Source organism: Mesoplodon densirostris, chromosome 8 (assembly GCF_025265405.1).
Source record: "Mesoplodon densirostris isolate mMesDen1 chromosome 8, mMesDen1 primary haplotype, whole genome shotgun sequence".
NCBI classification, from domain to species: domain Eukaryota; kingdom Metazoa; phylum Chordata; class Mammalia; order Artiodactyla; family Ziphiidae; genus Mesoplodon; species Mesoplodon densirostris.
Window position 1 is genome coordinate 26,943,636 of NC_082668.1, and position 288,358 is coordinate 27,231,993.

The 288,358-nt window shown below is 37.1% G+C and overlaps 1 protein-coding gene and 1 pseudogene across 1 annotated transcript; both read right to left on the minus strand.

Moving 5' to 3' along the window:
• Positions 1 to 58,950: 58,950 nt before the first annotated feature.
• Positions 58,951 to 83,479, minus strand: LOC132494710 (synaptotagmin-like protein 3; annotated as a pseudogene).
• A 9,056-nt stretch (positions 83,480 to 92,535) lies between these two features.
• Positions 92,536 to 226,823, minus strand: CPS1 (carbamoyl-phosphate synthase 1). The gene is made up of 38 exons (XM_060106069.1): positions 226,689 to 226,823; positions 207,542 to 207,651; positions 204,442 to 204,586; positions 203,244 to 203,333; positions 202,265 to 202,321; positions 199,647 to 199,739; positions 196,764 to 196,853; positions 195,249 to 195,377; positions 194,588 to 194,694; positions 193,584 to 193,722; positions 192,869 to 192,946; positions 190,555 to 190,653; positions 188,783 to 188,878; positions 185,651 to 185,840; positions 184,493 to 184,650; positions 182,731 to 182,859; positions 171,613 to 171,757; positions 169,923 to 170,133; positions 168,129 to 168,327; positions 165,901 to 166,077; positions 162,452 to 162,570; positions 142,467 to 142,608; positions 141,062 to 141,127; positions 140,550 to 140,613; positions 138,664 to 138,845; positions 132,336 to 132,530; positions 131,856 to 131,923; positions 130,110 to 130,185; positions 124,153 to 124,230; positions 121,660 to 121,767; positions 112,190 to 112,279; positions 110,614 to 110,784; positions 107,883 to 107,957; positions 104,954 to 105,052; positions 97,770 to 97,829; positions 96,919 to 97,031; positions 93,359 to 93,488; positions 92,536 to 92,634 (listed from the first exon to the last, which is right to left on the minus strand). The coding sequence occupies exons 1-38, from the start codon at positions 226,812 to 226,814 to the stop codon at positions 92,536 to 92,538; spliced, it is 4,503 nt and encodes a 1,500-aa protein (XP_059962052.1). The 5' UTR covers positions 226,815 to 226,823.
• Positions 226,824 to 288,358: the final 61,535 nt, after the last annotated feature.

Genomic DNA, 288,358 nt, shown 5'->3' on the forward strand with positions numbered 1-288,358 from the left:
AGCCCTCAAGAAATAAAATAATCGTTTAAAAAATAAAAATTTAACAAATCCAAATTTGTAATTTAATCAGAAAATCCCATTACATCCTTTTCATTCATTTATTCATCCACTGATTATTCACTCAACAAATCCTTACTGAGCACCTACTTTGGATCATCTTATAGGTTCTGGGGACAGATTTTAAAAAAAAAAAAACAGTTAAACAATCAAACCTGTGCCTTCTTGAAATTTATATCTTGGCTGAAAAAGATGGAATATACTGACCAAATATATAGTACGTCAGATTGTAATCAGTGCCAGGGCAAAAGAAATGAATCAGAAAAGTGGGTTATGGAAAGTAGAATCAAGGAGGGGCAGGGGTTAGAAAGGATACGGAAGGTAACAAGGGAAGGACCCACTGAAAGGGAGTATGTGAACAAATGTTGAAAAGAAATGAAGGAACAAGCCATGTGAATATCCAGGAAACATTCCAGGCAGAGACAACAGACATGTCTGGAGCCAAATGAGCCAGAGCAAAAGGATTAGGAGATGAAGATGAGGAAAGAACAATAAGATCGATGTTTGTTGGGGATGGAGGAGCTTGATCATGCACAGCACTAGGGTCTGACAAGCCCTGGGGGGTGCTCTGGGTTTACTCTCAGTGAGGCCGATGACATTAAAGGGTTTTGAACAAAGGAATGACATGATCTGGCCTATGACTATTGCAATGAGAAAAGACAATGACAGAGCAAAGAAGCCTTCTTACTATCCTAGACTGTCAAGCAGAACTTTTCATGCATCCTTCTCTAATGAAAATTCTCAGCATCTGTTTCCTCATGTGGCAAAAAGAAAAGTGTACCCATCATGTCTTCCAATGAGAAACTCCTCAACAACCAACAAGACAACTTCTTGTATGTTAAGAGTCATTCTATCAACACAACCAAGAACACCCTCTGGGCTTAAATGCTTTGAGAGAGCTTCTTAATTGCACCTAATTAAAGAGCATGTAAACAATCTTAATTTGAGATGTCTATGTGAAGAAGGATTTTAATTATTTAATATTAAATTGAAAACCTCTCCTCTATAAGTGGAATTTTTCTCATTGATGTAGCTGCATTCCCTGGACTAGACATATGGTAAGGTAGTCTCATAGCCAAGTAAATATAAGCAATTTAAATCTGACATGTGCTTCGAATTCTATAATATTGATATTAAATAAGTTGTAAACCTTAAAATTCAGAATTATAGGAGGAGAAATTTTGAAACATCTTTGTGTTTCAGAAGGAGTTCTTTAATCCAGAAAATAAATCATTATAGGATTCCATTAAACAGAAAGCTCCCATAGTATATTATTAATATTTTGCTGTCAATGTATTTACAGAAATGTAGTTATTCTTTAAAAACTGAGACTTCTAACCGGGGCTACTGAGGTTCATTACTAGGTTTCCTGGAGTCTGTAAAAGCTCTGAAATTATGTGCAAAGCTGTGTGTGTGTATAATATGAATTTTTCTGGAGTGGTCATAGATTTCACCAGAGTTTCAAAGAGAATCTTTACTCAGTAAACTTAAGAACTATGGTATAGTCAGTATGAGGAAATGATTGTAGTCACAGGAAAAGTAAGAGTTTAACATATATTTTAGTATTTATCCTAAAAGTTTATTTTTAGGTCTTCTAAGTGCAGAGTACCATAGATCTCACAGAGAGCCTAAGGCAAGATCTAACACTCCTAAAATTTAAGCTCTTCTTTAAAAGATAAATAAAATCTACAGAAACGAATTCAGAGGAAAGGCAAGGATGTAACCTGAGCAAAGACAGAAACCCAATCACACTGAATTGAGTAAAACAGAATTTATTATAAGGAATCAGGAGAATTGCCCAGACCCCAAGTGCCAGAATTATGCCCAGCTGTCCTAGGAACCGAGACATTCTTTCTTGCTCTCCCTCCCTCTCTCTTCTCCTCTGCAATATATCTGATCCACTCTTCTGTCTGTCAACGATCTCTAACAGGTTCCTAATTTTTGCTCCTCCAAACATTGGGTTATGATTGGCTTTGTAAAGCCATGATGCTCATGCTGATTCCCCATTTACCAAGATACCTAGAATCTTGAATGAAATCTGATTCAGTCTGTTTCTCTTAAAAACATATTAATTCTTTAGAGAAAGGGAATCTGATATTCTCAGCTTGGATCTGAATCCATCTCAGGACCAATAAGGCATAAAATCATCTGACAGAAGCCTGGCCACATGGCCCCTCCTTCAGTAAGGGCAAGGAAGCACATCCGAAAATGGTGACATAGTACAGTCTGGTAGCCAAACCCACCTATCTCAGTGGTTTATGACTAATTGCCCAAACCAGTGAGTGACAAGTTTTATCTTGAACTTACAAAGCACCGAGGACATCACTTGGACTCACTAAACACTAGTGCTTTCACCAAACACTCCATCAGTCTCACACACACTCAACAAATACAACTACTTACAAGGTCTCTCTTTGTACTGAACCCCCAAAAGGATAAGGATAAACATAAGTTTCCTTTCTGTCTTCAGGGACCTTAAAATCTAGTGCAATATAAAATAGTAGGTGATAAATACCAAGTGGGTAATTCATACAATAGTACTATATCTAGAATATTTGACACTTGAGGCAGATCACTTTTCAACACACCTTTCCCTCTATATAACAAAATTAATTTCAGTAATAAGTTTCAAATTAGCTGTTGTATAGTAATAAACAACTTTAATAAACACCATATTTTACATAGATGTCAATTTGAAAAACTCCTGGTATATTTGTAATGGGTCATTAGTGTACAAGTTTGCACTGGGCACAGTTCTTGTTTTCAACTCACATGGTACCACATATATCTCCATCTAAGCAGTGCATTTTAAATAGACCATGAAAGCACAGTGATGGTAATGTTAAAAAAAAAAAAAAAAGAAGAACTTGATTTACTTCAAATCTCTCATTCTGTTATTCTGGAGTTTTTGTGGGATTTTAACCATGATCTAGAAACAAATTCTAGATTCGTAATCACTTAACTCTAGCTCCAAACGGAATGCCTGATTTAAGAGGTGCTCAATAAATATTTGTTGGAAAAAAATGTCCAGGAAGAATCCAAAATACTGTCTGAAACATATATTAAACATTTTTTAGCATCATAATAATTATAAAATAATATTACTGATAATAGTCTAATAAATAGAAACTAATAAAATCATAGTCTTTAAAGTTGCCAACAAACCTGATTTGATAAACAGTTGGAGGGCAGAAGGAGAAAGAGGAAAATTGCATGATAACCAAAGAAGAATTTTAAGTTTAATGTTCCATGTGGCTGTGCAATGTGAAAGATAAGGCTTGGTTTACCTTACCTTTTGCTAAACATGATAAAGGAAAATAGAAAAAACAAATAACAATTTTTTTAAAAAAGATCACTTTCTTGTAATATAGTTTTTCTCCCAACCTGCTGTTCTCACTTTTGATCTGTACATTAAATTTTGAAGAATATAAAAGTTTCTTGTTTGAAAGTTTAAGAACATAAATCTTCTTTCCTTACTCCACTTACAAATATTTTGGGAAAAACCCACCATGGACTCTTGACTCTGTCTTTATCTCTGTAAAACTAAGATGTAGGCAGTACACTTTCTTGACCAGAATTCCATCAAGATATTATATCATTAAATTCTGTTATAACAACTATGACAATGAAAAATAATCGGGCCACATTAAGTTACTGGTGAGATCTTTATCTCTAGCAAGTGAAGATTAAATAGATATGTAATCAATATTTGCCTGACTACAAAAGCAATTATACATTGGCAAACACATAATTGCCAGTATGTAAGATACAGCAGTATACCACAAGTTACCATAATACAGAGATGACGTATATTTAAATTCAAGATAAAAAGAAATGAGTGTGATTGCTTTCCACCCATTCTGAAACTTCATTTCTTTAGTGTTTACTAAATATATATACTACTAAATATTTATGTAATAAAATGAAGAATCTTTCTCATACAGTAATTTTCAGAAAAGTGAATAGAGTTACATGCATGCTTTTTGCGTTCTCATTTCTTCATTGTTTTCTAGTATTTTCCAGATATGAACACATATGGCCACTCCTAGTGTCTTGCTAAACCATCCAAATGATTTCTTAAAATTGTACCTGTCCTGGATGGAACATATTTTATGTTATCACTATTACTTATAAATTTGTTGGAAAATGTTCTATATTTGAAAATGTGTTGTATATATGTTCTATAAAATAAAGAAAAGAGAGTTTTACATTTGGCAGTTTGGGCAGTATTTGATGTGTGGGTTTATAAATGCTTTAATTTAAGCCAAAATGCCTACAATGAACAGGCAGTGAAGTAGGCAAGTATGAAGAAACACAGAAGGCAGAGACTTAAATTGGAAATGTAGTCCATGTGAAGGGGAATGAAGGCTCTGAATTCTAGTTGAGATTTGCCATGTGAGAAGTTAACCCCAGCACTGCCAACACCTTGAGTTTTCAAGAAAGCCAGAAATCCAAATTTCATATTATGTCAGTAAGGAACTTTTTAACATTCAAAACTGCCATGTGGGATGGCAAAATAGGTAAGTGACGGGAACCTGGAAATGCCCCATGGTCAGACCTCTGGCCACTAGCTTGTAATTTCTGATTCAAATGAGACTTAAAATGTTTAAGATAAATTTCATATCATACAGTGTTCCTTAACTAATGGGAACAGAGTCCTCTATTTCTCAGATGCTCAGATATAAAATTGTGAGCCATGTTTCACAAAACTAATTCAAAATATAAATCTGATTCCTGTTATAAAATTATGCAAACTAATTGAGCAATATTACCTTACACATGCAATAGGATTGGGGTGGGCTTATTTTCAATTAGGTAAACACACAGTGCTCTGACAGGCAGAACGTATTCTAAGAAGGAAAATATCAGGAAAAATCCCGTAAAAGGAATTTTGTTATGATCACAAACTGTTTCAAATCAACATCATCAATCTGTTTTAAATAAGCAATAAACAACTAATTAAATCCAGAATCATAACAGATTCAACAGTTAAAATTCTTGCTGCCAAACCAGCTATTTTTTATCTAGAAATAAATCTTGGGTTGACATACACATATATTATAGCTTCTAGGCTTCTATTACATACCTGCCTTCCTTTTAAAAAGGCAAAGATAACATCAGTTAATTATTTCACAAGTATTACAATTATAGGATGCAACCCAGTCTGAAGTCCTGTCAGCTCCCTAGCTCAAAAACACTGAGAAGCTTGGCTAGTGAAGTCAGCTTTACTGTCCAGTGCTGGTATCCTGCCTGTAGCGGTCTCTGATATTTATTGTTTCACTCTGGACATGAAAAGTCTACTCTCATAGGGAGGCTGGCATGACTGTTATCTGTTTTTAAATCAAAGTGTCAATATGCAAAGGAATTAGCATTTCCCAAGGCTTCTGAAAATGTCTCCCTGCTTGTAAAACTCCAGATGACACCCCAACACCTAACCTTCTTACATAGCTCTTTGCCTATATCTTTTTGCCCACACTTCAAATACAGCATTGTTATAGCCCTTATCACAAGTCTTGCCTTATTTTTAACTTGTGTATGTGTTTTTCTCCACTGATTTGTACCAGGTACCTGGAAAGTGGTGATTTGGTCTTCTTTATTGTTCATTGTTTATCCATAGAAGAACAACCCATCATAGAGCCTTACATTGAGCAGATACTCAACACGTGTGTACAAATTAATTAAAATATGAAAACCTGGAGGTTTAGAGATATAAATGCAACCATCATTTCCATGGTACTTTTTGTTTTTTGATTAGTATCCAAAACTGACCACAGCTGCCACCCAATAATTGTATAAGATATGTATCATCTTACTGTTGAATTATACAGGAGAGCTCTTGAGTTTCCCATTTGCCACAGAAGACATAAGTTAAGAATATGAGGGTGAGACATACACATACATTCACCCTTTAAATAGAGTGTAGAAAGTGATAAGACCAATTACCACATTATATGAAAATTACTGTTTATCTCTTCACTGAAATACAAACCCTTTAGAATATGGATCATGCCATAGTCTCTTCATACTTTTAGCATTAACACAACACAAAATTTGACACTTAAGATATACTTAATAAATATTGACTATGTGTTAATAATATAATAACAAGCAATGATAAGTCAGTCTGAATAAAAATGATGCCACGACCTTCATAATCATTCCCAATAAAATATATAGTAAAAGGACTTCTGGGTAGCCAAGATAATGGTGGCTCCCTAAATCCTTAACTCTTCATGCATCCTCCAAAAATTATACAGATCAATAACAAATAAAACTACACAAATTCCATGTTATCAGCAAAACTAGAAGAGAACACAGCAAACTTCAGAATACCTAAAAGTGGAAAAATAAATACCGATTTCCATCAGAACTGTTTCTTGGGTTCCTGCCACAACATTTTTATGGAGTTACCGACATTTGGAAAGAGAGTCCAAAAGAGAGAAGATGGGATTGAGATAAAATATGCTCCCACAAAAGAAGAAAAAAATCAAAACAAAACCAGAGTCCTACTACATCAGAACAATGACTTAAAACAGTAAAAATGGCAAAGTAGGTAGATCCAAAGGCCCATCCATCCACAAACATTTTTTTAAATTAAGCATAATTGTGAGAATCAACTTTGTAAGAATTCTGGAAAAAAATCAAGATTTTCAGGAACCAAGTGAACACTTACTCAAGATACATACAACTTAAAAATGATAGGAAAACTTTGAAGCATTTTTACTTGCTCTTGCCCCACTTACCTTCACTGCTCGTTGTGGTCTTGAGACTCAGCCCATGTTCTCACTGGAGGATCTTGTTTCTGGATTCTGGAAAAAAACAGAGCAGATCTTATTCTCAGAGAATTGTGTTTGTCTAACCTAGCCTACCGAGGAGCTAGCCCAAGGCATTTATTTTTGTTTGCTTAACTCAGAATGCACTCAGGGAAGAAAAGCAGCTGTGCAGAAGTCATTCCTAGAAACATTGTAAGGCAAATGAATAACTGAGGCAAAAGATAGATGAGTGGAAGGCCTGGGAGGAAAAGCTGGGGAGACAGTTCTAAGGGGAGAGTTCCTTTCAGAAATGAGAGCATTCAAAAGCACACATGTGAATGGAGCCCGTGTTTCCACAGAGCTGGAACTTCCAGCTGGGGGTCTCTTCCCTCCGTGGTCACGGAATTGCCCCAGAGCCCAAGGGGTGGGCGGCCTCACTGAGGCTGCCGGCTCTGGAGGGGTCCCGGCAGCTGAAGCCGTGAGAGTCATGGGGACGATGGGCCGGAATCATCGTACCTGGGGGGGACGAGGGGAAGTTGGTGGAAGAGTAAGATGCTGAGATCACCTTCCTCCCCACAGATACACCAGAAATACATCTACACGTGGAACAACTCCTACAGAACACCTACTGAATGCTGGCAGAAGACCTCAGACCCCCCAAAAGGCAAGAAACTCCCCACATACCTGGGTAGGGCAAAAGAAAAAAGAATAAACAGAGACAAAAGGATAGGGATGGGACCTGCACCAGTGGGAGGAAGCTGTGAAGGAGGAAAGGTTTCCACACACTAGAAGCTCCTTCGTGGGCGGAGACTGCAGGTGGCGGAGAGGGAAAGCTTCCAAGTCGCGGAGGAGAGCGCAGCAACAGGGGTGTGGAGGGCAAAGCGGAAAGGTTCCCACACAGAGGATTGGTGCCGACCAGCACTCATCAGCCTGAGAGGCCTGTCTGCTCACCCGCTGGGGCGGGCGGGGCTGGGAGCTGAGGCTCGGGCTTCAGTCGGAGCGCAGGGAAAGGACTGGGGTTGGCGGCGTGAACACAGCCTGAAGGGGTTAGTGCACCACGGCTGGCCGGGAGGGAGTCCGGGAAAGTTTGGAGCTGCTGAAGAGGCAAGAGATTTTTTCTTCCCTCTTTGTTTCTTGGTGCGCGAGGAGAGGGGATTAAGAGTGCTGCTTAAAGGAGCTCCAGAGACAGGCGTGAGCCGCGGCTGAAAGCGCGGACTCCAGAGACGGGCATAAGATGCTAAGGCTGCTGCTGCCGCCACCAAGAAGCCTGTGTGCAACACAGGTCACTATCCACACCCCCTTCCGGGAAGCCTGTGCAGCCTGCCACTGCCAGGGTCCCGGGATCCAGGGACAACTTCCCTGGGAGAACGCACAGTGCGCCTCAGGCTGGTGCAACGTCACGCCGGCCTCTGCCACTGCAAGCTCACCCCGGACTACGTACCCCTCCCTCCCCCCTGTCCTGAGTGAGCCAGAGTCCCCAAAGCAGCTGCTCCTTTAACGCAGTCCTGTCTGAGGGAAGAACAGATGCCCTCCAGTGACCTACACGAAGAGGCGGGGCCGAATCCAAAGCTGAGCCCCAGGAAATGTGAGAACAAAGACGAGAAAGGGAAACCTCTCCCAGCAGCCTCAAAAGCAGCAGATTAAAGCTCCACAATCGGGCTTCCCTGGTGGCGCAGTGGTTTAGAATCTGCCTGCCAATGCAGGGGACACGGGTTCGAGCCCTGGTCTGGGAAGATCCCACATGCCGCGGAGCAACTAAGCCCGTGCGCCACAGCTACTGAGCCTGCGCGTCCGGAACCTGTGCTCCGCAACAAGAGAGGCCGCGATAGTGAGAGGCCTGCGCACCGCGATGAAGAGTGGCCCCCGCTCGCCACAACTAGAGAAAGCCCTCGCACAGAAACGAAGGCCCAACGCAGCCAAAAATAAATAAATAAATTTAAAAAAAAAGCTCCACAATCAACTTGATGTACCCTGCATTTGTGGAATACGTGAATAGACAACGAATCATCCCAAATTGAGGAGGTGGACTTTGAGAGCAAGATTTATCATTTTTTCCCCTTTTCCTCTTTTTGTGAGTGTGTATGTGTACATTTCTGTGTGAGATATTGTCTGTATAGCATTCCTTCCACCATTTGTCCTAGGGTTCTATCCATCCGGGTTTTTTGTTTGTTTGTTTGTTTCTTTTGTTTTTAAAATTTTTTTCTTAATAATTATTTTTTCTTCTAATAACTTTATTTTACTTTATCTTTTTTCTTTCTTTCTTATTTCCTTCCTTCCTCCCTCCCTCCTTTCTTTCTTTCTTTCTTTCTTCATCTACTAATTCTTTCTTTCTACTTTTTCTCCCTTTTATTCTGAGCCATGTGGATGAAAGGCTCTTGGTGCTGCAGCCACAAGTCAGTGCTGTGTCTCTGAGGTGGGAGAGCCAACTTCAGGACACGGGTCCACAAGAGACCTCCCAGCTCCACATGATATCAAATGGTGAAAATCTCCCAGAGATCTCCATCTCAACATGAGCACCCAGCTTCACTCAATGACCAGCAAGCTACAGTGCTGGACACTCTATGGCAACCAACTAGCAAGACAGGAACACAACACCTCCCATTAGCAGAGAGGCTGCCTAAAATCATAATAAGTCCACAGACACCCCAAAACAAACTACTAGATGTTGACCTGCCCACCAGAAAGACAAGATCCAGCCTCATCCACCAGAACACAGGCACTAGTCCCCTCCACCAGGAAACCTACACAACCCAATGAACCAACCTTTGACACGGGGGACAGACACCAAAAACAATGGGATCTATGAACCTGCAGCCTGCAAAAAGGACACCCCAAACACAGTAAGATAAGCAAAATGAGAAGACAGAAAAACACACGGCAGTTGAAGGAGCAAGATAAAAACCCACCAGACCTAACAAATGAAGAGGAAATAGGCAGTCTATGTGAAAAAGAATTCGAAATAATGATAGTAAAGATGATCCAAAATCTTGGAAATAGAATAAACAAAATGCAAGAAACATTTAACAAGGACCTACAAGAACTAAAGATGAAACAAGCAATGATGAATACCACAATAAATGAAATTAAAAATACTCTAGATGGGATCAATGGCAGAATAACTGAGGCAGAAGAATGGATAACTGACCTGGAAGACAAAATAGTGGACATAACTACTGCAGAGCAGAATAAAGAAAAAACAATGAAAAGAACTGAGGACAGGGTCAGAGACATCTGGGACAACATTAAATGCACCAACATTTGAATTATAGGGGTTCAAAGAAGAAGAAGAGAAAAAGAAAGGGACTGAGAAAGTATTTGAAGAGATTATAGTTGAAAACTTCCCTAATATGGGAAAGGAAATAGTTAATCAAGTCCAGGAAGCACACAGAGTCCCATACATGATAAATCCAAGGAGAAATATGCCAAGACACATATTAATCAAACTATCAAAAATTAAATATACAGAAAACATATTAAAAGCAGCAAGGGAAAAATGACAAATAATGCACAAGGGAATCCCCATAAGGTTAACAGCTGACCTTTCAGCAGAAACTCTGCAAGCCAGAAGGGAATGGCAGGACATATTTAAAGAGATGAAGGAGAAAACCCTGCAACCAAGATTACTCTACCCAGCAAGGATCTCATTCAGATTAATGGAGAAATTAAAACCTTTACAGACAAGCAAAAGCTGAAAGAGTTCAGCACCACCAAACCAGCTTTAAAACAAATGCTAAAGGAACTTCTCTGGCAAGAAACAAAAGAGGAGGAAAAGACCTACAATAATGAACTCAAAACAATTAAGAAAATTGGAATAGGAACATACATATCGATAATTACCTTAAATGTAAATGGACTAAATGCTCCCACCAAAAGATACAGACTGGCTGAATGGATACAAAAACAAGACCCATATATATGCTGTCTACAAGAGACCCACTTCAGACCTAGAGACACATACAGATTGAAAGGAAGGGAATGGAAAAAGATATTCCATGCAAATGGAAACCAAAAGAAAGCTGGAGTAGCAATTCTCATATCAGACAAAATAGACTTTAAAATAAAGACGATTAGAAGAGACAAAGAAGGACACTACATAATGATCAAGGGATCGATCCAAGAAGAATATATAACAATTGTAAATATTTATGCACCCAACATAGGAACACCTCAATACATAAGGCAAATAATAAGAGCCATAAAAGGGGAAATCGACAGTAACACATTCATAGTAGGGGATTTTAACACCCCACTTTCACCAATGGACAGATCATCCAAAATAAAAATAAATAAACATAAGCTTTAAATGATACATTAAACAAGATGGACTTAATTGATATTTATAGGACACTTTACCCCAAAACAACAGAATACACATTTTGCTCAAGTGCTCATGGAACATTCTCCAGGATAGATCATATCTTGGGTCACAAATCAAGCCTTGGTAAATTTAAGAAAATTGAAATTGTATCAAGTATCTTTTCCAACCACAATGCTATGAGACCAGATATCACTTACAGGAAAATATCTGTAAAAAATACAAACACATGGAGGCTAAATAATACACGACTTAATAACGAAGTGATCACTGAAGAAATCAAAGAGGAAATCAAAAAATACCTAGAAACAAATGACAATGGAGATACGACGACCCAAAACCTATGGGATGCACAAAAGAAGTTCTAAGAGGGAAGTTTATAGCAATACAATCCCACCTTAAGAAACAGGAAACATCTCGAATAAACAACCTAACCTTGCACCTAAAGCAATTAGACAAAGAAGAACAAAAACACCCCAAAGTTAGCAGAAGGAAAGAAATCATAAAAATCAGATAGGAAATAAATGAAAAAGAAATGAAGGAAATGATAGCAAAGATCAATAAAACTAAAAGCTGGTTCTTTGAGAAGATAAACAAAATTGATAAACCATTAGCCAGACTCATCAAGAAAAAAAGGGAGAAGACTCAAATCAATAGAATTAGAAATGAAAAAGAAGTAACAACTGACACTGCAGAAATACAAAAGACCATGAGAGATTACTACAAGCAACTCTATGCCAATAAAATGGACAACCTGGAAGAAATGGACAAATTCTTAGAAATGCACACCCTGCCAAGACTGAATCAGGAAGAAATAGAAAATATGAACAGACGAATCACAAACACTGAAATTGAAACCGTGATTAAAAATCTTCCAACAGACAAAGGCCCAGGACCAGATGGCTTCGCAGGCGAACTCTATCAAACATTTAGAGAAGAGCCAACACCTATCCTCCTCAAACTCTTCCAAAATATAGCAGAGGGAGGAATACTTCCAAACTCATTCTACAAGGCTACCATTACCTTGATACCAAAACCAGACAAGGATGTCACAAAGAAAGAAATCTACAGGCCAATATCACTGATGTACAGAGATGTAAAAATCCTCAACAAAATACTGTCAAACAGAATCCAACAGCACATTAAAAGGATCATACACCATGATCAAGTGGGCTTTATTCCAGGAATGCAAGGATTCTTCAATATACGCAAATCAATCAATGTGATATACCATATTAACAAAGTGAAGGAGAAAAACCATGTGATCATCTCAATAGATCCAGAGAAAGTGTTCGACAACATTCAACACCCATTTATGATAAAAACCCTGCAGAAAGTAGGCATAGAGGGAACTTTCCTCAACATAATAATGACCAAATATGACAAACCCACAGCCAACATCGTCCTCAAAGGTGAAAAACTGAAACCATTTCCACTACGATCAGGAAAAGGACAAGGATGCGCACTCTCACCACTCTTATTCAACATAGTATTGGAAGTTTTAGCCACAGCAATCAGAGAAGAAAAGGAAATAAAAGGAATCCAAATTGGAAAAGCAGAAGCGTCACTGTTTACAGATGACATGATACTATGCATAGAGAATCCTAAAGATGCTACCAGAAAACTACTAGAGCTAATCAATGAATTTGGTAAAGTAGCAAGATACAAAATTAATGCATAGAAATCTCTGGCATTCCTATACACTAATGATGAAAAATTTGAAAGTGAAATCAAGAAACCACTCCCATTTACCATTGCAACAAAAAGAATAAAATACCTAGGAATAAACCTACCTAAGGAGAAAAAAGAACTGTATGCAGAAAATTATAAGACACTGATGACAGAGATTACAGATGAATCAAATAGATGGAGACATATACCATGTTCTTGGATTGGAAGAATCAACATTGTGAAAATACCTATACTACCCAAAGCAATCTACAGATTCAATGCAATCCCTATCAAACTACCACTGGCATTTTTCACAGAACTAGAACAAAAAATTTCACAATTTGTACGGAAACACAAAAGACCCTGAATAGCCAAAGCAATCTTGAGAACGAAAAACGGAGCTGGAGGAATCAGGCTCCCTGACTTCAGACTATACTACAAAGCTACAGTAATCAAGAAAGTATTGTACTGGCACAAAAACAGAAATATAGATCAATGGAACAGAATACAAAGCCCAGAGATAAACCCACGTACATATGGTCACCTTATCTTTGATAAAGGAGGCATGAATGTACAGTGGAGAAAGGACAGCCTCTTCAATAAGTGGTGCTGGGAAAACTGGACAGGGAAATGTAGAAGTATGAGATTAGATCATTCCCTAACACCATACACAAGAATAAGCTCAAAATGGATGAAAGACCTAAATGTAAGGCCAGAAACTATCAAACTCTTAGAGGAAGACATAGGCAGAACATTCTATGACATAAATCACAGCAAGATCCTTCTTGACCCACCTCCTAGAGAAATGGAAATAAAAACAAAAATAAACAAATGGGACATAATGAAACATCAAAGCTTTTGCACAACAAAGGAAACCATAAACAAGACCAAAAGACAACCCTCAGAATGGGAGAAAATATTTGAAAATGAAACAACTGACAAAGGATTAATCTCCAAAATTTATAATCAGCTCATGCAGTTCAATAACAAAAAAACCAAACAACCCAACCCAAAAATGGGCAGAAGACCTAAACAGACATTTCTCCAAAGAAGATATACAGACCACCAACAAACACATGAAAGAATGTTCAATGTCATTAATCATTAGAGAAATGCAAATCAAAACTACAATGACATATCATCTCACACCAGTCAGAATGGCCATCATCAAGAAATCTAGAAACAATAAATGCTGGAGAGGGTGTGGAGAAAAGGGAACACTCTTGCACTGCTGGTGGGAATGTGAATTGGTACAGCCACTATGGAGAACACTATGGAGGTTCCTTACAAAACTACAAATAGAACTACCATATGACCCAGCAATCCCACTACTGGGCATATACCCTGAGAAAACCATAATTCAAAAAGAGTCATGTACCACAATGTTCATTGCAGCTCTATTTACAATATCCCAGAGATGGAAACAACCTAAGTGTGTATCATCAGATGAATGGATAAAGAAGATGTGGCACATATATACAATGGAATATTACTCAGCCATAAAAAGAAATGAAATTGAGCTATTTGTAATGAGGTGGATAGACCTAGAGTCTGTCACACAGAGTGAAGTAAGTCAGAAAGAGAAAGACAAATACTGTATGCTAACACATATATATGGAATGCAAGGAAAAAATGTCATGAAGAACCTAAGGGTAAGATAGGAATAAAGACACAGACCTACTAGAGAATGGACTTGAGGATATGGGGATGGGGATGGGTAAGCTGTGACAAAGCGAGAGAAAGACATGGACATATATACACTACCAAACGTAAGGTAGATGGCTAGTGGGAAGCAGCCGCATAGCACAGGGATATCATCTCGGTGCTTTGTGACCGCCTGGAGGGGTGGGATAGGTAGCGTGGGAGGGAGGGAGACACAAGAAGGAAGAGATATGGGAACATATGTATATGTATAACTGATTCCTTTTGTTATAAAGCAGAAACTAACACAGCATTTTAAAGCAATTATACTCCAATAAAGGTGAAAAAAAAAGCACACATGTGTATACTGAGAAATTTAGAAAGCCATGTACACATGCAGGGGAAGATACATGCTCAGAAAAGACTTTAAGAGACCCTAAGCTTCCACTTCTAGCTATCCTCGACCCTCGGGGTGAACAGGAAGTTAAGGTTAAGTCTCCTTCGCCAAGCACTGAAGCCAATTTGCAAAAACTGGAAAAGTTTTATTTTCCTTTCTTTTTTTTCTTTTCTTTTTTTTTTCTCCTGGGCTTCAAGGAAATCCGTCTCAAAACATTAGCTGAACACATACTAAAATAACAGAAAAACAGACTTTAGTGCTCACATATGACAAAGAATACAGACTTTACAAAACTAGTTTAGAAAATCTCTAAACAAATAAACATGTACAGTCCACAGCAAGCAACATAAACAAACCCCGTGAAAAGGGAGAATAATCTGATTTCCAGAGTTATCACATGATTATATCCAAAATATCCAGTTTTTAATAAAAAATTAGTAAACATGCAAAGAAACAAGAAAGTATGTCCCATTCATAGAAGAAACTAAAAGAAACAGTCTTTAAGGAAGCAGTTTTTGAAGGAAGAAATAAAACTCTCTTTGTTCTCAGATGATATGATGATAGTCTATGGAGAAATTCCGAAAGAATTGACAAAAACACTCCTGAAGTTATCAAGCAATTATTGCAAGGTTGTAGGATACAAGGTTAGTATACAAAAGTCAATCACTTTCCAGCAATGAATAAGTGGAATTTGAAATTAAAAATACAATATCATTTCTATTAATACCAAAAAAATGAAATGCTTAGGCATAAATAGAACAAAATATGTACAAGATCTATATGAAGAAAATTAGAAAACCTTAATGAATGAAATCAAAGAGCCAAATAAATGGAGAGCTATTCCACTGTTGGTTTGCAACCTCAGGAGTTCCGCAGGTGAAATCTGAAACTGCCCCCATATACAGGGCAAGAAGAGAACAATGTAAGAGGCAGACCACTCCAGATTGGTAGGTGGCAGGTTAAATAAGCAAGGGAACTTATAGACAGGGCTTGCCTTGGGCAGCTGCAGTTTAAGTAGATCTTCACACATACCTGCCAGAATCTTGTTTATATAAAGGCCTTAATGGGGCTCAACCCCATATACAGTCCAGATGGTAACACATTATTCTTTCATGGTCGTATTCTTGAAATGGCTCTGTCTATGGGAATCATGGGCAAAACATCCATTCCAAGGACAGGGGAGAGGATAAGGAGCCTCCAATTGCCTAGGTCCAGCTCACGCATTAACCAGGGGTCACGGCCTTTCAATGATCTCCTTCAACATCCATGTTCATGGGAACAAAGATTCAATATTTACAAGATGTTAGTTTTCCCCAACTTGATCTGTAGATTCAACATAATCCCAATAAAAAAGTTGTTTTGTGGATATTAACAAGCTGAGTTTTAAAGTTTATATGGAATGGCAAAGTCCCAGAATAGCCAACATAATATTGAAGAAAAAGAACAAAGTCAGAGGACTTTAAGACTCCAAGACTTTTTATAAAGATACAGTAACTGACTGTGGTATTGGTGAAAGAATAAATAGATTAATGGAACATAATAGTACAGAAATGGACCCACACAAAAAAAGTAAACAGATCTTTGACAAAGGACCAAGACAATACAATGGAACAAAGATAGTCTTTTCAACAAATGGCATTGTAACAAACATCCACACATGAAAAAAAATGAATTTAGACACAGATATTAACATGCTTCACAAAAATTAACTCAAAATGGATCAGAGGTCTAAATATAAAATGCAAAACCTTAAAACCCCTAGAAGAAAACATAGGAGAAAACCTAGATGACTTTAGGTATGGCAATGACTTATTAGATATAACACCAAAGGCACAATTCATGAAGGAAACAATTGATAAGTTAGACTTCATTAAAATTAAAAACTTCTGCTTTGTGAAAGGTAATGTCAAGAGAATGAGAAGTACAGGCTGGGAGAAAATATTTCTAAGACACATTATCTGATAAAGAACTATTATCAAACTCTACAAACAACTCTAAAAATTCAAGAATGAGAAAAAGAATAACCCTATTAAAATATGACCAGAAGACCTGAACAGACACTTTACCAAAGAAGATATACAGATGACGAATAATATACACAGATGAAAAAATGCTCTACATCATATGTTGTTGTAGAATTGCAAATTAAAATAATGAAATACCATTATATACCTATTAGAGTGGTCAAAATTCAAAACACTTACACCACCAAATGTTAGCAAGCATGTGGATCAAGAGGACCCCTCATGCATCACTAGTGAGAATGCAAAGTGATACAGCCATTTTGGAAGACAGTTTGGTAGTTTCTTATAAAACTAAACATACACTTACCACATGATACAGCAATCATTTGTGTTTACCAGTATGAATCGAAAACTTAGGTCCACACAAAATCTTCATATAGAGGTTTATAGCAACTTTACTTGTAATTATCAAAAGTTGAAAGCAAACAAGATACCCTTCAGTAGGTGAATGGATAAATAAACTGTGGTACATCCAGACAATGGAATACCATTCAGCACTAAGAAGAAATGAGTAATCAAGCCATAAAAAGACATGGAGGAAACTTCAATGCATATTAAGAAGTGAAAGAAGGCAATCTGAAAAGATTTCATACTGTGTGATTTCAACTACATGACATTCTAAAAAAGGCAAAACTATAGAGACGATTAAAGGATCCAGAGTTGCCAGAGGTCAGTGGGGAGAGAGGGATGAATAGTAGGTGCACAGAGGATTTTTAGGGCAGTGAAACAACTCTGTATGATACCATAATGATGGATATATACCATTATACATTTGTCAAAATCCATAGAATGTACAACCCCAAGAGTGAACTCTAATGTAAACTATGGACTTTGAGTGCTGATGATGCATCAACATAGGTTCATCGACTGCAACAAAGGCACCACCCTCATGTGCTATGCTGATGGGAGGGGAGGCTATGCATATGTGAGGTCAAAGGTAAATGTGACATCTCTGTACTCACCACTCAATTTTGCTGTGAACTTAAAACTGTCCTAAAAATAAAGTCTATTATTTGTTTTTAAATGTGGGGATGAGAACAGAGGATAATATAAATGTTTTATATTCAGAAGAGTAGAAATAATGCAACTAAATGTCAGTCGAGCAAGCACATATAAAATGGAAAATATAATACACCAATGATTGGTATACAGGCAATAAATAGATGCCAAAACATATTTTTAAAAACTGACCAAAAAAGATATTAAAAGGTTAAATTATTGTGAAAAGCAGAGAAATAGGGCATAAAGATGTATAATTATAAAGGTAACCACTAGGAAAAAACATATAACCTTCTTAAATGCAAAAATATCATTCTTTTCAAAGAGAGGTTAAAATCTTCATGTCAAAGTACAACTCAAAACAAAAAGTAAATATAATTAAAAAGAACAATTTATAATCTAGAGTCACACTTCACAATAAAGTTGAAACAGTTATGACTATACATCAAATAACATAGTAACAACTGTTAAAAAGTAGAATCTATAGAAGACACAAGGGGACATACACTAATAATAGAAGATTTGAACATACTGTTTTCAATACAAGAATGAAGTGCACAGAAAAATAAGCATGGATTTAGAAAACTTAAAACATAATCAATAATGTAGACTGTGAGTGTGCATATACATATTTAAACTTTATACCTTAAGGTTATACAACAGACAAAAATTATTTTCAAGAATACAGGAAATATTCACAAAATTTTATTGCATATTTTGTAATAAGAAAGCACCAATGTTTTCTATAAACTAGAAATATTACAAAACAAAATAAAACTAGAAATTAATAAAATTTTAAGAGCCTTTCTATACAGAAATTTAGGAGAACATATTGAACAACTCACGTGAAAGAAAAATATAAGCCAAAATGATAAAATTTATGATTACTTTTGAGAACTTCTTTGCATAATAACCTCTGGATATGACAGTAATCAGATGAAAATTTACAAACGAAAACTCGTATCAATTAAAGTAGAAAAATGAACTAGATGAATCAAATTCCCCAATTAAAACAATAAAGGAAACCACAAGGAAGAAAATAATAAAAAAGCAAAAACGAATGAGTAAAAGTAGTACTGATCCCTAGAACTTTCAAGTGTCTATGCATATAAAATGTAATTTAAAAATAAATAAGAGCAAAGTACTGATACATATGCAACAATATGAATGAATGTCAAAAACATCAGGCTGCTTGAAAGAAGCCAGAAACAAAATAAAAGGGAACTCTAATCTATAGATATAGATAGCAGATCAGTGTTTGTACAGAAGATATGAATAGTATGCTAACCTCTGGGCTGAAAAATGTCTGGGGGTGGGGGATACACATATTTGTTTATATATGTTAAAAATGATGCAATACACGTATATAAAAAACTCAGTGGGAACCACACATATAGTAAATAGTCAAAAGAAAGATATTTTTTAAAATATAGTTTACTCTTAGAAAGTTTTTTTCCTAAACAAGTAACCCAGCATAATATGAAATCAATATATGATATATATATATATATAAAAAAGAGGGCTTCCCTGGTGGTGCAGTGGTTGAGTCTGCCTGCTGATGCAGGGGACACAGGTTCGTGCCCCGGTACAGGAAGATCCCACATGCCGTGGAGCAGCTGGGCCCGTGAGCCATGGCCGCTGAGCCTGCACGTCCGGAGCCTGTGTTCCACAACGGGAGAGGCCACAACAGTGAGAGGCCCACGTACAGAAAAAAAAAAAAAAAAAGAACTGAAAACTGATTATAAAACATTTCCCCAAATGATTTACAATGATGGTAGCACAGGTCCGTAGTCCTGAACTAAAACTCTAAGGCCAAATCTCAGAATTCAGAATTATTCAGACCTTAGAAAGATAATACACAATGAAACCTGCATGAATGATACCTCCAGTGAGGTCTGAGGCAGCACCCCATATTCAAACACATTAATATTCTGTGGCAAAATGTATGAATATTCAAATTGAGCATAGTTTTTAAAAGATTATAAGTCATCTCAGCTCAGTTGAGGTCAGATTTTGCAGCCAAATGACTTAAAAGAAAGCTTTTAGTTTTCTGAGATTTGGGATTTCAGAACTGTAGATAAGGAAGCCGGGATCTTTATTTGCATAGCAACTAACAGAACTGGGCATACAGAGAATTTTTTATGGACATGTTAACTGGGTGATTGCCCAATAGGAGAAAAAGTTCATCAGAACATTCTTATCTCTTTCCAAGAGTCAAATGTGCATATCACCCACATTAAATTCAGCAATTCAGCTAGGACACATGTAATTTTCAAGACAAGAAAGATCTGGTAAGACTAAGAAATGGGGCTACTATTTCAGCAGATTGCCTCATTAGAAGATATATAATAATTTCAAAGTCTGGATTGGATTCTTGTTAGGATATTCAGTAGTTTTGCTTCAGCTCTTCTCAGATTCTCAAAATACAAAGAAACAGAAATAAAAAGGATTTCATTAAAAAGAAGAGAAAAGGTGGAGAAAAGGGAGAAGAAAAAGGTTTTCATCTACCCAGTTTCATTGAAATTTTGCAATTCAGAGTTCACTCCTATAATAATGAACATTTTATAAAAGCTTTGTCTTATCTTCTATACTTCTTTTTAATACTATTAATATAATCCAAAGACTGTATAAACTTTATCATTTCCACACAAGTCCAAATAATTTTCTAGATGTTATCAATCTGAAGTCTTCAGAAAATGATTTTTTTAACAAAAGGACAATAAACTATACTTTTGTTTGTTGATTTGTTTCTCTGTAAACCTCTGAATTTACACTAATTATTTAATTTTCCATGTATTTAATAAATAGGAGAAATGAGTAGAATGCTTGGATTGTCTGAGTGAAAGGTTTTATAATTATGCTGACAATTATTATTAATAATTACAACAGTAATTCAGAATAAATTAATTTTGCATGTACTGAAATCAATAAGGAAAACCACATACTGAGCCTGCAAAACATTATTTATAATCAATTATAATTTCTTTCTCAGCAAATTTATTTTTCATATTTGGTATACATATGTCAAAAGCTATGGATATTTGAAACCCAGAAACCCAGAAGTGAAGTGAAATAAACCAACTGGCACTTTTAAAGTTAGAAGCTTTTCTACTTATAATTTGAAATCTCACCACTATCTCAAATTCCACATTCTATTTGACCAAAGTCACTTTTAGAAAGATAATAAAGGGAGATAAATATTAAAAAGACTTATTTTCCAAATATTAAAGAATTTCCCAGTTTCAAATGCCACATAGTACTCCTGTTGATTCATCTTTATGGGAATTTTACTATCACCTTCCAGGGTACAGAAATTAGCACTTAACATCAAGGCCAAGGAAGACTAGTAAATTTTAAATTTGACTATTCTTTGTCTCACTGATGTCTTAAAGATCCAGGAAAGGACTTTAACTGCTTAAAAAATAAAAAATAAAAAAAAGCAGCAGTTGTTTTCAAAGTATCTTTCTTTACCCACCACGTCTGATAAGAGAGATTACTAGGAACTGAGTTCCATTCCTTTAAATAGGTCCTTCCAGAGTAAAGTTTCAAACTCAGTGAGAGAACCACTACTCTCACGGACCAGGTTGGGAAGTGTTTCTTTATCGTGTGCAAAGCAGAGAAACAAAGCTTATCTTTTCCCAAACCAAAATAAATCACTCAATGTCCAGTTTGACACTAATACAAAAGAAGTCAAGGACCTCTTTGGGTTTGCTGAAGGAAAAGAATTGACATCTAGTTCTTGTGAGTGCCAGTTGCAAATGATTAATGAATCAACAGAAACTAACAGGAAGGCAAGTAAATCAACACAGGGTCAAGTGGTCCAGATGTCAAAAGGCAGGGCAAATAGGCAATTTGTTGTGATGTTTATGGAGGATTTTCCCAGCAAAGATCACAAAGTACTGTGACTGCAAATATGAGGTATGGAAACTCTTCCACAGACCTACAGGAAGGAAATGTCCGCAAACCCACTGGATACACATAAAAGCATTTCTTCTCACATGCTTACTGATCTTGTTAGAGGAGGTGAGGCAGTATCTTGAGAATGTCTTCTCTCTACTCTAGTGTATAGGAGCAGATGAACAGATCTTAGAGTGCACAAAGTGAATGTTCAGGGAAAGACGAGGGGAGCAGTAGGAGGAATCCCAGAAGCAGAAACAGAAAGAACAGAATATAAACCATCATATAGTAAAGGGGAGAAGATAAGAAAATCTGCATCTCTGTTTATCAAAGATTCAAAGTTTTGCAGAAATGTTGTTAATAAAAAAGTCATAGAAACATACTCTCTATTGAACATAAAGAGGAATTGCTTAGGCCCCAGCAGGCAAGAATCTCTGTTTTATACACATAGGTGAAACCCTTCTGAGGAAAAGAAAGATGACTATATTCACACCCATCATTATTAACCACTGTTATTGGTAGTGATAACCATGACTAACAGTAAAGACTTTTGTTCTGCACACACAGAGCAAAGAGTGTGTTAACACTTACCCAGCACACAACCTCTGTGTTCCTTTATCTCAGGAGAGTGAAAAATACCTCCAAAAGCAACTTGGATTGGCCTTTAATCCAAACATACTTCATCTGGTTTCCACAAACACTATTCAGGAAGTCCAAAAATTGAATTCCCCACCCCTGTCCCCCTCCAACACATAGTACACCAGTGAATCTGTGTGCATTGCTATGAGGATCTGACAGCTTCCAGCAAGTTCTCAAATGGTTCTTAAAGGGTTGATAACTACCAATTTAATACCTTACCCATAAGGCCAGTAGGAGGTAGAACAGTACTAAAAGGAAGAGAAAGCAGTGACTATCCATTTAGTTAGCTAACCCAAGAAGAGGGTTCATTTCATGGAACCTGTGTGTGTGTGTGTGTGTGTGTGTGTGTGTGTATTGGAGAAAAGAAAAATTGAGTTAGAGTCCAACATCCTGGTACTTATTGTTAGTATGAATAATCCACAATTCTTATCAATTTTACATTAGAGTAAAGAATTTATCAAGTGACAGGAAAAATGCCAAAGAGAACTGGGGAAACGTGTTAGGTAGGATATCTGCTGACTAATCTAAATGTCTTTAAATTGAAATTTGAAGGAAAGAGAAAAATATTTTACAAGTCTATAAGCAGATACCAGACATGACATCAGAAGGGAAATTAAAAGACAGAACTGTGGTGACACAGAGTTGAGCAAATTCCCCTCAAATTTCACCAGTTTATATTTAAAAATAACATAATAAATAATTTAGTAAGGAAGGAGTACATATTTTGCATATTCTGCTCCTTTTTCATTTCAGTGGTGTACCATAAACTAAGTTACTCAAAAATCAAAGGTTTCCTTGTGAAATATTCATGTAAGATTCTTCTCTATGATAAGTGGATAATAACCCTTGCATTAAAAAACTTCCTGCATTTTAAAACTGCTTATAAAAATAGTATAGTATTCATATGAGAAAGTAAAATTAATATAATTTTATTGTGCTTTTATCTTTTAAAAATAAAAAAATGATTTTCAAAATGGAAAAAGTAGGAACATTATTAGGTGATAGCTGAAATTAAACATAATATGGATAAGATAATTAGCTTCCTTTTAGGAAAACAAAATTCAGGAGACAGAAAAAGCTTGCAGATGAGCTTAATCATTTTTTTTTCTAAAATGGATTTTAAAAACCTATACAGCTTTGATAAAAAATCATTTTTTAAATTGTCAAATTATGGAAACTTTTAAAAGAGGTATTATAACACTAAACTATCAAATATCATGATTTTCAGAAAGAAGAGATTATTAAATTCTGTACATTCCAATGGTTTACATTGGCACTGTTCCCTGGTCAGAGTTTAGTGTTAGTCATTAAACAAATGGATGATGAGTACATAGAAAAAGTGAAGTTACTAATGGCCATGATGTGTTCACTGGGAAAAGTTATGCCAAGTGAACACTTTTCCTTATAACATCTTCTAGTGCCAACTGGGAGGCTGAGGTCTAAATCTTCAAGAAGACTCTTGAAGGTGTTTTCCCCTGTGCTGTTCCATATTTCTTATCAGTGAATTTTAGTGAAGGTGTAAAAATTTAAGAAAAATGTCTGAATACATTGGAAGTAATAAGAGCAGTTACAGTAGTTGAAAGATTCAAAAGCACAAAGAGTTAAAACTGGGAGAACTTGGAAGCACCATAAACAAGATGAAACTGTTGCAAGCTCAAAATGATCCCCATAAGATGGGTGTCTGTCAGTTGCTTCTGGACATTAAAAAGGACAGTATGCCTCTGAGCAGCATCTTGGCAGGGATACCTTAATCGACATGAGACTGAAAAGTTGTGGCTGGCTGGCCTGGCTGAGTATTTAAAGGTTCATGAAGCAAGGATAAGATGCCTGGGAAAAACCCCAAGACAAATAACTCTGAAATGAAGACAAAGTTTTGATTTGTTGATTTGCTCTTATGACTTCTCTTGTCTTTTATGCCAAGGACCTTATTGCTTATCATGGAATGGGTGCTATTAGGATGATCAGAAGGAAATAAACCATGAAAAGGTCATTATAAATGATCATCCATAATATAGAGAGAGATATAGTCTAAATAAACTTGTCAAAGTTTATTCCTTTGAGTTATGTTTTTAAATGTTATCCCATATTTTCTTGATGTCACCATGCATCCTGTTTCATTTTTTGTTTTCTTTTTTGGCTGCACCATGTAGCTTGTGGGGTCTTAGTTCCCCAACCAGGGATCAAACCCAGGCCCTCAGCAGTGAAAGCATGGAGTCCTAACCACTGGACCACCAGGGAATTCCCTACCATGCATCCTGAATTCTATGGATCCTTCTAAAATTTCCACGGAGAGCATGTCTACTGTCTAAGGTATGAAGAAAGGGTAAAATGAATAAACTTTCAAGTCAACAGCTTCAGTCAGGGGTAAAACTAAACAAAAAAACAAACAACAAAACAACAGAGAAGGTTAGGTCAGAAGGGAGGAAGGTGGGAAGCCAAGCCAAAATGTCTGGCTGAACTTGACTAAACCAACTTTTGTTTCAAGTAAGGTGAGAGCATGGTCAATATCCAGCAACATTTAATCTTTACTCTCTTTAATGAGACTGTAAGTTTCCATGAGGATAAAGATCACAATTTTATACACTTTCTTCCAAACTTCCTGCAGTGCTAAGCTTCTACAGTCCTCACACAAAAATTACTTTTTTTTGTTCATTGAAGTATAGTTGATTTACAATGTTGTATTAGTTTCAGGTGTACAGCAAGTGATTCAGTTATATATATGTATTTTAGCTCAGAAAATCCAAGATCGAATATTTCTTATGTCATAATGACCACCCAATAACATATTTTACCCTTTTTTTTCTACTTTTCAGCAATTTGTGTAGTAGAGATGTATCCAATATAAAGTCAGTGCTTGTAATTGTAACATCTACATGAATGAGAAAAATTAGAAACAAAAGCACTAATTAAATTTAATTAGGTTAGGTGGAGTAGACTGATCATCTCACTTCATGTACTGAATTATTTAAGCCTGAGGAAATGGTAACTCATTAAACATTTCTCATCACACTTCTGTCATGCTAGCAGATACTATTCTCTCCATATCATGATTAAAACAAAAAGAAAAAAAATGTGAGATAGAACTGATAGTGAAACTCCAAAAAAAATTTATAGCATTAACAAAAGAGACCAAATGGCACTTACAGATAATCATAATGAACTTGGAGTGACATACTCTTCCCCTCTTTAGCATCTAGAGAATTTTATAGTCAGCAGTAGAAGAGACTAAGATATGGGTTTTTTTCCCCCTCAGGCTAGATTTATAAATTCAGCACAGAGGTTCTTCTCTGGAGTTCGGTAAAGAGGTCAAACATAACTGTATAATCCAGTAGTTTCCATCACTGTGTATATACCATTGTTTGGGTACAAGCAACAAAAAATCTACACTGGCTACATTAAGAAACCTCTGGAGACAGTTCAAAGTATATCAGAAGCCTTCAAAAACCAAATAAACAGTTAGGAAAAGAACAGGCTTAGAAATTGGCAGGACCAGACATATTCAGTGTTCTAGGAAGCAAGCAGTTCTTCACAGTCTCTTCTCAAAAGAATGAGCCCGAAATATTTTCTGTCTTTATGTCACTCAACTCAGATTCCAGGGAGGAAAGTCCCATGAACCTAGCTTAGTCCCATGGTGACAGGGGCCAAGACACCTTGAGTCAATTATGCTAAACTGTATACAATAAGAGAACAAGTAATTCCTCTCCCCCAAACTTGGGATTCTATGACTAAAAGAATGAACATCAAGTGATTCTAAAATGACAAACATCCACTACAACCACTAAAGCCTAACCCAGGTTTTATCCAATAAGAACAATGTTAATTTTACCATTCACCATGCTTAAGAAATATCAAATTTTGTTTTCTATCCTTGTTGAACAAAAAAGTACCTGTTAATCATTCATCAAAACAAAGAAAGATCCATGTACCTTTATATGTAAAGAAGTTAATGATTGCACTATAACCTAACATTAGGGTCCAAAATAGTTAGGTCTGCTTCAGAAAAGTCATTACTGGGGGAGACCTTCAAGATGGTGGAAGAGTAAGACATGGTGATCACCTTCCTCCCCACAAATATGTCAGAAATACATCTATATGTGGAACAACTCCAACAGAACACCTACTGAATGCTGACAGAAGACCTCAGACTTCCCAAAAGTCAAGAAACTCCACATACACCTGGGTAGAGCAAAAAAAAAAAAAAAAAAAACAGAGACAAAAGAAGGACAGGACCTGCACCTCTGGGAGGGAGCTGTGAAGGAGGAAAAGTTTTCCACACACTAGGAAACCCCTTCACTGGGGGAGATGGGGGGTGGCCAGAGGGGAAGCTTCAGAGCCATGGAGGAGAGTGCAGCAACAGGGCAAAGCAGAGAGACTCCCGCACACAGGATTGCTGCTGACCAGCACTCACCAGCCTGAGAGGCCTGTCTTCTCACCTGCTGGGGCAGATGGAGGATGAGAGCTGAGGTTCAGGCTTCAGAGGTCAGATCCCAGGGAGAGGACTGGGGTTGGCTGCATGGACACAGCCTGAAGGGGGCTAGTGCACCACAGCTAGCCAGGAGGGAGTCCAGGAAAAAGTCTGGAACTGCCTAAGAGACAAGAGACCATTGTTTCGGAGTGTGCGAGGAGAGGGGATTAAGAGCTCTGCTTAAAGGAGCTCCAGAGATGGGCGTGAGCCGTGGCTATCAACGCGGACCCCAGAGACGGGCATGAGACACTAAGGCTGCTGCTGCAGCCACCAAGAAGCCTGTGTGCGAGCACAGGTCACTATCCACACCTCCCCACCCTGGAGCCTGTGCAGCCAACCACTGCCAGGGTCCCATGATCCAGGGACAACATCCCCAGGAGAACACATGGCACGCCTCAGGCTCTTCCAATGTCATGCCAGCCTCTGCCACAACAGGCTCACCCCACATTCCGTACTCCTCTTTCCCACCGCCTGAGTTAGCCAGAGACGATAATCAGCTGCTACTTTAACCCCGTCCTCTCTGGGCAAAGAACAGATGCTCTCAGGTGACCTACATGCAGAGGCGGGGCCAAATCCAAAGCTGAACTCAAGGAGCTGTGCGAACAAAGAAGAGAAAAGGAAATTTCTCCCAGCAGCCTCAGGAGCAGCAGATTAAATCTCCACAATCAACTTGATGTACCGTGCATCTGTGGAATACCTGAATAGAAAACGAATCATCCCAAAATTCAGGCTGTGGATGTTAGGAGCAACTGTAGACTTGGGGTTTGCTATAGGCAACTGACTGATTTCTGATTTTACGTTTATCTTAGTTTAGAATCTAGGGGTTCTTATCATTGGCAGATTTGTTTATTGATTTGGTTGCTCTCTTCCTTTTTTTTTCTACATATACATATTTTTTTTTCCTTTTTCTCCTTTGGTGAGTGTGTATGTGTATGCTTCTTTTTGTGATTCTGTCTGTATAGCTTTGTTTTTATCATTTCTCCTAGGGTTCTGTCTGTCTGGGCGTTTTTTGTTTGTTTTTTCTTTTTTTTAAGTAAGGCTTTTAACACTTGTTATCATTCGTGGATTTGTTTTTTGGTTTGGTTGCTCTATTTTTTCTTTTTTTATTACATTTTAATTTTTCTATTTTTAATAATTTTTAATGTTTTATTTTAATAACTTTATTTCTTTTAATTTTCTTTTTTTCCTCCCTTTTCTTTTGAGCCATGTGGTTGACAGGGTCTTGGTGCTCTGGCCAGGTGTCAAGCTTGTGTCTCTGAGGTGGGAGAGCCGAGTTAAGGACATTGATCCACCAGAGACCTCCCTTCCATGCAATATCAAAAGGCGAAGGCTCTCCCAGAGATCTCCATCTCAATGCTAAACCCCAGCTCCACTCAACAACCAACAAGCTACAGTTCTGGACACCATATGCCAAAAACATAGCAAGACAGGAACACAAACCCACCCATTAGCAGAGAGACTACCTAAAATAATAATAATATCAGAGACACCCCAAAACACACCAAAGAACGCGGTCCTGCCCACCAAAAGACAAGATCCAGCATCATCCACCAGAACACAGGCACTAGTCCACTTTACCAGGAAGCCTACACAACCCACTGAACCAACTTTAGCCACTGGGGGCAGACACCAAAAACAACGGGAAGTATGAACCTGCACCCTGCAAAAAGGAGACCCCAAACACAGTAAGCTAAGAAAAATGAGAAGGCAGAGAAACACATAGCAGATAAAGGAGCAAGGGAGAAACCCACCAGACCAAATAAATGAAGAGGAAATAGGAAATTTAGGTGAAAAAGAATTCAGAGTAATGATAGTAAAGATGATCCAAAATCTTGAAAACAAAATGGAGAAAATGCAAGAAACGTTTAACAACAACCTAGAAGAACTAAAGAGCAAACAAACAATGATGAACAACACAATAAATGAAATTTTAAATTCTCTAGAAGGAATCAATTGCAGAATAACGGAGGCAGAAGAACGGATAAGTGATTTGGAAGATAAAATAGTGGAAATAACTACTGTGGAGCAGAATAAAGAAAAAAGAATGAAAAGAATTGAAGACAGTCTCAGAGACCTCTGGGACAACATTAAACACACAAACATTCGAATTATAGGGGTCCCAGAAGATAACAGAAAAAGTAAGGGACTGAGAAAATATTTGAAGAGATTATAGTTGAAAATTTCCCTAATATGGGAAAAGATATAGACAATCAAGTCTGGGAAGTGCAGAGTCCCTTACAGGGTACATCCAAGGAGAAACATGACAAAACACATATTAATCAAACTACCAAAAATTAAATGCAAAGAAAAAATATTAAAATCAGCAAGGGAAAAACAACAAATAACATACAAGGGAAACCCCATAAGGTTAAGAGCTGATCTTTCAGCAGAAACGTTGCAAAACAGAAGGGAATTGCACAACATATTAAAGTGACAAAAGGGAAAAACCTACAACCAAGATCACTCTGCAAGCAAGGATCTAATTCAGATTGGATGGAGAAATTAAAACCTTTATTGACAAGCAAATGCTAAGAGAACTCAGCACCACCCAACCAGCTTTGCAACAAATGCTAAAGGAACTTCTCTAGATAGGAAACACAAAAAAAGGAAAAGACCTACAATAACAAACTCAAAATACTTAAGAAAATGGTAGTAGGAACATACATATTGATAATTACCTTAAATGTAAATGGATTAAATCCTCCAACCAAAAGACATAGACTGGCATAATGGCTACAAAAACAAGACCTGTATATATGCTGTCTTCAAGAGACCCACCACAGACCTAGGGACACATACCTACTGAAAGTGAGGGGATGGAAAAAGATATTCCATGCACATGGAAATCAAAAGAAAGCTGGAGTAGCAATTTGCATATCAGAAAAAAATAGACATTAAAATAAAGACTATTACAAGAGACAAAGAAGGACACTACATAATGATCAAGTTATCAATCCAAGAAGATATAACAATTGTAAATATTTATGCACCCAAAATAAGAGCACCTCAATACATAAGGCAAATGGGAACAGCCATAAATGGGTAAGTCAACAGTATCAAAGTCATAGTAGGGGACTTTAACACCACACTTTCACCAATGGACAGATCAATCAAAATGATAATTAATAAGGAAAAACAAGCTTTAAATAATACGTTACACAAGATGCACTTAATAGATATGTACAGGACATTCCATACAAAAACAACAGAATACATATTCTTCTCAAGTGCTCACAAAACATTCTCCAGGATAGATCATATCTTGGGCCACAAACCAAGCCTCAGTGAATTTAACAAAATTGAAATAGTATCAAGTATCTTTTCCAACCACAACACTATGAGACTAGATAATCAATTACTGGAAAAAATTCATAAAAAATAGAAACACATGGAGGCTAAACAATACACTACTAAATAACGAAGAGATCACTAAAGAAATCAAAGAGGAAATCAAAAAATACCTAGAAACAAATGACAATGAAAACACGATGACCCAAAACCTATGGGATGAAGCAAAAGCAGTTCTAAGAGGGAAGGTTATGGCAATACAATCCTACCTCAAGAGACAAGAAACATCTCAAATAAACAACTTAACCATACACCTAAAGCAATTAAAGAAAGAAAAACATAAAAACCCAAATCTGGCAGAAGGAAAGAAATCATAAAGATCAGATTAGAAATAAATGAAAAAGAAATGAACAAAATTATAACAAAGATCAATAAAACTAAATGCTAGTTCTTTGAGAAGATAAACAAAATTGATAAACCATTAGCCAGACTCATCAAGAAAAAAAGGGAGAAGACTCAAATCAATATAATTTGAAATGAAAAAGGAGAAGTAACAACTGACACTGCAGAATACAAAGGATCATGAGAGATTACTACAATCAACCATATGCCAAGAAAATGGACAATCTGGAAGAATTGGACAAATTCTTAGAAAAGCACAACCTTCCGAGACTGAACCAGGAAGAAATAGAAAATATAAATAGACCAATCACAAGCACTGAAATTGAGACTGTGATAAAAATCTTCCAACAAACAGAAGCCCAGGACCAGATGGCTTCACAGGTCAATTCTATCAAACATTTAGAGAAGAGCTAATACCTATCCCTCTCAAACTCTTCCAAAATATAGCAGAGGGAGGAACATTCTCAAACACTGTATGAGGTCACCATCACCCTGATACCAAAACCAGACAAAGATGTCACAAAGAAAACTACAGCCCAATTATCACTGATGAACATAGATGCAAAAATTCTAAGCAAAATACTAGCAAACAGAATCCAACAGTACATTGAAAGGATCATACAACATGATCAAGTGTGGTTTATCCCAGGAATGCAAGGATTCTTTAATTCATGCAAATCAATCAATGTGATACACCATATTAACAAACTGAAAGATAAAAACCATACAATCATCTCAATAGATGCAGAAAAAGCTTTTGACAAAATTCAACATCGATTTATGATAAAAAACCTCCAGAAAGTAGGCATACAGGGAACTTACCTCAACCTAATAAAGGCCATATATTAAAAACCCACAGCCAGCATCATTCCCATGGTGAAAAACTGAAACCATTTTCCACTAAGATCAGGAACAAGACAAGGTCGTCCACTCTCTCCACTATTAGCCAACTTAGTTTTGGAAGTTTTAGCCAAAGCAATCAGAGAAGAAAAGGAAATAAAAGAATCCAAATTGGAAAAGAAGAAGTAAAGCTGTCACTGTTTGCAGATAACATGATACTATACATAGAGAATCCTAAACATGCTACCAGAAAACTACTAGAGCTAATTAATCAATTTGGTAAAGTAGCAGGATACAATATTCATGCATAGAAATCTCTTGCATTCCTGTAAACTAATGATGAAAAATTTGAAAGCCAAATTAAGGAAACACTCCCATTTACCACTGCAACAAAAAGAATAAAATACCTAAGAATAAACCTACCTAAGGAGACAAAAGACCTGTATGCAAAAAACTATAAGACACTGATGAAAGACATTAAAGATGATACAAACAGATGGAGAGATATACCATGTTCTTGGATTGGAAGAATCAACATTGTGAAAATGACTATACTATCCAAAGCAATGTACAGATTCAATGCAATCCCTATCAAACTACCAATGGCAGTTTTCACAGAACTAGAAGAAAAAACTTCACAATTTGTATGGAAACACAAAAGACCCCGAATAGCCAAAGCAATCTTGAGAAAGAAAAATGGAGCTGGAGGAATCAGGCTCCCGGACTTCAGACTATACTACAAAGCTACAGTAATCAAGACAGTATGGTACTGGCACAAAAACAGATAGATAGATCAATGGAAGAGGATGGAAAGCCCAGAGATAAACCCACGCACATATGGTCACCTTATCTTTGAAAAAGGTGGCAAGAATATACAGTGGAGAAAAGACAGCCTCTTCAATAAGTGGTGATGGGAAAACTGGACAGCTACATATAAAATAATAAAATTAGAACACTCCTTAACACCATACACAAAAATAAACTGAAACTGGATTAAAGACCTAAATGTAAGGCCAGACACTATAAACTCTTAGAGGAAAACATAGGTAGAACACTCTATGACATAAATCACAGCAAGATCCTTTTTGACCCATCACCTAGAGAAATGGATATAAAAACAAAAATAAACAAATGGGACCTACTGAAACTTAAAAGCTTTTGCACAGCAAAGGAAACCTTAAGATGAAAAGACAACCCTCAGAATGGGAGAATATATTTGCAAATGAAGCAACAGACAAAGGATTAATCTCCAAAACATACAAGCAGCTCATGCAGCTCAATATAAAAAAAAAAAAAAAAAAAACCAAAAAACCCAATCCAAAAATGGGCAGAAGACCTAAACAGACATTTCTCCAAAGAAGATATACAGATTGTCCACAAACACATGAAAGAATGCTCAACATCATTAATCATTAGAGAAATGGAAATCAAAACTACAATGGGATATCATCTTACACTGGTCAGAATGGCCATCATCAAAAAATCTACAAACAATAAATGCTGGAGAATGTGTGGAGAAAAGGGAACCCTCTTGCACTGTTGGTGGGAATGTAAACTGTCACAGCCACTATGGAGAACAGTATGGAGGTTCTTTAAAAAACTAAAAATAGTACTACCATACAACTTAGCAATCCCACTGCTGGGCATATACCCTCAGAAAACCATAATTCAAAAAGGGTCGTGTACTGAAATGTTCATTGCAGCTCTATTTACAATAGCCAGGACATGGAAGCAACCTAAGTGTCCATCAACAGATGAATGGATAAAGAAGATGTGGCACATATATACAATGGAATATTACTCAGCTATAAAAAGGAATGAAACTGAGTTATTTGTAGTGAGGTAGATGGACCTAGAGACTGTCATACAGAGTGAAGTAAGTCAGAAAGAGGAAAACAAATACTGTATGTTAACACATATATATGGAATCTAAAAAACAGGAAAATGCTCAGAAGAACCTAGGGGCAAGATGGGAATAAAGATGCAGACCTACTAGAGAATGGACTTGAGGATACAGGGAGGGGGAAGGGTAAGCTGGAATAAAGTGAGAGCATGGCATGGACATATATACACTACCAAACTTAGAATACATAGCTAGTGAGAAGCAGCCACATAGCACAGGGAGATCAGCTCAGTGCTTTGTGACCACCTAGAGGGGTGGGATAGGGCGGATGGGAGGGAGGGAGATGCAAGAGGGAAGAGATATGGGAACATATGTATATGTATAACTGATTCACTTTGTTATAAAGCAGAAACTGACACACCACTGTAAAGCAATTAAACTTTAATAAAGATGTTAAAAAATTAAAAAATAAAATAAAATAAAATTGATGGTTATCAAAAAAGAAATGAAATTGAGTTATTTGTAGTGAGGTGGATGGACCTAGAGTCTATCATACAGAGTGAAGTAAGTCAGAAATAAATAAATACCATATGCTAACACATATATATGGAATCTAAAAAAAAAAGTTCTAAAGAATCTAGGGGTAGGACAAGAATAAAGACAAAGACACAGACGCAGAGAATGGACTTGAGGACACGGGAAGGGGGAAGGTAAACTTGGACGAAGTGAGAGAGTGGCATAATGTATACTACCAAATGTAAAATAGATAGCTAGTGGGAAGCAGCCACATAGCACAGGGAGATCAGCTCAGTGTTTTCTGACCACCCCTCTAGGTGGATAGGGAGGGTGGGAGGGAGAAGCAAGAGGGAGAAGACACGGGGATATATGTATATTTATAGCTGATTCACTTTGTTATAAAGCAGAAACTAACACACCATTGTAAAGCAATTATACTCCAATAAAGCTGTTAAAAAAAATAAAATCATTACCAGTTCAACAAATGACACAATCTTACACCACCACTTTAACTTCAAATTTCTTACCATTCATGGATACAAGTCTCATTTTCAAACTTTTCCTGTGTAGACCAATGTGGATTAGGTGGTAAGTGCATAGATTTTATAATAGAAAGGTGGTGAGATTTACTATGAAACTATAAAATGAAAGGCTATTAATATGATATAAATCATTGAGGGAAATTTTCTAGCTTTCTTCAGGCCTTTACTGGAATGTTTATTTTTAGTAAGTGCTGTTATCTTCCCAGGAGGTGGTAGAACTAGCAGTCCTCATATGATATAGTAGCAGGAACTGTTAATTGTCTTCCAGGAGAATGTTTTTCTTTACCTCCATAATAATACAGCAAAATAATAGCCAGCTAGAAAAAAGACTATAATTCTCAGTTTTCTTTGTAAAGGTCATGTGTCTAAGGTTTAGCAGATGAGATAAAGCTTCCTGAGGCACCTTCACGAACACTCTTGAAAGACTTTGGCTAATGCTCTTTTTTTTTTCTATGACCCTTCTTTCCTGGTGGATGTAATATGAATTTGAAGGTCAAAGCTAGAACAGCAACCTTAGACTATGAGGTGATCCTGAGAATGGAGCCTTTTCACATCATAACAACATGAGAGAATAAACTTGAGCCCCTAAAAATTCCATGAAGCAGAAATGTCCCTGTATTTCCATCTTGTCTACGCCAGTGTTGTAGTTAGGATTTCATGTGAGTAACAGAGATCCTGACTCTACAACAACGAACCCACCCTTGTATGTGACTGCATGACCTGGACTGGCCCATTATAGGGCTCCCTATCCCCAAAGTGGTGGTTGGCCTAGCAATGAGCACAAACTCTAAGTTGGATCAATCAGTGGCCTTCACAGAAACTTTATCTATACAAGCCTCCTTCCTTTGAGCTGTTAGTCTGAATGATGTAAGTGTAGCAATGGTTGCAGCCTCTTAATTTCTCCTACCACATGGAGACACGTCCTACAGTAAAAAAAAGAAGGTGGAAAGAACACAGAGGGAAACAAAGATAGAAAAGAGGAGAAGAGACAGAAAAATATCTGACATTATGTGAGTTTCTGATACCAACCCTACCCATAGATTTCCCAGTTCTTTACAGTACTCATTTGGTGGTGGGGCAGAGGTGGATAGAATTAAGGTATTATACTTTGAGTTGAGTTTCTCTCACTTAATCCTATAAGAAATCTAACTAACAAGCCACTTTATAAAATGGCCATTCCAAAGACTAGTTGTTTCATGTGCCTTACCTACTTCCAATCCTCTTGATTTTTGTAGATGTTCGTACTACCTAAGTTATAATGGAAAAGAAAAGAGAGAGAATCCATCATGTGAAATTTCCCTTAACTTTTTAGACCACCCTAATAATATCATGTGATCAAACCCATTTTATCTACTGTTATCCTTCTATACTTTGGTGCAATCATGGGAAAAGTTGCCCAGCTTTGTTTTCCAAACTAATGTTCAGCCTCTTCTTTCATTAATTTCTTCACTAAACATTCACTGAGCATCTGAGCATGTTTATGCATCAGGTATTGGGTTTGGCTCTGGAGATATAAAGATGATTAAAACTCAGCTCTTGCTCTTAAGAAACTGACAGCCTAGTAGAGGACACAGACATAGAAATGCACAATCGATCATTATTGTGTTAAATGAACAGATAAAGGCATGCATAGAACTTTGGGGGAACAAAGAAAGCATTCTCTAACCAAGCACGCAAGGAAAGAAGAGGAATGAGAAAGAAATGATATCTGGGAAAGCCTAAGAGAAGAGAGGTACTCTAGATGTAAGTGTTAGTAGGTGTTAGGGAAATAGGGAGAAAGAATATTCCAGGCAGAGGAACCCATTGTAGAGGACACAAAGACAAGAAGCAGCACCGTGTATGCAGTAAGCCAAAGTCCTGAGTTGGTGACAAAACTGAACCAGAGAGCCAAGAAATGAAGCCCTTTATGGTCACTGTAATAAGTATAATGGAGGGTCCAGCCTGTAGAGTGGAATTACTGGAGAATTTTAAGCAAAAAAGTGACATGATAAAATTTATGTTTTATAAACTCACTCTGGATGCTCTGTGAAGATCATAGAGGGGGAAGGGCTGAAGCAGAGAAATCAGTTAGGAGCATATTTCTAGAGTCCACAGGATGAATAATGTGGCTTGGATAAGGGTGAATGTGGTTAAGAAATATTTCGAAGATGGAGCTAACCAGATTCATCAATGGTTAGAAATGTAAAGGAGAGGAAACTAGAATGATACCAACATTTTTGGCCTGAGCAACTGAGGAAGTAGAAATGCAACATATTAGGATGGAAAAGACTGGAAGAGAAAAGTTTCTAGAAGAAAACAGGGACGTTATTTATGATCATGGCATGATAGAGATGAAAAATAGACATTCAAATAGAAGTCTGGATGAAGAGGAGTAGTTAGGATTGAAGACATAACATTTAGAATGCATTGGCATGTATACATTATCTCAAGATACGAGGCTGTGTAAGATCACTCAGGGAATGAATAAAAACAGAACGGAGAACTGTAGACTATAAGGTGTTTCAACATTTAGAGGCTTGACAGGAGGATCCAACAAAGGAAACAGAAGGAAGAGTGGCCAATAGATCTAAAGAGTATCAGAAATGAATATGTGAGAATGTTTCTAGGAGGAAGAAGTAATCAAATGCTGCTGAGCACTTTATTTTCAAATTTAGTGTTGGAAAACGTTTCCAGCAATACCATCCTGTCATCATTCTGTGCCCCTCCAGCACCCCCCGACCTTAAGTCTTACTCTGTCTCCAGTGTAGTCCTGCCACCTGAAAACTAGTTCTCGCCTAGCATCTAGGAAAGTAGCCCTTTTAAGTTTTAGCAACTCTTCCCAAAGATAGGGTAACTAAATTATATTTAATATGTATCAGGGGGAGATAGTTTAATAGTGCACAAGACAGCAGAAGCAAAGAAAAACAGACTCAAAAAGCAATTACCTTGGACCTAAAATTAGAAGTTGTTTAAATCAGGTGAAAAATGTTGCAGTCCTTTATGCTTTTCTAATTTTCTTGCCTCTACAACTCACTGAGGCATCATTACATACAGCTCAGGGATTACCCCAATTTAGGAGCTCCAGTTCTTTCCATTTGGAAAGTGATCCTGATTGACAGTATTAATATTATAATACTGCATCAAAAAAGCTATCAAGTATTCATTTTTAAGTATTTGTAACACCAATTTTCATTACATAGAATGATAACAGACATCACCTAGGACAGAATTGGCAGTTTCACAAACAAATCCTAAAATTGATCTAAAGTTTTGTTGATTTAACCTGTGAAGCAGAGACCAGGTCATCATGTCAGTTAAAGAAGTGGCTCTTAATGTATGGTCCCTTGACAGGAAGCAGCAGCATCACCTGGAAATTGTTAGAAATGCAAATTCTCAGGTCCCAATGCAAACCTACTGAATCAGACACTCTGGTAGTAGAGGTCAGCACCTGGTGCTTTAATAAGTTCCCCAGGTGATTACAATGCACAGAAAAGTTTAATAATCACTGAGTTAAAGGATGGGAAAGGGAGAGACAAGGAATACAGAAGAGGAGGACCAGGAAGAAAAGAATAGGAGGGAGAGAGAGAAAGGAGAAAAGGAAGTGAAAGGGAGAGAAAGAAGAGGCGAGGACACAATGAAAGAACAAGGGATAAGGAAAGTGAGGAGAAGTCTGAGAAGAAAGAAGATGGCAAGGAACAGGAGCATGAAAGGTAGGGAGTATCAGAGGTGTCTTTTGATGGATATCTATGAGCACTTACATGGATATATGATCATCAATTAGGTGTCTATTAATTAGAAATGAATAATAATCACCTCACAGTATTGGAAGAATTAATCTGAGAAAATTAAAGTAAAACAGTTTTCAAGTGCCCTGGCACCTAATACTGGTAATATCTGTAAAAAATTACTGGCCACAAAAGAGCTCAATATTAGCTCAACACAGCCCCTTCAAAACCTTTATTTACCTCCAATATTAACAATTATTTTCATTTACTTTCTCCAAGGCCAACATCTCTTAGGAGGCCTATTCTCCGTCTAACTGGCCTCTTGGCTTACTTTAACTCTGCATTGATTCTAGATCCTGCACTACTTCCTTGAAACTCCCTTTACTGCCTATATTCTAACTCATCCAGCTGACTTCCAACTAATAAAAAAAGTTGAAAAAGATGCCATTTGGGGAGTGGTGAGACTTAGACCGCCACGTAAAGTCCACCAGTGTGAAACAATCTTGACCAAGAACTACAGATGAGATTAATGTTTGTTCACATGGAGACAGGAACACTTTCCATTTAAAAGAGAGCCAAAGAGAAGCAGTCATATTGTTTTTTAATATCCTTTGACTTCCTCATGGAGACCTAAGATTTCCCAGAGTTTTATTACCAACAGAAAGCACCTGAGAGGCCAACTATTTCCAAAGATTCAGCTCTTCTTCCTTGTTTAATAAAAATCATAAAATCCACCTAGCTAGGAAATTCCAAGATAAAAAACAACTAATTAAACTTAATTGGGTCAGTCTGGGCAGGCTGATTACTCTGTTTGATTGGCCTCAGGAGAATCTGATCATGGATTCACCAAGTGCAACTTGGCAAAGGAAAGCCTGAAATCAGGACAGGTGTTGTATTCCTAACTGGAGATGTAATTTTTAGTGAGAAATACACAAAAGAGGTTAAAGAGGAAACAGTGTATTGGGTATAGCACAATCAACCACAAACAAGTCATTTCAGGCCCATCCTAATTTCTCAGAGTGGAGCAGAGGGAATTATTATAATAATAAACAGGATTATTTTATAGGCCCTGGATTTCTTTCAACTGAATTGACCAAAATACATTTTATCAGGTTGTATTTTTTGGGTTTTGGTGGGGTTTTTTGTTTGTTTTTTAGGGTTTTGTGTGTGTGTGTGTGTGTGTGCAAGTTCTTTCTTGCTGGCAACCCAGAAGAGGAACTAAAGAGAGCCATGTGGAATGGCCATCAATGATGGTCAAGTTTGTCTGAGGGACCCAATCCACAATATACCACTGATAGGAGTACTGATTCCTAGAATTTGAGGACAATCTTATCCCACCAGCATACATGCTTGTGATAATCATTTACTCTGGGACCCCTTCGTCTGAATGTAGTACTAGTTAACCTGGTTAACTAAGATTAGTTTTAACTGCATCAAAATAAAAATGTTATAGCATATAAAAATGATGTTTGCTCCTAGAAAACAACTTGAGAATTTCAATCTTACATCTTATCTTATAGAAAAACTCAAAGGATTAAATGAGTTTTAAGGTTATACAGATCTATGCTTCTCAAAGTGACCTATGGAACACCTGCATTTAACTCATTACAATTATGGCTTAAAATACAAATTTTAATACAAATTAAAGAGAGAGAGAGAAGAATATGCTCTCACTCCCTCTTTCCAGAACACTGGAATCACAACTAGCTGCTGAACAATCATTGAAAGGAAAATGCTGGAACTCACCAAAAAAGAGACCCCACATGCAAAGACAAAGGAGAAGCTGCAAGGATATGGTAGGAGGGCCACTATCACAATAAAATCAAATCCCATAACTGCTGGGAGGGTGACTCACAAACTGGAGAACATTTATACCACAGAAGTCCACCCACTGGAGTGAAGTTTCTGAGCCCCACGTCAGGCTTCCCAACCTGGGGGTCTGGCAATGTGAGGAGGAATTCCTAGAGAATCAGACTTTGAAGGCTAGTGAGATTTGATTGCAGGACGTTGGCAGGATTGGGGGAAAGAGAGACTCCACCCTTGGAGGGTACACACAAAGTAGTGTACGCATTGGGGCCTAGGGGAAGGAACAGTGACCGCAAAGAGACTGAACCAGACCTACCTACTAGTGTAGAAGGGTCTCCTGCAGAGGCAGGGGACAGCTGTGGCTCACCAAGGGACAAGAACACTGACAGCAGAAGTTCTGGGAAGTACTCCTTGGCATGAGCCCTCCCAGAATCCGCCATTAGCTCTACAAAAGAGCATGGGTAGGCTCCAGTGTTGGGTCGCCTCAGGCCAAAAAACTGACAGGGAGGGAACCCAGCCCCACCCATCAGCACACAAGAGGATTAAAGTTTTACTGAGCTCTGCCCACCAGAGCAACAGCCAGCTCCATGCACCACCAGTCCCTCCCATCAGAAAACTTCCACAAGCCTCTTAGATAGCCTCATCCACCAGAGGGCAGACAACAGAAGCAAGAAGAACTACAATCCTTCAGCCTGTGGAACCAAAACCACATTTACAGAAAGATGGACAAGATGAAAAGGCAGAGGGCTATGTACCAGATGAAGGAACAAGATAAAACCCCAGAAAAACAACTAAATGAAATGGAGATAGGAAACCTTCCAGAAAAAGAATTCAAAATAATGATAGTGAAGATGATGCAGAACCTTGGAAAAAGAATGGAGGCAAATTTCAGGAAGATGCAAGACATGCTTAACAAAGACCTAGAAGAATCAAAGAACAAACAGAGATTAACAATACAATAACTGAAATGAAAACTACACTAGAAGGAATCAATAGCAGATTAACTGAGGCAGAAGAATGGAAAAATGACCTGGAAGACAAAATAGTGGAATTCACTACTATGGAACAGAATAAAGAAAAAAGTGAAAAGAAATGAAGACAGCCTAAGAGACCTCTGGGAAAGCATTAAAAACACCAACATTCACATTATTAGGGTCCAGGAGGGAGAAGAGAGAGAGAAAGGACCTGAGAAAATATTTGAAGAGATTATAGTCAAAAATTTCCCTAACATGGGAAAGGAAATAGCCACCCAAGTCTAGGAAGCACAGAGAGTCCCATACAGGATAAACCCAAGCAGAAACATGCCGAGACACATAGTAATCAAATTGGCAAAAATTAAAGACAGAGAAAAATTATTGAAAGCAGCAAGGGAAAAATGACAAATGACATACAAGGGAACTCCCATAAGGTTAACATGTGATTTCTCAGCAGAAACTCTACAAGCCAGAAGGGAGTGGCATGATATATTTAAAGTGATGAAAGGGAATAACCTACAACCAAGATTCCTCTAGCCAGCAAGGTTCTCCTTCACATTTGATGGAGAAATCAAAAGCTTTACAGACAAGCAAAAGCTAAGAGAGTTCAGCACCACCAAACCCACTCTACAACAAATGCTAAAGGAACTTCCCTAAGTGGGAAATACAAGAGAAGAAAAGGACCTACAAATACATACCAAAAACAATTAAGAAAATGGTAATAGGAACATACATATTGATAATTACCTTAAACATGAATGGATTAAATGCTCCAACCAAAAGACACAGGCTTGCTGAATGGATACAAAAACAAGACCCATATATATGCTGTCACCAAGAGACCTGCTTCAGACCTAGGGACACATACAGACTGAAAGTGAGGGCGTGGAAAGAGATATTCTATGCAAATGGAAATCAAAAGAAAGATGGAGTAGCTATATTCATATCAGATAAAGTACACTTTAAAATAAAGAATATTACAAGAGACAAGGAAGGACACTACATAATGATCAAGGGATCAATCCAAGAAGAAGATATAATAATTATAAATATATATGCACCCAACACAGGAGCACCTCAATAAATAAGGCAACTGCTAACAGCTCTAAAAGAGGAAATTGACAGTAACACAATAATAGTGGGAAGCTTTAACACCTCACTTACACCAATGGACAGATCATCCAAACAGAAAATTAATAAGGAAACACAAGCTTTAAATGACACAACAGACCAGATAGATTTTATTGAGATTTATAAGACACTCCATCCAAAAACAGCAGGTTACACTTTCTTCTCAAGTGCACATGGAACATTCTCCAGGATAGATCACATCCTGGGTCACAAATCAATCCTCAGTAAATTTAAGAAAATTGATATCATATTAAGCATCTTTTCTGACCACAACACTATGAGATTAGAAATCAATTACAGGAAGAAAACGTAAAAACACAAACACATGGACGCTAAACAATACGTTACTAAATAACCAAGAGATCACTGAAGAAATCACAGAGGAAATCAGAAAATACTAGAGACAAATGATAACGAAAACACGATAATCCAAAACCTGTAGATGCAGCAAAAGCATTCGGAGAGGGAAGTTTATAGCAATACAAGCCGACCTCAGAACCAAGGAAAATCTCAAATAAATAATCTATCCTTGTACGTAAATGAACTAGAGAAAGAAGAACAAACAAAATCCACAGTTAGTAGAAGGAAAGAAATCATAAAAGTCAGAGCACAAATAAATGAAATAGAAACAAAGAAAACAATAGCAAAGATCAATAAAACTAAAAGCTGGTTCTTTGAGAAGATAAACAAAATAGATAAACCATTAGCCAGACTCATCAAAAAAGAGAGAGAGAGGACTCAAATCAATAAAATTAGAAATGAAAAAGAAGTTACAACAGACACTGCAGAAATACAAAGCATCATAAGAGACTACTACAAGAAACACTATGCCAATAAAATGGACAACCTGGAACAAACGGACAAATTCTTAGAAAAGTATAACCTTCCAAGACTGAACCAGAAGAAATAGTAATTATGAACAGATCAATCACAAGTAATGAAATTGAAACTGTGATTAAAAATCTTCCAACTAACAAAAGTCCAGGACCACATGGCTTCACAAGTGAATTCTATCAAACATTTAGAGAAGAGCTAACAGCCATCCTTCTCAAACTCTTCCAAAATATTGCAGAGGAAGGAAAACTCCCATACTCATTCCATGAGGCCACCATCACCCTGATACCAAAACCAGACAAAGATACTACAAAAAAATTACAGAGCAATATAACTGATTAATATAGATGCAAAAATCCTCAACAAAATACTAGCAAACAGAATCCAACAACACATTAAAAGGATCATACACCACGATCAAGTGGGACTTATCCCAGAGATGCAAGGATTCTTCAATATACGCAAATCAATCAATGTGATACACCACATTAACAAATTGAAGAAGAAAAACCATATGATCATCTCAGTAGATGCAGAAAAAGCTTTTGACAAAATTCAACACCCATTTATGATAAAAACTCACCAGAAAATAGGCATAGAGGGAACCTACTTCAACATAATAAAGGCCATATACGACAAACCCACAGCAAACATCATTCTCAATGGTGAAAAACTGAAAGCATTTCCTCTAAGATCAGAAAGCAGACAAGGATGTACACTCTCACCACTATTATTCAACATAGTTTTGCAAGTCCTAGCCATGGCAATCAGAGAAGAAAAAGAAATAAAAGGAATAAATATTGGAAAAGAAGAAGTAAAACTGTCACTGTTTGCAGATGACATGATACTATACATAGAGAATCCTAAGATGCCACCGGAAGACTACTAGAGCTAATCAATGAATTTGGTAAAGTTGCAGGATACAAAATTAATGCACAGAAATGTCTTGCATTCCTATAAACTAATGATGAAAAATTTGAAAGAGAAATTAAGGAAACATTCCCATTTACCATTGCAACAAAAAGAATAAAATACTTAGGAATAAACCTACCTAGTGAGACCAAAGACCTGTATGCAAAAAACTATAAGACAGTGATGAAAGAAATTAAAGGTGATACCAACAGTTGTAGAGATAAACCATGTTATTTGATTGGAAGAATCAATATTATGAAAATGACTATATTACCCAAAGCAATCTACAGATTCAATGCAATCCCTATCAAATTACCAATGAATGGCATTTTTTTACAGAACTAGAACAAAAAATTTTAAAATTTGTATGGAGACACAAAAGACCTCGAAAAGCCAAAGTAGTCTTGAGAAAGAAAAACGGAGCTGGAGAAATCAGGCTCCCTGACTTTAGACTATAACTACAAAGCTACAGTAATCAAGACAGTATGGTACTGACACAAAAAGAGAACTATAGATCAATGGAACAGGATAGAAAGCCCAGAGATAAACCCATGCACCTATGGTCAACTAATCTATGACAAAGGAGGCAAGGATATACAGTGGAGGAAAGACAGTCTCTTCAATAAGTGGTGCTGGGAAAACAGGACAGCTACATGTAAAAGAATGAAATTAGAACACTCCCTAATACCATACACAAAAATAATCTCAAAATGGATTATAGCCCCAAATGTAAGACCGAACACTATAAAACTCTAAGAGAAAAACATAGGCAGAAAACACTGACATAAATCACAGCAAGATCTTTTTGACCCACCTCCTAGAGTAATGGAAATGAAAACAAAAATAAACAAATAGGACCTAATGAAACTTCAAAGCTTTTACACAGCAAAGGAAACCATAAACAAGACGAAAAAACAACCCTCAGAATGGGAGAAAATATGTACAAATGAATCAACAGACAAAGGATTAATCTCTAAAATATATAAACAGCTCATGCAGCTCAATATTAAAAAAACAAACAACCCAATCCAAAAATGGGCAGAAGACCTAAATAGACATTTCTCCAAAGAAGACATACAGTTGGCCAAGAAGCATATGAAAAGCTGCTCAACATCACTAATTATTAGAGAAATGCAAATCAAAACTACAATGAGGTATCACCTCACACCAGTTAGAATGGGCATCATCAGAAAATCTATAAACAACAAATGCTGGAGAGGGTGTGGAGAAAAGGGAACCCTCTTGCACTGTTGGTGGGAATGTAAATTGATGCAGCCACTATGGAGAACAATATGGAGGTTCCTTAAAGAACTAAAAATCGAACTACCATATGACCCACCAATCCTACTATGGGGCATATACCCAGAGAAAACCGTAATTCAAAAAGACACATGCACCCCAATGTTCACTACAGCACTGTTTACAATAGCCAGGACATGGAAGCAACCTAAATGCCCATTGACAGATGAATGCATAAAGAAGATGTGGTTCTTATATACAATGGAACGTTACTCAGCCATAAAAAGGAATGAAATTGGGTCATTTGTAGAGACGTGGATGGGTCTAGAGACTGTCATACTGACTGAAATAAGTCAGAAAGAGAAAAACAAATATGTATATTAACACATATATGTGGAACCTAGAAAATCGTACAGATGAACTGGTTTGCAGAGCAGAAATTGAGACACAGATGTAGAGAACAAACGTATGGACACCAAGGGGGGAAAGTGGTGAGGGTGGTGGGGTGGTATGATGAATTGGGAGATTGGGATTGATGTGTATACACTGATGTGTATAAAATGGATGACTAATAAGAAAATAAATAAATAAATAAATAAACATTTTTAAAAATACACATTTCTAAGCCCTAACCTAGGTTACTAAATCAGAGTCTCTGGTATTAGATCCAGGGAAATGTATTCTTTTGTTAATGCTTCTAGGTGGCTATGAGTCCCTCTAAAACCTGAGAAATATACTTCCTGAGTATGAGACAAGAAATGTCATGCTGAGTAGCAAAGTAGTAAAGGATTGAATGCCAGTTCCACTGTACCATATGATGGTATAATTTACCTTAGGCAAGTTGTTTTTACCTCTTTGTACCGTGTTCCTAATATAAGGATATTAAGAGTCTTTATCCAAAAATATTGTGACAAAGATTAATACATGGAAAGTGTTTAGTATGGTGCCTGGCTATGTAAATCTTGGCTCTTGCTGTTGTTAAAAGGAAAATTACCTACATAAAAATAGTAGGCCAATTAAAAAGAGTGTCTCAGTGAATCCATGTGGTGATCCTGTTTTACTATTGAGTTTTTGCAGTTCCTGCCACATGCTAGACACTTTTCATTAAAAGCTAATTTTTAGTTTTTGAACTTTCTTTTTTATATTTTACTGTATTCCTAACACTGTGAGTCTCCTGAAAAAGAATAAATCAACAGAGAAGGAAACTTTCTATGGCAGAAGGATAACACAAGAGAAAAAGAATAAATCAACAGAGAAGGAAACTTTCTATGGCAGAAGGATAACACAAGAGACCCACGTTGATGAAATGCCTACCACAGGGCAGAACTGTCCACACATGATTGTAGGAGGAAGTAGCTGTAGATCTTATGACCCGCAATTACCCAACACAAAGGCTGATGACCCAGAGAAAAAGAAAGCACCTCAGACACTAGCCACAAGTATCAAAAATACATTAAATTAGTTATGTGTATTGTGAAATATGTTTCTCCTTACTCTTGGATATGTACATTTTTCACCAAGAAATAAAAACAAAAAAAGATAATGAGGTGTGTGTCATGGAAAGGACACAACCAAGTTATCTTTGCTTCATCAACCATAGTTTTTATGCTGTTCCTACAGACTGATATGCATGATTTCATTTAATTTAATTGTCAGAAAACTATGCAAGGAAGATATTCTTTTTCACAGGGAAGGAACATAAGGTTAGCGAGTTTAAGTAGGCTGTTTATGGTGGCAGTCTGCATTCAACTCGTGACTGGCTGTTTCTGGCCCCAAATCCTTCTCTTCATCACTTGACCTGAGCAGTAGATACTAAGCAGCCTGCTGGGTGCCCAACACTACTAGCAGCTGAGGACACAGCAGCGACATGCCCTCAGGGAGCTCTCAGTCTAGCAGGGAAGCTAGAGAATGAATACATTCTGAGCAGCATTACAAGCATTATGGATCACAGAAGGTATAAGGAGTTCTAAGAGCATACATCAGGGAGACTAATTTTACTGCAAGGATGGGGAAAAGCCCCCTCAAGGAAGGGACATTTAACCTGAAAGATGAACACTAAGTAGGGTCAATAAAGGAGAGGGAAAGAAAGTATTGATAGCAGAGGGAACAGCATGTATGAAAAAACTCAAGCCAGAATGAGTCAGATACTTTGAAGGAAAACAATACCCAGGAAGGCTGGAGCCCTGGAAGCAATGGCTGAAAAGAGACTAAAGAAAAAATAATGGGAAGTCTTGCAGGTCACATAAGGTTCTGAGAATTCATCCTAAAATCAAATAATAATTTAAAATAAAAATTCAATGAACAGATTAACCAGATGAAAGGTAATGAGCAGATTTTCTGACTTATAATGTTCTCCCACATCAGTGACTGGCATAGACATATTAGAAGACTCTATACTTAGGAGTTGTCAGCCTCTGCCCAACGTATTTTTGAGCATCAGATCCATGGCTCTCTTTATACTGATGCACAAATTCAGCTGATGCACCTCAAATATTCAATACAATAAGTACTATAAATACACTGCAATTTCTACTAAACTATAGCTCCAAGCACCACCTCTTATCTTGATCTCAAGATGTACATCATCTGTTCCTCTCTCGGCTTATTGTCTGCAGCTGTGTAATAATGACACCCCATGTACCCATTAGAGTCAATTTTATTGGTAACTTCTGCTTACTTAGGAAGACTATCATTACTCAGCTTCTGGAAATCAAAGCCAACTACAGCCTCTGTGTTTACATATACCTGCAGCCCCCCAAGTACTAGAACCATGTGGAAAGACAGACAGAACAATGAAAAAAAAAAAAAAAAGACCAAAAATCTGTATAGAGAAATAGTCCTTTTGTGTCACACTGACAAGTCACTGGCTGCCTTAGTAGTTTTTCATTGGATTCACTGCTGACTATAGAATGAAATTCATCATGTAATCTTGACTAATGTCTTAGCCTTGAATTCTCCTCACATCTTCTAGACGTTTTTTAACATTTCATTAACTGATTTACCTGATTTAAAAACAGGTGTGAGTCAACAACCGAGCTGATTTTATTCCTCTTTTGATTTGCTACTGAACTATAAAGAAGATTACAAAGTCTGCCCTTTTGTTCCCTTGCTGTTCCTGTTCTTATCTCATGCATACATTTGTCTCCTAAAATCTTCCCCTTGGCTAATCTAGTCCTGATTCTTCACAACTTTCCTCTCCCAAAGTTCCCACTTTTAAGATTGTTTATTTATTAATAAATTTATTAATTTATTAATTTATTTATTTTTGGCTGTTTTGGGTCTTCGTGGCTGCGCGCAGGCTTTCTCTAGTTGTGGCAAGCGGGGGCCACTCTTTGTTGCAGTGCATGGGCTTCTCACTACGGTGGCTTCTCTTGTTGCGGAGCATGGGCTCTAGGCGCACAGGCTTTAGTAGTTTTAGCACACGGGCTCTAGAACACAAGGCTCAGTAGCTGTGGAGCACGGGCTCAGTTGCTCTAGGGCATGTGGGATCTTTCTGGCAGGGCTTGCACCCGTGTCCCCTGCATTGCCCGGCGGATTCTTAACCACTGCATCACCAGGGAAGTCCTAAGATTAAGTTTAGAACTAACAGTTTCCAAAGGATGTATGTACCCTGCTGCTTGGAGGCTGAAGCCACAAAATGTAAAATAGAAATGGAAAATAAATAATGTATATTGTAATCTGATGTTGTGATTCCCTTCAGAGCCTCCAGAGCGATACAGGAAGTTTGGGGCACTGCCCTGAGGGAAGAAATCCTGCATCAGGGAGGTCTGGAAGGAAGATGTTCAGCCAACTCTTCTCCGTGAACTGACTGTTCAACTAGAAACCCGCCACTGACTATCCTGAAATTAAGTAAAACCTTGTATGCTGGCATGTATTAAATATTCTTTTGAAATGTTACTAGTATAGAAATTTGGAGGACACCTTCTGAGGTGATCTCAGTGAGTCATGCCCTCATATAATTGCCGGCTCTTGAGTGCGGATGGAACCTGCTAGTGCTTCTAAATGATAGATTATGGCAAAAGTGATAAGATGTCAAGCCTTTGATGAAGTTGCTTTATATAGCAAAGGTGATGCAATGTCTCTCTTATGAATGTGTTATATAAGGCTCTGGCTTAGAAGATTGGAGAGAGAAGTTCTCCCCCTGGCCTTGAAGTAAGGCTGCCATGTTGTGAGACGGCCCATGAGGAAGCTCACATAGTAGGGAACTGGGGGGCCTCTACTAGATGAGAGCAGCCCCGCCCCCCAGATAACAGGGAACAATACAAGGGGGACTTCAGTTCCACAGCTGCAAGGAGATACACTGCTAACAACCAGAGGGAGCTGAGAAGCAGAACTTCCCTCAGCCAAGGCCCTGATGAATCTACAGCTTGGCTAGAACCGAGATAGCAGACTGAGACCCTGGGCAGAAACTCTAGCTAAGCTGAGCCTGTACTCCTGCCCTACAGACATTGTGAGAGAAAAAATAGCTGTTTTTTGGGGTTTTTTGTTTTTGTTTTTTTCCTTCAGTACTGCAATAATATTCCATGATCTCCTTGCAACCAGTTTTCTGTTGTAAAAAGTGTGACTTAAAACTGATTTGGGGGGCTTCCCTGGTGGCGCAGTGGTTGAGTGTCTGCCTGCCGATGCAGGGGACATGGGTTCGTGCCCTGGTCCGGGAAGATCCCACATGCCGTGGAGCGGCTGGGCCCGTGAGCCATGGCCGCTGAGCCTGCGCGTCCGGAGCCTGTGCTCCACAACGGGAGAGGCCACAGCAGTGAGAGGCCCGCGTACTGCAAAAAAAAAAAAAAAAAAAAAAAACTGATTTGGCACCCTTTGTAGGTGATTCCCCTTGTTCTTTTGCAGTTGTTAGAATTTTCTTTTTGTCTTAACCAAATTGAGATTTAAACGGATTGCACATTCTTCTCAAGAGAGCATAGATAGAGACATTTCGGGAATGGCACATAAGGAGCTCTGTTAACCCTATCACTGGTGAAACAGCCATAACTGGTGAAAATGAATGAAAGAAAAAAAATTTAGGTCTCTGGATATTGCCCTAAAGACATACAGCAAATGGAGAAACCATTAAGAAAATCTATGCAGTCTTGGTAAGGAAAGAGAGATTCTGTGGCATTTTGAGCCTTTACCTTCCCTTCCCCCAGCTCACCATGACCATAGCTCCACTACGGTAGGTTCAGCCAAGAACAGAGGGATCTCTTCTGCCGGCGTCATGCCATCTCCCGTTGCAGGGCAGGACGCCAGTATGTCTCGTGCTCCGGCTCCGTGTTGCAGAAGCCATACTCCAGGCAAGAGCGACTGAGTAGTCTTGCGCGCCCTTCTTCCACCCAGCTCTCACTCAATGGTGGAAGCCGTCTTCAGGTGCATCAGATCAAGAATACTGGTTCCCGATTGGCTTGTCTCTACTCGCTTGTAGTTAGGGCAGATTTTCTACACCTGAAGATGCTAGCCAAGACCAGAAGCTAATGCCCTACACAGTGGCCCACTTGTAAAGAAGGAATATCATCTCTTGAGAAGTGGGTTACTGTCCTTGCCACCAGCTCTGGAGCAGTGGTGCAGAGGTGTTTGTGGTAAGCAATTAAAAGGAGGCCCAGAGCGCCATGAAAGCAACAAGCTAAACCATAGACCAGGTAGAGTTTAACAAAGAGCACCAGGGAAAGAGACAACTAGGAGGATCCCTTCTGGGGTCAGAACAAACCTGAAAGGCAAGCTTCGAAAACTACCCCTGCAGAGAATGGACTTTAATTGGATTGGACTGTGGAGCGGTTTACACGTCAGGACATTGTTGAAAACGGTAGAACAATCAACCAGCAATTAGAGGAGGCTGGCAGCTGGGTGTGATACCATCAGAGGCAGACAGTTTAACAGAGATCAGAAAAACAGAGAGAGATCAGCTAAAGCCATTGTCATCCCAGGGAAACTGTGTGTAGCCAGAGGCTGCATCCTCTGAGGCAACATGCTGTGAGGAAACAGATTTCACTGAAATATCCAGCCAAGCAACTAAAAATATAAATAAACAAACATCAACAACCACAGCAAGTCCTGCAGGGACATATCAGTATCCAGAGTTGGAACCCACATAGAAGGCTGATGGAAATGCAAAATGGTGTAGTCACTTTGGAAAACAGTCTGATGGTTCCTCAAAAGATTAAACATGCAGCTACCATATGATCTAGCAACTCCACTCCTAGTTATATACTCCTCCCCCACAAAAGAAAGCATATGTCAACTGAAATAAAAGCATACAATGTGAGAGCCATGAGTTTCAGTTTTATTTGGTGACTTCCTGAGGACTGTAGCCCAGGAGACAGCCTCTCTGATCGTTCTGAGAAACTGCTCTAAAGAGGGGAGGGGTGGGGAGAGGCCAGTATATATGTGATTTTGGCCAAGGGGGTATGTGCAATCAAGCATACATCTCAGTTGAAGTGCCAAGGAACAGATATCAGTTAATGGTTTTAGTGCTTTTCTAAGTATGGGAAGATGCAAGAATCTGAGTTCATAAAATTTTCTCCTGAGAATGTCTAACTATCTGAGGTTCTGTTGTGACAGTTTTCCCAGAGCAGAGTGCCTTATTTCTGATCTCCCACTGAATTCCTTTCAGGGTGTGTTGTAGGTCAATGCCTGCAGTGGCTAGTGACTTAATTCTTGTAGAACTGGGTAGTGAGTGACATTCCCTAGTTGCCACATGTACGGTTAGGCCATTCAGGATGGCTGTTCTCTGGCTCTCTGTACATCCTCTGCTTGACCAGGCCCTGTTTCACTCACAGGACTATCCAATCCTCTTATATAGAGCTTAATTAGTAACTGCCCATGTGCTTGCCCCCTGCCTCAGCTGCTGGTTTCCTTGGTAACTGATGAGCCACCCTGACATCAATTCCCCCCATAAATGGTAGCTTCCTTCTCCCCCAAGTAGTGGAGATTGCTGCCATGTTCTGCTGCCCTCTGCCATCCACGGCAGTGTGTCATTTCAGGACCTTTGGTTCATACATATAAAATCCCCTGTCCAATAAACTGTTGATGTCTCTGTCACTGACTCCAGGATCTTTTTTCAGTCTCAGGACTGGGCAACTACCAGGCTTGCAGGCCTGTGGGGTGCAGCCCAACAGAACATACCCCCACTCAAAAGCACATACACAAATGTTCATAACATTAGTCAAAATAACCAAAAAAGTAGACACAACCCAAATGTCCATCACTGGTAAATTTATAAATAAAATGTTGTCCATATAGTCATATAATGGAATATTATTTGGCAATAAGAAAGGAATTAAATGCTGATACATGCTATAACATGAATGAACCTTGAAAACATTATGCTAATGAAAAAAGCTACTCACGAAAGACCACAATTTGTCCATAGACAGAGAAGGTGAGTGGCTGCCTACAGCTCAGGCTGTTGGAAAGAAATGGAAAGGGACTGCTAAGTGTTACAGGGTTTCTTTTTGGGGTTATTAAAATTTTCTCATATTGATTGTGGTAATGGTTGCACAAGCCTGTGAACTTACTAAGTATAATTTACTAAATATAATTGAATTGTACACTTTAAATGAGTGAATTGTATGGTAGGTAAATTATATTTCAGCTGTTTTTTAAGAACTGGCAATGCAACCAGTCACCTTCCTTAATGAACTAATATTATATTTACACTATTAGAATTTTACCTAAAATGATGTGCTTCTGCCAGAGAATTTTTAGAGTATTCCTTTAGTTGTGTTGTGGAGAGAGAGAAAAAATTTTAATTAGCCTCTTTGCAGATCTCTTTCAGTAATAAAGTATGTGTTGCTAGTTGAACACATGGTCAGGAATTGATAGGTTCAGCATTGCTCAGTGATGTGAGGTTTGCTTCTAAAGATTCTGAGGCTTAGTAAATAAAATCCATATTGTCCCTTCTGTTCCCAAATCAGTGGTTGGCCTAATTCATTATGAGTAATTCTATTCAGGCATACAACATGCTTCTATGCTGTGCTTTTAGTTTAGGAGAGTCAACTTTTAAAATTAGGCTATTTACCACTCAAAGACATTGGACCCACAATTTTTTCTCACCACACCATATCTGTGCTTTTTAAAAAGGCAGTGTAGGGGGCTTCCCTGGTGGCACAGTGGTTGAGAGTCCGCCTGCCGATGCAGGGGAAATGGGTTCACGCCCCAGTCTGGGAGGATCCCACATGCCACGGAGCGGCTGGGTCCGTGAGCCATGGCTGCTGAGCCTGAGCGTCCGGAGCCTGTGCTCCGCAATGGGAGAGGCCACAACAGTGAGAGGCCCATGTACTGCAAAAAAAAAAAAAAAAAAAAAAAAAGGCAGTGTAGGCATTTATATTTAAGAAAAGAGATTGGAATATATCTTTTGGTACTGAAACATAGCTCCTTATTAAAGCAAGTAAATATAAGAAATATTAGGCAATGAAACATAATTATTTTAGAGAAAGATTTCTTTCAGAAATAAAGACCTAGGATGTATTTCTTAGTAATTACTTTAAAGGGAAAACATTTAAAAAGACCTCAGACATTTCTTTTTTAACACACACACATTACACAACTTGTGCTTAAAAACCTCTCCAGAAGTTTACTCTCAACCATCTTCAGCGTTTGAATGTGCAGGGGTCTCTTAACTTCTGTCACAGCCACAGACACAGTGTCCACATTAATTAGGGAAAAAAAATTGGTTTACTTTTGTAAGCTACTTGCATGCAGAAAGTCTATGTTCTTTCCTGCACACAGAAGAAAAGAGAAACTTCTACACTTTCCTTATACCTTTCATGTGATTATGGTCATTCAGAAAGCCCACTTTCACAGGGAGCAGTGCGGTCCTTTCTTTGTTTACTCTTTTTAACTCCTCCCTCCCAGCAGTCATTCGTCATCTGACTCCTAAACTGGTGCCAGATATCACTTAATTGATATATATCTGTTTACATTTTGAAAATAACCTAAGGTAGGTCCCATCAAAAAACAAGGTTATAGAAACTCTTCTAAAGCACTGAGGTTCCTGAAATGATCATAATATTGTGAAAGCAACTTAAACAAGACTTTTAAATGGAAATAATGCTTGTCAAATATGGCAAAATACAGCAGCTGGGCCTGTGAGCCATGGCCGCTGGGCCTGCGCGTCCAGAGCCTGTGCTCCGCAACAGGAGAGACCACAACAGTGAGAGGCCCACGTACCGCAATAAAAAAAATACAAAAAATTTAAAAAATATGGCAAAATGCTGAACCTCACTGGGTATCAGTAAGAAGCCTGTGTTTAGCCAACCACTTTCAATTCCACAATCAGGCCCTCTCCTAGCTCATGGCAGCAGCAATAAATTGATGGCAAGGATGGATCATTAAATTCTGGTAATTAGTGGGATATTATTCCTTCTATCAAATTTGAAGTATAATTGATTAATCCCTTAACTTTGAGATATGTCACATCAATTTATTTTGCTTGTCTCAATAGCAATCTTTCTATGTTCTTAATACAGTTATTCCAAAATTATAGATCAAGCAATCAATACAAATTTATAAGTGACAAAAAGATGTGAGTTTTTATGCTGGACTTTATGAGAAATATGACATCAGATAAAATTTCTTTTGTCACTCAAGTTACTTAAATATTAGATGGAAAGTTAGGAACTGCTGGGGAGGGGGAAATTTCTGCCTCTACCTGTCTTGAGTTCTTGTGGCTGGACTAATAATAAAACTGATACAAAATAGATTAACAGGAGAAAAAAAACATTTTAATTCACATGGAGGTCTCAAACAAATGAGACCTAAGAAGTGTCCAAAACAGGCAGCTTTTGTACTTTTTAGACAAAAAAAAAAACAATAAACATGAGAAATTGACAGGACAAAGAAATTTAGGATTTGGATGCTCAATTAGTGAAGAAGCTAAGCAGAATTTGGGCTTGGGTGGTAAATTAAAGTAATAAGATTTGTTTATACAGTCTTCTGGGCCTGAATTCCCTATCTCTGGCATTAAAGGTGTCCTTCTACCTCCTTTCACATGAGAGATTTATTTCCTGCTTTCAGGGAGATAGAAAGAGGGGTCAGAGTGTCCCTCTTGCATTGGCCATTTCTTAAGTAACTTTAATTCAAAATAATCAATATGCCACTGTGGCATATTTGTGGGTGGCCTGCCTTGAGCCCCAACAGAGCTAAATAAATAAAAGAATTTTTTAAGTAAAAGAGGGAGGGTGAGACAGAGAGAGAATAAGACATATTAAGTATGCCAAATGAGTGGTTTGAATCTCTTTAAAGCAATGACCACCATATTGGTCTTCAGATTATCATACAGCAGGTTTATTACTCATAGTGTTCACACTAGTTGCCCAAAGCTTCTTGTACTTGGTGGTAGAAATAAGAATATTTTCACTTCCTTCAAAAATGAAAACTGTGAAACAGCCCGATTTCTAGCAACAAAAGTATTTTTGATTTGACTTGACATTACAAATTATTGGCCTTCAAATTACTCATGGAAATATTGCTTAAAGCATTTTGATAATCAATTATTACCGTCCACATTAGGCTCTCATTTTTGTTAGTGAATATTCTAGTTATGGTATAGACACATTTTTTAAAAAATTTAGTCTGCTAAACCAATAATCTACAAATTGCAGAGTTGCCTACACTTCACACCCTGGGGAAGCAAAACAGTGACAATTTGGAAGAGTTTTAAAACATATATATTAGGGAAACCATTGACTGTGTGTTCATGGCTCAGTTATTTTCATTTTCATTGCTCGTTTTTTAAAAAGGGAACTTTTCACACTGGATTATCTAATTAATGATGAATGTGTGACCCTGTGTACATTTCAGTCCACTGTGATTCCTGACTACACAAATAATTCATATCAAGGAAACTGCTCATATACAAGAAAGAGAAACACTGACCTGGAGCTCCATTATCAGTTTCATCTTTAGTAGGTGTCATATCATAATTCCTTCTTCCATTTCCTTTTAAATTTGATTAACAAAGAGCAAATATGTTACTGCTGTGCAAGAATGACGCATTCATTAATCACAGTACCATTTACAATTATGAGTACATTTGTTTTTTATATTAAAATAATAGCTGCCATAAGAGTAACTAATCTGACAATAATATTCTATTCAGAACGTTCAACGGTGCATTATAAATCTAAACTACAAAGAGAAATTAGAGTGATTGGAGAGTTACTGTGTTCCAAAATAGAAGGTATCATATGCCAACTATTGTCATGAGATGGTCAGTAGAAAATACATAAGATTCAAATTCCATGGTGAAGATACCTGTAAGTAAACACAGAGAAGAAATATTTCCTTTTATCCTTACAGCATCTTAACTTCAGTTATAAAAGCTGTTATTCAAAGAGTACACGAAGGCTTAGTGTTATTAAAGCAATTTGTTTAATGATATGTGCACAAAGATAAAGGTAACTACAAATGTCTGACTTCTAACTCATGCTGATAGTTTGGAATTTTCTCTTTTTCACGAATTCATGTTTCTTGTAGATAACAAGCTGCCCTGGGGAAAAGGGACCTGGAGAGAAAAGGGTAGTAGCTATTACTGGGAGTTTACAAAGTGCTGCACTCCATTAACATTTCTCACTCCCTGGGAGCCTGTTTCTGACAGCTCCCAAAGCTCAGCACTAACGCAAAACCTTAAGCAGGTGGATGGTGGGCTGTTACACAGGCGCCTCTGCATTTTGGAAATAACACAAGTTTAAAAATCACACAGATATGGGTTCAAAACATAACTCTGCCACCTACTAACTCTGTTGCCTTGGGCAGATGATAACCTCCTGAGTTTCAAGTTTCTCATATGTAAAATAAATAGAGAATTCTCCTCCATCAAGTTAAAATGATATTTTGGAGATTAATCCTTTGTCTGTTATTTCATTTGCAAATAGTTTCTCCCATTCTGAGGGTTGTCTTTTTGTCTTGTTTATGATAGCATCTACCGAATCTACTACCGAATGTAAAATACATAGCTAGTGGGAAGCACTAGCATAGCACAGGGAGATCAGCTCGGTGCTTTGTGACCATGTAGAGGGGTGGGATAGGGAGGATGGGAGGGAGACTCAAGAGTGAGGGGATATGGGGACATATGTATGCATATGGCTGATTCACATTGGTATTGTATTATACCAGTATTGTGTAGCAATTATAACACAGTATTGTGAAGCAATTATACTCTGATAAAGATCTATTTTAAAAAAGATAAAATGATATAATGCATACAAATATCTGGTAAATCTAAGTGTTCAATTAATTAAGCTAGTATCTATTTGAAATACTTAAGGTCTATCATGTGGCAGGTACTACGCTGGAAGACAGTGGTGACTAAGACAGACAGAGTGACTTAGCCTGACCAACTCTCCTCATTTGCCCAGGATTTTCCTGGTTTTAGCAAAGAAAGTCCTGCATCCCAGAAACCCCTCAGCCACAGACAAACAAGGACAAACTGGTCATCCTACCAGAGGCATTTAACCTAAAAGACTATATCTAGATGCCATCAAGGATATGACCACAGCATGAAACTGTAGTTTCAAAGAATTGTCAAAAGGGAAAGCAGGGCTTCCCTGGTGGTGCAGTGGTTGAGAGTTCGCCTGCCGGTGCCGGGGACACGAGTTCGTGCCCCAGTCCGGGAAGATCCCACATGCCGTGGAGCGGCTGGGCCCTGAGCCATGGCAGCTGAGCCTGCGCATCCGGAGCCTGCGCTCCGCAACGGGAGAGGCCACAGCAGTGAGAGGCCCGCGTGCCACACACACACACACACAAAAAAAAAAAAGGGGGGGGGAAGCAAAGTTGTCATCACTCATCCTGAATTGAAGTGAGCCTGAGAATTACAGGATTCTCAAGGGGCTGGCAGGAGAATAAAGAACTGGATTATGAACAGGGTGTGCTAGAGAAATTAGGTGAGTAAAGAGCTGACAGAGCCAAACAAGAGTCCTTGAAACTCCAACCTGTCCTTGAGGAAACTTTCTATAGTTTGTGACCTACCTCTAGACATCCAATTCAGAAAGAAGGTATAAAGGAAGCCAGCCATGTGGGTAGGTGACCACATCACTTGAGGAGGAGACAAAACAGAATATTTTGCAAGAAAGTCTCAGTGGACAAAGCCTGACTGGAGCACAGACTTGAAGCATCATATACTCTTGGATAATATCTCCGTGGTGCCTCCATCTAGTAGTGATAGAAACTGAAGCTCCGGACGTCACCCTCAGCCTCGTGTTCCTGAGCCACTGCTCCAGATGTAAGCTCCTCTGTGTTTTTTCTTCCTTTCCTGGACTTTTATTCCAATACTGCTCCAAGCTTTCTGCCTCCAGTGCCCCCTCCCTTGCCTGCCCTCCCAACCAAACCTTCCTACAGCCTCGGGAACCCACGATTTTTATTGGGAACTCCCATCAGATTCTATCTGCTAAGTCTGGAAAGAATTTTTTTTTCAGGGCTTCTAGCAGCATTAATATTCCTCAAAAGATATTTTGGAAAGTGTTACTCTAGCCTCACCTCCTACCTGCAGTAGCCTTTACCCACTGTGTATGGAACTTCTGGAATCCATCACACTCTTCACACCCTCTTATCTTTGCATGTGTTCTTTTCTCTTCCAGAAATGTTCCACTTTCACTCTTTCTCCTAGCTAATTTATACTGCACCTTCAAGACTAAGTTCAAATACACTGCTTAGACCCCTCCATCTGGTTTATAGTCCCTTCCCCATACCTCCAGGGCACCCAGTTCATTCCACTTAGCAGTTAGTTTCCCAAGGAAAGAGCTCCTCTTATTTACCTTTTTTACTTCAGGGATTACTACAGTATCTGACTTTTTTTTTTTTTAAACTGTTGAACGTTTATTGAAATTGGGTCATTTTCCACATCTCTCACAGCACAGATAACCAACCTGAGACCTAACTAATGTAACATCGATAATGGTTCCGTCTAAATACACACAGAGGAATGTGAAAGAGCGTCTCAGCGGCAGGACAGTTGTAGACGGGGAAAGCTCACACTCCCCAGGGCCCTTCGCAAGCCTCCACCCACGTGCCCGCACGCCCAGCCCCGCAGCCGACCATCACGCCCCGGCACCTGAAACCCTGCTGCGCCCGGAGCCTCTGGTCAGTGCAGGGTGAGGGTCATGTCTGTCCACAGGTTGGGGCTGGAAAGCACTTTCTGCTATTGGAGCTTTGTGAGCACGAGTCTGCGCCACCCGTTGGCTCTTCCTTGGAACCAAGCCTGGCGCCTCCCAGCAAGCGGTCGTTCACACCAAAGGTGACCTGTTCCCAGACGGTTAATTCTAGGGTGGATTGCCTCAGCTGAGAAGGGGTGACCCCTTTGAAAATGAAGGAGTGCTTCTACTGAGGACAGGCTTGCTTCTTCAGGACGGAGGACTTCAGTCTCGACCTCTGCTGGTCTGGCAAAGTGAGACAGCCCTTAACAAATGAGTTTAAGGTACCATCTGAGCGCACAGGTAAATTCGTGGCTCCCAGCACTACCAAACAAAGCTGACCGTTATGTGATGGCTGATCTCCCGTCCCTTCTTGAGCCTCCTGGGCCCTGCAGGGAGGACCAGTTTGGCCCGGACTACAAGTTCTCCGTTATTCGTGGGAACGCTGTCTTCGTCTTTCACTGCCTTGGCCTGGAGCGGATACCAATGGGCAGACTGGGTGGTGTGGTCCTCAAAGTCCCACGTGGCCAGAGGGATGATCACTTCTTCAAGAAGCACCCTCCGGACGAGCGTGCCCAGGTGCCACACAGACACCCGCAGCTGCCGGGTCGCCAGCTGGGTAAGGTCCACCTGGTACTTCAAGGTCTCCTGAAAGGTCGGCTCCACAGTGTTCTTTTGGACTCCAGTCTTGCGTTTTCCCTGGGAGGATGTGTCAGGCAGCAGCTAGGTCTTTACATACGGATTTCACTTTTTCTTCTTTTCCTCCCCATAGGCAAGATTCTTACAGGCCTTTATGCCTATGCTAGATTTTTGCTAATTGTTGAATAAATAAGATGTTGAAGACGATGGAGAATAAATCATTGAACCAAAATTTAATGGGGGAATTTGGACGAGCAGTATACCAACTGCCTCTCTGCAAAATTAGTAAGAAGAAACAAAGTTGTCTTTCTGGAGCTCTCTTAGAACAGGAAAATGAGCTGCATGAGTTCTGGGGTCTTCTTCTTGCCTTTGGAGTCTGTAAAGTTCTGGGAGAATAATACATATCGCTATGAGTTTGATCTAGCCCTTTCAAATGGATTTATTATTCTTTATTTAAATTATATATGACTTACACTTCCAGCTGAATATCAATAGGAGAAACCAGTCTGATCTTAGATTTCTTAACATCTCCAAGTTAGAATCTCATTCAAATTCAACGAGATTAAAAGATCTTAGATAAAAATTATTAGGGAGTTCTCCCCACTCTTTTAGCTGTCACCTGTATGATCTTTTTCACATCTATTTTGACTTTCTAAATCCTCTTGTAGAGATTTTAAATTATCCTTTCTTGACTTGTTTGGTGAAAACATTTGAATGTTCAGAGGAAATCTGTTGCATTTATAACCATCTTTTTTTCCCTTTTAGATTTTTTTCTCTTGCTCTTTGATAACTTCTTTTTTTCACTAATCTACTCTGCCAGGGATTTTGACAGCTGAAATATGTGATTAGTGTCATTTTATATCTCAATGTATGTATTTAAATCACTCACAGTGGTTCTAGGTGAAGTTTTGATCTGTCAAAATATTTTAGTCTTAAATGAAAGCTACCCACATGCCCTTTTTACAAAAGCAATTCTTGCACAAAAAGATTTATAGTATCTCTCTTTTTGAGTAATTCTGAATAGGTGACCTAAAGCATTCAAAAGTGACAGGTTTCATTTCACTTTCTGTATTTTGGGCTTAGATAGACACAGTAAAAATTTTCATGCACACCAGTACTTAAGATTCAATAAAGGAGTTAACTTTCTTCCCCCTGGAAATCATTGTCTGCTATCTTTTCTTCCACCATTTCCTGCTCACTCTTCAACACACTCAGGTGTGGCTTACAATCCATTACCTTATAAGAACATTATTTTAAATTATTTTTAAAATTTGTGACATTCCTCAGCATTGTATGAGAAGTAAGGGAAAATTAAGCAGTTCAAATTCTGATATAGATAAAAAAATAGAATTTGGGAAAATCTGAACTTAGTCTCTAATTTAAAAATGTATATCCATATAATAATGTCTTCAACTCTATAAAGGTAGTTTGTTACTCTTTTAAAGGAGAAATGTTACCAGAATACTAGCAAAGCCAGAAATTTCTGAGTCAAATGTATTACAGAAACAGTATATTTTAAAACGTATTGCTCTAGAAATAATTTAGATTTAGAGTTATACATATAAATTTAATATTTGAAGAGTTAAGACATTTTAAGTTTTGATGTGAATATTAAGAAAATAGTCTCTTAAAAAAAAGAAAAGAAAATAGTCTCTTAAAACTAAACTCTCAGAACATCATGAATTCCTTGAAGAACAGTCTATGCTTCATGTTTCTTTATCTATCGTGACTATCATGCAGCTAGGCACAATGTTAGTATGTAAAAAGCACTCCAAATCGAACTTGAAGTAGAGAATTGAGGCAAATGACTGAAAAATCAATGAAAGGCAGATTTTGATTTCTTACTTCAGAATCCACCTGTTGGCTTTACCAATCACTGTTCCAGGGGGAGATTTTATTTAAAAGAATAGAAATACTTTACATGGCGAATCTACCACATGACTTTCCTCAGTTAAGCAACAAAGGGAGTTTGTTCTACAGAGGTCAAACTAGCTTCTCTGTGGTCTAGTATTAAAGTACGTTGGAGAGAGACACACAGAAACTCTTTCGGCCAGGCTTGAGATGCCAGGGTCATTACCTTTAATCTTTCTTTTTCAGATGGTTCCAAATTGCTGGAGAAAAATAACACAGTGGGGCACATGTATGGTTTCCCAACCCAGCAAGGCCCTTAGGACTGCCTGACTAGCTTTCCTACTCTCCACAATGATAATTTGAAGTCTTCTGCTTTCTCCTTAAATTTTGATCCTTCCCTATCCTCTGGAATTTCAATGGATGACACTCTCTCTGATTTTGCTGATAAATTAGAAACATAATAAGGAAGTTTTCACAACACTCGTCACCAAATACACAGACCTACTCACATAGACACCTGGATTCACCTCTTTTTCTACTTTGAAAATAGAGGAAATATCCCTCCTCCTAAAAAGGGCCTTACCTGCCACCTTCTTATAACTCCACGGCTAGAGGCTATCTCCCCTGGCCTCTCTGCTATCTCTCTTAGACCCTACCCTTTAATGTTTAAACATGCTTTAATCATTCCCTTAAAAATTAAGAAAGATAAAGTGTCCTTGGACCCTACATTCTCCTAACCTATTCTTCTGTCTCTGTTCTCCCCTCTTGTAAAGAGCTCTCTGTCTTTAGTATCTCTACTCTCTATTGACTCTTCACACATTCCAGTATGGCTTCTATTATACCACCAATGAAAACATATTTTAATAATGCAAATAATCTTTGTGACTCAAAGAAAGTTTTAATTCTTGATTTTACAGGACTTCCTAAGAGCATTTCACATAATTGGCCTCTCTCTCCTTTTTAAAATACTTTCTTCCTTGAGTTCTGTGACCACAGATCCTCCAGGGTTTCCTTCTACTTTGCTGTGACTGGCCATCTCAGTTCCCTTTGATAGTTCATTCTCCTCTAACCAGCCTGCTGAGATACTGACTGATGTACATTATTTAGAACAATAGGAACAAAACAAATGGACTGGGAACTGGACTTTCCCAAGATTAGATTTGGTACTACAGAATGAGATGACACAGACATGCCATCTTTACAGAAAATATTCTGCAGGTGAGTCTAAGGAGAGTCTTAATTCCAGTCATTTTGGGCAACTGAAAAGACAATAGATTATATGGGAACAGGAGGGCAAATAAAGCCTAAACAACTCATATACAAATTAATCTCTGCCACTTATACTGTTGCCCACAAACATTCCCACATAGGCTCAGTGCAAATAGCTGACTCAAATGTGATAAAAAATGAATTATAATAATTTAAAAAGGATACAGCACAGACAAAATCATTTAAAAATACTTTTTAAGAAGAAAGGAACAGAAAAAGCAAAAGGCAGACCAAAAACAATAACTAGAAAAAATATTGCCACCAAGCAGATAAAAACGTAGGCCAAGCATATTGCCATGAATTCAATATAACCAAGTAAATTAATCAAAGAGCTCAAAGAAGAATTACAAAAACTCAGGAAAAAACATAGTGAAACAACAGAGAGAGATGAAACATAATCTTTCAGAGCTCAGGAAAGAAGTAAAAAGAATCATAAAAAATGAAATCCAGAGAGACCCCGGAGGAAGATGGCGGAAGAGTAAGACGCGGAGATCACCTTCCTCCCCACAGATACATCAGAAATTCATCTACACGTGGAACAACTCCTACAGAACACCTACTGAACGCTGACAGAAGACCTCAGACCCCCCAAAAGGCAAGAAACTCCCCACATACCTGGGTAGGGCAAAAGAAAAAAAGAATAAACAGAGACAATAGGATAGGGACAGGACCTGCACCAGTGGGAGGAAGCCGTGAAGGAGGAAAGGTTTCCACACACTACAAGCCCCTTTGCGGGCGGAGACTGCAGGTGGCGGAGGGGGAAAGCTTCGGAGTAGCGGAGGAGAGCACAGCAATAGGGGTGTGGAGGGCAAAGCGGAGAGATTCCGGCACAGAGGATCGGTGCCCTCAGTCACACACCAGCCCGAGAGGCTTGTCTGCTCGGCCGGCGGGGCGGGCGGGGCTGGGAGCTGAGGCTCGGGTATCGGCTTTCAGTCAGAGCGCAGGGAGAGGACTGGGGCTGGAAGAGAGACTGAAGGGGTTAGTGCACCACGGCTAGCCCGGACTGAGTCCGGGGAAAGGGTCTGGAGCTACCGAAGAGGCAAGAGACTTTTTTCCCTTTTGTTTCCTGGTGCACGAGGAGAGGGCATTAAGAGGGCTGCTTGGGGAAGCGCCGGAGACAGGCGCAAGCCGCGGCTAAAGGCGCGGACCTCAGAGACGGGCGTGGGACGCTGGGGCTGCTGCTGCCGCTGCTGCCGCGGGGCCTGTATGCGAGCGCGGGTCACTGTCCACCCCGCCTTCCAGGGGGCCTGTGCACCCCGCCACTGCCGGGGTCCCGGGACCCGGGGACGGCTTTCCCGGGAAAGCGCACGGAGCGCCTCGTGCTGGTGCAACGTCATGCCGGCCTCTGCCGCCGCAGGCCCGCCCCACACTGCGCGCCCCTCCCTCCCCTCTGCCTGAGTGAGCCAGAGCCCCCGAATCAGCTGCTCCTTTAAACCCGTCCTGTCTGAGCGAAGAACAGACGCCCTCCGCGACCTATGCGCGGAGGCGGGGCCAGGTCCAAGGCTGAGACCCGGGAGCTGTGAGAGCAGAGACAGGGAAATCTCTCTGTGCAGCCTCGGAGGCAGCGGATTAAAGCTCCACGGTCCATTTGATGTGCCCTGCGTCTGTGGAGTGCATAAATGGACAGCGAATCATCCCAAATTAAGGAAGTGGACTTTGAGGACAAGATTTAAGACTTTCCCCCCTTTTCCTCTTTTTACAATGAATTATCCCAAATTAAGGAGGTGGACTTAGAGAGCAAGATTTCAGACTTCTCGCCATTTTCCTCTTTTTACAACGAATTATCGCAAATTGAGGAGGTGGACTTGGAGAGCAAGATTTTTGATTTTTCCCCCTGCTCTCTTTTTGTGAATGTGTATGTGTAATCTTCTGTGTAAGATTCTCTCTGTATAGCTTTGCTTCCACCATATGTCCCAGGGTTCTATCTGTCCATTTTTTTTTCAATAATTACTTTTTAATTTTAATAATGCTACTATATTTCATACTTTATTCTATTTTACTTTACCTGCTATTTCTTTTTTTCCTACCTTCCCTTCCTCCCTCCCTCACTCTGCTCCTCCTTTCCTTCTTTCTTTTTCTTTCCTCCCACCCTCCCTCCCACCCTTCTTCTTTCCACTTTCTTTTTCTTTCCTTCCTTCCTCCCTCCTGTCTTTCTTTCTTTCTTTCCTTGCTCCCTCCCTCCCTCCCTTCTTCCATTCACTCTTCCTTTTGCTTTCATTCCTCCCTCCCTCCCTCCTTTCTTTCTTTCTTCCTTCATTCCTTCCTTTCTTTCCCTCTCTCTTTCTTTCTTCTACTAATTCTTTCTTTCTACTTTTTCTCCCTGTTATTCTGAGCCATGTGGATGAAAGGCTCTTGGTGCTGCAGCCAGGAGTCAGTGCTGTGCCTCTGAAGTGGGAGAGCCAAATTCAGGACATGGGTCCACAACAGACCTCCCAGCTCCACATAATATCAAGCAGCGAAAATCTCCCAGAGATCTCCATCTCAACACGAGCACCCAGCTTCACTCAACAACCAGCAAGCTACAGTGCTGGTCACCCTATGCCAAGCAACTAGCAAGGCAGGAGCACAACCCCACCCATTAGCAGAGAGGCTACCTAAAAACATAATAAGGCCATAGGCACCCCAAAACACACCACCAGACGTGGACCTGTCCACCAGAAAGACAAGATCGAGCCTCAACCACCAGAACACAGGCATTAGTCCCCCCCACCAGGAAGCCTACACAACCGACTGAAACAACCTTAGCCACTGGGGACAGACACCAAAAACAACGGGAACTACGAATCTGCAGCCTGCAAAAAGGAGTCCCCAAACACAGTAACAGAAGCAAAATGAGAAGACAGAAAAACACACAGCAGGTGAAGGAGCAAGATAAAAACCTACCAGACCTAACAAATGAAGAGGTAATAGGCAGTCTACCTGAAAAAGAATTCAGAATAATGAAAGTAAAGCTGATCCAAGATTCTATTTCCAAGATCCATAATCTTGGAAATAGAATAGACAAAATGCAAGAAACAGTTAACAAGGACCTAGAAGAACTAAAGAAGAATCAAGCATCGATTAAAAACACAATAAATGAAATGAAAAATACTCTAGATGGGATCAATAGCAGAATAACTGAGGCAGAAGAACGGATAAGTGAGGTGGAAGATAAAATAGTGGAAATAACTGATGCAGAGCAAAATAAAGAAAAAAGAATGAAAAGAACTGAGGACAGTCTCAGAGACCTCTGGGACAACATTAAATGCACCAACATTCGAATTATAGGGGTCCCAGAAGAAGAAGAGAAAAAGAAAGGGACTGAGAAAATATTTGAAGAGATTATAGTTGAAAACTTCCCTAATATGGGAAAGGAAATAGTTAATCAAGTCCAGGAGGCACAGAGAGTCCCATACATGATAAATCCAAGGAGAAATATGCCAAGACACATATTAATCAAACTGTCAAAAATTAAACACAAAGAAATCATATTAAAAGCAGCAAGGGAAAACCAACAAATAACACACAAGGGAATCCCCATCAGGTTAACAGCTGATCTCTCAGCAGAAACTCTACAAGCCAGAAGGGAGTGGCAGGACATAATTAAAGTGATGAAGGAGAGAAACCTGCAACCAAGATTACTCTACCCAGCAGATTTGATGGAGAAATTAAAACCTTTACAGACAAGCAAAAGCTGAGAGGGTTCAGCACCACCAAACCAGCTTTACAACAAATGCTAAAGGAACTTCTCTAGGCAAGAAACACAACAGAAGGAATATACCTACAATAACGAACCCAAAGCAATTAAGGAAATGGGAATAGGAACATACATATCAATAATTACCTTAAACGTAAATGGACTAAATACTCCCACAAAAGACAGAGTGGTTGAATGGATACAAAAACAAGACCCATATATATGCTGTCTACAAGAGACCCACTTCAGACCTAGAGACACATACAGATTGAAAATAAGGGGATGGAAAAAGATATTCCATGCAAATGGAAATCAAAAGAAAGCTGGAGTAGCAATTCTTATATCAGACAAAATAGACTTTAAAATAAAGACTATTAGAAGAAACAAAGAAGGACACTACATAATGATCAAGGGATCGATCCAAGAAGAAGATATAACAATTGTAAATATTTATGCACCCAACATAGGAGCACCTCAATACATAAGGCAAATACTAACAGCCATAAAAGGGGAAATCGACAGTAACACAATCATAGTAGGGGACTTTAACACCCCACTTTCACCAATGGACAGATCATCCAAAATGAAAATAAATAAGGAAACACAAGCTTTAAATGATACATTAAACAAGATGGACTTAGTTGATATTTATAGGACATTCCATCCAAAAACAACAGAATACACATTTTTCTCAAGTGCTCATGGAACATTCTCCAGGATAGATCATATCTTGGGTCACAAATCAAGCCTTGGGAAATTTAAGAAAATTGAAATTGTATCAAGTATCTTTTCCGACCACAATGCTATGAGACAAGACATCAATTACAGGAAAAGATCTGTAAAAAATATAAACACATGGAGGCTAAACAATACACTACTCAATAACAAAGTGACCACTGAAAAAATCAAAGAGGAAATTAAAAAATACCTAGAAACAAATGACAATGGAGACACGACAACCCAAAACCTATGGGACGCAGCAAAAGCAGTTCTAAGGGGGAAGTTTATGGCAATACAATCCCACCTTAAGAAACAGGAAACATCTCGAGTAAACAACCTGACCCTGCACCTAAAGCAATTAGAGAAAGAAGAACAAAAAAACCCCAAAGTTAGCAGAAGGAAAGAAATCATAAAGATCAGATCAGAAATACATGAAAAAGAAATGAAGGAAACGATAGCAAAGATCAACCAAACTAAAAGCTGGTTCTTTGAGAAGATAAACAAAATTGACAAACCATTAGCCAGACTCATCAAGTAAAGAAGGGAGAAGACTCAAATCAATAGAAGTAGAAATGAAAAGGAGAAGTAACAACTGACACTGCAGAAATACAAAAGATCATGAGAGATTACTACAAGAAACTCTATGCCAATAAAATGGACAACCTGGAAGAAATGGACAAATTCTTAGAAATGCACAACCTGCCAAGACTGAATCAGGAAGAAATAGAAAATATGAATAGACCAATCACAAGCACTGAAATTGAAACTGTGATTAAAAATCTTCCAACAAACAAAAGCCCAGGACCAGATGGCTTCACAGGCGAATTCTATCAAACATTTAAAGAAGAGCTAACATCCATCCTTCTCAAACTCTTCCAAACAATATCAGAGGAAGGAACACTCCCAAACTCATTCTACGAGGCCACGATCACCTTGATACCAAAACCAGGCAAGGATGTCACAAAGAAAGAAAACTACAGGCCAATATCACTGATGAACATACCTGCAAAAATCCTCAACAAAATACTAGCAAACAGAATCCAACAGTACATTAAAAGGATCATACACCATGATCAAGTGGGGTTTATTCCAGGAATGCAAGGATTCTTCAATATATGCAAATCAATCAATGTGATACACCATATTAACAAATTGAAGGAGAAAAACCATATGATCATCTCAATAGAGGCAGAGAAAGCTTTCGACAAAATTCAACACCCATTTATGATAAAAACCCTGCAGAAAGTAGGCATAGAGGGAACTTTCCTCAACATAATAAAGGCCATATATGACAAACCCACAGCCAACATTGTCCTCAATGGTGAAAAACGGAAACCATTTCCACTAAGATCAGGAACAAGACAAGGCTGCCCACTCTCACCACTCTTATTCAACCTAGTTTTGGAAGTTTTACCCACAGCAATCAGAGAAAGGAAATAAAAGGAATCCAAATTGGAATAGAAGAAGTAAAGCTGTCACTGTTTGCAGATGACATGATACTATACATAGAGAATCCTAAAGATGCTACCAGAAAACTACTAGAGCTAATCAATGAATTTGGTAAAGTAGCAGGATACAAAATTAATGCACAGAAATCTCTGGCATTACTGTACACTAATGATGAAAAATCTGAAAATGAAATCAAGAAAACACTCCCATTTACCATCACAAGAAAAAGAATAAAATATCTAGGAATAAACCTACCTAAGGAGACAAAAGACCTGTATGCAGAAAATTATAAGACACTGATGAAAGAAATTAAAGATGATACAAATAGATGGAGAGATATACCATGCTCATGGATTGGAAGAATCAATATTGTGAAAATGATTCTACAAGCCAAAGCAATCTACAGATTCAATGCAATCCCTATCAAACTACCACTGGCATTTTTCACAGAACTAGAACAAAAAATTTCACAATTTGTTTGGAAAAACAAAAGACCCCGAATAGCCAAAGCAATCTTGAGAACGAAAAACGGAGCTGGAGGAATCAGGCTCCCTGACTTCAGACTTTACTACAAAGCTCCAGTAATCAAGACAGCGTGGTACTGGCACAAAAACAGAAAGATAGATCAATGGAACAGGATAGAAAGCCCAGAGATAAACCCACGCACATATGGTCAACTTATCTTTGATAAAGGAGGCAGGAATGTACAGTGGAGAAAGGACAGTCTCTTCCATAAGTGGTGCTGGGAAAACTGGACAGAGACATGTAAAAGTATGAGATTAGATCATTCCCTAACACCATACACAAAAATAAGCTCAAAATGGATTAAAGACTTAAATGTAAGGCCAGAAACTATCAAACTCTTAGAGGAAAACATAGGCAGAACACTCTATGACATAAATCACAGCAAGATCCTTTTGGACCCACCTCCTAGAGAAATGGAAATAAAAACAAAGATAAACAAATGGGACCTAATGAAACTTCAAAGCTTTTGCACAGCAAAGGAAACCATAAACAAGACCAAAAGAGAACCCTCAGAATGGGAGAAAATATTTGCAAATGAAGCAACTGACAAAGGATTAATCTCCAAAATTTATAAACAACTCATTCAGCTCAATAACAAAAAAACAAACAACCCAATCCAAAAATGGGCAGAAGACTTAAATAGGCATTTCTCCAAAGAAGATATACAGACTACCAACAAACACATGAAAGAATGCTGAACATCATTAATCATTAGAGAAATGCAAATCAAAACTACAATGAGATATCATCTCACACTAGTCAGAATGGCCATCATCAAAAAATCTAGAAACAATAAATGCTGGAGAGGGTGTGGAGAAAAGGGAACACTCTTGCACTGCTTGTGGGAATGTGAATTGGTACAGCCACTATGGAGAACAGTATGGAGGTTCCTGAAAAAGCTACAAATAGAACTACCATATGACCCAGCAATCCCACTACTAGGCATATACCCTGAGAAAACCATAATTCAAAAAGAGACATGTACCAAAATGTTCATTGCAGCTCTATTCACAATAGCCCAGAGCTGGAAACCACCTAAGTGTCTATCATCAGATGAATGGATAAAGAAGATGTGGCGCATATATACAATGGAATATTACTCAGCCATTAAAAGAAACGAAACTGAGCTATTTGTAATGAGGTGGATAGACCTAGAGTCTGTCATACAGAGTGAAGTAAGTCAGAAAGAGAAAGACAAATACTAACAAATGCTAACACATATATATGGAATTAAAAAAAAATGTCATGAAGAACCTAGGGGTAAAACGGGAATAAAGACACAGACCTACTTGAGAATGGACCTGAGGATATTGGGAGGGGGAAGGGTAAGCTGTGACAAAGCGAAAGAGAGGCATGGACATATATACACTATGAAACGTAAGGTAGATAGATAGTGGGAAGCAGCCACAGAGCACAGGGAAATCAGCTCAGTGCTTTGTGACCGCCTGGAGGGGTGGGATGGGGAGGGTGGGAGGGAGGGAGATGCATGAGGGAAGGGATGTGGGAACAGATGTATATGTATGATTGATTCACTTTGTTATAAAGCAGAAACTAAAAAAAAAAAAAAAAATTGACCACATCCCCAGACATGGGGTAGGTCCTGATTAAAATAAGCGTTAAAAAAAAAAATGAAATCCATCAGAGAAGTAATGAAAAGAAAACAAGCTGGCTTAAACACAGTAGGAGTTATAGAGAAGAAGTTTGGGGAGAAGAATTTTTAGAACTGGAAATGATAGAAATGATAATTGGGAAAAGAAGGAGATAAAAGTGTGTAAGACTGATTCCCTCAAATTTCATATATAGAATATAAAATATATTATTGAAACAGAAAATTATATAAGTAGTATAAGTTTATTTAAAGGAGGTAAACAATAGATAACCTAAGAAAAATGATATAATCCATGGAAATCATTTCATTGAGAGAAGGGGCTAAAAAGATAGAAATATATACTAACTTCTTACTGTTCATTCTGAGAAGTAAAATGATATAGGTCATTAGATCATGAACTCAGAAAAGAGACAAATGTAGATAAAATAAAATATTTTGGGTTTGAACTCAGCTGCTCCCATGGACACAACAAATATACAGCTACATATGGAATGATTTTCCTCTGTAAAGGACCTGAAAACTAGATGAACAGTGTGTCTACAACAAAGGATAAGAGACACATGGAGACAGGTAGGAGAAACAGAGATATAGTCTCCCCACGGACGATACCCCAGGAGCAGTGACCTACAATCAAGAGATACACCAAAAATATATAGCTTTATCTCAAGGAGTGAAGGAATTGATCCCCACATCAGGCACCCTGACCCTTGAATCTAGCACCAGAAGACAAGCACCCAAAATATCCAGTTTTGAAAATCAATGTGGATTAATTCCAGGAGAACCATAGCATTGTAGGGAATGGAGACTCCTCTCTTAAAGGGCTCATGAACTGTCTCATTTGCACTGATATCCAGCACAAAAGCAACAGTTTGAAAATGCCTAGAACATAAGAAAAGGAAATCTACTTAGAGATTTAAAGCTGCTGCTGGAGAAACAGGAAACTGCTGGGACTTTCGCCAGGGATGGAAGCACTGGTGGGTGCCATTTTTGTAATCTCATCCTAACTAGCTCATGACAGAACTGGCAAGTGCCATTTTTGGTGCCATCTCTCTAACCGGCTAGCACCAGTGCATGTGCTCTGCCCACCCCATACCACAACGCAGCTGGGCAAGTGCCCCAAACCCGTATTCACCCCATGTAGCAGCCACACCACAACTAGGCCAGGCAAGCACTCTGTACCTCACCCACCCTACACAGAAGCTGCAGCCCGGCTATAGCTGGAAGGTACACACAGCCCATACAAGGGACACCTCTTTAGTGCCTGACTCTGGTGGGCAAGAGAGACTTCACTTCTAGGCCCCACAGATAATATCCTACATAAGGACACTCCTTCAAGACTGAGAGAGGTAGCCTGTTTCACCTATACATATAAATAGAGAGTTAGGAAAAATGAGGAGACAGACAAATCCCAAACTAAACTAAAGAACAAGACAACCCCCCAGAAAAAGATCTTAATGAAATGGAGATAAGCAACCTACTTGATAAAGAGTTCAAAGTAATGGTCATAAAGTTGTTCACTGAACTCAGGTGAAGAATGGATGAGCACAGTGAGCTTCAACATAGAGATAGAAAATATAATAAAATATAGAACAGAAGTTATAACTGAAGTGAAAAGTACACTTTAGGAATTCAACAGCAGACTGGATGAAGTAAAAGAACAAATCAGCAAGCTAGAAGACAGAGCAATGAAAATCACCCAGACAGAGCTGCAAAATGTAAAAAGAATTTTAAAAAGTGAAGATACTGTACGGGAACTCTGGGACAATATCAAGCAGAATAACATTCATATTATTAGCTTCCCAGAAGGACGAGAGAGAGAAAGGGACAGAAAAATTATTTGAGGAAATAATGGCTGAAAACTTCCCTAATCTGGAGAAGGAAACAGACATCCAGGCTCAGAAAGCCCAAAGAGTTCCAAAAGATGAACCCAAAGAGAAACACAACAAGACACATTATAATTAAAATGGTAAAAGTTAGGGGTAAAGAGAGAATTATAAAAGCAGCAAAAAAAAAAAAAAACCCAACTATTATGTACAAGAGAAACCCCATAAGACAATCACCAGATTTTTCAGCAGAAACTTTACAGATCAGAAAGTGTAACATGATATATCTAAGGTGCTGGAGGGAAAAAATTTCCAACGAAGAATTCTCTACCCAGCAAGGTTGTCATTCAGAATTGAAAGAGATTATGAGGTTTCCAGATAAGCAAAAGCTAAAAGAGTTCATCACCAATAAACCATCCTTACAAGAAAAGTTTAAAAGATTTCTCTAAGCTAAAAAGAAAAGGCACTAATTAATAATAAGAAAACATAAGAAAGAAAAAGCCTCACTGGAAAGGTAAATATATAATAAAGGTAGTAGATCAATCACTTATAAAACAAGTATAAAGGTTAAAAGACAAAGCTAGTAAAGTAATCATTTTAAATATAAATGATCTAAATATACCAATTAAATGACAGAGATTTTCAGAGTGGCTATTAAAACAAAACTGAAATATATGTTGTCTGCAAGAAACCCACTTTAAATATAAAGACTTAGGTTAAAAATAAAGATAGCTCATGATAATACAAACTTTTTAAGAAGCTGAAGCAGTATATTAATTTCAAACAAAGCAGATTTAAGAACAAGGAAAACTATCAGGGATGAAGCAGAGGAAGCACAACTGATTTAAAATTCTATATCCACAGAAAAACCTGCATGTGAATGTTTATAGCACCAAATGTTTATAATCACTAAAGACTCGAAGCAACCAAGATGTCTTTCAATAGGCCAATGAATAAACAAGCTGTGGTATGCCCATAAAATGGATATTCAGCAATAAATGAAATGAAGTATCTGTATTAGGTTGCTTAGATCACATAAAAAAATACCACAGACTAGGTGGCTTAAACAACAGAAGTTTATTTTCTCCCAGTTCTGGAGGCTAGAAGTCCAAGATCAAGGAGGCAGGAGGTCTGGTTTCTCCTAAGGCCTCTCTCCCTGGATGGCAGATGGCCACTTTATTGCTATGTCCTCACATCCCTGGTACCTCTCTGTTTCTCCAAATTTCCTCTTCTTATAAGAATATCAGTCAGATTGGATTAGAGCCTATGCCAAATGCCTTATTTTAAGTTAACCACCTCTTTAAAGGCCCTATCTCCAATTAGAGTCACATTCTGAGGTACTAGAGGTTAAGACTTCAACATATAGATTTTCAGGAGACACAACTTAACCCATAACAGTGTGAAACCATGAAAAGACTTGAACCCATATTTATGTAAATAAGTGATTAACTACATTCATAAATTCTGGAGAAGAGACAACTTATTGCAGAAGAATATCAAATAGTTTATATAAATATTCTGCTCTCAAAGCAATGGGGTATAACTCCCCACTCCTTAAATATGGGCTGCACATAGTGACTTTCTTCCAAAAAGTACAGCATAGAATGGGGGAAATAAAGAGTAATTTTACAACGGAGAAGACTGACAAGCCTTACCTCAGTCGGGGAACCAATATTAACATCAACAGTCATACCTAATACTGATAGTACGTACCCACCATATGATGTAATGAAAATGACACTTCACCTCTGTAGTATCTTTTCCCCAAAACACATAACTTCACTCTAACCATGAGGAAGATTTCAGATAAATCCCAACTGAAGAACTTTCAGTATTTGACCAGTGCTCCTCAAAACTGTCAAGGTCATCAAAAACAAGGGAAGTCAGAAAATCTCACAGCCAAGAAAAACCTAAGGAGACAAAGTAAATGTAACATGGTATCCTGGATGGGACTGTAAAAAATAAACAGAAGCCTCAATTAAACAGAGCTGAGAGACCAGAAGGGGGAACGCTCAAGCTCTGTGACAGCAGAGTCCAACAACAGGAAGAAATACTCCTTTTCTTTCCGGGCAACACTCAGCTGATAGCCCTGTAAATTTCCTTTTCTTCTTCATAAAAGAGTTCTTCCTTTGTTGTGCTTGGACTTGTGTGTGGCTTGCCGTGGTTGCAGACCCTGTATTACAATTCTCTGCTGATTCCAAATAAACCCTTCTTTGCAGGAGGAATAGCTGGCAGTTTATTTGTTTTAGGTCAACAGGATCCTGGAACAGGAAAAGAATATAAGGTAAAAACTAAGGAATTGAATAAAGTATGGACTTTAGTTGATAATAATATGTCACTATTGGTTCATTAATGAAATATAACATACTAGTATAAGATGATAATAATAGGGGAAACTGAGTATAAGTTATATGTCAAATTCCTGTACAACCTTTGCTATTTTTCTGTAACTCTAAAAGTGTTCTGAAAGAAAAGGTTGACTTATCAAAAAAAACAAAAAACAAAAAAACCCAAAACAACAACAACAAAAACAGGAGTGGACACATAAAAACCAAACCTAACTGTTGGCTACATAAAATAAATGCATGTGCATTTAAATAAATGTGACTTTGAAGACTGAAAACAAAATTACAAACACTTACCTGGCACATGCAAGTTTAAAATCAGTAAATAAATAAAAGTAAGAAAATCAAAATTTGGGCATAATCATAATAACTAACCAAGCTGAATACAAAGACAAAAGTAATAAAATAAGGTAGGGCATTTTTAATGATAATATGCCATATCAATACAATATGCCATATACAAAATATGATATACAATATGCAATAAAGATCATCCCACCCTGAATATTTTTGTACTAAATAGAGTATTAAAATTCAAAGCATAAAATCTATAAGGAAAATAAGTGAAATACACAAAAATAAATTTGCCTATCTCTAGCCATGATATATCAAGTGAAAAATATTAAAAAAATCAGGCACTATACACACCTTGTTTGTATATACTCTTGGAAATTCAATTATATTCACCATATGTAAAGACACAAAAAACCGTCCATTAAAATTTAAAAAGTACAAATATAGCAAACAATGTGATTTTTTTCAAGATGTAATAAGTCTAGGAATTAATAACAAAACTCAAAAACAGTTAAAATCCAAATACTTGGAAATGTAGGGCTTTTTTATTAGAGAATTATTTGATTTAAAAATCAGGACTCAAATTGCAGATTTGTTAGGAAATAACTAAAGTTAACACAATTGCAATAAGAACCTATGGGATTCAGATAAAATGGTGGCTTAAAGTAGTATTCTTAGCATTGGAGACATATTAATTATAGAGAAAGAATAAAAATAAATTAATAGATCAATCAGTAAATGATGTTACAAACAAAATATAACAAAATAACCTAAGAAAATTGGAGGAAATAATTAGTCAAGGGAATAGAAGAAATCAATGATAGGAAAAAAGGAACATTTAAAACTATGAATAAATCTGGGTAGGTTAATTGTGAATTGGAGGAAGAAAAAATGATACAACACATTAACTATTAGTTAATCTAATGAAGAAACAAAAGATGGGGGAAAGCACAAATACACAAAAGAATAGTAATGGGGATCCAACCACATATAAATTTTAAAACATGGAGGTATATTGCTTAACTCTAAACAAATTTATTCTAAGCCTAAGTTAAATGAATAACTTTTCTAGAAAAATATAAAGTTCCAAGAATAACCCAAAAAGAGATAGAAAACCTAAATAGAACAATTATTTTGGATTAAATGATGTTCAAAAGTCAACCCCTCCTCCACAAGAAAGTGCCAGTGCTGGACAACTTCACACTGGATTGATATCATGCCTTTAATTTTTAAGTTCTTAGTATATCAGAGATATTAAACCAGACTAAGATAAAACAGAAATGAACACCACAGTATAATTTCATTTATTAATATTGATATAAAAAGTCTAAATACAATAAGAGGTAACTGATATTTTTCTTAACATGATTATGCTTAATGGAAAAAGCCTAGAAGCATCTCCTTAAGATCAGAAACACAAATACATCAGCTATCACGATTATTATTTATAATTCTTTTGGAGAAATAACTAGAAGAAAGAGGAGTGAAAAAAAGTGAAAAGTGAACAGAAAGAGGAAAAATAATTATTTGCAGATGAAAACTTAGAAAACTCAAGCAACTAAAAATAACTATAAATAATGAAAAACTTCAGTTAAGATGGCTGGATACAAAATCAATATGTGAAAATAATAGCCTCAATATATACAAATAAAAGTCCATTAGAGGATGTAATGGAAGAGAACATGTTCTTTATGGAGGTGATCATGAAAAAAAAAATAACATAACTAGGAGCAATTTTAAGAAAAGTAAAAAATCCTTATATAGAAAACCTTAAAGTGTTACTTCAAGACCCAAAGAAGCCTAGGATAAATGGAAAAGCAATCCCTATTCTTGGATGTCAAAGCTTAATGAATTAATTTATAAATTTAAGATGACCTCATTAAATAAAAAAAGACAAGCAGTACACTGGAGAAAAGACAGTTTTTTCAAAGAGCAAGGCTGGGAAAACAATAAACCCTACCTCCTACTTCATACTCTATGCAAAAATAAATTTTAGATGGATTGTAAATGTAAACGTGAAAGAGAGAAATATAAAGTTCCTAAATTTAAAGCAAACACATCATGACATTTAGTTAGAAAAAAGAATTCTGAAATGGTGTACAAAATGTCTGATCAAAAATAAATAAAGATGTTTAAAAAAAGTAAAACTGTTAAATTTAATAGTTTGAACCTAAGATTTATCAAAATATTTCATTAAATTCTGAAAAAAGCAAACCACAGAATGGGAGAAATTTGTAATACAACACAAACACATACATTCAACTATAGTCACCCAAAGTCTCAAATCTAGAATATATAAAGTGCTCCTGTAAATCAGTAAGACAAAGAAGATGACCCAATAGAGAATAGATAAAAGATTTGAACAAGCAGTTACAATAAATGGTGTCCTAATGACCAAACATGAAGAGCTGTTCAGCTTCATTCATCATCACTGAAACACAAATTTAAACCATATTACAACATCACCACACGTCTACCAGGAGAGCTAAAATACAAAATAAATAAATAAATTTAAAAACATACAAGTGTTGATGAGGGTGTGGAGTGAATAAAACATTTACTGTTGGCGGGAGTGTAACAGTTTCAACAGCTTTGAAAAATTGCTTGGCAGTATCTACAGGAACTGACAATGTATGAACACTCTTTGACTCAGCAGTTCTCCTTTCAGATAAATGCCCAACATAACTCATATCCACCAAAAGATATGGACAAGGATGTTCACAGCAGTATAATTCAGAATAGCCAATAAAACAACTATTTCAATAACAATCCAAACACCCATTAATAGTAGAATGGATAAAAAAGAAATAGTATATTCACACCACAGACTATGATTTAACAATGAGAATGAACAACCTACAGCTACACAAAACAATGTGGATGAGTATTATTACCATATTTTTAGCCAAAGAAGCCAGACACAAAAGAATATATGTGTACAATTCTGTAAAGTCAAAAGCAGGCATAATGAATCTATGGTTTTAGTAGCAGGGTAATGGTTACCCTTGTGAGGAGGTAGACTGGAAGTGACATCTGGGGACTGGTTATATTTTGTCTCTTGGTTTGGGTGACGATTACATGCGTATGTTCACTTTGTGAAAAGTTGTCAATCTGTATATGTATGATATGTGCACTTCTCTCTATATATGTTATACTTCAAAAACAAAGTTACTAAAGCAATTTTTAGAACAAGATATGGTAAACTTTATATAGAAAAACTAACATTAAGAATTAGCTGGGAGATTATAATAGTTGAAGTATAACAAGAAGAGACAAGTCTTTTACGAAATCATATTTCAAAGTTACAATAATTAAAAGCATAAAAGGGTCAAGTAGTCATTGTCTGCTTTCTTCTGCAGATCTGTTATTGCTTTTGTCTACCCTGCTCTGGAGAAGATTAATGACTATCCTGGGGGATGGTTGTGGCCGGATGACATACTTTTTCATCATATGTACCATGTGCACAAACTACTTATCCTAAAAGTAAATTGATCACAGTATTTTGTTTAAATCAACATTTTCCCATTGCTCCTGGGATATAAGCTAAAATTCTATTATTGCCCAGCCTGATCTTCCTCTCAACTGGCTTGATGAGGCTGTCAACAGCTTGAGAATAATTATCAAACTCTAATTTCCAAGGCAACCCTCTCTATCAAGAAGACTCAAGGGCCCAGGTTATAGAAAGCAAACTGTCTACACTGGCTGACTTGACTGGTGAGAAAGATCCGTCTTCTCACTACCCCAAGAAAAGACCAGAAGTCTGGGAGAGGAAGTATCTGTATATACTGATCATGTGCTTTATTGTCATCAACTAAGAGTGGACTCAGTGGAAAACTGATTCTGTCACCTAATTACTGACAGAAAGTATGGCTTAATAACACCTACTTGAAAGCTTTAAAATCAATTGGCAGACTAGCAAAGTTTAACTGGCTTATAGTTAAGAAGTTTATATCATTGGTCAATTCATTTAGTTACCTAGGGGTATATATTTCTAACGAGTTTATCTTGGAGATATACCAGAAATTGTCTTTGATTAATATTAAGTATTCTATTGTTGCCTTATTGATATTTTTATGGCTACTGTAAACAACTGGGAACACCTGCTTTGGCTTTTCTTTTTTTCAGAATAAAATGGTTATGACCATGTTATATAGTTATCTGTCATAGAATTTGAGGAACTTGAATGCCCCTTTATTCATTTGTTGAAATAGACTTGACAGTAAAAAATGCTTTGAGATCATATGGCTTGTCAAATATTCTACCCAAATTCAGATAACAAGTAGAAGTGAGTTGTAGTCCTGACCTTAAGGGAATTTCTGATTTCCAGGGTTTGCCAGAGAAGATATGGTCAAATCATTCGATGTTCAATATTTTTTAATGTTTGACAGGAAATAAAACTCAAAGAGGATGTCAATTACCCATTTTTCTAGACATTCCAAATCCTATAACCTGTTTCCCACTGTCTTAGAATAAAACCCACATGTCTTACCACAGGTTACTATGCCTTCTAATCCCATCTCCACCCATTCACTATAGTCCAGCCACACCAGCTTCCTTGTTATCTCTCCAACTCACCAGAACTGTTTCCTTCTCTGAAACCTAAAAATTGTTGTTCTCTAATAACTTTCTTCCTAATCTTGTCATGACTGTTTCCTTCCCATCATTCAAATGTGCTTCAATTATTGTTCTTCAGAGAGGCTTCCTCATCCTCCCAGTTATTCTCCATCACATATTCCTGTTGTATCATTTTCATGACACTTACCACTATTTGAAATGAGTTTAGTGATTTGTTTGTTTTATCGGCTATTTTCAAACAGTACATCATCTCTGAGACCTTATCCATCTCAGAGTGCAGAGTCCAGCACATAGCAAATGCTCAGTATTTTAAGTATTTCCTAACTGAATAAATAAAGCTAGATTATCAGACTAATGACCTACATTGAGAGTAATGACCTACAAGCAGCCATAAAATCTAACGTTTATATCATATACAAGTTTGAGGATTTAATCCACTATACCTTACAGTATTCCCCTAAAGGATTTATAAGAGTTATTTATCTTACATATTTATATACAGGAGCAACTAGCAACTTGTGTGCTCTGATCTGGGATCATATATCTCTTGTACCTTATCTTGTTTCTATCCCTTGCTGCCAAGAAACACAGGACCAAATCTGAGACCCATCTCCAAAAGCCAGACTGAAATTTATGGTGCATATTTGGAGTCCTGAGCTCAACCCTAGAATCACTGCATAGTGTCGTTTTTTTCCATCTCTATTTTATTTTATTTTGTTTTATTTTTTAATTTATTTGATCATGTCCTGCATGCATTTCTGTAAGTTGTCTCAAATTCTATTTGGAATGAGACAAGTTAAAAATAAAAAAGAGAACTGTACAAAGTATGTGTGTCCATTCAGTGTCTGTAGGCAGCCTCGCTCAGGATGTCCTCCTCTGTAAATTTCTCAAGTGTTTACCCTTCTCAGAATTAAGGTGGCTCTGGTCCATTGGTTACAGTCAGGTCCATTGGTTACAGTCAAGTCCATTGGTTACAATTCAGCATTTGATCAAATACTCTCTTATAGTATGTTCTAGTTGTTTCATAATATAGATTCTATAAGAGTTTAAATCCTTACCTGTTTACGTATGTTCTCCATAGCACTAATAATAGTACTTACCACATAATAGGTATTCAATAGACCTTTATTAAGTTAGTAAATGAGCAAATGAGTAAATCAGTCCCATGGCTCAATGAAGGGATAAAATTGTTTTTAAAACCTCTAAAAAAAAGAGCAAAATCAGTTCAATCTTTCTAATATTCTGTAATCCTACCAATCAAAACAATGGGAAATTAGGGATTTTTTTTGTCTATAGGTTTTCTACAAGAACAAAGAAAGCATTGATGATGTTCAACTATATAAATAATAAGAGACAGTCTATGCCATGCTTTCAGGATACAGAATTTTACTATACACAGATGTGTCAACTCTGCAGTGCTTTTGTATTGATTCTAAAGTGCTTTTTGGATGAACTTTGGAAGCCATTTGCTGAGTGTGGGATTTTGTATGCTTGGGGTTGTCAATAAATAGGTTTTGCTGTAATTAATAACTGTATGTTCTTGCACCTGTGGGGAAGATGAAGCATCTTTCTAATTTCACATTCAGCAATAAACATGAACAACTGTCTGCAGGATTCCTCTTTTGATTCCAGCTGCCAACAGCTTGGGATGCTTCGAGTCCAGCTAACTCTACATCCCCACTCATTAGCTGGTGCCCCCATTTATTTTTCTGCCTAAATGGGTAGAAAAGTCATTTTGTTTAGCTCATTTGGATCTGTTGAGAAAGATACCAGCAAATCAACACCTGTCACTTTTCAGTAATTCCTAAGAGGAACTGGGGTTTTGTAGCAGATTTGCCTTGGCAGGAAACGAAATGCTGAGGATTGCAATAAATGACTGGATTCTATGAAACTGCCATCTCCTCCTTTAAAGTGGAGAATGAGCATCAGCCTATTATGGACATAATTAATCCAAATCACTTATAAGGTAATAAAACTTAATTATGTATTCTTAAAAGCTAAGGACCCACCAATTGTTGTTAAGCTTTTTCTTGATTGTAGCTAGTGAGTTAAATTTTTGAGGCTATTTTTCCAACAGTTAATTTTTTTTAATATCATTTTATTTTTAGTTAAGTAGCTTTGAAATAACACTGCTTTTAGTGGTAGATCAAATACATCCATTAACTTCAGCTTAGTTCCTGCATTTTGGGAAACATTAGTTAGGAACTAACTTCCTGGATGTGTCTTTATATAATTGTCATTTTCTGCACCTTAGAGACTTTCTCTCTTTATTATCCATTAAGAGAAGTATTTCCTTCTCATCCCTGAACAGCCAGATATCTGTCTTTTCATTGATATTTAGGTACCTCTGTGCTTGAGAGCACAAACATGACAAAACATTTCAAACTTCATTCTGATTTGGTCAGATCCTATTGTGAGTTGACTGTTGTAAATGAGTGAGATCATCCCTTGAATTGTACTAACAAGCGCATTATGGATTTAATGACGCTTCTATCCACAAAAGGTTAAGCTGACCCCAGAAATCAGCTGTTCATTCTTAAAAAATAATTATGAAAACTAACATTTATTAAACTTTTGCTTAATAAATGTACTTTTATTAAGTGTACCAGGTAATTTTCTATAGCAGTCTACATGGATTATCTTAGTTACCTGAACTACAATTCTATAAACTAGGTACTATTACAGCCCCCTCTTTAGTAATGTGGAAACTGAAGCACAAGGAGTTTAGACAGCTTGCCCAAAGGTATACAGCCAGTTAGCAGTGAAGACATACTTTAAGCCCAAGAAATCCAGATTTTAATCATGATACTCCAGTACCCTTGCTTGGCTAAAGGGTACAAAAGTAGGCACACATACATGTACACTCATTTCTCTAAAACCTTTCACATGCTTACTGGTGTGAGCACTGTGATCAATACCATAAAATCTCATATGTATGTATACTATATGTAGGTGTCTTTTTGGTAGATCATGTCCAAAGGATGACAAGTCTGCTCCTAGTTGTAGCTACACAGCTGCTTCAGAACTTCCTGCCTATCTCTTTTCTAAACCTCATCCAAATAGATCTCTCTGGAAATGATTCTCTTTTTTCCTTTTGATTCAGTCAGAATTACTATTATTAAAGATCTTGACCTCGGTTGACTTTAAAGTACCACCTAGGCTTCAACAGCAAAGTATTACTTTGTGCCATGGGAGAGCCAGGTATGTCTTCAAAGAAGATAATGCTGTTCATACACTGCTGATGAGATTTGCACTGTGAATGGCGTTTACAGGCATGATGGTGATGATGCACAGAAGTCTTTAGGCTCTTGAATCAATTGAAATTATTTGCAAGTTATCTAATTGGAGTTAGGGATGTGTGATTAATTAAATACAGCTATAAATTCTTTGCTACTTCTCCCATTGATAGGTGGAGTTTCATTTCTCTGTCTCCTTGAATCTGACCTGGCTTTATTGGTGTATTTGACCAATTTCAATGTGGAGAAAGTGATATTCTGAGACTTCCAAGGATAGGTCATAAGACTTGCAGCTTCCACTTAGGTCTTTCAAATGCTTACTCTGGGAGGAAGCCAGCTGCCATGTAAGTTCAACTTCCCTGAGATCACCATGTTGGAGATGCCAAATGTAGGCACTCTGGTCGCCAGTCTCAACTGGAGCCATGCTTCCATTCATTCTTTCCAAGGCACTATATGTGAGTGAAGCCATGTTGGACCTTCAAAACAAACCCAACTACTGGCTGAGTATACACAATGACCCCACCAATGTCACAAAAGCAGATGAATCATACAGCCAAGTCTGGCCCAAATATCTAACCTACGTAACTGTGAGATGTAATAAAAAAGTTGTTTTAAGCCACTGAGTTTTGGGGTAGTTTGTTATACAGCAATGGATAAATAACCACAGCAGAAAATGATAGATGGCTCTGCCACAAAAAATCAAACCTGACATTCTGTCATCACATAACCTCAAAGTCCCCAGGCTCTAAAGAAGTCATTTCACATTTATAAGCAGATTTCACTTCCGTGTTGGGATCCAGATCAATAAACATGGATCTCTGACTCTCCCTTGTTATTGGCCCCTCAGAGTGCATCTCCTTTGTATTCATAAATGAGTCCATGCACACTGGCTGCTCACCTGGCAGAACTCTTTATCCCCTGGGTCCACTGAAAGCTTCCACAGCTTCTGATCATAATTCACATTTTTATTAACATCTTCACCTGGACCCCCAAATCAGTTCATGTGACCAAATAAGTATTCGGACAACACCCAACTCTTCCTTCATCTAGTTATCCACTCATCCTGACCTCCTCTCTCAACTTCTTTGATTTTCCCCTCTCGTTGACTCTCCCCTGCAGCTCCATCTCCTTCCCAGACCTACTGCTTCTTTCTACCTCCTCCTTTCACCTCTGTATGAACTTGGGCAGTCACTTTACCTCTCTTCACATCTGTAAATTAAGGATGCAATGAACATTAAAATTATGTCATATAATTTAAATGTTAGCATATCACAGAATACAGAGTAAGTGCTCAAAATATGTTCACCTTCATTAAGATCATTACTATTATCCTTCAGCCTAAAGCAATAGTGGCCCTGGCAGTCAACTCATGCCAATAAACACCTGTCTGACTACCAACTACTTCAACATGTTGTCACTCCTTCCCATAAAAATCTAAATTTCATTTGGGCTCATTCAGGACCACTTCAATCATAATCAAAACCTTCAAATCAAAGTGACTACACTTCCCAGAAAATCAGAGCTTGTCATGGTATGAATAAGTATAATGTCCAACCCCAGCATACAGAGAAACTATCTGTGAAACTGTCACAGAGGTCCTTCCAGAAACCCAAATTTGTGCAATCAAATTACTCCATATAATTTCATGGTTTTGTTCAATATGATTATACTATTTCTGATGGACATATCAAAGTTATTTCAGATTGGGTTAATCTGATTAGCAGAATATTAAAACTTGTTATTTTAGTCCAAGTAGTATAATATGACACTGAACTAAATTTTCTTATCAACCAAGAAAAATAACAATTTGCAATTTTGTCTTCCTAGAAGACATTTTTGTTCAGAAATCTCAAAACATTTTAATATTGCATGAATTTCATTTTTATATTGCAAAGAGGTTAATAATAATTATTAGAATTTCCTCTTTTAGGGCTCTTTTTCCCCCAGTATATGATAGATATTGAATAAGCTATGTACTTACTTATAAGCGATATCTTTCCAATCTTTAAAACTAAATATAGAGTTGCCAGCTAGATATCTCCATTTAGATGTTCCGTCACAATAACAACAACAACAATGATAATAATGGCTAACACTTACCATAGCACTTACTCTGTACCCAGCAGTATTTGAAGTACCTAATTTCATTTTTTCAATCTTACAATCATGACAAGCCTATGAATAGGGATTATTATTCCCATTTTATGGAGGAAACTGAAGTATGAAAAATGTAAATAACCTGCTCAGGGTCACACAGCTACTGAGTGTCAAGAGCCTGGATTCAAACCCAAGAAGACTGGTTCCAGAGTCTGGCTTTTAACCACTGACTACACACCATTTCCATTCTGCCTCTCATGGACACCTGAAACTCTCGTGATTAAAACAGAACTTATCATTTTTAACCAAAACCCAGTACTAACTCCTGTGTTTATTAATGCCAAAAATATCACATGATCTCTCACCTATTTGCTCAGGCAAACATGGAGCTCTGAATCTGAGTAACCCCTCTCACTCATCCAAACAAATCATGACAGTTCTTACTCCCAAATACATCATTCTTCAAATTGATTTCTCTTTCCTATTCCAGTCCAAATGATTCTTGTCTCTCCCTCTCTCTCTCTCTCTGTCTCTCTCTCTCTCTCTGTCCTGGATCAGATCACTGCATTAGCCTCTTAACTATTCTCTGCCTCCAATCCTCATTCATACAATCCATTCTCTGTTCTGCAGTCAAAGTGAGTTTTCCAAAATGCTAAAGTAATTATGTCACCTTTTAACTTTACTTCAACAGTTTCCTGCTATCCTTAGCAAAGTGTCCAAATTCCTTAACATGGCTTATAGGGTGCTTAGGGTTTAGTCTGTGCTATTTCCCAGCCTCACTATCAACCATGCATGAGTGATGCTCCAGTCACACTCAGCCTTCTTCAATTCTTCAAACGCAGTATGTTTTCTTTGCCTCGGGGTCTTCACACATGCTATTTTCACTGTGCATACACACTGTAGAACACACCACACTTCTTCACCTGGCAAATTCTTACTTAACCCTCGGGTTCCAGTTTATGGAAGCCTGTCCTGATCTGCCCCAGGCATGTGTTCACATAGCCCTTAAATTTCCCTTACCAAAGTATTAATCAAGTTCTATCATAATAGTTTTTTTTAAACTCTCTGCATCCACCCCTAAACTGTAAACTTCATAAGTCCAAATCTATTTTATTTATAGATGTTCAATAAATGTTTGTGAATTTAATGAATAAATATAAGACACAAACAGCTAAAGAAAAGTGATACAGAGATACTACATACAAGAAAGTACACACTCTTAAATTGTCTATTTTCTACCAAAAAGTAGATTTGCATGGCTATTCTGTGTGAACTGCTCTATAATAAGCAGTTATAAAGGTGAAAAAGGAATGGTAAGTGAGTGGCCATGAGCAAACTACAATGGAGAAAGAACAACTGAAGTTATAGATTAAACATAACTCTTGGAGGTTGATAAATATGTGCTTATTTAAAATCATGGTCACTGAGATATACACAAGTATTGATAAGATTACTGAAACAATAACTAAGGTTGAAGAGAATTTTGTTGATCTAGTCTTGAGGAGAAAGTTGATTGAAGATTTTGGAAAATTAGTGTTTACAGGGTTTCCTTTAAAAACTCTGCAACCCCCTAAATTTATGAAGAGTGGAATTAAGACTGGAGGTCTGGTGTAAACTGGATCAAGATCCGTTAGCCAAAGGACGAGATAGGAACTTATAACTAAAAGGGAGGACAGGAACACAATCATTCTGATCAAACACTTTGCACCACAATCATTTTTAAGAATAAAAATTTTGTGGATTCAATAGTTTTGAACACCTATTATAATTTAGGTTCCAGGAATGTAACAGGAAAATATGTCCTTACTTTCTGTAGATCTGTGTAAGTACCAGAGACTCATGATTTCAGCTCTAGGTTACAGGTTGAAGAAAATAAGTGCTGAGATGAACTGGAATTATTTATAGTGGAATAACCTCAATGGATCAAAGAAAACCATCATTGATTAAAAGCAACCCCTTCATATGGACATTAGTACAAATATGGTAATCAAAGAACCATGTGTTTCATGTACTTCTGAAACTATGTTTGAAATCACCCTTCCAGGGAGATTAGCATGGCAAAACCCAATTAGGGTAAGCCACCGTCCATTCCCTGATGAATCAGTCTACAAAGTACCATGTGTTTACATTTATAAGTCCCTGGGGCCCCAAAGATCCACAGATTTCAACAGAGTCAGACCCTAGAGTGAGTGAATTACTTCTGAAGAAAACGGGACTTCACACAGTACACCAAGGCAGGTAATGATAGATTTAGCACAAGGTAACTTTTTGCTCTGGAGGCCCCTCGACATGGGGAAAGTCAATTCAGTGTTGCTTTATCTTATTCTGATATAATGAATAAAGTATGAACCTAATTTACTTCAAATGCTTGTGCCTCATGGTTTTAAAACAATCTCTAAAAATTCCTATTCACTCACATCTTAACTGCAACAATACCATTTTCCCCCTGCAGCTCCCTATATATTTTAATTATGAATGGGAAGGAAAGCATATAAAACCTGGCAAATAATATGAAATTATGTCCTTAGTTTAATTAGAAAACATTCTTTAAAAAGGATCCATATGTAACTTCTCTTGAATGGAGAGATTAAAATAAATATTAGTCTAATTAAATTATTCCATATAAATTTCATTTGCAGCATTCTATGTGGAAATTTGTAAAGAGTTATGGGAAACAGCAGAATATTTCTGTTATGCTAATGACCTCAAAGCCATGCCATATTTCATCCTTCAGGACCTTGCATAGGCAGGTAGAAGAGAGACTATGAAGGAGATTACTAAATGTGCTTAAATTTCAGAAAGGAAAATATAGTTATCTAGACACTGGATATTAGAGTGTATTTTTATTAATAAAATACGTACATTTTCAAGTTATTTCTCTTTTTTAATAACATGTTTTGAGCTTTTGGATTCTCTCTCTTTTCTGCATGCTCATATCTCACCTGTCTTCATTGCAGCTGCCAACAGCACTTAGCTTTGTGTGGGAAATTATCACTTGGGAACACAGCATTTTTGAATTTTTTGTGAGACTGCTTGTGTTTCTTCCTTTGATGAACAAAAGCACTTCTCTGGAGTTTGTGTGTTTCTTCTAGGAAACACCTTAATGAAATAATTAGCTAGGCTGGTAGTTTCAGGAGAGAGAAAGTGAACCTTTAACGCTACCAGAAAAACCTATTTTTTTGTTTTGGTCAATAATCAATAGTTTTCTTTGTGAACACAAGTCCTTTATAAAATGAAAGTTGTAAAGACTTTAAAAATGATCTTAAAGCAACAAGGAGCACTCACAAATGGTGCTAATTTTGACTTGCTGAGGTTTATTTTTTGTCCTGTTTTTTATTCATTACTGCATTGATCTCAACAGCTGTAGGTACTTAAACTCTCTTTCTGGAACCCCTGCACCCTACGCTGTGCACAAGAGAAGTAGGGACAATTATTACCAATTTTTCAGAGCCCAGGGAGCCGCTTAGGAGGAGGATGGACGTTCTTTCTGCCACATTCCCCTCACACTCACCAATTGCTACAGAGTCTCATAAAATAGTACAGTAATATTCATTTTAAAAAATAGAATTTTTATACATAAGAACAAAGGGAAAAGAAGTGGTAAGAGAAAGACAGGAAATAAGGAAATTTAAGCTAGTCTTTTTCAAGCTAAGGGTGTCTCCAGTGGTATATAATGAAAGGTCTTTATGGATTTCATTGGGTGTATGTGAGCCTTTATGGCACCTGTGCCTGCAAGGGAGCTGCACCAGCATCCAAATGGTAATACTGGTGTGTAATTATAGAGCACTTAACTGCATTCAGCCTTGGTTTGTTTCTATGATAATTTCCACTTTCACTGTTCAAGAAGCTGTGGACACTGTAGAAGCTGAGGTTCAAGTACCTGCAGCTGTTGAGATACATGAATGTAGTACCTGTTTTTAAGTTTCCAGTAGGAATGCTGTTTAAGAGGAAAGTTTGACAAAAGTACAGTTAAAATACTCTACTTACCTTTCCAAAGCCATAAAATCCTACATCTCTAATTGGATCATTCTTTAGTCCTCTTTCTTCTTCATTTCACAAGCTGGCTGAGCTCCTTTTCACCCCACTCAGTGGGACTGGTCCTCCTTGCCCGCTGTTGAATTCTCAGTATGGAAAATGCTACTTTGATTTTTATTCAGCTCTACAGACAGACGTAGCCCGTATGTTGTCTGCACTCATGATATATAACAGATTCAGAGGTTTTAGAATGTGTTAACCTGTTTATATAAGAGTACAAATGTTCCAAAAGGACAAAGCCTTGCCAAATCTGAACACAAATCTGCTTTTTTTCCTGCATTTCCCTCCTCCAACCAAACTATGGAATGTATTATTTATTTGTGTTTAGGTCTTGTGAAAGTTTGGAACGTTAGAAAACCCAAAGGTAACAAAAACAAAAATTAATATAATTTCATTTTCAGCACCTTGGAGAGAGTGTGTAACATCTTCCGTTTCCTCAAAACCCTTTATTTCAGGAACAAAAATATAGGGATTATTTAGAAACAGTACTGCTTGATTATTACTACTCTTCTCATTTTATTGTATTTTACAAATAGTTTCTTCAAATTAATATAAAAATTGAAAGGCTTTATACTTAACTATTACTTTGACCTTTTGGTACTTTCAGCAAGCAATTCTGTTTGTTCCAAATTATGAGTTACTTTTCTAAATTGGTCACTAACACTCTGCTTACTTTTGGTTAAAGTGTAATTTTTCTCTTCCTCTGAGTGTGTATATACATATGTGTGTTTAGATAGATAGATGATAGATAGATGATAGATAGATGATTGATAGAGGATAGAGTAAGCAATACTAAATCAAATGGGATAAAATATTACCAATAGGTGAATCTGGGTAAAGGGTGTACTATTTTTATTTTTGCAAATTTTTAAGTGCAAAATTCTTTCCAAATAAAAAGTTTTAAAATTTCTATGTGGTTTAAACACACATAACTAAGAATTCATTCTCAACCTCTCCCCATAGCTCTTTCTCTCCACACATGCCTTGAGCTCCAGTTATACCAGGCTGCTTGTAATTTCTTCAAATGAATGTGCTTATCCTCTAGGTTACCTGGAGAACTACAACACACTGTACAAGACAACACCTGAGACCATCTCCCCAGAAAAGCCTTTCCCTGATCTCTGCAAGCATTTTCTTCAGTGTGAGAAATGATTTTTTTTAACATGTCTGTCTTCATTAAAATACAAGATATAAAAAAATGAAACTGCATTTTGTGTGACCCTGGGCATGTTACTTAACTTCTGGTGCTTCAGTTTATTTATAATATGGAGATGACAGCAGGTACTCATAGGGATATTTTGAGGATTAAATGGGTTAACTCGTGTAAAGGACTTAGAACTACCTGAGGAATAGCAGATACTCCATAGTGTTAGTTTCTTATTATGGTTGTGCTGGTGGTGTGATGGTGCAAATAATACAGCATCAGAAAAGTACTAGAATAATAGGTGTAGAAGGGATCATAGTATATTCTACACTAAAACTTGAAGAAACTCATTAAATATTTTTAGGTGAATGAATCGATGATCAGGGAATATATTAATATAATATTATGGGGAAGAAGTAAGGAAGGTCTTGGGCTTCCCTGGTGGTGCAGTGGTTGAGAGTCCGCCTGCTAATGCAGGCGACAGAGGTTCGTGCCCTGGTCCGGGAAGATCCCACATGCCCTGCAGAGCGGCTGGGCCCGTGAGTCATGGCCGCTGAGCCTGTGCGTCCGGAGCCTGTGCTCTGCAACGGGAGAGGCCACAGCAGTGAGAGGCCCGCGTACCACAAAAAAAAAAAAAAAAAAAAAAAAAATTAAGGAAGGTCTCAACCACAATGATAACAAGAGGGAAAGAAGGGGAAAATACATTTTAAAAGTCTTCTTGTAGATCTATATCAAGGGAAAGGATAAAAGCTATTATGTCCTCATTATCTTAGAAATTTCACAAAGCCACGTTTTAGTTGGTATTTCTGGGATATGGTATCACCACGGCCATTGGCACTATCTTTCAGACGATATGGATCATCCTCTGACTGGGTTCAAGTGCTTTTCTCTGTGTTATGCAAGACTTTTTTAAAAGTTTAGTTTATTATATATGTGTGGCAATCATTAGTCAGTGTGTGATTATAGCTGTATGTTTGAAAGGATCCAGATCAAGGGTAGTATATAACTACATAAAAAGATAATAAATTTTTAATGAGATTTATAAGCAAGGGATGGGAGGAGAAAAAAAAGAGAAATGTAACAGTTTAAGCTTCATTAATTTTAATATTAATTTGTTCATACCTTATAGGGCTTTGAATAGAAAAAGAAAAAAGATATAATCTTGGCCCAAAACCCTGTTTCATCAGAGAAATGAACAGATTTTGTGTATCAATGTAAAAATAAATGAACACATAATAGCAAGAATACAACTGTCTTGTTTGTTGATAGTATTTTATTTAAAAGTTCACAATTAGAGTGCTTGTAATAACACAAAAAGTTTAAAAGTGACAAAGGCTGCCTGTAGGAAGGACTTTTCTTATATGTAGAAGGAACAAGGACCTTGTGCTTAAAATGTGTAAAATGCTCATCGCAGTGTGGGACTCAGTAGATCAACAGAATCTATAATCTGAAGGGAATGAACATAACTTCCAAGTTATTCCAAAGTTGGCAGGAAGGAGGGGGGGTGCAGAGATGGCATAAATCTGAAGATTTCACTTGGCTCAGGTTACAAATCCAAAGGAAAACAAGAATAAACCACCTCAGCGGTATCCACCATCTGCTGACATACTACAAAACACAAAACTGCACACCAGTGTCCTTTAAAGAAATCCATACTTTAAAGACCTCTGCCACACTTCTCCAATTCAGCACTGTGGGAGGGGATAAGGATATTCCTGGTTAAGCCAGAGAGAATGATGATTAAAAAGAAGCAATACACAAACATCATGATGGAGGAGTTCATAAATTAAATCCATATTTCATTTTAACCATTTTTATAGGATTCTGCCTTTGTTAAAGTGTCCTGAGTACAGCAGATGGTATTTTAAAACATTGACAATAGTGTCCGTAAAGAGTTCAGAAGATAGAGCTGCAACTTTTTCGACGTTGATCATCGTTAATCAGCACCATAAAATGTTAGCTGCAAAGAAGCCTGTAGGTAAGCTTAGCCCACCAAAAATAAGGCATTAGTAAATGAAGGAATTCTCGTGAAGAACAGTTACTCAGGAAGGACCCTCTAAGTAAGGTTTTTAAAAAGTGACTGACAACAATTTAATTGTGAAAGAAGAGAATATTAAGGCATAACTAAGTAAACTGAAATAAACCTTGATATCAATATTCGTCTCTGGGAAAGAAAGTTGTGAATCAGTTCCTTTAGATAAAAAAGTGGCTTAGGTTGATTTAAGAATGGAGATGGGGCATCCGTTTCTCTATGCCGCTTTCCCAGCACCGTACTGCCTGTAGTGGAAGAGACTCTTGGCGTCCACATTGCGAGATTTCTTCACAGCTTCCGCAAAAAGTTTGGTCACCTGAAAATATAAGGGTAGGAATCTTAGCAACGCATACGAAATGAAAGCGAATGTTTAATGAAGCAGGAGCGAAAAGTCACAGTTTCTGTTCCCAATTTTCAAAGGGGCAGGAGATGGAAGACACAAACATTTTTATCTAATGGGGACTTTCTCCTGTATCTCAGACCTCAACATGAATAAGCTTATTTCCCCCCACCCCCCATGGGGATTAAAACTGACTGAGGGGGGAAAAATACAATGGGCAGAAAGTTAATGAGTCTTGACAAACATTTCTTCTCCCTGTGATAAATTTGGTGGGTCATGTCCAAGCAGAAGGGAACATACCTCCTGAAATCATTTCTTGTGAATTGGACAAGTGCTGGCACTGTATCTGGATCTTCAATGATCATTAACCTGTTGCTTTTATGTGGTGGCTTTCATTTAGACACGATGGAATAAAATTGTGTATCTTTATTCCATGCCACACCACATATGTTATTTAAAGGATAATTGTATGGGTAATGACAGAACCATGGCTATCCATGGCTTCTGATTATCTCAACTCCTTGATCAACTGTCTCAGATAGGCCATGACCTACCAAAATAGACCATTATTTTAGATTCTATTTAGAAATTCTTCTCCATTCTTAAAGTTACAAGAAAGGGAGAAGAGAGATGTGCACTCTTAAGGGAGGCACAGAAATAAAAACCCTCAGGCAGGTTATCTTTGAGAAAAAGAACATACCTGGAAATTAGTGAGGAGAGCAATTCCACTGTCAACAGCTGTCCTACGAATCACATAATTATCATGGACAAATTTAGTGTTGCTATTGGGGAGGTTAATCACCAGGTCAATGCTGCCGTCTCTAATCAACCTGGAGGAATAAATAAAATAAACACAAGTTTGCAGGAGACTATGTATGTTTTATAATTAGTTTTTTAAAATACTAATGTAAATTACTCTCTTAACCATTCAAGTCCATGCCATACTGAGTTGATTGACACCTGCCCTCCTTTATTCCTAAGCAGATGTACAAATTACACACATTTGGGGGTTATAAATTTTTGTTGTGTTCTTGAAAGAATTCTGGTGAATGCCTAACTAATCGAATGGAAATATTTGTTTCTCTTTAAAATGCTATCTATCCATAGCAAGAATTGGTAATTTGACAGACAATTATTTATTTTACAGGAGGTGGTTCCTCCAGCACTGAAGGCCATTCGGCCCCCATACTCCCCCCGCAGATCAACTTTACCTCATTGCCTCTTTCCCAGTGCCTTAGCTGATGGTGTGGAAATACAGGATGCCTGATTTTAAATTAAAACATTTCACATTTTGTTGCTGGGCTACTACACACACTAGGAGACATTTAATCAAAATGTCAAAAGCATGAAGTATTGTTTTACAAAGCCCTAAGGAGGGCATATAGCATCATTAGAAGTCTACTAAAGTCAGAACAATGTGCCCTTCTTTTATTAATTTGATAATAATTTTAGGTTACTTTCTTAAGAGCCCTATCAAATAGTATATCACATAGAATTTGGTATAACTTAGCCATTCAGTAGGCTGTAACATCCTGTAGCACCTGAGAATTATCTCCCATGTACTCGTGCCACATAGCTCCATAAGTGTTGATGTAATGGTGTTCCTGAAGGCTCACATAGTGTGCCGAAATAAGTGTCTTACAAAACCTAGTGATGTACAGAATCCTAAAGATGCTACCAGAAAACTACTAGAGCTAATCAACAAATTTGGTAAAGTAGCAGGATTCAAAATTAACGTACAGAAATCTCTTGCATTCCTATACACTAATGATGAAAAATCTGAAAGAAAAATTAAGGAAACACTCCCATTTACCACTGCAACAAAAAAAAATAAAATACCTAGGAATAAACCTACCTAAGGGGACAAAACACCTGTATGCAGAAAACTATGACACTGATGAAATAAATTAAAGATGATATAAACAGATGGAGAGATATACCATGTTCTTGGATTGGAAGAATCAACATTGTGAAAATGACTGTACTATCCAAAGCAATCAACAGATTTGATGCAATCTCTGTCAAACTACCAATGGCATTTTTCACAGAACTAGAACAAAAAATTTCACAATTTATACAGAAAAACAAAAGACCCCGAATAGCCAAAGTAATCTTGAGAAAGAAACACGGTGCTGGAGGAATCAGGCTCCCTGGCTTCAGAGTATACTACAAAGCTACAGTAATCAAGATAGTGTGGCACTGGCACAAAAACAGAAATATAGATCAATGAGACAGGACAGAAAGCCCAGATATAAACCCACACACCTATGGTCAGCATATCTTTGATAAAGGAGCAAAGAATATACAATGGAGAAAAGACAGCATCTTCAATAAGTGGTGCTGGGAAAACTGGACAGCTACATGTAAAAGAATGAAATTAGAACACTCCCTAACACCATACACAAAAATAAGCTCAAAATGGATTAAAGACCTAAATGTAAGGACAGACACTATAAACTTTTAGAGGAAAACATAGGCAGAACACTCTATGACATAAACCACAGCAAGATCCTTTTTGACCCACCTCCTAGAGAAATGGAAATAAGAACAAAAATAAACAAATGGGACCTAATGAAACTTAAAAGCTTTTGCACAGCAAAGGAAACCATAAACAAGATGAAAAGACAACCCTCAGAATGGGAGAAAATATTTGCAAACAAAGCAACTGACAAAGGATTAATCTCCAAAATTTACAAGCAGCTCATGAAGCTCAATATCAAAAACAAACAAGCCAATCCAAAATTGGGCAGAAGACCTAAACAGACATTTCTCCAAAGAAGACATACAGATGGCCAACAAGCACATGAAAGAATGCTCAACATCACTAATCATTAGAGAAATGCAAATCAAAACTACAATGAGGTATCACCTCACACCAGTCAGAATGGCCATCATCAAAATATCTACAAACAATAAATGCTGGACAGGGTGTGGAGAAAAGGGAACCCTCTTGAACTATTGGTGGGAATGTAAATTGATACAGCCACTATGGAGAACAGTATGGAGGTTCCTTAAAAAACTAAAAATATGATTACCATATGACCCAGCAATCTCACTACTGGGCATATACCCGAGAAAACCATAATTCAAAGAGTCATGCACCACAATGTTCATTGCAGCTCTATTTACAATAGCCAGGACATGGAAGCAACCTAAGTGTCCATCGACAGATGAATGGATAAAGAAGATGTGGCACATATATACAATGGAATATTACTCAGCCATAAAAAGAAAAGAAATTGAGTTATTTGTAGTGAGGTGGATAGACCTAGAGTTTGTCATACAGAGTGAAGTAAGTCAGAAAGAGGAAAATAAATACCGTATGCTAACACATATATATGGAATCTAAAAAAAAAAAAAGTTCTGAAGAACCTAGGGGCAGGACAGGAATAAAGACGCAGATATAGAGAATGGACCTGAGGACATGGGGAGGGGGAAGGTTAACCTGGGACGAAGTGAGAGAGTGGCATGGACTTATATACACTACCAAATGTAAAATAGGTAGCTAGTGGGAAGCAGCTGAATAGCACAGGGAGATCAGCTGGGTGCTTTGTGACCACCTAGAGGGGTGGGATAGGGAGGGTGGGAGGGAGAGGCAAGAGGGAGGAGATATGGGGATATATGTATATGTATAGCTGATTCACTTTGTTATAAAGCAGAAACTAACACACCACTGTAAAGCAATTATACGTCAATAAAGATGTTAAAAAAAACCCCAAAAACCTAATGATGACATAGCCTAAGGCATAACAACCAACCTGATCAAAGAATGGCAAATTAGGTAATACAATAGATGACATTACCATAGCACTCTCCCTAGTGTCCTGCATGCTGCAAGTCCTCAGTAAATTGACTGATTCATTGATGTACAACCTCAGTGAAATGCAGCTGAGCATTCTTGATATACACAATATAAGTATGATGTAAAATACAGAGTGCTGCATTACATTCTTCATGCCCATGATTCTCATCACTGAGATCTTGGTGTCAGTCAAGGAATGGATACTTACTAGGAGACATTTTGAGAGATGCTACATATCACCACGTACATATATGGAATTATGTGTTTTGTAGTAATAGCAAAGTTCATGAGAAGGAAGATTTACTATCATTCACCAATTTTGTCATTTTAAATTGGATGACTAAGAAGAGTTTTAGAAGACTTGCAATAGGGTCAGGTGATATATTTACATTACACTAGTTCCCAAAGTTAATCCTTCATCTGTTTTGCTATCTCAGAATATTCTGCCCAGTTCTTACTTTCTGATGGAAGAGAGGCTGGGATTCTGTCCTTCTTGAGACGGCCACGCCACTGGGGTGGCAGGGACATTGTTGGCATTGAGCCAGTCTGATGTGGCTTCCGTGGCAAAGAGCTGCATTTAAGATGGAAAAGTCGGTTACTGTATCACAGGGAAAGTTTTCACAGAACAAAGATGCCACTGGGACACATGTGTCATTTAAAGCATAGAGCAGAAAAAAACTGGTGAATATGAGATGCAAAATGATGTCAGAAATAGAGATTTAGACTCAGCATCTGGAGTCATGGGCACTTTAAATATTTTTAAAATATTTGCAGTAAGAAAAAAAATTAATAACCTCAATTGTAACTGCTTTTGTAGAGGAGAAAAATAAAGAGTTATTGATGGCTGAAAATTCATTGTTATTTGGCCAACAAACCCTCATGACCACAGGTCCAATGAGCCTTGGGACTCATTCTGTTTTACAGAACCAGGCTTTGTGTGGAGATATTCATGGCAAAGAATTTTTGCCTGTAACCGTAACACCTGGAAACTATGACTTTGTATGGAAACAGGAAAAGGAAAAATGGAAAATATATGGAAATACATTGAAACTTTATCCCAATTCTGTGTATGCAAAACTCTCTAAATTTTTAGCCAGCAAATTTTATTGAGTTTGTGGTAACTGTGTTAAAACTTAAAGCTAGTCTTTCTAATTAGTTTATTCCACTGAAGTTTTGAAACTATCAAGTTAGACATCTTTCAAGTGGAGAGGTTATATTTTGCGCTATTTTATTCGCTAATATTCTTCAGTATTCTTTTTTGCAGATAGAATGCTGACAGAAAACAACTTAAAAAAATAATATCACATACCTTGAAGCCTTCATTTTGTAATTGTTCAGCCACACCAAGGAATTGTGGACGGAATGATTGCTGAAATTAAAAGAATTTAACTGATTCACTTTCCAGATATACATGGTATTCATTTAGTCATGCAATATGGCATTCTCTCATGTCATAAAAGGCAATGCCATGTGTTGCCAGGTGCTTTATATTCAAAGATGACAAGTTTTATCCTTTTATTCTCCTTTAATGAGTATAAGCTCTTAGTTATTTTCTGATATAGATGAAATTCCATCCACATTGTCTTGCTTTCTACTGTCTTACTTCTTACCCCTCAAATTCCTTCACCCCCTATTTAATCCACTTAGTCTCTGCCTGTAGAATCAGATTCACCCCAGTTCTGGATGAACCCTTTTCCTGGTCAGGGAGAATTTAAAGTCACCTGGATTAGGTGCTCAGCACCAAGTCAGCCTTGTTGGATGTTTTGCTGTTCAACCCATTCTAATTGCTGAATTCTAACTTTGGACTGCACTTCAATAACTAGGCCCTGTCCTAGTAGTTCACACACCATTCCCTACAATAAGTCAACCATTTGGAACTCAGTTTGGCAAAGAGTAAAAGAATGGGCTCTGGAGTCACTAAGCTGCATTTCAAATCCTGTCTTACTATTCATTTGTATGAAAAGTTAATGTCTTTGACCGTCCATTTCCTCATTTATAAAACAGCATTAAGGATATTAATGTATCTGCTTCTTGGGGCTCCACAATAAATGGTGTAACCTTGGGCGACTTACTTAACCTCTCTATGATGTACTTTCCTCATCTGTTAAATGGGAATAGTAACTGTATCCACATCATAGGGTCACTGTGGGTATTCAATGAATAAGTCCTATGTAAGTGTTAGTACAGTAACTTAGCACAATTACTGGCTCATTAATAATTCTCATTAAATATTATTATTACTATTATTAAAAATAATTGCTTTTTCAGCCTCCCAGAGACTAGATTCTTGACGCTGCACCCTAGCTCCCAAGCCTGGGCTCCTCTACTGGCTGTCACACTTACAACACAAACAAATTTTCTTCTCACATATATTTTCCTTCCCGGTAGGCTTACTTAAGATTCAATCTCACTGTTTAGATATTTTCTTAGAGTCCATTGCTGTGCTCTTCCGAGAGCCCCAGCTAGACTCACCCAGTTTCTGGCCTGCATTCCCTGGACTGTCTATTGCCATCAGGGTTCCTCAGTTCTGAACATACCTCCTTCCTGTGACCAAAAGCCAGTATTTGGTCAGGGTAAAGACAGCGGTCAGGGTAAAAGAAAGCAAAGCTCAGTGGCCTACCCAATGTTCAACTTCTGACCTTGACCTCATTAACATGAGTGTCTGAGTAACCTAGCTAAACAGAGTATGCAAAATCATACAAAGTTAAAAACATATCCATTCTGCTTCAAATTAGAAGATTTTGGCTGTTTTCATTTATAAAAAGTTTGTAAACAGATGACATAATTTGGTTACTTTAGAAAATGTTTCATAATCTATTAGAAACCATATTAGTAATGGTTGAAAAAAATCATGGATATGGTCTTATTTCAGAGTTTCAGAGAAACTAAGAATTGTGATAAAATATATCAAGAGCCTTCCACAATTTTGATAATGTTTAATACACAAAACCTCCTAATATTTACTTGCAGAGGTTTTTTTGAGAAAAGATCTAAATCCTAGGAAAAGACCCCAAGACTATGTTCAAATATAAAATTATTTCAGGTTCTGGCCCTCTTAATCCCAGAACTGCAGTTTTATGAGAGGAGACTATTAGCAAATAGAAAAGATAAATGCAAATGGATGAATCTCAGCTAAGGCAGGCTCAGGGATTATTCATGGCAGTCTTCTAGAACACAAATTTTAACCATGCCCAAGATAGTAGCTTTTTATTCCCACTTAGGACTCGAGAGGAAGAAATGGGCTTAGATGCAAGAAGCTCAGGGCTAGACATAAAAAAAAAAAAAAGGTATAAAATCAGAGAGTAAGTCAATGACATCAGGGCAATTTACTGAGCTATGTGGCAGTCTCTTTAAGAATAGGTTAGGCAGAAAATTAGGATAATCATTTATTCAAGTTTGATTCTGCTTGGAAAGCAAGGGACTGACTGAAATGGCATTTTAGGTTTTCTTCATGTTTTAGTTACTTTGAATATAGCAAATATATGTGAAATATTCTAAATGAACCTCTGAATTCTGTCAAGCCCCCCTGATATGGAGCATCATATAGTGGCCTCCTGCTAAACAAAGAACAGACTTAAGGAAGTACCAAAGTACATTAGGAAGCTCACCATAAAGGTGACCAACAAACACTTATTGACCAATTGATACATTAATCATGTACTGAATGAAGTATTCTCAATCTCTAACATTTTCCCCTAGCAAAAAGTCACTGATATGGTCACCATGTGATAACATAACATTGAACCGGTTTCCTAAAATACTATTTCACAAGTATAGTAGTTCTCAAAATGTGGTCCCTAGGGAATCAGCATCACCTGGGTTTGTTTAAATTATGAAAATTTGGGCCCTACCCCAAATCTATGGAATCAGGAATTCTGGGAGTGGATCCCAGGAATCTGCATTTTAACAAATGCTCCAGGTGATTCTGATGTGCACTTACATTTAGGAATAGGAGGGAAGAGGGGATAGGAGGACCACTCTTCACTCATTTTGTAATTTGAGGTGAAGACGCATTAACCTTGGCCAAAGTCACTATGGAAAAGGTTAAAGGAGGAGTACTAGAATGTAATTTTTTTCTTTGTCATTTTAAAGTAAAATAAGTCAGCAAATCCTCTAAGACCTGCAGACACCAGTCGGAACCTCATTATGGAGCTGTTTCAGTGTTGTCCCCCAGGTGGAAAAGATAAATATCCGACATGACAGTATTGGCAGTTTCCAGCCAGGGAACTACTCTGCCTTCTGGTCTGGGGTGTTGGCTTTCATAGTCACATTATAAACTTCTATCAAACATGTATTGAACACTTGTGACACATAAAATAGGCTCTCTACAAAAAGAAATTACAGCTGTCAGCTTGCATCTGAGTAGCCCCAGATTTAATAGCTGATTGAAAATACCTGGGTAAGAAACCATTTGTTACTAAAGGTGAAAAGTGCAAGCTGATTTATGTCCTGGAAAACATTTATAAGGAAGAAAGTCTTTTAAAAATGAGAAAAATAAATATTTCCTCTAATTATCATTTTCACATTAATTCAACTTCTGGCTACAGAACCAAAAGCCAAGTTAAGGCTGTGTCATGCCTGTGGACTCTACAGGGACGTCTGGATTGACAATGCTGTGGTTGTTCCTAATGATTCTGTATTGAAGATAAAAGGTTATTCATGTCACTTGGAGTTGTCTTTTTCAAATAAAATGCTTGCTTTGTGTTTCTGGGCAATGCTGAAGCGCAGATGTCAGGATGGTGCTCTTCACTCCACAAGCATCACTGAATAGCCCAATCAGAGGGGAAAAAACAGTGAGGGCTCTTGATCTACTCTAGAGTAAATCATTTATTGTTAAAGGGTGTTCCAAAAAACTTCAAAACAAGGCAGACTGCCTACTCATAGCAACTAAAAATAAACCTTGATGGAAGTATTGCAGGAAAATCAAAGACGATTTTGTTGCCACATAAACCTACATTACGCCTTTCTTATATTAGGATTATGCTTATGGAAAGGGTTTTGGTAGAGACACAGTACATATAATAGTTGGCAAGGATCCTTCTTTTTTTTTTTTTTTTTTTTTTTTTTGCGGTATGCAGGCCTCTCACTGTTGTGGCCTCTCCCGTTGTGGAGCACAGGCTCAGTGGCCATGGCTCACAGGCCCAGCCGCTCCGCAGCATGTGGGATCCTCCTGGACCGGGGCACGAACCCGTGTCCCCAGCATCGGCAGGCAGACTCTCAACCACTGCACCACCAGGGAAGCCCGACAAGGATCCTTTGACAAAATCTAAATCTTGATTTTTTTTCCCTAAGTCCTAGTTACACAAGATTGATGTTAAGAATATTTCAAACTTCCCAAGTAATTTGACCATAGGATTAACTTTGAGAAGGCAGAAACAGAGGGTCTCTGTGTGCGAAGGAGTAGGGTAGGAAGGAGAAAAGAAAGAAAAATCAGGAACACTGAAATATAACCAATGAGCGTGTACACATGCACGGACACACACACACACACACACGATCTGTTTACTAAATGTTGAGTCGTGGTTGATACTTGCTAGTGATAAATTAAAATTTGAAATATGTGTTAAACTACCAACAATAAGAAAAAATGTTTCCCGGCTCAGCGTCCCTTTTGCCTTTCCTCCATATTTCTCTTTTCCCCCAATTTTCTCTTGCAACCTGCTGTGAAAAGTTAGAGGTAAGGTTTCTTCCATTAAATCTTTCTACTCATACCAGGTAGCTGGGTCAGGGTGGGGCAATGACGAGAAAAGAAGACCTTTACTTCAAATAAATGGTATAGATGTTGACCAATCTCCCCACTTATACATGAAGGAATAATAAAGCAAATTAACTGCAACAGTGCTGGCTACCAGGGCTCTTCTGTAATTGAAGTCTACTTAACATCATGGTAAATGAATGATAGTCTCAGGAAATCAAAATGGAATGGTGGACTTTCTTTCTTAGTGCTTCATTACATAACTCAACGAAATGCCTTCTCTTGTATTTACTGGCCTTAACCCCGTTTATATATTAGCAGTACTATTTTAGGTCCTTTTCAGTTCTGACTTTATGTATTTGGATGAATTTATATGAATTCTTCTGTCCAAGTGGAATCACGTTAAATAAAATGTGTTTTTTTAAGCATAATGTATCCTGAAATATGGAATTATAATTACTTTATCCACAGTTAATATGAAGCTTAGGTAGATTTGGTCCCATTCTGCCTAAGAAGATGTCCAGTGAGTTTTAGCTATTAACTCTAGGGTTAGTATATTCTGTCCTATTGTTCAGTTAAATTTATGATTATCCTTTTTAAAGAAATCACTATAAATGAAGATCCTCCATATAATAATGAAGAGATTATACACTGACTGTTGGTGCTGGCAGCTTTTCTTTGCCTCCCATATAAAGTAGGTTAGAAAATTATTTTTGCGTATCTCTAGAGGCTTAGAGTCTTAATGATCAATTTTACCACAGCTGCAAATACTTTATTAAATATAATTTTATTATTAAATATTTCTTTAAATATACTTTTTAAATTCTGTAATTAAAATACATATATATTTAAATTCCTTACATTATGCATGCATGCACAGGGAGAAAGTACTTTGAAAAAATTCATGTAGCTGCTGGAACACTGATTTATTTAAAAAAGAATACACTGAAAGGTAAAACTTCAATGGACAAAACCTCATTGCTTTAAGAAAACTTTTTTTCCCTATAAACCCCCTTTTTTCCCTACAAGGCAAAAATTCTGTTCACTGATGCCAAAATCACACTAGTACTTCATGGGGATCGAATTAATTTTTGCTTTACATTTCCCTGCAGCACTGGAACCAAACAAGGCACAATTTTATACATCACTGCCTTCTTAAAGTGGTATTTTAAAATGTTAGCACAATTATGATTAGTTGTGAGGACGGGGACTAAGGGCATGGTCTCCTCTGAATGCCCCCAGGTCTCACATTAAACTTTAAGCCATAATTAGAAGTTGGTGAAATACTCTTATACTTGTGACTTAATATTACTTAATACCCATTATAATGTGATGAGTCTCTCATACGGTGTGATGTGTCTCTGAACTGCCATTAAGCTTCGCAATTGCAATTCATTTTGTTAGCTTCTGTTCTAACTGTTCACTATCGCCCTTCTGGCACCTTTATGAAGCAAAATCCCAATTTAGTCTTTGCAGAAACTTCTCCAAAGCCGCTACCCATCCAGTCTCCAGAGTCTAATTTGCTGATATGAAGGCACTCTAATGCGACAGCATCTATAATAATTACCCACTGATTTGAAAATACCTGGTATTATTCTAATTATATTTTTATTGATTTGTATGTAACCATGCAGGATTTGAACTTATTAAAAGTATGGCAGGGGTGATATATAAAACCGTCTATTGTTATTATAGGTTCCAAGAATTACCTCAAATGAAAGTGAATGATCAGTTGGGAAACAACTAGTATTTTTCAGGAAACTTATAAACAAACAGTTTGTACACTCTTGCAATAATATTCCAAGTAGTAATAAGAGTTTCCTGGCTCCCATTTTGCCCTAAGATTTACATTTGACTTGCAATAATAAACCAATAATATCCTTCTCACTGTATGAAGATATTCATGTATAATTACTTCACCCTGCTTTGACTTAGAAGGTTTAGTAAGTAACAATATTTCAAGAACTTCCACAGTACATTGTGGGATGTGCTGACTTTCTTAAGCCCATTAAGTCACTGCTCTTTAAGAACTTTCAATTCGTCTTGGAGTGTCAGACTAAGAAAATTTCTCAAATAATGCCCATGTCTTCTTCAACTTTGAATCTTTGACATTTAGTAGAAATTGAAATGTGAATGAATGAATGTAAGAAAGGAAGGAACAGAGGTCAGGAGGGGATAATACTGACTTCAGTTTGGGATGTGTTGTGTTTGAGACATCCAGATAGAGGTATCCAGCAAATTGTTGGAAACAGGGGATGGCTGAGGATAAAGATTTAAAGTTGATAGTTTTAGATGGAGAGTGGATACCACAGACATGAATGAGCTGGAAAAGGGGAAAGTCAAGAGAAAGAACTAGACATAGACATAGACACAGACTCAGAAAAAGAGTTGAGACCCAACCTTATGGAAAGCCTAAGTTCAGAGGCTAAGGAGGTAGAACTAAGAATAAAAATATAGAAAAGATGTAACCAAAGAGTAGAATAGAATCCTTTTGAAGTTACCCTAAATCCTGTTCAGGATAAATATCACTTCACTAGAGACTTTTTCTGTTCTTTCTTTCTTTCTTTTTTTTTTTTTTTGGTTGTTTATTCACTTATTTGTGTTGGCTGCTGCAATGAGAAAAGGCAAAAATCAGGAAACAGACAGAGTACAAATGTCCATTCTTTCTACAAGTTGCTGGGTTTTTTTTAGTGGAACTTTAAACAAATCTCCCCTCTTCTATACCACCATTAAGGTCATTTCCCCCACCAACTCCCAGCATGTGCCCACAGGCATGCATACAACCACACACCACTTACCTGAATTCCAATCAGGATGCCTTTCTGGGGTAACTTAAATCCTGTGGAAAGCATTGCCTTTAGGAAAGCGGTATGAATACCTTCACCAAAGCAAGCCACCTGTTTAGAATAAATGAAAAAAAGAAAGTAAAAGAAAGCAAATAATAGTCACCCAACCTTACCAAAAAACAAACACAAATGAAAAGTCAGAGACTCCTATACTAGATTTTATTGAGTTGCCCAAGGACCGTGTAATCTGAATCCAGGGATTAAAAGTCTGGCTAGGGCAGACGTATCTTGTGTTTTTAATTAAGCATAATGAATAAATAAGCAATTCTTTCTCTATCCAACAACACTCCATGGAGCAACGTAACTGTATTCTACTGTGAGATATTTGGATACAAATTACAACTTCTGGCCCATAATATGGTGAGTTACCAAATGTTAATACGACTTAACGTTTAAATAACGGTATATGTCATGTGCTATGCAACAGGGCATGAATTCATGGGTCAGTAGCAAAAATGCATAACTGCTGATCAATCAGTTAGGAGTCATTTCATATGTATGAGAAAGCCTTCAGAGAAATTCAATAAATCTATGAAAATCTCAAAGGAACTTGTTCTTTTATTATAATAATAATAATAATAATAATTATTATTATTATTATTATTATTATTATTATTGTTGTTGTTGTTTTCATAAAATGAACCAAAGTACCTTGCTACTAGTCCTGAATACTATAGCCTAAAGTAAAAAAAAATTCCAAATTAACATATAATGTTGAGATATACAGAGGCTTCCCCTAGGGTAACTGTGCTACAATATAATTACAAGTCAAATGTCCACACTAACTACAGAACAAGTGGTATATCTGAGCATGATAGGAGTAGATTCTGCCATGCACGTCATCATTTGGCATGGGTAGAGAACCACCATTAGAGTAAATAACACTGATGGCTAAATTCATTCTTTAAGCAAATGACTACCTTACTGTCAAAGGAAAGTTCTCATGACTTTGATTTTCAGTTGATCACCAGTACATGCTGCTTTTTACTCCACAGTGAACATTTTCTTTGGTCAAGAACTGGCTAACCAAATTAGTAATGTCACCCTAAGCTAACAGAACCCAAACCATACTGAAAGAACCTGGGCAATTCCATCCTAAGTGCATATACAACCCACAAGAGGTTTCAGCAGTTTTCTACAAATAACATAAAAAGTAGTTAAATATGTAAGTAAAGATTAGGACTAACATTCCCACCTCACCACTAGGAAAGCTAAAGGTTTATTTAATCCCACAACAAGCCATTTTAACACTGAAAATGTCTCTGAAGCATAACTGAGATTTCACTAAGCTAGAATTATTATTATGATTTCAGTTATAAAACAGAACTTGTAATATTGTACTTAGTGACACTTGGAAATGTGACTCTAATGGAAGAAGAATTATCTCTCTGTACTTCTGAAACAGATACAAGAAAGGGGGAGCTGAATTTCTAATTCTCTCATATTTTCATATTTCAACAACTCTAATAACGTATGTCTGGAGGCAGAATGGACATAGATACAGTACTGAAAATAGATTTGCCACACTAGAGAAAACAGCATGAAGGAAAACAGATCTGTCCCTGATCTGAATCCCGGGCTGGCTGAAAACAGCCCTGCTACTGAGTGACCAAGGGATCACGATGAATATCAGAGTAGCTCCTTAAACAGCAGAGAAATGCAATGTAAGTCCCTTGTTTTCAAGTTAGGTTTTCTCATCTATTAAATTAACAGAAGCAGCAAAGGAGCTAAGAGAAGGCAATTATCAGTCCAAATACGAACAAGATAGCCATTTATTCCTCACTGCCTCCCTTCCTGTTTCACTTGGCTTCTCATCACAGATCTTGCTTGCAACCAGGCAACCATATAAAATATCACGTATATGTTGCAATTAGGTATTTTCCCCTTTCAGGTTTTCCTCAACACCAAGAGGAAACAATGACGCCTCCCAGTCTGATGTTGCCACCCCCGTGGGCACTGATGAGAATCTGAAGGCTGTACCTAGTAAGTCTGTCAAGGGCTAGGTGATTCATAAAATGTCCTGGCACTAACATGTAGGGAACTCTCTGGAATCTGACAGCTTTCTATAAGAAACACATTTCATATTCTTAAAGAAACCTTCAGGGCTTCCCTGGTGGCACAGTGGTTGACAGTCCGCCTGCCGATGCAGGGGACACGGGTTCGTGCCCTGGTCCGGGAAGATCCCACATGCCACGGAGCGGCTGGGCCCGTGAGCCATGGCCGCTGAGCCTGTGCGTCCGGAGCCTGTGCTCCACAACAGTGAGAGACCCGCGTACAGCCAAAAAAAAAAAAAAAGAAACCTTCAGCTGACAGAGTCCTCAACACAAGTGAAGAGGGACATCCAGTGGCCAGTCCCACTGTAGTTTTTAGATAATCCCCAGGAAGTTAAAGTTGCTTTGAAAGTGGTTCTGGGATTTTGCATATATCTGCCGATCCCACAATACTTTGGCCCCATTATCTTTTGCTGCTGTACATTCATTCCACATATTGCTAGTAAAATCTCGATGATCTAATTTCATAGCAGCAAGGAAAGTTAGAGGAAGCAAGAGGTGCTGTTACAGAGAGACCTGAGAACCTTAAAATAAAAATACCTGGCAGATATTTACCTAGACATCTAGAGGAATATTTGAAATATGTTCTCAATGTGTAATGTGGAAATGAATGACACATGTTGAAATATAAGTGAGAATTTAGACTCTGGGCCACAAAAGTCAAAGATTTTTCCTCAGCTCAAAATGCCTAAGTCCTTTCAGACTTACTCTGATAGCAAAAGAAGTATCCCACTAACTACTTACTAACTTGCTTTACTATATTCAGATCATAAAACCACAGATTTCAAAGTAGATTTAATGAAAGTGGTCATGGATCATTAACTAGTTACCTCTCCAGTAGAAGCCATCTCACAACGCAGAATGGGGTCAGCGTCTCTCAACCGGGGCCAAGAAAACATTGGAGCCTGTCAAAAATAACAGGTAGGAAAAATATGTGAGAGAAGGGTATAAAAGGGATAAACGAGGATAACAATACTTAGTGAACCATCTCTCACAGGGTTCATCTAGGCTACAGCAGACATGTAAAACATTTCTTTGGTCCAAGCATTTGACTTGAAAAGTGGCTTTAAACCTCTGTTCCAGGAATTTCTTGAGCTTTGGGCCCAAAATTGGGTTAAATAATCACAAATTATTCCTGTAAATAGGGCCCCAGTGACTCGTCTAGGCCAGTGTTTCTAATCTGGCTTACACATATTCTTACTGGAGTGATTTCAAACGAAGTATGTTGGGCATTGGTCTCCCCAGACACAGAGTTCAAACACACTTTTTCCTTGGTAGGCTTCTGAAACATTCCTCTTCTTGTTCTGATTATTTGGACTTGCAACAAGCCACATTGCCAGAAATGTCTGTCTGCAAGCTGACTTCTGAGACATTAAACTGCTGTTGATACCTCTTGAAAAGCTTTGAAAAACATTCTGCTTGGGAACACTTTTGCCCAGAACTTTCATATGAACTAGAACATAGATAGCAGTGCTTCCTTTTCATTTATTTTACCAATGAAATTCACTAAGAATCAAATTCTTGTTTCTTGCATATATCCATTTATCTAGCCTAGACTATTCCTCTTTGATTCTGGTACCCCTCTAAGTCATCACGGGAATTCTAGCTTGGGGTCATTTCACTGGGTCATCCTAGTCAAGTTATCTAGCCTCTAGCCTCTCTCTATCTCATCTGTTGATATCCACCCACCTCACTAGGACTATATTAAGATTGACTTTGAATAAGTAATTTGACAAAAAAGTCAAGATTCATGCACAAGGATAACTAGGAAAGAAGTAAACTGAAAGATACAGTGTATTTCGAAAAATTCGTATCTACCCCTCAGTATTGTTATTAGTTGGAAATTGTTTCATACACATACGTGTGTGTATGTGTATGTGTGTGTGTGTATTCCTGTGGTTAAGAATAAAGAAACATGAATTTGAAATTCATATATAGAATTTCCAGTGGAAAAATACTTTTCGGGGCCTTCTTCTTATTGGTCTCAAACAGTAAAATCCTACGTACATATATTCCTACTGAAAGCTTTAACAATTTATGTTATGTCACAGCTTCCAGGAATAAAATGTTACCCTCCCCCAACATAAGAGGTGACATTCCATCCCAGTGCACTATAAAATCCAAGGCATCCTAAATTATTAACTTAAATAAGATTAATAAATATTTTTTGATTTATAGTTTCAACTTAAAACTTCCACTGTAAAAGTCAGAAGTCAGAGTCTCAGCTGTAACACAATTATGGTTGAGGTCATAGTACCCATAAGAATGGAAACCTGCGAAGGCATCCAAAGTATGTAAATGTCACATAAATATATTATACAATATAAATTAATGTTTTGTATGCTTTTTCTAAAAAATTCAAATATATTTACATAATATCTCACTAATCCTCATACTGTCCAGTGATGTAGTTAAAGGTCATTATTATAAATACTCTGTTCATGGGCATACTGAGGCAGCTAGAGGAACACAATGGATTTATTATTAAGTTCTTATTCAAAATATACATATATACAGGCATATCTTGCTTTATGATGCTTTGCTTTATTGCACTTCACAGATACTGCAATTTTTACAAATTGAAGGTTTGTAGCAACCCTACATTGAGCAAGTCTATTGGCACCATTTTTCCAACAGCATTTACTCACTTCATGTCTCTGTGTCACATTTTGGTAGTTCTCACAGTATTTCAAATTTTTTCATTATTATTATATTTGTTATGGTGATCTGCAATCGGTGACCATTGATGTTACTATTGCAAAAAGATTATGACTCAGATGATGATTAGTATTTTTCAGCAATAGTTTTTCATTAAGGTATGTACATTGTTTCTTTAGACATAATGCTATTGCACACATAACAAACTACAGTACAGTGTGAATATAACTTTTATATGCACAGGGAAGCCAAAAAAATTGTGTGGTGGTCTGGAACCGAACCCACAATATCTCCAAGGCATACCTGTATTTTAAGTTAGTGAACAAACCTTAAATTTTCCTGGTCACTCTTCATAAAGGTGCCATCAATTTCACTGCCCTCACAGTACCACTGTGAAAAAATTCTGCCACTAAAGAGAATAGGAACTAAGCCAAGGCAGTAAACATTTAACCAACACCACAAGGTAACACTTTTACAAGATTCATGCATTCCTGAAGTCTTGGCACAACTGAAGCCTTATCCCAAGAAGATATGTTCAGAATTTCTGTCTACCAACTAAACTGGCAGCATTATGCATCAGCTTCATAAATGTAGTTTACAAGTCACTCAGCTAGTTGGTTTTGAAGTTATGTAATTCTAAATATTATTTTAATTTTTGAAATGCACAATAGTACACATAAAGTTGCCTGTATAGCAACTGCATTGCTATACATTACAATATGCTATACATGCATTGCAATGCCATACATTGCATTGCAACTGCATTCAAAGCAAACATCATAAACCCCTAGTCTAGCACTTGAGTTACAAGGTTCAGAACATATGAAGATTATTTTTGATGAAAAATTATTCCTTTCATTTCTTTGGGACTTAAAAAATGACTAAGATTTTTGAAAATATTACCTTAATTGCAACATAGTCAGCAGGAATTATGGGATGCTCCAATGTTGGAAGGGGTTTCTCATCAATGTTCTCTCCAATCATCACCTTGGTGGCCACATCAATGAAGTCTACCCCAAGGGTCTTGGAAACAAAGGGGAAGGATCGAGAAGCTCTCAGGTTACACTCAATCACCTGGAGAGATAACAAAATTCAAAAGAAGAGAAAGGATGGTGAGAGACAATGACAATATTAATATGCTCCTGGACACTTTGGTTCCAGCTGTTACTGGGGCCCAGTCTTGCTTTGCCAGCCTCTTCCTTTTCTCCCCACTGCTTGACTTTTGCTAACTGGTTTCCTTTCCGTCAGTATCCTTGAACTCTGACTTTTTCCCATCCCCGTTCCACACTTCCATCCCCACACACTCTTGACAGATTTGTTTTAATGCAGAGTTCAGATAATGCCACAGTCCTACTAGAAAGCCTTCAGTGGATTTCTACTGGCCATGAGATTAATGTCTAGCCCTTGAAAGACTTCTATCCTCTTGCCTCAGTATACCCCTCTATGTTATCTTGTACCAAGTTTACCTTCCATGATTTCCCTGGAAAAATAATAAACTGAACTAGTCATCATCAGCTGGTCATTGATAAACTGAAATAGTCACTATATCCTAAAATGCGCCAAATTTCCCCATAGATATTGTATGTGTACTGTCCTTTCTATCTTCCTTTACTTGTCAAAATTCCAGCTATTCTTTAAGACCCAGCTCAAATTACAAAATCTTCCTTGAAATCTTTTATGATCCACCCTAAATCAGGCATATGACAGTCAAATACATGCTCATACACATATGCGCAGGCACACATACATACATACATACATACAGACAGACAGACACAAACACACACACACACACAAATAGATAGGCTCTCTCTGTTCTGTGCCTCCAATACCACTTTACTTGTACATTCCTTCTAGCAGCTATTCTAACTTATGTTATAGTTATCTATAAATTCATCTTCTTCCCAGTTCTCACTAAATCGTGGATCTCTGAGAGCAGAGACTGGGCTCTATACGTCTCTGTAGCCACCTTATGACTTTGCATAGTAGGTGAGGAATCAATATTGGTTACTGATTAGTTACATTAAATAAACTAAATTAACTAAGACTAACCTAGTTGACTTAACATTTTTTATTTTTTTGGTAAATGGTATCCAAAACAGCTTTCTTCTCTGAGAAAGGAGTAAAGTAAACTTCAGTACATGTAATTTATGACTATTCTACAGTAACCTGGACAGATTACTTTATGATAGTTACTGCATCCATCTATAGTGTACTGAAGCTGGAAGTCAGTGATCTTCTTTCCAGTGGATCAGAGTGCTTTTCAAAGCTGTGACTGACATATCAGTGCCACCAAGAGCCAGTGCCTTCAAACAAGGCAGGCATTATATGCTGTGCAACTCCCATACTCAGACATAATCAGCTGCAGGGGTCTCAGCTGCTCTGTGGCAGTGTTCACAGAGAAAAGTACCAGAGGGACACAAACCAACATGACATAACACAGCAGTGGTGTCCTCTCAAACGCCTTGGCATTTCTTACCAAGACATCATTTCCTTTGACAAGAAACTGGACGTTGAATGGGCCAGAGATGGCAAAAGCCTTTGCTATCTTCCAGGTAGCATCCTTCACCTAGATAAAAAGGACAATGATATCATGCTAAAGAACATTCCTCAGTTTAAAAACAAACCAACAAAAAAGATACAGCACCTTAAATTTAGATTTCTTTCATTTCTCTTTACAAAGAACTACATCTCCACTGATAATAATAATAGTAATAGTAATCATAGAAGCCATTCTTAGGCTTCTATTAACAAAGTAATATTTGTACCAAATGTACTAAATATTCACAACAGGATAGCAGGGAAAAGAATGAATAATCTTACAGGATTATCTTTCTGCCAAATGCATCTATCTACCTACAGTCATATACTCTGGTTTTACTTTGAGGGCTAAATGGAATCCTTTCAGTCTAGTTGCTTCAGCACCAAAACTGCAGTCCAAACTCTGTATGAATCTAAAGACCTACCTGCTGAGAAGTGCAGGCCCTAAAATTACATGGTACTGCAAAAAGACCAGAGAGATTTCTTTTCTTTTCTTTTCTTTTTCTTTTTTTTCTTTTTTTTTTTTTTGTGGTACGCGGGCCTCTCACTGCTGTGGCCTCTCCCACTGTGGAGCACAGGCCCCGGATGAGCAGGCTCAGCAGCCATGGCTCACGGACCCAGCCGCTCTGCGACACGTGGGATCCCCCCGGACCAGGGCACGAACCTGCATCCCCTGCATCGGCAGGCGGACTCTCAACCACTGCGCCACCAGGGAAGCCCCAGAGAGATTTCTTTTATGTGCTTTTCTTTTGCCCTAGACTGCAAGGGTAGATATTATGGTCAGAAGGAAACATGTTCCCTTGCAGGGAGGCTCTGCATGTCACATATAGGAATTCCTGTATCCAACCAGAGATAGAAGGTACTCAAGCAAAGAGAGAGCACTGACTGCTGGAACCAAGAGCTCCTCATTCATTACTCTTACAAGAGTGGTTCAGCAACTCAGTCAGTTATAAAAGGAAGCACAGTCCATGACACGATGAGCTCTGAGAGATTTGGAAAAATCTGAGTTCTTGAGGTCATTTATCCTGATATAAAAAATTGAAGCACATTTGAAATCCCAGGATAGTGTTCCTTTATGTTGCTGCTGTTACAAAGCATCCTGCTACTTTCACATTTTAGAACAAAGTAAGATCTTCAGAATTCAGTCCAATGTACAACTAGCCAGACAGGCCTGCCTAGATTCTGATGGAAGGATTATTGGAAAGTCTCACTAAAAAAGCTAAGCCTAACCTCATATACCAGAAGACTAAAGGAACATCCCCAAGTTACTTAAGATGACAGAGAGGGACCTCCAAGATGGTGGAAGAGTAAGACGCGGAGATCACCTTCCTCCCGACAAATACATCAGAAATACATCTACGTGTGGAACAACTCCTACAGAACACCTACTGAACGCTGACAGAAGACCTCAGACCTCCCAAAAGGCAAGAAACTCCCCACGTACCTGGGTAGGGCAAAAGAAAAAAGAAAAAAATAGAGACGAAAGAATAGGGACAGGACCTGCACTTTTGGGAGGGAGCTGTGAAGGAGGAAAAGTTTCCACACACTAGGAAGCCCCTTCGTGGGCGGAGACAGGGGATGGTGGAGGGGGGAAGCTTCAGAGCCACAGAGGAGAGAGCAGCAACAGGGTTACAGAGGGCAAAGTGGAGAGATTCCCACACAGAGGATCGGTGCCGACCAGCACTCACCAGCCCGAGAATATTGTCTGCTCACCCGCCGGGGCGGGCGGGGCTGGGAGCTGAGGCTCGGGCTTTGGAGGTCAGATCCCGGGGAGAGGACTGGGGTTGGCTGCGTGAACACAGCCTGAAGGGGGCTAGTGCACAACAGCTAGCCGGGAGGGAATCCGGGAAAAACTCTGGAACTGCCTAAGAGGCAAGAGACCATTGTTTCGGGGTGTGCAAGGAGAGGAGATTCAGAGCACCACTTAAACAAGCTCCAGAGATGGGCATGAGCCCCGGCTATCAGCAAGGATGCCAGAGACGCACATGAAACGCTGAGGCTGCTGCTGCAGCCAGCAAGAAGCCTGTGTGCAAGCACAGGTCACTAACTACACTTCCCCGGAAAGCTGTGCAGCCCGCCACTGCTAGGGTCCCGTGATGCACAGACAACTTCCCTGGGAGAACACACGATGCGCCTTAGGCTGTTGCAATGTCACGCTGGCCTCTGCTGCCCCAGGCTCACCCCGCACTCCGTACCCCTCCCTCCCGCTGGCCTGAGTGAGCCAGAGCCCACTAATTAGCTGCTACTTTAACCCCGTCCTCACTGAGTGATGAACAGAAGCCCTCAGGTGACCTACACACAGAGGTGGAGCCAAATACAAAGCTGAACCCCGGGAGCTGTGCGAACAAAGAAGAGAAAGGGGAATCTCTCCCAGCAGCCTCAGGAGCAGCGGATTAAATCTCCACAACCAACTTGATGTACCCTGCATCTTTGGAATATCTCCATAGACAATGAATCATCCCAAAATTGAGGCGGTGGACTCTGGGAACAACTGTAGAGTTGGGGTTTACTATATGTGACTGACTAGTTTTGGATTTATACGGTTAACTTAGTTTAGTTTTTAGCGCATGTTAACGCTGGTAGATTTGTTTATTGGTTTGGTTGCTCTCTGTTTTTTAAGTATTTTTTTAATTTAATAATTTTTAAAATTTTTATTTTAATAGCATTTTACTATTTTTATTTTTTTAATTTTTTTTATTTCTTTCCTTTTCTTCTCCCTTTTCTTCTGAGCTGTGTGCCTGACAGGGTTGTGGTGCTCTGGCTGGGTGTCAGGCCTGAGCCTCTGAGCTGGGAGAGCCAAGTTCAGGACATTGGCCTACCAGAGAGCTCCCAGCCCCACGTAATATCAAATGGCAAGAGCTCTCCCACAGATCTCTGTCTAAACACTAAGACCCAGCTCCACTCAATGACCAGCAAGCACCAGTGCTGAACACCCCATGCCAAACAACTAACAAGACAGGAACGCAACCCCAACCATTAGTAGAGAGGCTGCCTAAAATCATAATAAGGTCACAGACACCACAAAACACACCACCGGAAGGGGTCCTGCCCACCAGAAAGACAAGATACAGTCTCATCCACCAGAACACAGGCACCAGTCACCTCCACCAGGAAGCCCACACAACCCACTGAATCAAACTTACCCACTGGGGGCAGACACCAAAAACAATGGGAACTACAAACCTGCAGCCTGTGAAAAGGAGACCCCAAACACAGTAAATTTAGCAAAATGAGAGGACAAAGAAATACACAGCAGATGAAGAAGCAAGGTAAAAACACACAGACCAAACAAATGAAGAGGAACTGGCAATTTACCTGGAAAAGATTCCAGAATAATGATAGTAAAGATGATCCAAAATCATGGAAAGAGAATGGAGAAAATACAAGAAATGCTTAACAAGGAACTAGAAGAACTAAAGAGCAAACAAACAATGATGAACAGCACAATAAATGAAATTAAAAATTCTCTAAAAGGAATCAATAGCAGAATAACTGAGGCAGAAGAACGGATAAGTGACTTGGAAGATAAAATAGTGGAAATAACTACCACAGAGCAGAATAAAGAAAAAAGAATGAAAAAAATTGAGGACACTCTCACAGACCACTGGGACAACATTAAATGCACCAACATTTGAAGTATAGGGGTGCCAGAAGAAGAAGAGAAAAAAAAGGGACTGAGAAAATATTTGAAGAGATTACAATTCATAACTTCACTAGTATGGGAAAGGAAATAGTCAAAGAAGTCCAGGAAGCACAGAGAGTCCCATACAGGATAAATCTAAAGAGAAACATGCCAAGACGCATATTACTCAAACTGTTAAAAATTAAATACAAAGAAAAAATATTAAAAGCAGCAAGGGAAAAGCAACAAATAATATACAAGGTAATCCCCATAAGGTTAACAGCTGACCTTTCAGCAGAAACTCTGCAAGCCAAAAGGGAGTGGCAGGACATATTTAAAATGATGGAAGGGAAAAACTTACAACCAAGATTACTCTACCCATCAAGGATCTCATACAGATTCAACAGAGAAATTAAAACCTTTACAGATGAGGAAAGCTAAGAGAATACAGGACCACCAAACCAGCTTTACAACAAATGCTAAAGGAACTTCTCTAGGCAAGAAAAAAAAAAAGAAGGAAAAGACTTACAATAATAAACTCAAAACAACTAAGAAAATGGTAGTAGGAACATACATATCGATAATTAACTTAAATGTAAATAGATTAAATGTTCCAACCAAAAGACACAGACTGGCTGAATGGATACAAAAACAAGAGCTGTAAAAATGCTGTCCACAAAAGACCCACTTCAAACCTGGGAAACATACAGGCTGATAGTGAGGGGATGGAAAAAGATATTCCATGCAAATGGAAAACAAAAGACAGCCGGAGTAGCAATTCTCATATCAGACAAAACATACTTTAAAATGAAGACTATTACAAGAGACAAAGAAGGACACTACATAATGATCAAGGGATCAACCCAAGAAGAAGATATAACAATTGTAAATATTTATGCATACAACATAGGAGCACCTCAATACATAAGGCAAATACTAACAGCCATAAAAGGGGAAATCGACAGTAACACAATCATAGTAGGGGAATTTAACACCCCACTTTCACCAATGGACAGATCAACCAAAATAAAAATAAATAAGGAAATAGAAGCTTTAAATGATACAGTAAACAAGACAGACTTAATTGATATTTATAGGACATTCCATCTAAAAACAAAAGAATACACTTTCTTCTCAAGTGCTTATGGAACATTCTCCAAGATAGATCATATCATGGGTCACAAATGAAGCCTTGGTAAATTTAAGAAAATTGAAACCGTATCAAGTACCTTTTCTGACCACAACACTATGATACTAGATACAAATTACAGGAAAAATATCTGTAAAAAATACAAACACATGGAGCCTAAACAATATGTTACTAAATAACCAAGAGATCACTGAAGAAATCAAAGAGGAAATAAAAAAAATACTTAGAAACAAATGACAATGAAAACACGGTGGCCCAAAACCTACGGGATGCAGCAAAAGCAGTTCTAAGAGCGAAGTTTACAGTAATACAGTCCTACCTCAAGAAACAAGAAACATCTCAAATAAACAAACTAATCTTACACCTAAAGCAATTAGAGGAAGATGAACAGAAAAAACCCCAAAGTTAGCAGAAGGAAAGAAATCATAAAGATCAGATCAGAAATAAATGAAAAAGAAAAATGAAGGAAACGATAGCAAAGATTAATAAAACAAAAAGCTGGTTCTTTGAGAAGATAAACAAAATTAATAAACCATTCACCAGACTCATCAAGAAAAAAACAGAGAAGATTCAAATCAATAGAATTGGAAATGAAAAAGGAGAAGTAACAACTGATATTGCAGAAATACAAAGGCTCATGAGAGATTACTACAAGCAACTCTATGCCAATAAAATGGACAACCTGGAAGAAATGGACAAATTCTAGAAAGGTATAACCTTCCAAGACTGAACCAGGAAGAAATAGAAAATATGAACAGACCAATCACAAGAACTGAAATTTAAACTGTGATTAGAAATCTTCCAACAAACAAAAGCCCAGGACCAGATGGATTCACAGGCAAATTCTATCAAGCATTTAGAGAAGAGTTAACACCTATCCTTCTCAAACTCTTCCAAATTATGGCAGAGGAAGGAACACTCCCAAACTCATTTTATGAGGCCACCATCCCTCTGTTACCAAAATCAGACAAAGATGTTAAAAAAAAAAAAAACAGGCCAATAGACGCAAAAATCCTCAACAAAATACTAGCAAACAGAATCCAGCAGCACATTAAAAGGATCATAAATCATGATCAAGTGGGGTTTAGCCAAGGAATGCAAGGATTCTTCAATATATGCAAATCAATCAATGTGATACACCATATTAAAAAACTGAAGGAGAAAAACCATATGATAATCTCAATAGATGCAGAAAGAACTTTTGACAAAATTCAACACCCATTTATGATAAAAACTCCCCAGAAAGTAGGCATAGAGTGAACCTCCCTCAACAAAATAAAGGCCATGTATGACAAACCCACAGCCAACATCATTCTCAATGGTGAAAAACTGAAACCATTTCCTCTAAGATCAGGAACAAGACAAGGTTGCCCACTCTCACCGCTTTTATTCAACATAGTTTTAGAAGTTTTAACCATAGCAATCAGAGAGGAAAAAGAAATAAAAGGAATCCAAATCAGAAAAGAAGAAGTAAAACTGTCACTGCTTGCAAATGACATTATACTATACATAGAGAATCCTAAAGCTGCTACCAGAAAACTACTAGAGCTAATCAATGAATTTGGTAAAGTAGCAGGATCCAAAATTAATGCACAGAAATCTCTTGCATTCCTATACATGATGAAAAATGTGAAGGAGAAATTAAGGAAACACTCCCATTTAGCATTGCAACAAAAAGAATAAAATACCTAGGAATAAACCTACCTAAGGAGACAAAACACCTGTATGCAGAAAATTATGACACTGAGGAAAGAAATTAAAGATGATACAAACAGATGGAGAGATATACCATGTTCTTGGATTGGAAGAATCAACATTTTGAAAATGACTATACTACCCAAAGCAATCTACAGATCCAATGCAATCCCTATCAAACTACCAATGGCATTTTTCACAGAACTAGGACAGAAATTTCACAATTTGTATGGAAGCACAAAAGATCCCAAATAGCCAAAACAATCTTGAAGAAGAAACATGGTACTGGAGGAATCAGGCTCCCTGGCTTCAGAGTATACTACAAAGCTACAGTAATCAAGATAGTATGGTACTGGCACAAAAACAGAAATATAGATCAATTAGACAGGATAGAAAGCCCAGATATAAACCCACACACCTATGGTCAGCGTATCTTTGATAAAGGAGCAAAGAATATACAATGGAGAAAAGACAGCCTCTTCAATAAGTGGTGCTGGGAAAACTGGACAGCTACATGTAAAAGAATGAAATTAGAACACTCCCTAACACCATACACAAAAATAAGCTCAAAATGGATTAAAGACCTAAATGTAAGGACAGACACTATACACTCTTAGAGGAAAACATAGTCAGAACACTCTATGACATAAACAACAGCAAGATCCTTTTTGACCCACCTCCTAGGGAAATGGAAATAAAAAAAAAATAAACAAGTGGGACCTAATGAAACTTAATAGCTCTTGTACAGCCAAGGAAACCATAAACAAGATGAAAAGACAACCCTCAGAATGGGAGAAAATATTTGCAAACAAAGCAACTGACAAAGGATTAATCTCCAAAATATACAAGCAGCTCATGTAGCTCAATATTAAAAAAACAAACAACCCAATCCAAGAATGGGCAGAAGACCTAAATAGACATTTCTCCAAAGAAGACATACAGATGGCCAACAAACACATGAAAGGATGCTCAACATCACTAATCATTAGAGAAATGCAAATCAAAACTACAATGAGGTATCACCTCACACCAGTCAGAATGGCCATCATCAAAAATCTACAAATAATAAATGCTCGACAGGGTGTGGAGAAAAGGGAACCCTCTTGCACTGTTAGTGGGAATGTAAATTGACACAGCCACTATGGAGAACAGTATGTAGGTTCCTTAAAAAACTAAAAATGGAACTACCATATGACCCAGAAATCCCACTACTGGGCATATACTCTGAGAAAACCATAGTTCAAAAAGGGTCATGTACCACAACGTTCATTGCAGCTCTATTTACAATAGCCAGGACATGGAAGCAACCTAAGTGTCCATCGACAGATGAATGTATAAGGAATATGTGGCACATATATACAATGGAATATTACTCAGCTATTAAAAGAAATGAAATTGAGTTATTTGTAGTGAGGTGGATGTACCTACAGTCTTTAATACAGAGTGAAGTAAGTCAGAAAGAGAAAAACAAATACCGTATGCAAACACATATATATGGAATATAAAAAAAAAAAGTTCTTGAAGAACCTAGGGGCCAGACAGGAATAAAGACGCAGATGTAGAGAATGGACTTGAGGACACGGGGAAGGAGTAGGGTAAGCTGAGACGAAGTGAGATACACACTACCAAATATAAAATAGACAGCTAGTGAGAAGTAGCTGCATAGCACAGGGAGATCAGTTTGGTGCTTTGTGACCATCTAGAGGGGTGGGATAGGGAGGGTGGGAGGGAGATGCCAGAGGGAGGTGATATGGTGATATATGTATACGTACAGCTGATTCACTTTGTTATACAGCAGAGACTAACACAACAATGTAAAGCAATTATACTCCAATAAAGTTGTTAAAAAAATGTACGCAAATAAACATGTGTTGACTGATTAAAAAAAAAAAAAGAAAAAGACGACAGCCTCAAAGACAACACCTAGCATGCATATTGAGTACTGAGGCAGAGTCATCATTACTGGAAAGGTCTTTAAAGCAGTGGTTCCAAAAGAGGGTTTGAAAGAGACATATCATAAAGTACTGTTTGAGGTGAGTGTAAGGGCAGACAGTGAAAGCATAGGTTCTAGAAAGTTCTCACGTGACTGCTGCATACCTGCTTCTAACGGAGAAACATTGCTTTAGATGCTGCTCACCTGTAAGTGGCCCAAACATTAGACTCATCTGCAGCAGTAGTTATCCAAATGTGGTCCCCAGACCAGCAGCAATAGCATCACATGGGGACTTGATAAAAATACACATTCTGGGGGCCTGCTCAGAACTACAGATTTAGAAACTGGGGATGGAGTCCTGTAACCTGTATTTTAACAAGTCCCCCAGGTGGTTATGATGCATACAGTTAGAGAACCACTGCACTAGCATACAACCAAATGGGCTCTGAAGGGCAGTGAAGGAAATTGTCATCTTTAAAATACCTAGCAGACTCAGAGGAGGCAGTTCCCCTCAAAATTAAATTTTACCTGGGGCATGTCCTACTGCTACCTAGTTAAAAAAATATTTTTAATGGGCTTCCCTGGTGGCACAGTGGTTAAGAATCCGCCTGCAGGGGACACGGGTTTGAGCCCTGGTCCAGTAAGATCCCACATGCCACGGAGCAACTAAGCCCGTGCAGCACAACTACAAAGCCTGCGTTCTAGAGCCCATGTGCCACAACTACTGAAGCCCACATGCCTAGAGCCTGTGCTCCGCAGCAAGAGAAGCCACCACAATGAGAAGTCCGAGCACTGAAACAAAGAGTAGCCCCTGCTTGCTGCAACTAGAGAAAGCTTGCATACAGCAATGAAGACCCAACACAACCAAAAATAATAAATAAATAACATAAATTTATAAGCAAAAAAAGGAAATGCATAATAAAAAAAGACCCTTCACAATCCAGCCCCAATTAAAAAAAAATGTTTTTAATCGTTTTCCCCCTTCCAGTTTTATTTATAAATGATGACCTTTTCAATGGCTCCTTGGCTGATGGTTTGTGTGGGCAGCATCAGAGTAGCATCTCCTGAGTGGACACCTGCATCTTCCACGTGTTCAGAGATGGCATGGGAGATGACCTGGCCAAAAGAAGATTTGCAAAAGAAGTGTCAGCTCTTCTTCAATGAGGCTACTGCCTGACCCATCCCCCTAATTCTAACAGATGCCTCCAGCATTGAGCAGTTTCTTTGCTAAGTCTCTGATGAGAGGAGTAGAAAGAGCTGCAAATGTAGCCTCACCAAGCCTCCCTGTTCAGTGACAGATCACCTCTGAGGGCAGCTGAGAGTGTGTGAAAGCTTACCTCCCTCTTCCATTGATTAGAATAGGTATTAATACCAGGAAAAGAAGGCAACTAAGCCAACTCATAATGACTTTTAAAAATGGATAGGAAACTAAAGCATTTGGGGGGCACTGGAGATAGCTTTATCTTTTCCTTCCAGGTTAAGTTTTAAACACTGGAAAAGAAAAGATGGGAGAGGTCAATATCTAGCTTAGGTAAATGTCATCACTTAGGTGGATCAGAAAGAAAATGTAAGATCTAAAGATCAAGAGACCTTTATCAGCACCACACTCTAACCAACTGAGCTAACCAGCCACCTACAAGAGATCTTTAAACTGAAATTTGAGACAGGAAGGACGCAAGAGGAGAATATTCTTGTCCTCTTTTAGAGGTAAGAAAACCAAGGCAATATAAGAATAAATAACCCAAGTACATGTGACTGCTATGTGACCAAGTCAGGATTCTGAACACTTATCTGTCAGATTGCAAAGTTTATGGTCTCAACCACAATAACCTGAATGTTAACAGTATGTGTGTCTTTGGAAAATGATAAAGCTGAGAGTGGGGGAGAGTAATTGGGTGGTTGTAAAAGACTTAAATAAGTTACAGTGAAGATTTGTTTATCAGATTTATAGATGATTTAAAGTAGAGTGATATTTGAGTCCCAGTACTCCTGCTGTCACTTATGAGTTCTGTGACCTGGGTGAGATACTTTATCTCCTTAGCCTTGGTTTCTGATAAGATAGGAATAACAATGGTATCTGCCTCACAGAATGTTTGTAAGGATAAAGGAGAATACATAAACAGTGTCTGGCATGATATTTAGTGCAGAGTAAGCGCTCAAATTTTTTATACTATCTAGAAATGGGGAGGCAACACCTCACAGAACTCTGAAAAAAAGTTATATGTCTGAAGTACTAGGTCCATTTCTGAGTGTGACTGTTTAAAAGTTACGTGAATAACCTGGAACACTTCCAAAAGAAGGAGTCCAGGATGATAAGCAATGGTCAAGGTCTAAGAGAATCTTAGGGCAAGAGCATGTCCTAGCAAAATGGAACCAAATCAGGCCAACAGACCAGCATTACTTTACCAGCACAATATTTGAAAAAATATAAATGTCTGTAGGCCAGTCTTACATTCTCCACTTCCACATTGGTATGATCACATTCCTCTTGTTTTATACCTCAGTCTCAAATACATATGCTCCATAACTCTGGAGACCAGCAGGTCAGGGATGAAAATTCTAGGGAAGTAGATCTTAGTTCAAGAGAAGGAATATATTAGATGTCCAAGAAATAAAAGCAAAAGCAAAAAAATATATATGTCATCTCACAACTTTTTATGCTCTGTATAACCAAAAGAGTTAAACAGAAAGCAAATGACCACTTTCCAGGGTTGCTGTGAAGAAAATTCTCATCCTTGGGGAGTAAGGGGTTGAAATAAATGATATCTAAGGGTGTCTAAACTCTAGATTATAGGATAAGAGGTCATCCTTACTATATATATAGTATTTTTTTGAAACAACCTTGCTTTGAACTGTTAATCTGGAAGACCAAAAAAAAAGACCAAAACAAAGAAACAAAAGAAGCTTTAACATGCCTTATTAGTACAACTTGAAAACTAAAGGAAAGAATTCTTATACTTTCATTTCTCCCTGAAGTTGGAGGCATTCATTGTATTAGTGATACAAGATGTGATATGGTAAGCCAATTTCATGTTATTATCTTTATCCACCCTACTCTGTTTAGTTTTGCTTTTACTAACCCAATAAAAAGGAGAAGGATAGAAAAATCAAGAGAAGAAAAACTAGGGATTCAATTAGGAACTTCAGAAAGAAAAGTATTGGATGTTTTTCTAATATCCATTGAAACAAAAAAGGAAACACAAAGACAAAAGAAAATGAGAGAGAAAATCTATTCAAAAAGAACGAGTACAGGACGATAATTTTTAATATCATCAAAGAGGAATTCTAACAGTATGAAAAGCAGAAGATATGATACCCATGACACATCAACTGAATTGTCAGTGAAATGGAACAATTTTTTTGACTGAGCAGCTTGTCCATTATTTTTAGAGACCTGTTGTGTAGAAATCACGAACTCTAATCTGAGTTACGTTTCTAAATTGCCAAGAAAATAATTCTGATGGGAAGGCAGGAATCGGGGGTGGGACATAAAGCACTTACTCTTCCATCTCTGCCAACAGCATCCATTTCCACTTCCCGGGCCCCCTCAATAAATTTTGTCAGCACCACTGGGTGTTCCTGTCACCGAGGAAAACAGAAGGGCAGAAACTTTAGCTGAAATTACATGTATGGGGTCAAGTAAATCGTGTACCTTAAGTCAGTACCATGGCAATACTTGAAAAAAAAATGCTCAACATACGACACAAACTCATTAGCCAGTTTGTTTGGTAAGAACACAGTCATTCTCTGCTAAGAGTGAGGAAGAGGAACTCTTTCTCCGATTTTCAGTTCTCAGTGAATTGAACATAAGTTTTGAAATTTCAAACATCGACTTCTAGGTGAGTTCGAGAAAAGAGGAGGCTAAGGAGAGGGCAGAATGAGGTTCCTTTTCTGTCTCCAGAGTTATAAATATCTCTCTATTTTATTTATAATTATATATCAGCATTGGTTCAGGTTTTTTCTCTCTTCATACACTTATCTTTTCTAAGCACTACAATGTCCTCAGTTAGTTCTCTGTATGCGAATTGTGAATGAACTTAGGAGAGCAGCATTTTGTTTCAGTTTTATTAGGCCAAAGATGGAATTATTTATATGGAATTGACATGCTTTAAATCATTTCTAAAGTATGACATTTGTGACTGCAAAATCAAACATTTTTCTATATAAATCTTAAAATGTTCTCCCTCTCTCAGCTGTTTCAGACCCTTTATTATTCTTGATGTTCTTCCCACACTCAGTTCCTTCACGACAGTGCTGCAATGCCCTCCACAACTTGATCACTAGGTGCTTTTCCAGACTAAAAGAAGTGGTTGAATGAAGGCCTCCAGGGTTTAGGCATCTCTTCTCCCCTGCCCCAGGCACCAGCAACCAGCACCACTTGCTGTTTTCTTACCAGACCCTGCCTTTACCTGTCTCCATGCCTCTCTTCCACAAATGCACTCCACCTTCTCTCGTCAGCTTCATCTTTCAAATTTCAACCCATCCTTCAAGGCCTAGCTTCAATGCTACCTCCTCCCTGAAGGCTTCTCTGAACATGTCTTTTTGCTCTGAACACAAATTCCTTTTGGCCACTACCTTGGAGTTTATCATCTTATGCATATGTGATAAATATAATATATCTAAAATACAAGCAAAAATAAACAAATGGGACCTAATTAAATCCAAAAGCTTTTGCACAGCAAAGGAAACCATAAACAAAATGAAAAGAAAACCTACAGATTGGGAGAAAATATTTGCAAATGATGTGACTGACAAGGGATTAGTCTCCAAAATTTACACACTGCTCATGAGGCTCAATATCATCAAAAGAAGCATCCCAATCAAAAAATGGGCAGAAGACCTAAATAGACACTTCTCCAAAGAAGACATACAGATGGCCAAGAGGCACATGGAAAGATGTTCAACATCGCTAATTATTAGAGAAATGCAAATCAAAACTACAATGAGATATCACCTCACACCAGTCAAAATGGCTATCATCAAAAAATCCACAAACAATAAATACTGCAGAGGGTGTAGAGAGAAAGGAACCTTCTTACACTGTTGGTGGGAATGTAAATTTGTACAGCCACTATGGAGAACAGTATGGAGGTTCCTTAAAAAACTAAAAATAGAGCTACCATATGACCCTGCAATCCCACTCCTGGGCATATATCTGGAGAAAAATATGGCCCAAAAGGATACACGCACCCCAATGTTCACTGCAGCACTGTTTACAATAGCCAAGACATGGAAGCAACCTAAATGTCTATTGACAGCTGAATGGATAAAGGAGATGTGGTATGTTTATACAATGGAATATTACTCAGCCATTAAAAAGAATGGAATAATGCCATTTGCAGCAACATGGATGGACCATGAGACTGTCATACTGACTGAAGTAAGTCAGACAGAGAAAGAGGAATATTGTATGATATCCCTTACATGTGGAATCTAAAAAGAAATGATACAAATGAGCCTTTTTACAAAACAGAAACAGACTCACAGACTTACAGAGCGAACTTATGGTTACCAGGGGGGAAGGATTGGGGGAAGGGATAGTCAGGGAGTTTGGGATCCACATGTACACACTGCTGTATTTTAAATGGATAACCAAAAAGGACCTACTGTATAGCACAGGGAACTCTGCTCAATGTTATGTGGCAGCCTGGATGGGTGGGGAGTTTGGGGGAGAATGGATACATCCATATGTATGGCTGAGTCCCATTGCTGTGCACCTGAAACTATCACAACATTGTTAATCGATATCCAATATAAAATAAAAAGTTAAAAAAATGTAATATATCTTATCTCCTTTAATAGAACATTTTAAATAGAAGTGAATTTTGTAAAAAAATTCAAAATAACCAATGTCTCAAGCCATAAATAAGCTTCTCTCTTCTTAAATTTATTATTAAATGAAGAAACTTTCCCCACTTCCTTTTCTTCCAAGGCCAATCGGACATGGAAAATTTTTTTCATCTCTGTTTCCTCTTTTTTAAAATATTGGATGTTTACTGTTGGCAGGCCTGGTAGAGCTGTGTTGAGACTTACGTGGGAATTTTTCCATATATTATAATAACAATATAACTGCAAACAAAGATAAAGTTTAACAGCTGTCTTAGTCTCTCTAGCCAAGCCTAAGACAGGGGTTCTTGTTCAAGTGATTTATTGAGGGAGTGAGAAAAGCAGAATGGGGCAGCAGGAAAAAACTAGGAAGTTCATGGTCTCAGTGGGGACTGGATTTGGCCTTACCACAGAGGGAGCTCTGAGTTGCAGCACAGAGTAAGTCCCATCTTGAGGCAAAGGGCAGTCACTGTCCAGCATTTTGAGCGTGGGGTGGTAAGGTGAGGGATCTTGCCTACTGGTTGACAGAGGCTCCCATGTGACTGAGAATAGTTATCCTGAGAAGTATAGCTGGGAGGTATCATCAGCTACCACAGCAGTTGGGGAATGGGTGCTCTCACAGGTAAAGGGATCTGAGGTGGGCAACAACAGCATCCTCCATCCTGGCCAATTGAACACATTTATGAAATAGCCCTTAATATGTTGAGGAAGAAAATTTCTTAATAAATTTCAGTCTTTCAGCAACATTATACATTGTTGGCCCTTTTTTTTTTTTTTTTTTTTTTTTTTTTTGCGGTATGCGGGCCTCTCACTGTCGTGGCCTCCCCCGTTGCAGAGCACAGGCTCCAGACGCGCAGGCTCCGGACGCGCAGGCTCAGCGGCCATGGCCCACGGGCCCAGCCGCTCCGCGGCATATGGGATCCTCCCAGACCGGGGCACGAACCCGTATCCCCTGCATCGGCAGGCGGACTCCCAACCACTTGCGCCACCAGGGAGGCCCTGTTGGCCCTCTTAAAGCACTTCTTTCCTTAGGTGTCCATGATCACCTTTTCATACTTCTTTTTCAGGCTCCTTTGTGGTTCTTTCTTCCCTGCTCAGCCATTAAATGCCAATATTCCTTTCACCTCTGTCTTAACTGTTCCTTTTCCTCTATACTATCCCAGGTGATTGCTTCCAATCTCAAAACTTCAATTACAATGATATGCTATTGACTTCCAAATCTATATCTACATCTCTGTCTTTAGCCATGATCTTGATTTTCAATTCCAATTCTATATAACCCTCTGCTTTCAGAACATCTCTACTTGGACTTCTCACAGGCATCTCACATTCAAAGGGTCAAATATTACATATATGATTTCCCCCTCTAAAATTTCTCCCTTAAGTGTTCCTTGTTTCAATAAATGGTACCACTGTCCATCCAGCTAAGGCAGAAAATCAAGAATCATCTCTTATCCTCTCACACTCCACCTCCATCCATTCACAACCTCAATACACATTCTCAATATTTCTAGAACACTTGCACTTCTCTCCATCTTTACTACCATTACTCTGATCCAAGGCACTGTCATCTCTACCCTGAGCTACACAACACCCCCCTAACCTCCTTCCATGAATTCAGACTTGTCCCAGATTTTACTCTGTATACTATAGAAGAGTGATCTTTCTGTTTTTTAACTTTATTGCTCTTTTTGTTTTAGTTGAAGTATAGTTGATTTACACTATTGTGTTAGTTTCAGGTATACAGCATAGTGATTCAGTATTCAGAAAATATGACTAAAATCCACCTCAGTATATAACTGACAAGGTTCTTTTTATCTGCTCCTTGTTTTTCTGCTTTTCTACCATCGTTATAATCAACACTACCCACGAGGTTTGGCATCCTAGCCATATAAGTGAATGCTTTATCAGTTTCTAGAAACTTCATGCTCTTTCTCAGCTTCAGGCCTTTACATATGCTGTTCTTTCTTCCTACTCACACCCACAATGTAAACCTTTTAACTCTGAATCAACCATTTGGAATCAATTTAAAAGTCCCTTCTTCAGGGACTGGACCCCGATACTTTTACACTCTCCTTCAACATCATGTATTTTCTCTATTGCAATGCTCATCATATTTAATTATAATTATTTGATGTCTGACATCCCTAGTAAAGAGAGTCTTCTGTGAGACTATCTTTTCATGAATGTAACCCCTGATACTGAGAACAATGTCATTATATAGCAGGTGCTAAATATGAATGGATACATAAATAGATCAATGATTAATGGGGGCTAGTTTTACTCTAGATTCACTGAATTGAGAATCCCAGATTCTGCTGTAGTTTGATGGCGAGACTTGAACCAGAAGTACTCCATTAAGACATCTCTATTATAAAACTTTGGCCCTGTAAGGATTCTATCCACTTGCTAGCAGAAAAAAATATTTTTAAAATATTCTACCAAGTAGAAGCCCTATAAGATCCACTGTCCCAGACAGAGAACACCTGCCTCATCACTCACATGAGACCAACTGGGTCAGGCTGCTGGTTTCTCAAAAGATGAGTGTGGCAGGACCCCTTGCAGGGAGTGAGATAGAGAAGAGGACAGTATCTCACTCCAGAGCATGTTAATGAAAACTGGCCCTTTGGAGAGAGTCCCTCCTCAGTTATCTTTTACACAAAAGTGAATTCAAAATCCACTTGGTTTCTTCTTTATACTCTGTCTCTTCTCACTCTTTATCCTTATGCACTCTTTTCACTGACCAAGTTTCCTTGGGGAGCAACTGCCACACAGAAACGAAGCCCAGCTTCATGTGCGCAGGAAGAATCTGTGCTCTTTATTCCTCTTTCAAAGGCCTCTGATTTCACTCTTTGGCTCCCTCCCAACTCCACTTGCCTAACATCAAACTCTTCTCTATGAGTTGTGTTTTCTCTCTCTCTCTCTCTTTTTTTTTTTCCTTTTAGCCCTATCTAGCTTTTGAAAGCTTTTAAAAAGAAAGCATTACTTTTATCCTCTACAGTACAAGGTCTGCAGATCAATAACCCCACGGGGTAAATCTTAAATGGATTACACTGAGGTAATGCCGAAGGAGAAAGTAAAAGCTGGGGCAGTGGAGAAAGCTGGTTGAGTGAACACAGAATTATAAACATTTTTATTAACTTACAAATGGAATGTACCAAAATGAAAAAAATCAATAGGTGAGTGAGGGGATTTACTATTGAAGTTGCAGGATTGACTAAGGCAAAGAAAGTCTCTCCAGGTGTGAGAATTAAAAATCAGGGAAGCCTTCACTTGTTCATGACAATGGTTGGGCTGCCCTTGAGGCTGGGAATCCCATGGATAACTTGACCAGCATCTAACTCATTAACAGACAAGTTTGTGCTTATGCAGCCTTGCTCTTGGAGACTAAAATCATATAAATCACTGTTCTGATCAAATATTCACTGGTCTTCCTCTTCTTCCACTAACCCTAAGGATCCAAGTATAATTAAATGCATATGTGTTTTCTCATTTCTATATTTAGGACTATAATGGGTAGAAGAAAAAAGGAAAAACATCATAACAACATCCTGTGCAAAGGAAAACAACATAAAAACAAGGTAGCAATTAACAGAAAAGGTGAAAGTCACCAGAAGGAAATAGGACGCTACCTGAGAGACTCTAGTGGCCTCCTCTAGGAATTTTTTCATCTCATCCTCGGAGAATACCACATTCATGGCAGACCCACTGGGTAAGGAGGGGAAAAAAAGGAGGTCAGTTTCTTTTACCACTTCAGAAGTAAAGCATGCTAGAATTGATTGCTTCTCAGAACAGTTCCAGGCAGCCTCTAGTTCCAGACTAGGCTAAGTAAGAAGGTGTCTCTTTCTACATTGAGACTTTATGTAATCAACAGGACAATCAACCAAAGTAAAACGTCCCCAAAGTTGGGGACGAGGAGGGGGGGGTGAGACATGTGATAATGCCCAAAGGGAACCATGGTAGCTCTTAGCAATGGCACATCCCCAAGGTTCAGCCTTTCTGATTTATTGTTTTAACTCTCTTCTGGTTCCAGGTAACACTTATACTGTAACAGGATTCACCCCAGGATCTAGCTTTCTAAACTTGTGTCTTCAGAGTTCATTACCCATAGCTGATCTTAACCCACAAGTATGCTGTCAAAGCAAGTCATTCTACTATCTCAGCTGGGTTACTAAAGAATCAATTTTTTAGTAACATTTGCAAATATAATGTACGGTATCTGACTGAAATGTATTCAGCTGTGTCTTTTCAAATTCTTGAGAAAGAATACTATCTGAAATCAATTTACTCTGAATTTTGGCATTTTCGGAGTGGGATGGGGGGGAGGAAAGAAGGAAGACTAAGCAGAAGGGAAGAAATAAGGAAGAAAAATATCACTTTCCACTTCCTTTTAAAAGTAACTTTTTCTTTACCTTTTCTACCATATTGCAAATTTTATGCTTGAAGAGCTTTCAATTTCTTCACCTATTTAAGACATGAAGGCTAAGGTCCTAATGATGCTGATAATTCACAGTATAGGGAACTAAAAGAAAGATATGGATTGCAATGATGTGAGAGAGCACAGTAGTCAGAGCGATCCCCCCTTAAATGCCTGTGTTGTTTAAATTAACTTACATTAATACCTCAGAGAAGCAGTAGTATTGGACTGTGGTTTACACAAAATGCCACTTAAATAAAAAGGAAAGTCTCCCACGTCACTTGAAATTTTTCATTATTTTAAAGGATCCCATCTCTCATTCCATTTACTCGTTCAAATTGTGCACAACAAATTACGTTTCTCTTATTATCCCCTGTTCAGTGAAGCAGCTCTTTACATGTGGTAACATCTGAAGAGAGTGACAGTTGACGACTTCTCCTTTGATGACAGAACTTAGTTTCAAAGTTTATTATAAAAGACACTGTCCATGTACTCCAACATTGTAATTCATTCATTTAAAAAATCTGATCTCAAAAAAAAAAAAAAATTCAAACCATAGGCACCATCGGAAGGTGCTGACAACAGTCAAAGATAAGCTGTTGTTTCTGGGTATCAGAGAACAGATGCTGGTGAGAGATATCCCAAGCTTGTTTTGTTTTTGCTCTTTGGTTTTTTAAATTGTCCTCTTCTCTAATGTAAAGCTATCCTCCTCCATTTGGCAAGGAGATGCCCTAAGCCATGCTTCTAAGATGTAGGATTGGAGACACTGTGTTGTCACTCCCTGAAGGAAAAGCATTAGGCTGAAGAACTGTGCACAGGTCTTCACTCTGGCTGTGTTGGTATGGGGACTGTCGATGGATTTACAAATTACTACGCATCAAAGCCTAGTGCTGTTAGCATACAGAATGCAGTTCTGTGTCTCCTGACTTTTAAATAATAGTTTTAGAAAACAATATATTACCTCAAAACATAGGAAGGTCTCAACAAGCAGGGGTAGCCCACTGACTTCGCAAATTCCAATGCCTCATTCTAATTAATAGAAACAACAACAACAAAATGCATGAATAGTTTAAAATATTCAATAAAAATGCAGATTAGTATCGTTAGAACAAGTGGTAACCCAACTTCTTTCTCTCAAAAGACACCACTAAAATGTAAACTGGACACCAAAATACATAAAATTTCTAGTTTCTAATTCTAAATATCAAGTCTAGTTCAAAAATAGTTTGAACTTCTTTTCATTGTTGGAATCAGTGAGAATACTCCTATCAATTTATAACCAGCATATAACTGCAATCATGGAAATTCAGCAACTTTAAAGTAAATTCACTAAGCATAGTGCATCCTCTCTGCCCTGCAGTTAGCATCTTCAGTAGTTAACATTCAGGTTATGACTCTTCAAAATGGAACATTAAAAACAGACTCGTGTTTCTCTCCTTACCAAAGTGTTAACAGCTTTCCATGGCGCTTGAGACACCTTCAGCTCATCCAAGACAGCTGAGAAGATGGAGCGATCCTCAGCCCTGTCGATCTGCAGAGGGCTCGTGCCCATGATCTTGACACCGTTCTTGTACAGGGGGACTGCCAGGTTGTTTGGAATCTGGCCCCCGACTGATATGATACAGCCACCACATGCCTGAAAAATATGTCCTCGACATCAGCCACTGGATAATGAACAACTGTGCTAATACTGCCTCTGTCTCCTTCCCGAGAATGCTGAATGAACATGACTGTGATATTTTCATTATTCCCATCAATGGATATATTGTTATGCCACAAAGAGGTAAACGGATTTAGTCCTGACTTTCCAGGCACTTACCTGCTAAAATCTTTGTAAGACTCCCATAAAACTACACGCGATTACTGTGCACGACTTCCATACAACTGCATGTAAACATGTGACATTTACATGTGTGGCAATTAAAAGAAAATCAAGTCAATGAACATTTCCATCCTGTATTTTACATTATAATCAACTAATTCTTGAACTACTGTTGTAATTTCTTAAATGGATACAGATCTCTCCTTTTAACATTCCCCTCTGCTGTTCCTCTCCACCCCAGCACTTCACATTCAGATTAATCATTCAAAAGACTGCTTCACCAAGTTACTCCTATACTCAGAGTTCTCCAAAGGTTTCCTTTGCCTAAAGGATATAGTGTCAACTCATTACCACTGGGGCCATCAAGACTTTCCAATCTTATCTATGATCACTCCTGTCAGCCCCAGGAAAACTACCTACTCACTGTCCCCACCTTCGTGCATTCCCACCAGCAAGTTTTCTCACCTCCACGTAATCTTTCCCTGCCTGTTTCCTTTCTCCCTTCTCCTTTCCCCTATCAATTTTCTAACCATCCCTAAAGTCCAGTCTAAATCCTACCTCTCATTGTGACATCCTGTCTCCTTTATTGCTGCTTGGTACCTGTCTACAGTACCCAGAACTCATTTTAATTCCCATTTCCTTACTATTTGCCTTATAAGCAGTCCCTGAATCGTTAATCTCCTATGAGCAGTGAAAACTCCAAGATTTTTTTCTTAAAAGCGCACCAAATCTCAAATTTTCTTGAGACTAGTGGTATAGAGGTGAGGGTGAGCCAAAGAGGGATGGTGGGGAATTGGGTTTGGACTTAAGTCCCTCCTCTTCTTGGTTCCCTCTGTGAAACTCTCCCTGAGGTTCAATCTTCTTGTCTGTAAAATTAGGATAATACCTGCCTACTTCATAAGGTTCCTATGTATGTAGATCAAATAAGATAATAAACATTAAAGGTGTTACTATAAGTTATAAATAAGACATTATTATTTATATTAGAAAATATTACAATATCTGATAGGCCATTGATCTGGGCGTACTTTGTGTTTGCTTTAATGACCTACTAATGAAAGTTGCTGAAGTAATACATATGTGCCAAATGTATTTTGGCATTATTTGAAATTATTCTGAAATATTTTTTAGAGGGATGAAGCTCATTTCTCTCTGATAAGAGAAATTACGTACTGCCTAAGCAAACACCCTGCAATTGAGTGCTTAAATTCATTGTAAACATTATGGAAAACAACAGTCCACATTTCTGCATATTTATAAGTACACTTAAACTGCTTCTATCATCATTTTTTATGTTCAATATCCTTTTTTTGCAAAACCTTTAATAACTATTATTCTCTTAACTATAGTATTTTTATTTGCTTATTATTTTTAGTTTATTAGCAGCATTAATATTTTAGAAGCCTAGAAACTAATTCCTCAATTAAATATATAGAAAAGTCTCTATGTGAAAGACTTCAAAATAAATTCTAAAATTAAGGGAGAAGTAGCCAGTTAGCAAATATCAGAGTCAATTGGACTAAACAGGTACTTACAGTTGAATAAAAAGGCTCTAAGTAATAAATATATCAATATTTTCAAAAATAACTCTATGGAATTGATTTTTATTTTTCAATAAATCAACAAATTTAAAAACAATAATAATATGCACTGTTACTATTTATTAAGTACATTACTATATACCCTAGACGATGTTTTGACTTTCATGGTCATGGTTATCACTTTGAGGCAGTTATTACTATCCCCATTTTGCAGTTAAATAAACTGAGGCCTGATGAAGGTGAAATGACTTGCCCATTTTTCTTATCTAGCAAATACAGACTTACTTGAACTCAATTCTACATATTGTAAAGCAGTTATGCTTACCTAATATACCAAATCTTTGAATCTGAAGCTAACCCTGTTTTTCTGGCTGGCTTCAAAGTTAGTGAATGTTAGAAGTTAGTAGAAGAGCAATTTCTAAAACACTCTTTTTGGAAAGTGGTAGATAGAAAAACATTCACTGCAAAACCCTGTTCCCATCATTGACCTCCAGAAATAAAGAACATCATTTGGAAGACAAATCACATCCACAGGAATGTTTTAGAGTAATGGTGTGATGGTTTGTGCAGGTTTTGCCTGTACAGCAAAGAGAATTCAGTAGAAGAGAACATTTATGGCATGAAGTTAATAGATGAGAGTTTTGTGGAAGAATTTTATCTTAAATTGGCCCCAACTCCAAGCACAGAACTTGTAGGGACTTAGGGAAGAGAATCTGGTATCCCACACAGATAAATTATTATCATACATATTGATACAATCACACAAATAGTTTCAAGTAACTTTCTGAAATAAAACATTCTAAAATTCAGATTTGTTTCCCAAATTTCCAAATACTTCAGGCCTAAAGTAATTCCATTAGTGTCCCAAAGTTCTATCGATGTTACCTAGATTTGTTTGTAGTATTTTGCCCAGCTTAGTTTCTTAGTTTTTTAAACCTGATATCACAAAGCTAAGGTATCACTGCACAAAAACCTTTCTGAAATAATCTTTAACCTGAAATTTATTTTTAGCAGTGAGGAATGAAAAGAAAATTCTTCAAATTTATTTTAGAACATCTCAATTTCCCTTAGACACTAATCTCTTTGGTCAGTCCTTACTTTTATAAACAAATTAAATGCTGTATTATTGACAGAATACAATGTAAGAAAACTTGCCTTACTAACAGAAATAGCATTTACTGCATCAAAAAATAGCCTTGATTTTTGTAATTTAATGTATTATCTCTAATTTACAAGCCTCCACTATTTATATTCTGTCAGTGAGGTTGATCATGCATTATTTTTTAGTAATATGCATTTTAGTAAAACATTTTTAACATTTCAGACAGAATCTTAAGCTTATATTTAATTACAATTAAACCAAATGCTAGGAATGAACCCCAATCCTGGTTTAGAGTGATGCACTACCTGATGGGTTTTGCCTGTCACTAATTAATGTCTGTTGATCTTTCATTCACTTAACTCAAGCTGTAGCACAGAGGTACCATTGTCTACATATACATATGGTATTAGGTGTTAAAAATAGGAGAATTAAATCATTAAGCAGAGTACATATCTATGGGGTATGATCCAGTAACTTATACATCATAAAAGCAAGAAAAATTGTATAATCAGGACTCAAATCAGACAGGGACATCATAAGGTATCAAATATGTTGCCAGGTATTTTTGTTGTTGTTGTTTTGAATATTTGAATTTTATTTTATTTATTTTTTTATACATCAGGCTCTTATTAGTCATCCATTTTATACACATCAGTGTATACAAGTCAATCCCAATCGCCCAATTCATCACACCCCCACCCCCACCCCATGCAGCTTTCCCTCCTTGGTGTCCACACGTTTGTTCTCTACATCTGTGTCTCAACTTCTGGCTGCAAACTGGTTCATCTGTACCATTTTTCTAGGTTCCACATATATGCGTTAATATATGATATTTGTTTTTCTCTTTCTGACTTACTTCACTCTGTATGACAGTCTCTAGATGCATCCATGTCTCTACAAATGACCCAATTTCGTTCCTTTTTATGGCTGAGTAATATTCCATTGTATATATGTACCACACTCACACACCAAAACATAAAAGATAAAAATGCAAATCTCTTCTCAGGGAGCAGAACTCATGAGCACAATCATAAGGAATTAATGACTTCAGTTTAAAGGGTTACTCTTTATAAAGTTTAAAAAAAAATGCCTGCAGCCAAAGGGATATATCACTATAACATTTTCTCTTAAAAAAAAAAAAAAAAGAACAAGTGGGAAGGAGATTTTGGCATTTCTAGTATCTCCTCTCACTCAACTTATGATCAAGACCTCCCTCCAAAGCAGCCTGCTTTACTCACAGGCCATGTCACTTTTCTGACTTCCCCTTAATGTTTTCTTTAGAGGTGCTTCTTTGATTCCATGGAAACAGGCTTGGTCCTGTACTAGACCAAGAGACCTGGACCAAGGGACCTATCATACTTTCTATCATCCCATGTAGCTACATATCCTTGGGAAAGCCTATTGCCCTTCTAAGTGACTCAAATGTGTGCTTTTAAATAAGTTTAGACGTGCTTCCAATTTTCCATAAATTTACAGCTGAATGCCTCAGTGCCTTCAGAATCTCTAGGGGCATCCGAGGTCGAATAAGGGCAGCCTTCTGAAGGTTGAGGCACACCCGGTATGAGAGACAATGCTTGTAAGGCCTGCTGTGAGGAGACACACAACAACCTTATACAAGGAAACACATACACAAGTATATGTACATATGTGTATGATATGAGCATATGATACATAACATTTCTTGTGGGGTAGCTTAAAGGATACATCAATGGCATATTGTTCTTATGTTCTTCAACATAACATTTACAATTACCTTATTATATATAGTAGCACTATAAAAACCAATTAGCTTCAAATAAGGGCCAATTTATTTATTTCTATCATACTGAATTCAGTTATAATAAAAGGACCTCATTATCATCCATATGTAACTGCATCCAAAGGCAGTTGTAGAAGTTTTTCATCTTTCCTTAAACCATTTCATGGGGAAATAATTAATTATGTGTAAAATGCCTGCTGTTATTGCTTGTAATGCTTGTTAACGTTTTTAAAACAATTATGTAACTTTTCACATATTTCGTCATGGATTCCAGTTTTATTTTAATGTCTTAAAGGTAGGGACCTGGTTTTATAGCTCTCTATCCTGCTGAACCTGATTTTTAAAAGGTATTCAAGAAATATTTGCAGAATGTACTTGTTTTGATCCCCACTTATGTGTCTAAAATGAATAAAAAAATCATTAGAAAAATCATGTCAGAGAGAGAACTAAAAATTGTGTATATTCTACCTAATGGTTTAGTTTCATTATATTACAATATTAGTAGGCCAGGCCTAAATATTGATAGGAAAACATGATGGTGCATCAATCTTAAATTTGTCTCTATTTTTCTTCACAATAATAAAATCATCACATTGTTCTAGCACAATACTTTATACTTGACAATGTGATCTCAACTACAAATCTCATGTTGCCTTCACAGTACCTGCATGTAGAACATTTAAACACTCATATGATTCATAAACAAAAAAAAAGATGAAGCCCAGAGAATTTATATAACTGGCAAAAAAAAATGAATTTTCAAGTCAAGAATTTAAGTCCTGTGGCTCCAAGTTAGAATTTTTTTTCCTTAAGTGACCATATTTTGTACATAGGGATGATTCTCCATAGTAGGAAATGAATTACAATAACATCAAAAGGCACAACTATTGGACATCACTCTAAAATTTTCAAGTAGGTATTTTTTAATTGTAAGCTAACTTGTTCTACAGACTCACAGTAACCTGGGATCATATAAATCCACAGTGAAGATACACTCAATAATATTGGAGTGGAGATGGAAGAGCTACTTAAGAGCAAGCTATAAAGGCACCAAAATCATTCAGAATGAACTCATTGATTTTAAATTGAAGACTACTGGCTTCATCTGATAGCATAAAGAATTAACCAGTCCTCTGTGAATGACTGTCTCCTCTGAGAACTGGTCATCATTAAACTGCAACAGCACGTGAACTAGAGAGAGGCTGCTTATCATATGTCTACATGACTAATTAAATCATTTTGCAGAATATTTGTTGGGGCTGTCTTGTGCTAATTAATATGTATCGGGCACATGTTACCAAGAAGAATTTTCAGTAGAGCTAGAATGCTTAGAAAGAAAAAGTGAATTTTATATGAAAAATAATTACTCTGTGCCAGGGCCTCAAGAATCTAAGGCTAGGTGATTTTTTTAGTTTCACTATGAAATTAGACAATGGAAGACACCGGCAGTTCTTTCTCTTAAGGGGAATTACAATGTAAATCTACATACATGAATACACATATATAAAGTATGCACTGCATATATTTTTCCCTTTTTTTTTTTACCTCCTGATGGTAGATGTCTAGGATTCTCTCCAAAGACAACTCTTCAAAGTACAGTTTGTCACACTCATCAAAGTCTGTGCTCACGGTCTCAGGGTTACAGTTCACCACCACTGTCTTCTTGCCAAGTTGACGCAGCGTGCGGATACTGGAGACAGCACACCAATCAAATTCCACGCTGCTGCCTGCAGAGACCATGAGATTGGTGAAAGGGGGGAAGAGAAGCCTGAAGTTACCACACAAAGAGAAGCAGAAATATATTGCCAATCAGTCCAGGCTAAGGGAGCTAATACCCTTTCAATTCAATTTTTAAAACTCCAAAATATACATGTGAGATCTATTATGAACACTATATTATTAGTAGTAAAAACAGGGACTAATTAAACAATGACAGGTTGGCTTTCTTTGTATGCTAAGTTCTGCAAGAGGTAATCTCCATATTCAAAGCATTCAGAATCTGAAAGTTAATGGGAGATAACTGTAATAATAATTTTAAAAAACTCATTTACTGAAAAGAAACTCAAAGTGAACATATTGACCTCAGTACACAAAAGTAGTTAAGTTAGAGATTAAAATACTTGAGTTCTTATTTCAGTCCTTCCACTTACCCTGTTGTCTGAGGGCCAAACCCAATGATCCCTGAGGTGCCTTGCAGCTCTGACATATCTTGATTGATTGGAAAGCCCTGGCCTTTCCAAGCATATCCTTTTAAGCTTGGCAAGGCCACCCCATGCAGAGTGAGCGACCTTCTAGGAAGTAATTTGAAGTATAATAATGGCCTAAATGCCTCAAAATATCACCTCTACTGGGATGCCATAGAACTGAAAGTTCTGGGATTTGTACTAATCTTTGCATTAGGACTTTGTCTCCTAAAAATTCTTATCGGAATAGTAAGTTGTCCAAATACAGTAGCATGTTAAATCTCACTATCAATTAAGCATGTACTTGATTATCAGCTCAGCTAATCTTTCCTAGGCCCTAAAGTAATGTAGAATTGTTGCATAATTAGGTGAAAAAAGGTTTCGAGAAGAAAAGGGTAGATCCTGGTGAAGGCGTCCAGACCATTTAGCCATAAGATAACTGAAGTGGCAAAGGTATAAACACTTTTGACCTACCTTAAGATCTGGCCAAAAATTGGCAAACTACCATATCCTGAAGCAATTAGTTAATTGTAAAAACTATAATAAACTATGCTTAAAGTAACAAAACAAGACCACATACATTTAAATCATATATTTCATCATTTCCATATTAGAACACCTTGCAGAGACAAAATGTTAGATATACTTATTAAGAAACATCATTGTCTATTTAAATATATACTTTGTAACTGTAATAGATCTTGATTCACTATTAAATATTCAGTTTTAAGTGACTGGGAGAAATAGAACAATTTCTGGTGAGAATGTTTTAATTAAATTATGTAATACTCTTCCTGTGCCCCAAAGAGAAGAGCTCTTTGCATCTAATGTCAACACAAGTCATATGTTAGGTCAGACACTGGGTCTACATATATGATTACTGGCTGATGTATAAAGTTCTTGAGCAAATATAGCTCTTTGTGAAAAACTATGCGGGAAGAGAAAAAGTCAACGTGTAATTCATTCCCCAACCCCAGTAAGAGGCTGAATTTAGTTCATGAGGATGAAAATGATAAAGGGATGACATGATAAAATGAAAGAAGATGGAATCTGTGGTTGAGACCCACATTTGAGTCCTACTTCTACCACTTAATAGCTGTATAAGTTGGGCTACATGTCTCTGAACCTCTGTTTCCTAATTTGTAAAATTTGTATTATGACAGCATTTAGTTTACATAGTTCTTAGAATAATGGAATTAACATGGATGAAACTGAAAAGGCCTATGTAAATATAAGTTATCACTTTACCAATGTGATATGGACCACAGCCCAGTACCATCATTCCATGGTCATCAAAATTGATATCATGCTCCTGAGGGAAAAAAAAGTAAGATGTGGAAATTATTACATTATTCGTCCCTCTACTTAAACTGTGTCCTGTCTTTGAGTGTGTCTTTCCCATTCTTCCTCTTGCTGATATGCATCCTCTATTAGTCTTTGGGAATCCATAAGTACAACGTGTTATACAAGCCCTACTTATTCATAACAAAATTATTCAATATTTTTAATTAGCTAGTCATGAGAAAACAGCATAATTGTATGATCATGTAACCACTGTCTTTATCTCTTCACTTGTTTGATTTCATCATCTTAGGGCAGTTCTTAAAAGACTGAGTACGGAAGCACATCATCACATTCAACTCACATGATGTCATTGTTTGTTACTAGATAACTAAAGACACAGAAAACGTAGATTCCCCCATGTGGACCATTTACTAAATCTAGAGTTTTCTGCATTATAGAAGTTTGGCAGTTCCTACCTGACCATTGTAGGTAACATAGAGGTAGTTTGTTACTGATGGGTATTCTGCAGCCAGTGTATCAATCTGCAAGATAAAATAAATAAATACTTACATACATAGGGATTTTTACCCCCCTTTTTATAATTTTTTTTCAAGAATGCTGTGGACTTTTTTTTTTGTTCTGCATTCATATTCCTTTAACGTCCATTACTATCAAATATAAAGACAAGAAAAAGGTATGTACAATCCAATTGCTTTCTAATTCTAAAAGTGAGAGGGGAGAAAAAATAATGATACAATTTAGCTATCACTTGGGCAATGAATGACAATATGCACTCCAGAGCAACAGACCATTACATAGTACCTCTCAGAAACACAACAAGGTGGTCATATAGTCAACTGGTTATCAGGAAAACTTACCCAACCAGCTGTCTAAAGCAACTGCAAATAAAATCTAAAATCAAAGCAAAATGACCTATATATAAGGATGTCTTTGGTTTGCAAATTAATGCATAGGATTTAAGTTACCTATGGCACTGAGCAATGGGATGACATAAATACCACAAAGCATGAGGAAGAAGGGAAGGGGACAAGATCTCATTGAACATATTTGGAAAGAGTAAATCAATTCAGCTCTCAAGGGCCAGGAGCTCAGCTTAGTGAGCAAGAATTTGGGGCCGACAAGGCAAACTACTGTAAGGCAAGTGAGAAGGAAGAAAGATAATAATTGCTGAGTAGAAAATATTCAGCATCAAGCCTGAGACCTAAGGTTATGTGTGTGCCCCCTGAGCACATGGGGAAAAGCCAATGATTTTAAAGGACAAAAACCAGCTGGTGGTACTTTAAGCCAAAGCATCTCTTCTACTGAAGGCTCAAAAAAGATCACAACAGTACACCTATGAAAATTCTTGTGTGATTGTCATGAACAGTAGATGAGCTCATTATGCCCAGCACTAACACAATGAATACTAAATGAACCATAATGATGGGGCACTTAAAATAAAGTATTACCCTGTAAAAAGTCAGTGCCAAAAGAGATGACTATTCTTTTCAAGAGGGTCAGTCACTACACTAGGGCATTTCAAGTCCTTCTATTATGCTAAGGATTTCTCTTACTACAGATATGTTAGCATGTGGGTCAAAAAGCAGAGGAGAGGTCACTTTGATTTTTTTTTTTTCATTTAGGCCAAGAAAATCATGTACTCACTCTCCCCTTTATATCCCAGTGTCCCTTCATCCCTTCCCCTTTAAAGCATAAATCAATCCTGTGCTGAATAAAATAAGTGACATCATGGGCATCAATTGAAAAAGTAAAATCACTTTCGAATTCCACCCCTTTTTATTGAAAATGGCTCTATGAATTGGTGCCTACATTTCACCCAAGAAATCCTGGGAAGAAAGAAAAACTCCATTTCTCCTTTACCTGTTTAACCCAAGGATGAATGTTTTTCTTTAACCTCAGCTCCCTTGTCTGGGCCTCAGTCAGCCCGAGGCATTTTGAAATCTGCTTGTCTGAGAACCCAATCTCCTTTGCCTTTTTCAGGGTTTCTTCTGTAATGGACTCACTAGAATTTAATGAAAAAGAGGATTCAAGTTTAGACCAAACACAATAAGAAGCAGTGAACTATTCACTTTCAAAATCACCAAAGGCTCCTTATTTTCCAACTTCAACATACTTAGGTCTCCTGCCTTTTAAAAATACACGAATAACCAACTAAATGGTCTAGCCTCTAGGAAGTCTACTATTTGCAATACTGACTTTCTCAAACGTGTGGTTTCCTACTTTCACACCCTATGCACCCTCTTCTCTTCTTAATTCCTGAAAAGTGACTTCTGCACCAAGTGTCCTAATGAATTTGCTCTTTCAAAAATAATCAGAACCTCTTAAATCCAGGAGTCTTTCTTAATTTTCATTTTCTCAGTCTTTCAGCATATGTCCCTTTTGATGTTCCATTCTTTAAAAAGATATTTTTCTCTGGCAATAAGTTGCTTCTCACCCTACTTTATTACAACAACAATTTACTGTTTTTTTTTTTTTTTTTTCTCCAAGGCTCTATCCTCTGTTACCTGCTTACATCTGGCTACTTTCTCTCCCTTCCTAAATTTAGTCACTGTCATTGGCTCATAATGACTAGTTATCCTACATAACTAGTTGATGATTCCCAAATCCGTAGCCCCTTCTCCAGTGTCTGACCTGTGTTCCAGGTCTTTATGGGCTTTGAGAATTTCTTCATCTGTGCATCCCAGCATGGCATCAGACTGGGTATCCTCTCCATAAACTGTCTCTATTTACTAATGTTACATATCTGTCTGTGTTGAGAAGATAGTTCTGTGATTTTATGATTATTTTCCACTGAAGCCAGATTTGTCTCCTCACTTTCCCCATGCTCATTTCCACAGTGTAGACACCATTCACGTTATTTCCCTCACCTGTAATGCCTTTGACATTCCTGTCACCCACCCATCTCCTCTCCAGCTCCCAGCTTCATAGGTCAGCTAAAGCCAGGGCTCATCCTCAAAGCCTTCTTAGTTTGCCCTAACATACACAGATCTTCCTGGGTTCTTAACTGACTCTTTTACAGGAGCTAGGGGCATAGCTGGAATCATACTGTTTAGCATGTATCATCTCCTGATATTTTTAATGTTTGTTAGCTTTTATTCAGCAGCCAGACATTTTTCCTGCTAGATTCAAGTTCCATGAGGGCAAAGAATACATTTGGCTCATTTACCAGATTATTCCCAAAGCTTAGCACACTGTCTGGCTCACAGACGGCATTCAATAAATATTTATTACATGAATGAAGGAAACTGTAACCCTAGAGTTTTTTTACTTTATAGAAAAGACAAAGAAGTTATTGAAGTCAGTTTATAACTAGAATTCAAAATGTACACAAAATAATTTGCAAAGGGTCGAGGTACAGAAGAATTAAATACTACTATAAAAGCGTCTCTAACCAAACAGCTGTGGCCAAGCTGTTTCAAGCAATAGTCAAAATGATAAAATTCAGTTATAACAGTTTGATAGTCAATACAATGAAATTAAATATAACAGTGTGTTGCCAGAGATCTAATAATAAATAAAACATTTTCATTGAAATTCTGCTAATGGAATGCAGTTGAATTAAACCTACTGCATTTTGTTCATTCTATCCTTCAATCTTCTTAATTTAATTAACTCATATTCTGAGTTTACAGAAGAAGCAAGATGGTACATTTAGTAGCTACTTCTCTGGCTTTTTTATAGAAGTGTTAGTTTGGATTTCTGAAGCTACAGGTCTTCCTAATCAATTCACTTTCTCTATGGTACCTACTTTGTCTTGTCTCTCAAATCCATTATTTCTCCTAGTGAATTTAGTTTCTTTTTTCCTATTCCCATTTTGATTTCTCAGTCTTCTCAAGTATTTGATAAGCATTCTCTCAGAACGACACATTTTCCTGTCAAATTCCTGAACACAGTCTATTAAGTATTATTGGTCACATATTATGTGCCAAGCACTGTGCTACCTACATGCTATCAAATATGGTAGCCACTAACCAAACATGACTATTTAAATTTAGATGTTAATTAGTTTAAAATTTTTTAGATTATTCAGAGCCACATCTTCACTAGTCACATTTCAAGTGCTCAATAGCCATACAGACAAGTGGCTACTATATTGGACAGTGCAGGTTATGGAATATTTTATCATCACAGAAATTTCTACTAGACAGTGCTGCTCAAGACGATACAAAACAGTATTTGAGGCAATGCAGTGATAGAGAGTGATTCCAAACATTTTGTGAAGAGATAAGCTGTGTAGTGCAATGTGAGGTCAGAGAAAGGAGACAACAATATGAGTGGTTGCACTTGAGAAATACTATGGCAGTAGAGGGATGAGAACAGAACCATCAAATAAGTTCAGGTTTATACAGAAGAAAGGAGTTGACAAGGCAAGGGCAACTGCATTCGCAGTAATATGAGGAAGCAATGGGCATGGCAGGCATAGGAACATACTGAGGATTTGTAGCTGGAAAGAGTTAGTAGGACACTGTGGATGGTGAAGGCGGTGCAACACTCACTGTCATTTCCTTCATTAGTGCTTTAACATTTAGTGAACAAGTGCTCTGTGTGTCAGAGCACTGTCCTACGTATTTTGATGGAGAGATAAAATATCAAATCTCTACATTTAAGGAGATCAGAGTATATAAGAAGGCAAACAAATAGCCATTTCTCTGATAGCACAGTGAGAGGCGCTGTGAGGAAGTGCTCCCAACTTCTACTGGGGAAGTCTGGAAAGGCTTTACCCAGCAGGTGACTGCTGAGCTTCTGAGCTTCTTGAAACACTCAAATGTATGGTGTTTGCCTTTAGTTTAGCAAAAAAAAAATGTTTGAGACAAAAGCAGAGGAAGTATTTGTTGTTGTTGTTGTTGCTATTTGTTTTATAAAGGCATATTTCTACTCTCCTTGCCAACACTATATTCCTAAACCAATTGCTCATTTGCTTATGTGCAAGTGTGCATTCAGCCTCAAAGTGGAAGTGTTTGACAAATAAACAGTTTTCCTAAATTAAAACTTTGGATGATGTTCTTTTTAAATCATGTTTACCTGTATGAGGAAAGGCTACACATTTTCTCTGTGATCTGCAATCTTATTACAAACACAGGTATGAAGCTTGAGTTAGGTGGAGAAACACTGTGCATACAACATTGAGCCAATTCTTACCTGTAGATTTTTTTAGCTACCTGCCAGAGCATTTTCCCATCACTGTGGGATGGCAGTAAAAGGAAAAACAAGCAAAAATAAATAGATTTTCAATCAGACATTTCTTTATTCTTGCAAAAACTATCTGAGGCAAAACCTATATTATGTTTCTATATCAACAACCACACTAACTAAAATGACTAAATGCTAACGCTGAACAGCAATGGTCTGGACACACATAAGAAACATGCCTTGAAAAGAACAATCACACCTATAATTATGACTATGGACCAGCACAAATGCAAGTTCTTCAAGTCCAAAGATAACCAGAAGTAACATATTTATCTTTAACTCTTCTGGTGAGATTTTTTTTTTTTTTGCTTTGAATGATTTATTTTTTATTTCTTATTATATGGAGGATCAGTCAATTCTTCAAAGGCTGCTATATTGCTTTAAATAAAAATTATAAATAATGGTATTAAACAAACAAAAAAAGAAACCATTTAGATTCCTCAAATTTCTGTTAGGGATGCAGTAAATTTGCATTTGTTTTGTCCACATTCAGCAATGCAGTCTTTTCTATTGCTGAAATATGCATAATTCCTCTTATTCTTTTCCACCAAAAGAGTCCAGTAGAGCATATAAAGACATCTCCAGCAAATATACACAGTCTTCCTCCTCCACCCACCAAATAAAATTGGACTCTTACCAACAAACAAATAAAAAAAAAAGAAAAAGGAAGGCTGATAGAATTGGCCTTGTGCATACAAAAGTAAAGTGAAAAAAAAAAAAAAAGTAAAGTGAATTAACTTTGTGCTCAGCTCTATGGCAAAGAAATAGCTAAGACTAACTCAATCATTACTGCTCTCCATAGCATCCCCACCTCAGAGAGTTTTCATTATTTAAAGGGTATGCTGAGAAAAGCAACAGTAACACAAAATAATGAATGACTGAGTTTCAGAATGGGGGTGAAAACTACTTCTCCATAGGCACCTGCTCAGGTGAGAGTTCTAAAACAGATGCTTCAAGTTAGACCTACAAAGTGCATGTTTTAAGCTCACAAGCTGATTCTCAGAATATTTTCTTGGTAAGCCAAAAACTGATTTAACTTGCACTAGATATTCAAATAACTAGATCAATAGCATGATATGATATTTAAACATCTTAAAATTAGGGTGTATTAAATTGGAATGGCATATGAATATATTCATGTTCATCTATTTCAACTTGAATGCGAATATTGGGTAGATATGTTCCTATGAAGTTCCAAGTAATATATCTTCTACAGTATTTCATTCATGGCTTCTCTGGTTATTAATTTCTACTCTTTAGACATGTTTATGAAATAGTGCAAAGCACTTTGCAATCCTCCTCCCTGAGAAAAGAGATGTTGATTCTGACCCACCATGGCAGTTACAAAGACACAGACAAGTTAGATTCCTTCCCACATTGACCATGGTCCTAATTCTGTGTGTTACCCCTAACTCCAAGACAGGACGTAGGTGGCCGCTCTCCATTATTTCCCTCATTCACTCTCTCCACTGTTTCTGCATAACACAAGGTTGGTTGGCATGTCATTACACACAGAAGAAAATTCACTTCATTCCCTCCTTGTTCTGATACAAAATTTTATTCTGAGTTCCATTATAATAAAATAAGAGAAGAGACAGTTTGAAGACACGATTCATTAGCTTTGCGCCAGTGATTTAGATAAGGTTAAACCTCTTCAGAGTCAAATACAAGATGAATAATCTTAAGTGAACATAAAGCTCATTTTAACAATGTGATTTAGATATATGCTTCTCATCTTTATCTGCCCATATTGAGGTGCCCCCATTTTGTCTGCTAAAAGGAATTCCCACCAAAGTGAGACTTTTTTTTTTATATCAAGCTAGGTAAAAGCTTGTTTTAGGGACAGGGCTATAATATTTCTATTTTTTTCAAAGGAAAATGAAAACCTTAATTTGGAACAAACTCAAAACAGAATAATTACTAAAAGGAAGATAAACACTGAATTTGTAATTCAAAACTGTTTTTGAATCCTCAATAGGAAATGCTCCATTTATATTACATTGTAAATCGAGGAAGCATTATGCCAAGAGAGAAATGTGCTCAGCTGAATGGAACATATTGCACTAAAGAACACAGTGTTAAAATATGTATAATAAATAAATTACCCTTCTGTTATTCAATATGTATTTGAGTATAGTAGTATGTTTATCTTTACTCCTTTGAACATGAACACATTAAATCCATACTTCAGAACCATGTCCTCTAAAATATACTATGTATACAAATTTTCTTTCCCCTACCAGCTTTCCTTGCTTTCAGAGTTCAAGGGCAAACTCTAAAAAGGTTACACGTTCATCATTGCATAATAGATTCTAAACAATTAAACAAAGAAACCCAAATAGCTGTGAGCCTGGCCTTTTCATAATCTTCAGTTTCTCTCTACTTAACAGCACAAAATGACAGTCTGAAATTTCAGAGGGGGAAAAACGTCTTAAAAATAGACGATCAGACTTTTACACACACTGACATCACCTTTTAATGGTTAGACAGGATGGCTCAGCTTCTACAGCGACAAGTCTCTCATGTGTTCTCCCCATTTTATAAACAATACAAGCCTCTCTCTTTCTCCCCGACTTCCGATGTAGATTTTGTTGTTGTTGTTTAAAATTCTACCCGACCCTGTCATCTCTGAAGCTTCCGCCACTCACAGTTAGTCTTCAATAATAAATGATAAAAGGAAATGGAATAAATTCCCCTTAATGAGGAAATTTTCACCTGGCACACAGGAGCTGGGGAAATCTATTAACTGACTGGAGGAACGCCTGCAGCTTCGCAATTACCAGGGGAGCCCGCGTACTTCACTTGGTCCTCTCTTCCACTTGACTGGCTTTTATCTGATCCACCAACTCACAAGTAATACTAAACAAATTTCCCTCCAGATTGCACAAACTCTAATGTGAAAATGAACACTCCACTTGGCCTACAATTATGGGATGGACTTACAATTTTATTATTATCTTCTTTTAAAAAATCCCCCAAAAGGCAGAAGCTAAGAAAAACACTAGGCCTGATGTTCAGTTATGACACCAGTTTTAACAAGGAAAGAGAACTGAGAAAGATGTATGTGCTCTGTTCCAAGACCCCTCACCAGCCTCTCCCCTGAGTTTTACAGAGCTTCACTGATTATTTTTGGCATTTCACAGGTTCAAGACCATGCCACAATCACAATAATGCAATCAAGTGGAGAAGTTGTCTTCTCATTTTTTCTGTCAAGGAGACAGGCTGTTACCTCTTTCCTTGAGAGAAATGAAAAAGACATTTTTCAAAAGCAGCAGCAGCGTTTAGAAAAGCAAAGGATAAAACCCAGGAAATTGGGTAGGTACTACTATTTTCTCTTAATTTTTGAGAGCACCATGCCTTATTTCTGTACAGCAATGAGGTCTTTGGAAGAGTTAAAGAAAAGCTTGATCTGTATCTCTCATGTCTGGGACAAACAGTGATCCGATGTTCATGTGAAACCATGACAGTATGAAAAGTATTTATTAGGATCTGGGTTCACTTAGCACTATCACAATAATGCTATAAAATTGCAAGTGCTGATTTTCAAGGGATGACACACTTAAAATTATACTTCACCTTAAAGGCTACTACAAACAACAAAATCAAAACCTAGAAGAAAACCTTATGAGAAACTGATACAGTAGATATTTTTAAGTAGGCAATTTTTTAATTCCTGAATCCTATGTTCATTTTTTTTTTTTTTTTTTGCGGTACGCGGGCCTCTCACTGTTGTGGCCTCTCCCGTTGCAGAGCACAGGCTCCGGACACACAGGCCCAGCGGCCATAGCTCACGGGCCTAGCCGCTCCACGGCATGTGGGGTCTTCCCAGACCAGGGCACGAACCCGTGTCCCCTGCATCGGCAGGCGGACTCTCAACCACTGCGCCACCAGGGAAGCCCCCATGTTCATTTTTAACCAATCTTTAGTGATCCCAATAATCCAGAAATATTGTTATGTAACTTTTAATCTGGTAAGCTCATTTATATACATCATTAATATATGATGATTATAACATCATAATTATATTTTATGAATACCAAGTAATGAAAATGGGGAAAATAACCTAATATAGGTTAGGTTAATCATAATTTTTGAGCCTTAATAAATCACATTTTGTATCTCAGTGATCTCTAGTTGAGAATGCTGTGACTCTCTTTCTCTGCCCTTGATTGCTAATGATGGAAAACAAATGGAAACCACCTAATCACAGTAATAAGACTTGTCCATTAGTATATAAAAAAGTGTTCTGCTACATTAAAAAGAGCAGGCTTCTACTAAGAAAACAGCTTGCACCTGATCAGATTGAGCTAAAAGGCAAAGTCTATACTATGGCATATTGCTTCTGTTATTTCTGCTTAGAAAATTTATTTATAATTTTAAATACACTCAGTGTATTCTTTTTCAAAAATTAAGAGGATGTATTCAGTAAGCAAAATCCTGGATTTTTCCATGAATATAGGTTTGTTATACATCCAGAATTTAAATCCAGTGGATAAAAAGAAATATTGTATGAGGCCCCAGTAGAAAACTGACATTGAATGAGCATCCTTTGATGTCACAATAAGTTTATTTGGAAGTCCTATATTTTAAAACTTCTCCATCATCTTTGTTTAAAGCAAGTCACGTTTCCACAGAGTAGTTTTCCAAATACCACATATGTTGTCCCAAGCAACAAATGTATAATGTATAACAAATGTGTAACTTTCTTTGACTTTTAGAAACTATTACTTAGAATCTTATTAAAATTATTTACTTAAGTGAAGCCTATCTACTGATAACTACTGCATAGATTTCTTTTCTTGCTAAATGTAACTTATGAAGAAATAATTTTTCACCAAAGTTTTCTAGTTCTTAAATGAGAAAATGTAAGCCTTTTCTAGAAAGGGGAAAAATAAGAAGCCATTTCTAGAAAAATTGTAGAATTAAATGTAGAAAAATGTAGATGTAGAAAAATTCTAGAATTAAATTCCTGATGTCATGTCACACTAGATCTATGATAATTTGAGGATTACTATGTACATGGAAGTCAAAAATCTTTATCACTGAGGGTTTTTCAGAAGACATATAATACCCAGATAGCAAAAATTCTCATCTATTTCATACTAAAAACTATATACTCAAGAACTGAGTGAGTAGCTCCCTCTTCAAGTCACCTAGAGTTAAGTATGGTCAATTAAACCATACCATCTGCTAAAGATAGGTGGTAGGTAGGGTATGAGGCAGTATGGGCAATATCAACATAACCATGTGATGGCCATTATGTTATCATTACTATATTTACATAGGCAAATAGTGCCTAACTGCCTACTTCAACCCAAGATAGGCCAATATCACTGACTGAATCTAAAGTCAGGCTTCAACTATGCTGAGAAAAAAAAAAATCTCATCAATTAAATGAAATCATAAACGTGTCAAGTGTTTAGCACAGTGCAAAGTAGGTAATAAGTGCTTCATAAATGCAAATGCTAGAAGACAGGAAAAAGGGAAGGAGCAGACACAAGAGAGGAGAAAGAGGAAGAGAAGGAGAAGAAGCAAGATGAGGGGACTTCCTTAGTGGTGCAGTGGATAGGATTGCACACTCCCAATGCAGGGGGCCCGGGTTCGATCTCTGCCTGGTCAGGGAACTAGATCCCACATGCATGCTGCAACTAAGGAGCCCACGTGCTGAAACTAAGGAGCTGGTGAGCTGCAACTAAGGAGCCCTCCTGCCGCAACTAAGACCCGGTACAACCAAATAAAAAAATAAATATTAAAGAAAAAAAAAAAAAGAAGCACGAGGAGTTCAGCAGAACAAAACTGGCAAGCCACCTAAATGTGGTCTCAGCACCTCAGCTCTTCTAAATCTCTTCCCTCTCTCTGTAGCATTCCTGTATCCAGACCTTAAGGGGTGAGACCCACCACACTTTGTATCCCCTGCAAAGCATAAATGATCACCCAGACGTTTACTCCGCTGTTGGGAGGCAAGGCTACTGTCTCACTCCTCGAGATAGGCATCACCCACTTCAGCTCCCAGGGCACTAGCGGAGGTTCTGCGCCCATAAAGGCATCTCAGGTATGAATGAGAAGGTGAAAAATCCTGAGGGCCAGTGAGTGATTATCTAGTATCTGTAATTATAGCTCAGGCAGACTATTTTGTCTATATTTAATTTCCATTGTACACTTCAGGAGCTTTAAACTCACACCCGCATTAACATGGAAGATAAGGCATTTACATTTTATTTAAAGAAAAAATATATGTACATGTATGTATGTGTGCATATATACACGCACGTATATATACTGTCTCATAAATACAGAAAAATTTAAAAAGGAAATTCTTATGCTAGCTCTCCATACTCTTGAAAATTCTGTTTACATCTCTTAAAGGTGACTCACCAAGGCTTTCTGCGTTCCAGGCCCCCGCGTTTTCCTCACAAGAGTTTAGAGAAGGGCACATCTCTTACAAGGCTTCTGCTCTAAGTGGGGTCAACAATTCAGGCAGGGAAACACGCAGCTCACAACTTGACAGCTAAGGAGGAGCTGATCTCCAGCTGTCTGATTTAAAAGTCATATCTCTACAAAGAAGCTTTTGAAAAGGGTTAGCGACTAGAACTGAAGGCAGAAGCCCTGGGCTAGATTTCTTGCTTTCCTCTGACTGGTGTGACATAAAGTATGACACACACCTCTGTGTGACTCAGTTTCACCACCTACAAAAATAGAATAGTGATTATTTTCCACCTGTATTATAACAGAAATTCACCTTAAAGTCACCAGAGAAATACAAATCTCTGTATCATAAGTGTTATGATTATATACTTTTCACCTTAATCTTCTTTGCTGGTTAATTTAATCAGAGCCTGCACTACCACTGTACATATTTATGAATATTTCTCATAAAAAGTTTTCTAGAAATTTGAAATTTTGAAAACTTAGATAACTTTTAAAATCATAACTAGGTAGGGACTTCCCTGGTGGTTCAGCAGTTAAGACTCTGAACTTCCACTGCAGGGGGCGTGGGTTTGATCCCTGGTCAGGGAACCATGGTGTGGACAAAAAAAAAAAAAAAAAAAAAAAAAACTGTGTAAATTTTGGCTTGTTCTCAACAGGCAATAGAGTTTACAATGTCCATGTAAGTACTATAGTGCTCCCAGTATATATAATTTCTATTTGACTATAAAAAACAATTAGATATATCCCTTTTTATTAGAAAATAGTCATTCAGAGACTTCCTAGCTAATTAGTAAATATACAGTCACTTAAATAACGAAAACCTAGAGATGCTGATTTCCAGTGTCTTCCAACACAGAGTTTATATTCTGTTTATTTTATTTTATTTTATTTTATTTTTTTGGCCACACTGTACAGCATGTGAGACCTTATTTCCCCGACCAGGGATCGAACCCATGCCCCCGGCATTGGAAACACAGAGTCTTAACCACTAGAAAGTCCCCAGAGTTTATATTTTGGACTACACATTTTCCAATTAATAATTTTGTGGGTCCCTTGAGCAACCAGGAATTGTAATATATTTTCCTCCACTCCAATCTCCCTTCTTTGGCATGACTGAAAAATTCCGATTTTCATTTTCTACCAAAAATATTTTTTATTTATTTAATGGGAACATTATCATACAAATATTATTGAGATATTATTGAGATTTTACTCTATGCAAGGTCAATTTCCAAGAAAATAGATAGTATATAAAGAACTGAAAATCATTCTTATCTGTTTCAGAACTGACACTATTCTTTAGAATGGTGAAGTCCATTCTTCATTCACACAAATCAGCAAAAGCTTTTAAGAAAATCTTATAATAAAAGTATATTAAGACATGGTATTTGAAATTTGCCCTAATGGAATTTACAGATTAATTGGAGCATCCTCCTAGTATGTAGTAATTACAGAACCATGAGCGAAATTGTGTGGCTCCAACTATAACATACATTGAGCAAATAGGTAGAGAGTATTCACTTTAATTTCTGTTCACAGCCTTAATTTCCTTATAGTAAGATTCTCATTTTTATGAAATACAGCATAAATATAACAAAATAATAGCAAACACGATTTGTCACTTCCTGAGTACAATTCATCCATTTACCTACTTCTTTCTCATTGCACATTTGGTCCTTTCAGTCTAGCTCCTACTCTTTCCTCCCCATCATCAAATTTGGTGGACTTGCTCAGTTCTCTCTCTCTCTGCTCTCCCTAAACCATGACATATTGTTGACAGTGTCTTCCTATTTATTTATTTATAATTCTCTCTCCCCTTGGTTCCCATGGCATAGAGATATATTGAAGGAAAGATGCTATCCTTGGATTCCAAAAGTCCTGAACTCAAATCGTGGCTTCCGTGTGCACTTCCCCTGAAATCTTGAAAAATTTATTTAAATGTTCTGAGTCACTGTCTTGTTTATAAAATATGGGGTAGGGTTGCATACCTTCTAAGAACTCTTAAACCGTGACTTATATGAGATAACTTAGATACAAAGATCTTAGAGCTTCTTGGTCCATTAAAAGCATCCTGTCTTATGTATACCTAAGCATATACAAATCTTCAAAAATAGATTACAAACCCATTGAAGGCAACTAACAATACCATTTGGTCTAATAACAGCTCCTAATAAAGAGAAATGTCATCAAGTAAATACACAGCCTATCATGCTGAGATCACAGATGTTGACATATGGATAATCTATTAAATCCTGGCTATTAATAGATACATACATACATACAAATTATGAGTATATGTTATTTTAAACCAACTTAAGATTTTTGGAACTATCGAACATATAAGAATCAATAAGCAGAAAATATATAATGTTTATTTTATGAATGATGTGAACATCAGTCTGAAAACATTTTAGGTGAAACATGCATCTTGCCCATGCCAGACTCAAGTTCTCTCTCACTCTTTCAAAATGCATAATTATTTGTCAAAAGTATGAAAGCACTGTTTAAATAATTAATTCAATGAGGGTTCTCAGAACATTAAATATTTGTTGTAAAATTTTATTCACAATATACCTGATATAATAAATTATTAGTTAGAAAAATTAATAGAGGCTTGTCAAATCTGTGACATCGCCTAAAATATCACATGGAACATAAAAACAAATTAAAAACAAAATGTATTTTTGTCATTAGCTCACGGGCATGGAAATTCCCACAGTAATGCTCCTCTTTTCCAGAAGAAAAACTAACCTTTTTATGTAAGGTCCAATATTTAGTATTCTTGAAGAGGTTTATTAGATAAATGGTTTAGGGTATGAAGACAAACCATAGGATACTAATATGTAGTAACTAATAAAATTGTTTTCCTTTAGAGTCAATTACTTTATATATAATATATATTCATCTTAGCAGCATGGCTAACTAGTAAAATAAGAGAATATGTATTTTTTAAACTAGGGTGAAACTGAGAAATACAGTGTGAGTTGATAGTGAAGTCAGAGGACATAAACTGTTTTCTGCAAATCAGATCAATGGGTTCCACTAAAGTGTCCAACCATCTCTATTCTCATTCTACATTCAAAATAATAAACACCCAAATACTTTGTGTGTATATATATATATATATATACACACACACACATATATATATACACATTAGTGTGTGTATGTATGTGTGTGTATATATATATATGTATGTGTGTATATATATATATATGTATATATATATATATATATATACTTAGTGTGTTTATATATGTTCATATATATATGAAGGTCCACAGACTGGGGTGGAGAAAACAACACATAGTATCACAAGCATATATCATAGTAAAGGATCATAAAAATTATAACACGTGATTATACATTATATATAGTGAAATGTATATTTTTCTCTAAATTGCTTCTATATTAAATACCCTTTAAGGCTAATTGCTTACTGTTAATTTTTTCTACCAAAAAGTATAAATTATCATTAGAAAGTAAGGTACTGATCCTTCTCTGTCTTAAGCTTAGATTTTGTTTTTTTAATTTTTATTGGAGTATAGCTGCTTTACAATGTTGTGTTAGTTTCTGCTGTATAGCAAAGTGAATCAGCTATACATATACATACATCCACCCTTTTTTGATTTCCTTCCAGTTAGGTCACCACAGATTATTGAGTAGAGTTCCCTGTGCTAAACAATAGGTTCTCATTAGTTATCTTTTGTATACATAGTAGTTATGCCTAAGTTTTAATGACTTTTAGGTGACACTTTTCCCTAGAAAACTTCAATCAAATACAAGCACAAAACGCTCTTGTCTGGTTTTGCCACGCCTCCTGAACAAGTTAAATAAAAAGTCAATAGAAACTAACGTGTGTAGGAGAGAACATTCAAAGGGAGTGTTCCAGCTAAGGTGACACCTGCATTATTACATCTGCCAGAAGTTTGTGGCTGCAGGGAAATGGCCAACTTTACTGAGCTCAATTTAGCACTTGAATGCCCAAGTGGAACTCACCAGGCTTGCCCCAGATTGTTTTCCTAAGCTATAGCCACACCTATGACTTTTCAGCACTCACCAATAGATGTAGTTTATCACATTGAACATGGTGATGTTCAGATGAAAATTAGGTCCTTCAAAAGCACACTTTCCTCTTTTTTTACTACATTGTAGCAATAAGTGGCAGTGAAGGGGGAAGAGAATATTAATATTAATATTATCAGAATTAAAAGTTAAAAAAAACCCAACATATGAGCCTACAGAATAGTAGACAAAAGCAATTTCTGAATAACTTGCATATTAATCTATAGTAAATTGTTTATATCAATCATTAATAGAGAAATAAATCCAAAACTTAGCCACATATATGGTGCCCCAAAACTTAGCCACATATATGGTGTAAACTGTATCACAGTGATCATATCTCCTACTTTTGAACATCTAAAATGGATGAAAACAGAGTCCTTTTAAACAGTCAAGCATTATTTTGCTAACATAAATAGCAGCATTGTGCAAAAAAACACCAGAGAGCAAAATGGACCATACTGGGAAAATTGCCCAAATTGAATGAAATGCAAAAGAACAAGCAGTCATCATAAAGTGCGGAAACTTTCCATTTTAACATGGTACAGCACAAGCAGTAGATGGCTGCCTTCTTTAAGCTAATCACTGAAAGAAGGATTCAAAACTTAATTCAACTTAGTTCCAGTCAGTAAAAGAGCAAAATTATAGAACTTAGGCAGGTATAATAAAGTTCTTCAGCTACACATGTCAGTCAGAAATAGCAAAAGAAACTAAAAATTAAAATAAAGAAAAAGAATGTAAAAACAAGTTATAGGCAGAAGATAGGCAGGTGCTCAAAGCTGGTAATTAGCATATTCACATTTTTTCTTGTGTATTCAGGTTTTTTTTTTAAGTATCATAACTGTCTTTCAATCTAAAATTGTTAATCCAACTTGATATTATAAATAAAAAGGTTTGGGGTATAGTGTCTTGAAATAGTTTTTGCCCACAAAGAAGATTTACTACAGTTGACTAACTTCCTTACTTATAGTGAAAGGGGTTCAACTGTGATATTTTTGTACCTGTGCTTATCTATTTATTACTAATATTGTTGAAACCTTTATCAAATGTGCTAGTTCTATGATGATGGGACTATCATCCCTTTATTAAATACTGTCACTATGCTGGAAGTGTCTACTACATGTACTCTGATTTCCTCCAGATGTTATATAATTCACCTTTCCACATCCCTAAACATATATATATATATATATAAATATAATACATATATGTGTGTGTGTTTGTGTGTGCGTGTGTGTACACATATACACATACTTATATATAGCATAGGGGTTAAATATAAAACATCCTAGGCTCTGGAGTCCTGCTCAGGTTTGATCTCAATTCTGTCATTTATTAGCATGTGATATCAAGGACGATGCTAAATATCTCAGAACCTCAGTTTACTACCTATAAAATTGGGATAATTACTGACTTTCTTAGGTTGTGGTAAGGATTAAATGAAATAATGCAATTAGAACAGTGCCTGATATGTAGTCAATAAATTCGTTGATCATTACCTTACACTTGGAAGGCGTTTGACGGAATCAAAATTCAAGTTTCTGTATTAACACATAGAGTTCTAAATCCATTATTTTGCTACTTTAGAGAACCAGCTATATCAAGAGAACCTGCTGATAAAGACATCTGACATATTTATCTGTTTGACTTATACTACCTGTGCTTCTGTCCTCCAATCCAGTTTTATTTGCATGACTAGAATTGAATATGTCTACGTACTAATGGGGGAAAGGATTACAGGTGAGACTTCTGTAATTTTTAATAGATCAAAATAAATGCATTTTTCTTCTAGTGAAAATGCTGTATGGGAGGAGCATTATGTGTAAAAGAGTCAATGTTGGGGCTTCCCTGGTGGTGCAGTGGTTGAGAGTCCGCCTGCCGATGCAGGGGACACGGGTTCGTGCCCCGGTCTGGGAGGATCCCGCATGCCGCGGAGCGGCTGGGCCCGTGAGCCATGGCCGCTGAGCCTGCGCGTCTGGAGCCTGTGCTCCGCGGCGGGAGGGGCCACAGCAGTGAGAGGCCCGCGTACCGCAAAAAAAAAAAAAAAGAGTCAATGTTGGTAAGATGAGTGAGTATGGGGAAAATAGATACACTAAAGTCTGGAGAGCTTGGTAGTGAAAGCCAATGAAGAAAGCTTTTGAAAATGTTGCAACTACACTGAAAATTCTGACAAGCTCAATTTTCCTAAACTACTTGCAAAGTGATCTGGTAATGTGAAGTTAATAGATCAAACATATGAATCCCAATGCATATGCATAATAGGCATTGGAATCCTCCATGATACAACTCACATCACATTGAGTAAAGAGAAACTTTTCAAAACCTAAAGAAGTCCAATGTGAAGTATGTTATCACTCTAGATCGATTCATTCCACTACACTAGCTTATAAATTTGGGGAACTGCCTAGGACAGTCAACTTTCCTAGCATGCCCTCGGGAAGCAATACACAGCTTAAGAAGAAAAAGAGAAAGTCAGTGAACTGAAGTATAGAAGAGAAAGTTTTTGCTGAAGCTGTCTGAATAATGATTAACACCTAAGTTGGTAAGAATGGATATTGCTCTGGAAGTTTCCAGAGGGTTGCCATTGCTATAATCATGTACTGAAGATAACAAACTGAGTTCTGATGGAAGCAAGCACTCAGAGCTGGGATGCTGAGGGATACTGAGTTGATTATTCTAACACCTAACTTGGCCCATCACCCTGAAGAAGACTGGGATTTCATACTTCATCCTCAACATGATACATGTTTATCTCCACCCTTCAAGGAAGTAAGAAAACTGTAACTTCTACTTTCTCATAGACATGTAAAACTCATCCATTATTTCCATAATGCTAACCTTGTTACAATCATTGTTTTTTTTTTCTCTATTCCAGTCTGTGGACATTCACATATATACGTAATACGTGGGTATATTCTATTTGGAAGTCAAATTCTGGACTTCATTTCAGGTGACTATATATAAATGCAAGTAATAGAGTGTCATCAATTTAAGTGCTATTCTCATCTTCTGCTAGTGAATGTATTTATTGCATTTTAGAAGAATTTTAGCATGATTAACAACTGTAAAGTGGGAATTTTTGTTCATTATTATAACGGAGTGCTATTGATCTTTTGATAAGAATGGTATTTGTATCACTAGCTATCATTACTTCCTTATTTAAAAAAACAGGTCTGGTATTAAAATAAGTGACAATGCATCATAAAGAAAATTAAGAAATGGTACATTGCAAAATATATATGCAAATGCAAATCGTGACTCTGAAAATGAGTCTTAAAATGCATATATCAGTATAACAAGTAGCATTTTCATTTTCAGGGGGAATAAGAGAAAACTTTCTTGGACACTCATCATGTGCCAAGGGTCCTTTGCATTTATGTCATTTAAGCTCCACAACAAAACTATAAAGGAGACATTAGCAGGAAGCATGTGAGGTTGGAGAAGTGAGGGAGGTGATGTGCCCATGATGCTGCAGTTGGTAATACTGTGCACCCACGTATCTGACTGGCTCCATAGCCTGTGCTCCTTCCAGCGCACAGGAAGGAACCGGTGAAGCTTAACCCACGTCTAGCATTCTACACTTCATCCTCTCTTTAAGTTTCTCCTTTCTCCTAATTAAGATCCCCACTGCCCATTTTCCCAGGAACTTATATGAAAATTGCAAAGGGACCTGGGCACATTGGTACCAGAGACATGTTCAGGCAAGATAATTTGGGGGTCGGCCCAAATCAGACCAAATAAATAGCTACTTCCTGGGTCTACATCTAAAGTCAGCCTTTCGAACGTGGGAGCAGTTGAAATTTTGAAACAAATCACAGATAAAAATGAACGAGCTGACCTTAACCTTCCTCCAATATATAACTCAGCCATATAATGCCAACTGTTATTAGATAGCTATTACTGTTGGAACAGTATCTGCCTTGATGACCAAGCCTCTCTGGATATTAAGAGGCTGAAAAAAAGCAGACGATGTCATAATCCAGGCTAATCATGAAGATAATCAAAATAGGGCAAAAACAAACAAACAAAAAAATGTAAGTCCTGCACTCACCCACCATCAGTTGCAATATCCTTTCAACTTCAGATCCCAATGTGCCACAGAATGACTGAGACAGGTAGCTTCAGTAGCCATCTGTTCTTATTCTATTTATCCAACACCTCTAAATAACAGTCATTATTGAATTGCTATGTGTGCATCTAAGATACTCAAAAAAAAAGGACGTAAAGTGTCCATCAGATAATAATAAGTTCAGAGTTTAGGTTTACTAACACCATGAATCCTCTGTTGAGGTCTTGAAGCAAGAGACAATTTTAAGTATTATGTTTTAGAATCTTTTAAATTATTAAGTTGTATATAAAAAATTATTGTAGATGATTATGAACAATAGAAAAATCTCTATTTACAATTATACTTATGCCAGAAAATGGAGACTTTATTTTAAAATGTCAAATTAACAGCAAAAAATGCAATAGAATGTTGAAGTCAGAACGATGTTGTAAGTGACCTATGACTGTGAGTCATTCTAATAATCCTCCAAACAGCTTTTTCACTATCAATATACACTTATTTCTGCTTAGTTAGAGTTTCAACCTGCCTTCTGTTTGTAACAAAAACTATTCAATTAAAACATTGAATTTGTCCAAAAATCAGAATGTATATCAAGTGGAAATTTAAATCACCATAACATCTGCTGTTTTTCACCCCAGGACTCTTCCACTGCTATGGTTGGCATACTGTAAGTTTCTAGCACCCTCATGTGGTTTAATTGGAATGGTTTCACAGGCATTTGCAATCAGTTGTCTGAAACTGAAAACAGTGGAACAGACTATAATTCAACACAGAAGTTCTGCTGGCATCATAAACCAAGAAAGGAAACCTCAAGTCAGCAAAATTCTAAGATGAATGTATAGGCTCAATTCTTAACTTCTATCTACTGTTCATTTTATATGATCACTACAAAGGATGACTTACAAGCAACTACAGCTAGTTTCATTTTTGGCAGATTGGAGTCCCCCATTTTCAAAACTAAGCATTTGTTGTGGGTGATTGTTGAATAGATGAAAAAGAACCTCCTCTGCTCAATAAGAAAAGCAAGTGCCCAGTTTGTGTACATTTTTATTGCCCAGTTTGTGTACATTTTGATTAGGTAAACCCAGTAACCCGATTATATGTTGCAGTTTCTAAATAGTCGAGAAATCCAGGCTTTGAGAGCTTCCACTGTTTTCAACATTTCAAGCAATTAATTTTTCTACATTTACTAAAATCATTTGAGGATAATTTCTGCAAACAAAATTTTTCCCTCTCTAAACATGTGCCTAGGCTTGTAGGTGAGATTTCTTTACAGTAGTAGTGTATTTCAAAGCCCTCTTAAAGGGGAGAAGCTAAAGAGAATTACACTGTCTTTCTTAAACTGGTAATACATGTTCCTGTTATCACAGATCCAAGTTTAAAACCTATCTGTGACTTCATATGCCTGAGCTGCCTCAACAAACGATGTTCTCAGGAAATAGAAAAAAGCAGATTTTAAAACACTGACATTATCGGAATATTCTGAACATGAAATAAAATTTTAAAAATAATTGGCCATAAAGGAGATAAAAATGCAAATTAGTGAGAGGTAAAGAGTCTATTAACAAAAATTTAATGTGGCTTATTTGTATGCTGAACTGGATGTCCCAATGTTAAAAATATCAGTAGAATGCAAGAGGAATATGTTTGCTCAGCAATACACAGCAATACGTAGGTTGATATTAAAAGAGAAAAATAGACTTCAGAACTTGGAAAATGTATAGAAAACAGAAATAGTATTCATTTCATTATTGATTAATAAAATTTAAATCTAGGTAATGTCTGGTAATTAAATAGCACATCAATCCATAAATGTACACCAATTTTTGTAAATTCAGAAGACCTAATAAAAACATCACTATGTTTCATGTCAAGGGTAGGGCAGGGGTAAAAGACGATTAAAATTATTAATAGATGCCTTTAAAAAGGTAAATGTCTAAAAACTGCCATTTCTTCTGGTTATGGCTATTGCTTTGCAGCATTGGCACTATTTACTTCACAGAAGCAGAATTTTGGCCAAATGTGTAAGGGTAAGAGGAAGACAAAACTGCACAGAAGATACCTGGAGTGAATCAGAGCACTAGTGCCTTACCTGTTGAGCCCTTTTAGTGTCTTTTCCATGCTTAAAATGTCACGCATCTTATACAAAAACCACTTGTCAATGGATGTGAGCTTCATAATCTCATCCAGGGACACATTGTCTTCCAAGGCCTGCCAAAAGGAGAATAGATGCTTTCTTTGGCAAACATCTTATAAAGGTCTTATTTGGTTGAAAATATAGCAGCCATTCCTCTCCATGTTAAGAGAGCCTGAGGCTATAGACTGAGAATGAAATTGATATCACATCGTTGACGTTCCTCCCAATAAACCTACAGATACTGCCAACTCTATCCACAAATGGCACGCACAGGAGGTACTGTGAGTTCATCAGAGTAGTGTGTGCTCAGAAAAATCTCTGTAACAGGCTCTGCTTCCCTGCTTTTTATATGACTGTGTTACCAATTATATTCTAAATCTGGTATATCTTTTTGGCATTAAAGAGAATATCTTGAAACTATAGTTACTCCAACTTGGTAAGAAAATGTAGAATCAATATAATGATCATTTAGCTTGTATTTTGGATAATTACCCTTTAGCATATTTAGCACATTTTTATCACTTCATTCCATATTCACACAAACCAGTCATTGAGAATTTATGGATCACATTTGGCTTGGTGTTATTTCTCTCAAATATTTCCTCACAGAAGACTTCAAACAAAAAATTATTTTGAATCAGTTACTGTGCCTTTTGTGCTAAGACAGGCACTTTACAAAATCCTAATATATTCCAAAACAATGTAGTAATAACTTCTGTTCTGATAGGCAGCTCAGCTTTTTCCTCAAGCTTAGTTTAGCAATTTCTCAAAAGTAAAATTACAGCTATGGGTCATTAAGCTGAGTACAAAAGGCAGCTGAAAGAAGAGATAAACCCTCAAAACCAAAACTTTTATATTCAAAAGATGCCTACTCTTATTCTTTTCTATGTTTAGATACATATTTATACTCAATGAAAAATGATAATCAAATATTTCAAAACAACATATTTTATTATGGCACACTATATTTTTAAATCCCATTAGGAAATATATGAACTAATAACTGCTGTTATATTTCAACCAAGGGAGCTTAATTTTTCTAAAACTTTTACTTGTTTCTGGTATCAGAGAGACCATGATCATACATGTTGAGAAACAATATAGCTCATAATTCTATTCACTAGAATAAAATGACATCTAATGTGAATACTAAAAGACATATTCATTTCATAAGTCTATTTATGTTTTCTTGTTTAATTCTCCCTATAACTATAGCCAGGTTCCCAAGGACTTAATATTATGCCTTATTTGCCAAGGGATTAAGGGACAATTGGCTGTTTGACCATGAACACTGTGAGGGGAATAGAACCTTAAGGTAGTAGTGACACTTTTGATAGACCAAAGGACATTTTCACACAATCGCACACAGTAATCACCCTGCGACTGGTGAAGGACCTAGAATCTGCAGTCATTTTACTGTGAGGAAGGCCAACTAGAATCACATCCACAGCTCTGAACAGAAAGCAAGATCCTGCCGGTCTTTCAAGAGCTGCAGCTTTGCCATGTCACACAGCCGTAATGAAGTTCGTAATGACCCCAAACAAGTTTGAGGTTACTCTAATGTTCCCCAAATAAAAACAATGCCCTGTATTCTCCCCAAATCAAAAGAGGTGATGATCCAGTCATCCTGAAATAAGACTGCTGCAAAAATCAGACCTCAGAGCAAGTTGCCCTTTCTAAGAAGTATGAAAGCGAGCAAAGATTTACTCACTCCCTTCATTATTTTTCCCCTTCAGCCCACCACACTCCTTACACTCTTTGTCAAAATCACCAAGTTCCTGGTTGCTGTGGAAATGAACAGTAATGATGACCTCTAACAAACAGAAATCAGTTCCTTCTCCCAGCATGCTGGCAGGCAATAATTTATACCTCAGACCCTGCACTTCTTGCTCATACTCTGTGGAAGAGAGAATCTCCACACATTTTCCCCGAATTCTCATCCTTTATAAGTCTGTTAGGAAAGAATGAGAGATATGCTTGAGTTTTACAGCCTCACTGGGAACTTGGAAATACTTCCCTTGTTTATCCACCTCAAAATGGCAGAAGTATGATTACTAGACTCAAGGAAAAAATCTATTTACTGTCCTTTGTCTGGAAAAAAAAATGATATGTATACATACATACACACACATACACGTATATACACATGTATGAATGTTGTAGGTTGCTTTTTAAACAAAAGACTGAAATAAGAACAATAAAGAAGGTGAAACATCTTTCTAGAATGATGTCTCATTACTATTATCACTCCCACCACCATGGAAAAATGTTAATTCTCTATTCCCTTGAAAGTCAACTTTGAGAAATGTCCATCAAAAAATACTAGTATCTCTCAGACTACTTCAGAATTTCAATGGAAATGAAATATTCTGCATTTAGAAACCATAAAGGTGAGGAGAATATACATTAAATGCAATGAAGGAAACATTCCCTCTCCTCCTTCTATATATGAGCATAAAAGTTGCAGAGTTCAAAATCACTAAGCATTTTTCTGTTGCTACAAAGACAAGTCACAAAGACAGATTCCCTTTTTAAAGACAAAATTCATATTTTCATCAACTCATCCCACATGTACATACACACACATAAAATGGTCAGAGGACTTTGTAGCTCCAGTGTGGTTTGGTACTGTTGGAGGATTAATACCTAACCTTCCTTAAATGTCAAAAAGCAATTCAAGGATTTCTGACCAGACAGATCCCAGCTGCCCAAATCACCTTTTATAAAATCAGATGAACTAAAACTTCAAAACTCTAAGCATAGTAAACATGAAAGGAGATTAATATGGCATTTAATTTGCATTAAAGGGAACTAGTGGGTGGAAGTGAGAAATGTGGGGCTTTTTTGTTCTATAAGTAAGACCAATAAAATAATTACATAGAAAAGCCTATAATCATGGAAGTTCTTTAGAGTTTGTTGTTTAAACACAGAAGAAGAATCAAATAAATAAAGATTATTCTAGAGTCTTAGGTAGGACATACTAAGTGATACCATTTTACGCATCTTCCTTTCTAAAATATAATTTTACACATTTTCAATGAACAAGTAATGAGAGTGATGGGAAATCATAAGTCAATATTATCAAACATTTAAGAGTATTGATAATATACGTACTAAAGGGGAAGAATATTTTATCTATGTGATCATCCTTTAAAACTGCAGTGTTCCCTTTAAGTCCAGCCTTAAGGTGAAAATAAAAAAGGGTAATTTTTCATTAGCCATATAATAATCTGATGAAGTCCATAGAAATCTCCAGTTTAATACTATTAAAGAGAATTAAAGATTTTCCAAAAATTCCTGAATTCAAGACCACTTTGTGATTCAGTTTTACATTAAAGTCCAAGCTGACTGTATTCTGGGAAAGGAAAAAAAAAGGTAGCTCTCGGCCCCTTGTCACATATTACCTTGGCGATGGCATAGATGCGGATGCTGGATGGTTCAGCCAGCTCTCTTCTGAGATCAATGTTGGATGGCCACTCTTTGTTCATTGGGAGACGCGAAGTAAAACCAGCTATAGAAGGGTGGCACATCCGTAAAGCCTTCTGGAAACTCTCCTCAAAGGTGCGACCAATAGCCATGACCTGTAATACACATTTAAGACTCATATTTTTAAAAAGAGCTTGCATATTTTTAATTTGTAACAAAGCTAGAAGTTGACTATTTTTCAGAAAAGACTTAGTAACAAGACATATATCAGAAGAATGCTACTCAAATTTAAGTTATTTTTCTTTCTTGCCTTTTTACCATGGTTTTGATGTAATGAGTCTTTAACATCATTAGGTCACTCTTTTACCACTTAGGGAATTTAGCTTGATTTGCTAAGACTGATGAGGAAATCACCTGTACTTGCTCTGGACCATAGCATTAAAAGAAAGAATCTGTGGCCAGAGAACATAGACCCTTCCTTAATAAGATAATAAGATCTTGCTTTCATGCAGATGTCCTTTAGAATAAAAAAGCAAATGAAGAGAAACCAGACATATATTAACACAAAAACAGAACTATTTCTAAATGGGTATCAGTCAGTATCCCAGACAGGTTGGTTTTCTTTATAGCTAAGCATTAATATTAATAGAACCTTGAGAATCATAACAAATACTGACAGATTCAGATTTTGAATATAGGAGACTAAATTCCCCATGACAAATTCAACATGTCTTCCCACAATCTTTGCAGCTGATTGTATGCTAATCAATTAGGAAAACCATGTGGTGATTTAGTTTGGACAAGTTACAAGTGAGAACTAAAATTAACCTTGAAGCCTACCCAGTTATTTTCAGTGAATAAATACTGTCTTTGATTCTTTCCATGGAATAATAGATTGCCATGCATTTTTGGTCTACAATTTAAAATAATAACAGTCATAACACTGCCTTCAGTAAACTTCCGTGATGCCTCAAATAGACCTGAATTCTCATTAATGTCAGTTTAGTAAGTCTTCATGTCAACTACGTGACAAGCTACACATTCAAAGATCACTAAAGCCAAACAGATAACCTTTTCACACTGCTCCAAATTTAATTAGAAATAAGGGAAGAGTCTCAAGAGCAGGGATAAACAAAATATTAGTCCAATTCAGATATGTAATTTATGAGGCATAGTGGTATTTGAAGAGTTAGACAATATATTCATAGATTTGCTAGCCTAAGCATAGGAGAGGGTACCAGATATAAGATAGTTTATGGAATTATCAAATTAAGAAAATATTTTTGGAATATTTAAGAAAAATTTTAAGTATTATATATTTAAGAGTTGGCCCTAAAGTAACTAATTCTATAAATAATTCACCATGAATCTTCATTAAAGTACACTGTACATAATAGTATATGGAGTACATTCAATAAAAGAGAAGTAAACATAATAATAAAGGAATACATAACTGTGTTTGCTCAAAACATGTCCTTTTTAATACTTCATATTATTAAACTTCATATTCATTAAGTGACGATTTCGCCATTTTTCAGTGGAATATCTATTGTGGCTTTCCCTGACCCTATTCTACTACATTCTCACAGCACCTGCATATAAATACTGCATTCTAACTTTTATCACAGTTTAATTCATATTATACTTAGTTCTGTGAATATATTCTGAACTCACCAGCTGGAGATAATGTCACAATTATCTACATATTATTCACTGTTTTTATCATCCCAGGGTCTTGCATGTAGTAAGAACTCAGGAAATGTTTGCTAACTTGAGTTTAACTAAATGTAAAGTGTTAAATATTCACTGAAGACAAAAACCTTTCAGATAATAAACCCTAAATTAACACATTACAAAATTATCTCATATTCCTTGGCCTACAAATTTTCCCATGCACATTGTGAAAGGGGAACCTTTCCAGGAAATGTAAACTAGATAACAGTTGTTGATTTGGCAGAAACACCACCAACAAAACTTTTCCTGGCATTTGAGTTATAATTCTATTGTGCACCTTGAAGCATGATAAAAAAATTAAGATTTAAAACAGCTATGCCTTATGTGGAAACACTAGGGAGGAAATGAAATTCATATGTATCCTCCAATCAGTAACCCAGTATCCAAGGAAAGTGAAGACTTTCAATGACATTAGGGTTGGACAAAATAACTGAGAACAAGGATGAAAGAGAGGAATTAACCAAGGACTCACCTCTCCTACACTTTTCATAGAGCTACCAATTCGGCTAGAAGTGCCGTGAAAACGATCAAGGTCCCAGCGAGGAATCTTAGTAACCATGTAATCCAGGCTCGGTTCAAAGCAGGCTGATGTTTTCCCTGATACCACGTTCTTGATTTCTGGAAGTGGAATTCCTAGGGCAATCTTTGCAGCAATGAATGCCAATGGGTAGCTATAAAGGAGGAGACATTTTTTTTTTCTTTCAGCAGTAAGTATTAAAAACAGCTCAAAATATAAATGGGTTTTTCTTAGAAATTCTGGTATTATTTCACATCAAGGTATAAAACACACCTGATTCTCAGTTCTGTATGAAAATTTAAGAGCTCCTTATAAAATAAAGTCAGTCATGATAAAGTACAGAGGCACAGATCACAAAAGAGTTCACTGTCTATGCCTGACATGCAGTGCTACAACTCCCAACCTTCACGTCTTCAACCCAAAATCAATAGCTTCCTTGATAAATAAAGTACTTACTTGTGTATAATTTCCACTAAGATAAGAATCTGCAAAATATTCTTTTATAAAAATATATACATGTTTGCACCTAGGAAGATGGTGGAGTTAGCTGGTACTATGGGGTATGTAAAGGTCATAAAATGCAGTCCTTGAAAGTCTGAGTCCTTGCTCTGTTTCCAAATTATCTTTGAACTTTGGGCTCCTTACACAATTAACACTCTGGAAACTTGACCATACTCTTCTGGAATGTCAGTTTGGGTAGCTGTATTTGAAAAATTAATTCACAGAACTATAGAATTACATATGAGTCCTTTAGTACAACTTCCCCACCTAAGAGGTGAAGAAACTGACAGAGACATTAGTGATGTATCCAAAGTCCCAAAATTAGTAGAAGGACCAGAAGGAGAACTCAGGTCTCCTGACTCTTGTTTAGCTCATCACTCCTTCCACACTCCATATAGCACTGTCTAGCTACATAAAAATAGCTTTAGAGGTAATTTTTTTTTTTTTTTTTTTTTTTTTTTTGCAGTACGCGGGCCTCTCTCACTGTTGTGACCTCTCCCGTTGTGGAGCACAGTTTCCGGACGCACAGGCTCAGCGACCATGGCTCACGGGCCCAGCCGCTCCACGGCATGTGGGATCTTCCCGGACCGGGGCACGAACCCGTGTCCCCTGCATTGGCAGGCGGACTCTCAACCACTGCACCACCAGGGAAGCCCAGTAATATTTTTTAAATGTCATGTAATTTAAATACCAGATGTTAAAGATATTAATAGAAACAAAAGATATTAATTAGTGTTCCTTCCAGTCATGCTTACTAGCAATTGTTAAATAGATACAAATTTATTTATTTAGTTGCAAGATTTACCTATAGAAAAAACATACTGTTGTTTGGTCTTGTGAAGTTTTGCTAAAATAAAATAATGTGATTGCATTCTTGAGACAAGTGAACTCTATTATTTGTCCAAAATTTGTTATATACCTAAAAAAGTCAGTGAAGGACTAAAATTAAGGATTAATTTGTACTTTTTAACAACATCTGCAAAGTGCAATTAAGAAGCAGATTTTTCACAGCCTGCTTTGACCACTCAGATCTTGATTAGTTTATGATTAGCCAGCAAACAAAGCCAGCTAGCAATACCATTTGCCTCAATCTGGCAGCAGGCTCATTAATAACCATGTCCATAGGACATGACTGGGAGTCAGCATACAAAAATGGGGACTATAGTTTGCAAATGCAGCACAGTCTTCCACTAACTTTCAATTTTCCAGTTCAATCTGCAAACCCATGGTCAATCGTTCTGGCCTTACCCAGTAGCTTTTGAGGCCAGGGCAGAGCTTCGGGACAGTCTGGCATTCACTTCAATGATGCAGTATTCCATTGAGGTAGGATGAAGGGCAAACTGAATGTTGCATTCACCCACAATGCCCAAGTGGCGAACGACATTGATTGAAACACGTCTCAACAACTGAAACTCCACATTGGAGAGCGTCTGGGCAGGGGCCACAACAACTGAATCACCTGTACATCCAAGCAACACTTGTTATTTGGTAGCATATCTAAATAATCAACTTTAGTAACTTAACAAGAAACAGAATAGGCTGAGGGTTTGCTGGGAAAAGAATTATCTTAGGGAAATACATACAAGGCACATTCCCTCTGATGGTTTTACCTGTATTATTCTGACATTATTTACAGAAATCACTCTAAGCTTTCCCAAGATCATGAAGCTATCAAGGCTTAGTCATCTACTTACTGGATTGACATTAACTTCTTCAATTTCCCTTCTATGTCTCATAAATTAGCTCTCAAGTTCTTCCTTCCATAAAATATCAGCTCCTCTTCACCCAGACTGGCTCTCACCCATCCATTTTCTAAATCTCATCCTTTCCCATTTTCTCACTTCTCTCCAATTATAGGCCCCTGTATCTTCAATCTCTTAGTCCTTAGTCACCATCCCTTCTGCCTACAAACAAGCTCAGATCACTACAGGCTCAAGAAGTCCCTCTCTGAACTGCCAGATGGTTATAAGAACCAACTCTCTCATTCCTTACATGACTAAACCTTTTGAAAATTTACCAGTTCTTCTTATCACTCAGAGTCATATAATTCCTTTCCATACGGCTCACATAACCAACTTTGCACTGAAACTGTCCTCTTGAACATCCAAAAGCAAACATTAAATCTTCATTCTTGAACTTTCATAGTATTTTCTACAGTCAAAACCAAAGCTCTTTTATAAAATATTTTTGTGCATTGGCTTATATGGTAACTATCATTCCCTTCTTTTTCTTCAACACCAATCCGTCCTTTTTCTTCTGCCCTATAAATCTAAATGTTTCCCAGGGTTTGGTCCTTGACCCTATTCTCTTTCCTTCTACACCTATGCCCTTGAACTCTTAGTCTATGCTTTCAGCTTCCGCTATTTTCTTTATACCAAGACTTCCAATGACCTTGAATCAACTTCTTTATTTCTATCCTCTTTCCTGAATTCCAGCTCTACATTCTCTTCTTGAGATTTCCGCCCACTTTTAAACTTTAGCATTTCTAAATCCTAAGTCATCATCTTTGCCCTCTAGTCTAACTAGTTTCCCTTCCTGAGAAACCTATTTATTTCATCTATTTCTATTTATTGTGGCTATTTTCTCATTCACTTGGTGACTAACACCCAGTCTGCTTCAAGCCTTCTTAACCTCATGCCTTACTTCTCAACACCAAGTCTTACAGATTTTACCTTCACAGTATTGCTTATATTTAACCCCTTCCTCAAATTAAATCAGGATAATAATATCTGCCCTACTTCAGAGGGTTTCTGTGAAGATCAAATTAAATATGAGAGTATTTTCAATGCTGTAAAATACTATATATGTGTAAAATTTTATCACTAATGTGTATGCTAAGAATAGTAATTTAAAGAAAAGAACTTAATAAAGACTGCTATGAGCCATCAGAGATGTGAGCTGAAGCCATTACCATAATGCTTGAAGATTCCTTGCCTACCTGTATGAACGCCCATGGCATCAACATTTTCCATGCTACAGACAGTGACACAGTTGTCATCAGCATCTCGGACCACTTCATATTCTATTTCTTTCCAACCTGTCACTGACCTCTCCACCAGAATCTGGTTGGTCATAGCAAAGGCCTGGAAATTGGTGACAAAAGACATCAAAGAGTAAGGAAAGGCACTAGCATTAACATGGCTATTTGGCAAAGCGCCCTGGCCTAAATCCTGGTCTGCACTGAAGTCTCAAGCTTAGTCTCCATCCTCCTCTATGCTCCAGAAGGCACAATGTGTCGGAAAATCAGTGAGGTACTAGGAATAGCATTCTGCAGTGAATATGCTTGATTTACATTATTGAGGCTTGCCATTCAAAGTGCTGATATGACATTAAATCAAACTAATTTAGGAAAAAGAGAAAATAATTGAGCAATCAGGCAAAGGGAAATGAAATTATTTTTGCAGCTAGGCTTCTGTGAAAGCAGAGATGTGATAAGTGCAAATAAATATGGAAAAATAAGTCTAAAGATTCTGTCTTTCTCTAAAATAGCTGAGGGTGCTTTGTAAAGAACACACACAATAAAAGTCAGTTGATGTTGATGAGGAGAAGAAAGGAGATGATGATGGTTGTAAACAGTTAGCCAAGATGGCATATGAAACTTGGGAATTAAAAGAATCATACACGACTATTATTATGGGTAATCACTGCCTAAGTGCTTAAATACTGAATCGTGTATCATGCCTGCCTGATTAAACAGATATGAATTAGTATAATTATCATTCCTTATTTACTCTGTACCCACTGGTGGGTAGAATGCTGAACCCAAAATCTGAAAGAGGTGGTCTCCGACCTTAGGACATTTAGTGGCTGAAAATCCAAGACAGAAATGTCCCTTTGTCTCATAATATATATTTTTTTATGGCAATGAAACTAAAAGAAAGCAACTGGGGAAAGTAATTTGAATTTTTCAAATTATTAGCAGGTAGCATAATGAAATAATAACTCAATGTAAGTTATTCCATGATGTGTCTCAACACTGTTTTTTTAACCTCAGCAAACACTACAGGCTCCAGCATGTGCGCTTCAAAATGTAACACAGTTGTCCCCACAGCTACCCATGATGAGGTTTTCAAAGTGGTTAGGAAAATCTGTAGCCAGTGTGAACAATTTAATAATGATTTATTTGTCATTAGCATAGCCTGCTAATAGAAAAAAAAAATCTGGGAAACAAAGGAGATGAATCTGAGTAAGGCTTTTGCATTCTAATGGAGTAGACCGGACACAAGGACTATTGAGATCATCTTCACCTGTTGCCTCAGCTTCCTCTTTCTCTTTCAAGTCTCATATTTTATACAAAGATTAATTAAGGGACCTAGATCAGGTTAATGCAGTTTCTAATAATGCTAAATATAATCTCAAGAGAGTAAGCGGTAGCTTGGGATATAACAATACAAGTCATTATTCTCAAATGAAAAGCTAGGGTTTCAACAAAGAAAACCATTCAACAGCTTACTAACTATTTTAGAGGAATATAAATAATTTTAAAATATCCCATTCCAAAGTTGTCTTCATTGTAAATATTTTTAGAGAACTGAGTATTTAGAATGCTTTTTATACTGTAAAAAATACATTTTTAATTGAGAATAAGTATACATTGGTCACAACTGACAGTAATAATGAGGTTGTTAATACTAAAAACATTGGTTGGGGGAGACCTTCAAGATGGCGGAAGACTAAGACGCGAAGATCACCTTCCTCCCCACAGATACATCAGAAATACATCTACATGTGGAACAACTCCTACAGAACACCTAGAACGCTGGCAGAAGACCTCAGACCTCCCAAAAGGCAAGAAACTCCCCACGTACCTAGGTAGGGCAAAAGAAAAAAGAATAAACAGAGACAAAAGGATAGGGACGGGACCTGCACCAGTGGGAGGGAGCTGTGAAAGAGGAAAGGTTTCCACACACTAGGAAGCCCCTTCGCGGGCGGAGACTGCGGGTGGCGGAGCGGGTGAGCTTCGGAGCCACGGAGGAGAGCGCAGCAACAGGGATGCAGAGGGCAAAGTGGAGAGATTCCCGCACAGAGGATCGGTGCTGACCAGCACTCACCAGCCCGAGAGGCTTGTCTGCTCACCCGCGGTGGGTGGGAGGCTGGGAGCTGAGGCTCGGGCTTCGGAGGTCAGATCCCAGGGAGAGGACTGGGGTTGGCTGCGTGAACACAGCCTGAAGGGGCTAGTGCACCACGACTAGCCGGGAGGGAGTCCGGGAAAAAAGTCTGGACCTGCCTAAGAGGCAAGAAACCATTGTTTCGGGGTGCACGAGGAGAGGGGATTCAGAGCACCGCCTAAACGAGCTCCAGAGATGGGCGCGAGCTGCGGCTATCAGCGCAGACACCAGAGACAGGCATGGACATGAGACGCTAAGGATGCTTCTGCAGCCACTAAGAAGCCTGTGTGCGAGCACAGGTCACTATCCACACCTCCCCACCCGGGAGCCTGTGCAGCCCGCCACTGCCAGGGTCCCGGGATCCAGGGACAACTTCCCCAGGAGACTACATGTTGTGCCTCAGGCTGATGCAACATCACACCAGCCTCTGCCTGCACAGGCTCACCCTGCATTCTGTACCCCTCCCTCCCCCTGGCCTGAGTAAGCCAGAGCCCCCTAATCAGCTGCTATTTTAAACTTGTACTGTCTGAGCGAGAACAGATGCCCTCAGGTGACCTACATGCAGAGGGGGGGCCAAATCCAAAGCTGAACCCCAGGAGCTATGGGAACAAAGAGGAAGGGAAATCTCTCCCAGCAGCCTCAGGAGCAGTGGATTAAATATCCACAATCAACTTGATGTACCCTGAATCTGTGGAATACCTGAAGAAACAACGAATCATCATGAAATTGAGGCAATGGACTTTGGGAGCACAGATATATATATTTTTTTCCTTTGTCTCTTTTTGTGAGTGTGTATGTGTATGCTTCTTTGTGTGATTTTGTCCCTATAGCTTTGCTTTTACCATTTGTCCTAGGGTTCTGTCTGTCTGCTTTTTTTTTTTTTTTGGTATAAATTTAGTGCTTGTTATTATTGGTGGATTTGTTTTTTGGTTTGGTTGCCCTCTTCTTTCTTTTTTCCTTTTTTTATTACTTTTAAATATTACTATTTAAAAAAATTATTTTTTATTTTTTATTTTAATAACTTAATTTTGTTGGTTTTTTTCTTTCTTTCTTTCATTTTCTTTCCCATTTCTTCTGAGCTGTGTGGATGACTGGGTCTTGGTGCTCCAGCTGGGTGTCAGGACTGTGCTCTGAGGTGGGAGAGCTGAGTTCAGGACATTGGTCCTCAAGACATGTCCCAGCTCCACATAATATTAAACGGCGACAGTTCACCCAAAGATCTCCATCTCAACGCTAAGAACCAGCTCCACTCAACGACCAGCAAGCTACAGTGCTGGACACCCTATGCCAAACAACTAGCAAGACAGGAATGCAACCTAACCCATTAGAAGAGAGGCTGTCTAAAATCATAAGGACAAAGACAACACAAAACACACCACCGGACGCAGACCTGCCCACGAGAAACACAAGATCCCGCCGCATTCACCAGAACACAGGCACTAGTCCCGTACACCAGGAAGCCTACACAACCCACTGAACCAACCTTAGCATCTGGGGGCAGGCACCAAAAACAACAGGAACTATGAACCTTCAGCCAGCAAAAAGGAGACCCCAAAAACAGTAAGTTAAAAAAAAATGAGAAGACAGAGAAACACACAGCATATGAAGGAGCAAGATAAAAACCCACCAGACCTAACAAATGAAGAAGAAATAGGCAGTCGACCTGAAAAAGAATTCAGAGTAATGATAGTAAAGATGATCCAAAATCATGGAAATAGAATAGAGAAGATACAAGAAATGTTTAACAAGGACCTAGAAGAACTAAAGAGCAAACAAAAAATGATTAACAACACAATAAATGAAATTAAAAATTCTCCAGAAGGAATCAATAGCAGAATAACTGAGGCAGAAGAATGGATAAGTGACCTGGAAGATAAAATAGTGGAAATAACTACTGCAGAGCAAAATAAAGAAAAAAGAATGAAAAGAATAGAGGACAGTCTCAGAGACTTCTGGGACAACATTAAATGCACAAATGTTCAAATTATAGGGATCCCAGAAGAAGAATAGAAAAAGGAAGGGACTGACAAAATATTTGAAGAGATCATAGCTGAAAACTTCCCTAATATGGAAGAGGAAATAGTTAATCAAGTCCAGGGAGTGCAGAGAGTCCCATACAGGAAAAATCCAAGGAGAAACACACCAAGAAACATATTAATCAAACTATCAAAAATTAAATACAAAGAAAAAATATTAAAAGCAGAAAGGGAAAAGCAATGAATAACATACAAGGGAATCCCCATAAGGTTAACAGCTGATCTTTCAGCAGAAACTCTGCAAGACAGAAAGGAGTGGCAGGACATATTTAAAGTGATGAAAGGGAAAAACCTACAACCAAGATTATTACTCTACCTAGCAAGGAACTCATTGAGATTCGACGGAGAAATAAAAACCTTTAGAGACAAGCAAAAGCTAAGTAAATTCAGCACCAGCAAAACAGCTATACAACAAATGCTAAAGGAACTTCGCTAGCCAGGAAACACAAGAGAAGGAAAAGACCTACAATAACAAACCCAAAACAATTAAGAAAATGGTAATAGGAACATACATATTGATAACTACCTTGAAAGTAAATGGATTAAATGCTCCAATCAAAAGACACAGAATGGGGCCTCCCTGGTGGCGCAGTGGTTGAGAGTCCGCCTGCCGATGCGGGGGATGCGGGTTCGTGCCCCGGTCTGGGAGGATCCCATATGCCGCGGAGCGGCTGGGCCCGTGAGCCATGGCCGCTGGGCCTGCGCGTCCGGAGCCTGTGCTCCGCAACGGGAGAGGCCACAACAGTGAGAGGCCCGCATACCGCAAAAAAAAAAAAAAAAAAAAAAAAAAAGACACAGAATGGCTGAATGGATGCAAAAACAAGACCTATATACATGCTGTCTACAAGAGCCCTACTTCAGACCTAGGGACACAAAGAGACTGAAAGTGAGGGGATGGAGAAAGATACTCCATGCAAATGGAAACCAAAAGAAAGCTGGAGTAGCAATTTTCATATCAGGCAAAATAGACATTAAAATAAAGACTATTACAAGAGACAAAGAGGACACTACATATTGCTCAAGGGATCAATCCAAGAAGATATAGCTATTTAAAATATTTATGCACCCAAGGTAGGAGCACCTCAATACATAAGGAAAATGTTAACAACCAAAAAAGGGGAAATCGACAGTAACACAATCATAGTAGGGGACTTTGACACCCCACTTTCACCAATGAACAGGTCATCCAAAATTAAAATAAATAAGGCAACACAAGCTTTAAATGATACATTAAACAAGAAAGACTTAATTAATATTTATATGACATTCCATCCAAAAACAACAGAATACACTTTCTTCTCAAGTGCTCATGGAACATTCTCCATAATAGATCATATCTTGGGTCACAAATCAAGCACTGGTAAATATAAGAAAATTGAAATTTATCAAGTATCTTTTCTGACCACAACACTACGAGACTAGACATAAATTACAGGGAAAAATCTGTAAAAAATAGAAACACATGGTGGCTAAAAAATACACTACTTAGTAACCAAGAGATCACTGAAGAAATCAAAGAGAAAATCAAAAAATACCCAGAAACAAATGACAATAAAAACATGATGACCCAAAACCTATGGGATGCAGCAAAAGCACTTTTAAGAGGGAAGTATATAGCAATACAATCTTACCTCAAGAAACAAGAAACACCTCAAATAAACAAACTAACATTACACCTAAAGCGATTAGAGAAAGAAGAACAACAAAACACCAAAGTTAGCAAAACGAAAGAAATCATAAAGATCAGATCATAAATAAATGAAAAACAAAAGAAGCAAACAACAGCAAAGATCAATAAAACTAACAGCTGGTTCTTTGAGAAGATAAACAAAATTGATAAACCATTAGCCAGACACAGCAAGAAAAAAAGGGAAAAGACTCAAATCAATAGAATTAAAAATGAAAAAGAAGTAACAACTGACCCTGCAGAAATACAAAGGATCATGAGAGATTACTACAAGCAAATATATGCCAATAAAATGGGCAACCTAGAAGAAATGGACAAACTCTTAGAAATGCATACCTTTCTGAGACTGAACCAGGAAGAAACAGAAAATATAAACAGACCAATCACTAGCATTGAAATTGAGACTGTGATTAAAAATCTTCCAAGAAACAAAAGCTCAGGATGAGATGGCTTCTCAAACAAATTCTATAAAATATTCAGAGAAGAGCTAACATCTATCCTTCCAAAACTCTTCCATAATATAGCAGAGGGAGGAACTCTCCCCAACTCATTCTATGAGGCCACCATCATCCTGATACCAAAACCAGACAAAGATGTCACAAAGAAAGAAAACTACAGGCCAATATCACTGATGAACATAAATGCAAAAATCCTCAACAAAATACTAGCAAACAGAATCCAACAGGACATTAAAAGGATCATACACCATGATCAAGTGGGGTTTATCCAGGAATGCAAGGACTCTTCAATATATGCAAATCAATCAATGTGATACATAGTATTAAGAAACTGATGTTAAAAACCATATGATCATCTCAGTAGATGCAGAAAAAGCTTTCAACAAAATTCAACACCCATGTATGATAAAAACACTCCAGAAAGCAGGCATAGAGGGAATTTATCTCAACATAATAAATGCCATATATGACAAACCCAGAGCCAACATCTTTCTTAATGCTGAAAAACTGAAACCATTTCCACTAGGATCAGGAAAAAGACAAGGTCGCCCACACACACCACTATTATTCAACATAGTTTTGGAAGGTTTAGCCACAGCAATCAGAGAAGAAAAAGAAATGAAAGGAATCCAAATTGGAAAAGAAGAAGTAAAGCTGTCACTGTTTGCAGATGACATGTCACTATACATAGAGAATCCTAAAGACTCTACCAGAAAATTACTAGAGCTAATCTATGAATTTGGTAAAGTGGCAGGATACAAAAGTAATGCACAGAAATCTCTTACATTCCTATACACATATGATGAAAAATCTGAAAGAGAAGTTAAGGAAACACTCACATTTACCATTGAAAAAAGAATAAAATACCTGGAATTAAACCTACCTAAGGACACAAAAGACCTGTATGCAGAAAACTGTAAGACACTGATGAAAGAAATTAAAGTTGATACAAACAGATGGAGAGATATACCATGTTCTTGGATTGGAAGAATCAACTTTGTGAAAATGACTATACTGCCCAAAGGAATCTACAGGGTCAATGCAATCCCTATCAAACTAGCAATGACATTTTTCAGAGAACTAGAACAAAAGATTTCACAATTTGTATGGAAACAAAAAAGACCCCAAATAGCCAAAGCACTATTGAGAAAGAAAAACAGATCTGAAGGAATCGGGCTCCCTGACTTCAGACTACACTACAAAGCTACAGTAATCAAGACAGTATGGTACTGGCACAAAAACAGAAATAGAGATGAATGGAACAGGATAGAAAGCCCAGAGATAAACCCACACACATATGGCACCTTATCTTTGATAAAGGAGGCAGGAATGTACAGTGGAGAAAGGACAGCCTCTTCAATAAGTGGTGCTAGGAAAACTGTACAGGTACATGTAAAAGTATGACATTAGAACACTCCCTAACAGCATACACAAAAATAAGCACAAAATGGATTAAAGACCTAAATGTAAGGCTAGAAACTTTCAAACTCTTAGAGGAAATCATAGGCAGAACGCTCTGTGATGTAAATCACAGCAAGATCCTTTTTGACCCACCTCCTAGAGAAATGGAAATAAAAACAAAAATAAACAAATGGGACCTAATGAAACTTAAAAGTTTTTGCACAGCAATGGAAACCATAAACAAGACCAAAAGACAACCCACAGAATGGGAGAAAATATTTGCAAATGAAGCAACTGACAAAGGATTAATCTCCAAAATTTACAAGCAGCTCATGCAGCTCAATATCAAAAAAACAAAAAACCCAATTCAAAAATGGGCAGAAGATCTAAATAGACATTTCTCCAAAGAAGATATACAGACTGCCAACAAACACATGAAAGGATGCTCAACATCATTAATCAATCTTGCTAGGGGCAAGACAGGAATAAAGACACAGACCTACTAGAGAATGGACTTGAGGATATGGGGAGGGGGAAGGGTAAGCTGTGAGAAAGTGAGAGAGTGGCATGGACATATATACAGTACCAAACGTAAAATAGATAGCTAGTGGGAAGCAGCCGCATAGCACAGGGAGATCAGCTCAGTACTTTTTGACCACCTAGAGGGGTGGGATAAGGAGGGTGGGAGGGAGGGAGAGGCAAGAGGGAAGATATATGGGCACATATGTATATGTATAACTGATTCACTTTGTTATAAAGCAGAAACTAACACACCATTGTAAAGCAATTATAGTCCAATAAAGATGTAAAAAAAAAGAACACTCCCTAACACCATACACAATAATAAACTCAAAATTGATTAAAGACCTAAATGTAAGTCCAGACACTATAAAACTCTTAGAAGAAAACATAGGCAGAACATTCTATGACATAAATCACAGCAAGATTCTTTTTGACCCACCGCCTAGAGAAATGGAAATCAAAGCAAAAATAAACAAAAGGAACCTAATGAAACTTAAAAGCTTTTGCATAGCAAAGGAAATCATAAACAAGACGAAAAGACAACCGTCAGAATGGGAGAAAATATTTGCAAATGAAGCAACTGACAAAAGATTAATCTCCAAAATTTACAAGCAGCTCATGCAGCTCAATATCAAAAAACACAACAACCCAATCCAGTAATTGGCAGAAGACCTAAATAAACATTTCTCCAAAGAAGATATACAGATTGTCAACAAGCACATGAAAGAATGCTCAACATCACTAATCAGTAGAGAAATGCAACTCAAAACTACAATGTGATATCACCTCACACCAGTCAGAATGGCCATCATCAAAAAATCTAGAAACAATAAATGCTGGAGAGGGTGTGAAGAAAAGGGAATCCTCTTGCACTGTTGGTGGGAATGTAAACTGATGCAGCCACTATGGAGAACAGTATGGAGGTTCCTTAAAAAACTACAAATAGAACTACCATACAACCCAGCAATCCCACTACTGGGCATATACCCTGTGAAAACCATAATTTAAAAAGAGTCATGTACCACAATGTTCATTGCAGCTCTATTTACAATAGCCAGGACATGGAAACAACCTAAGTGTCCATCGACAGATGAATGGATATAGAAGTGGCTCATATATACAATGGAATATTACTCAGCCATAAAAAGAAACAAAATTGTTATTTGTAGTGAGGTGGATGGACATAGAATCTGTCATACAGAGTGAATTAAGTCAGAAAGAGAAAAACAAATACCATATGGTAACACGTATATATGGAATCTAAAAAAAAAAAGTTTCTGAAAAACCTAGGGGCAGGACAGTAATAAAGATGCAGACATAGAGAATGGCCCTGAGGACACAGGGAGGGGTAAAGGCAAGCTGGGACGAAGTGAGAGAGTGGCATGGACTTATATATACTACCAAATGTAAAATAGATAGCTAGTGGGAAGCAGCCACATAGCACAGGGAGATCAGCTCGGTGCTTTGTGACCACCTAGAGGGGTGGGATAGGGAGGGTGGGAGGGAGACGCAGGAGGGAGGAGATATGGGGATATATGTATATGTATAGCTGATTCAGTTTGTTATAAAGCAGAAATTAACACACCATTGTAAAGCAATTATACTCCAATAAAGATGTTAAAAAAATTAAAAAATTAAAAAAAATCAAAACATTGGGAACATCTAATATGCTAGAGGAAAAAAATGTATACCTCCATAAACATGTCTTTTCTTTAAATACATGATTCAGAAGTCCAGATGGAAACAAGGAACATTTATATTAGATATGTTTCCCTTTGGGTTTTTTTTTTTTTTTTGGCAACTTTAGAAAAACTCAATCCAATTTGTAGACATGTACGTTTGTCATTGCAGTTATTAAAATACATTTAATTTTATTTGTTTGTTCTCAAATCTTATGTCAACAATTCAAGGGCTCATTCTTTTTCACTCTAAAAAGTAAATAATGATAAAGGTATAAACTCTGCTTGATATTTATTCAGCACCCCTAAAAATAGCCGTCACAATAAATCTGTCAGCTTCATATCCATAATTGCTACATGGAAAGTTACATGAGCCTCTTTGCCTACACACATATTCATTCATTCAACAAGCATTTACTGAGCCCCAGTACTGCAAGACACTGCTCTATTCTGTGGGAGTAGAGTGTGGGCAAAAGTCGCTGATTTCATGAAGCATGATTTCTGTGTTAATTTCTAATTTATTTTTTGGAGCACATCTTAACTTTCAAGATCTTCCCTTTAATACTTAAGAAGAGGAGTATTCAGAAATAAAGTGATTTTTATGTAAATGGTAAGCACTCAGATTTCACTTTTGCTTATATAAGTGTGTGGCAGTTGGCAGAGTAATCACTCATAGTACTAAGAGGTTTATATTAAACATGTTAGGTTAAACACCTGAATTTGAGGTAAAGCTAAACTACTCAATGTGTTTTATTTCCCTTACCGGATGTCATCCATGTCTTATTGTTTCAAAGGATAATGGCAAAATAGGACATTATATTGTTTTTTTTTTTAAACCACTAAAATATATTTTAGCATGATGGGTGTTTTGGAGCAGATTTTGTAGCAGAGGGAGATGGAACTGGATTGACTGCCTATCAATGAAATCAATAGACAGTACAGTAAAGACGGACTTTGGGTTAATGCTATGTTCCAGTGTAAGTAATTGCACTGTATTTCCCTTTCAAAAGTGTCATCTCTTGGACAACAATTTAGAGATGTGGCAGTGATTTATAAACAGAGAAAAGGTTATTTCTTAGCTACATAACTTTCTCTAATTGAAAGACTATATATATCTCAGGGAGTTTTCTTGGCTGGTCAGAATTTGGTCTGCGAAAATACATACCTTTGTGCTGAGGTCCAGTAAGGTCTCCCTATTAGGACAGATGCCTGAGCCTAGCCCGCCCAGGGCATAGGCAGAACGGATCATCACCGGGTAGCCAATGGTGTCTGCCGCCTTTAGTGCATCCTCAACCTGTCAACAAGAACAAGGACTCAGAGTTTTAGAAGCTGACAGTAGAAAAGACCAACCAAGAGAGTCTGGTAATTCAGGTAAGTCAGTTTATTTGGAAAAAATGACTATGGAAATGTTCAATTATTCCCTCATCTCCTTCTGAAAAACAAGTGTTATTTTACAAATTTTACGTTAAATTTTAGAATTTTTTAATATACAGTGAAGGCTCTTTTTTAACACCTTTGGGGTAAATTTTATTTTGCAATATAAAAAATAAAACAATGGCCAGAGGTGAGATAGTTGCCATTAATTTGAAAATGGGAGCTACATTGAATTTTTAAGTTCAGTTTAAAAGTCTTCGTCTCTTAACAAAACAAGGTTTTCTAGTACAGAATCTAACTTGATATTACTGCAATAAGCCATTAGGAATATTACATAGAAAGAGATTGTTTATTTTTCAAGTTCAGTCAGAGAGTAGTCTCAGAAGCTTGGGATTTTTTTTTTTTTAAACTTACAGAATACAGCATATGTTGGCTATATTTTTCTGTCATGGAATATTATTACACTACCAATGGGAATGTAATTATACCTTTCCCGTATGCCTGTTTCTCATCCTAAGGAAGCAAGGACATAATTAAATCTGGCAATGAAAGAATAAATATACGGCAGGAGCTCTCCACATGTTCAGCAGAGCTATCCTGGGATTGTTCCTGATTGACAGCTTTGCAACACGCTATATACTTGATAGCATGCTTTTCTGAAAACATACATAGCCCACTTTTAGTTGTCACAGCAGTACTTGCCTTATCCCAGAGGATTTGCCTATTTCTACAATGAGGAAGTTGCATCAGAAACTGTCTCCAGTACCCCCATTTCACTGACTGAAACCTGGAATAAAGTCAGGAACAAAAAGAGATGTACAGGAAGCTGATCTTTTCCTGGCACCTGGTAATAGCCCATCAATGGTCACAGGATACGATGGAAAATGATTAAGAGAAATGCAAAACAATCTGTCCTCTTTAACCATCTAAGCCACAGGTTTCTCAGTCATAAATATTACTGATTAGATCCAATGGCTTTTTTTTCTAGATAATTTTATTGTAAAATGTTTATTCCATTCTAACAAAAAAAAATTATTTTTTGGCCATGATGCACAGCATGCAGGATCTTATTTCCCCACCCAGGGATAAAATCTGTGCCCCCTGCAGTGGAAACACAGAGACAACCACTGGACCACCAGGGAAGTCCCTAAAAAAAAATTTAAATTCAACCATTTCCCATTTGCATGACATTCGCACTTACAAAATGTGTGACTGATCCCAGGAAGAAGGTAAAAATTACTTTGGCATTGCAAGTTGATATGGTTCTTTGTTTTGATTCAGGAGATTTGATACTCAGGTCACTTCAACCATTGATAAACCACATCATCTTTGAGCTTATGCTTCCCTTTTCATAAAAATAAACTATTAATACCTGTCCCTAATGTTTTAGCATTGAATGCCACAATTAATACAGTGTCTCTGAAGTAATAACACATTTCTGGAAGATAACATATACAAATATAATACTTTATTATTTTTAGGCACGACAAATCATTCTCTCTACAACGCAAGACACATAATGGTCCTGTTTCTCCATAACGAAGATTTCTTACCGATTCCACTGCAAAGCTTGGAGCAATCTTTTCATTAATCTCATTTAGTTTGTCTGAGAACAGCTGTCTATCTTCTGTGGCCATAATGGATTCAACTGAGGTTCCCAGGACTTTCACGCCATATTCCTTGAGCACACCTCTCTTAAATAGTTCCACTCCTACAGAAAAACAAAATAAATCAGTTTTTAACATATCAAACTCTTATGTTTTCTATAACAGGTATCTGAATACAACTTTTAAAAAAAAATCTTACTCCAAAAAGCCACCAGAGTCCACAACAGAATTGCACTTAGAGTAAAAAAATTTTTGAAAGAAAAATTCTGAAGACATTTTAGTAAAACATTTTGCTGGTGCTACTATTATGTATATTATCACCTTCTCCAAATGATTTTTATTATTCTCATTAATAAAAATCGTAGGATTACAGTGAGCCTTAAGATTTTAGTATATTTCATTTCCTTCTGCGGAAGTTCTATTCCTATAATGAGCTTCTCTTATGTAAATAATCTCAGTGATGTGGGTATCTATCTAGGTTAAAAATTAACAAAATCGTTTGTGTTCCCACTAACTTAACATCTAACTTTGGCTGTTTCTTATAGTTGACATACAAATTATATCACCAACTGCTTACCCAAACTAGCCAATGAGATTCTCATTCATGATCTAATTCTAAAGGTATGAAATATTTTAAATAGGACAGAGCATTGGACTCAGCAGATGCATGAAGGGATGGTAGAGAGACTGATCTATGTAAACATGAAAATATATGTGAAAGTCAAATGCCACAGGGCTGATACATAAGAGCACAGAGCACTTAATCAATGTTAATTCCCCTTTTTCACTCATAATAGTTCTCAGAGTTTCACTGGTAACAGAGAAAAGCAGTATCCGGGGACGGAGGATGGGGACTCAAAAAACCTACTCAGTCACCCTGGAGCATTAAAGCAAAAGGTTTCTTTTTGTCCCCCAGCTGTTCTGTGAAATGAACTGGTAATGTTCATCATGTGACATTTTCAGGTGGCTGTTTACTAAGCTTCCTCACACAGTGGAAAACTTTTATGAACACACAGAGCACAACTGCTAAATAAATTCAAACAAAAAAATATTATATATAAGTGTGTGAACCAAAACTCTGCAATTAAACTTAAAAGAACTCACCACAGTTCAGAGCTGTCTGGCCACCCATGCCTAGAATTAATCCATCTGGCCGTTCTGCCTTGATAACCTCTGTGACAAACTGAGGGGTGATGGGGAGGAAGTAGACAGTATCTGCTTGCTTTAAGCCCACTTCATTGGTTTGCACCGATGCAATGTTTGGGTTCATCAGGACAGTTTTGACATTTTCTTCCTGAAAGAAACAAAAAGATCTAGAATCTTAATATATGGTCTAAAGAGAAAAATCATGTTCAAATGAAGGGTATTATCAGGTAACAAAACTTTTAGGTTATTCTGTGGGCTCTAGAGATCAGTAATGGGACCAGTGTGAATGGAAGTTAAAGGATGACAAACATTTGGTAAAAGGAAGGAAGAAAACTGCTTGAAAATAAAACTATCCAAAAAGAGCTGGCTACCTCATGAGGATCACCCTGAATTCCTTGTCACTGTAGGTATCAAGGAAAGCTGGAGATGTTTTCTATAGAATTTGACTGGAGGTCCACAAATACTACTCAATTTTACAGCTCAGTCGACCTTAAAAGAATAAAATATTCCAAATTTTTTTGAATGAGTAAAACATAAAATGGAAAAAAGGCAGCATCAAAGCTGCTTCCTTTTCTAACATTTATTGAAGAACTGCATTGAGCATACATTTTAAATGCAAGATAATGTGTTCCCTTCTAGCTGGAAGCACTGAGAGCCTTCTGCTGGTTTCCATTCTCTTTAGATTTTTATGCCTGCTGTAGTGCTTTGACAAAGACCATTATATAACTGTTTGTACATATTATATAAAAAGAAAATGACCATATGGCAAAAAATAAAAAATAAAAATTTGTGTGTGTGTGAAGATATTCATAGCCCTATCTCATTCCTGACATCTGGAGAGACCCCTAAAATAATTCTTCATATAGGCTACTAAGGATAATAGCGTTATAGACCAGGATGAGGGTGACATTTAGTAAAATAATTATTATGAAATCTGGCCAGATGGTTCTTGTTTTTTTACCTATTAGCATGTCAATTTTGAAGTCTTCTAAAAAGTCAACAAAATATTCATATGAAAGTATAGAAATCATCATTGAAAGCCCTACATATCCTTGGGGGTGCAGTGGATCCAAATGAAAAATTAAATATATTTCATACTATTTTAAATTCAAATAGTGCCTTAAAACTTGTAGTGTACTTTTTTGTTAATTTAGTTGATTTTTATAGCAAGACTATAAAAGAAATTTTCACCGTACAGATGAAGAAACTGAGATTCAATAAGGTTAAGTGACCTGCCAAAGATCATACAGCTGATAAATGACAAAATTAGGGCTCTAATCCAAGTCTTATGACTCAAGTTCTATGCCCTTTCCTCAATATGAGTCCTCTCTAAGATTGTAAGGAACTATTTTAAAGAGTATTGTTAACAAAATATTGAATAGATACATATAGATAAGCAAATGCATTTAAAATATGGGTTAGAATTTAAATAATTGAGTCCAAACAGAGAGCACATTATAAACAGAAGTTATAGAACGTCTCACTACTAGAGAAAAGTACCAATTGATAGGTATTTTGCTAAATATTTTCCTGAATGTGCTATACAATGAATATAGCTATTTTTATAAATCAAATTACATAGGAAAAGGTCCCATAAATTCATGTGATGAGTGTCTATTCAAACCATTTTAATAAATGTTACATCATTTTTTTCTAGTATAATTCCAGCTATAATTTATGCATAATCTAAGTTTTTAAAAATACTTAGTTTGTAAATTCATCTTTATTAACCTCTTAATCACAATACTATATCTAATAATTCCTATTCTTCAGTTCAAATCAATAACTTCACCTTTTGGATGTAATGCATATAAAAAATACAACCTATGAAAATATTAATTCTTTATAAAACTACCAAATAGGATAAAAAATTGCATGCTACTTAAATGTGTTCTAAACCCTTAACACACTTAGACTGTGTTCTAACCAATCTGAACCATTGGATACCCACTAATTATCTATCTAAAGATAAATTGAATCTTAATACAATGAAATAAAGCACACTTTGAAAATGTACACAAAAAACATGTGTGCATGGGGTAAACATCCATGCGTGTATGGAGAGGAGTATTAAAAATAAAAACAAATGGGAAGAAGAGTGAGGTAATTGGGGGGCTGTGTCTGTTTTCAACAGACATCTGTCAGGTGAAAATCTCTGTATATAGAATACTGAATAAAGCATAGAAAAAAAGGAAAATTTTGGCCAACTGTTTTTCTTGTTGGTTGTCCTAGTCTCCTGCTTCCTTCCCTATGTTGCTCTCTCCTAGCCAGGTCTCTTGGTAAGAGTGGCTTGACACCACAAAGCCTATGGCAAGGTCACAGAGAGCTCACATTGACTTTGGATGGCTTGATTAGCTCCAAAATGGGGAATATCCTGGAAAATAAGGACACCAAATAGAAGCCAAGTTAGCTCTTCAATAGAAATATCTTACACTTACAGTGTCAGTTTTCTAAAGGTTTATTTTACTATGATAAAGGTTGGGGATATTTTGAGAGACTCTGAAGAAATAGGGAGGATATTCTTCCCAACTTAGGTATCAAACCCTCTATTCCACTTGAAAATCCAGCCATACCTTCCTGGTAGGTCATCCAGTCCAAGTCACAGATGGGGGAATTAGGTGACCTGCAATAACTTCTAAAGCTTGAACAAAAGGCATTGTTTCCTTTGTTCCTCCAGCTGGATCTTCCCCCTTTCAACCAAAGAGATGCCTGAAGCATCCTGTAGAACATCTGAAGTACTCTAGAGTGCCAGGGATACCCAAATTCCCTCTTTCACACAAAAGACAAATATGTTTTAAAAACTCACTGCCTCATTGAGTAACATCTATAAGAGTAGATTTATGTTTTCAATATAAATAGGTGATAACATAGATAATTCTGGAGATCAATCCAACCTTCTTAATTTGCAGGTGTGCACATTTAAGTTAAAAATCTTTTCTGTGATCAAACGTCGTTTCATATAAGATGTAGAAGGAAATTAATTATAGTGACTTTGAAAAGAGGTAGTGTCATAAATCTAAATTATAAAATACTAATTAGACTCATTAAAGGGAGTGTCTATTAATTCCAGCAAAGATCAGAGTCTCTCACCTTCATGGCTTTTACAGCTTGCGATCCCGAGTAATCAAATTCACCTGCCTGACCAATGGACAGACCTCCGGATCCTAGGATAAGGACTTTGGAAACCTGTAAGCAATAAGAAGATAGCATTGCTTTTATTATTAAGATGGGGAAATTAGTCATTGTTAAGTATGGGAAAGATAAACTACATTGTCTGTGTTTATGTGGTTATTTAAAGTACAATGTTCTGAAATATACATAATATATGAGTAAAAAGACCAACAATTTAAATATCTCTAATTTCAAAAAGGAATTTCCAAAGATCATGTTTTTTTTCACTTAAGTAAAAACTTTTTGGAAGAGGTCTACATTTTAATTAAACATATATAAATATCTAAAAATAACAACATAAATATATATGGAAATGTATATCTATATGTGTATATATAATAAATATAATTTATATATATAATTTTTAGATAAAAATCTCCTTAAAATTTAATTGACTAAATGTATTACTATTCCATGGGTTTCTACTGGACAAAGAATAGGCATAAATACAAACAAGCCCTTCCTAACAAATGAAGAGAAAACACAGGAGGCAAAGGGACACAGGGACATGTTCATATTTACATTTTGCCGTTACTTTGCAGTTCAGTCCAGAAATATTTACAGAAAATACAGTAATGAAAAGATCATGTTTTGGCAGCATACTGAAATTCATACAAATTGTATATATGATTTCATTCAAATAATAATTCTGCTTATTTTTTAACCACGACTGCCAAGCCCTTCAGAGGAGAAAGATGTTCTAGGTCACTGCAAGAGACAAGGACTTGGGAAACTTGTTTTGTATTTATGGAGTATCTACTATGTGCAATGCAATGTAGAATCCCAAATTACACTTTTCCCTCACCATTTAAAAAAAGAAAAGCATCTGAAAAACATGAGTTGATATTTTGAGAAATACACTGTATGGTGGGGTGGCTTCTTTAGCTACCAAGAATCCACAGTTTGATTTCACATTGAGTGGCTGGATTACCTCCCATCTGTCCATCTCAGGAAAAAAGGCTGTCATAGAAATCTTTAAAACAAACCATCTAACTCAATTTATCATTTCATGTAAACATATAAATCAATTATTTTTGTTCATAAAAAGAGGATTTTATATATATTTATATATATATGTATGTATATACTTAAAAATATACATACACCCTTCTAAATTTTATGTAATAATGGTGTGGGTGTAGGTGTGCCTTAACTATGAAGGAAATGTGTAGAAACCTTTCCATATTAAATACATATTCAAACAAATAAGGAGTTGAGTCTTACACTATATTAATCCTTATCTATCTGCTCTTTAGAGGTACTGGGTTGTCCAAAAGTTTGTTTGGGTTTTTCGTTGAAACAAAAATTTCTATCATCTATAATGATTCTGTAGTCTGAACTGCATCTCAAGCTTACATAGGGCTATGGTTTATTGAGTAATGGAAAATATATCAAATTTGAAACTAAATTAAACCTTATTCTCTATTAAATTATTTTCATTACAAATGTTCTAGAAGAAGTGAACATTAAAAGATATGATTTTTAAATCAAAACAGGAAGATTCCAATGAACATCCAATGAATCATCTAGAACAGACCAAATAATTAGATGCTAAAATGATGGGTGACTTCAATATCACCAATCATTTTTCATAGACATCAAAAAGGTTTACATCATTCACTAAAAGAAGTCATCACACAATAGAGAAAATCCAAAATACATAAACCAAAAGGAAGCCCACATATACTGACCTCAACTCGAGATGCTACTAGGGCCGGCTTCGGTAGAACTGATGTAATTGTGGTACCTTTCTCCTTCTTTATCAGTGAGAAAAAGGAATCAAACAGGTACTAGAAAAAACATATAGCCAACTAGTTAGAAGTTTAAAAACTCACAAAATTCTCAGATAAAATACAGTATACCCAGTTCAAGTTGAACTTTAGATAAGCAACAAATAACTTTTTAGGATAAGTATTGCTATGCAGTATTTGTTTTTTGTTTGTTTTTTGTTTTTGTTTTGCCAAAGCTGGCAAAACTAAATATTTACTACTATAAGAATTAGATCAAATAAACACTTCTAACTGCTCATGTCAAATCCTATTAAAAGAAAGTTTTCAATATAGGTATACATATAGCTGATTCACTTTGTTGTACAGCAGAAACTAACACAACATTGTAAAGCAATTATAATCTAGTAAAGATGTAAAAAAAAAAAGTTTTCAGCAGAGAATGAACATTTCAAATAATGCCTTCTGAGAATGTCATTTTCAGCCCCTTAATTATGAAGCATTTTCTTCTTCTAAATAAAATTCTAACTATGCAAAAAAAAATGAAGCTATGTTACTTATGCACCCTAAAGTTAGAAATAACTGGATATTGAAATTTTCTATCAGGTCAAAAATATCTCTAAAGATTGTATTATGTATAAAAATATCTCTAAGGTTATTCTTAAACTTTATCAATGATTTACTTCCACTGTTGCACTAGAGGTGACAAATTTCAACAAAGATATTTATTTTGCAACTATTTGGCAGGACAGGAGAAAAAAAGAACTAAGTGATACTGGATATTACATATCTTAATTTCAGTGTTCCTAATCTGAAGTCCTACTATAGGCAAATAATTTAAATTTTAAGTTAAAAAACTATTAACATGCATTAGGCAATAGATATATGAAACTAAATTTTATTTTTGAGTGTCATCATGGGTAGGTAATGTTGTAGTGACTTTGGCTATTAAGAACCATTCTTTCCTAATAATATTAAAACAAGAACAGGGCCTCCCTGGTGGCGCAAGTGGTTGAGAGTCCGCCTGCCGATGCAGGGGATACGGGTTCGTGCCCCGGTCTGGGAGGATCCCATATGCCGCGGAGCGGCTGGGCCCGTGAGCCATGGCCGCTGAGCCTGCGCGTCCGGAGCCTGCGCGTCCGGAGCCTGTGCTCCGCAACGGGGGAGGCCACAACAGTGAGAGGCCCGCATACCGCAAAAAAAAAAAAAAAAAAAAAAACAAGAACAAAATACAAATATCCGAAAAGGCAACTCAGAGATGAGGAAGTAGAGTCTACAATGGGAAAATTTTTATTCTCCTCTTTGTTTTACCTAGGTGTCTTTTCTGAGAGCATCTGCTGACAAGGAAGAATTGTCAGCATTACTACTGGAGGCCCTAGTGTATAGGACAGGAAGAGTCACTTCAGACTTCCCAGACTTTTCTGAGTATCACTGCAAGCTCTTGTTTGGAAAGATGTTCTTGAACATTGAACCAGAAGCTTACACAAAAAAGTAAAAATATTTAAATTAAAAACAAAACTCCTCTAAGCATTCCTTATGGTTCTTTTCTTAAGCCATCTGACTCATGTGTATTTGCATGTATACCCTCCCCGACACCCCTGACCTCCTTCCTGCTCCTGCTGCTGTTTATTCTCCCTTCGTGGCTACACAAACAGTTGCCATAGGGATTTTTGTGAAGTCACAGATGGGGGATTAAAATTTCATTTCAGTTATGAGAATGAGATAGCGAGAGGGAATTCATTTGCATAGTACCACAATTGTAAATTTCAGGACTAAATATATTAGAATGATACTCATTTAAATAAAAATCACATTGCATCAGTTTCTTAAGCGCCTTCCCACTTTAACTGTTTAAAAAGATAGAAATTTCCTCCATGATATTCATGGGGAAATTTTCTTACAATACGGGCATTATCAAAGCACGCTTTTTTTTTTTTTTTTTTTTTTTTTTGCGGTATGCAGGCCTCTCACTGTTGTGGCCTCTCCCGTTATGGAGCACAGGCTCCGGACCCACAGGCTCAGCGGCCATGGCTCATGGGCCTAGCCACTCCGTGGCATGTGGAATCCTCCCGGACCGGGGCACGAACCCGTGTCCCCTGCATCGGCAGGCGGACTCTCAACCACTGCGCCACCAGGGAAGCCCCAAAGCGCTCTGTTTAAGAATGTTCTGTACTAAGACCACCCAGGTGATTATTTTGGTTTCTCAATTTTTCACATAAATATATTTCTGATTAAAAAAAATTTTTCATATATAATAGGCCTCATCTTTCTGACATACCTCAGTGTCTGTTGGCCCTGGGCTGACTTCTGGGTGGAACTGAACACCAAAGAAGGGTTTGCTCTCATGCATAATCCCCTAAAGGAAAAAGAAATGGGAAGAAATTCCTTCAGTAACAAAGAATGTCAACCAGGACTAGGTATGGTTCAGTGAACAATAAAGTCCAAACTTTAAAAACTAAGTTAAAAGTTTGAGAACATTCTAAAAACAAACAGTACTAATAAAAATAGGCCAATAAAGATTCAACTGGTGTCGTTCCCTTATTAAAAACAACTGATTTGGTCTATAGCCTTTGAGGCCCCTCTAGGCTCTGGTTCAGAATAAACTCAAATCCTCTTCTTTTCTCCAACTCCTAAATTACTTCTCCAAGGGTCTTCTCAAATGCTACTTCAGTGCTAAGTGAGTCCCAGAGACCCATGTAGACTAGGCTCAAACAGACCTCCACCAATCACCCATTAGCAATGAACATGTAAGACAGCCATTGATTAACCACTCAAATTGTGGATCTTAATGAGTCAACCAATAAGAGAATAAGACAGAGAGAAATGACTTTTTAAAAAGCAGAGGGCTGTGGGAAATAATCTGAAACAAGAATTCTTCCACATACACACCCCAGAAAAGCCCACATAAACAAGGGAAAGGTAATTGTAAAACAGAGTATTAAAAGTCCTGCACTTCTCATCACTCACTCAACAGGTTTACTGAGAGCACTTACCTCATTTGTTTGATCATTGATATTCACAAAAAGTGGTTTCCAACCAGCAGGAAGGGTGCTGTCCAGGGCATAGCCATGATTCTGAGCAGTAATGAAAGCCTGTCTGTTTGTGATATTCAAAACAGGCTGATTCTGCCCTCTGGAGGGAAAAGGGGAAAAAGAATATGGAAAAGGAAAAGTGAAGAAAAGAATATAAATGCATTAGTTGTAAAATAGTGAACAAGAGAAGCCTATTAAAATTCAAAAGTTTCAATTGCTTAGTGAAAATTACTCCATGAGAAAAGTCACAGATTGTTAATCCCAATAATTTTAGGGAAAAAATCAATTCAGGAAGCTTTGTTGTGTGTTAAATATCAGGTCTATTAAACTTCTGTAATCAGTTTTAGAAAAGGGGAATTGCACTCATAACAAAAAGCTAAGATTTGCTCACTAGCTTAACAGAGACAAATATAAGCCACTTATTTTAAGGGAGCTACAGTCATTTTAAAGCCAAAGAAGAGTTCTTGGGGGTAATAAAGAGATAACTACTCAGTCCTGAATTAATTTGAATTATACTTTATATGGAGGGTGGACTGTGAGGGAAAGTTCCATGTTGAATAGATTAACATCATTTGGGGTAAGGAAGTAAAACCAAGAGGAGCTGAAGATTTCTCGGTTCTTAAGTCACACTAGAGTTTTACAATGTTATCAGTGCTCTGAAATCAAGCTTAAAATCACAACAATTTCCCTTGGAATATTATTTGATTGAGTATTATAACTTCAATGTATGCCAAGGAAAGGAAAATAACTTTAAACTATAGCAAAGTTATCGTTAGAGAAGGCTGCCTTTCAAAAATGCAGTAAAAGTGGTATCAAGTAGTCAGACAACTGTGAACCATATAATAGTGTGCTCATCGATTTATTCTGAAGAAAATGGCACGTAAGTTCTCTAAGTCTTTTTGGTTTAGTTACTAACAGTATTTCAGAACCAGTCTGACATGTAAACAGAAGAATAACTGCCTTACCTGTTGGCCATAGACATTCTGTAGGTTTGTGCACCGGCTGCCAATCCTGTTATTAAATTTCCTGTACTGATTCCAAACAATGGTTCCTTGCGATCGCTCTCCAAGATCTAAATCAGGGAAAAATTTTATTACTCCAAAAGAACAATTCCAAAAAATGCAATCTCTGAAGGAATAAAATGAAACATTCTTTTTTTTTTCTTAATTTACAAGGTAAAGAGAATAGTAATTGAATAAAAAGTTAGACGATAAATAAGGACGGGATTGACAATTTGCAGCATTAAAGTTCAATAGAATTTACTTAACATCTAGACTAAACTACATCTAATTTAATATTTCTCTGGAAACTTGAAGGTCTTATAGGTCCCAAGTTGTCATTTTCCAGTTGTACAGACAATACATTTGGAGATTGGACTCCAGCTCTCGGCACTCAAGGACACAATCCCAGTCACTTTGTCTAAAGTTCTTTGTTCTGCTTCCTGTGGAACTCTCTCCTCATTGGTTCCCCCTATATACTATCTGTGCTGACATTGTCTCAGAGGTCACAAATAGGAGTACTAAAAAATTACTTGTATAAATAAAATATATTACAGCTTTTTCAGCCGTGCAGAGCAGACTCTCTCCACTTCACACACAGACACAGACTATCCCAGGTTCACTGCACCTTTTTGACATTCTGAATTAGTGGTTGTGCAAGAGCTGGGTTCCCAGGTCCTCCGGCAATTAAAAGCCCATCATACTCCATCTTGGTGAAATCATGATTCCAGGGCACTACATGCACTTCTGCTCCTCGCTGGAAAAGAAACACAAGAATGGTCAATTTAATAATATTTTTCTTCGCCAAAGTGGTGAAGGGCACTTTTCAATTCTGTGTTTTTTGTCTGTCCAAATTTTAGTGACTTCTTTCCTAGGGTTTTTTCATATTATCTATAATACCTATATTCCGATAGAAAAATTAGAACTTTTCTATACAAAAGTGGATGGGAAGATGTCTTTGATTATTTCCCTAGAAGCATTTCCTGATATAAGAATTTGAGAGAAAGAAGTTTCTTTGGAGGGGCTTCCAGGAAATACCAATAGAAAGCAACATGGGGAAAGACCCTAATAAGGTGTGCATTATCGGGCAGTTACCACAATGAAGAAAAGGAGCTTCAACCCACTGGGGAATTCTGAGAGCCAGTGTAGCATATTTCACCTAACAACAGCTTAGCAATGTGGCAAAGGAGCTGGGGAATTTATACTCTGTCATTGATTGGGGCTGCTCCAGGGATCATTAATTCTATGTCATTTCCTGCCTGCCAGCAGCCTCCAACCAACCAAAGAGAGCCCTCAGGCAATAAGATGCAGAAACTTGCAACTAGAAGATGAACAAAATGCCTTAAAATGATAAAATGAGAGGGAGATATGGCTAGGCCAACCACAGCATCTACTATTTAAGGGTCCATGCACATTTTTGTTAATAAAATTGATCAGCATTCAAAATCATGATTTGGATGTTGCTGATATTCTATAACAAAAAGAGTGAATTGAAGAATTCTCCTTTACCCACGCTAATTTGGTGTTATGCAAATATATCTAGGGGTGGGGTGCATGTGTATAAGAGAAATAGAAAGACAAAGAGACAGAGGGAGACAGAGAGAGAAAGAGAAGGAGAAATCCCAAAAAAACAATGTTTAAGAAAACATTGTAATAATGGTTACGTTCTCCTCAAGTACTTTTAAGGTCTAATTTAAATTGGTTCTTTAAGAGTTGATATAAAGCAATGTGAAAGTTTGTACTATATCAGGGCATAACCCCTACAAACATGTGGTACATAATAACTGTAATCCAAAGGGGGAGTTCTCCTACTGACTACTTTTTTGGTTATCTCTAAACCCCAAGAAACTGAGTGTGTCATGTCTCAGAATGTCTGTCAGTAAGTGAAAAGAACAGTCTTCATTTCCTTCTGTGTTTTTGTGGCCTTTGAGGTTTTTTGGGTTTTTTTAACAGAAATCTACATGTCTAATTTTAACAGGAATAAATGTGTTATCTAATAGATCAAAGGCAACAAGAAAAGAGTATATCCCCTGACATTCTGACAGAATACACAAGCTTTCTCTGAAACAGATAGAGGAAATCAGATTAACACTAATGATCAATATTAGAAACGCCCATCCTTGAGATGGAACAAATTACTTACCTTTACTAGTAAGCGGATTACATTGTTTTTTATCCCACAGTCTACAGCTACCACTTTCGTGGGATTTCCTTTGCCATACACCTTGACATCCTGCCATTTTAAAAACCAGAGAGTAAGAGAGAAGGTCCAGCTATGAGTAACACACCAATATCATAAACACATCTCAGGATGCTCCGCACTTGGTAACAGATTGACTGCTAACTACTAGGGAGTGGCTGGCAGTTTACAATCAATTTGTAAGAAAGGCACAGCAAATGCCACAAACTCTATCTTCTTCATGAGAACAAAGTACCTTGCTGTTTTGTATAAAATGTTGATTACAGTAATAACAGTTATCCCTAAGAAACTGGTTGCTTCCATAATTAACAAATATCTTTCCCATGTTTTGTCTCATTAACAACCAGTAGCAATGGAATTTCCAAGTATTATTGCCTGATTCAGCACTAAACAGATGTAGTAATAGATATATCATGCTTTAAATACCACTTGATCCTCAACTTGCAATAAAGTTTGGATGAGGTAGAGCTGTTGTGCATTAGGCTTATGCAGTGGGGCTAATGGATAAAATCAGTCTGAGTCAGAGGACTTGCTAAGCTAGTGTAGACCCCTGGTCCCTTTAGGTTACTGTGCAATCATTTGCATTTAAATGGTAGACTTCATAAAAGGATCCCAGAGCATATCATAATCATTACTTATGTTTTAAGCACTGCTTGGAGTCAGATCCATTTTCACAGGCATTTACCCAAGAAGTAGTTCCTTCCCCAAAGTCATAAAAGAAGAAATAATAGAGAGAGAGAGAAAGCCTAGAGGGCTGGGTGCCCACACTGGTCCTAGTTTTGAGAGTCCGCTAGCACATTCTGAATTTAGAATGATTTCGAAGTTTGTTAAAGGTTTTAGATGAAATTTGCAATCTGGTTTCTACACAAACACACCATATACTCTCTGTACAGAATGACAGAAGTAAGCAAGATCTCACAGAAACTGGGATATATGAATTTGCTAGAAATCTCCAAGAGAAGAATATATTATGCAGTATTTTTCAAACTTATTTGAACACAGAATTTTTTTAAGGTGACTTTCTCCAGGCCAATACTTCTCACATTTGGAAAATCTAGACTAGATCCCCAAGGTAGTTCTAAACTCTAAAATTCTACAAAAATAGCCCTCTATCATGCTGTGTCTCAAACAAAATCACTTCATAGGAAAATATGTTAAAACCTCTTTCTCTTATTTGTCTAAGCCACCCTGCTGTCTCTCTTCCTGCTGTTACTGCTCAGGCTAGGCTTTTCACGAGTTTTGTCCTAATTAGTTGCAATAACTTTCTAGTTATCTGCTCTTTTGTCCAGTTTACTTTGCTCCAAAATTATGCCAAATGGGTTCCCAGTAGTCTCCAAGTTGGTTGATTTATTTAGCCAACGATACTAAACCATCTAGCTCTAGCCCCGTCCATCTCCACTCATCTTTGGCCAAATACGAGAACCTATATGTGTGAACCCTTAGGTCATCCACACCAAACTACACATAACTCTTCAAAGACACCATATCGTCTCACACCTCTGTGCCTTTCAACACATGCCATTTCCTCTGCCGCAAACGAAGTTCTCCTAGTTCTCCATCTACCGAGTTGCTCCTTATGTCTCAGAACAAGCCTAATTCCTCTGGAGAACCTCCCCTGATCCACCCATTTCATTGGATGTTTCCCCACACATGTCTTTATGGTACCTCATGCACATTCCAAGGACAGCATTAATCACAGTATTCTCTACATGGTGCCTACTTGCTTGCCTACCCCACTAATCTCTATGGTCCCCAAGGACAGAGGCTGTAGCCCAAGAGACTCACAACTACATTAACAGATATTCAATCAAAATCAACACATCTTTCTAAGATGTATTCTACACCTTCCTGTAAATATACAATAAACATATCTAACTTTGGGGTGATACAGTCATCATCCTGAACACTACTCTTTTTTTTTTTTTTTGGCGGTACATGGGCCTCTCACTGTCGTGGCCTCTCCCGTTGTGGAGCACAGGATCTGGACACGCAGGTTCAGTGGCCATGGCTCACGGGCCCAGCTGCTCCGCGGCACATGGGAACCTCCCGGACAGGGGCACGAACCCGTGTCCCCTGCATCGGCAGGCAGACTCTCAACCACTGCGCCACCAAGGAAGCCCTGAACACTACTCTTTGAACTGAGCTATAATACACTAAATCTTCAGTGTGCTCAGGAATACTTTTCCCTGCACAAAATGACCCCAGATTCTGATTACTGTACTGGGTCTGATTTCTATAAAGTGTTCCTGACTCTCTGGCAGACCATTCGCTCTGACTCCTGATATTCAATTGAACAGCACTTTTATTTGACATTGTTAAAGTCTTGAACTAAGGAACCACAAGAGGAGAGAAGAAAAATTAAAACAACAGTAAACAGCCTCTAAATCAGGCCATGAAGATCACTCTGTAAGTAAAAGTTATAACTTTAAATGCACTGATTTTGTAATATATCAATTTTAACTGCTATGGGGCCCTTTTTTCCCTCAACTCTGATGCTTCTGGAAGATGACCTCTACCTAAAAGAAGATTTTGATATTACAAAAGAGGAAGACCTAGGGCTTCGCTGCTGGTGCAGTGGTTGAGAGTCCGCCTGCCCATGCAGGGGACACCGGTTCGCACCCCGGTCCGAGAAGATCCCACATGCCGTGGAGCGGCTGGGCCCATGAGCCATGGCCGCTGAGCCTGTGCATCCAGAGCCTGTGCTCCGCAACGGGAGAGGCCACAACAGTGAGAGGCCCACGTACTGCAAAAAAAAAAAAAAAAAAAAAAGAGGAAGGTCTAAAGGGAATAAAATAAAACTACAAAACATGAAGGAAAATTTCTCACCTTGGTTGAAACCTCAGCAATCAAATTCTGCTTATTTGGATCCACAAAGTCCACAGACTGACCTTCAAATTCAATCTTCCCAAGCATGGTACCCTATCAAATTAAAAAATTAGACAGTTAACAGGGAGCACTGATGCAGGTGCTGACAGGTTAAATTCACAGGGACTTACACATCTGCTCCATTATTTAGATGTCTTTATAATATACTCATAACCATTAGCAAGAGATCTTTATCTTCTCAACTAGGAAAGATGAAGCAGTTTGCATGGTACATTTTGGGAAACACTGTGAGAAGGTACAAGCTAGTAAGGTTAATTTGTGAAAACTTTACCTTAGTTCTTTTAGGGCTGAGACAGTCACCTGGGGTAAGCAAAGTCAAAAGGCAACAGAATTCAGGTCTCCAGTAGAGGCAAATCAGAGTATTCAGAGTACTTATGACCTAAAGCTATTTCGTGGGTGACGTCGACAAAATAATCGATTGAGAAGAAAAAAAGAAATCTAAAAATAGCTGAAAATTGAAAAAGAATGCAAACTTATTAGAGAGTAAAATTCACAAACAAAAAATTGTGAAATGCTGTATAAGTCACAAACTTTGAGAAGTTGCAATGAAAGGGTTCACGTGCTAATAAGGGCCTGAACTTTAGAGTATGCTTAACCCTCTGTAAAGTTTTCACAAATTAACCTTGCTAGCTTGAACGTGGCAAATGTTATATATTATTCCTAGCTGTCTTGAGATTTACTTATTTGTTAGTAAGTCTACTTTGACCTATTTAGAAAATGGTATATTTCGTAATCAAGACTTTATTGAGGGAGGGAACAAGTCAAAATAATTCATTGATTTGCTTTTCTCCAATGAAATTGTTGCATTGAAGGAAATAGAGGAAAGCCTTTATTTCCCTTTGAAACGCATTCCTTAGGAGAAGTAACTTGGGAGTGAGTGAGTACCAGCAACATGGTTAGAGGGTCAAATGGTTATTTCAGTGTGATTATTAAAACCAGAGTACTACCTCACACTCTGGGAAAAATAGTAAAAATCACGTTTCACTTCCATACTGGATTATTAAGTTTCATAGTGATCTCCACTTATTTTTATAATCCAAATCACAGAAGTCCTTGACCATATTTATGGATCCCTAATTTTGAAATTCCGTTTTCAGTTCTCATTCCCTTTTTCTTAAAGCATGCTGAATGACAAATAACCTTACTTTTCAACCTAAGACTAAATGAAAAGCAACTAATAATTTTCTTAATATGAGCCCATATCACTCATAATCAAATATAATAGGCAATACCACTATTTTGTCTGTGCTAATCTATTCAGCCAAACTTTGAAAACCTAACTGACGCAGGGTTCACCTTAAACTAACCTATCACATCAAGAACATGATATGGTCTTGTAAAGTGTTTTCCCCAATACTAGGACTGATTATATTCTATTCAACCTCCCAAATCTACAGCTTGAATTGAATTTCCCAATTTTATTCCCTTCCCATTCTGGTATCCTCATCATTGTTTACTGCTCCCACAACATCACTGGGCTACGAAAACACAAAAATCTACCTGGGATATATAATCTCACTAACATCTATTCTCAGGAATATCATGGAGGACGGAATAAAATCAGAGATAGAGTATAAGGATTGCATAAATTCTCAGTGTCCTTCTTCTGGTCATGGGTATGTGGCCATGTTCTTATTTTCAAAGCTGTTCTTTCTGTTTACAGAGATCCTGTGTCTATACATATTCCAACAATCTACAACAGATTTTCCTGAAGAATCCTTTTCACTTTGAAATTGTATCATTTTTTTTTCTTTTTTAAGAAAAAATATATAATTTAATGAGAAAACTTTGGTGGCATTAAGAGAATTTAGTTAACATTCATGAGATAAAGTTTCTTTCTGTTCTGGGATATGAAGGTTTCATGTAAGAAAAAAACAAGTGTTCACCTCTTATAACAAGAAGAAGGAAGTAGATGGGGCTGAGATATTCTCAGAGGAAGGGTCAAATATTTCAGCTAGCAGATATGAAAGCAAAAGATAAACTTACCTTCATCTTGGTCCTTGGAACAATTTCAAGAAAGACTACATAACTGAGGTAATACACGCAGGGTTCATTTAATATACCCACGAACTATAACTCACTAAATTCAAAACTCCTCCAAGAGGACTAAACAAATAATGGCCCCAGTGCTGTACACTTCCTGGTTTTCCTTTTTCAGCAGGTAGGTATTCAATTTAAGCAAAATTCTTATGCACCTAGTTACTTTCTCCACTTGTTTACTAGCCCTATCACATGAGCTGAATTACAAAGGCTTTAACTTGTCACTTGGAATAGTGAACATAGAGTGGGCACTCAATAAACTACTGCTGAGTGAATTAATCTCAAAACTACTCAGTAACAAACATCTCAATCAAGTATTCAGTCTTGAAAATTACATCAAAAACAGTAAAACAGGATGGCAGAGACCCAAACGACAGAAATTGATCAGATCTGTTCTTTTACACACCAATGGATTCCTTGGGCAAAGGGAAAAAAACATATATATATATATATATATAAATATATATATATATATATATATATATAAACATAGATTTGGCTAAATATGATTATCATACCTTATCTCGAATTATTTTAGTCAGCATTCTTGTATCCACTCCATAAATTGCAGGGACCTGTAAGGAAAATAATTGTAGTGACAGTAAAATTGGAGGAAATTTGGTCTAGCAGAGTGTTTTCAAGTGACAAACTTAACATCATCTATCTTCTTGAGCAGTAAATAATTTCCCTACTCCTTCTTTTCTCTGATCCAGGGTGTCTGTGTCACAAGAACAAGGTAAATTGCTGTTCAATTGGGCACAGGACTCTTAATACCCAGACCCTTCCTCAGAGTGAAAAGTGAGAAATTCTGAACGTCAGTCTTCTGCTACAGCTCTTTTGCTTTTAATCCAGGATGTTAAATAAGTAATATAATTTTATAGATACATATATCTGGTTAGAAAATAATACTTAAAGTAAGGAAGATATAAGGTTAGTAACTTATTTATTACTTCAAATGAAGTGATATCTAATTATACGTCATAGTCATAACCTTTAAGCCCAAAGAGACTTGACGGCAATCGGTTTATACTAATTAAGAATTAAAATTAAGAATGTATGGTATGATTACATGACCTGAGCAAGGTCATACAGCTCGTTAATGGTAGAGCTGGTACTAGAATCCATGACACAAGTTACATATCTAGATCCTCGTTAAAAGGGGGAGGTTATGTTGCTCCGGAGAGTAGAAAATTCTAAAATTTTCTCTAACCCCTTTCCAGAATGAGAGAGTCTGTCTACCAAGCATGTATGAGTGCCACCTAGTGGATAAACTGAAAATATAGGTCCTCAGTGTATATATAAAGAGTGCGTTCTGAACAGTTCTGGACAGTAGTAACAGTTCAGCCTGAAGGAATCACGCTCTGAAACAAAAGGGTCCCAAACTGCCTGATCTGCTATATCTGTTTGGCCCTTTTCAATTACATACACCTTTCCAACTTTCCACGGGCCCCACCAATTGTCCTTAGGTGATGCTGGATGACCTATCATATTTCTCACCTTTTCTTCCTGTAGCCATTGCCCTAGACTCTTGGCAGCCAGCCAGTGGTGGTAGTCATCACTATAATTCAGCACCAGCAAACCTGCAACCTAGAAAGACAGGCAGTCATTTTAAAAAAGTGATCACAAAATACTACCCAATTCTTGTGACTTGTCTTCTTTTTAATTAATAAATTTATTTTTTTCCATTCTTTTTCAAATTCTTTTCCCATTTAGGTTATTACAGAATATTGAGCAGAGTTCCCTGTGCTATACAGTAGGTCCTTGTTGGTTATCTATATATTTTAAATATAGCAGTGTGTACATGTGAATCCCAAACTCCCAGTCTATCCCCTCTGTTATGACTTAAGAGTCAGTTTGCATTCTTCAAGCTTTTTTATATTCGCTGATACAACACTTAAAATTTTGAAACTTGAAAAAAATGTGATAAAAAGTTTTCTCGTAAAATATAATAATTGTTACCTTAACTACCATGTGGGGAACAGTCTTACTTGGTTTGTCAAATCCTGAGAGTAAACTAGGTCCCTTTTCTCAGTACCCTGTACTTTTCCACTATGGCATTTATCGATAATCTAATTAATAATTATTTGCTTAATGTACGTAGAGAATAAAACAATTTTTAAATTTACATTTAAAAGAAACTAAATATTTGGGGGAAATGGTGAGATATAAAACTAAATTAAATGATTAGTCCAAGTCATTCAAAAACAGAGTGGTGAATTTAGAGTATAAATTTGTGAATCGTTTATATGGTTCACATCCCTAAGATATTATTCAAATTTGCCTCGAATACGAAATTTTAATTGTGTTTACTTTTCGGCTGGCATACAAGTTATTTTTACTCATCTCCCAAAGAGGATAAGATTTAAAAGGTAAATAAGTGATACAGAGTTGATTCTTAAAATCCATTTAAAAGGTGATTCAACTCAAATTCTTGCAGCATAGTTGTTATCTGAACTTATAACAACATTTTTCCAAATGAAGCCAGTTTTATCCACGGCATTAAAAATAAATCCAGGGTGCCCTGAGAAATGAAACTCAGAATAATGTCATGTTAAAGATTATTTTCATATACCTAGGAGTAAGATTGAGAATATAAATTTAATGATTTGTACTATAGGATTCAGGCCGAAATTTTGTCCAGCTTAGATTCTTAATAAATCAACTATGCTTTTTAAATAGTCATCACTGGTACTACCTTAATTCCATCGGACTCCAAATATTTGCTAAGTCCCAGTTCATCCAGTGCAGTAGTGTCAGGGGCTCCACCATTCCCAACAATAGGATTGGCCATAGTGAGAATCTGTCCCTTGTAAGCAGGGTCAGTAAGAGCTTCCGGGTACCTAGGTAAAGATGCCAAGAAATTACCAACAAAAAAATGTATTCTACATACATGATCTTAATTATTGAACCCTTGAAAATTAGAGAACATGAGAATAAAATCCTACAAGCTCGTCTCTAGATTTTGCCAAACCTAGGGAAATTTTATGATAGAATATGGAAATTTATCCCATGATATTACTGATATGAAAAGTAATGTGGCATATTCTCATTTAATTTTCATTCCCTCAATTTCTTAATTTTTTTAATTCCTTGAAAAATTCTTCACAGGGTCTTAATTTTTAACATATTGCTCTATTTAAACTTTGCAGATATCCTCAAGAATCCCCTAGCCTACCAGACATGAGTGGGTCCAAAATGATATTTACTACTGAGGGCTGACAGTTTCATCAAAATATTAACTGTCAAAAATTGAAAAGTTTTTTTAAAAATATCTTTGAGGATACTGAAGAGCATACTGATTACGTCAGTGATGGTCGTCTGGGTATATATGTTTATTAAAATTCACTGAACATTTAAAACTCTGATTTATTTTCTATGAAAGAAGTACTTAATAAAGTTGATTTTTAAAATATTTTAGTTGTATAGAGAGGTGTATGTTTGATAGTTATTATCAAGTTATCATTGATAGTATATGTTTGATAGTTTTATTTTATTACAGAAAAAAATCAATCCCCAAAAAATTGACCCAAAGCATTTCTGTCTTCTAAATTAAAAGATTCCAAATAACTATTTTAAAGTACTGATGTGGAATTAAGAAGAAATGCAGAAGAGCTTTATTTTAAAGTGTGGGGAGGAAAAAATAAGAATACATGTATTCTTGTTTTTATTCTATATATAAATAAAATTATATATAAAATTTCTATTCTTAATAATAAGAAACATTATTCCCATAAATACCAGGATCTATCTATAGCTATTCCATGCACTGGAATGTATTGCAATGAGATTTTTTTCCCACCCTCTTAACATTTTCACTTCCCACAGAGACAGTTAAACTTTATCTTTCTTGTGGATTACTACTGAAAGTGAATTTAGGTGCTGAGGGGGACAGACTGACAACCTCGAAAGCAATAAAATTCAGCTCCGGCAGTAGTCAACACGAATTCTTCAACCCTCATCCAGACTAACTTCTCCCAGAACTCCCTTTGCCAACAGAATACTTAGTCTCTCAGCTCAGCAACCTCTAAAGTGACTAAGATGCTGTGATATTTACCCACACCTCCATCAGCTAATTTCTCAGATCCCTCTCACTTGTCAGGAACTAATAATTTTTTAACCAAGGCTTACACATAATATAAATGAATTTCTTGAAGATGAAAAACAAAATAACTCCCTTAATTATCAACCACCTTACTGAGTGAGCCACGCATGAATGAAAGCAGCATTTCTCAATGGAAAATAGGATGTGTGGACTAATCTTATTAATGAATGCATTTTTCTACATCAAAAAAGTCTTTAATTAATTTAATTTTACTTCTTTTCTTCTTTCTTCCCATGAAAGAACTGGCCATTCCCTTTAAACATATGCCTACAATGCTCTCTCCAGAAAATGAATAAATATAGCTTGTCCTAGAGAACTGCAGTGTTGGAAGAAAATTAATCCATCAGGTCCTGTTTGACTTTTGTGATGTGACAAGATTTATTACCCATAATCTATCACAGAGAAGAAAACTCGAGTGCCCTCCATCATTCTGATCTATACTAAACAGTTGTTTGTTGGCAGGTATATTAACACAGCTAGTAATTAGTGCTGTCAAAAGGCTTAAATAATTGCCTGGTGAAGCAAAACTTTGCAAACACTTTTCATACACTGTAATTTAATGTTCTCACCAGTGGAACTATTTTAAAAACCATCTAATATTCTTTATTTCAAACAGAGAGCTAAGAGTTTAGAGGATAATGCACATTAATAATATAATGGAAGTTTGGTCAATCAATATCTTCAATACCAGTTAACCCAATGCCTCCTTGTCTTTAAAAGGCTAACTGAATTTCCCTAAAGAATTCATCAAATATTTTACAGTTTAGTCTATTGAATCTCTAATGGAAACCTTTTGAAACCATCTAATTTTTTAAGACATAATTTTTGAAATTCCTAGCCATAAATTACTATCTAATCCAATCCCCTCTTACTTTACATGTGGAAACTAAGATTCAGAAAGGTTAAGTGATTTTCTCAATATCACATAATCAGTTACCATTAGAACTGAGACCAGAACTTCAGCCACCTGGTTCCCAGATGAACATTTGTTGGCTAGATAAGAACAGCTACATGATTTCTGTAGCAACTCTTACCTTCGTTGTTCTACACCTATTAGCAGAACTTAAATATTAATTCAGTCTCAGGTGATAAATCTTGAAAATATCTGATCTATGAACCTGCTCTCCTGTGTATTACTTTAAGATAATAAATGTATCTGTTATTTTACCTTTCTTATTAGAGTGCAAATTATATATTGTATTTTATATAATTTTGCACTATAATACCTAAGGAATTTCTTAGCTCCTTATAATAGTTCATATTAGATGTGCAAAGTTGATTCTTAACTTCACTAATGGAATGGCAATAGAGAGTCCAACCCATCCTTTTCCCTATTCGATTTTCACCTTAAATCAGATTGATACTGACCCCCGCCTTACAGAAGCCACTTGGTAATCTCACATAACTTGGGTCTTTGTACCCTAAGTTTCTAGAATTAATTTTGTTCTTTTTTAGCAGGGGAACACCAGTGTCTGTATTCTCTTCCATTTACAGCCACAGGGAGGAGTTTGTGTCTATGGCCCTTTTCAGGGTTGGCTTGAGCAAGCTATGTACGAGCACAGGGCAACGTCAGGACAATGTGTAGTATTATGATGATGATGTGGTGATTTCAATTTCCCATCATGAATAAGATCATCCAGTTATTCCTCTATATAGAGGAAGAATAAAGCCTTGGAATAGAAGGATTACTCACCCTGCTAGGCCAGTATTGAAAACCACTTCACCAGCAACAGAGGATGGATGGCCAAAGGAGTAACCTTTCATCTTAGTTCCATCTTCCAGGACAATGTGCGCTGTCTGTGCCTAAAGAAACAGATTCATGAATCACAGCCGAATACAAAATATAATGTACAACTAGTTGAAAAACTCCAAAAGTACACTACATAAATGTATTAAATAAATGAACAGTATATTTGATGAAACCATACTATCTAGATTCGGAGTCACTCTCCTGTTACTTACCACTTTTCTTCAAACGTATGGCTCTTGTCACAGGCAGGTGTTTTATTTTGTTTTGCTTGAAAGAGGAACTGAAGCATGTTGATACATTGTCTATCCTAAGTCTACTTGTAGAGTTATTGACAATCCAGAAATACTTCAGTTTAGCTGTAATGCTATGTGTCTGTATTTTCCCTCTTAATATTCCCTAGCTTTGTCAAGTATAGCTTAAGGGAAATTCATGAGTTTGCAAAAACTTTGTGAATTTTACCGTACAGCTCCTCATTACTCTGAGGCTTAGAGCTAGAAGGAATCTTCAAAGTTATACATCAAATTGCGTTCCACAGAGCTCTTGTGTTTGATGGAGTTGTCTCAGGGGCTGCCCCCTCCCCGAGCTTTAGGATCATAAAGAAACTGAAACTTCATCATTCTATTAATACTGATACAAAAGCAAGCACTGTGGAACTTCTGAAAATATATCGCATTTTGCTTTTTAGTAGAGTTAGTTATATACATGTCTGGTTCTCCCTTTAGACTACAAGGCATTCTGAATTTGACTACTTCACCATACTAATCTTTGAACCAGCTTCTATAAAATCCTTGGCTAAGAAGAGGGACAATTAGAGAAACTTATCTCAGAAGCAGGCATCATCTACTCTTCAAAAATACTCTAAATTCTATTGTTGAAACAATTTGGGTCTAAGTCTCAATTTCCATACAATTCAGGGGGGAGAGAAGTGTGTTAAACCACACTTTGGGGTGCAAAATCTAGACTCCGTAAAAAAACTCTATGGGACAAAATAATGGGAACATTTTGATTTTATTAAAAATAAACTATAGGGCTTCCCTGGTGGCGCAGTGGTTGAGAGTCCGCCTGCCGATGCAGGGGACACGGGTTCGTGCCCCGGTCCGGGAAGATCCCACGTGCCGCGGAGCGGCTAGGCCCATGAGCCATGGCCGCTGAGCCTGCGCGTCCGGAGCCTGTGCTCCACAACGGGAGAGGCCACAACAGTGAGAGGCCCGCGTACCGCAAAAAAAAAAAAAAAAAAAAAAAACAACTATAAAGGAAAACATCTCTGCAATAATTTAGAAAATTTGAAAATAAATTGATATTTTATTGTATTCAGTGTAATTTTTAAGATCGATGATGGCATTATGGTTATATTTTTAAGAATTTTCATTTTTTTAAAGATATACACTGAAATACTTAAGCATAGACTAATATGATATCTGAGATTGGCTCCAAAATAATCAGAGGTTAGGGGGAATGAATAGGAATATGAATGAAACAAATCTGGCCATGAGTTGAAATTGCTGAAGTAAGGAAGATCATTGTGCTGTTCTCTCTGCAAGCGTTAAGTGCAGCCATTAAAGATAGAAACATACTAATTCACTACCTTCCTTTCCTTACTTTTTTAGCTCTGGATCCCATAGCGTCTAATCCTTTTCTATCCTATCACCCACCTCCAGTCTTACCACACACACGCACACACACGCACACACACACACACCAATCTCAGTAAATAGCAGGAAGGCAATACATGATTTCTAGACCTCTGTCTCTATGTTCCTCTAGCTTTACAAGCACTCAGCTTTTCAAGAGTTAAAATGGTAAAACCTCATTATTTTTCTATAGTAACCTTCTCTTTAGAAATACGATGCCTCTTTTACTTGTAAAGTGTCAAGTCCCTTGACACTGGAATGACTGCTTTTCAATGTAGTGTTTATCTTTAAACCAATAGACCATGTGCCTATGTATTGTTTATGTGTAGTGCATACACATTAGTTTATATTTACACCCAAAGCTATTTTAGTATTTCCTATTAAAATTGATATGTTTATGGTACTCCTCTCAACAGTAAGCTTAGTTTTTAATTGGAGGTACAATGCATGGATTTCAATTTATATTTTGAAGAAAGTTGAACAAAGTACTGTCCGGCACATTTTACATGTGTTTGTGTATGTGAGTTTGTATGTGAGTGTCCATGGGCAGAGTTAGCCAAAAGAATGTTGTCCTTCACCCAGCTTATCAAATAATCTTTGAGATAAAGTTTTGTTTTATCTACAGCCTTGGAACCAGTGTTCTAGATCTCAAGCTTGACACTTTCTCTTTAAATAGTCATGGTTTACCTTCTCAGACACTAAACTAAAAAAAAGTTTTTGGAATTACTCAGCACAGAGGAAAGCACAATAAGTAATTAATGTAATACGCATGATGACAAGAGTTCCCTGACAGAGACTGGCTTAACACACAAGTTCTGAATTCTGCCTCTGCATCCAGGAAGTCACCTTTGCACGTCATTTCTTCTAATAACACAATTTTCTTATTTTATATTTTATTTTAATTTGTCAATCATTCTTTACTTATAATTCAAGACAGAGGTTGTTGATTTTAGGAAGTAAGTGTGATTATGTTCAGTGTATTTCCAAAGAACATTATAAACGAGTCAAATGTCTATGGTGATAGTTCTAAGTAGGGGTAAGTTTACTGGGAAAATTTCCTAGGTATCTCTGACATGTTTCACTACGTGAAAACCTTTGGTCCAAGTAAAGGAAATTCACTGTCAAAAAATATTTTCTACTGAAAGTATTATTTTCTGTTCTTGAGGAAGTCATGTGTAGCCTACATGCTTTCACCAAATGGAGGTAAGGTAGGAAACATTTTCTTAAATAATATTTAACTTTGATAGAACCTAAAATAACTGTACTTAGTTGGCAAAACTTGGCGTGTGAACTGCAAATTTCAATTGTCTTCTATATACCAATTTATCTACCCTACTCTGAGCCATACCTGCCTAAAATATCACCTCTGTTCATTTTGTTCCTTTTGCTTTTCTCTATCCTATTCTCATCTAAGAATTTCAAATTCTCTGATCTGTCTGACAACATCTAATTATTTTAAAGAAAGGTAAAAATTAGCATAAGCAATCTGACTCTTGTTAGCCTATTCGTACAATTCTATTTGGTATTTTTCTTCCTCTCTCCATGGGACTAGTTTTCTACTTTGCTTTCTGTCCTTTAAAGATATATTTGAGGAGACATTTACTGTTGCCCGAAATAGTACCTGAGATTGTGTTCAATATGTCTTTTTTGCTCCTTTAATTATATTTTTTGTTCTTTTCGGCAGCTTTTATAGATTTTCCAATGCTTTTTTCCACTGCACATTATATTGTTACAAGGCTTCTGTTTACTGCCTATAGTACCCTTTATATTTCACTTAACTACATTGGCCTCCAATGAGTCTAAAATGATGGGTTCCAATTGACTTATCTATGAATTGATGGAGAAACTCTGAACAAAGAGCTATTATCTGGAATCCCCTCTTCTAGCTAATAAGTTCCCAAATGCTATTTCATTCCAATGAGTCTAAAAGAAATCACCTCGCTACCAGCGTAAGATATTTTAGTAGCCTCAGTCCTAGTAGAAAGAGGACCATAGTCTCGGAATTATACTATAACCTTAAGGGTTCATTTAAGTGCCTACTGCCAGAGCACTTTGGTAGTTTGAATGCTGAAAGTGCAAAGAAAACCTTAATGAGAAGTCTGTACACTCATAGAATGTCAGGAAAAGTAACCAAAGGCTATATAAATGTAAGTTCTACAAAATAAATGACCTATATCATGACATGGTCCCTAACTGTTTAACAAAAAATGTATATGCCAATAAGACAGTTTAGACCTTCAGGTCACAACATCATTTAGCTCCCATCATGTGCCAAGTTTCATCCTAGGCTTTGGAGCTACATGGATAAATATCCCCAGTCCCCCCACCCCTCCCACCCTCAATTTAGTAAAAGGGCCAGCTATGTGCTTGGATGGTAAAATAGAGGAAACTCAAGAAGATCCCCTTTGAAACACCTAGAAACACAAAGATAAATAAAATATCCTTTCCTTTCAGAGATTTCTCTTTAAAAAAATAATTCACCCTTTCCTTCCCGTTCATGATTTCAGTAATAAAGTTAAAATTTTAAGAGAGAAACTCATCAAATTTTGAATCTAAAGTTTAAAGATTCCTTCAAGTCTTTACTCAAATGTCATCCATCTTCTTGGCAAAACCTATTTAAAATTGCAATATTCCTAAATGTCCATCAACAGGAATGGATAAAGATGTGGTACATATATACAATGGAATATTACTCAGTCATAAAAAAGAACAAAATAATGCCATTTACAGCAACATGGATGGACCTATCGATTGTCATACTGAATGAAGTAAGTCAGAAAAAGACAAATATCATATGATATCACTTATAAGTGGAATCTAAAAAAATGATACAAATGAACCTATTTATAAAACAGAAATAGAATCACAGATGTAGAAAACAAACTTATGATTACCAGGGGGAGAAAGGGGTGGGGAAGGATAAACTGGGAGATTATATTAGATATATTATACTAGATATAAAATAGATAACTAATGAGAAGCTATTGTATAGTACAGGGAACTCTACTGAATACTCTGTAATGAACTATACAGGAATAGAATCTGAAAAACAGTGGAAATAAATAAATAAATAAAATTATAATATACCCCTCAGCACCCTATCTACTTAGTTTACTCTTTCTTCACAGCACTTATTGCCTTCTAACGTATCATCCAGTGTCTTACTTAAAACATCTGTCTTGTCCCACTAGAAAGTGAACTTTATGTGGGCAGAGTATTTGGGTTTGCTTTGTTCACTTATGTGCCTGCCTCCAGGGCCAACATCAGTGCCTGGTACAGAGTAGGTAGTCATTGAATTTTTGTTGGATGAATAAAGCATCACTAAGTGACAATCTAAAGAAAAATACTGGGACTTCCCTAGTGGCGCAGTGGTTAAGAACCCACCTGCCAATGCAGGGGACACAGGTTAGATCCCTGGTCTGGGAAGGTCTCACATGTCGTGAACCAACTAAGCCCATGCATCACAATCACTGAGCCTGTGCTCTAGAGCCCACACGCCACAACAACTGAAGCCCACGTGCCACAACAACTGAGCCCACCCACCGCAACTACTGAAGCCCACGCGACTAGAGCTCATGCTCCACAATGAAGAGTAGCCCCTGCTCACCACAACTGGAGAAAGCCCACGCACAGCAAGGAAGACCCAAAGCAGCCAACAATAAATAAAATTTAAAAAATAAAGAAAGAAAATACTATTTTAAAAATACTGAAAGACATAATTATCCATTCGGTTTTTAGTTTATTCTAGATATATATTTAAAATAGCAAATATCTGTTTTGAGTTGCCTTTTCACCGTTTAACAGTGTCTTCCTACAATTCCTTAAGTGTAGTCAATGTGGAGATATTATGGTGGGAAAGAGACGTGAGCGACATTGAGGGAGAAAGGTTAGTGGATGGTTAGCCCGGGATATGCATATTGAGTATGCTGCATGTGAGTGTTCAAATACATCTTATGCAGAGTTAAAACAAATATCATGGTAATTCAAAACAAAAGGATCATTCATATCAATTTCCTAGAGATTTCACATGAAAGAGGATGACAGTGCTTGAATTAACATAACAAACTATTTCAGTCCCTTTTTCACTTTGAAAATATGGAAAAAACGAGAAAGCTCTCCTTACCCAGTGTATTCTAAAATACAGGAGTATGGAAAGAAAATCCTGTATTCTTCTACTTAGTTTTAGAATAGCTTATACAAATGAATTTCGCAGAAAAAACATTTTACATTTCTCATATTATTCTCACATATTTTTGCCATAGCAAATTCAAGTGACAGGTCTAAGTCAAATTCAAAGAGATCAAAAGTTATTTTGAACAGTGAAAGCTATTAACTTTTTAATCGCTGAAATTAGTTGAATAAGCATGGACTATTATTCACCCAGTTCAATTTGAAATTTGAGTCTAACTAGCTGCTGCCTCTCTCTAGGTCAATCACTACAGGGCAATACAAGCAAGCAATAAATTCTAAGGTGAGTTTAATCTGACTCCCTCTTAGTGGAATTGAGAAGGATTTTGTTCGGTTTGCTCTCACTAGACACGGAGAACAAATTTTCTCTTTCCGAAATATGAATATGTATACAAGCCTTATTGGCAGATGACTACTTTGGGTTTTTTTTTTCTTTGTTTTACTTTTTTCCCTGATCTGGAATAAGCAGTCTCAATTCTTTTAATATGTCCTTACAGCTCTTCATTTCACTTTTTCCCCTCTGGGTCTCTTACTAATATTCCAATAACTTTTCTAAGTAAAACCTTCATGTAAATTAAATTCCATGTGTGACAGGATCCACTTAGTGGCTTAATTTTAACTGGGTACTCATTTTCATTATAGTATAATTCTTCATCATTATTTAAGTGCATATGAAGTTATAAGAATATTCTTCAACTCTCAAGGTCAGAGCCAATTAGAAAAATTTAACTTTTAGTTCATTACCTAATTTTAGATCTAAGCGCCTCAGAGTCAAAGGACTAGTTAGATGTTGTTGATGTTGCTACCTTTTATTCATACTGACTCAACCAAATAGACACAAAATGCTGAAATATAACAAAGAAGTTTTGAGTTCCATCCTACTAGTCTTCAACTTAGAAGTTAAGAGATATTTAAACTGATTTCATTAATCAAATATAAATAAATCCTTCACTCAATGTTATTTATCAACCCAAATATACATAGTCCAATAAAGATAATAAGAGAAACCTTACCACAAGGGGCAGCAGAAACATTAAGCTTCTATCTGGAAATCTCATTTCAATAAGATCAAGCACATTGGGTTTGGCAAATGCTTAGATCATAGATTTTGAAAGATAAAATAACTATCCATTATATATATGTATATATATCTCACTATTCCCTAAATAACTATTGCCCAAATTTGCTTATATATTCACAATCTAAATTGCAAACCAGTTTAGAAAGACATTTCCACATAAGAATAGAGTATAATTTTCTATCCAACCAGGGAGGAATTATGTTAAGTATAAAGAGGGCAGACTTCTGGAGAAAAGCACTGAGAAGAGCAGATGCTTTAGGGGAAAAGAATATTCATACACTATGGCAATCACTTCCTCTACCCTGGCCCTATTATTCCAATCTATATGTAGCCCTATCCATTAGGAACTGTTTGAAATCGTGCTCTGTGTAAGGGAAGAAAAGGGGGTATGAATGAGGTTGGGCTGGAGACAGCACTTTTGATAATCTCTTCCACCTTTCACCATCTGGGTTTCTCTTTCCCTCCCATACCCTGCCTGTTGAAATACGGATTTCACTCGTTTTGGGTTTGTTTCTTTGTTTGCTTAGTTTGTGTTTTTGGTTTTATACTCTTGATCAATTGTTGTATATTAAAGGTCAGCTCTGCAAATGTCTTTGGAGACTTTGTCAGAAAAACAAACCTTGAAGACCACTAGGCATAATGACTTAGATATACCTAGGTCCTTACCCTCATTCCTGCCCTCTCTTCTTCCCACATATCCAAATTCTACCTCTTGCTAGGAACTCAAGCTGATCATCTTTGTACACTAACTAAACAGGTATTGAAGGATTTGTCACTTCTAAATTTAAGGTTAAGTAAAATTGGCTCTTAGAATTTACTGCCGTATACCCAACTATTTGACTAATTTCTCCAATAAGATTATAGTCAACACCAAACAACATCAAGGAGAGAGAGACCCTGCCTTTTCTGTCCAACACAGTATCACTAGCACATAACACAGCATCTGGCACTTAGTGGGTGACTGGGGAAACAACTTTGCATCTCTCTGAATTCATACTTTGGCCCATGAAGTTAACTTTCAGGGATTTGGGAAAGATCATTTAACCCCGGGTCCACAAGGGAGAGTAACAGGTATGATTGGTGACTTTGGGAAATAGAACTGGGCAAGACTGGATCAACTCTTCTCAACAATCTTTTCAAAGAAGGCTGTTTTCAGGTGCACATCAAGGTGGGAGACTTGCAGTTGTGAGCAAATACATTTGACTCAGGGAATGGGGATTTCTAAGAAGTCCATTTGGTTACAGATCTAGACCCTGTTTTCCAAATAGCTTTAACAGTAATCAAGCTGATATTCAGATCTCTATCTCTTTGAATTCTATGTCTTGTTTCTCAGTTGATTCTAAATTTAGAGGCTGAGAAGGAGGTGTGATTAATTATCACTCCTAGAATCTTACCTGTAGTAGATACCTAGCAAATACTGATTGGTTGAATGAATGAATGAATGAATGGCTATCAGGTGGCAAAGATGCATCATAATTCTACTTTCCTTCCTCTGAGACATGACTGGCTTGCAAATTGCACTCCTGCTTTACTCCAGTCGTATTTTAACTATTCCTCTTAGGCTTTGCTCACAAACATGAGAAGCAATGGGCAATTTATAGCTGTATTTAATTCTATGTGATTTATCTCCTGGGAATAGATAAGGAAATAAAGAATACCCACTTTAATAGTATTTTCTCTTCCACAGTCCACCAAGTAGGGATGTAAGTGGGTACAGCAATTCCTTTTTATAAAGCCATTATATAATAATTAAGCTTTATTCACACCTTAGTAAAGTTACTTTAGTTAGATAATCTACTAACTATTTAGCAGAGTACAGCTAAATGATTAGATAATGAACTCAGTGAAAGAGGGGAAATTACAACAGAAAACAGTAAAAGTATATACTCTCTTACCCTACATGCATCTTCCCCATTATTACTTTTCATACTTAAAATATTAAACATTTATTTTTTTAATTTCATACTTGATATAATATTTATTTGTAACCACATTTAAAATTAAACAATTGTTTTATGTTTGGTTGAACTCTTTTCTAAAACATAGATTTCTAATTCAACATTTTTCTAGTAGTGGTTAGTCTTACAAATCTTTCGAACCTACAGATATTAATTCTAATAGTAAGATATTAGAGTTACAGTCTCTCTCCCTTTGACATCTTTTCCTAACATTTCTTGGAAGTGAAATTTTCAAATCATATCTGGGCCTATAGGCTAGGTAATAAAGTTACTTAAATAATTACTACTCTAGTTAAAAATAATTCCACTGTTGATGGAAATACAAAATGGTACAGCCACTGTGGAAAACAGTATGTAAGTTCCTCAAAAAAATGAAAACTGGAACTATTTGATCCAGGAACCCTACTTCTGGATATTTATCCAAAGAATTGAAATCAGGATCTCAAAGAGATATCAGCACTCCAATGTTCATCACAGCACTCTCCACAATAGCCAAGATAGTGAAGCAAACTAAATGTCTATCAATGGATGAATGGATAAAGAAAATGTGGCATATACACAAAATGGAATATTACTCAGTCTTTAAAAAGGAAGGAAATCCTGCCATATATGACAACATGAATGGCCCTTGAGGGTATTATGCTAAGTGAAATAAGCCAATCATAGAAGGACAAATACTGCATGATTTCACTAATCTGATGTATCTAAAATGGTCAAACTCATAGAATCAGAGAGAAGAATTATAGTTGTCAGGGGCTAAGGGAAGGAGGTAATAGGGAGTTGCTAACCAATGGACATAAAATCTCAATTGTTCTCAACATGAATAAGTTCTAGTGATTTGCTGTACAGCATTGTACCTATAGTTAGACTGCATATATCGTATACTTAAAAGTTTGTTAAGAGGATGGATCTCATCTTAAGTGCTCTTACCACAATAAAATAAAATTTTATTACATTATGTTAACAGAAATTTAATCTTCTATCACTGGGGAAAAGAAAGAAAATTGAATTCAGCATACATAACCCAATTATTCTATTTCCTCTCTTTACTTTTTATCTAAAGTGCTTGCCAATTTTACTGTATGTCAGTAGCAAATTTGTTTGTTTTCCTTTACTGATGCAGTCTCATAATATTCCATCTCTATGCCAAATTCCCAAATAGTTTTCAACTGATAATTAGTCCATTTTTATCCCCCACTAAAAAAAACCTGAGGCTGCTATATTTCTATTGTTATTGTTACTGAGGTTTACATATGGTATTGATGCAGACTTGACACCCAATAAATATTTGTATAATTTTGAGGAGAGTAACTAAGGACATGTATACTTCAATTTTCTCTTGTTTGAGTTCATGTGTTAAAGCACATCCCGTTTTGTTTTGTTTTGTTTTATTTTTTAATTCTGGAATAATCCTTATGTTTGAAAAAAAGTAAAGCATTAACATTTCTTAAGCATGCCTTATAGAAGTAGATTGACCTATCACTGTCCTATTTCTACCCTTTGGCATTTGGCATTTGGCATTGCTTTGGCACTGCTTTAATGAGACCCTATTAAGACATTAACCAGATTGTATACATAGTCACCAATGCTTATTAAAGTCTATATGTAGTTGAACAAATAAATTGTTTATATATATTTGAATGAGAAATTTCTACTGTTCTGAGAAAGCTATCTTACTTCAAATAAAACCATGAAGTTATGTTGGAAAAATATGTTTTGGGAGCACTTTGCCCTCACTGAAAACCCCACCCTGATCCCTTCCTTAAGACATCATTAATAATAGTTAACATCAATGTACTAGGCACTGTCTCTCAAGCTATTGATGGATTTTCTCTAATCCTTACAACCCTCCCCCGCCCCCCACTGAGGTAGATTAAATTAAGCTTTCCATTTTACAGTTGAGCTAACTGAGGCTTAGACTAGTCAAGATCATTTCACAGGTAAATGCAGGAGTAGTGGTTTCTAAACCCAATCAGTGTGACTCAGAATCCACAAGCCTCCATCACTCTACGGAACCATGGAACCATCATGTCGAAAATTTCAGCCTAAACTGACTTACATATTACCCCTCTTTTTCTTTTTCTAAGCTTACTTCTATTTCTGTTTTCTAATCTTTTAAAAATGGGGATAAAAAGCAATTCAGTCATAGACGTACTTAAATTTATTTATAAGAATTTTAATTCAAAACTGCCACAGATAAGCTGCAACATGCCCAGGTCAACCAAGAATGACTTATCTGTAAATCTGTAAATCATCAGAGTGAAAATGTCAAGTCATTAATTACATCCTATAATCTGAAGAGAACTAGCAGGTTTTAAGAACTCTTCACTCTGATTCCAGGCCCTTGAATTTTCAAGCTCTCAAGACTGTTAGGACCAAAGATGCTGTAAACATGGAGATGCTCTTCTCAGTCCCCTTCCAGGAAGGACCTGCCATCCTGCTGCAAAGAGTGAGGTCAGTGGATGGTCACCAGCTGTCAATTCCTTCAGGATCTACCTCAGTTGCAGAGAGCTGCCTTGCCCTTCCTGGAGTAGCCCACACCAGGTAACCTACCATATTAGACTTTTGTATATGTGGAGTTTACAGGACTATATAAGAAAGAAATAAATTAAAAATTGAAAAACAGCATGTTTTGTTACAAACACATGACAATATTTTGGTTGAAGTGGAAGAAACATGTCAACAAAACAGCACTGCTCTAAAATATTGTATTTATAGAATTACTAACGTCCATATAAAGCAGGAATCCTCACTGATTCTTTGATTTAAACAACCTGTTCTCAAAATGGAATCAAAAAAAGGAAAAAAGGAAAGGAAAAGGAAAATCAGATTTATTTTGTATTGAGATAAAGTACAGTGCATAAATGGGCTCTTGAGTAAGAAGTAAAATTCAGCAGGAGAAATTGTTTAGCTCATTCTGAAGCCAGGTTAAACACAAATATGGCTTCAGATATACACATAAGCACACTAACAAAATGCCAAATTAAAAAGATCCATATGATGTTTGAGGCCTAATTAAAATTCTACCCAGAGTTACTACATGTATATTCACTTTGTGTGCAGAAACAGACATCCATGTGTCCTTGTATTAACTACAGCACTTACACATCTATGAAATGGGAAGAACAACATTGTTTCTTCCCCTGAGTGTGAGAATTCACCAGCAAAATGTTCTGGATGTAAAGCTTCAAGCTAATTTAGCAATAAGTTCCATAAAAGATTTGAATAAAACATTATAGCTACAATAATCCCCTTAAGCTAGTAATGGGAATGAAAATTATTTATTCTGGGAATCTGACTGTATTGCTGTTAAATCATTTGTCTATGTAAATTATTTGTATATCAGAAAAGATAGAAGCCCCATGTGTTTACCTCCATTTTCACCCAGGCCTAAAGCTATATAAAATATTTGATTTCTGGTGCACCTGAGGTTTCTCAGCTATTAGTTGACATCAGTACTCATCCTCTTAAGAAATAAAATAAATCTGAACCAACCTTTGGAAGGTAGGAAGCTTACAGCCAGAATTTTAGTTTATTATTGCACAGATAATATGGTAAAAAGTTAAAATCTTGAAGTGTTCTTTATTGGTAAATGAAATCTTATTTTTCATTCTTAGAGTTACTACTTTCAAAATATGGATACTTAAGATTCAGTATTACAGCACAATTTGCTATGTCTAGAATATTTAATGAGACTTCTCTGCAGTTAACAATGCCTAACACTTCAGGATTTCAAAGTACTGTAACAGCAGTAATCAATTAAGCCTTACAACATCTTAAGTTAATAGCCTTACAACATCCTAAGTTAATATTAAGTCATCTGCCTTTGGTTAAATATAAACCAATGTTGGGGGAAAAAATTACAAGGTTAATTTACTTGAATACTTCTATGTTCTGAACATTTATAAACAAATGAGTCAGATTCATAAGTAATTTTTATTCTAGTTATGTTTCTTATTATAAATAAAACATTCAGAAAAGTTCTACCACAAAATACATGTATAAAGTATAGGTTTACTAACAAGCACTTAATGGGCATCTGCCATGTGGTAAATCGTTCTGAATCTGGGAGGAATCTTCAATATTGTTAGCTAATGCTTACTTTTTGGTTATAAATTATTATGGATCTTCTACATCATAGAAGAAATTTATTCAGTTAAATTCTTAGTGATACAGCAACTCTATTGATTCATTTATAAGAACCTCACATTAACCAATAACCTCCTTGTGAAATTTAGAAGATCAATATATGGCATTTATTGAGTTGAAAAAAAAAGAAAAAGAAGAGAGGGGCCTTGAAAATATTTTCATGAATTGAACTCATTTAGACCAGATGAAGGAAATTAAGTGTAAGATAGGGATTGCTAGGGCCGAGCAGTCCAACACCAGGCCTGACCTTGGCCCATGTAGCTTTCTTCAACCTTCAGTCATTGAAAAGACCCTAGGAAATACTGGTCACATCAAGGACATTCAGTTTTGCATAGCAAATTCCAGAAGCCTTGAAATGAGCTCTGGTATGACCACTGCCCAAGAGATATTGGAAACTCTCTACTACACCCTCCAACCTTTGGTACTAGTCAGAAATATGAAGAAAGTCTAATGAAGACCTGAAAGCAGAGGAATGTTCTTTATTTCCACAGCAGTAGGATCTAAATTTGCATTTAAACTATCAGTAAGTCTGGCCACACATGGTCAAATAGAAACTCAAGGTGCCATCAACAGGAGAAGGTTGCCTGAGGACAAGATTAGTGCCAGTTTTTTTGGCATTTCCCCAGCCAGAATTCTTAGCTTCCTACCCAGGGCTGGGACCAGGGTGAGGCGAGTGAGGTGCTCAAGGCACAACATCAAACGAGGCACATTGTGGGCCTGGTAGTGAGAGCCTCCTTCAATGTTGTACAATAGACGTCCCACTCGCCTACCTCAGTCTAGGTCCTGTCCGACTATAGCTTTTTATGGCAAGGGTTTTATGGCAAGAAGCTCAAAATGTCAAGACACTGTTGATGACAAACAAATGAGTCTATACCTTAGAAAGGGAGTTTATGAATGGTAGAGTACATAAGACAAGAATGTTCAAAAGAGAGGCCCCCTCCCAATTAATGAAATATTGTCCAGCAAATATATGTAAAGTTGCTAAATCATCTGAACTAATTCTACAACATCTCATTTGGGATTGGAACACAATTTATTATTTCAAATATTTGGATTATCATGGATAAAATCCATCCTTAAAATGTATCTAGGGACTTCCCTGGTGGTGCAGTACTTAAGAATCTGCCTGTCAGTGCAGGGGACACGGGTTGAAGCCCTAGTCCGGGAAGATCCCACATGCCGCAGAGCAGCTAAGCCCGTGCGCCACAACTACTGAGCCTGCGCTCTAGAGCCTGTGAGCCACAACTACTGAGCCTGCGTGCCTAGAGCCTGTGCAACGCAACAGAGAAGCCTCTGCAATGAGAAGCCCGCACACCACAACAAAGAGTAGCCCCTGCTCACCGCAACTAGAGAAAGCCCACGCACAGCAACAAAGACCCAACGCAGCCAATAAATGAATAAATAAATGTATCTATATGTGGTAAAAGTCTAATACAATAATTAGTCTTGAAAATGCATAATAAATTTACCCCTACTCCCACCTCTAATATGTATAAAGAGGATCCTATATAATAATGAATTTTATTTCCTATGAATGTCTTTAAAGCTACTACAATATAATTAAATGATTCTAATTGTAGGAGTTTTTGTAGTTTCCAATTTCTAATCAAATGACAACAGCTCCTCAAAGGTTGAGCTAAATAGCTATTTCTATGTTACAAACAGAATATAATATCTTACAAAATGAAAACGTTTCAAAAGGAATAGTGATTCTGGGGGTTCATTCATATCTGAAGTACCAGAGTGAAGGACACTTGGACTGTTAGGTTCCTGGCTTAATTGTAACAGAGGTCACCATTTTTATAAATGAGTGGATTAATGTTAAAAGCAGTACTTATTGAATCCTTTTCTATTCATAAGGAACTTAACCTTTTCAACTTAATACCTTTCATTCCCAAATTCATTTGCAAGTAAAAATAAAACTATTTAGTCTTAGTGACTTTCTAAGACTTGTGAACTCATAATTTTTTAATTTGTAAGTTTCCTGCAGTCAGAGACTATCCACTTATTATCCATTTATTTCAATGTATTATTCTCCCTGTATACTCCCAGGGTACAAGTTTCATGTTTATTTGTTAAATAAATAAATAAATAGGATATTAAGATGCACATCCTAACTTTTGGAATTGAATTCAACATAGTGAAGAAATAATATCTGCTTCATAGTCCTTGAGTCTAATTCATTATAAGCAATATCTTCCTAGAGATAGGTTTGCTATTAAGGCAAAGGTGAAAAAATCATCAAAGATATTTGAGAACTTTTATCAGATATCTTGTCATTGTAATAATTTGTAGCCCACAAAAACATGAAGAAACGCTGATCTAACTTTCTATTAAGTCCTTCTACTAAAATGTATAGAATAGAATGTTTTTTAAGTATCAAGTTTTTACTTTTTGGAAATCAAGCCCTTGTCAGCTGCATCATTTGCATATATTTTCTCCCAGTCCATAGGTTGTCTTTTCATTTTGTTTATGGTTTCTTTCGCTGTGCAAAAGCTTATAAAATTGATTAGGTCCCATTTGTTTATTTTTGTTTTTATTTCTATTGCCTTGGGAGACTGACCTAAGAAAACTTTGGTACGATTATGTCAGAGAATGTTTTGCCTATGTTCTCTTCTAGAAGTTTTATGGTGTCTTGTCTTGTATTGAAGTCTTTAAGCCATTTTGAGTTTATTTTTGTGTATGCTGTGAGGGTGTGTTCTAGCTTCATTGATTTACATGTGGCTGTCCAACTTTCCCAATACCACTTGCTGAAGAGACTGTCTTTTCTCCATTGTATATTCTTGCCTCCTTTCTCGAAGATTAATTGTCCATAGGTGTGTGGGTTTACTTCTGGGCTCTCTCTTCTGTTCCATTGATCCATATGTCTGTTTTTGTGCCAATATCACATTGTTTTGAATACTGTAGCTTTGTAGTATTGTCTGAACTCTGAGAGGTTTATGCCTCCTGCTTTGTTCTTTTTCCTCAGGATTGCTTTGGCAATTCTGGGTTTTTTATGATGCCATATAAATTTTAGGATTATCTGTTCTAGTTCTGTGAAAAATGTCATGGGTATTTTGATACATATTGCATTAAATCTGTAAATTGCTTTAGGTAGTATGGCCATTTAAAAATATTAATTCTTCCAATTCAAGAGCATGGGGATATCTTTCCATTTCTTTGAGGGATGACTCAATTTCCATTATTAATATTTTGTAGTTCTCAGTTATATAGGTCTTTCACCTCCTTGGTGAGGTTTGTTCCTAAGTATTTTATTTTTTTGATGTGATTTTAAAAAGAATTGTTTGTTTACTTTCCTTTCTGATATTTCATTGTTATTGTAAAGAAATGCAACCGATTTCTGTATCTTAATCTTGTATCCTGCTACCTTGCTGAACAGTTTTTACTTTTAAAGTATTTTATAGATTTTTAAGCACTGATCATGTGTGATGGTCACACAATTCTTGGAGTAAATCAAGAATTGTTTCCACACTATGGATGACAAAATTTGGGTTCAGAGAGAATATGTGACTTGACTAAATTCAGAACATTGAAAAATGCATAAGAAAGGTTAGAATCTAGGTCCTTTTATTCCTATCCAGTGTGTTTTCCACTACAAGGTACAACTGGCTGAATGTAAGAATGAGCACTGAGAATTTTAGATACTAATAGAAAAAGATTACTGTCTCTAGAGATTTCGTATTTTATGGTGGTTGATCATTTATACCCTTGATATCAAATTCCTTTAAAATGTAGAGTACCTTGAAATTCTTTCTTCTTCCTTATACGTGAAATATAACTGTGCCTATTAACAAGGTACACGCTATAAATATTAGCTACAAACAAGCGCATGAGGAAGGACCACATAAAAGTACAAGTGCGTCACTGCTGTCGTCAAACCCACTCTCCTTGTCCCTCACCAAGGGGAAAGTGACCTCCAAAGACATTGAAAAGGCAACCCATTTACACTGCAGTGCTTATATATCTGATCCCAGGGTATCTTCCACAATCCATTTACTATCTATAACTGGGTATAATGTTATTAACCTTTAGTGACTAGTCTCATTGCCCTTCACTGACCATATATAACTATATTCTAATGATTTTAACTATCTTTAAAATAGGATACTCATATAAAAAGAGTAAGTTTAAATATATCTTTCTAAGAGAATTGAGTTTTAAAAGTGAAGGCATGAAGAAAAGTTGGTAGAGGGCTGTTTCAAAATAAGTGAATAGTAACACAAGTTCCCTTGGATTGCTGTATAGAATTTTAATTCACTACTGTGAAGTTCAAGAACTTCTATTTTTCATGCCTGGCATTCCTCCAAACCTTTGGCCAGAAATGATTGAGTATGAGTAATGGCTTTTACACTGTGAAATGATGGCTTATTCCTCCTACAAACTTGTCATTCTTAGCTGTGTACTTTGGCAGACCCTTAAAACAGATCTGCCACCATGAACTAGAACTACTTTCACAGTGGACCATCCAAGTAATTAAACCATTTTGTTGTAGTTGTGGTTGTATAGAGCACTTATTATGATAGTGGAGAATTGACTTCTAGTATCAGTCACATCTATGCCATTTTAAGTAGTTACTCAATTTCTTTGTTTCTGATGTCTGATGGAGATACACCTAACTCTATCTACCAATTTTTGTGAGAAGAAAAAGATATTCCAAGGGACACAACTTCAAAGTCTTAAAAGACATGTCTAACTTTAGGCAATGCAATTCATTACTATTTATTCTCTCTGAAGTGATATAGGAGTACCCTTGAGATATTACTAACACTAAACTGAAACCAAATACTCACTCTCATAGCTTACATGTAGTCACTCTATCTTTGATGATGGTTTAGAACATATCTCCTTTCTGGCTCTCTTGGTACAATTAAACTGAACCCAAGAAAATGGCTGTTCCTGGGTTTCTTAATTTAGAATGGTAGTATCTTATACTTTCTCTTGAGATCTTGAGATCTCTTTTTCTTTCTCTCTCTCTCTCCCCACCATACCTACTCCTTCAGACCTCCTTTCTCTTTCTGTCTCCCTTTTCTTTCTGCTTTTTTTTTCACCCCTATTTCTTTCCCACTCTGGTCAGTGGAGGTCAGGAGAATCTATGGGTGTTGCTTAGCCCTGCAGATATCATTTGGGCTAAAATCATACTGAATCCTTCCTTGAGCAATCTAAGCAATAGAAGCTGGGGAAGTATTTGGAGGATTTTTAGCCAACCCCCTGAGCACACAAAGTATAAGCAGTACACTCAAAACTATTACAACCTATTTTTACATCAACAGCTAGAGGTTGTTTGGGGTTTTTTTTCCTACTTCACTTTTTACAGCTTTTACTACTATAGAAGCAATATATTTAAAGCTACTGTGATTACTTAAATTTTATATTCACTAAAGATGATTTTCATTAGCAAAGTTCCCTTGTAGTAATTTCAGATTTCTCTGGGAATAAATGTCTTCAGAAAGGTATAGGAAGGAACAGAAGTTCCTACAGGAATTTCATAACTCACTGGTGGGGGCGGGGGAAGAGCTCTTAATGTTCTCTTCCTGAACCTACTCCTCAGTTACAGATACATTCAGAGAGATAGGCTCATCAGCTGATAATTGCCTTAGTGTCTTAATCTGCAAAATAAATATAATAAATTTGTCCTTCTAAAAGAAGAGCTAAGAGGGAAAAGGAAAAAGCAAAGGAAGTGTCTACATGATGATCTGTAAATATCAAAATTATGCAGATATTTTCCTCTCAACATTTTTTCCCAGAAAACTTTACAGTGAGCCAACACAGAATAGGGGTTAAACACACTACCTACAGCCATGTGGCTCATGTACATATAAACAACTCCATGCTTGAACCCAAAGTGTGAGCAATAGTGTCTGGGCACAAGCAGAGCCCTGATAGCTTTTTGAAAAATTTGTTTTCTAAACAGAACACTTACATTTTTACATATTCACAGGAATTGTGATCCTTCTTTATGTTGGGTGAAAATTAGTAAGTTAGTAGTTCAGAACTATGTTTTTCCTTTGTAAGTGACACCTTTACTTCATGATAAACTACACCCCATACAATCTTATTGGAAACAATGAATACGGGAATAATACCTTGACAGAAAGGAGCCTGATGCCAGGTCTTGAAAATTTCCATGGATGGTGTGCAGTCACATTGTTTAAGCCAAAACCTGTCTTCAGGGTCTTCACCACTTTGCAAGCTGTCAAAATCCTCATCATTTTGAAGACGTTGATTTGTGACTAAAAATAAATGAAATTGCATATACTTTATGAGAATTTTGCTATAAGATTTTTAAATTAATGTGAAGAAAGCTGGGGGTGTGCAATCTGGTGTTTAAGGCTGACTGCACAGTGATCTTTGAAATTCCATTCATTCTGTCATTAAATGTCTTCGGCCATAGCTCCTCCTTCTCTTAAGCCCTCCTCCTGAGGTAATGTCCAGAGATGTTCCATGAACATGTAATACAAATTGCAACACATCAAACACTACCTTCTCCTGCTGAAATAATGCTAGTGTTGTGGAAAAACAGTCATCTGTCAAAGGAATTGCTTATGCAGCTGAATAGAATGATCTGGAAGCAGTGGACACCCTCAGGAATATCACTTGCCCTAAAGAGTAGCAACTTTCTAATAATGCTAAGGGTCAAAGGTTCTTGCTTGTGTGAGATGTAATGCCTAATTTGCCTTAAAAGACATTTTGAATTCCCAAAGAAACTGAAGACTTGCGACTTTCTGCTTGGAAAAGACAATGGAAATCACATAGAGTAAAAAGGACATCAGAATAAGTTTTTCTCCACAAATATAGAACAAACCTTTCTACATTGTTTTTTTTTTTTCAATTTGTAAAAAGTCTATGAAATAATGGTAAACATTGATTTTAATGAGTACACATTCCTAAGTCAAGATTTTTTTAGTTGTTGAATTGTTACATATAAAATTCTCAAAACGTGAATATTTGTGTTTCAACCTGAGTTGAAATTGATTCACTTAGCCCTCAATCCCATGTTTAATCAGGCAGTCAAAGGGTCTCATTGGCTGGAGGAAGCTCTCACTTAAGTCATGTGTTTATGTAGATTAGGAAGCTCTGAAGTATTATCCTGATATATTTGCAAAGGAGGCCAAGAAATAAAGGCTTTTTCCTAGCACTTTTTACAATGGAAAAGATGACATAGAATGGCACAGAGATTGTAAACTTCATGATGTAGGATGAGTGCTAGAATTAAGTTGGGGGGGTTGAGGATTTTTTGTTTTTAAGGAACAAAGTTTAAACTCCATCTTCTTCTGCCTTACTTAATGTATTCATGTATAAACATTCTCTGAAGCCAAACTGCTTCACAGCTCCTGGTGCTAGAAAACTGAAAAAACAGTCTCAATCTAGTGTATATAATTAATAAAATAAGTAATGTATGTTAGTGTGTCCAAATACAATGGAGAAAGAGAAAGAAAGAAAGAAAGAAAGAAAGAAAGAAAGAAAGAAAGAAAGAAAGAAAGAAAAAGAAAGAGAAAGAAAGAAAGAAAGAAAGAAAGAAAGAAAGAAAAAGAAAGAGAAAGAAAGAAAGAAAGAAAGGGACAGAAAGGGACAGAAAGGAAGAGAGAGAAAGGGAGAGAGAAAGGAAGAAAGGAAGGAAGGAAAAGATCAACTCCCTTGTGCATGTTCAGTAAAATTTAAATATGTGATTACGTTGAACCATATTATCTTGAAGGATTCAAAGAGTATACCAAGTAGATGGAGGGGAAAAAAGCAGAAGGGACAGCATGAGCAATAGCACAGATACAGGAAACCATATGGCATATTAAAAAAAAAAAAAGCGAAAACAGTCTGCTAAAGCCTAGGTGCACAGTACAGGTTGGGGAAATGAAGAGGAACCATAACAAGGAAGATTATGTGTGCTTTAAAATGGTTGGTCTTAATCCATAAATAGTGTTCATGGTAGTCATGAAAGTGTTTTGAACAAAGGTGAAATTACTGTGAAAGAAAGACTATGGAAAATGAACTGAAGGAGGATGAAACTAACAGAAGAAAAACTCCCAACTCAAAGAACTAAGAGCTCAGAAACAGAGCTAACTGGTTTAGACCAGTAAGTATGTTAGGCCGTGGACTCATCCTTGTCTATATACATAAAAAATATATATAGTGAGGATTTGTCTTTCTCTAATAAGAAAAATAACATGTACTTATCACAAAACAAATTTAAGATACACAATAAATTTAAATCAGTCATAGTCCCATTACCCAGAGGTACCCATGCAGTGAACACTGTGGTATCGTTCCTCCCTTTATTCTCTACGCTTTGGGGTACTAAGGAGTCCAGAACTTAAAGAAGGAAAGACATTAGTAAGTGACTTCATAACCACTTTTAACAGTTGACCAAAAAGCATGGTGAACTGAACATGGTTTTCCAAAAAGATGTCAACAACTTTAGGGTACAATTCCATAACTCTAGAACCTAAAGAAAAATATAAGCCTGAGAGTTGTAATGGGCTTTCACTTTTTTCAGTAAAAGGTCCTGGATGTAGTCTATGGTCCATGTTTCTAGTCACCATAATAAAAGAGGAAAGGGCAGAAGATTTGGAGAGTTTGGTTAAATATTCTGAAAATTCATCCATCATGATTCTACAATCATCTCAGGAATTGGAAAGACCAATAAATTAAATGGTGGGTAGTTTCAGATTTGAGTGTTCAGGGTGGACTGAAATCTACAACCAAACTGAAAAAGAAAATTATGTTGGTTAGTGAGGGAGTTTACATTTGGATAGATCAAAGGGGTGAGGTGATAAGAGTTGATTAGTAGTGAATATGAAAGACATAAAGATAGTAGAAATATTACACTTTTGTGAAAGACATTTTTTCAGCACACTTTAAAAGAAAGTATTTTTCAGTTTGGAACGATTTTTTTCTCTGATCCCTATTACATGGTCCTCCTCTCACATAAGCTATCTGTATACAACTAAGCAGGGTAAAAGCATGCACACATGTATTCCCCCACAGAAGGTTGGGGGAATCTGTATTTGAAATATATTTTGTATGAGCCAGGCCATTAAGGGTTCTCTAATCTTATAAGTCACTCACTCAAAACAGCAAAATACTGTTTATGAATTTAGCCCTTCTTTTCTTCTGATACACTTATTATAGTTATCACAGTTTATAGCATTAGGCTATTTTCCTCTGTACACCCCCATATGGAAAATTAAGAATTATTGAAACTAAACATTTCTCAGTTTTGATGGAGTAAGCAACATTCTAGTACATTTTAATCTAGTGCTAATAAAGCGCTTTATTTCTTCCATAAATTGGAAAATGCATTATATATATATGAATAAATACGTATTTATGTGTATGCAGAAAGATTAAAATATGTATGTATATATAAAGAGACAGCAATAAAAGTATCCTTAACTAATACAATTATTTATCATTTCTTAAGAGAAATGGAAGCATTCAGCCTCCCAAATCCCTGAGAAGACTTAATTTGATGAATTTGTCATTAGGATATCTGGTATTGAAAATGGTGCTATATCCAGCACTAAGTGGTAGTTATTTTCTTCTGTTACTTAAAGAAACTTGGAAAACACTGAAAAATAGATAATAGCCTACCCCCAAAACATAACCTCTGTTAATATTTTAGCATATCTTCCTCTAGCATTTATTTCTATATACAAGTCATAATTTTGAAAACAGTGATCAACTTGCATTACGCTTTTGTGAGGTAATATTATATTTAAGGTATGTTCAATGTTATTATATGTTTTTTTCAAGCCTTAATTGAAATGGCTACAAAATATTTCATTTTCATTGCTTCTATTGTTGCTACAAAGCATATCAATATTGCAATTTTTTATAAACATTGCCAAATTTCTCTTCGAAAAGAATGTACCCATCTACATACCGATCACAATGTGAATGTCCCTTTCAATACACCCTTGCCAACCCTAGGTGTTATCTTTCATTTGCTTATTTGAGCACAGGAAATGATATTTTGTTTTCATTTGAATATTAAATAACTAGTGAAGTCGAACACTTCCATATACCTTTACTTAGTACTATTTCTCCTTTTTTTCTTACATCTTTTTGTTCCCATTAATCCATTCCCATTAATGATCAAGAAAGCCTCTTAAAAGGAAATGTAAAGCAACACTGATTGATAGCCTGTATTTGTACTAATTTCAAGTGTCCTCTTCATTTGGACGATCCATTGATATAAGTAAGGGAGACCTGCTACCATTTGGGAAAAATGAGACCAGCTCATCCTGGATAATAAAGGCTTTAGGTTTTGGAATAAAGAGAAAATAATGGCATTAGTAATTCCTTCTTAAAAAGTACAGAAACTGCCAACAGCTTTCTTGAAGTGTGTCTTATTCAGGAATGAATAGAGACAACTCTAAGAAAGTGATGCATCTTTCAAAAAGTCTCTAATATAGCAAGCATGCAAGAGGTGCTTCTGAAAAATGATTGAATGAATGAATTGGTTCCTGTGTACCAAGTTCCTGCCTGATCAATGACGTTTATTTAAGCAGAGACAAATAAAATTAGGTCAGATGAACATAAGAGGAAGTAAAGATGCTTTGGAATAGGAAAAGAGACCTGTCAATTAAGAATTACACAAAAGATGATAAATTTAAGGCAAGAAGCAAGGTATGTCTGGAGAGCAAATAAACTCAGAGTAGAAGAAAATAAAGAACCACCCCCTCAAAAAAAAGTTCTATTTTGTGTTTGAGCAGGGATGCATGAAGACAGAATAGAAAAGATAGAAGTGATTATTATGGTTCAATTCTGATTTTTATTAGCCTAATATAACAAGGAACACTGTCACAAGTGAGGATATGGACAAAAAAGGGCTACTCTTTGAAGAAAAGTGGTGTGGATTTGTACCTACATAAAAAAGCATATACTTTCTCTCATCATAGAAACTAGGATAAGCTGGTAGAAAGATTCCTCAAATAAAGTTTGGCCAGGGAGAAGATATGTCAATAATGACAATAGATGTTAGGTTGTTAGATGATGAGGTTTTTAAATAACCAGATGTCTTTGAAAATCCAATCAAGTAAGACACATTCATTAAGGTCCAATTGGTATTTTGAGGAATAGAAGGTGAAGAACCAAGTTCATGAATGTGCTTATCAATCTAACATTCGATAGCATAAAGGTTGAAGTGATTCAAAGGAAGGTGAAAAAATGAAGCTGGAAAAGAGACCTTGAAAAAATGATTTCACACATTAAAATCCAAGGCACAAGTGATTATATTCTAGGATAATAAAAAAAGCAATCATTTATAAGACCCCATTTGTAAAAAAAACTTAAAGAGAACAGGTTAGTTGGTACAAGCAGCATGTGTTTGTAAAGAATAAATCTTATCATACCAATTTCCTGCCTTTAAAACAGAGACATTATTACCAGACTATGTAGAAACGTTAGACGTAACCTACTTTAATTCAAGAGCATTGAGTATATATTCTAGACCATTATTAGGTGCATATACATTTGCTGGAGAATGTATATAAATGTAGGAGGGTGTAGTGAATTACCCAGTGAGTAAAACAAGCTTTCTATGATTTGTGGGATTAGAAGAACAGAGTGGACAATGCCTTAGAAAGTTGATTCAGAATTCACAGTGACCTTGGCAAACTGAAGACATAGTCAAACACAAACAGATTAAAGTACAAGCAAAGGGAGGTCAAGTGTAAGTTAGTCCAAAAAGAGGAAGAAAAACAAGCTACAAATACAAGTTGTAGAGGACTGATTATATAGAAGTAGGTCAAAAAGCATATGTAGCAGTCATACAGTATAGCAACTGCCCAAAATTAGTCATAATAAGCTATAATCATTAAAGTTGTAAATCATTGAATCATAAATTATACAAAGAAGGAAGAATTTAGAGTGAAATTTAAGAAAGAAAACTCAAAGTCACTAGAAAGTTAAATATTAAATAACTTGAAACACAAAAAATAAAATTTTGACATTGAGATAACTATAAATTTAAAATCATGTCATGTAGGATTCCTAATCAAAAGCTTTCAATCTTCCTAAAAGTCTAAAAAATTTTTAAAGAGGAATTTCTTGGGTATAAATTTAAAAATCCTACAATAGAAGCTAAAACATTGGAATTTATAACCACAATATATTAGCATATACCTATATCTATATATAGAGATATATACACCACTTACTATTATGCCAGTAAGTGTAAATAAGTATTTAAATAAATCTATTTTAATGAGTCCAATGATGATAAATATGATCCTGCTTGACAGTTGAGGTACTTGTCATTTTTTGATCACCTACTAAGTGCCATCCCTTGAGCTAGGCACTTGGAATGCCTTTTTTGCTAATCTTAAAAGCAATCGCTGTACTAAATGTAGCTAATAATATCCCTATGTCATAGATGAAGATGGTGAGTGTGTCCCAGAGAGTTTAGCTTGCCCATGATCACACAGCTAATAAGTTGCAAAGCCAAGATCAGAACTCAGGTCTCAGCCAACGTCCATTCTTTTTCCAGCATGTCAAGTATACCTGGGAAAAACAGAGGCAACAACATGAAATGACTTAGAAAGAGTAGGCTGGTTAAGATGAATTTTGCAGAAAGAATACATGATTGTAGAAGTTGCAATGCTCAGAAATACTATGACATTACCTGGAAATGGATAAAATGTAACTTCAATAAAAATCAAAGAATGAGAAAGAAGAAAGTATCCATAACTTCTCTGATTTATTGTTATGTTTAAGATTAAAATAATATAAAAAATGAAGAAGGTAATATAGAAATAAAACTATAAATTTTTCCTAGTAATCTATCTAGTAGAACTAATTGGCCTGGGAGTCTAGTTGGCTAACTGATTCAGCCCAACTTACCTAAAATAGCAAAGGAAATTTTATATTTTTCTGTGTTACATCCTATTGCTTTAAGTTACTTATTTCAGAATCTGAATAATTTAATGCCATTGAATTTTCATGATTGCTCATAAAGTTAGAATTGCTAAAAGAATAACCTATTCAGGAACTATTTATTGAGTGCTTTCTATGTATCAGATGCTGTATAAAAGGAAAAAGGACTGTTTTCAACTAAAAGATACTTTGTAGGAAATTAATCTCTTTTTAAATGTATTGCCTAAAGTATCATCAAACAGAGAACATAATAATTATGTAATAGATAGTTTTATATAGTTGAAAGTGATTTTTAAAATCATCTTTTCTAATTGCTCTGTTTTATAGATATAAGAAATAGATATCTAAATAAGCCAATGTTATCTCATTATTTCTGAGTTAATACCAAATTTAAAGCCTTTAGTAAAAATCGCTGTAGAAAAGTAAGTTCCTAACAATTACTACCTTTCAAATAGAAATAATTTTGTAAATGATGGAACAGTTAGTGAAAGAAATTAACAACTACATAAATCAAACTCTACACTTAATTTTGGCCTAAGCATTTTCTTAAATTTTGGCCTAAACATGCCTACAACATAAATTTCATAAAATAGAATGACTAAATAATTAGGCAATTGTCACTCTAAAGAGTAAAATATTTCTAAGGAAAATTTAAAAATTTAATTCATCACCAGCCTTTTTTGCACAATGATTATCATTGCAACAAAATCATCTTTTGCTGAACAGAACAGCTCTGATGGGCTTGTTAATTCTTAACTTTTGCCAAGAGTAAACACAAAAGATTTTGCAAGGCTCTAAAGAGCAACGCTAGCCATGAGGAAGGGTTACCCATGGTACTCCAGGTCATGTGCTGGGAGAGTACTGGATCCTCTTTAAATGAAATATATTTGAGGATCACAAAGAAGCAAGTTGTGCAACGTGTCTTGAAATTTCTGACCTCGTGAAGTAAGGGGCGGCAGGTTACATGGGAATGACGTAGAAGACTTTTTTTTCTAAACTAAAAACAGGTCACCCACGCACATTCCTACTCTACCCCCTTTATAGTATATTTGAAGTTGGGTGATTGAAAGGTGGGGTGCCTTTTTTTATTTTATCGAGGTTAAAAAATTGGGGGGGGAAAGAAATGCTGTAGAGGGAAAAAAGAAAAACAAGAAGGAGACACAGAAGGGGAGAAAGAAGAGGAGGAAAAAAAAATCCTCATCCTTCAATGCTACAAACTGCTAACAGTCAAAAATGCCTATTTGGATTTTAACTGCTGACATTCCCTGGGGTGTTGAAGAATTAAGTGTTTTATTCTGGTATTGTTTACTTGATGTTATTTATTTTTAACCTCTACTTGACTTAATCAAGATCATCCTCAGCTGAAAGGAAGAGGGAAATATATAATGTTTTTGCTATTGGACTCAAGGGATTGATTATTTCAAGAGAACATTCTTGAAAGCTTTGCAGACCGAAAAAGAAAGGGATTGAGCATTAAAAAGTTGCAGACTGTGTCAAGGTTTCAAAAATTTGTTTTTAAAAGCTAATTGACTGGGATTAGAAGTTGAAGTTAATCAGTAATAATAAAAATCCGACAAAAGAAATGATTAGACATTTTGTAAAAAACAGTAAGACAAATGAAAGAAATAAAGTTTTATAAAGGAAGAGGTATTATCACCATGTTACTTACTATGGATGGGACACCAATATGTAACTTGGAAAAAAAAGGGTTGTCAAGTTAGAAAATATTTGTACTAAAATTGGTGACTGCACTCCTCAAATTATTAAAGACCCTGACTTAAAAAGTCACTTGTCTGTACATGTCTGTTTTTCTACCATTAATTAACTGGATTAATTGGTACTTGATTAATTAATCAATACTTATTATAACAAGACAAAGAGAGTTTTTAGGGACATAGATTAGTTATAAATTATTGCTACTCCCAACATGAACCAAGGATTCTCTCAAAAATACATCTCATTCACCAAGTTTGCAAATAGTAAAATTATACATCCTCTAGATAAATTGATTGTGTGATAAAACTTTAAATAAAAGACAGGGCTTTTATTAGGACATAATTTTTTTTCTTATTTTTCTATTCATGTAAGTTTTGAAGAATTAATAGCTAATGAAAATTACTGAAACCTTCAACTAAAGTTCTTTTAGGGGTGTCATTTAATTTCCCCGTTCACATGCAAATCAGAGCACCTGTGATCTAATGACCATTCTGTTAACATTATATGAAAAGAATTGCTATCCACTAGACTACATAACTCTCATCTTTCATTTTTAATGTACAGGGTAAGAAAAATTGGAAATTTCTTTATTGTGAAGATATCCCGATACATATCTTGCTAATACCTAAAAGCAATTGAAATATCACAGTGAACTGAGAAAACAGAACTCAAATCCAAGAATAAACTTTTTTAATGATTCAAAATTAAACTCCTGAATTGGCTGCATATTTTGCAAATTGATTTTGCCTTTAACTTTCTGTTTAGAGACTAGAATCAATTTCAATAAAAATCAGTCTTTTAAAGAGAAAATACTTCCTTTAAAATAATGTTTACCTTTAAATAAAAATTGTTTATCATGTTAACTGACAAAAAATGACCAAATACGTCTATGAAGCACCATCATTTTTTTAGCTGTTATTTTCAGTCCTTGCAGTTTATAAGCAGAGTCTTTGGCTCAGTTCCTGGGCAGACACAAGGATGTAGGGCAGGGACGGTAACAGGCACAGATGGCTCTTGAACATTGAAGGTAGGACATACAGCTATTTCACAATGGTACTATAAGAAATAAAAGCAAAATCCTATGCAAAAGAGGGGTGGGATAGGGAGGCTGGGAGGGATAGGCAAGAGGGAGGAGATATGGGGATATATGTATATGTATAGCTGATTCACTTTGTTATAAAGCAGAAACTAACACACCATAGTAAAGCAATTATACTCCAATAAAGGTGTTAAAACAAATTAACACTGAAGGCTAAGACTGACTCCTGGCAGAGACTAGAGCCATTCAGTAATAGGAGGGTCCAGTTCTACTGATGTTCATTTACCACCTTCAGCTATGGCCACCAGCTAGAATCCAAGGCATCTTAGTATTCCCCATGTCTGATTACCTTTTTCTCTTCTTTCCTCATCCTGCCACACAAATTTCACCAGAGAAAATGCTTAGGACATGACAGAACGAGTACAAGGAACAAGAAAAAAAGAAGAGTCAAAAGAAGAATGTGTGATTATAAGAGTATACATTTAAAATATGTAAATGAATCTCACAGTGACTTGACATACTTGCCAATGGTGTCAAAGACCACACAACTTCTGTCAACTGAAGTTTTCTCTTTATAAAGTTGAGTTGATAAAGAAAACTATGAGGAATAATTAACAAAACAGATTGTGAATCATTTAGCCAACATAAGATGGTGCAGTATTTTACTTGATGAAGAAACGTGGAGCTGTACATTTGTTAGATTAATTTTCTCAACTTGTCTATATCCTGTCAATCCTTCAAAGCCATGTGAAATCCTACTTCACGAACTTTATCTATATCTTGTTTGTACCATAGTTAAGTTGCTATTTACATACTCTTATTTCATATATTTTCCTGATTAAAATCATTAAATATCTCCACATTGCTTCTTGACTACAGTATAAAGCTAAAAATACAATATATACTCTTTTCCGCTATCTTAGGCTCTTTTATACATCATTCATGTTGTGTGATCCAAAGTAGTTTCTTTATTGTCTCCGATTTATATGAACAAATTGGAAATAGTAGCAACTGTGACCTCTCATAGGCCATAACTCTTTCCTTCAATATTTATTGAAGGCCATTTATATGCCAAGGACAATGCTAAATCTTAGAACAGAAATAAGACTTGAACACAGACTTGTCCCCCAAAAGCTCACTCTTGAAAAGCCTTTCAGGTTTATTCTTAAAAAGAGATATGACATCTATTTTCTACTCTCAAGACTGACCAATAAAGAATAACAAAAAGAACTGAAGACCTAAGAAACTCAAGACCTGTGAGACCCAAGCGTAACATTCCAAATCAATATTCCTCTCCAGCAGCACTCCCAGGATGAAATGGGATCACCTGTTAATGCACTTTATGATGTAAAAACCCCTCATATCATCTTTCACTTTCCAAAGGAGTTGACCCACACCTTAAAAGCCACTTCAGATCCAACAACTTCTCAAGAAAATGAAAAGAATAACGCTTCTTCACCAGCCAATTTTGGATAAAGGGTGTAGTGATCAACACTGAACTAATTAACGAGAAAAAACTGAATATCCACTCCACATGTAACTACAAAGAACAAGGAATAAACCATGAACTCTCACAGTAATGTCTTTAAGAAACCAAATGCTTTCTGAAAAACACACGAAAGGGAAATGCATTTTAAATAAGTTTAGGTTAATATTGAATTACAAACACTTAAGGCCTAATATTTAAAAACAGCAAATTTTTAAATAAATAAAATCCCAAACACCCATGAAATTATAAATGTATAGCTACTATAACACTCAATAGGAATACCAAAATATATTTAATTACTAAGTAGTAGAGAAAAAAGTAAAGGCTCATACCCAATTTATATTAAAGTAACAAGGGTTTAAAACTCAGGAATAATAAAATTTCTCAAGAGCGCCTCATCAGAATCCAATGAATTACTCAGCTCACCACTGTTCCTTCTTTTCCAAATCTTGAATATGAGCAGCTAAGAAAAGATGAGCCACATCAAAATCAAAACAAACAAACTTTTGACTACTAAAGCTTATACACAGGATGGCTGGAAACAGGATTGCCATGTCCAGGCCCAAGTCAGCAAAGTCCTTTTTTAAGGAGATTAATCTCTTTCTTCAGGCTTGAAAACCTTGTGCTATGTCTGGGAAAATAACTACTCCACTACCTTGATACTGGACTCTGTGCTTCTTCCAGACCTAAGATAAGAGACTTTTCCTTATCTCCTCTGAAGAAAATACATGGCTCCAAAGTCCAGCAGACAGGTTATATTCTAGTACCAATAGAATTAGAGGCCTTGCCAGATCACCTGACTTAGAATTAGTAGGGAGGGCGAAAAAAATAAAAAGTACTAGACACTTTAATTCAATTAAAAAAATCTTCAAATTAACATATTTCTTCAGTAAATACATTCCTAAATATCTTGATAAATTTCAAGGTGAAATATGACAACCATTCTTTTACATACTTAATATATTATACTTCAAAATATCACACCACACTTTGACTTAACCAGCAGAAATTCACTCCAATTTTATTTGCAATTATATTTCAAGCCTGATGTCATTTTTTTTTCTACTTCAAGGATTATCTATACACTCAAACTAATGTGAGGAAAATTCTTGTTAAAGCCAGTTGAAAATAATTTATGGCTTTAAACATATTTTAAGTAAGATTTACATGTATGAATGGTACCTAAAGAGTTAAGTAAAAGGTTACACAAAATGTTTCCCTAGAAGGACTCAAAGCATTCTGGTTCCTATTAATCTTCCTTCCATATGTTAAAGTCTTAGCAATCAGGAGACTTAGGATTTTTAATATTAAGTGTATAAACCTTTCTTCAAATGAGGATGAAAAACATAACTGAGTGTTTATGCAAGTCAACTCAAAGCCCCAGAATGAAGCTTTAACATGAATTAATTCTACCACAGTGACTGAGTTATTTAACCTTTGTCCTTATCATTTTCTCATAAGGAAATTTAGAAAGATTAATGACCATGAAAAAAAGAGTTCTCGGCCTAAAGGTGTATCTCATCAAATGCGCTATGTACAGAGAAGGAATATTTATAATACTACATTTCAGAAGGAATTTTCCAGTTTTACAAACCTACTGATGTGTATATATTCCCAATATGTTTTCTTTAACCACTAACAAGTGTGCAAAATGCTAAACTAGTTAAGAAGTAGAGGCAAATTCTATCCCTGGCTCTGTTGTAAACTTGTTCTATTCTTAGCCAAGTCAATTAACCTTTCAATATCCCAGTTTCTTTAAAAACTGGGCAAGTCAATGCCACATAAGTGACAGAGACGTGTGAGTTAATGAGAGAATATCTACCAAGGCTATGATCTCAGAAGAGAGCACAAAAGAACATCAATTTGATTAAACATCAAATGACCTTATATTAATAGCCTTAATAGAATTGTTAAGGGATAACCAGAGAACAATTGAGTGTTTCTTGATCCTCTGATGTTGTATGTCTAATTTATCCATCATTTATCATCCACTCATTCATATATTCATTCAACAAGTTGAGTATATTTTACCATATACCCAATGCTCCATTAGGCAATGATGAAGTGAACTGACATGGCCCCAAACCTCATGATACCTCATAGGAGATGGGTGCAAATATGAATGAATCAGGGCCTTCAGTGTATTAAGACAGTTTAGTAGTTAATCACATAGCATATAATTACAAATTATATTACAATGTATAATTACAACTCTACAGGAGAAAAGCAGGGTATTCAGCTAGAAAATAATAGTGGAGAACAAAATTTAGATTGGATGGTTAGAAACAGTCTGAGGAAGTGATATTTAAGCTGAAATGGAATGATTCATATTAATTAAATGGGTAATGTTGAGGAAAAGTATTCTAGCCAGAGGGAACACCATTCATGAAGACTCTGAGTTGGGAATTGATGATACCTTCCAGGGACTGATTGGTGGGATAAAAGGATGCTGAACAAGGGAGGAGTATGACATGAAGAGATCTGAGAGATAGTCAGACTCCAGCTCCTGTAGGGGTTGTTAGGACATGTTAAGGTGTAGATTTATCATTCATAGTACAGTAGGAAGCCACCGAAGGATTTTAACATGGTGTCAGTCTGCTCAGGCTGCTAAACTAAATATTATGGACGGGTGGCTTGAACAACACACATTGATTTCTCACAGTTCTGGAGGCTAGAAGTTCTGATATCAGGGTGTCAGCATGCTCAGGTTCTGGTGAGAGCCCTCTTCCTATTTTTCCCACAATGCAGAAAGAAGGAGGAAGCAAGTTCTCTTGTGTCTCTTCTTACAAGGGCACTAATCCCATCTGGAAAGATCCACCCTCATGACATAATTACTTCCCAAGGGCCGCATCTCCAAATACCATGGCATTGGGGATTAGAGCTTCAACACATGAATTTGGGTGGGTTTGCAGGGGGGTGAGGGGGACATAAAAATTCAGCCTGTAGCACAAAGAAAGTTAAATTATCTTGTTTATGTTATAAAAAGATCAATCAGATTGCTTTAGAGAGGATGCATTGCATATGAGGTAAGTCCACACAAAAAGCTAACTGTGGCAAACTTGTTTGTGTGCCCTGCCCAGAGACCCTCTACCAGGCCAGCATATCCATCTCCCAGGAACTGTGGGCTGCCTGCTTATCAGTCACATCTGACACCTTTTCCAGAGAATTGCCCTGGATGATAATGTTGCCTTGCTCCATCATAGGGTCATGAAAGACCAAACTCCTTTCCCTCAAGAGCGGACAACTCTGCCATGTGATTTGTGCTCCACAGCCCTCCCCTGTGGATCCAGCCAAGGCTAGAATTTATCTAAGAACACATATTTAATTTAATTTTAGTGGTGAAGGGAGAAGCCAGATTGAAGTGCATAGAGTGAATGGGACATAAAGAAGTGGAGACAACATGGGAAGAAAAGCAGTTAAGTAAAATAATAGAAACTGGATGAGAACGTGAAGCAAGGGAGAGTTTATTTGCTGTGTGTGTGTGTAAATAGAAAGTGACTAGGGCATATCTGCACATGATGAGACTGCTCTGCTCTATCTGAAAGGGAGGGGTAAATTTGCATCAGAGTATAACTAAAAGGTGATGACTTTGGGAGAGTCAAGATGAAATCTAGAGAACATGGAAAAGGACTCATAGGAAGGGGCACATTTCCACCATTGTAACAGGAGGGCACTAGGAGTAGATGTATGAAATATCCCTTCTCTAGCTGAAGATGGGTAGACTTGGTGGTATAAAGATGAGAGCATGGTCACTTGATAGTTCCTACTTTACAATGAAGTAAGATGCATGGTTTTTAACTGAGGATGGAAAGGTTTAAAATAATTCCTGTGAAGAGTCAGATCATGTTCTCATTAAAGAACCACTGCAGGAGATCCAGTAGTATTAGATTCCCATTTGAGGTTGGTGATCATGAATTTATAGTGACACCAGAATGTCCATGTATGTGGTTTTCTCCAGCCATGTTCAAATATATGAGTACAGGCATGGAGATGGAGGATTGTTCACCAAAGGTCTGAGTTTTGCCAGTTCAGTTAGAGAGAAACAAGGGTGGGGAAGTTGAGAATATCTGCAAAGGAACGATTATAATGGTAGACCCTAGTCTAAGCTACATTTAAAAAAAAAAAAGAGATGCTCAAGAAACTGTTAACATTGGGAATACTTGAGTGCATGAGGTCAAAGAATAAGGAAGGGGTATGTAGAAAGAGGGATGTTTGAATTTTGGAGGTGGTTCAATTTCTGGTAAAGAGAGGTCTAAATGTGGCCACAGGAGTTGGTGGCTGAAGTCAAAGTTAAGGCATAGGAATGGGATGGTTTGCTAAAATTGATTTTCATTATACCCTTCAGTTCATGCAACTCCAGTACTCTGTGGTCAACCAACATCTGCCAAATAACATGAATTCCCTTTACAAAAATAATTAACCATCATTACCTTACAAAGCAATCTGGATGAGTAAATTATGCTAAGCAAAGCACAAATATTTTCCCATTTTTCCCTTTGGGGAAATTTATAACTTTTTAGCTCAAAAATATTGGTTCAAAGAAAGTTCTAAAAACTTTTTTGTTGTTGTTTTTCAGGGGTTAATAGTACTAATGCGGCCTTGAACTTCTCTAAGTCAGCACAACTGATCAATCAGCGTTTCACTGATTGCTTAATTCCTCCTTCTCTACATAAGAGGGGGAAAAAGCCCTTGCAAAATGTGTTTGTTCTGTTTGTTATTCTGGACAAAGCCGATAACGAGTTGCAGCTGCTGTACAGAGTGTACTGCTTGCCGAGGCCATTGCTTTAACTTATAGATAGAAATGGAGCAGCCAGAGACGTGCCTCGGGCTGAAGTGGGTGCTGTAAATAGGACAGCACTTTCCAATTACAGTATATATGTTTCATTGTCCAACAGTTTGTTCTGCGAGGAGAGTTTGGCCAGGCAAGAGACCAAAAGAGAGATTTTTAAATATCATGACGCAGCTGAAAGAGTTCTGTTTTCTGACCTGAGGAATTCTGTCAGTCTCAATAAAGATGCTTGTAATAGCAGGTGATATAGACTCTGAAGGTGTGTGTCCCTCTGCACCAGTGCACCCCTGATGATTAGAGTCTTGGGGCTATGCCTCAGGCCTCACAATTCCTAGTGCTAAACCTACTTGCAGATCAGCCCTTCATCCAACTGAGTTGTGTTCTTCTGTATCACTAATGACTGCAAGTCAAAATTGCCTTTGACCAGTAAATAGGTGTTTAAACTGAGCTAACTAAGGAAATAGCATCATTTGTCTGTCCTTGCATATCCTTTTTCATTTTATCATAGATTATTAACTAGGACATGAGAAAATAATTGTAATCAGTATCATAAAGTTTAACCCAAAATAGAGACAGATTTCTGGAATGGAGGGATTAAATAGTAGATGTCTTATGCTTTGCTTAAAAAGGTTCCCAATTAGCCACTTACTATCTGTGTGACCTTGAACAGGTTGCTTTAACTCTTTGAACCTCCGTGTTTTCATATATAAAGTGGGAATAAGAATCCCTCCTGTGGAGGATTGTTGAGAGAATGTAAGTGGAATAAGTTATGTAAAATGTCTGGTACTGGTGAGTAAAGGATCCTCTCAAGTCATTCATAATGTGAGTGTATGTCGGTCTAGCCACTTTGTAGCATAATTTGTCATTATATAGTAAAATATATAATGTAAAATGTGCATACTCTATGGTAATTATTTTTCACAGTATGTAATCTAGAGAAATACTAAAACATGAGCAAAATGATAGACAGCACAGAGAGCAGACCAGCTCAGTCCCTCTGTAGATATCAACAAGGGTCCAGAGACACTACATCAATCCGGGCCCCCTTCCTTTCTCCACCATCAAATCATGTAAGCCAAACAACCAGATGCCACCTTGAAGAGGAGCAGGGTGAGCAGATGGGATGTGGAAAAACTGAGCATCTACATAGGTCAACCAGGCAGGGACAGAGTTATCTATAAGGAGTGTTTGAATTGCAGCATTGGACTCAATACAACATTTAGCAGATTAAACTTAAAGTTTCATTTTTAGCAGGTGAAACAGATCAGATCAGTCATAAAAACAAAAAAATGTTACTTTTTTTGGTAAAGTTCAGCGTTCTGTAATTCCAAACCTTACTTCAAAATATCTAATGGAGATATGACAGAGTGTGCCAATTTTGTGGAATATTCTGCAGCAGGTGAAAAGATTAAAGTAGATCTTTATGCACAAAGAGCAAACACTGACACAGCATTGACTCTGTGTATTGGCTCTGTTCTAAGTGCTTCATGTGTGTTAATCCACTTCATCCTTCAACAAGCCTGACATGCTGATTCCGTTGTTATTCTCACTTTATGTGTGAGGAAACTGAGGCAAAAATATTAAGCTGTCATCTCAAGTTTCCCCTACTAATTAGTACTGAGGCCTAGATAGAAAGATTTCTGAGCCATACTAGGGAGTGAGAAAGGCAATTTACAGAACAATACCTACCGTATAACATTAATAAAACACACAGAGGCAAAAACGAACACCATGTGATTTTTGTCTGTAAACAACTGGAAAAAGGTCTGAAAGGATATAATCAAACTGGTAATAATATTCTTCTCTGCAGCAGGAAGAGTTTTTGCATAGCGAGGAGTGTTGTCAAAGAAGATTTTAGCCTTATCCATAATGTTTTAATTTTCACATTGAGGCTACAGCAATGCACTCCTCATGTTGCTAAGTTGACAAAATATATGACACTAAAAATGCTGGTATGAGAGTATGAGGATATGTAATGTTTTTATTTTCTACTTTATCTGCAATATTCATATATTATAATAAATTATAAGAGAATGCAAGCATATGTATTGGGTAATGTTGAAAGTTAATAAATTGCACAACATTCATCCTACCATCCTCACCAGATGTCACTGGACTGATTTTTAATCATGCAGTAGTAATTAAACAGGGATCAATAGCATTCTCCCAAGAACACTAACACAACCAAAAATAGTTCCTCGAGACAAGATCATTTCTATTAAAAAATAAAAGAATGTGAAGTTAATTATTGAAATATCAACAAATAATAAGAAGAGATAGAATGTCTTCCAGATCCATAATATTTTGTTATAACATAATTGATACTTTTGACACAAAAAAATCATGAATGTTAAGTGGAAGCCAGTGTTGAAACATTTAAGGGGACTAAAGTAGCACTGTGTACATCAGAGAGACTGTAGTCAGGTAAAACAACCCACATAAAATAGGCCTCAAAATCATCACCTCTCTTTTCTCCACTAAACAATCAGCTGAATATGATTTCAAGTCCCCACATACCTCAGCACTGGCAACAGGGTGACCTAACCTGTGTTGAGGATGTAAGCACTTTAAAGGGACAGCTCCTATTTTAAATGAACGCTGCCTCTATGCATTTGGTTACTGTGAGTCTCTAAGAGTCAAATTATTTCTCAGTGGACCAATAAAGACTAGCAAAATATCAGTCTCTGAGTCTTTGATGCAACCTTCTTGTCATTGACTCTCATCCCTCACTTCTGCTCTGCTGCATCAAATTTCAACGTCTGTATAACTGCCACCCCTGCAAAAATTCCCCTGCTCATTCATTCATTTCTGAGTCTTTTTTTTTTCTTTTTAACCCACACATTTGTTTATTTATTTATTTTTGGCTGTGTTGGGTCTTCGTTTCTGTGCGAGGGCTTTCTCTAGTTGTGGCAAGCAGGGGCCACTCTTCATCACAGTGCACGGGCCTCTCACTATCACGGCCTCTCTCGTTGCAGAGCACAGGCTCCAGATGCGCAGGCTCAGCAGTTGTAGCTCACGGGCCCAGTCGCTCCGCGGCATGCGGGATCCTCCCAGACCAGGGCTCGAACCCGTGTCCCCTGCATTAGCAGGCAGAATCTCAACCACTGCGCCACCAAGGAAGCCCTCTGAGTCTTTTTTTAATCTTTTAAGCACTGTATTAAGTAATGAATATATAACGGGCATAAAAGATAGACAGTAAGTAGTTTATTAATAACTAATAATTTACTAATATTATGCAACAAATAACAAATAGAAATTCTATTTGGACGTATAAGAGGGTGACTTATCTTAGTCAGGGTTATCAGGAAACACTTCCCCAAGGGAAATACCATTAGAGTTGTGTCCTGAAAGATGGTCTCAGATTCATCCCTTCAAACTGTTTTTCCTCACCACTGCCAGAGTAATCTCTAACAGAGGTTTCAATGCTTCTCTTATGTTCAAAATCTCTGCCCACTAGGAAAGTAATTAAACTGGGGAGACATATCTTTGGGAGTTACTAAGCTAGGTGATCTCTAAGGTCTATTACAGATCTGAAGATTCTATAAGTATTTTTCAATATGTGCATAATGTTCCATATTATGGGAGTCCTGCCATTAACTGGATGTCTCTGATGTATTTTTATGTAATAAAAGTAAGTTACAAGGAAATGTATATTGTTGTTCCATTTTTAGGAAAATAAACAACAGTTTAGTATAGTTGTTTTTGTTTGTATACAGTTTTATGAAAATAGAGAAATATATGGGAGGGAAATACATCAAGTTGTTACCAATCATTTCCTAAGGAGAAGAAAGAAAGTAGGAAAAAATAAAGAAGAAAAAATGGCTGTCGAGTAACTGAAAAATATCATGGCTTAATTTTAAGTAGAACTTCAAATGTAAATATCCCATCTATATTATTTGTACAAAAGAGTAAAAGTTGAAAATAGTAGAGATTTTGGTCTTTGCCAAATAGAAATATCAGGGATAAATCACAGTATTGATTGATTAGCTGACAAGATTGTAGCAATTTGTATCATTGGTTTCTGTTTTCATTTTTAATACTAAGCTTGCAATTAAGTAATGTTTAAGCTTGTGACTTTAACTCACAAAAGCTTCTACCCAGCTTCAAAGGCTCTCTTTAAGCCAGCTTCATCCTCTCTCTTCAATGAATTTTTCACTACTTCCCAAATGCATCCACCAAGCACTTTTTATCAGTAACCTTCAGCTGTTATGGCTTTTGTGATAAATTTCAAGGTGGGTGGGGGGTGGGTGAGAAAGAAAGATTTCTTGAATTCTGCTACGTGGTAGACAACATTCTAAGTACTTTACATTCATGAATCCATGTAATCCCTACAACAATGTTAAAAAAGAGGTACTGATACCTTCTCCCTTTTACAGATAAGGACTCTAGGTTAAGTGACTTTATTGATTTGACAGCATCAAAGGGGCAGAACTTGAATTTCCACATAGGTATCTTAATTATAAAACTCATCTTTTACACACTATGCTTTGTCATCTGCCTACCTTTCCAGGCTCATTTTCCACGAGTCCCCCAGTGAATTCTTCACTCCCGTCATATCAGTCATATTAGACTACCTGCATTTTCTAGCACAGGCTACTTTTCCTTTCACCCCATCTCCCCTTCCCAATCTCCTCCTCCTCCTCCTTCTCCTCTTCCTCCTCCTCCATCTCTCTTTCTCTCTCTCTCTCTCTCTCTCCTTCTCTCTCTTTTACTTTGCTTGGAATGTACTACTCCTATTCTACCTGTATATTAATAAAACTTCTATTTGCTCCCTGAGAATCAGCCCAGTTATTCTCTCTTTCTGCACACCATCCTTGGACATCTCCAGTCAGATTCAAGAGCTTCCTTTGTGTTCCCATCATGTCTATTTTTATACCTCTATTGTGGCACTTATCACTGCCATAATTATTTGCTTATTTAGCCACCACGCCACTGCTAACCAACTTCCCTTCCCCTGACTGTGAGTCATTGTCAAGCAGAAACTGTAATAAATTATTCTTTGTAATTCCAGAGCCTCATACAGGGCCTGGGACAGAGCAGAAACTTAATAAATGCATGCTAAATGAATACATAATTGAATTGTTCCCTAGAGTTCAGTACACAAGCTCAAGGTCATTTAAAGAAGACAGGTGAGTGAACAAGACAGAATGGACATGATAGCTTGCCCTCTGTTCTTAGAAGATTGCATAGACTCTCAGATAAGTTAACTGTCTGAGGGAGGTTTTCAACCAGAATAATTAGCTTTAGAGTACAAAGTTTCAGAAAAAATATATATATTTACATATACTAAGTTTTACATGGGGCACCTATAGAAACTGAACCCTAACTCAAGGTGACCAGCCACATCAAAGATTTTCTTATCCCTGGTATGGCACAGATGCTGGGATAGTGGATATTTCAACAGTGACCCATGCAGACAAGTGACTGAAGAAAACAGGAACCTCCTGAGTTCTTATCCCTAAAGGGAAGGAGGACCCATTAATAAAAATTAATTTCCTGCCAACACAGTGGATGAGACAGAGTTGAACTTAAGTTAATAAAGAGAGGTAAATAAATGTAATACTTCTTACTTAACCAACTTAGTATAGTTAGGCTTACAGGGTTCCAAGCAACACAAAACTCAATAACTTAAACAAGAAATATTGAAGGAGAATTGCACGGAAGGAACAGTCAAAAAATAAGGCCTTTGCAACCAACAGGAATTAGTCAAGCTCTGAAGTTCTAGATAACAGGAAACAATGGCCTTTGTCAGAGTGCCATCTTTGAGCTGAGCTCACTCCAGTAATTTTCAGTCCTTTTGTTACTCAATCTGATGGAGCATCTGATTGGTCCAACATTGTCATGTATCCACAAATTGGCTAAGAGAGACTGCAGTAACTTGAGAGTCAGTTCCACTAAGATTTTAATCAAAGGAAGATGACAAGTTTTCCATAGAAAGATTGGGGTGCAGTTACCATGAAATAAGAAAATAGATAAATGGACATGGGGACAGCAAAAGTGACATATCTATTACTGATTCATATCCCTACTATTCACTGTTTAGAATGTAAGCTCCATGGAGACATAAACTGTTATTTGCATTGTTCCCAAAGGTATCTTCATCACTAGAATATTACCTACCATATAGTAAGCACTCAATAAGTATGTGTTAAATTAATACCTTTTCTCTAAATAAATTGCCCTTTGGTTCTATCAGCTAGTTACCTAGTGTGTCCAAGAAGCAAAAATATGTACAGTGGTAAATTTGGAGTAAAAGCAAAAGTTTAAAAAAGAATCAAAGCCTGAGGCAGATTTTAATTGAGAAACATGGATAAACAGAGAACAATATTTATTAAAGATAAATAGCATAGTACATGTTGTGGGACAAGGCATAGGAAAGATGAGGTAGGAAAGCAATATGCATTGAATGCCTACTTTCTGACAGCTATTGTGGCAGGCAGTTTTACATATGTGTCTCACTAAATATGATGACCAAAACGTTAGGGAACATACAAATAATAACCACTGCAGAATGCAAATTCAGTTACTTCATAATTGTGTGCATGGCTAGCTTTTGGCCTCCACTAAGCACATATTTGTTTTGTACAATGGGGCCCCTGTCTCCAATAAACAGCAAAGGATCAACATCACAGGTTAGAACAACAGCAGTTTTCCAGCCCATCTCTGCCCCATTCTCAAGCACACCCACTGCAGGAAATAACACCAAGCACATGATACCCATGTTTACATAAGCATCGCTTCTTAAATGTGTGCAGACATTAGTCAGCTCACATTTTTAGGAACTTCCTTCTACTCTAGGACCTGAAGTGGAAAAAAATCCAGGTCACTCTGTCTTAAAATAAAGACTGCTGTTTGAGGTAGAAAAGAAAATGTTTCCAGATGATTATCCATAGACAGTTATAAGCCTAAAGAACTCTGCAATATCTAGTCCATGCTGAAGATGACAAAACAGAGGCTCAGATAAGAAAAGTGAGTTGTTCAATATCTCAAAGCTAGTTAGCCTTGGGTTGAGGCCTTGAACGTGGGTCTCCCATCTCATAATGCAGTTCTTATCTTACTTCACTGAAGTTTGCTCAGACGTTGAGATTCCGTGGTGGCTTTAAGTTGTTTACAATAAAAAGTAGTAGATTAACTACCTTAATTGTTTATTAAACAGTATTTTTACACTTGATTAAATTATTCACCTCTGTCTCTCAGAACTGTTTTTCTCAATCCAAATTTTACCCAAAAAAACAGAGCACTAGCTTCTCCTAAGAACCATGGAGACAAAAATCATGGGTTTATCATAAGAGGTTTTAACTTTAAGGTGCTGTTTTTTTCCATTTGAGGCCTCACCAACATGATATGCTCTTTCTTCCTAATTATCTAAGAATATGATGAGATCCATGGATCCAAGAAGCAACATAAAATGTCCACTATGATCTCTAGAGTGTTTTAGATCAAAACAACTTCAACCATTTAGATAAAAATATCCCTTGGTAAGGCTATCTACAGATTCAATGTAATCCCTACCAAATTATTAATGGCATTTTTCACAGAACTAGAACAGAAAATTTTAAAATTTGTATGGAAAAACAAAAGACCCTGGGTAGCCAAAGTAATCTTGAGAAAGAAAAACAGAGCTGGAGGAATCAGAGTCTCTGACTTCAGACTATACTACAAATCAACAGTAATCAAGACAGTATGGTACTGCAGAAAACAGAAATATAGATCAGTGGAACAGGATATAAAGCTCAGAAATAAACCCATGCACCTATGGTCAATTAATTTATGACAAAGGAGGCAAGAATATAAAATGGGGAAAAGAGAGTCTTTTCAGTAAGTGGTGCTGAGAAAACTGGACAGCCACATGTAAAGGAGTGAAATTAGAACATTCTCTAATACCACACACAAAAATAAACTCAAAATGGATTAAAGACCTAAATGTAAGACAGGATACTATAAAACTCCTAGAGAAAAACATGGGCAGAACACTCTTTGACACAAATCTCAGCAATATCTCTTTGGATCGGTCTCCTAGAGTAATGGAAATGAAAACAAAAGTAAACCAATAGGAGCTAATGAAACTTAAAAGCTTTTACACAACAAAGAAACCATAAACAAAACGAGAAGACAATCTACAAAATGGGAGAAAATATTTGCCAATGATGTAACTGACAAGGGATTAATCTTCAAAATACACAAACAGCTCATACAGTTCAATATCCAAAAAAAAAAAAAAACCCAAACAAAAAATGGGCCGAAGAATTAAATAGACATTTCTCCAAAGAAGACATACAGATGGCCAAGAGGCACATGAAAAGATGCTCAACATCGCTAATTATTAGAGAAATGTAAATCTAAAATACAATGAGGTATCACCTCACACCAGTCAGAATGACCAATATAAAAAGTCTGCAAATAATAAATGCTGGAGAAAATGAAACCCTCCTACACTGTCAGTGGGAATGTAAATTTGGACAGCCACTATGGAGAACAGTACGGAGGTTCCTTTAAAAACTAAAATTAGAGATACCATATAATCCTGCAATCCCACTCCTTGGTTATATCTGGAGAAAACCATGGTTTGAAAAGATACATGCACCCTGATGTTCATTACAGTACTGTTTACAATAGCCAAGACATGGAAGAAACCCAAATGTCTAATGACACATGAATGGATAAAGAAAATGTGGTATATTTATATAATGGAATATTACCCAGTCACAAAAAAAAGAATGAAATAATGCCATATGCAGCAACATAGATGCACCTAGATATTAGCATACTAAATGAAGTAAGCCAGAGAGAGAAAGACAATATTATACGATATTGCTTATATGTGGAATCTAAAAGAAAAAAATGATACAAATGAATGTATATACAAAACAGAAATAGACCCACAGATATAGAAAACAAACTGATGGTGACCAAAGGGGCAAGAAGGGGGGAGGGATAAATTAGGAGTTTGGGATTAACATATACACACTACTATATATGAAATAGATAACCAACAAGGACCTACTGTATAGCAGAGAAAACTATACACAATATTCTGTAATAACCTATAAAGGAAAAGAATCTGAAAAAATAGATATATATGTTTGTATAACTGAATCACTACTATACATCTGAAACTAACACAACATTGTAAATCAGCTATAGTTCAATTAAAAAAAAATTTTTAACTACCCCTTGGTAGATGAGCCTATAGCTCTCTGTGGTTGACAGCAGCAAAGGCAAGCAAGAAAAATTATAACTGTCCAAATTAAAGTTTTATGATTCCACATTAGCTTGCTCCCTGGAAGCAAAATCTCTGGATTAGGAATATAATTCTTTTGGTCTCCTTTCTAAATTATCATGTCAGTCAGTTTTCTTAGATGTAAACAATAAAATCTACTCTGACTAGTTTAAATAGAAACTAATTTCTTAAAATGACACCACCCTCAGCTACACCAAAACATGATGATAAAACTTTAACATGATTAATTGGACTTCATCAAAATTAAAAACATTTGCACTACAAAATTACCATTAATTATAGTAGCTTTGTAGTAAAATAGATAGCCAGTGGGAAGCAGTCACATAGCACAGGGAGATCAGCTCAATGCTTTGTGACCACCTAGAGGGGTGCGATAAGGGACAGTGGGAGGGAGATGCAAGAGGGAGGAGATATGCGGATATATGTATATATATAGCTGATTCACTTTGTTATAAAGCAGAAAGTAACACACCATTGTAAAGCAATTATACTCCAATAAAGATGTCAAACATAAGTAAATAAATAAATAAAAATAAAAATTGGTCAGAGCCAAAAATTAAAAAAAAAAATAAAAGTACACTTAAAAAGAATAAAACATGAAAAAAAAAGTTACCATTAAGAAAGTGAAAAGATAAGACACAGACTGGTGGAAAATATTTGTAAATCATATTATTGGTAAAGGCCTTGTACCCAGAAAATATTAAGAACAGCTACACCTCAATAATAAGACAAATAATCTGGTTTAAAATGGATAAAAATAGTTGTATAGATGTTTCACCAAAGAGGATATACAATGACTAATATGCACATGAAAAAATGCTCAACATCTGTGGTCACTAGGAAAATGCAAATTAAAACCACAATGAGATACCATTTGATGCACACTAGATAAGATATAAACAAAAAGACAGAAAATAAGAGTGTTGATGAAAATGCAGAGAATGCAGAGAAGACAGAGACCTTCAAGATGGCAGAGGAGTAAGAGGTGTAGATCACCTTCCTCCCTACAAATACATCAGAAATGCATCTACATGTGGAACAACGCATACAGAAGACCTATTGAATGCTGGCAGAAGACCTCAGACATCCCCAAAGGCAAGAAACTCCCCAAGTACCTGGGTAGGGCAAAAGAAAAAAAAAAAAAAAAAAAACAGAGACAAAAGAATAGGGAAGGGGGCTTCCCTAGTGGCGCAGTGGTTGCGAGTCCGTCTGCAGATGCAGGGGACGCGGGTTCATGCCCCGGTTCAGGAAGATCCCACGTGCCGCGCAGCGGCTGGGCCTGTGAGCCATGGCCGCTGAGCCTGCACGTCCGGAGCCTGTGCTCCGCAGCGGGAGAGGTCACAGCGGTGAGAGGCCCGCGTACCGCAGGAAAAAAAAAAAAAAAAAAAAAAGAAACGGGAAGGGACCAAAACCTCAGGGAGGGAGCTGTGAAGGAGGAAAAGTTTCCACACACTAGGAATCCCCTTCACTGGTGGAGACGGGGGTGGTGGGGGGTGGGAAGATTCGGAACCACAGAGGAGAGCACAGCAACAGGGGTGCAGAAGGCACAGCATAGAGATTCCTGCACAGAGCAAGGGTGCAGACCAGCACTAACCAGACTGAGAGGCTTGTCTACTAATGCACCAGGGCGGGTGGGGGCTGGGAGCTGAGGCTCCAGCTTCGGAGGTCAAATCCCAGGGAAAGGACTGGGGTTGGCTGTGTGAACACAGCCTGAAGGGGGCTGGTGTGCCACACCTAGCTGGAAAAGAGTCCAGGAAAATGTCTGGAATGGACTAAGAGGCAAAAGACCATTGTTTCAGGGTGCACGAGGATAGGGGATTCAGAGCGCCGCCTAAGTGACCTCCAGAGACGGGCGTGAGCCCTGGCTAACAGCAGGGACACCACAGACGGGCATGAGATGCTAAGGCTGCTTCTGCAGCCAACAAGAAGCCTGTTGGCAAGCACAGGTCACTATACACACTTCCCCTCCCAGAAGACTGTGCAGCGCACCACTGCCAGGGTCCTGTGATCCAGGGACAACTTCCCCAGGAGAACACACGGCATGCGTCAGGCTGTTGCAACATCATGCTGGCTTCTGCTGCTGTAGGCTTGCCCTGCATTCTGTACCCCTTCCTCCCTCAGGCCTGAGTGAGCCAGAGCCCCCCAATCAGCTGCTACTTTAACCCTGTCCTGTCTGACAATGAACAGATGCCCTCAAGTGACCTACATGCACAGGCAGAGCCAAATCCAAGGCTGAACCCCTGAAGCTGTGTGAACAAAGAAGAGAAAGGGAAATCTCTCCCAGCAGCCTCAGGAACAGCGGATTAAATATCCACAATCAACTTGACGTACCCGGCATCTGTGAAATACCTGAATAGACAACGAATCATCCCAAAACTGAGGTGGAGACATTGGGAACAACTGTAGAGTTGGGGTTTCCTTTCTGCATCTAATTTCTTATTGGTTTTATGTTTATTTAAGTTTAGTATTTAGAAATTATTATCATTGGTAGATCTGTTTACTGATTTGGTTGCTCTTCTCCTTCTTTTTTCTTTATATATAGATATACATTTTTTTTCCTTTTTCTCTTTTTGTGAGTGTGTATCGGTATGCTTCTTTGTGTGATTTTGTCTTCATAGCTTTGCTTTTACCATTTGACCTAGGGCCCTCTCTGTCCATTTTTTTATTTTTTTAGTATCATTTTTAGTGCTTGTTATCATTGGTGGATTTCTTTATTTCATTTGGTTGCTGTCTTCTTTTTTTTTACTATTTTTTAATTTTTAATAATTTTTTTATTTTAATAACTTTATCTTATTTTTTTCTTTCTATCTTTCTTTTTTTCTCCTTTTCCTTCTGACCCATGCGGCTCACTGGGTCTTGGTGCTCTGGCTGCATCTCAGGCCTGTGGCTCTGAGGTGGGAGAGCCAAGTTCAGGACACTGGTCCACGAGAGACCTCGTGGCTCCACGTAATATCAGATGGCAAAGCTCTCCCAGGTATCTCCATCTCAATGCTAAGACAAAGCTCCACTCAACGACCAGCAAGCTACAGTGCTGGACACTCTACGCCAAACAACTAGGAAGGCAGGAACACAACCCAACCCATTAGCAGAGAGGCTGCCTAAAATCATACTGAGGTCACAGACATCGTAAAACACACCACCGGACACGGTCCTGCCCACCAGAAAGACAGGATCCAGCCTCATCCACGAGAACACAGGCACAAGTCCCATCCAAGAAGAAGCCAACCAACCCACTGAACCAACCTTAGCTACTGGGGGAAGACACTGCAGGGAACTGTGATCCAACAGGCTGTGAAAAGGAGACACAAAGCACAGTAACATAAGCAAAATGAGAAGATAGAGAAACATACAGCAGATGAAGGAGCAAGGTAAAAACCCATCAGAAGAAACAAATGAAGAGGAACTAGGCAGTCTAAAAAAGAATTCAGACTAATGATAGTAAAGAAGATCAAAAATCTTGGAAACAGTAAGCAGAAAATACAATAAACATTTAACAAGGACCTGGAAGAACTAAAGAACAAACAAACAATGATGAACAACACAATAAATGAAATTAAAACTTCTCTAGAAGGAATCAATAGCAGAATAACTGAGGCAGAAGAACAGATAAGTGACCTGGAAGATAAAATAGTGGAAATAACTACTGCAGAGCAGAATAAAGGGAAGAGAATGAAAAGCATAGAGTAGAGTCTCAGAGACCTCTGGGACAACATTAAATGCACCAACATTTGAATTATAGGGGTACCAGAAGAAGAAGAGAAAAAGAAAGGTACTGAGAAAATATTTGAAGAGATTATGGTTGAAAACTTCCCTAATATGGGAAAGGAAATAGTCAATCAAGTCCAGGAAGCACAGAGAGTCCCATACAGGATAAATCCAAGGAGAAACACGCCAAGACAATATCAATCAAACTGTCAACAATTAAATACAAAGAAAAAATATTAAAAGAAGAAAGTGAAAAACAACAAATAATATACAAGGTAATCCCCATAAGGTTAACAGCTGATCTTTCAGCAGAAACTCTGCAAGCCAGAAGGGAGTGGCAGGACATATTTAAAGCGATGAAAGGGAAAAACCTACAACCAAGATTACTCTACCAGCCAGGACCGCATTCAGATTCAAAGGAGAAATTAAAACCTTTATAAACAAGTAAAAGCTAAGAGAATTCAGCACCACTGAACCAGCTTCACAACAAATATTAAAGTAACTTCTCTAGGCAGGAAACATAAGAGAAGGAAAAGATCTACAATAACAAACCCAAAACAATTAAGAAAATAGTAATAGGAACATACATATTGATAGCTACCTTAAATGTAAATGGATTCAATGCTCCAACCAAAAGATGTACACTGGCTGAATGGATACAAAAACAAGACCCATATATATGCTGTCTATAAGAGACCAAATTCAAACCTAAGGAGACATACACACTGAAAGTGAGGCAATTGAAAAAGATACTCTATGCAAATGGAAATCAAACAAAAGCTGGAGTAGCAATACTCATATCAGACAAAATAGACTTAAAAATAAAGACTATTACAAGAGACAAAGAAGGATATTACATACTGATCAAGGGATCAATCCAAGAAGAACAAATAACAATTGTAAATATTTATGCACCCAACATAGGAGCACTTCAATACATAAGGCAAATCCTAACAGCCATAAAAGGGGAAATCGACAGTAACACAATCATAGTAGGGGACTTTAACACCCCACATTCACCAATGGACAGATGAACAAAAATGAAAATAAATAAGGAAACAAAAGTTTTAAATGATACATTAAACAAGATGGACTTGATATTTACAGGATATTCCATTGAAAAACAACATAATATACTTTCTCCTCAAGAGCCATTGAACATTCTCAGGATAGATCATATCTTGGGTCAATAAATATGTCTTGGTAAATTTAAGAAAATACCTCATATCAACTATCTTTTCTGACGATAATGCTATGAAACTAGATACCAATTACAGAACATTATCTGTAAAAAATACAAATTCATGTAGGCTAAACAATACACTACTAAATAATGAAGAGATCACGGAAGAAATCAAAGAGGAAATTAAAAAATACCTGGAAACACATGACAATGAAAAAACGATGACCCAAAACCTATGGGATGCAGCAAAAGCAGTTCTAAGAGGGAAGATTATAGCAATACAATCCTACCTCAAGAAACATCTCAAATAAGCAAACTAACCTTACACCTAAAGCAATTAGAGAAATAAAACCAAAAAACCCTCAAAGTTAGCAGAAGAAGAGAAATCAAAAGTTCAGATCAGAAATAAATGAAAAGGAAAAGAAGGAAACAATAGCAAAGATCAATAAAACTAGAAGCTGCTTCTCTGAGAAGATAAACAAAATTGATAATCTATTAGCGAGACTCATTAAGAAAAACAATGGAGAAAACTCATATCAATAGAAATAGAAATAAATAAGAAGTAACAGCTGACACTGCAGAAATACAAAAGATCAGGAGAGATTACTACAAGCAACTATATGCCAATAAAATGGACAACCTGGAAGAAATGAAAAATTCTTAGAAAAGCACAATCTTGACAGACTGAACCGGGAAGAAATAGGAAATATAAACAGGCCAACCACAAGCAATGAAATTGAGACTGTGACTAAAAATCTTCCAACACACAAAAGTCCAGGACTGGATGGCTTGACAGGTGAAATCTATCAAACATTTAGAGAATAGCTAACACCTATTCTTCTCAAACTCTTCCAAAACATAGCAGAGAGAGGAACACTCCCAAACTCATTCTAGGAGGCCACCATCATTCTGACACCAAAACCAGACAAAGATGTCATGAAGAAAGAAAACTACAGGCCAATATCACTGATGAACATAGATGCAAAAATCCTCAACAAAATACTAGCCAACAAAATCCAACAACACATTAAAAGGATCATACATTATGATCAAGTGGGGTTTATCCCAGGAATATAAGGATTCTTCAATATATGCAAATCAATCAATGTGACAAAACATATTAACAATCTGAAGGAGAAAAAACCATATGATCATCTCAAAAGATGCAGAAAAAGATTTCAACAAAATTCAACACCCATTTATGATGAAAACCCTCCAGAAAGTAGGCATAGAGGGAACTTACCTCAACATAATAAAGGCCATATATGACAAACCCACAGCCAACTTCACCAACTAAGTGGTGAGAAACTGAAAACATTTCCTCTAAGATCAGCAACATGACAATTCTTTCCACTCTCACCAATATTATTCAACATAGCTTTGGAAGTTTTAGCCACAGCAATCAGAGAAGAAAAAGAAATAAAAGAATACAAATCAGAAAAGAAGAAGTAAAGTTGTCACTGTTTGCAGATGACATACTAGTATACATAGAGAATCCTAAAGATGCTACCAGAAAACTACTGGAGCTAATCAACGAATTTGGTAAAGTAACAAGAGACAAAATTAATGCACAGAAGTCTCTTGCATTCCTATACACTAATGATGAAAATCTGAAAGTGAAATTAAGGAAACACTCCCATTTACCATTGTACCAAAAAAAAAAATAAAACACCTAGGAGTAAACCTACCTAAGGAGACAAAAGCTGTATGCAGAAAAGTATAAGACGCTGATGAAAGAAATTAAAGATGATACAAACAAATGGGGAGATATACCATGTTCTTGGATTGGAAAAATCAACATTGTGAAAATGACTATACTATGCAAAGCAATCTACAGATTCAATGCAATCCCTGTCAAATTACCAATGGCATTTTTCATAGAACTAGAACAAAAAAGTTCACAATTTGTATGGAGAATCAAAAGACCCTGAATAGCCAAAGCAATCTTCAGAAAGAAAAACAGAGCTGGAGGAATCTGGCTCCCAGACTTCATACTATACTACAAAGCTACAGTAATGAAGACAGTATGGTACTGGCATAAAAACAGAAATATAGATCAATGGAACAGGATAGGAAGCCCAGAGATAAACCCATGCACGTATGGTCACTTTATTTTTGATAATGGAGGCAAGAATATAGAATGGAGAAAACACAGCCTCTTCAATAAGTGGTGCTGGGAAAACTGGACAGATACATGTAAAAGAATGAAAGTAGAACCACTCCCTAACACCATACACAAAAATAAACTGAAAATGTATTAAAGACCTAAATGTAAGGCCAGACACGATAAAACCCTCAGAGGAAAACATAGGCAGAACACTCTATGACATAAATCACAGCAAGATCCTTTTTGACCCACTTCCTAGAGAAATGGGAATAAAAGCAAAAATAAACAAATGGGACATAATGAAACTTAAAATCTTTTGCAAAGGAAACCATAAACAAGACGAAAAGACAACCCTCAGAATGGAAGAAAACATTTGCAAATGAAGCAACTGACAAAGGATTAATCTCCAAAATTTACAAGCAGCTCATTCAGCTCAATGTCAAAAAAACACACAACCCAATCCAAAAAAGGGCTGAAGACCTAAACAGACATTTCTCCAAAGAAGATACACAGATTGCCAACAAACACATGAAAGAATGCTCAACATCACTAATCATTAGAGAAATGCAAATCAAAACTACAATGAAGCATCACTTCACACCAGTCAGAATGGCCATCATCAAAAAATCTACAAACAATAAATGCTGGAGAGGGTGTGGAGTAAAGGAACCCTTTACACTGTTGGTGGGAATGTATATTGATACAGCCACTATGGAGAACAGTATGGAGGTTCCTTAAAAAACTAAAAATAGAACTACCATACGACCCAACAATCCCACTACTGGGCATAAACCCTGAGAAAACCATAATTCAAAAAGAATCATGTACTGCAATGTTCCTTGCAGCTCTATTTACAAGAGCCAGGACATGGAAGCCACCTAAGTGTCCATCGGCAGATGAATGGATAAAGAAGATGTGGCACATATATACAATGGAATATTACTCAGCCTTTAATAGAAACGAAATTGAGTTATTTGTAGTTAGGAGGATGGACCTTGAGTCTGTCATACAGAGTGAAGTAAGTCAGAAAAGGAAAAACAAATACTGTATGCTAACACATAAATATGGAATCTAAAAAAAAGAAGAGAAAAATTAGTTCTGAAGAACCTAGGGACAGGGCAGGAATAAAGATGCAGACATAGAGAATGGACCTGAGGACATCGTGAGTGGGAAGGGTAAGCTGGGACGAAGTGAGAGAGTGGCACGGACATATATACACTATCAAATATAAAATAAATAGCTAGTGGGAAGCAGCTGCATAGCACAGGGAGATCAGCTCGGTGGTTTATGACCACCTAGAGGGGTGGGATATGGAGGGTGAGAGGGAGATGCAAGAGAGATGTGATATGGGGATATATGTATATGTATAGCTGATTCACTTTGTTATAAAGTGGAAACTAACACACAATTGTAAAGCAATTATACTCCAATAAAGATGTTAAAAAAAAAAGTAAATGCAGAGAAACTAGAAACTTCACATATTGCCTGTGGGAATGTGCAATAGTACAGTGGCTTTGAAATCATTTTACCGATTTCTTAGACACTTAAAGACAAATTTAGTATAAGACTCAACAATAACCCTCCTAAATATAAACTCAGGAAAAATGAAACGAAAACATTTGCCCACACAAAAACATGTTGATAGTCATAGAAACATTATTCACAATAGCATAAAAGTGGAGACAATCCAAGTGTCCATTAACTGAATAAATAAGATGTGCTATATCCACCCAAGGATATACTATTCAGTCATTAAAAAAGAACAAACTGGGCTTCCCTGGTGGTGCAGTGGTTGAGAATCTGCCTGCCAGTGCAGGGGACACGGGTTCGAGCCCTGGCCTCGGAAGATCCAACACGCCGCAGAGCAACTGGGCCTGGGAGCCACAACTACTGACCCTGCGCATCTGGAGCCTATGCTCCACGACAAGAGAGGCCCGTGCACTGCGATGAAGTGTGGCCCCGCTCACTGCAACTAGAGAACGCCCTCACACAGAAACGAAGACCCAACACAGCCATAAATAAATACATTAATTAATTAATTTAAAAAAGAAAAAAAAGAACAAACTACTGATAAATGCTATTATATGGCTATGCCTCAAACCCCTCATTTTAACTAAAGGAAACCAATGCAAATATTGTCTAATTCCATTATGTAAACATCCAGAAAAGGTAATACTTTGAGACAGAATAAAGATTAGTAGTTTTCTGCACTGGTGGTGGAAACAAAGATGATTGATTGCAAATGGATACAATATCTTTTTGAAGTGATGGAAAAGTTCTAAAAATCGATATTGATGATAATTGTACACCATTTAAAATGGTGAACTTTAAGGAAATTAAATTATAACTTATAGAACTGCTGAACAATCATTGAGAGGAAGATACTGGAACTCACCAAAAATGATATGCTACATCGAAAGACAAAGGAGAAACTACAGTGAGATGGTATGAGGGGCACAATCACAATAAAATCAAATCCCATAACCACTGGGTGGGTGACTCACAAATTGGAGAACAATTATACCACAGATGTCCACCCACTGAAATGAAGGTTCTGAGCCCCACATCAGGCTTCCCAACCTGGGGATTCAGCAACGGGAGGGGGATTTCCCAGAGAATCAGACTTTGAAGGCTAGCGGTAAAGGATTGCAGGACTTTGACAGGACTGGAAGAAACAGAGACTCCACTCTTGGAGGGCATACACAAAGTAGTGTTCATATAAGGACCCAGGGGAAAGGAACAGTGACCCCATGGCAGACTGAACCATATCTACCTGCTAGTGTTAGCGGGACTCCTTCAAAGGCAGGGGGTGGCTGTGGCTCACCGCGGGGACATGGACACTGACAGCAGAAGTTCTGGGAAGTACTCCTTGGCATGAGCCATTCAGGAGTCCATCATTAGCCCCACAAAGAGTCTATAGATTCCAATTCTGGGTCACCACAGGCCAAACAACCAACAGGGAGGGAACTCAGCCTCACACACCAGCAGAAAGCCAGATTAAAATTTTACTGAGCTCTGCGCACCAGAGAAACACTCAGCTCTACCCACCACCAATCCCTCCCATCAGGAAGCTGGCACAAGCATTTAGATAGCCTCATCAACCAGAAGGCAGCCAGAACAAGCAAGAAGAACTACAGTCCTGCAGCCTGTGGAATGAAAACCACATTCACAGAAAGATAGACAAAATGAAAAGGCAGAGGACTATGTCCCAGATGAAGGAACAAGATAAAACCCCAGAAAAACAACTAAATGAAGTGGAGATAGGCAAACTTCCAGAAAAAGAGTGCAGAATAATGATAGTGAAGATGATCCAGGACCTTGATAAAGAATGGAGGCAAAGAACGAGAAGATGCAAGAAATATTTAAAAAACACCTAAGGAATTAAAGAACAAACAAACAGACATGAACAATACAATAACTGAAAGGTAAAATACGCTAGAAGAAATCAATAGCAGAATAACTGAGGCAGAAGAATGGATAAGAGACCTGGAAGGCAGAATGGTGGAATTCACTGCCACCGAACAGAATAAAGAAAAAAGAATGAAAAGAAATGAAGACAGCCTAAGAGACCTCTGGGACAACATTAAAAGCACAAACATTTGCATTATAGTGATCATGAAGAGTGGCATGATATAATTAAAGTGATGAAAGTGAAAAACCTACAGCCAAGACTACTCTACACGGAAAGGAGCTCATTCACATTTGACAGAGAAATCAAAAGCTTTACAGACAAGCAAAAGCGGAGAATATTCAGCACCACCAAACCAGCTTTACAACAAATGCTAAAGGAACTTCTCTAGGCAGGAAAGAAAAGAGAAGAAAAGGACCTACAAAAACAAATGCAAAACAATTAAGAAAATGGTAATAGGAACACACATATCGATAATTACCTTAAATGTGAATGCATTAATGCTCCAACCAAAAGACACAGGCACACTGAATGGATACAAAAACAAGACCCATATATATACTATCTACAAGAGACCCACTTCAGACCTAGAGACACAAACAGACTGAAAGTGAGAGGATGGAAGAAGATATTCCATGAAAATGAAAATCAAAACAAAGCTGGAGTAGCAATACTCATATCAGACAAAATAGAGTTTAAAGAATGTTGTGAAAGACAAGGAAGGACATGGCATAATGATGAAGGAATCAATTCAAGAAGAAGATATAACAATTACACATATATATGCACCCAACATAGGAGCACCTCAATACATAAGTCAACTGCTAACAGCTATAAAAGAGGAAATCGACATTAACACACTAATACTGGGGGACTTTAAAACCTCACTTACACCAACGGACAGATCATCCAGACAGAAAACTAATAAGGAAACACAAGCTTTAAATGACACAATAGACCAAATAGATTTCCTTGATATTTATAGGACAGTACATCTGAAAACAGCAGATTATACTTTCTTCTCAAGTGCACATGGAACATTCTCCAGGGTAGATCACACCTTGGGTCAAAAACCAAGCCTTAGTGAATTTAAGAAAATTGAAATCATATGAAGCATCTTTTCTGACCACAACATTATGAGATTAGAAATCAATTATAGGGAAAAAAACATAAAAAAACACAAACACATGAAGGCTAAACAATACATTAATAAATAACCAAGAGATCACTGAAGAAATCAAAGATTAAATCAAAAAATACCTAGAGACAAATGACAATGAAAACATGATGAACCAAAAGCTATGGGATGAAGCAAAAGCAGCTCTAAGAGGGAAGTTTACAGCAATATAATCCTACCTCAAAAAACAAGAAAAATCTCAAATAAACAACCTAAGCTTAAATCTAAAGGAACTAGAGAAAAAAGAACAAGCAAAACCCAAAGTTAGTAGAAAGAAAGAAATCCTAAAGATCAGAGCATAAATCAATGAAATAGAAACAAAGAAAACCATAGCAAAGATCAATAAAACTAAAAGCTGGTTCTTTGAGAAGATAAAAAAAAATTGATAAACCTTTAGTGAGACTCATTAAGAAAAAGAGGGAGAGGACTCAAATCAATAAAATTAGAAAGAAAAAGGAGAAGTTACAATGGACACTGTAGAAATAAAAAGCATCATAAGAGTCTACTACAGAGAGCAACAGCCAGCTCTACCATCCACCAATCCCTCCCATCACGAAATTTCCACAAGCCTCTTAGATAGCCTCATCCACCAGAGGGCAGACAGCAGAAGCAAGAAGAAATACAATCCTGCAGCCTGTGGAACAAAAACCACATTCACAGAAATGTAGACAAGATGAAAAGGCAGAGGGCTATGTATCAGATGAAGGAACAAGGTAAAAGCCCAGAGAAACAACTAAATGAAATGGAAATAGGCAATTTTCCAGGAAAACAATTCAGAATAATGATAGTGAAGATGATCTAGGAACTCAGAAAAAGAATGGAGGCAAATAAGGAGAAGTGGCAAGAAATGTTTAACAAAGACCTAGAAAAATTAAAAAACAAACAACAAGAAAAATTAAAGAATAAACAAACAGAGATGAACAATACAATAACGGAAAGGTAAAATACACAAGAAGGAATCAATAGCAGAATAACTGAGGCAGAAGAACGGATAAGGGACCTGGAAGACAGATGGTGGAATTGACTGCTGCAGAACAGAATAAAGAAAAAAGGATGAAAAGAAATGAAGACAGCCTAAGAGACCTCTAGGACAACAATAAACGCAACAACATTTTAATTATAGCGGTCCGAGAAGGAGAAGAGAGAGAAAAAAGTCCCGAGAAAATACCTGAAGAGATTACAGTTGAAAAATTCCCTAACATGGGAAAGGAAATAGCGACCCAAGTCCAGTAAGCACAGAGAGTCCCATACAGGAAAAACCCAAGGAGAAACATGCTGAGACACATAGTAGTCAAATGGGCAAAAATTAAACACAAGGAAAAATTATTGAAAACAGCAAGAGAAAAATGACAAATAACAAGGGAACTCCCATAAGTTTAACAGTTGATTTCTCAGAAGAAACTCTACAAGCCAGAAGGCAATGGAATGATATACTTAAAGTGATGAAAGGGAAGAACATACAACCAAGATTACTCTACCCAGTAAGGATCTCTGTCAGATTCGATGGAGAAATCAAAAGCGTTACAGACAAGCAAAAGCTAGGAGAATTCAGCACCACCAAACCAGCTCTACAACAAATGCTAAAGGAACTTCCCTAAGTGGGAAACACAAGAGAAGAAAAGGACCTACAAAAACAAACCCCCCAAAATTAAGAAAATGGTAATAGGAACATACATATAATTACCTTAAATGTGAATGGATTAAATGCTCCAACCAAAGACACAGGCACACTGAATGGATACAAAAACAAGACCCATGTATATATACTATCTACAAGAGACCCACCTCAGACGTAAGGACACATACAGACTGAAAGTTAGGGGATGGAAAAAGATATTCCATGAAAATGGAAATGAAAAGAAACCTGGAGAACCAATACTCATAACAGATAAAATAGATTTTAACATAAAGAATGTTACAAGAGACAAGGAAGGTCACTATGTAATGATCAAGGGATCAATCGAATAAGATATAACAATTATAAATATATATGCACCTAACATAGGAGCACCTCGTTACATAAGTCAACTGCTAACAGCTAAAAAAGAGGAAATCGACAGTAACACAGTAATAGTGGGGGACTTTAACACCTTACTTACACCAATGGACAGATCATCCAAACAGAAAATTAATAAGGAAACACAAGCTTTAAATGACACAACAGACCAGATAGATTGAATTGATATTTATAAGACACTCCATCCACAAACAGCAGATTACACTTTCTATCAAGTGCACACGGAACATTCTCCAGGATGGATCACATGCTGGGTCACAAATCAAGCCTCAGTAAATTTCAGAAACTTGAAATCTTACCAAGCGTCTTTTCTGACCACAAAGATGTGACACTGGAAATCAATTACAGGGAAAAAAAACATGAAAAACACAAACACATGGAGGTTAAATAATATTTTACTAAACAACCGAGAGATCACTAAAGATATCAGAGGAAATCAGAAAATACCTAGGGACAAATGACAATGAAAACACGACCATCCAAAACCTATAGGATGCAGCAAAAGAAGATAAAGAGGGAAGTTTATAGCTATACAAGCCTACCTAAAGAAACAAGAAAAATCTCAAATAAATCATCTAACCTTACACCTAAAGGAACTAGAAAATGTAGAAGAAATAAAACCCATAGTTAGCAGAAGGAAAGAAATCATAAAGATCAGAGAAGAAAGAAATGAAATAGAAACAAAGAAAACAATAGCAAAGATCAATAAAACTACAAGCTAGTTCTTTGAGAAGATAAACAAAATTGATAAACCATTAGCCAGACTCATCAAGTAAAAGAGGAAAAGAACTCAGATCAATAAAATTAGAAATAAAAAAGGAGAAGTTACAACAGGCACCTCAAATACAAAGCATCCTAAGAGACCAGTACAAGCAACTTTATGCCAATAAAATGGACAACCTGGAAGAAATGGACTAATTCATAGAAAGGTATAACATTCCAAGACAGAACCAGGAAGAAATAGAAAATATGAACAGCCCAATCACAAGTAATGAAATTGAAACTGTGATTAAAATTCTTCCAACAAACCAAATTCCAGGACCAGATGCCTTCACACGTGAATTCTATCAAACATTTATTTATTTTTTTTTTAAATTTTTATTTTTATTTTTATTTTACAAATTTAATCAGTTATACATATACATATGTTCCCATATCCCCTCCCTTTTGCGTCTCCCTCCCACCCTCCCTATCCCACCCCTCCAGGCGGTCACAAAGAACCGAGCTGATCTCCCTGTGCTATGCGGCTGCTTCCCACTAGCTATCTACCTTACGTTTGGTAGTGTATATATGTCCATGCTGCTCTTTCACTTTGTCACAGCTTACCCTTCCCCCTCCCCATATCCTCAAGTCCATGCTCTAGTAGGTCTGTGTCTTTATTCCTGTCTTACCCCTATGTTCTTCATGACATTTTTTTTTCTTAAATTCCATATATATGTGTCAGCATAGAGAAGAGCTAACACCCATCCTTCTCAATCTCTTCCAAAAAATTTCAGAGGAAGGAAAACTCACGAACTCATTCTATGAGGCCACCATCACCCTGATAACAAAACCAGAAAAAGCTACTATAAAAAACGAAAATTACAGACCAATATCGCTGATGAATGTAGATACAAATATCCTCAACAAAATACTAGCAAACAGAATCCAACAATACATTAAAAGGATCATACACATTGATCAAGTAGGATTTAAGCCAGGGATGCAAGGATTCTTCAATATATGCAAATCAATAAATGTGATGCACCTAATTAACAAATTGAAGAATAAAAACCATATGATCATCTCAATAGACACAGAAAAAGCTTCTGACAAAATTCAACACCCATATATGATAAAAACCCTCCAGAAAGTGGGCACAGAGGGAACCTACCTCAACATAATACAGACCATATATTACAAACTCCCACAAAACATCATTCTCAAAGGTGAAAAACTGAAAGCATTTCCTCTAAGATCAGGAACAGACAAGGATGTACACTCTCACCACTATTATTCAACATAGTTTTGGAAGTCTTAGCCACGGCAGTCACAGAAGAAAAAGGAATAAAAGCAATACAAATTGGAAGGGAAGAAGTAAATTGTCACTGTTTGCAGATCACATGATACTATACATAGAGAATCCTAAAGATGCCATCAGAAAACTACTGAAGCTAATCAATGAATTTGGTCAAGTTGAGGATACAAAATTAATGCACAGAAATCTCTTGCATTCCTATACACTAATGATGAAAACTCTGAAAGAGAAATTAAAGAAACGCTCCTATTTACAATTGCAACAAAAAGAATAAAATACCTAGGAATAAACCTACCTAGGAAGACAAAAGACCTGTATGCAGAAAACTATAAAACACTGATGAAAGAAATTAAAGATGATACCAACAGATGGAGAGATATACCATGTTCTTGGATTGGAAGAATCAATATTGTGAAAATGACTATACTACCCAAAGCAATCTACAGATTCAATGCAATCCCTATCAAATTACCAATGGCATTTTTTACAGAAACAGAACAAAAAATCTTAAAATGTGTATGGAGACACAATAGACCCCGTATAGCCAAAACAGTCTTGAGGGAAAAAAACGGAGCTGGAGGAATCAGACTCCCTGACTTCAGACTATACTACAAAGCTACAGTAATCAAGACAGTATGGTACTGGTACAAAAACAGAAACATAGATCAATGGAACAAGATAGAAAGCCTGGAGATAAACCCACACACCTATGGCCAACTAATCTATGACAAGTGAGGCAAGGATATACAAGGAGAAAAGACACACTCTTCAGTAAGTGGTGCTGGGACAACTGAGCAGCTACATGCAAAAGAATGAAATTAGAACACTTCCTAACACCATACACAAAAATAAACTCAAAATGGATTAGAGGCCTAAATATAAGACCGAACACTATAAAAGTCTTAGAGGAAAACATAAGAAGAACACTCTATGACATAAATCACAGCAAGATATTTTTTGATCCACCTCAGAGTAACGGAAATAAAAACAAAAACAAACAAATGGGACCTAATGAAACTTTAAAGTTTTTGAACAACGAAGGAAACTATAAACAACACGAAAAGACAACCCTCAGAATGGGAGAAAATATTTGCAAATGAATCATCAGACAAAGGATTTAACTCCAAAGTATATAAACAGTTCAATATTAAAAAAAACAAACAACCCAATCAAAAAATGGGCAGAAGACCTAAATAGACATTTCTCCAAATAAGACATACAGATGGCCAAGAAGCACATGAAAAGCTGCTCAACATCACTAATTATTAGAGAAATGCAAATCAAAACTACAATGAGGTATCACCTCACACCAGTTAGAATGGGCATCATCAGAAAATCTAGAAACAACAAATGCTGGAGAGGGTGTGGAGAAAAGGGAACCCTCTTGCCCTGTTGGTGGGAATGTAAATAGATACAACCACTATGGAGAACAGTATGGTTATTCCTTAAAGAACTAAAAATAGAATTAACATATAATCCAGCAATCCCACTACTGAGCCTATACCCAGAGAAAACTATAATTCAAAAAGACACATGCAGGCTTCCCTGGTGGCTCAGTGGTTGAGAGTCCACCTGCCAATGCAGAGGACATGGGTTCGTGCCCTGGTCCAGGAAGATCCCCCATGCCACGAAGCGGCTAGCCCTTGAGCCATGGCCACTGAGTCTGCGCATCCAGAGCCTGTGCTCTGCAACGGGAGAGGCCAAAACAGTGAGAGGCCTGCGTATCAAAAAAAAAAAAAAAAACAACAGATACATGAACCCCAATATTCACTGCAGCACAATTTACAATAGCCAGGTCATGGAAGCAGCCTAAAGGCCCATCAAGAGACGAATGGATAAAGAAGATATGGTACATATATACAATGGAATATTACTCAGCCATAAAAAGGAACGAAATTGGGTCATTTGTAGATACGTGGATGCATCTAGAGACTGTCATACAGAGTGGAGTAAGTCATAAAGAGAAAAACAAATATCGTATATTAACGTATATATGTGAACCTTGAAAATGGTACAGATGAACCAGTTTGCAGAGCAGAAATTGAGACACAGAAGTAGAGAACAAACGTATGGACACCAAGGGGGGAATGCGGCGCGGGTTGGGGGTTGTGGTGTGATGAACTGGGAGATTGGGATTGACATGTATCCACTGATGTGAATAAAATGGATGACTAATAAGAAAATAAATATATAAACATTTTTAAAAAAAGAATCTACTACAAGCAGTTCTGTGCCAATAAACTGGACAATCTGGAATACATGGACAAATTCTTAGAAAGGTATAACATTCCAAGACTGAACCAGGAAGAAATAGAAAATATGCACAGACCAATCACAAGTAATGAAATTGAGACTGTGATTAAAAATCTTCCAACAAACAAAAGTCCAGGACCCGATGGCTTCACACGTGAATTCTATCAAACATTTAGAGAAGAGCTAACACCCATCCTTCTCAATCTCTTCCAAAAAATTGCAGAAGAAGGAAAACTCCCAAACTCATTCTACAAGGCCACCATCACCCTGATACCAAAACCAGACAAAGATACTATAAAAAAAGAAAATTACAGACAAATATCACTGATGAACATAGATGCAAAAAATCTTCAACAAATGCTAGCAAACAGAATCCAAAAACACATTAAAAGGATCATACACTATTATCAAGTGGGATGTATCCCAGGGATGCAAGGATTCTTCAATATATGCAAATCAATCAATGTGATACACCATATTAAAAAACTGAAGGAGAAAAACCATATGATCATCTCAATAGATGCAGAAAAAGCTTTTGACAAAATTCAACACCCATTTATGATAAAAACTCTCCAGAAAGTGGGCATGGAGGGAGTAGTTTCCTCAACATAGCAATGGTTGTATACAACAAACCCACAGCAAACAGCATTCCCAATGGTGAAAAACTGAAATGATTTCCTCTAACATCAGGAACATGACAAGAATGTCCACTCTCACCACTATCATTCAACATAGTTCTGGAAGTCCTAGCCACAGCCGTCAGAGGTGAAAAAGAAATAAAAGGAATACAAATTGGAAAAGAAGTATAACTGTCACTGTTTGCAGATGACATGATACTATACATAGAAAATCATAAACATGCCACCATAAAACTACTAGAGCTAATCAAAGAATCTGGTAAAATTGCAAAATACAAAATTAACACACAGAAATCTCGTGCATTCCTATACACTGACAATGAAAGACCAGAAAGAGAAATTAAAGAAACAACCCCATTCATCATTACAACAAAAAGAATAAAGTACCTAGGATTAAACCTACCTAAGGAGGTAAAAGACCTGTACTCAGAAAACTGTAAGACACAGAATGAAAGAAATCAAAGATGACACAAACAGATGGAGAGATATACCATGATCTTGGATTGGAAGAATCAATATTGTGAAAATGACTATACTACCCAATGCAATCTACAGATTCAATACAATCCCTACCAAATTACCAATGGCATTTTTTATAGAACTAGAACAAAGAAATTTTTAATTTTTATGGAGACACAAAAGACCCCGCATAGTCAAAGCAATCCTGAGGGGAAAAAACAGATCTGGAGGAATCAGACTCACTGACATCAGATTATACTACAAAGGTACCATCATCAAAACAATATAGTACTGGCACCAAAACAGAAATATAGATGAATGGAACAGGATAGCAAGCCCAGAGATAAACCCATGTACCTATGGTCAACTAATCTATGACAAAGGAGGCAAGGATATACAATGGATAAAAGACAGTCACTGGAGAAAATACGTGGTGCTGGGAAAAGCGTACAGCTACATGTAAAAGAATGAGACTAGAACACTCCCTAACACCATACACAAAAAGAAGCTCAAAATGGATTAAAGACCTAAATGTAAGGCCAGACACTGTAAAACTCTTAGAGGAAAACATAGGCAGAAACTCTATGACATAAATCACAGCAAGATCTTTTTCGACCCACCTCCTAGAGTAGTGGAAATAAAAACAAAAACAACTGGGACCTAATGAAACTTAAAAGCTTTTGCACAGCAAAGGAAACCATAAACCAGACGAAAAAACAACCCTCAAAATGGGAGAAAATATTTGCAAATGAATCAACAGACAAAGGATTAATCTCCAAAATATATAAACAGCTAATGCATCTCAATATCAAAAAAACAAACAACCCAATCCAAAAATGGGCAGAAGACCTATATAGACATTTCTCCAAAGAAGATATACAGCTTGCTAGCAAACACATGAAAGGATGCTCAACATCACTAATTATTAGAGAAATGCAAATCAAAACTACAATGAGGTATCACCTCACACTGGTCAGAATGGCCATCATCAGAAAATCTACAAACTATAAATGCTGGAGAGGGTGTGCAGAAAAGGGAACCCTCTTGCACTGTTGGTGGGAATGTAAATTGATACAGCCACTATTGATACAGCCAGTAAGGAAGTTCCTTAAAAAACTAAAAATAGAATTACCATATGACCCAGCAATTTCACTACTGTGCATATACCCAGAGATAACTATAATTCAAAATGACACATGCACCCCAATGTTCATTGCAGTTCTATTTACAATAGCCAGGTCATGGAAGCAACCTAAATGCCCATCAACAGATGGATGGATAAAGAAGATGTGGTACATATATACAATGGAATATTACTCAGCCACAAAAAGCAATGAATTTGAGTCATTTGTAGAGATGTGGATGGACCTAGAGACTGTCATACAGAGTGAAATAAGTCAGAGAGAGAAAAACAAATATCATATATTAACACATATATGTGGAATCTAGAAAAATGGTACAGATAAACCAGTTTGCAAGGCAGAATTAGAGATACAAATGTAGAGAATAAACATATGAACACCAAGGGGGAAAAGTTGGGGGGTGGGCGGATGAACTGGGAGTTTGGGATTGACATATATACACTAATATGTATAAAATGGGTAACTAATAAGAACCTGCTGCATTAAATAAAATAAAATAAAATTCAAAAATAATTATAACTAAAATTTCCTTTGAAGACTTTCTTTTTTCATTAAGATGGAGTAAGAGGAACTGGATACACCCTTCCACATGAAACAATCAAAAACAAACAGTATATATGAAACAACTCTTTCACGATCAAGGAAAAAAGCAGTCAAGATCAGGGGGTCTCAGACAGACTGGATAAAAATGAGCCCTGTGATTGCCTTAGCTTACTGTCTTGAAGTCTTTTCAGGTTTTGGTTTAGGGAGTCCAGTGGACTCCCTGTCTCTAAGGACATGAAGCTGAGTCTGGGGAGATAAATACAGCTATAGTTCTCAGTATGGAGTGTCAGAGAGGAGTGAGACATACAAAGAGAGAACTTTGGAGCTCTACAAAGGGTTTCTCTCTAGTACTCAGCATGGGCATGCAAAGAAATTACCTAAGGCCAGGAAAAGAACAACCTGAAAAGATCAGAGAGAATAGCCAGACCAAAAAAATTCAGAATCCACAGTGCATTGGGTAGTGTCATAAGGATCTTGCTTTAATGGGGTTCGGAGGGGAGGGGATAATTAGCCCTAGACTAAACACAGGTCTGGTTCCACCTAAGAAATCATAAGAGCAAGAGCCAAAAGTATCAAACTGTTACCAAGTACCTTAGCTGTGTTCTAGAACAAAGCTCAGGAATATTTATAGGAATTATAAGATCTCCTGAACCCAATAAGGTAAAATTACAATGTCGGCTATCCAATCAAAAATCAGCAGGCATACTAAGAGGCATGAAAATATGACCCATAATGTGGAGAAAAAAAATGAATCAACTAAAATTGACCCAGGACTCACATAGGTATTAGAATTAGCAGTAAAGAAATTAAAACAATTATCATAACTATATTTCATATGTTCAAATAGTTAAGTAGAGACATGAGAGATATTTTTAAAAAACAGAAATCGACTTATCGAGATGAAAATCACAATGTCTGGGGTTTCCCTGGTGGCGCAGTGGTTGACAGTCCGCCTGCCAATGCAGGGGACAAGGGTTTGTGCCCTGGTCCAGGAAGATCCCACATGCCGCGGAGCGGCTGGAACCGTGAGCCATGGCCGCTGAGCCTGCACATCTGGAGCCTGTGCTCTGCAACGGGAGAGGCCACAACAGTGAGAGGCCCGCGTACCGCAAAAAAAAAAAAAAACCTAGGACAAATGGCTCTAGCAATATTTCTTCCACTAAAAAAAGTGGCAGTAATAGTATCATTATAAGAATCACTGTGGGAGATCCGGAGGAAGATGGTGGAAGAGTAAGACACGGAGATCACCTTCCTCCCCACGGATACATCGGAAATTCATCTACACGTGGAGCAACTCCTACAGAACACCTACTGAACGCTGACAGAAGACCTCAGACCCCCCAAAAGGCAAGAAACTCCCCACATACCTGGGTAGGGCAAAAGAAAAAAGAATAAACAGAGACAAAAGGATAGGGACGGGACTTGCACCAGTGGAAGGGAGCCGTGAAGGAGGAAAGGTTTCCACACACTAGAAGCCCCTTCACGGGCGGAGACTGCGGGTGGCGGAGGGGGAAAGCTTCGGAGTAGCCGAGGAGAGCGCAGCAACAGGGGTGCGGAGGGCAAAGCGGAGAGATTCCCGCACAGAGGATCGGTGCCCTCAGGCACTCACCAGCCCGAGAGGCTTGTCTGCTCAGCCGCCGGGGCAGGCGGGGCTGGGAGCTGAGGCTCGGGAATCGGGTTTCCGTTGGAGCACAGGGAGAGGACCAGGGCTGGCGGCAGGAAGAGAGCCTGAAGGGGTTGGTGCTCCGCGGCTGGCCCGGAGGGAGTCCGGGGAAAAAGTCTGGAGCTGCCGAAGAGGCAAGAGACTTTTTCTTCCCTTTTGTTTCCTGGTGCCCGAGGAGAGGGCATTGGGAGCGCTACTTGGAGAAGCTCCAGAGACGGGCGTGAGCCACGGCTGAAGTCGCGGACCCCGGAGACGGGCGTGGGACGCTGGGGCTGCTGCTGCCGCTGCCACAAGGCCTGTGTGCAAGCGCAGGTCACTGTCCACACCCCCTTCTGGGGAGCCTGTGCAGCCTGCCACTGCCGGGGTCCCGGGACCGAGGGACGGCTTCCCCGGGAAAGCGCACGGAGCACCTCGGGCTGGTGCAACGTCACGCCGGCCTCTGCCGCCGCAGGCCCGCCTCGCACTGCGTGCCCCTCCCTCCCCTCGGCTTGAGTGAGCCAGAACCCCCGAATCAGCGACTCCTTTAAACCCGTCCTGTCTGAGCGAAGAACGGACGCCCTCCAGCGACCTACGCGCTGAGGCGGGGCCAGGTCCAAGGCTGAGACACGGGAGCTGTGAGAGCAGAGACAGGGAAATCTCTCTGTGCAGCCTCGGAGGCAGCGGATTAAAGCTCCACGGTCCACTTGATGTGCCCTGCGTCTGTGGAGTGCATGAATGGACAGCGAATCATCCCAAATTGAGGAGGTGGACTTTGAGGACAAGATTTAAGATTTTTTCCCCTTTTCCTCTTTTTATAATGAATTATCCCAAATTAAGGAGGTAGACTTTGAGAGCAAGATTTCAGTCTTTTTCCCCTTTTCCTCTTTTTACAACGAATTAACCCAAATTGAGGAGGTGGACTTTGAGAGCAAGATTTTAGATTTTTTCCCCCTGTTCTCTTTTTGTGAACGTGTATGTGTATGCTTCTGTGTGAGATTTTCTCTGTATAGCTTTGCTTCCACCATAGGTCCCAGGGTTCAATCCATCCGTTTTTGTTTTTTTGTTTCTTTTTCAATAATTACTTTTTTATTTTTAATAACGCTACTATATTTTATACTTTATTCTATTTTACTTTATCTTCTCTCTTTCTTTTTTTCTACCTTCCCTTCCTCCCTCCCTCTGCCCCTTTCTTTCTTTCTTTCTTTCTTTCTTTCCTCCCTCCCTCCCTCCTGTCTGTCTTTCTCTCTTTCTTTCTTTCTTTCCTTCCTCCCTCCCTCCGTCCTTTCTTCCTTTCACTCTTTCCTTTTCTTCCCTTCCTCCTTCCCTCCCTCCATCCTTTCTTTCTTTCTTTCTTTCCATCCTTCCTCCCTCCCTCCCTCCGTTCCTTCTTCATTCCCTCCTCCCCCCTTCCTTTCTTTCCTTCTTCCTTTCTCTCTCTTGCTTTCTTCTACTAATTCTTTCTTTCTACTTTTTCTCCCTTTTATTCTGAGCCGGCTAGATGAAAGGCTCTTGGTGCTGCAGCCAGGAGTCAGTGCTGTGCCTCTGAAGTGGGAAAGCCAACTTCAGGACACGGGTCCACAAGAGACCTCCCAGCTCCACATAATATCAAGCAGCGAAAATCTCCCAGAGATCTCCATCTCAACACCAGCACCCAGCTTCACTCAATGACCAGCAAGCTACAGTGCTGGTCACCCTATGCCAAGCAACTAGCAAGACAGGAACACAAACCCACCCATTAGCAGAGAGGCTGCCTAAAAACATAATAAGGCCACAGGGACCCCAAAACACACCACCAGACGTGGACCTGTCCGCCAGAAAGACAAGATCAAGCCTCAACCACCAGAACACAGGCACTAGTCCCCCCCACCAGGAAGCCTACACAACCTACTGAAACAACCTTAGCCACTGGGGACAGACACCAAAAACAACGGGAACTACGAACCTGCAGCCTGCAAAAAGGAGACCCCAAACACAGGAAGATAAGCACAATGAGAAGACAGAAAAACACACAGCAGGTGAAGGAGCAAGATAAAAACCCACCAGACCTAACAAATGAAGAGGTAATAGGCAGTCTACCTGAAAAAGAATTCAGAATAATGATAGTAAAGATGATCCAAGATTCTATTTCTATGATCCAAAATCTTGGAAATAGAATAGACAAAATGCAAGAAACATTTAACAAGGACCTAGAAGAACTAAAGAAGAATCAAGCATCGATTAAAAACACAATAAATGAAATGAAAAATACTCTAGATGGGATCAATACCAGAATAACTGAGGCAGAAGAACGGATAAGTGAGGTGGAAGATAAAATAGTGGAAATAACTGATGCAGAGCAAAATAAAGAAAAAAGAATGAAAAGAACAGAGGACAGTCTCGGAGACGTCTGGGAAAACATTAAATGCACCAACATTCGAATTATAGGGGTTCCAGAAGAAGAAGAGAAAAATAAAGGGACTGAGAAAATATTTGAAGAGATTATAGTTGAAAACTTCCCTAATATGGGAAAGGAAATAGTTAATCAAGTCCAGGAGGCACAGAGAGTCCCATACAGAATAAATCCAAGGAGAAATATGCCAAGACACATATTAATCAAACTGTCAAAATTAAACACAAAGAAATCATATTAAAAGCAGCAAGGGAAAAACAACAAATAACACACAAGGGAATCCCCATCAGGATAACAGCTGATCTCTCAGCAGAACCTCTACAAGCCAGAAGGGAGTGGCAGGACATAATTAAAGTGATGAAGGAGAAAAACCTGCAACCAAGATTACTCTACCCAGCAAGGATCTCATTCAGATTTGATGGAGAAATTAAAACCTTTACAGACAAGCAAAAGCTGAGAGAGTTCAGCACCACCAAACCAGCTTTACAACAAATGCTAAAGGAACTTCTCTAGGCAAGAAACACAACAGAAGGAAAAGACCTACAATAACGAACCCAAAACAATTAAGGAAATGGGAATAGGAACATACATATCAATAATTACCTTCAATGTAAATGGACTAAATGCTCCCACCAAAAGACACAGATTGGCTGAAAGGATAAAAAAACAAGACCCATATATATGTTGTCTACAAGAGACCCACTTCAGACCTAGAGACACATACAGATTGAAAGTAAGGGGATGGAAAAAGATATTCCATGCAAATGGAAATCAAAAGAAAGCTGGAGTAGCAATTCTTATATCAGACAAAATAGACTTTAAAATAAAGACTATTAGAAGAGACAAAGAAGGACACTACATAATGATCAAGGGACCGATCCAAGAAGAAGATATAACAATTGTAAATATTTATGCCCCAACATAGGAGCACCTCAATACATAAGGCAAATACTAACAGCCATAAAAGAGGAAATCGACAGTAACACACTCATAGTAGGGGACTTTAACACCCCACTTTCACCAATAGACAGATCACCCAAAATGAAAATAAATAAGGAAACACAAGCTTTAAATGATACATTAAACAAGATGGACTTAACTGATATTTATAGGACATTCCATCCAAAAAGAACAGAATACACATTTTTCTCAAGTGCTCATGGAACATTCTCCAGCATAGATCATATCTTGGGTCACAGATCAAGCCTTGGTAAATTTAAGAAAACTGAAATTGTATCAAGTATATTTTCTGACCACAATGCTATGAGACTAGACATCAATTACAGGAAAAGATTTGTAAAAAATACAAACACATGGAGGCTAAATAATACACTACTCAATAATGAAGTGACCACTGAAGAAATCAAAGAGGAAATAAAAAAATACCTAGAAACAAATGACAATGGAGACACGACGACCCAAAACCTATGGGACGCAGCAAAAGCAGTTCTAAGAGGGAAGATTATAGCAATACAATCCCACCTTAAGAAACAGGAAACATCTCGAGTAAACAACCTGACCCTCCACCTAAAGCAATTAGAGAAAGAAGAACAAAAAAAACCCAAAGTTAGCAGAAGGAAAGAAATCATACAGATCAGATCAGAAATAAATGAAAAAGAAATGAAGGAAACGATAGCAAAGATCAATAAAACTAAAAGCTGGCTCTTTGAGAAGAAAAACAAAATTGATAAACCATTAGCCAGACTCATCAAGAAAAAAAGGGAGAAGTCACAAATCAATAGAATTAGAAATGAAAAAGGAGAAGTAACAACTGACACTGCAGAAATACAAAAGATCATGAGAGATCACTACAAGAAACTCTATGCCAATAAAATGGACAACCTGGAAGAAATGGACAAATTCTTAGAAATGCACAACCTGCCAAGACTGAATCAGAAAGAAATAGAAAATATGAATAGACCAATCACAAGCACTGAAACTGAAACTGTGATTAAAAATCTTCCAACAAACAAAAGCCCAGGACCAGATGGCTTCACAGGCGAATTCTATCAAACATTTAGAGAAGAGCTAACACCTATCCTTCTCAAACTCTTCCAAAATATAGCAGAGGGAGGAACACTCCCAAACTCATTCTACGAGGCCACCATCACCTTGATACCAAAACCAGGCAAGGATGTCACAAAGAATGAAAACTACAGGCCAATATCACTGATGAACATAGATGCAAAATCCTCAACAAAATACTGGCAAACAGAATCCAACAGCACATTTAAAGGATCATACACCATGATGGAGTGGGGTTTATTCCAGGAATGCAAGGATTCTTCAATATAAGCAAATCAATCAATGTGATACACCATATTAACAAACTGAAGAAGAAAAACCATATGATCGTCTCAATAGATGCAGAGAAAGTTTTCCACAAAATACAACACCCATTTATGATAAAAAACCCTGCAGAAAGTAGGCATAGAGGGAACTTCCTCAACATAATAAAGGCCATATATGACAAACCCACAGCCAACATTGTCCTCAATGGTGAAAAACTGAAACCATTTCCACTAAGATCAGGAACAAGACAAGGCTGCCCACTCTCACCACTCTTATTCAACCTAGTTTTGGAAGTTTTAGCCACAGCAATCAGAGAAGAAAAGGAAATAAAAGGAATCCAAATTGGAAAAGAAGAAGTAGAGCTGTCACTGTTTGCAGATGACATGATACTATACATAGAGAATCCTAAAGATGCTATCAGAAAACTACTAGAGCTAATCAATGAATTTGGTAAAGTAGCAGGATACAAAATTAATGCATGGAAATCTCTGGCATTCCTGTACACTAATGATGAAAAATCTGAAAGTGAAATCAAGAAAAGACTCCCATTTGCCACTGCAACAAAAAGAATAAAATATCTAGTAATAAACCTACCTAAGGAGACAAAAGACCTGTATGCAGAAAATTATAAGACACTGATGAAAGAAATTAAAGATGATACAAATAGATGGAGAGATATACCATGCTCCTGGATTGGAAGAATCAATATTGTGAAAATGACTCTACTACCCAAAGCAATCTACAGATTCAATTCAATCCCTATCAAACTACCACTGGCATTTTTCACAGAACTAAAACAAAAAATTTCAAAAGTTGTTTGGAAAAACAAAAGACCCCAAATAGCCAAAGCAATCTTGAGAACGAAAAATGGAGCTGGAAGAATCAGGCTCCCTGACTTCAGACTATACTACAAAGCTACAGTAATCAAGACAGTGTGGTACTGGCACAAAAACAGAAAGATAGATCAATGGAACAGGATAGAAAGCCCAGAGATAAACCCACGCACATATGGTCACCTTATCTTTGATAAAGGAGGCAGGAATGTACAGTGGAGAAAGGACAGCCTCTTCAATAAGTGGTGCTGGGAAAACTGGACAGGGACATGTAAAAGTATGAGATTAGCTCATTCCCTAACACCATACACAAAAATAAGCTCAAAATGGATTAAAGACCTAAATGTAAGGCCAGACACTATCAAACTCTTAGAGGAAAACATAGGCAGAACACTCTATGACATAAATAATAGCAAGATCCTTTTGGACCCACCTCCTAGAGAAATGGAAATAAAAACAAAGATAAACAAATGGGACCTAATGAAACTTCAAAGCTTTTGCACAGCAAAGGAAACCATAAACAAGACCAAAAGAGAACCCTCAGAATGGGAGAAAATATTTGCAAATGAAGCAACTGAAAAAGGATTAATCTCCAAAATTTATAAGCAGCTCATGCAGCTCAATAGCAAAAAAACAAACAACCCAATCCAAAAATGGGCAGAAGACTTAAATAGGTATTTCTCCAAAGAAGATATACAGACTGCCAACAAACACATGAAAGAATGCTCAACATCATTAATCATTAGAGAAATGCAAATCAAAACTACAATGAGATATCATCTCACACCCGTCAGAATGGCCATCATCAAAAAATCTAGAAACAATAAATGCTGGAGAGGGTGTGGAGAAAAGGGAACACTCTTGCACTGCTTGTGGGAATGTGAATTGGTACAGCCACTATGGAGAACAGTATGGAGGTTCCTTAAAATACTCAAAATAGAACTACCATATGACCCAGCAATCCCACTACTAGGCATATACCCTGAGAAAACCATAATTCAAAAAGAGACATGTACCAAAATGTTCATTACAGTTCTATTCACAATAGCCCGGAGATGGAAACAACCCAAGTGTCCATCATTGGATGAATGGATAAAGAAGATGTGGCACATATATACAATGGAATATTACTCAGCCATAAAAAGAAACGAAACTGAGTTATTTGTAATGAGGTGGATAGACCTAGAGTCTGTCATACAGAGTGAAGTAAGTCAGAAAGAGAAAGACAAATACCATATGCTAACACATATATATGGAATTTAAGAAAAAAAATGTCCTGAAGAACCTAGGGGTAAAACAGGGATAAAGACACAGACCTACTCTGGGTGGGCTTGGGGATATTGGGGGGGGGGTGCTGTGACGGGGCGGGGGAGAGGCATGGACGTGTATACACTGCCGGGAGTGGGGTGGATGGATGGTGGGGGGTGGCCGCATGGCGCGGGGGGATCGGCTCAGTGCTTTGTGGCCACCTGGAGGGGTGGGATGGGGAGGGGGGGAGGGAGGGAGATGCAGAAGGGAGGGGATGTGGGAACAGATGTATATGTATGACTGATTCACTTTGTTGTAAAGCAGAGACTAATTTAAAAAAAAAGAATCACTGTGAATCCAATCTAATTATAAAACAAAATCATTCACAATCTTGGGTATCTTAACAATCCTTAGTGACCAATTACTTGTAAGACACAACAGATCTCAACATATCAACTTGTCAGGGCGTCACGAGTACACAGAAACTCATTGATGGTGATTAAACTATCACAGCACAACCATATGAAGTTACTAATCACTTTGTATAGTGGCAAATGAACAAATCCCATGGATAGCATGTATAATGTTCTGAGTCTGATATCTAATTATGATACAAAATTGCAAAAGAAGGCTTGCAATTATCAAAACTGAAAAACTCTCATTTTGGATAATCACTTGGTGGACCAGTTCAAAATGAAGCACAGGCAGAATGAGTTTCAACAAATAAAATTATTTAAGACATCCCTCTGAACTATGTGCTGTTTTGTATCACACAGTCCTCTAGAAAAAATTCAAAATCTACATGCTCTTATCAGTCAGATTAAAAAAAAAAAGGAAAGAAAATTAGAAAGAAACATCAATGAGAAAGAAAAAAGGCTAAACTGTGCAAGTGTAATAACTGCTATCATTTTTCTTTGCCGTTACTTTGACAATAAAAGTTTTGTATGGAAGCTCCTGATTTATGGTCCTTTCAGGCAGTCTCTGCTGAACAAAGCCACATTGATTTCCCAGGATCCGAGGTGGGGCAGTTCAAGGCCACAAAAAATTGCAACTCATACTTTTGTTGGTTGAATATCTATGAACTGGATTTGACCCAGACCAAATTTATGAAAGGGGCTGCTCTTGGCCTACCCGTCTTATCACTGACAAATGGAAACCTTTACCATGCCATAAGTCACACACATGAGTGCACCCTGGACTTCTGACCCATCCTCGCTCTACTCTTAAGGTTTGTAGACCTTAAGACTCTCTTTGAAGATTATACAACAATAAACTGTATTAATGTTTGACACAGACAAACCTTTAACTGCTGGGAACAGTATTATTACAGTAAGAAGACTAATTTAAAGGAATTAGGTAGAAAAGTTCAATGTGTTTCTTCCTGGGTTTTCCCTAGGCTAATGTCATTGATAAAGCAGGACTAAAAATTTCTTTGTAAAATAGTTCCTTTTTCACAAAAGATTATAGGGCAAATATGTACAGAAATAAAGTAAGGACACAGAAAAGAGTAGACCAAAACTTAGTATACATTAATCTATGCATAAATGTAAAGAAGAGAGAGATCAATAAAAGAATAGTAGAAAGAAAGGAAGTTAATATTTTAATAAGTAACTGAAAAAAAGAAGAAAAGCCTGACACCAAGGAAATGATCAAGAAAGGAATGAAAAATATTGGAGGAACAAAGAAAAATTGAAGTCTTAACTGTACAGATGAGGTCTATCATTTAAAGACTTTCTGGAGGACGAGCCATGAGCTGACTTCTGAGGGAAAAGTAGGCGTTGATAGAGGGAAAGCATGTGTGAAGACAGATGTGCCATAGAAACTTATCTGACAAACTGCATGCAAGGGTGAGGCGGGGGTATAAAGGTAGAGAGGGGGCCAGGGTTCAAATCTTCAAGGGCTCCATGTACTAAGGAAGAGTTTACTTTATGCTGAAAGCTCTATGGAACTGCTGAAGGAGTTTAAGCAGGGAAGTAACATGATCAGATATGCATTTTTTTTAAAGTCATTAAACCAAAAAGGATACATAGGAATGTGGTCAGAAAGGAAAAACAAAGACCAATAATACAAATGAGAAGCGATGAGATTTTGAACTTAAAGGCACTTAAAGAGGAAAAGAAGATAGATTCAAGAGGCATTAAGAGATGGAAACTACAGGACTTGTAGATTGATTGGATGAAGGGGTGAGAGTAGCGTAAGAAGCTACCAACCACATTTTGGGTTTGAGCAACAAGGTAACTGGTTTTGTCATTCTCTGAAATATGGTTTCCAGGAAAATTAAGAGGCCTAGAGGAAAGATGGTGAGTTTAGTTTTGATTAGGGTGGTCAGGGGACAATTGATTGTGAATCGGAAACAGTATAATTCATGATGCAGTGACTCACACAGAACAAAACTGAGAGAAATTTTTTAACTAGAGAATTATACTGACATGAATAAGTTTGTTGAGAAGCATCAAAACTACAACATATAAATGAAAAACATGCCCCAAACAGTAAAAGTGTCAGTCACTTTTGAGTTTCGTCTAGTCCTTTCTAACTAAGGAATTGGTATTGACCCTCAATCAGTGTGGCTCAGGTAACAGCCTCTCTAAAAGCCTTTCCATGTTGTTCTAGACATGCACCATATTGCCCTTGTCCCATGTGGCTGAACTAGCAGTGTGACGTAAGCTTATTTCTAAGCCTCGATCTTTGCTTATGGAGTCATGATAGTCCTTGAATACTGAGTCTCTATCAGCTCTCTTGGATGTCTGCACAGTGATGCTGACTCTTGGATTCTTCTATTGAGACCATTATTATTCTATAGCAGGGACTGTGCTCTTTTCCTCTTTTTAGTAGCTAGTTTCTTCATGATATGTTGATTGAAGGGATTTCAAAACCCCAAAGATTATGAGTTTCTTCCTTCTAGATTCTCCATTCATAATACTATTATATGCCCCCAAAAGTCACTCATTCAGAGAAGTACTACTGTCTGCTCTCTTCATGCCCCAAATCACATGAATTACACTAAGAATGCACTCTCCTAGGTTGTGGTTGTGTCTCTCCTCTTGACTTCTTCTGACCTAAAGCAGTTAGTGTATGGCTAGCAGGGAAAGCTTCCAAATGCCATCTGTTAGAGTTTTATATATATTGTCCCTATCTCTGCCCCCTCTCAGGTAATGCAAAAGTCAGTCAGCAAAAACCAAACAAGGATCACCTTCCCAGTTGCTTGTTTCTCAAACTTATTTAAGATTGTGTAGACACACTGAATGATGCCAATCACAATTAAGAAAGAAGTTTCCACCCTTTTGATTGACCAACCAATAAGAAGTGGGAATACCAGAATGCACTTAGTTCCTCCAGAATGGGGAAAGACTGGGTTTGGAGCCTCTATTCAATCTTACACCAAAGAAAATATAGTTATGTTAACAGGAAATACACCCTTTCCTAATGACTATTCAATTGGAGAACGTATCCTTTATTTCTGTGGGACTCTAATACCCAACCCTTCAGAGTCTACATGTAGGGTTAAGTGACCATAACCTCTGGTGTCACGTTGCCTGGGCTCAGAGTTTGGATCATCTATGTAACAGCTGTGTGGCATTGAGCAATTTCTTTACCCCTGCTTTTACTCAGTTTCCTTATCTGTAAATTGGCGATAATAATAGACCCTAGATCATGACATTGATGTGAGGATTAAATGATAGGTTATATGTCAAGTGTTTAAAACAGTACCTGGCATAGAGTAAGCATTCAATAAACATTAACTAGTAATTTAAAGAAAGGATTTTTAAAGTATTCTTTGTTTTTTGCACTGTTTGGTGTTTTTTTTTTTTTTTAGTTTGTTGGTTGGTTGTTTTGTTTTGTTTTTTTAATGAAGATTGGTATCTGATGCTGCCAGAAGGAAATAAGAGAATAGTAAACAACAAGAGTTCTTCACAGATGGACACACACCATGCTTTGCTCCACTGTTCCAGGCAGTGACCCATCAGTATATGTCACTCAGGGAAGAAGAAAGCTCAGTGGTATATTGGCACCAACAGCACAGCATCTCCCTGAACAACAAGCAGCTGGGCTGGAACAAAGCCGGGGAAGGAATGCAATCTCTTTGGGGGAAAAAAAATCACAGCACATCTTCCTATTTTGACAGCCCAGGGAAAACAGGCAGCTATACAGAATAAAGCAGCAAGTGCACTTTGAGATCTTGGGATGAAAAGCATTGGAGAAGCACACCCTATTATTGTACAAAACCCCTACTTATATGTACACCCAGAGCTTTGGCCCTCACCCGAATTGTGCTGTAAAAAGAAGAGGATTTTGACTGTTTTTCTCTGATAGGGCACGTAAAATTCTTCCTTTCTTCCTAGATTTGGCTAGTGCTGCCACAGCTGTTACAGAAGAAGTCCCCTGAATAAGAATTTCCCCCATTGTAACCTGAATATGTTCACCCTTCTAAGAATGCTGGGTCTAAATCATTTTCAGATTCCTGAAATTTTTATCAACCACAAAGGTAGCAAAATAAAATGTATTCTCTCATTAGTTATATAACCAAATTATACATAGGGGTTAGAGGTAGAAACCAAGAAAAAAGAGAAAAAAAGGAAAAGAGAGGCCATTGACAGAAAAAGAGAGAGAAGAATACAGAGAACAAGGAAGGAGCATACACCTGCTGGAAATAATAAGAAAAAATGTGAGCTACTATCTATGCAGGGGTTCACTTTCTCCCTTCAGATGATAGAAGGTTTATTTAATGAGTCTCTCTCTATCAGCTTGTCAAGAAAAACAGCTGCACTTCTGGGCCTCTGGCTCAGGGAAAGGAACTAAATTGTCAAGTCCCCACAAAGCTTCCTAAGCTAGGTGTCTCAAGTACATTACACAGGGAAAAAGCCCAAATAAATAGAATCTCCTCCATCCCAGGAGTTGCCAGTACCATCTAGTGGCAGCATGTAAAATAACCTCCAAGAAGTTATCACAGGAAATCACTAGTGATTCTGACTTTATTTTCCATAGAATTAGAAAGACCTAAATTATCCACCCAGTCACAAGACGTCAATGCTGGGAGGGACATTAGCAAGACCAATGGTCTACGCTCTGGCTGCACAAAAGAACATATGGAGAGCTTTATAAAAGTATATTAGTGTTTGGCTGATGAAAGAAATTAAAGATGATACAAATAGATGGAGAGATATACCACGTTCTTGGATTGGAAGAATCAACATTGTGAAAATGACTCTACTACCCAAAGCAATCTACAGATTCAATGCAATCCCTATCAAACAACCACTGGCATTTTTCACAGAATTAGAACAAAAAATTTCACAATTTGTATGGAAACACAAAAGACCCCGAATAGCCAAAGCAATCTTGAGAAAGAAAAACAGAGCTGGAGGAACCAGGCTCCCTGACTTCACACTACACTACAAAGCTACAGTAAACAAGGCAGTATGGTACTGGCACAAAAACAGAAAGAGATGAATGGAACAGGATAGAAAGCCCAAAGATAAACTCATGCACATATGGTCGCCTTATTTTTGATAAAGGAGGCAAGAATATAGAATGGAGAAAAGACAGTCTCTTCAATAAGTGGTGCTGGGAAAACTGGACAGCTACATGTAAAAGAATCAAACTAGAACACTCCCTAACATCATATACAAAAATAAACTCAAAATGGATGAAAGACCTAAATGTGAGGCCAGACACTATAAACTCTTAGAGGAAAACATAGGCAGAACATTCTATGACATAAATCACAGCAAGATCCTTTTTGACCTGCCTCCTAGAGAAATGGAAATAAAAACAAAAATAAACAAATGGGACATAATGAAACTTAAAAGTTCTTGTACAGTCAAGGAAACCATAAAAAAGACAAAAAGACAACCCTCAGAATGGGAGAAGATACTTGCAAATGAAGGCACTGACAAAGGATTAATCTCCAAAATTTACAGGCAGCTCATGCAGCTCAATATCAAAAAAAACAAAAAACCCAACCCCAAAATGGGTAGAAGACTTAAATAGACATTTCTCCAAAGAAGGTATACAGATTGCCAACAAACACATGAAAGAATGCTCAACATCATTAATCATTAAAGAAATGCAAATCAAAACTACAATGAGATATCATCTCACACCAGTCAGAATGGCCATCATCAAAAAATCTACAAACAACAGATGCTGGAGAGGGTGTGGAGAAAAGGGAACCCTCTTGCACTGTTGGTGGGAATGTAAATTGATACAGCCACTATGGAGAACAGTATGGAGGTTCCCTAAAAAACTAAAAATAGAACTACCATACAACCCAGCAATCCCACTACTGGGCATACACCCTGAGAAAACCATAATTCAACAAGAGTCATGTACCACAATGTTCATTGCAGCTCTATTTACAATAGACAGGTCATGGAAGCAACCTATGTGTCCATCAACAGATGAGTGGATAAAGAAGATGTGGCACATATATACAATGGAATATTACTCAGCCATAAAAAGAAATGAAATTGAGTTATTTGAAGTTAGGTGGATGGACCTAGAGTCTGTCATACAGAGTGAAGTAAGTCAGAAATAGAAAAACAAATACCGTACGCTAACACATATATATGGAATCTAAGAAAAAAATAAACAGTCATGAAGAACCTAGCGGCAAGACAGGAATAAAGACACAGACCTCCTAGAGAACGGACTTGAGGATATGGGGAGGCGGAAGGGTAAGCTGGGAGAAAGTGAGAGAATGGCATGGACATATATACGCTACCAAACATAAAATAGACAGCTTTTGGGAAGCAGCCGCATAGCACAGGGAGATCAGCTCGGTGCTTTGTGACCACCTAGAGGGGTGGGATAGGGAGGGTGGGAGGGAGGGAGATGCAAGAGGGAAGAGATATGGGAACATATGTATATGTATAACTGATTCACTTTGTTATAAAGCAGAAACTAACACACCATTGTAAAGCAATTATACTCCAATAAAGATGTTAAAAAATGTATATTAGTCTTTGGTTCTCATGCCCAAATGTGAATTGCAATAAAAAATAATTTTTAAATAAAGCAATTCATTTTGTTCAAATAAAATGAGTCAGAATTTCTAGGAGTATAGCATAGGGAATGGGTATTTTAAAAAGCTTTTCAGGTCACTTAAACTGAATACAGCCTTGAGAACCACTGAACTAATCCAACCCCTCCTTCTTTTGAAGTGTGGAAAGGAGGAAAGAATTTCCCTTCGTCATTAGGTTGCTGGAGGAGCTGAGTTGGGAATCGAGGCCCTCAGTCAAATTGTGAGGTCTCATTAGACCAACATGAATGTCATGAGACTACGGAGGTTGAAGGGTCGGGGCAAAGGGGAGGCAAGAAGCACTATCCAGCCTGAAACAATTACTTCCTTTTAGAGTGGACTAGGCTTTGCTCTTTTATTTTTTCTCTCCCCTGTCCTGAAATATGCCCCCAAAATGTTCAAACCAAATCAACACCTGCTGATATAAATTAACATTGCATTCATTTGGAAAGGTGTTCTTTATAATAAAAAGTGTAAACCTCCCAAAATAAATAGAATGTGAGTTTTTTTAAACCATTAAACCACTTAATTACA

Coding starts and splice junctions, on each gene's coding strand:
- CPS1 (XM_060106069.1), bottom strand. CDS start 226,814: ATGATGAGGATTTTGACAGCTTGCAAAGTGGTGAAGACCCTGAAGACA. Junction 162,571..165,900: donor GCATCTATGCCATCGCCAAG/GTAATATGTGAC, acceptor TCCTTTTGGCAG/GCCTTGGAAGACAATGTGTC. Junction 132,531..138,663: donor TAGACATCTACCATCAGGAG/GTAAAAAAAAAA, acceptor CATATTTTTCAG/GCATGTGGTGGCTGTATCAT.